General features: G+C 50.6%; 3 protein-coding genes and 1 non-coding gene across 4 annotated transcripts; 2 read left to right on the plus strand and 2 right to left on the minus strand.

The window, feature by feature from the left end:
• Positions 1–9,322: 9,322 nt before the first annotated feature.
• Positions 9,323–62,169, minus strand: Dnaaf5 (dynein axonemal assembly factor 5). The gene is made up of 13 exons (XM_076840189.1): positions 61,580–62,169; positions 60,339–60,523; positions 52,867–52,991; positions 52,305–52,423; positions 38,412–38,644; positions 36,425–36,637; positions 32,392–32,535; positions 30,928–31,096; positions 24,081–24,228; positions 20,418–20,568; positions 19,366–19,522; positions 16,688–16,879; positions 9,323–10,206 (listed from the first exon to the last, which is right to left on the minus strand). Exons 1-13 carry the CDS (start codon positions 62,139–62,141, stop codon positions 10,070–10,072), a joined length of 2,535 nt encoding a protein of 844 aa, XP_076696304.1. The 5' UTR covers positions 62,142–62,169; the 3' UTR covers positions 9,323–10,069.
• Positions 62,144–198,701, plus strand: Prkar1b (protein kinase cAMP-dependent type I regulatory subunit beta). Its single transcript, XM_076840190.1, has 11 exons — positions 62,144–62,527; positions 79,129–79,329; positions 102,346–102,516; positions 105,099–105,190; positions 158,096–158,157; positions 158,939–158,985; positions 168,754–168,912; positions 177,370–177,430; positions 181,557–181,678; positions 196,494–196,575; positions 197,378–198,701. The coding sequence occupies exons 2-11, from the start codon at positions 79,153–79,155 to the stop codon at positions 197,548–197,550; spliced, it is 1,146 nt and encodes a 381-aa protein (XP_076696305.1). The 5' UTR covers positions 62,144–62,527; positions 79,129–79,152; the 3' UTR covers positions 197,551–198,701.
• Positions 108,134–108,206, minus strand: Trnaa-cgc (transfer RNA alanine (anticodon CGC)). The gene has a single exon. It is a non-coding gene; the product is annotated as a tRNA-Ala (tRNA).
• A 14,314-nt stretch (positions 198,702–213,015) lies between the features above and the next one.
• Pdgfa (platelet derived growth factor subunit A) lies at positions 213,016–232,529 on the plus strand. The gene is made up of 7 exons (XM_076839929.1): positions 213,016–213,268; positions 214,182–214,311; positions 215,663–215,759; positions 220,603–220,707; positions 222,501–222,688; positions 230,005–230,131; positions 232,265–232,529. Exons 1-7 carry the CDS (start codon positions 213,171–213,173, stop codon positions 232,273–232,275), a joined length of 756 nt encoding a protein of 251 aa, XP_076696044.1. The 5' UTR covers positions 213,016–213,170; the 3' UTR covers positions 232,276–232,529.
• Positions 232,530–284,886: the final 52,357 nt, after the last annotated feature.

Below are 284,886 nucleotides of genomic sequence, written 5' to 3' on the forward strand. Positions count from 1 at the left end.
CCATTTTACTCCTAGTTGTGTATACAATAAAAGTGAAAGCACCTATCATACAAAAAAATTATACATGGGCTGGGGTTATGGCTCAGTGGTAGAGCGCTCACCTGGCATGTGTGAGGCACTGGGTTTGATCCTCAGCAACACATAAAAATAAATAAATGACAATAAAGCTGTTGTGTCCACCTACAACTAAAAATTATTTTTAAAAATTCATACGAAAGTATTCTATGCATCTTTTTTGCTAAGAACCAAAAGCTAGAAGCAGTTCAAGCCCAAACCCATCAGCAGGTGATGGGCTGTGGTCCAGCCACAGTGACACTACTCAGGAATACAAAGGGATAGAGCGATGATGCATGCCCCAGCATGGGTGAGTCTCAAAATATTTTATTACATTGTTCCCAGTGTTGTGGTGCATGCCTTTTAATTCCAGGAGGCTGAGTCAAGAGGATCACAAGTTCAAAGTCAGCCTCAGCAATTTAGTAAGGCCCTAAGTAATTTGGTGAGATCCTATCTCAAAATAAATACATAAATAAAAAGGGCTAAGGATGTGACCCAGTAATTAAGCATCCCTGGGTTCAATTCCAGGTACAAAAGAAAAAAATAATAATTACATTGTGGGGCTGGGGTTACAGCTCAGCGGTAGAGCACCTGCCTAGCACGTGCGAGGCGCTGGGTTCGATCCTCAGCACCACATAACAATAAATAAAATAAAGGCATTGTGTCCAACTACAACTAAAAAAAAAAAAAAAAAAGTAATAATTACATTGCATGAAATTAGCAGGACAAATAAAACATTTATAAATCCAGTTACACATAACTCTAAAAATGCAAATAAATGACTGTGTAGTGACTAAAAGCAGGTGGCCTCGAGTAGAGGGAGGGTGGGGCTGTAAAGGCCTACTGTCCAGGAAAGGCCCCCTGTGCCAGCCACGGTGGTGATGTCCTGGTGCATACACATGTCTAATTCACCAAATTGCCTGCTTTAAATATGAGCGGTTAATTGCAGATCAATACAGTGGTTAAAAATAGTAATCAATCCACTTGGGGTCCACACTTACCAGATGTGAACTCATGATTCTGTTCCACAGAGACAGACATGAGCTCAGGGCAGTTTCATTCACAAAAGCCACACACACTCAGCCCAAAGTTCATGACAGGAGAATGGTAATGTCACAGGAATATGGGAAACTGAAGCTCTAACCCTTGTTTCTAGTGTTATGATGAAAGAAAATTTAAAGTTAGTCACCCAACGCCCTGCAAAAGAACTCTGTAAGTGAAATCAAAGTAAGGCTCAAGCAGAGAGCATGAGAGAGCGAGAGAGCGAGAGAGAGAGAGAGAGAGAGAGAGAGAGAGAGAGAGAGAAGGTGGAGGGGAGGAAGAGTAGGTTGTCTCTGAGCAGAGAACGGCAAAGGTAATGTGCCTTTCTAAGTTTTATTGCAATTTTATAGTTGCTATGAAAACTGGGGTCCACCTTTTGCACTCTGCCAATCAGGTGTCAAACTCCTCCTTTATGTTGGGGGTGGTGGAATTTTTGACCCTAACTGGTCCTCTTTGGAACAGTCATGGTGGCCACCCTATTCAGGGGGCTTCATCTACAAGTCAACCCTATGTTAACGTGGGTATGGGGATCAGTGGGCAGTCAGAAGTTGCCTTACACAGTGATACAGACCTGTAGTCCCAGCACAGTTAGGAGGCTGAGGCAGGAGGATTGCAAGTTCCAAGCCAGCCTCAGCAGCTTAGTGAGGCCCTAAGCAACTTAGTGAGACCCTGTCTCACAATAAAAAAATAAAAAAGTGATGGAGATGTGGCTCAGTGGTTAAGTGCCCCTGGGCTCAATCCTTGGTGAGAGAGAGAGAGAGAGAGAGAGAGAGAGAGAGAGAGAGAGAGATGCCTTAGTATACCTGGGCTACTAAAGAAACCTCCCTTCCAAGATATACGGAGGTACCGATGGCCCTAACTCTTAGCTTCACACTGACCTCAGTGGACCCTGTCTAGAGTTAGTCCCATTAATCCTTCTTGATGTATTTTTCCAACTAATTCCTTTTGCTTCCATCTGTTCCTTCTTAAGATCTGGTCACTTTTCTACAAGTTTTCTGTTGCCAGTTGTTTTCTCATCTGCCTTGAAAGTGGTTTAAAGAAGACCCTAAAAGTAATTTATAGAATAACTGTAACCTTGCCCTACATTTCACTGCTCATTACTAGCTACACCTAACGTTCCCCCCTGAAGGACTGGAGACCCTAAATCATATAGGGAATAAGGACGATAAAATAAAATCATTGGCTGATGAGGGGCAAGGCCTTTTGGGTAGGTATGCCCAGTCTTTGCAGTCAGTGAAATGTTCTATTACAAGTAAGTTAATCCTGGGACCATGGCAAATCTCTGATTTAGTAGAAACAGATAATAAAGTCATCTGGGAGGCAGATGCCCTATGAGAAAAACAAAAAGACTCACATATGGGAATAAGATGGATATAATAGGTACAGCGACATCGGGATATATCAACGAGCATGATAATGACTACAGACACCAGCAATTTCCTTTATTAGCAAGTGCCGGAAAACTATGAACTAAAAAGTTGTCCCCATGATAAGGCTGGTGAGGGCACAGCATCTATCTGGAAGGGCAAGTCTTTGAGGAATTTAGTCACGTGGTCAGAGTTGTCAAGGATGTATGTAAACACAACATCCAGTCTGAATTTGGTTTTGTAAAACAGCTTTTCTCTGAGTTAAGGAGACAAACACCTCTCTCAGGGTCATGGAGAGTTTCTGGGGTATAATTGGTCCAGAGCTTCCACAGGCCAGATTTTATCCTTTAGAGCAATTTTTGGAATAAACAGGGAAGCTAAATGGTCATACCAATGAAAAGTGGCTTATCCCCATCCATGCTTGACACTGGGGAGGTTTTCAGGTGCCCTGTTTTATGTCCATCTCTCAATAGTAGATCTTCTTATCTAGCCTGGAGACAGCCGGGGCCATAAGTTGTTCCCAGATATCCACTGGGTCCCACTGGGTGCTGCGCACCCAATTCCAGGTCTTGATGAACCAATTAGTCCCAAATCAGTCATCAGTCTATTAAATCAAAATATGTTGATATTGAGATTCTGGGGTCCATTTTAACTCCCGAAGGGAATTAGGCTACCTACCATAAGTGTAATTACATTATTCCCAACAGATTGGGGCCTTCTGATTTAGATGTCCTGTGCTAAGTGTAAGCCACATATATTCATCCCCCCAATTTGTTTTTAAATTGGAATTGAACCCCAGGGGCACTTGATCACTGAGCCACATCCCCAGCTCTTTTTATTTGCTTAGGGCCTCCTGAGTTGCTGAGATTATAGGCATGTGCCACCACGCCTGGCTATATTCATCCCAAATTTGATAGTAACTATCCTTACATATTTGACATTCTGGTATTAATAGCGGAAGATGAGGAGTAGATGGGCTCAAAAGCTGCAAAAGCTTGGAAATTGGCTTGCTCTAAAGTGAAGTTTTTCCCCTATGACCTGGGTGTGACAAAGTCTTTTTTATAGGCCACAATTTAACATCTGCACAAGTAGTAGTTCGTGATGGTACATCTCTTCCTTTTGTTGTAGCATTAGAGATTGTAATTTTATATAGTAGTCCCTTTTTAGGGAGATATCCAACAAGGTAATGTCAATTAATTGTTCTGATTGTTCAACTATTGACAACATTAAAGGAAGGAAGGAAGGAAGAAAGGAAGGAAGGAAGGAAAGAAGGAAGGAAGGAAGGAAGGAAGGAAGGAAGGAAGGAAGGGAGGGAGGGAGGAACTTGCTGGGCACAGTGGCACATGCCTATAATTCCAGACACTTGCCAGGCTAAGGTAGGAGGATCACAAGTTCAAGTCCAGTCTCAGCAACTTAGCAAGACTTTGTCTCAAAATAAAACATAAAAAGGGATGAGAATGGAGTCTGGGGTTGTGGCTCAGTGGTAGAGCGCTTGCTTAGCATGTGTGTGGCACTGGGTTTGATCCCCTTACCACATTAAATTAAAAACAAATAAAATTAAGATATAAAAAAAGGGATGAGAATGTGACTCAATGGTTAATTGTCCCTGGGTTCAATTCCCATACCAAAAACAAACAAAACTAAAAGCCCAAACAAACAAAATACCCCTTGGAGTTCCTTGAATGGAAAACTTGAAACTTAGACAACTTTATTAAGATATCATGACCCAATAACGGAACTGGACATTTAGCCATTATATCTTCCCAACTGCGACACACAGGAGGAGTAAAATGTCTTACCCTGGGTTCTCCATTGGCCTTCACTAACTACTGAGCTGGAATCAGCAGAAAGGTGTCCAGGGAATGAGGTCAAAGCACTCTAGGTGGCGCCAGTATCCAAAAGGAATTGAATGGCCTAGTTCTTACCTCCAGAATTACCCTCGGTGTAGCCCCACTGATGGCGACTGGGCTGCCGACCAGTTCTGAAGGCCTCCTCATTCTTGGGCCATCACTTGGAGAGTGTCTGATCTGAGGCCCCTTCGGCCCTGAGGGCAGTCAGCTTGCCAGCGGCCTCTCCTGCCTCATTGAGGGCAAGGAGTCTTTGGAAGCTTTGCCCTTAATTGGGCAATCTTTCTTCCAGTGTCCTGGTTTTCTGCAATGACGACAGATGTCTTCAGGGCTAGAGGTCCTGTGGAGAAAGGAAGAGGTGGACCCTAAGAGCTGCAGCCTTTCTTTCATCCCTTTTTTCTCTTTTCACCCTTCCCTTAAAGTTTCCTCTCAGTCTCCATTACAAAAGACCTGGGAGGCTACCTGGAGGAGGTCATCAAGGGAAGTCCCAGGACCCGCTGCCATTTTTTGTAATTTCTGTCTAATATCTGGAGTGGACTCAGTGATGAATTTATCTTTTAAAATAAGTTGCCCTTTAAGAGATGTAGGAGGGAAGACTGTATATTTTACTAAAGCTTCCTTCAATCTTTCTAGAAAAGCTGTGAGATTTTTCTCTAACTTCTGATCAATAGTTGCCAATTTCATGTAATTAATAGGTTCTATCCTACTGTTTTAAAGTCCTGCCATGAGACAAGTGATCATGAAATCCCTAAGCCACCTGCCAATTGATTCATCGTAATTCCATTGAGGGTCCTCAGTTGGGACAGCTGAAGGACCCACAGGGTATAAAGTATAGGTAATCATTTCCCAGAGCCCCAGCCACTTCTGTTACCCGATGTCTCTCTGTGTCTGTCAGAGTTTGACTCAAAATTACTGTTTTTGTCTCCCTAGGTTAGATAAAAAGTTTGGGTTAAATGTTGGAATCCCTCTATATATTTATCAGGGTCATTAGAAAACTTCCCCAAATCCTGCTTAATTTGTTTTAGATCTCACATAGAAAAAGGCACCTATATTCTGACTGTCCCAAATTCTCCACTTGTTTCTTATAATGGGCGTCATCTGGTCATGGGCTCAGTAGGGACAGGCTTGCGATGAAACATACAGGAGCAGTAGGTAATGGTGGACAGAGAAGAGTGGGGGAATTAGACTTTGATGGATCTGAGTGTGAAGCACACGGTTGAGAGGGAGGAAGGTGGAGTTTTGGGGGATCCTGTAGGCCAGCAGTGTCATGACTCATCATTGCTACAAGAGCATCATCAAAGAAAGCCTGTATGTAGAGGACTTCTGACCATTTCCCTTCTTTTTTGCAAAAAAGAATCTAATTGGGAAAGAGTATTATAGTTTGGACTCTCATTGATGAGCCATTTCTCTTTATCCCCTAATTCATATTAAGGGCATGCAACATTATAAAAGAAAATTAATTTCTTCTTCTTAAAGGTCTGTGGGTCAAAACTGTCCCAGTTTTTCAGGATACACTACAAGGGGGATGGTAGACGATATTCATGATTGATTTCCATCTGTGAAACAAATAAGGCAGAGTCTGTCATACCCCAGGTGTCCCTCAGCAGTGCTGACATCTGAGAAAGATGACCGTATGAAAGCCTCCCTCCCATATAGTCCACTTTAACCCAGAAACAGGATGCATCCCTGTGTGGTTCCCAAGAGCCTGGTGTAGCATGCCTGTCCAAGCTCCGCAACTTGTGGCTTGTTTGTTGAACCCTCTATCACTCAAGCTTGTAATTTAAGAAACATTTTTAAAAACTTTATGCCAGCCAGTGATATAACTTGGGGACATGACCCTTAATCCTTTTGCATCGAATTTTAAGAGTAGCATAGACCTGGCATTGGAGAGTAGAAGGGAATGGAGTTTTTGTGTCACTGTGTTGGAAACATCGCAAGTCCCAAAACAACAATAACAACAATAAATAAGTGACATAGAAAAGAGCAAGGATCACAGTGTTGTTCCGCTTTCTCTTTGAATATAAATATGAGGGGACATAGTGTCCAGGAAGAGTCACTATACATTCCCACTTCATTATATTTTTTTTTACATAATTTTTTTAATAAAAATTAAATTTTTTTTTTTTTTTTTTTTGTGGAGCTGGGAATTGAACCCAGGGCCTCATGCATGCTAAGCAAATGCTTCATCACTGAGCCATACCCCCAACCCATAGAGTCACTATATGCTAAGGACAAAAACTACCGTTTTGGTAAAGAAAAGAAAACCAGTTGAGAAAAGGTTTAATAGCTGCGAGGTATCTTAAACTAACTAGTACTCAGTGAGTTGATTTGTAAGTAGGTAAAGATGGTGAGTTCATTACCCTCCAAATTCTGGATATGGCCTCTAATAGAAGGTGATGGTGTCCTTCCTGAAGAGAGTCAGGTATATACCATCAGATGACAGACTCAATAGCGGAGGAGTCCCAGAGCTGCCATAGTGGCCCTGCTCAAAAAGCCACAAAAAGCAAGAGAGCGTGCAAGTCTTCATGCCAGCCAGAGAAAACAAAGTGTCACAGAGGTTACTGACTGCAGAAAAGATGAACAAATACAACACGATGATATAAGACAAAGAGCACAGGTGTATCACACGGAAGGGCTTTTGGCAGAAGGAAGTGTATGCGGTGAAGTCCAAGGCAAAAGGCAAGATATCAGAGGCTAGGTTAGATGTCATCTCAACCAAGGCTGGGAGATGAGCAAGGTGAAGTTTAAATACCTGTTCCGTCGATGGCTGTTGATCCAAGTCGAGGCACCAGGTTAGAGGTCACTGGAGAGTGCAAACCTCGGTTCTGGTGTTCCGATGAAAGAAAATTGGAAGTCCGCCACCCAACGTCATGCAAGAGATTATAAGAGAAAGTAAAGTAAAAGCAGAGTAAGGTTCAAGCAGAGAGCACTCTCAAGAGAGTGGGTCATCTCTGAGCAGAGAAAGAGTAACAGCGCCTCCCTAAATTTATTGCTGTTTTATGGCTGCTCTGAGAAGTGGGGTCCACCTTCTTCACTCTGCCAATCAGGTGTAAAAATCCTCCTTCGTGTGGGTCAGAGGAGTTTTTGACCCTAATTGGTCCTCTCTGGAGCTGTCACGGTGGCCACCCTATTCAGGGGGCTTCATCTACAAGTAAATCCTATGTTAATGTGGGTATTGGGGTCAGTGGCCGGTCATAAGTTGTCTTAGTGTGCCTGCGCTACTAAGAAACCTCCCTTCCAAGATATATGGAGACGCTGATGGCCCTAACTCCTGGCTTCACGCTGACCTCAGTGGACCCTGTCAAGAGTTAGTCCCTTTCTTGACGTATTTCCCCAATGAGCTCCATTTCCTTCTGTTTATTCTCAAGGTCTGGGTACTCAGTGTTTTTCTATAGGTTATCCATTACCTGTTGTTTTTTCATCTGCTTTGAAAGTTGTTTAAAGACTCTAAAAGTAACTTAAAGAATACCTGTGACCTCGCTGTGTGTGTCATTACCAGTTACTACCCAAGAGTCCTGGTGGGGCTGAGCATTTGACAGAGACTGTGGAGTCCACAAAACCTTCCCAGAAGGAGCTAGCTGACCCGGGTCTAGTTGAGAATAACCAACCTCAAGTCAACTTTTTTACCATGTCAAGGAAAAAGTCAGATGCAGAAAGCTATACAGTACATGATTCCATTTTTATAGAATACTTAAAAAAAGATACAACTCTGGAGATGGAAAGCAGAGTAGTGGTGCTGGGGCGAGGGGACAGAGGGCGGCAGACTAAAGAGTCACAGCGGGCAGGAGACCTCTGAGGCTAGGCTGTGGTAATGACCGCACAGCTCTGTAAATTAACTAAAACTCACCAAGCAGCACACTTAAAAAGGGCAGACTTTATGATCTGTAAGTGATACCTCAGTAATGCTGTTCCAACTGACTGCGGTGGCTGCACGGCTCGGTCCTTCTTCACCACCTGGTGCCTGGCACAGAGGACTCCATAAACATTTGCTGACTAAATCGAGAAAATTTATGAGAATTTCAAAGAATTAATACTGCTTCCTAGGTGTTCAGACATTGACCCTTTGCAGGGTGACATGGGTCTTTCTCCACACACACCCCTGCTGATGAGGAGCAGGAGCTGTGGATTCCCTTGATGGCCTCCCTCGCAGCACCTCTGTGACCAACAGGCCTGGAAGGCACAGCTGGCTTTGGCTGCTTTCCACCAGGCCACCCTTGCACCTCAGTGTCGCTGTCTTTTCAGTCAAGACCTCTGTTTATTTTTGGATGGAAGCTGATTGCGGGGGTGGGGTGGGGTTGGGGGTTGGGCAGGGCCACCCCAACAGTCTCAGATTTGAACCCCTGGATGTCATCAGGTTGCCTTGGTTATGCCATGGGGGAGGGGCTCAGGGCCTCTTGAAGGAAATGGCAGAAGACCCAGAGAATAAGGGGCTCTTGGGTGCTGGGAAAGGTCCCACCAGAGGACACCCTAGCTCCCTGCTTTATCAGTGACAGGAGCTGGGCTGTTAGGATGCAGACTTGCACAGGGTGAGTGTGGTGTCCACACCCAGAGCAGGGTCCACACACACATCTCCAGGGCTGCAGTAACCTGACTGTGGTGCAGGGAGAGACCCCTTCAAGTGCCCCCTCTCCACTCTCTCCCCAGTCTCTCCAAGGCCATCCCCCTCTCCCGAGCAACCTCCAAGGCCACTTCCTTCCCAGCCTCCTCCAAGGCTCCCCTCCCCCACAGCCCCTCCAAGGCCATCCCTCCCCCCTTTCCCTACCTTCCAAGACTCCTGCCTCCCCTGCCCCCTTCAAGGTCCCCCTCCATCCCTCCTCCAGGGATATGCCTTCTCCAGCCGGAGGTTCCAGCTGCCTGGTACCAGAGGGGTCACCACAGCCTGTGGTGGCCAGCACTCTCAGGAGCCCAGGCTGGATCACCATGAGGCTGGAATTAATGGAACCCAGCTGTCTGCAAAAAATGTCGATTCATTACCCAAATTCATAAAGACAGGCAGACAAAACAACAAACAACTACAATAAATAATTTAATTAAAATTCCAAACACAAAAGCATTAATGTTAATATTTGATTGTTGGAAAATATACACAGCCTTTCCCCATGTTAACATAAACACTGGCTCATGGTAACAACACCCACTGAAACAAAATCATTTAGGCACTTGGGTGTAGAAAGTGCTGAAGAATAAAATACAATCTTTACTGCTGCTCCCCATGAGGTCTGAGGAGCTGTTCTTAACACAGCCAGCGTTACTGATGAAAACCGGTGGCCATGAACTGGCAAGGTCCAGTTCATTTAAAATGGGAAAACTTCCACCGATAACAGATAAAACTTCCAATTCCTTTCAGTCCGAGATAGACCCAAAGAATGATGACATTTCCTTTTAACTACTTTGACTTTTTTTTCTTCATTCTTGAGTAGTTAAGAATGTGACTGGTGGGCACTTAAACAGGACAGGACCCAGGGATGCACGTGAGGTTCAGGAAAGTTAAGTGTCTGACAACTCACTTTCCTGTGAGGTCACTGGCCTTCAATTTTAACCTTAACTCAGATGGGATTTTTGGGGCCTATGAATAAAACGAAAATACAGAACCACCAGCATGTCACTCAGAGTAGGCCCAGAGCACCTTCCTGGAGGATGAACAGCAGGGTTGTCCTGGTGCGCTCTTCTTGCTGTGGTCCTCTTGGGCTGCAGGCAAGGTGTCAAGGCTGTGAATGAGACCGGGGAGGCCGAGCTGGGTGCTGGCCCCGAAGCCGGTGGTCACTGAGCAGTCGCAGCAGCCTGCATGTGCTGTAGGAGCTGCTCACAGTAGGTGGCTGAGCGGTGCTTGTGGATGACGGCCTCGGTCTCCCGTACTAGGAGGTCTGGAAACAGCACGCTGCCCTCTTTGAGGACCTCTGCAAAACAGCAAAACCCCTTGAAGATGCCAGAAGCCAAAGGCAAGCAGCCTTGTGCTCCGTACCCAAGCTCCCAGGTCAGAATGTGTGAGCATTTCGCAGGCTGATGAGGTCACAGTGTGGGCAGAAGGAACTTAAAACAGTCCCCTTGGAGCTGCTGGGGAACACAGAGCGGGCATCGTTTATGTGTCCGCAGGGCCTTGGTAGCATCTGAACCCAGGGGCTTTACCACTGATCTAAACCCCAGCCCTCCTTTTATTATTTGAAAAATAACATTTTTATTTAAGAATCAAAATGTAATTAGTCATTTGTGATATGCTTCTTGCTCAACAGCGGGTCTAATTGGTAGAGGTATTTACAGGGTTGCTAGGATGTGAGGACAGGGAGTAGAAGGTAAAGATATTACAACAATGTTGTTCAACTTTGATGTTTTCTTAAGGCCTTTCCTTACCTTCTGAGTCATGAAATTATTTCACTTAGAAGTCTTTCTTCCATTTACTTCCTACCAAAATTTCTCCTTCTTTTATCTTTTCTAGTTCATATTTTAAAAAAATTTTGTTCTTTTTAGTTATATATGTCAATAAAACGTATTTTGACATATTATACATACATGGAGTATAACTTCCTATTTCTGTGGTTGTACATGATGTGGAGTTACACTGGTCGTGCATTCAGATATGAACATAGGAAAGTGATGTCCGACTCATTCTACTGTCTTTCCTATTTTGATCTCCCTCCCTTCCCTTCATTCCCCTTTGTCTAATCCAGTGAATTTCTATTCTTCCCTCCCTCCCCTTATTGTGTGTTAGCATCTGCATATCAGAGAGAACCTCTGATCCCCAGCTCTTTTTATTTTGAGACAGGGTCAGTAAGTTGGTGAGGTTGGTCTTAAACTCAAACTCCTGGCCTCAGTCTTCCAAGTCACTAGAATTGCTTAACAAATTGTAGGACAATGCCTATGTAAATTTAAATATCACATGAACAATGAATTCTTGCTTTATATAAATATATCCCATTGGCTGCAGTGGCCATGCCTGTAATCCCAATGATTCAGGAGGCTGAGGTAGGAGGATTGTAAGTTGGAGGCCAGCCTCAGCAATTTAGACAGGGCGTAAGCAATTTAGTTAGAACCTATTGCAAAGTAAAAAATTAAAAGAGCTGGGGATGAGCACTCCTAAGTCAATCCCAAGTACCAGTTAACAAACAAAAGCCACATGCTTCCCCAGCAGGTGTTTGAGCCAAAGCAGCAAATGAGGTGATATTTGACAGGTAATTCCTGCTCCTGCCACTCCCATTTACTCCCCGTGGTTCTTTCCCTCTAGTGGAGGCCTCTGGGCATCGCCTCACTCTACAGACCCCCTCCAGATAAGCTGCCCTCGCCACACTGACCCACCTGGAAGGATTCTTAGAAAGGTGAAGCCTTTCCACAGACAAGAGAACACTTTTAAAAATGGGAGTTCATAACCCACTTGAATCTAATGTATGAAATATGATGTCAAGAGCTTTGTAATGTTTTGAACAACCAATTAAAAAAAAAAAGCGGTGTTACTGAAAACATATTTATTTAAATACCATTGGCATTTTCTAAGCCTTGTTCTGTGCTGCAAATGAACTAGCTTGGAAATGGACACTCTCCATAAACTATCACTGGTGCCAACCTTCAACACATTCTTGTTGCAGACCTACTGTGTGCCAGTGCCATGGGCACTGCAGGCAGCTGGAGTCAAGAGGGACGCCGTGGGCACTGGCAGTCGTGTCTTGGAGAGAGGGGGCCTAACTGGGCACGCAGGGCTGTGAGGGTGCGGCAGGGCTGGTGGGCCTGAGTCTGTCTTGACAGGGACAGGAGGATGGGAGCCAGTGAACCCTGCTGAGCCCATGCTGCTGAGGGTGTGAGAGGATCCAAAAGGACCCTTGGGCTCTGCTCCATGGCAGCTGGACACTTACCTGGGTTCAAGAGCAGAGGCCTGCCAGAGATGTGGACCTGGGTGTGCTTGAGGTCAGGAGTGAGATCTCCAAGGGGGGGGTGCTCTTGGGACAGAGATGAGAAAGCCCAACAACAGTGGATGGTGGGTGGACACCAGCTAAGCCTAGTGCTGCCCAAGGTAAGAAAGGTCACAGAGACCACCCCTCTGGGTACCCTGCTGAAAAGGTGGGAAATGGCAGCAGGGGTTCACGGGGAGAGGCAGGCAAAGGGTCTGTGTTTTGTTTTCCTACTGAGGGAGAAGTAATGGAGCATGCAGGGCAGACTTGCTCCAGTGGGCCTGGAGAGGTCAGAGGGCCTGGGGCCGTGGGGGATAGTGGCTGTGAAGAGGGCTGAGCAGGTGGCAGGCAGGGTGGGTATAAGGAGAGCAGCTCGGGCAGCCCTGGGTCACAGGTATCTCCCTGGTCAGCATGCAGCCGACTCAAGGGTGGTGGTGGTGGATGCAGAGGTAGGCAAGCTAGGTGGGACATGGAGAGGCTATGTCAGGATTTAGTGCCTGGGAAGGACACTGTTAAGAAGTAAAAGCCAGAGCTTCTGCCTGGGCATTGGTTACTGCTGTTGGTTAAGCAACTTCCAATCAGCCTCTACTCCCAGCTTCCTTCTGTTATCCAGAGCACTTCCATCCAGTGCCTAGATCTCTTTGGTGCTGGTGTGACCCTTGTTCTTAAGACAACTCGATGCCATGACCCAGCAGCGATTTTTGAAACATGCTCTGAGAGTCCAGGGCCCTTCAGGGATCTGTAAGTCAAAACTACATCCACAACACACTCAGGGCGAGGGGCAGTGGCTGTGCTGAGCTGGGGGGACCTGGCAGCTTCTCCCTGGTTCATTCATTACTTTTGCTAGAAACCACAGTTGATGTTGACAACTAACAAATCTGGGTTCTGTGATGTGGGTATGTGGCAGAAGAGGGATGGAGGGAGTCGACCACTCCAAGGGGAACAACTGGCGGTATTTGTGGCCAAGGATAAAATTCAAGCTTTCAAGCAAGGAAACAGGATTAGAGAAACCCTGCCTTTCCCCCAGGAGCCTGGCCTCTCCTGAGATGGACACTGCTCAGTGAGAAGTGTCCACAGGGGAAGATGTGCGTGGCTGTTGCTGGCATCACAAAAGCAATGTTGCCATCATTAAGTGCAAGATGGACTGATGGGCTGTAATGGAGGGGAGTACGAGGTTCCTGAGGTGTCTTCCATTTGCTGGGTAAGGAATCTCAGGAACCAGTGTCTCTCCGTTGGTACCACTGGTACTATATGGTACCAGAGGGGAGGACCCACAATTATCTGAAAAGGCTTTAAAAATGCCTTTTGAGGGCTGGGGTTGTGGCTCAGTGGTAGAACGCTTGCCTCGCATGAGTGAGGCCCTGGGTTTGATCCTCAGCACCATATACAAATAAATAAATAAAAGAAAAAAAATGCCCTTTGCTACTCCAATTGAATGTGAGGTGGAGGTGGGGACACATCTTTTTCCGGTTTCAACCAAAGAACTACAAGCCCCACAGGATTGGATGCAGCGGCAGATGTGAGAATCTAGTCACCTCTCATCAAGCTGGATGTTAGAGAGAGTTGCAAAATGTAAGAGCTCCGCCACTCTTCTGCTGTTTTGTTTTAGAAAATATGTTTCCCCAAACACAAGTTATTTGTGTTGTTACATAATGGGTTTACTGTTATGTTAGTTTTCATTTTATTTTTTTTTAGTATCAGGGATTGACCCTGGGAGTGTCCTACCAAAGAGCTAATCCCCAACCCTTTTTAAATTTTTTTTTTTTTTTTTTTTTTTAATTTTGAGACAGGGTCTGGCTAAGTTGCCCAGAGGGCCTTGAACTTATGATCCTTCTGCCTTGGCCTTCAGAGTTACTGGGATCATAGGCATGCGCCACCACTCCCAGTTACTGTTATTTTAAATGAATTAACAATTACTAAAAAATTTCTCAACTTTTACTTCCTCATTATTGAAGGCCTTTGATGTAATTCAGTACCCATTCATGATTAAAAAACTGAAGAAACTGAGGTCAGACAGAACCTACCTCAATATCATAAAGCAATCTAGGAAAAACCCAAAGCAAACGTCACAGAAAAATAGGAAGCATTTCTTTAAAAATCTGGTACAAGACAAGAATGTCCACTGTCACCACTCCTGTTTAACACTGTGCCAGAAACTCTAGCCAGAACAATTAGGCAACCGAAGGAAATGAAAGCGATAGGAATAGGAAAGGAAAAAGTCACGTCATCACTGTTTGAAGATGGTCTGATTCTGTACCTAGAAGATCTAAAGAACTTCACCAAAAGACGTTGGAGCTAATAAACAGATTTACAAAGTAACAGGTTACAAAATCAACATACGAAAATCAACTGCTTTCCTGTATACCAACAACAAATCTTCTGAGAAAGAAATCAGGAAAACAATTCCATTCACAATAGCCTCAAAAAAATAAAACACCTAGGAATAAATCTAACCAAGGAGGTGAAAGACTTCTCTATTACTACAGACTTCTCTATAACTGAAAACTAAAGAACACCAAAGAGAGAAATTGAAGAAGACCTCAGAAGATGGAAAGGCCTCTCATGTTCATGGACAGGCAGAATTCATATTATTAAAATGACCATACTACTAAAAGCAATACATAGATTCAATGTAATCCCCATCAAATTATCAATGACATGCTTCACAGAACTAGAAGAAACAGTCCTAAAATTCATTTGGAAGAATAAAACCCAGATAGCCAAAGCAATTAAGCCAAAAAAAGCAGTGCTGGAGGCATCACGATGCCCGACTTCAAGTTACACTGCAGAGTTAGAGTGACAAAAATGGCACTGTACCAACAGAGAAACAGACATGTTCTACCCTGTACAGTGGGACAGAATCCAAGACACAGAGACACACCCACACTTCCACACTCATCCAATCCTTGACAAAGGTGCCCAAAACATACACTGGAGAAAAGACAGCCTTTTAAAAACAAATGGTGCTAGGACAACTGGTTATCCAAATGTAGAAGAAAGAAACTAGACCCTTACCTCTCACTCTGCACAAAAATCAACTCAAAATAAATCAGAGATCTTAGAATTAGATTAAAAATTAGAAGAAAACATAGGGTCGACACTCCAGCATATAGGCACAGGAACGACTTTCTCGATACGACCCACAAAGCTCAGGACATAGTGCCAAGAGTTAATAAATAAATGGGATGACACTGAAGGACAAAGCTTTTGCACAGCAAAGGAAACAATTAGGAATGTAAAAGGAGAACTCACAGAATGGGAGAAAATCTTTGCCAGCTATTCTTCTCACAGAGAATCCTATCTAAAATATATAAAGAACTCCAAAAAACCCCATCCCCCCCAAAAAAAAAACCCTTTACACCAAAAATCAAATGACCAAATTAATAAAATAGGCAAACAAATTAAACAGACACTTTTTAAAAGAAGAAATACAAGGGCCAACAAATATATGAAAAAAAGTTCAACATCATTAGCAATTAGTGAAATGCAAATCTAAACTATGCTGAAATTTCATCTCACACGCCAGAATGGCAGTTATCAAGAATATAAACAATAATAAATGTTGGAAAGAATGTGGAGAAAAAGGAACACTTTTTAAATTTCTCGATTTTTATTTTTTAACTGTAGATGGACACAATACCTTTATTTATTCATTTTTATGTGGTGCTGAGAATTGAACCTAGTGCTTCACATGTGCTAGGCAATTGAGCCACAACCCCAGCCCCAAAGAACACTTTTATATTGCTGGTGGGAGTATAAATTAGTACAACCACTATGGAAATCAGTATGGAGGCTCCTCAAAAGGACAGGTATGGAACCACCATATGACCCAGCTAAACCCATGTCTTGGTATTTATCCTAAAGAATTGAAGATCATCACACTATAGTGATACATGCATACTCATGTTTACAGCAGCAATAATTCATAGTAGCCAAACTAAGGAACCAGCCTAGAAGTCCATCAACAGATGAATGGATGAAGAAAATGTGGTATATATACACAACAGAGTTTTATTCAGGCATAAAGAAAAATGAAATTATATAATTTGCAAGAAAATAGATGTAACTAGAGACCATTATGTTATATGAAGTAAGTCAAACTCAGGTCAAGGGTCATATGTTTTTTCTCATATGTGAAAACTAGACAAGAAAAAAGGAAAGAAAGGTGGGGGTAGAGTTCATGAAAATCAAAGGGAGACCAGCAGAGGAGAGGGACCAAGGGGTAAGAGGTGGGGAGGGCAGAAGGAATGCCGGGGACGATGTTGGCTGGATTACGTGGTCATCTTGTGTACTGTGTGAGTGTACAAATTTGTAACAACAAACCCATCAGTATGCACTATTACAATGCACCAACAAAATAAGTGAGAAACCATTTTCTCAACTTTAATTCCTACGATGGTATCAGCACTAAAATCACAGAGACAAAGCTGGGAGGGACGGCCACAGTCTCCTGAGTGCAGCTCTGCCCCTGGTGTGTGGAGGCACAGGGCCATTAGCTTACCTAAGACTGCATCCTGGATGGTGCGCTCGGGGTCATCCAGGTGCACGAGGAGCTCCCGGTACAGGTACTGAATGCTGCTCTGATAGTAGGCTCTCCCCTCGGAGCTCTGGACGCACTGCAGCCAGGTGAGCAAGGTGGAGGCCGCTGTCAGCCTCACTTCAGTGGACACGTCATCCAGGCGCTTCAAGAGCTCTAAGAGGAGCGGCCCGGACAGGAGTGAGAGGGTGCAGGCCGACACTTTGGGTGTAGAGATCCATTAACAATATTTAACCCACAAACTGGAGGCACTTGCCCTTAGGTCCCACGAACCCATACCTTGAGGGAGACACCAGGCATTCAAGCTCTGAAGCCGAGGCACTCTGTGCTGGCCTGGGCCTAGGTTGTACTGTCTTCTAACACCTGCCTGCAGGCTCGGCAGCTCCACTTTGCCCAGCCGCTGTGCCCAGAGGCTCCAAGATGTCTATCATATACAGGCCTCCCAGGCTGGCTGCCCATCTTTCCCAGCCAGCAGCTGGCAGGGGGTTGGGTTTCTGACTCTTCCTCTCACCACTGTCGCCTCTGGATAGGGTTGAGGCAGTGACAGTGATGGCTCTGAGTTTGTTTCTACTGGCCACTGTAACCAGGCCACTCTGCCCTCCAAAACCGAACATTCTTTCCTGATGGGTGAAACTTTCAAAGTAAGAGAGTAAGATTTTTAACCACATCTATACTTTTCCCCATGATCTTAAGAAAACCTTTGGCATCTGGAGGATTGGTATGGGTAGGAAGAGAAGGTGCTGATGGGAGAGGCACATGGGTTGAATGTGTCCTCTATCCTGCATGGAAGGCATGGAAAATATCCAAAGTTCAGGGTGTCCCACAAAGAGGGGCCTCTGGCTTCCTCATGAGACACCTATGTGCTCCCAAAGGTGGTGGGCATCTGCTGTAAACTGTGCAGAAGACGCACATCTCCACATCTAGGACTAGCACAGGGGAGGAAACTGCCCCAGGCACGTAGCATGATGTCCACACATCCTGCGAGGCAAGCACATCACCCTGGCTTCTCAGGATGAGGAATCAAGTGAGAGTCAGGATGTGTGCATGGCAGCCAGGGCACAGAGTCAAGTGCAAAGGCACACTCCTCCAGGTCTAGGAGCGCCTGGGTCAAGTCCAGATCACATGGGGCTGGTGCTTCCTCATGTAAACTCTGTAACTGCGGAGAGAAGAGGCTGCCTGCAAGTTCACTTCTGTCACAGCTGCAACGTAACTGATGGAATTGATGCCTCCTGTCAGGGCTGGTCCTGCTATTCCCATTCATCACAGTGGGTCAAGGTGTCCCTCCGTCTCTGGGCAAGTAGGCAACAGTTCTTTCAACACATCACCTTAAGAGCACAGAGGGGCACTGAGAGGTACAGGAACCTTCTGAATTCTTTTGTCATGAAAATAACCACACCTCTGCTGTAAACTGCAGGACAAACCCCAACATGTGCAGTCTCCTCCTGGCTTTTCTTTTTAAAAGCAAACAGCAACCAGACTGACCTGGGCAGTCAGCAAGTCACACTGGCCAAGCCTGCCCCAAAATAGAATCCTAAAGACTGTCGGTGGGAACAAAACGTCTGTTTCAACAAAAATAAAACAAAAACTTTAAAAAAGCAAAGCTGAGAGAAGAGATGAGAAGGCTCTGGACTTCAAGTTTCTTCAGGAGGCACAAGTGTCTGTCCTGCAGCGGGACTGAGAGTCTGCAGAGGGCTGCGCACTCCTGTCTCTCCCAGGTACCTCCTAACTCCTCTCAGGCCACACCTCACCTTCTCTTCCACGCCTTCAACACACTGAGCTTTAAATTCCAGGACTTATTTTCATTTACAGAAGTCTTTAAAGATCATCTTTTGGAAATTAAGTGTGTGGGTGCTCCCATTTTAAGAAATAAGCAACAACAGACATGCATTTTTCCAGAGCTTTCTGGGTGTTTTTTTTTTTTTGGTGCTGGGGATGAACTCAGGGCCTTGTGCAGGCTAAACAGGTGCTCTCCCACTGAGCCCCACCCCAGCCCCTACTGGTTCTTTTCACATCACCTGGCTGCTCTTTATTCCTGCCTGCCTTTTGTTTTCTCTGGTGTTTTTAATGTCTTAGCTTCTGATGAGAGAATGTGAGGCAGGCCCATAACCTACCTGCCCATTGCTCTGGGGCTGGCCTTCTCTGTTCTTCTGCCACTGTATTTACAAGCTCCCCCTGAGCCACTGAATTTCCTTCTGAGTTCCTGGTTTGGTTCAGCACATCCTTTTCTTGGTGGCTCCTAACTGACCACCTGGCTCCCACCCCTCCTGCATTCGTCTCAGTCTGGGCTGTCGGTTCTGTCCCTGTCTGCTGCACAGGGGCACGTTCTCCAGTGTATTGTGAAGGAAGCTGTCCTGGATTTTATTTTCACAGTGAGAGCCTGGCCACAGCACCCGCCTGACCAGGGGTCCCTGCTACCCTTATTGTCATGTGCCCTGGATGCTGTGGACATGGAGTTTTGTCCTCCCCCCCTCACTCTGGTCCAGAATGTCCACCTCCCGCCCGCCATGTTATACTCACTGGGTGTTTTATATCTGTCATTGCTGGATCTGACTTGTAGAACCAACTCAGCCAGAAGTCAGAGTGCTTGACAGCATTTTGCCGGCAAATGGGAAAACAATATGCTTTGATGAACAGTGTCCTACCTGGATAAATCTTGATGAGCTTATCTGGATCCATTGTGTCACCAGCTGTCTTTAAAAATGTGTTCAGGACACGGCAGGAAATAAGCCGGGTGGTCTGGGCGTCCTCCTCCAGGGTGGCCAGCACCTGTGGCATCAGCGCTTCCCGCACTTCCTGCATCTGCAACCGGCCGGGGTGTGAGGGGATGCCGGGAAGGTGTCCTGCCCATCAGAACACTACTTGGCACCCCTGCCTGTAGAGCAGTTCCCAAATCACAGACATCGTGCAGTCTGAAGGGCTGTTTTGAAAGTTCTACTTAGAAGTAGATTTATTTTAAAACTTGCACAACTTGAACATTTTTTATTTTTTATTTTATTTTTTTAACTATTTATTTTTTTAGTTTTAGGTGGATGCAATATCTTTATTTTTTTATTTTTATAATTTATGTGGTGCTGAGGATTGAACCCAGTGCCTCATGCATGTTAGGTGAGCACTCTACCACTGAGCCACAACCCCAGGCCAACATTTTTTATTTTAATGTGGTCAGCTGACTCTTAGCAAGGCCCAAATCCTACTACCCAGCGCTGTGCAGGTCCAGCAGCATCTAGAGCATTAGCTTGAGTGACAGTCCTCCCATGTGCCAGGAGGGGGCGCTCACATACTATGGGTGCCCAGCACAAAGGCCTTGAGGAGGATAAGACATTCACAAGGCCTGGCAGGAAGCCATGGTTTTCTAGCTTGCAGATCCCTGCACAAGTTGGACATGCTAACAAGCAGAGCAAAAAGCCTGAGGCCTGTCCCCATTCAGGGACCCTGCTGTTAAATTCTTAGTCTTGTAAAGGATATTCAATAAATAAACCAAGAGGAGGAGACCAAATCCTTGCCAGACCCCCAGGTTACTCGAGGGCACAAAGCCTGTGGCCCCAACCCGCCAGCCCCCAGGTACAGCCCTCTGTGCATTCTCTCACTCCTTGTAAGAAAAGCATTGTGCGGGCCCCATGCATCCCCAAGTGAGGCCCCAGGTTTCCTACTGCAGGTTTCCTTCTCATACCCAGACACGTCAGGCTGTCCCTACCTGTGTGGTTGACAGGATGTCGCTGCTGGTGAGCGCCCACAGACAGGACACGGCAGCTGTGCGAATGGCTGCAGCTGTTCTCCCTGCTCTCCACTGCAGATTGGGAGCCAGGATGTCCTTCAGCACCATCTCCAGGTAGCCGTGGAACTGCCTGGAGCCAAAGCACGAAGGTGGGTGAGGGAGGCAGATGGATCCACGCCAAGGAAAGCACTTTAATTTGGGAAATGCATTGGGCTCAAAGAGCCAAACAGGAAGCACTGGAAGTGACACCCACAGGAGAACTTCCATTCCTGGGGAGGAGGTGGCCGAGGGCTAGGCTGCTTCTCTAGTGGAAGAGGGAGCTGCTGCCCAGCCACCAGGGAGAGTCACAGTGGGCATGGCAGGGCTGCTCTTCCAAGGACTCTGGTGGCCTCTTCTTGGACCAGTGGTAGGTCCTGGTTTTCGGGGGAACTCTACAGTCTGAGGATGTGTTTCAGTCTCTTTAAAACCAGGGGCTGCAGCTCCAGTGGCTTCATGGAAAAGGCCTGAGCTACCTTGAACCCTGCCACAGCAGCTCCCCGGCCCAGCAGACACATCCATCTGTGTTCACTTTTCGGAAACTGGCCAATGGGTTCCTTCGACCACGCAATACTCCACCTCAGCAAGGGCAGCAGCTGTGGGGCCGCCAGGCTTCAGGGAGGGAAGAAGCTCCTGCCAAGAGCCAGGGCGGCTTCATTCTACTAGTGGCCAACTAGCTCCCTGAGCTATCAGGACAAACAATACAGAACCTAGCCCGTGCACTTTCACCTCAGCTCTGTAGCTCTGCATTTGCACGCCTGAGTGCCCTGATAAAATGGCAGAAGCCTCATATATCCTGCTGGTTCCTGCACCTGCAGGCCCTTCCTGACAGGTCCTGTCTCCAGTACCAGCTGTGCCAGTGAGAGACCACCCCACATGCGTGGCCCTCTCTTTTGAAGGCTCCAGGTGCTTGCCCCCAGCAGGGCTTTAGGGCCGGGAGGGAGGTGGACAAGCAAACCTGGAGGGGGATGCAGCTGCATGTCTGCATCGATGTGTTTTAATTTTTAAGCACAGAACTATCATGTCCTGCAGTGATTCACAAGAGAACTTCTTGGAATGACCAAGCGCCCTGCACCTGTTTCTGAGATGGTTCAGGTAAAAGTGCCCTCAAAAAGTTGTGGGCTTGGGGCTGGGGATGTGGCTCAAGCAGTAGCGTGCTCGCCTGGCATGCGTGCGGCCCGGGTTCGATCCTCAGCACCACATACAAACAAAGATGTTGTGTCCGCCGAAAACTAAAAAATAAATATTAAAAAATTCTCTCTCTCTCTCTTTAAAAAAAAAAAAAAAAAAAAAAAAAAAAAAAAAGTTGTGGGCTTAAAGGTGAGAGTGAGTACTGAGTGCTGGCTGGACCCTGGCCCTCAGGATGGCTGTAGTCACATGGTTCCATGAGACCCTGCCACAAGCACCATTAAAACAAGGGGAGTAAGAAAATGACAAATTCCTTTGAAATAGGAATACTGTAAAGATGCACACCAGGCCCTGCTATCATTAAGACACGTCCGAGTGACACATCCAAGAGGTCCCTTCAAAACAGAGGACCCTGCTCTGCCAAGAGGCCTAATGGAATGGGACAAGGCCCAAAAGATCACACACATCACCTTCCCTGGCAGCAATTTTTTTTTTTAACATTTATTTTTTAGTTTTCAGTGGACACAACATCTTCATTTTATTTGTATGTGGTGCTGAGGATCGAACCCAGTGCCCCGCGCATGCCAGGCAAATACACTACTACTTGAGCCACATCCCCCGCCCCCTGGCAGCAATTTTTAAGTAAATATTTTACTCTCAGGTTGGCAAAATGTTCCCAGTTCACAACCAATGGGGACTGGAGTGAATGGTGGCAGCCCGGGATATGTTCCTGCACCAGCTCCTCCCCACATCTCCTCTCAGATGCTCTGGCGAGAGCAGGAGCTGTGAGGAGGAGGCAAACAGGAGTGAAGCATCCCTTGGCAGGTCACTCCACAGGCCACTCTAGGAGGGAAGGCCCTGTCACAACCAGGCCTGCAGGGAGCCTGCCAGCCACAGGAGCCAGGGGCCTGCATAGGACGAGCATGCTGGGCTGGCGGCTGGTATGCATCCTACTCTGGAAAGGGACCTGCTCTCTAGATACACCCAAAAATAGTATACCCGGACACGAGGCAGTCCTGCCCAGATGTCCCTCGCTGTCACTTTGGGGTTTCTGGTAGATATAAGGAGGCCCTGGGAGCCCTTTAATAGTCCATGTGTGTCCTGAACCTGAACCTCCCGGTCACCTTCAGGTGCTGCTATCTGTTCTCTGAGGTGCTTGGCAGTTGCTGACAATGACCCCACTCTGCATGGGCCACAGCCAGCAGTGGCTCCTCCCCACAGTCCAGTCATGTCAACTAGACATGTTCTATCACATTATGATCCCCAGGTAAAAAGCAAACGACATCGTGTTTTAAATCTTTCCTTCACCAGAACAACTGTACTTTGAATAATCTGTTCTCCTGATGCCAATCTCCTTCCATGAGGAGCCCTTAGTACATCTCTGGAATGCTGGGCTCATGGGCTTAGCTGTGCTCATGGAAGAGTGTTTGCTGTTCTTCTAGATAAACGGTGGAGTACGGAGAGGCCATGGCCTGGCCAGTCCTCACGGCTGTGCTGCCTCCCGGTCAACCACGTGTGTGTCTGCCTGCTTGTGGCTGGCTGCCAAGGAGCTCATTAATGCCATTTTATGGACCCTTCTAGCCCTGAGGTTTTTGCAGACAAGCAGGAAACAAAATTTCCTGACGGCTGGCTAGAGGCCCAATAGCAGAGAGGAGATTAGGGTTGCAATCAAAGAGAAGTGTGAATGACTAAATTATTTCCATAGGAAACTTTACAGTTGTGGCTACACTCTGCATAGACTGGCTTGTTCCCTGGCAGCGGAGAAGTCAGGTGTCAACAGCCAAAACACTCAGGTCTCCATCTGTGAGACCCAGGCGTACAGGCCCCACCGCCTCTCCTACCTGCTCCTGGTCAACTGGGGTGGTGCCCAGTGTGACTGTGGACACTCTCTGACTGACAAAGGAGGACAAGCAGCCTGGCAGTGGCTGGCCTCATCCCCAGGTCTCCCCCCTTCAGAGTAACCTTGGGATCTGAAGCTGCTCCTCCTCCAGATACTGGTTCTCCTTCTCCATGGTCTTTGTCTGCCCTTTTCTTACTTCAAAGCCGTAAGAGTGGAGGCCCTTTCTGTTTTAATGCTTACCTAAAAGTTCTTTAGATAACAGGAGACTATGTCTAACTCTAACCATCCACGGTGATTCAATCAGTTCTTTGTTAGGTTTGAAAGGTACCAAAAAGCTTTTAAAATGGAGAACAGCTAATATATAAACCATTAATAGTTAATGTTCCCTAAAACTTTTTCATTCAATGGAATTTTAATGACCACACTAAAACCACTTTGATTTAGTGTCTCAGTGTTTCTCGCTGTGCACTACTGTCCCGATCTTGTTGTTTACCCAGTGAGGAGAAACCCAGGGCCTCAGGTCACCAAGAAGCTCAGGGGTGGCCTCAAGCTCCCACCTTAGACCTCAGGGGGAGCGCTGCCCTGTAGAATGGAGAAGGGCCCTAGCTGGGCTCTGCACCGACTTGGAACCAACCTACCCCTGTGAGTCAATGGTGTCCTTGGGTCTTAGCAGCACTGAGGAGAGGACAGAGAAGAGCTTCAGGCGCATGTGTGGGTCTTTGGCAGGTTGCAGACAGGCCCGCAGGGTGGGGACCACGTGTTGCAGCGCTTCTCCAACAGCAGGGCCTGTAAGACAGACAGACGGGGCTGTGGCAAGCTGTAGTCATCCCGTGGGGGCCTGGCTGAGAAGGAAAGAGACCCAGGAGCACGTGAGCTTGGGAAAGGCCTGCTGTGGCTCACATCACAAGAAAAAGAAAGATAGACCAGAATCATTAAATACATGTACACCCATATATACATTCTTCCCATACCACGAGGAGACTTCACATATAGGTTGGCATTTGATCTGAAAGCTCACTGAATTATGGCCCCAAAGAAACAATCTCTGCTGTCATACTGACTGATGTAAACACGGGCCTCCCAGAAAATTCTTCACTGTCCTGTGCCAACAATCAGGACTTCATAGTTTAGAACGAATACAAGTTTCTCGAGCCTATATTCTCTTCAACAAGTTTTTTGCTAATTCTGTGATAAATTAGAGAACAAGCCAAGTGACTTAAACTTTTGCTCTTTTAAGATTCAGCATCTCAAATCCCAGAGCTGTCTAAGCCTTTGAGATGGAAACAGGGAAGCCAGGTGCTGAGGGTTCATTCATCCCTGGAAGCCATGTACAAATGCTACCAAGATGTTGGAAAAAGGAACTGATGTACTAAGGAGTGGGATCCCCAAAGTATAGGTTTGCTCAGCATAGCATGGGTGAGTGCCAGAGGATTGCTCAGACTCTGTCAACTCTGAACAAGTGACAAATGTATCAAAATGTTCAGATGAGAGAAGGAGAGAGAACATTCAGAGTAAATATCAATCTCCCAAGACCGAAGTTCTATTCACAAAAAGTAGAGGGACAAGACGCACAAAGGAAAGTGTAAGCCTCAATGGATGCCTTTGGCCTCCCTCCTGCAAACAGTTTTAACTTGAGCATTTTACCAGCTATTCTTTACAAATTGAGACCCAACAAATTCTTATTTATATCTAAAGTCTGGGTCAAACACATACTAACAAAAATAAAGAGGGAAAAAAAATCCTAAAAAATGCAGGTATCTATCCTTACTTAGGTATAAAGATGGGTGAATTTAAGCACCCAGTGAAGAGCTCTTGATACTCACACAACACTATGCTAGACTTGACCTTGGGAAGAGAATGTCAACTTTTGCAATGGCAGGTGTGGACCTGCAGAGCCAGCATCCACAGGGGCTGGGCATCCACGTAGCAGTGGAGCTTCTGGGGTGCCACTCCGGAACATGGCTGGCATTGTGTGGATCAGAAAGTGTTTGGATAAAGGGTATTAAACACACAACTTACACAAAAACGCTTTGGTAAGTTAAAAAGTCGCTACATGCAAAACCAGGAGGTAGCACTTTCCTAAGAAGCTTCTGCCATCTGTGGGTCTGCCTTCCGGGTCAGACAGTGTGCAGGGGAGCAGAGGCTAGGCTGTTTCCAGCACAGCCTCACTCTCTCCTTAGGACACAGAAACAGCACGACAGCCATGGATAGACAGTGACTACACCCAGGGAAGCAGCCCTGGCCATGGCCTTTTAAGTCAGGGGAGCCGACACTGCTGTTTGGGAACTGCCTTTTCAAATGGAAGGCCCAGCGACGGGTGTTCAACAGACAGTTAAGTCCAGCATTCTTGTCGACTGAGGTGAGGGGTGTGAAGCTGCAGCCTGACCCTGTACCTCTGGCTGTTGATCCTTGGACACATCCCTGGACTCCTGGGTCTGTTCTGCTCTCTGTGTGATGTATGAAAATGTTTGTGCAGTGCTATCTGATATCATCACAGTCCCTGATGGTGTGACAGAGAGGACAGGGCCTTAGCACGGACCCTAAAAGTCCCCCTTGATCGTTCATGTCTAAGTCTCAAAAAATCACAATGGGACAGATCCCAGTGGCTGCACTGTGTCTCAAGCACACACACCTCTTGCCAGCACAGGGCAGTCCAAAAGCTTGAAGCTCAGCGGGTGGTGGGGGTGTGGCGGGAAGGTTCTGGACCTGAGGCCAGTCTGAAAGAACAGTCCACCCACTGACCCTCTACGTGCGACTAGACCTGGCAGAGCTAGAGGCCACTAGGGGATCATGAAGTTTAGCTGGGTCCTCATCTTCCCACCCTGGGGGGCTGATGCGTTGTTGGGGTAGGTGTCGTCTCCTGTTTGAGCATTTACTCAGGCAGACTCTCTAGGGACCTAGGTGAAGGGCCTTCCTGCCGTAAGATGACACTATTTCTGCCTTTCTGATCTTAACTGGAAACAAGCTACCTTTGCTGGCCTAAATACAAAGTGAGCATAATGTCCCTGGGTCCTGGCATGGTGGCTGGAGTATGGGGAGAAGGGCCACGTGGCCCCCCAGGTTGATACCCCAGGGCTGCGGCTAGGTGGTACTTGTGAGGCAGTTCCTTGGGTATTAAGAATGTTAAAAGGGCCAAAACTCAAAGGCACAAAGGGCCTTAGGACCCTTGCCTTGCTGGTGCTTGCTCCCCTTGCCAGGGGCGCACTGCTGCCCTTGTCCTCCTCTCTCCTCCTGTCACACTGCCCTGCTCCATGGGGCTCTGATGGTGGCCAGGCTCTTCTCCTGGGGGAATGACCTTATCCTTTCAACTTCATGCTAGGTATTTGGATCACTTCCAATTCCTACTAGCACTTCATGCCCTGTTGAATATTTGGGCACAAAGCTCTTTCCACAGTTCAGATCAATTCTCCCAATGTGCCTGCTGAGCCAGCGTGGATACCCTCATTGCCCCAGGTGCCCTTCATAAGCACTGCCTGCTCCACTGCCTGCCACATCCCAGGCACTGAGCTGATGACACGGGGACAGCCTTGTTATTTTTGGTCAAATTCGATAGATGGATTTGCAACTTGTATTTCTTTATTACCAGGAATGCTGACAGCTCTCTGCTCTGGCCACACACCAACGCTCTCCCATGGCTGGAATGTCCTGCCTGCAGCGTGGGTCTGTGCTGTCCTCAGCTCCTGTGAGTCCCACACCACATAGGCCTGATGCTGGAGTTTACTGTGATACCTCCCTTTTTATCTGGCTTCATATAAAGGCACAGTTGTACCTATTTCTTTTCTTTGTAGCCTCACTTTCTGAAAGTTTTAAATGTTTTATAACTAAAAAGCTGTTCTCTCATAGGACTTTTTTTTTTTAAAAAATGATTCTTTTTCTTTAAAAAAAATTGTAGTTGCGGGCTGGGGATGTGGCTCAAGTGGTAACATGCTTGCCTGGCATGTGCGGGGCGCTGGGTTCGATCCTCAGCACCACATTAAAAAAAAAAAAAAAAAAAAAAAAAAGATGTTGTATCCACTGAAAAGTAAAAAATAAATATTAAAAAAAATTCTCTCTCTCTTAAAAAAAAATGTAGTTGTAGATGGACAGCATACCTTTATTTTTATTTATTTTTTTATGCAGTGGTAAGGATCGAAGCCAGTGCCTCACACGTGTTAGGCAAGTGCTCTACCACTGAGCTACAGCCCCAGCCCCAGCCCCTCTCACAGGACTTTTATAACTAAGCAAAAATTTTACATCTCTCTTATTGATTGATTGATAGATAGATACTGGGGATTGAATCTAGTGGTGCTTTACCATTTACCAGCCCCCACTCCCTTTTCTTTTTAGAGAGGGTCTCACTAAGTTGCTTAGGGCTTCTCTAATTTTCTGAGGCTGGCCTTGAACTTGCAATCCTTCTGCCTCAGCCTCCTGAGTAACTGGAATTATAGGCATGTACCACCATACCCAGACTACAAAAATCTCTCATATTTAAAAAACTATTCTAATCCTTTTGCTTTCTCCATTCATTACAGTAGTACATGCTCATCATAGAAAACTTGGAAAAAAACAGAGAAGAATGCAAAAATAATCCATACTGCCTAGATACTGTGTTGGAAATATATTTTGAGATTTCTTTTTGTTCTTTATTTTTAAAAATCAATTAATTTGGGCTGGGGATGTGGCTCGAGTGGTAGCGTGCTTGCCTGGCATGTGTGGGGTGCTAGGTTTGATCCTCAATAGTGTGTCCACCTAAAAAAAAAAACCTAAAAAATAAATACTTAAAAAAAATCAATTAATTTATTTTACAGTAGAATGCATTTTGATATATAGTACACAAATGAAACACATCTTTTCATTCCTCTTGCTGTACATGGTTCAGAATCACTCTACCAATATAATAATATACTGGTATATAATATAATCATATATTATACAAATATAATATAAATATAATAATGTGCTCTACCAGCACATAACTGACAAAGAATAACTCTGGACAAATGCACACACAAATGCACAGCAGAGACTCAGAAAAATACAGCTGGAATCACTGAATCAGTTTCAGTGGTGATTCTGGGGCTTAACATATTGCTAATATCCTGTCTTTTGGTGTTATGATATGAGATGTATGCACAAATTTATTTTGCAAGTTGTCAATCAATTATGCCAGCACCATAAGAAATATTTTAAAGTGGAAATAGAACCAAGGGAAATAGCCTCAGGTCCTGGCTTTCCTGCTAACTGCTGGTAAGGCCTATCTCTGAGGGTGTGCTCACCTAGCATTCCGATCTCTGCATCCTGGAGTAATTTGATATGTGAGATCCTTTTTGGGTGATAGTCAGTAAAAAGTGAAATTACATAGACAAGGCCCCTGGGGTCCCAGCCTGTGGGGAGGGGCTGGATGCTGCCCAGGCTTACACCTCAGTCTGTCGGCTGGGACGCTGGGTCAGTCACCGGAGTTCCCTGTGCCTCTCCAGAGACAAGAACACAAGAGGCTGATGTTTGAAGCAACTGGAGCAGTGTCTGGCATGAGTGTCAATGCTGTCACAACCCTACTCTTTCTACTTTCTTTTCTACTTAGAGATAATTTTGCACATAACTGACAAAGAATAATTCTGGACTTCTTTCTAGGCCTTGGAGCACTGGCCACCAAGACCAACCATGGTGACTGACTGCTATGCTGCACAGAAGTCACAGGCTGACAGAGGCACCCTGGACCCAGGGTGTGATTGCAACATGCACACCTCAAAGTGGCACCACTTGGGGGAGCCACAGGAGTGGCAAGGAAAGGGACAGTGGGGGCCTACAGACCAGAAAAGGCTGACTTGCTGGACAAGTCTGTCCACTTGGGAAATTGCAGGATATATGCAATGAACCACTACAGCTTCTGTTAATGGAGGCCTCATGAACACTCAGAGGTGTGTGTTCCACACTTGTTAGGAAGGGTCAGGCAGCAGTGCTGTTCCTTTCAGAAAAAGCCCACGTTTGGGGGCCCTGGGAAAATAAAGAAAAGCTGAGGCCTCCAAATGCCAAAGCCACTTTACTACATTCTTAGCACAACATGGCTGGAGGTGCTGAGCACCACAAAAAAAACCCCATATGTATCTGAAATATACAGGTTATATAAAAGGCCATCAAATATTCCATTTCCAAAGTATATTATGAAAAATGTGTGCCTGAAAAGAACTAAACAGAAACTTCTCAAAAGAAGAAACAAATGGCCAACAAACATGTGACAAAATGTTCAACATCTCTAACAATCAGGGAAATTCAAATCAAAACTACACGAAGACTTCATCTCACTCCAGGCAGAATGGCAATGATCAAGAATACGAACAACAATAAGTGCTGGTAAGGTGGCTGGGAGAAAGAAACACTTGTACATTGTTGGTGGGACTGCAGATTAGTACAATCACTCTGGAAAGCAGTATGGAGATTCCTCAAAAAACTAGGGATGGAACCACCATATGACGTAGCCATCGCACTCCTTGGTATTTTCCCAAAGATCTAAAATTGGCATACTACGTGATACAGCCGTCTCAGTGTTTATAGCAGCTCAATTCACAAGAGCTAAATTATGGAATCAACCCAGATGTCTGTCAATAGATAAAAGGATTAAGAAACTGTCATGTATATACATAAAATGGAGTTCTACTGAGTCATAAAACAATAACAAAAATATGGCAATTGATGGTAAAAGGATGGAAATGGGGGATAATACCATGCTAAGTGAAATAAGCCAAACTCAGAAACTCAGACATTGATGTTTTCTCTTGTATGTGGAAGCTAGATTAAAATAAAGGAAAGGGGAGCTAAAGATGATATAAAGTACCAATCAAAAAGAGATAATATAAAGTACTGATCAAAAAGACTTGAGATAGGGTCTTTCTAAATTTAGATTTAGGGCCTTGCTAAATTGCTGAGGCTGGCTTTGAAATTGTGATCCTCTGTCTAAGCCTCCTGAGCTGCTGGGATTCCAGGCATGTGCCCCTGTGCTCCACTCTAATATAAATTACTAGATGAGCAAAAGGAAGTCAAGTAGAGGAAGGGAATGGGAGAGGGGAGGGAGGACAGAAGGGAAAAGGGTTGGGGGGACCCTGAACTGAAATCAATTTCCATGCATGTATGAGTTTATCTGGGTGAACCCAACCACTATGCATAACTATAAATAAAGAGAGAAAAAAAGAAAGACCATGTGCTGGGACAGACTCTGAAGAGTTACCACACTTCAAAACAGGCCTTTTGGGTTGGGTCTGGGGCTCAGTGAGAGCATTTGTAGCAAGTACAAGGCCTGAGTTCAACCTCCAGCACCACAAATAAAACCCCAAATAGGTACTTGGCATCTCTGAGAGGTCTTGTCACAAGGCTCCTCTCCACAGGTAAGGTGACTGTTAGTCACTCTGATGCCCCAGTCAAATCAGATCAGTGACCTGCATCCTTGTTTGTGGAGAAGAGAGGTGGCTGTGGACTGAGCTGGGAGTTGGGCCAGCACCATGTGGGGCTCACCTGACTGGGTGACGATCACACTGAACTGCAGCAGCTCTACAGAATGCACCGTCCAGTCGCTGTGCGAAGCAGTCAGCCGCTCCAGGAGGGGGCCCATGTGTTTGCGATAGAGGTCCTGGCTGCTGGGGACATTCTCCACCGAGGCCAATGCATTCATAGTCTCCTGGGCCTAGAAGATACCAGTCACAGGTCGGTACGATTCTCATTTTTAAGACACATGCATTTATGACAGTTCAGTGCCAGTGGCACCCAGGGTTACAGAGCTCCAGGGCACAACTGCTCAAGAACCTTCTGATGTCGGGTGCGAGCAGGGACTGGCCACGCACGGACTGGCTATGCACGGACATGGGGCCAAGTAGTTTTACAGTACTAGGGATTGAACCCAGGGTGCTCCACCACTGAGCTACACTCCCAGTCCATTTCATATTTTTAGTCTGAGACAGGGTCTTGCATGTACCACTATGGCCGGTTCAAGTGGTTTAGAGACTATTTTCACCAAAGACTGTCCTTTCACCCTCCTTCACTTAGCTCTCCCATGCCCTCAGACCTCAAAGCAAAATCAGGTATGAAAATGGGTCTGGAGGGGACAAGGGCAAAGAGTGGTTAAATGTCAGGCTGGCCAGCCACCCATTCATTAACCTGAGCCTTCCTCCCAAGGTTCAAACACATGAGGAAGTCCTCCAGATCTTGGTGGCAGCTGCCCAGCAGCCTCTCCTGCCAGCCCATGGTGCTCAACTTCCTTCCTGTGGCTCCAAGGCACCACCTTGCTAGTGTTTATGGCCTCATTAGTGACAAGCTGACTGCAAAGACACATGCCCTTTGCAAAGGCTATTTTCAAAGGTATAAAAAAAGTTTAAAGAGGTCTCAAGAAAGGAAAAGGAGGTTAGCAATCCCCTTCAATGTGAGGCTCCCTCTGGAAGGAGCCCATAGGCCACCTAAGTCTCCCAGAGAGAACCAGCCCCAGGGTTGCTGAGAAATGGTGCTGGAGAGGAGCCACATTCAACACCAGCCAGGGAGCAACACCTTGGGTCCTAAATGGTCCTTGAGGCCAGGGGCACTGGTGGATGAGAGACTTTTAGTTATAAATACAGTGCCAGTGCGACAGAAATAATCTTGCAGAGTGGAACTGCCATTAGCACTGTGCCGTCGCTCTTCTCTCTAGACTTGCAGCCACACAGGCATGTGTGCACTCCTGAGACCCCACTGATACCTGCAGGTTCCTGAGGTTCCTTCTTTGCCATAGGCTCTGCAATTAACGGTCTTCCCTTCTAGATGCTAAAATACTTCTACAGGTAGAGGGGACAACCCCATGGCAACCTCATGCATGACTCATCCCAACTGTCCCACATTCCTTCATCTTGCTCACAGGACACACCCCAAACCTGACATCCAGATGTAGAGGAGGCCTGGAGAAGATGATCACATTTCCTTTACAGAGTATGGAGGGGTCTCTATCAGTCTCACCTTCTCTCCAAGGCCAGTGGCACCTGAGACAGCTATTATGGTCAGCAGCACCTCCATGAGCTGTAGGCTGGCTGCATTGCAGTCCTCCTGACATGTGGACACCAGGGCCTGCACACACAGCAGCAGGTGCTCCAGGTAGAGGCTCTGGAAGAGACCAGAGGACAGCACTCAGTGCCCCGCGTGTGCCACTCCCAGAGCACACGGCCCATGTGCACAGCAAAACCAGAGGACTCACCTGCCACATCAGTCACCAAAGGGCACAGTTTAGACAGCACAGAGAGAGAACAGAGGCTGAGAGCTAAAGGCTCAGCTCACTCTGTGAAATGCTTAGTGGTATTTTAAGTTACATTTTAGAAGTTCATGAACATCAGTGACGTGTACTCTATGTTTACAAGAGAAATGACGTGTATCTTGCTTTCACTTTAAAATAACTCAGAGCTCTTCCCGCTCTCCACAAGGGCTTTTTTTTTTTTTTTCAAGAGATGTAGAGGGAGGTTAAAGAACACAAGAGCTGCTGACCAAAGTGGGGGGTGGCACACAGAGTGGCATTTCTCTACTTTTCCTGCTTTTGTGCATTTTTGAATATTTCCATAAGGATAGGTTTTAATAAAAACAAAATTCTTATTTCAAAAAGTGCTTCCTGATGCAGAGGGGCACTAAAGCCTGGGTGGGTCGTACCATTTCCTTCTCAGCTTCAGGCACATCCACTACATAGTGTGGGTGGAGCGACAGGAGGGGCTGCAGCATGTGAAGACACCAGGTGCTGCAGAGTCCAAGAATCCTAGGCTTCTGTTCACATGTACTTTCTATGACATCCCTGTAGCATGACTGTCTTATGCATGCTTCACAGAGTATAGAATGAACTGGGTTAGTGCTCACATATGTTAATTTATACATATGCTTTAGAAAAAACTGTACATGTATTTGAGGCAAATGCTTAAATATATATATATATATATATATATATATATATATATATTTTTTTACTAATGGGGCATGAGCTCAAAAAAGTATGAAAATTATTTGGCTAGACAACAGAAGGGGTTCTAAAATTTCTTGACCCACTCACTAGTGCCACAGTGCACGCAGAAATTCCCCTGCATCCAGCTCTGCTCTGACCCACAGACATCCTGATCTGCAGGGCACCTGTCTGCCTACTCCCAAGAGCAGCTGTAGATTTTCGCTTTTATTCCACTCCTGATTTTCCCCATAGCCCTATTTCTTTTGGCCTGGATTTACTGATTGATTTCTAAGACTGCAATGAGATATGGGCCAATGTCTAGGTGACCCGACACATAAATCTAAGGAGCCACCATTTTTCAACTAAATCAAAGGGAATGCACTTTTAAAAGGTGTGCAATCCTCTCAGCTTTGGTGGAGAGGTCTCACCATAAACCCAAATGAGAGGTGGGCAGAGGGTCGCGGGCATCATCTGAGGAAACAGCAAGACCTTAGCATCCCTTGCTTTCCCAACCAATCAAAGGATGTTCCATGTCAGTCACACAGAGGAAAAAAGACACAGCAGGGGACAGTGCTGTCTCTTGCTTCTGGAATGCCATCTGCAAAAAGTAATTCACTAGCTAAAGCACCAGAGGTCTCCCACTGAGGTAAAGGTTATGTCCCTGTTCATTAAAGAGGATGAGTGTGCTGTGCTCACATTACAGCCTCATTTTGGTAACCTGTTGCTGATACATCCCAAGGACAAGAATCCAGTCTCCTTCAGTTGGGCCTAGGTACAGTGTCTGGGCCAGACATCAGAGAAGTACCTCTCACTACAGAGCCAGTCTCCCAGTGACCATGTCCAATTTAACTCACCGTGCACAAAATGGCTGCACAAATTCCCGTTTTAACATGGAATTTAGATAATCTGGTGGTTTTTTGGGGGGAGGGGGGACGAGTAGAGTATACTAGGGATTGAATCCAGGGTGCTTAACCACTGAGCCACATACTCAGCTCTTCTTCTTTTAAAAAATATTTTTAGTTATAGATGAGCAGACATAATACCTTTATTTCATTTATTTATTTTTATGTGGTGCTGAGGATCGAACCCAATGCATCACACATGCTTGGCAAGTGCCACTGAGGCACAACCCTAGCCCTGCTCAGCCCTTATTAGTTTCTTTTTTGAGACAGGGTCTCACTAAGTTGCTGAGGTTGCCTTTGAACTTGTGATCCTCCTGCTCAGCCTCCCAAGTTACTGAGATTACAGGAGTGCACCACTGTGCCCAGCTGTTTGCTCTTGAAAGACATTCTTAACCTGTTCTTATGGTCACTGAATAGTTCCAGGAAACACAAACTACTTCCCAAAGGATAGGACTCAGACACAGTGGGTGAGCTGCCCATGAATAGAAGCTTAGCTGTGTCAATTCAGAAGCAACAATGACCTTTGACCTGGATATTTGTCCTTGCTTGCCAAAAACTTGAATCTGTTGGGAAAGGAGTAAAGTGACCTGAGTTCTTATTATGACAAAGTTTTGGCCCCAGGGTTGGAACACTTGGCCTATGCACTATCAAACTGGGTCAGAAAGGGGCCTCTCTGCATGAAAGGTCATTGAGTAAGTTTGTCCTGGATTGAACCAGAGATGAGGAGCCAAAAATACATCATGGCCCATAAGGTTCAAGTTCTCTGCTACTAGCACTGAGAAATGAAAAGATTATTTTCTTTGCTATTAAGTTTGTACACATTTAAACACATATATACATTTATTTATGCACGTGCGCACACACACACACACACCCCTATATGTATTTTCTTCTAGAAAAAGAATGCTCCTGGCCTATAAATCTATATAAGGAACCAAAATCTTCTCAGAACTACTCAGAAGTAAAACTGCAGAACTTACATAGATTATGTGTTGTGTTAAGAATGGGTTTTGGGGAGAGCTGAAATGCAGCCAAAACCCCACCAATAGCAGCCGGTCCCCATTCCCTCCCGACCTCTGCTCTGCTTTCCTCTCTCGCTCATTTCAGACATGGCTTACAGGTTTCTTAAAGTGGATTATAAAGTGACTTAACTGTATGCCTTTCACTTGAGAACAGAGAAAGGGCCTGGACAGAGGACCAGGGGCTATCTGATCCCAGCCAGTGCTCCCTCTGGCCCAGCTGCTAAAAAACTTCAAGCCAGAGCATATGCTGCCCCTGGGGCATGCCCAGGCCTGTGGAGGACAGTGGGGCCCAGTCTCTTGATAGAAGTGTCTAGGGTGCATGAAGGATGCATGAATGGACAGGGTCAAGTCTAACACATCCAAATAAAGCAGCCATTGTTTTGTTTTCAGCAGAAACAATGACAAATTAATGTAAGTGATTGAGCCAACCCACCTAGTTTGTCTCAGCCTCAGGTGAGAGGCATCACTGCTCAACTTAAGACAAGCTGTCTGCCTGCAAGTCCTTGGCCAGCTACACCAAGGCTTTATCCAAATGCCAAGTGGCATGGGTAAGGAACAAGTGCTTGTCGATCACTAAGGATGCACTGCTGGTTCCAAGTACAATGTGACAGGTGTGACTCCTTCTCTTGGAGGTAGTCCAGGGTTCTCAGAGCTGAGCCACCAACCTTTGACCCTCTTTGGCCTATGACCACCCACAGCAGCATGTTCTGGCAGACTGTCATGTCATGTCAATGGACATGTCTATCCTGTGCTATCCAACAAGGTGGCTACTGGACACATGACACATGGCCAGAGCAACCAAGTTCCTATTCATGGGCAGCTCACCCACTGTGTCTGAGTCCCATCCTTTGGGAAGTAGTTTGTTTCCTGGAACTATTCAGTGACCATAGGAACAGAAAAAGAAATCTTAGTTTAATTTTAACTAATTTAAATGGCTGTCTGTGGACAGAGCAGTGAGGTACTGGGACAGAGCAGTGAGGTCCCTAAACCAGAGGACCCTGGACATCTCTGCCAGGCCTGGTACAGACATGCTGCTGCCTGCTAACAAGCACCATCAGTAGTTATACTGGAACAGCCAGGTGGGACACCTCCCGACCCCCATGCTAGGACGCGCTCTCCTTGCCTGCCCCTCCACTGCACCACCTTACGTTTTCAGATGCCTGGCAAATGTGGGCCTGGGATAGCTCCATGGCGATGACCTTGAGGTGTGGCTGGAGGGCATCCCGTGGGCAGCCTCGAATGACTGAAGCAAGGACCAAAAGGCTAGAGGAAGAGGGTGCCTTCTTCAGCATCGACAGGATCAGCTTCAGAAACACTTCCGGGCTGACAAATGTCCCAATCAGTTCTGCGGACTTCATGCACTGTGTGGGGACATGGAAGACAGTAAGGGGGTTTGGAACACCTGGCCACACGGGGATTTTAAACACTGGGCTACACCTGGAGTTTGCAACACCTGGCCATATCTGGGGTTTGGAACACCTGGCTACACCTAGAGTTTGGAACATGGGGCCTCATCTGGGGGTATGGAACACCTGGCCACACCTGGGGTTTGGAACACTGGGCCAGACTGGGGTATGGAATTCCTGCCTACACCTCAAGCCCCTCATCAGATATTGGTGACCTGAACTTCTTATTGATAATTGGCACAACACACACAGCACCTCCACAGCCCAGATTCTACTTGGTAAGAGAAAGAACAACTGCTGAGATCTGTAGCAACTGGGCTGATCTCAAGGCATTATATGTAAAGAAAGTTAATCCCAAAGGCCACATGCTGATTCCATTCATAAGATATTCCCAGGGTGATATAATACAGAGAGAGGGAGCTGGTGAGGGCTGCCAGGAGGCAGTGGCAGCAGTTGGAGGAGGCCTGTGGTACTGGGTGGCCCTGTACCTGCTCCCATGGTGCTGCCCAGAACCTAAACAGGGATGAAGGGCGTGCAGCACATGTGGTTTAGCGATGCTCAAGAGGTGCCCATCACCCTCACTTCTCATCCATCGTAAGATTAGACAGAGATACAAAATAGTCGTGTTCTTTGTGGGGAAAGTAAAAGCTTACAAGCTGTATAGAGACACAAACTGCATACAGCCTGGCTCTGTGAAGTCACCTTTAAGTGACGCCAAAACACTGAAGCTATTTTTTGTAAAACAATACTAAATACAATTTAAAACTGATGGTAGTTTTAAAAAATTTTTTGCTTATATTCTTTTTTGAATATTTATTTTTTAGTTATAGGTGGACACAATATCTTTATTTTATTTTTATTGGTGCTGAGGATCGAACCCAGTGCCTCACGCATGGTAGGCAAGCACTCTGCCTCTGAGTCAAAACCCCAGCCCCCTGATGGTAGGTTTTGAAAAGTAAAAATACGTGACATGAGCTGGGCACAGTGGCACATACCTGCAATCCCAGTGGCTCAAGGGGCCAAGGCAGGAGGATCACAAGTTCAAGTCAGCCTTAGCAACTTAATGAGGCCTTAAGCAACTTAATTAGACCCTGTCTCAAAATAAAAAAGGGCTAGGGATATGGTTCAGTGACATATACATATATGTGTGTGTGTATAAATATATAGAGAAGGAGAGTGTGTGGAGTGTGTGTGTGTGAGAGAGAGAGGGGAAAAGAGAGACAGACAGACAGACATATGACATGAAAGTAGGCTTTAAATGGCTCATTTTTTTTGGTATTGAGGATTGAACCCAGGGGCACTTAACCACTGAGTCATATCCCTGCTCTTTTATATTTTTTTCTAGTTGTAGATGGACACAATACCTTTATTTTATTTTATTTATTTTTATATGGTTCAGGGGATCAAACCCAGTGCATCATGCATGCCAGGCAAGCACTCTACCACTGAGCCACAACCCCAGCCCTCCCTGCTCTTTTAAAAAAAGAAAAAATTTATTTAGAGATAGGGTCTTGCTAAGTTGCTTAGATGCTCGCTAAGTTGCTGAGGCTGGCTTTGAACTTGTGATCCTCCTGCCTCAGTTTCCACTGGGATTACAGGTGTGTGCCACAATGCCCTGTATCCTAACTGTGCCAGCAACCACACAATTACCTACTTGTAACCCAGCCCTGCACACCCCAACAGGCTGAGACTCACCACCCATACACACACATGGAATCAGGCCACTCACACTGCTGACCACGGCCTTCTCCTCGTCAGCACAGGCCTGCTGCAGGGTTCTGAGGATGATTTCCAAGTGCTGAGTGGTGTGGTCCTCTGCGTGCAGCAGCAGTACTGGCAGGAGCTGTGCAGACTTCACCCTGGTCCCCACTACCCAGTCGGTGATGTCCCGACAGATGGCAGGAAGGACCTTGGAGAGGTTCCTGAAGACCAGCTCTCGACAACCTAGCCCAGGGCGGCTCTCTAGGGATCAAAAAGATGAGACCCATGAGTAGAACCCAGCAACTTGTGTGGAAAGCAACCTATGACACCTTATTCTAGGCACCTGAAGTCCTGAGATTTTAAAAATTCAGAATGCCTCGAGATAGAATGAGGCCAGAGCCAGAATTCATCTTGCAGTATTGTTTATGGCTCTGCTGGAGCATAAGTGGTACGCGACAAGCTTCACAACACACTTAAAGTGTGCGTGTGATGAGCTCAGACACAGGCACATGCCTGCAGAGCCATCACCAACCCCTGGTCTCCAGCGCTGCTCTGCAGTGGCCGACCCTCCCCGAGCAGCACTGACCAGCTCCCCAACACTAAAGACCAGACTTCATTTTCTAACATTTTTATATAACTGGAACTGGACAGTGTATACATTTTTTTGGTCTGGTTTCTTTCACACTGCATAATCATGGGACAGTGTGTCTGTTCCCTTTTACTGCTGAGAAGTACTCATGATTCGGATGTGCCAGTTTATCCACCGGCCATCTGCTCAAGAGCACAGTCGTTTCCGATTTGAATGCTATGAACATGAGTGTGCAGGTCCTCGTATGGACACATGCTGTTACTTTTTTTTTTTTTTAATTATTTTTTAGTTGTAGTTGGACATAATGCCTTTATTTTATTTATTTTTATGTGGTGCTAAGGATTGAACCCAGTGCCTCACACATCCCAGGCAAGCGCTCTGCCACTGAGCCACAACCCCAGCCCACATGCGGTTCCTTTTCCCTGGTAAATATCCAGCTGTAAAATGGCTGGCTCATGTGGCAGGTATGGTCAATGTCTTAAGAAACCACCTGACTGTTCTTTTTTTTTTTTTTTTTTTTTTTTGTGGCACCAGGAATTGAACCCATGGTGCTTAACCACTGAGTCACATCCCCAGCCCTTTTTTATTTAGAATTAGAGTCAGGGTCTTTCTAAATTCCTTAGGCCTTGCTAAGTTGCAGAGGCTGGCTTTGTGATCCTCCTGCTACAGCCTCCCAAGCTGCTGAAATTACAGGCGTGTGCCACTGTGCCTGGTTCCAGCTGTTTTCTAAGGTGGCTGCTCCACTTTACATTCTGTCATCAGTGGGTGAGCGCTCGGCTACTCCCCAGCCTCTGACTTTAGTAAGCTCAGAACGCTGGGTGGTCCTTCCTGCAGTCTGACCTGCAGCTCTCTGATGACAAATAGCTGTGAGCAGCACTTTGCAGTTTGTTTCCTGTTATCTTTCTTGGTGATGCGTCTTTTCAAATCTTTTTGCCCATTTAAACAAGTTAGATCGTTTTCTTTGAGTTTTGAGATTCAAAATTTGGCATACGAGTCCTTATACATATAATTTGCAACAGTTTTTTTGTGGTTGTTTAATATTTTTTAGTTTTAGGAGGACACAATATATTAATTCACATTTATGTGGTGTTGAGGATCAAACCCAGTGCCTCATACATGTGAGGCCAGCACTCTACCACTGAGCCACAATCCCAGACCCTTGCAACAGTTTTCTCAGTCTTTGGCTTGTCTTTTCATTCTCTTAACAAAGTCTTCAAAAAAAGCAAAGGTTTATATTTTGATGAGGTTCAATTTATTACCTATTCTTTTATGGACTGTGCTTTTGATGATGTGTCTAAGAAAGCTTGCCTGACCCAAAGTCACACCAAGGCTTTATCCTAGAAGTTCTTAGGTTTGAGTTTTACATCTAGGCACATAATGTATGTAATGGCCAATCTGAATTGTCAACTTGATTGGATTAAGAGATGCCAATGATTAAGAGGCTTATGGTGTGTCAATGAGGGTGTGTTTGGGAATGATTGGCATGTGGGATAGCCAATTGAAATAGAGACCCTCCCTAAGCGTGGGCAGCACTGTTCAGTAAGATGATGGCTTGGATGGAATAAAAATTGGAAGAACAAGGAAACAGCAGCAGTTGCAAGCTCAATTATTCTTGAACGGGTTCTTGATTGCTACTGCAATCATCTTAGGATATCAGACTTCTGCTTCTTCACTCTTCCAAAGCAGACTCTGTCAGTGATTCTCCAGAAGCTTTCAGTCTTGGACTAGGGTAGCACCATTGATTCCTCTTGTTCTGGGGCTTTGGGCTCTTGGACTGTGCTGATTCTTCCCAGCTGTCCAGCCTGCAGGTAGCCATTATGGACTATCCAGCTTGAGCCAACCTAATAAGTCTCCCTTTTATAATTATACTTCCTGTTGATTTTGTTCCTCTAGAGAACCCTAATGCAATGTATCTTGGATTGCTTATTTATTTACTTATTTAATGCTGGGAATTGAACCCAGGGTTCTTTTCCACTGAGTCACATCCCTCGCCCTTTATTTTGAGATGGGTCTTGCTAAGTTGCTTAGGGCCTAAGTTGCTGAGGCTGGCTTTGAACTTGCAATCCTCCTGCCTCAGCCTCCCGAGCCACTGGGATTACAGGTGAGTGTCACTGCACCTGGCTTGGGTTGCTTTTTGTGTATCACATAATGTGTAGACTCAAGTTTACTCTTTGGTCTGTGGACAATCCAATCACAACAGCATCATTATTGAGAGACCCCCCCCCCCTTTTTTTTTCTCTGCAAAATTGCTTTGACTTTTGTCAAGATCCAGTTGTCTACATGTGTCTGTTTCTGGATGCTCTACTCTGTCCCACTGACCTACCTTTTGCCAAACCACACTGTTTGGTTTTCTGTAGTTTCACAACAAGTCTTAGAGCCAGGTAGTGTTAATCTTCCAGCTTTGTTATTCACTTACAAAGTTTTCCTGGTTTTGGTCCTTTATATCTCCATGTGAATTTTAGAAAAAAAATTGTTGATTTCTACCAAAACAGCCTTTGAGGACTATGATTAACAGACTTTGACCTTAAAAATTCAAAACAAGACTAAAGATAGCAACGAAACCATGACATGTCAGAATTTAAAGTGTATTTAAAAAAAGAATAGCTTGTACTATAAAAACCCACTTTTAACTTTTTTATTCTCATTATTTTTCTATTTTTATACCATATATTAGAGAATTAGTTCCAAATGATTCAAATTCTGTTGGCTATTTAAGTGAGCTTGTCATATATATATTTTTTTAAAACAAAGGGCAAAAGCACAAATAACTATTCTCCTATGACAACGGAGAAGTCTGTGGAAACAAGGGAAATGCCCAACTGGGGCAGTTGGGAAGGGTCTGTTGGCCACTGGAAGTTTGGGCTTGCAGAGTATTTTTACATTGCCGGGCTTGTGCTATATACATGGTTCTGAAGCCTCATTTTCTCTATTTATTACAGCAGACATAATATTCTTTTGGACCAGTGTCAGCAGACTGTAGCTCATGAGCCATACCTGGCTGCTGTCTTTTTTTAAAGTTTTATTGGGACACAGCCTTGTCCTCTCAATCACTACCATCCGAGCTGCTCCGACATCACAATGGTAGCTGCTCCAGGCCTGGGAAACAGTCTGCCTTTCACAGAAAAGGACAGACCACTCACTCTGGTCTCCAGCACAGAGACTTCCAACACAGCAGCTGCTGCCACACGTGGCTGTTCAAACTTCAGCTCATAACATGTATATGCATAAACAACTTTGGTCTTCAGTCACATGTCCCTGTCCCAAGTGCTTGACAGCCATGTGGCCAGTGACTGCTGCATAGGAGAGCACAAAAGCAGACCACTCTGGCGATGCAGAGGGCTCTGCTGGTCAGCACTACTTCAGGTAACGACCGTTTGCAGACTGATTTTAACAGCGACAGAGAGAAGGGTTTTAGGAAAAGGCCCCAGTAGTTCCTTTCTTCTAATTAAGACTATGATGAACATCTGATTGCTATTTATATATTTGATTGCTTAAATTAGATTGCTTTAAATGCTAAAAATGGAACGGTTGGGTCAATGGGGATGTATATTAGGATCCCCAAATAGAGCCTGTACCAATCTATTTTTCCATAAGGAACACCACTCTTTAAAAATGGGACTTTTGGGCTCTGGTTGTGGCTCAGTGGTAGAGCACTTGCTTACGCATGTGTGTGGAACTGGGTTTGATCCTCAGCACCACATAAAATATACATACATATAAAATAAAGTTATTTTAAAAATGGAGGGGGCTTTTGCTTTTCTTTCCTAAAGAAGTAATACAAACCAGATATATTCAAGCAGCTCCAAGATGATGAAGAAGCTATATCTTACCCCTGCCCTGCCCAATTCCTTGTCCCCTCCCTGCAGACTACACCCCACCCCTTCCTGTGCAGCCCTGAGAATGGTCTGAGTGCAGAACCACAAACGAACACTCTGCCCTCCCTACAGAAGTGACAGCACAGGGCTGTTCTCATTACCCAGGGTACTGAAATTTCCCCACCAGCACATGGTATCCGAAGCTCCATCTACCAGCCCGAAAGCCCTGCTACCATAAGCTGTTTGCATACACTTTTGCACATGTGGGTGGGCACAGTTACAGGACTGATTCCTAATCCCAGCAGAACTTCTGGGTCAAGACATATGTGTGTTTTCTTTATTTATCTAGCATGTTCATCTGCTATCTGCCCAACATGTCCAAGACTGTGCTCAGAATCAAAAAGGGGCAGATGACTCTGGGCTAAATTCAACTGCTCATTTGATATGGTGAATTCAAACAACTGGTACCTAAGTTTCCAAAGTAGTAATTTCCAAAATTATCAGGCTGGCAGAATGAAAGCTTCTTTCTCCATATCTCAAAGTGGTTTCCATGGGAATATATAAACAAAATGAACAGGATTTAAGGTATAAACAATCTTAGTTTGTTCTGTGAAATCAGCGAGAATCAAACAATAAAAACAAATGTCAAGTGATCAAGCACAGACACATGCAGAGCTGCAGCTGCGGGAACAGGCAGGCAGAGCCAGGCAGTGGCTGTGGTCTCCCTTCAAGAGCTCCATCATCTCCACACTCCATTCAGATTCCTGTCCTCTGGCACCCTGCTGTCAAGCTGGTCATCCCCCAGGGGTGGCCTCACCTGCACCTCTACCTGCACCCTCAGGCAGCAGTGGCTCCCGTGAGGTTCTGGTGAGCTGGCCACAAGGCCAGCCCCAAGGCTCCATTCACACTGCCCACAGCCCTCACAGCCCACGTGGTGCTGCTCTGGTTCAGGATGCAACTGGGAGTTCAACTCTGCCTCCTGCAGCGTGGTGGACAGATGGGACTCAGCTCCCTCCAGTGGGGGGTCCTCAACAAGAACTTGCTGAATGCATAAGCAGATGGTTAAACTGATGCTTTAGGGGAGCTTCCTAAAGCAGCTTCCCTGGACATAACTTTCATCCTAGAATTCTCCCCTATAGTGTGACGGCTGAGCCGAGGTAAATGTCCACAGCTGTGCAGTCACTACCCCAGTCCTGTTTAGTGCCACCTGCCATCCTAAGAAATCCCATCTTTAGTTAATACCAGTCCCTGTGCCAGCCCTGGGACCAGGGCTCTGCATCCTGTGTCTGTTGGTTTTGTCTTTTCTACGAAATTTTCATAAATGGCTTCTTTCACTTAGCATGATGTGGGGGATTCACCCACGCTGCTGAATGTGTCATGCACCTTTCCTCTGTTTTGCTGACATCCACTGTCTGGACCCAGCTCCTGTTTATCATGTGCTGGCTGGCACATGGGTACTTCCACTTTGTGGGTCTCCTGAGGAATGCTGCATGAACGCTCACCAACAAGGCTCAGAGGGACATAAGTGTTCATTCCTGTTGAGTGTTACCTAGGGTCGAAGGGTGGATTGTGTGTGTGTGTGTGTATGTGTGTGTGTGGGGGGTGTGTATATCTGACAGGCTAAGAAGTGGCAGTTGGGCTCCAAAGTGGCTCCACCCCTTGCCCTCTACTAGTGATGCATGAAGTCTCCAATTTTTCTTTTCTTTTTTTGGGGGGAGGTACCAGGATTGAACTCAGGGACCGTTGACCACTGAGCCGCATCCCCAGCCCTATTTTTTGTAGTTTACTTAGAGAGAGGATCTACATGAGTTGTTTAGCGCCTCGCTTTTTGCTGAGGCTGGCTATAAACTCATGATCCTCCTGTCTCAGCCTCCCAAGCCGCTGAATTACAGGCGTGTGCCATTGCACCACGCAAGGCTCCAATTTTTCTACATCCAAATTCCTTTCCAGATTTGGCTATTTATTTGTTGATTTCTAAAACATAATTTGAGATCAGTTTCTGTCTTTCATGCAGCCCTGGCAGCAAAGACAAACACAGAGAAAGTGCCCTGAGTCTTGAACAATCATTAACTTAAGTACAGAGTCCAGAACTGCCAGGTCAGGTGCCCAGAAAGCTCAGCAATTATTTATTAATCTTTTCTTGAAAACATAATTGCAGCACTTTAGTGAGCAAAAAAGTGTGAAAAGACAATGTAAGTGGACAGCACCTATACCAGAGAAGACAAGCGCCTTGGCTACGCTCTCGCAGAGCACAACTGACAACTCAATTAACAAGCTTATTCAACCTTTAGCAAATCAGACGTGATGCAAATATTTGCAAAGCTGACTCATTTTCATAATTGAAACAATGGGACCTGATGGCAATGGGCAACTGGCAAACTTTGCCAAAATACAGTGGAAAAGGTGAGAAAGTGCCAAGGAGCCCAGAGTTGCGGAGAGAAGGAAATGCCACCTCGGGGAGGGGGCTCAGGACTTGGAAGCCAGAGGTTGGGTCAGAGTTCATAGTTGGGGAAAGGCAGGAGGTGTTGAGGGTCTGGGAATCAGTTCTTCTGCATGGGTATGGGCTGGCAGGACAGTGTGGCAAGACCAGAGCGTACTTAGTGACAGCACAACTTTTGAACATCAGAACCAGCTCCAAATGAGCATTTCTGGCTGGTTCTGGGGCCACGTGGTGCTGCCCGATGCTCTGGATCCGATGACAGCAACCTTTCTTCATCCCTACCACTGCTCCTCTTTCCAAGAAAAAAGGCTAGAATGCTTTCAAAAAAAATAATTAAAAATGGCATGCTAGGCATGTGGTGCACACCTGTAATCCCAGCAGCTTAGGAGGCCAAGGCAGGAGGACTACAAGTTTAAAGTCAGCCTCAGCAACTTAGCAAGACCTTATGCCACTTAGCAAGACCCAGTCTCAAAAGTAAAAAAAATCAAAAAGATGGGATGGAATCAAACTAAAAAGTCTTTTTCTCAGCAAAAGAAACAATCTGTGAGGTGAACAGAGAGCCTACATCCTGGGAGTAAATCTTTAACCCTCACACATCAAATAGAGCACTAATCTCTAGGGTATATAAAGAACTCAAAAAGCTAAGCACCGAAAAAACAAATAACCCAATCAACCAATGAGCCAAGGACCTGAACAGACACTTCTCAGAAGAGGATATATAATCAATCAACAAATATATGAAAAAATGCTCATCATCTCTAGCAATCAGAGAAATGCAAATCAAAACTACTCTAAGATATCATCTCACTCCAGTCAGAATGGCAGCTATTATGAAGACAAACACCAATAAGTGTTGGAGAGGATGTGGGGAAAAAGATACACTCATACATTGCTGATGAGACTGCAAATAGATGCACTCATTATGGAAAGCAGTATGGAGATTTCTTGGAAATCTGGGAATGGAACCACCATTTGACCCAACCCAGCTATCTCTCTCCTCAGTCTATACCCAAAGGATTTAAAAACAGCATACTACAGGGACACAGCCACATCAATGTTTATAGCAGCACAATTCACAGTGGCTAAATCTAGGAGCCAACCTAGATGCCCTTCAATGAATGAATGGGTAAAAAAAAATATGGCATATATACACAATGGAATTTTACTCAGCAATAAAAGAGAATAAAATCATGGCATTTGCAGGTAAATGGATTGTGTTGGGGAAACTAATGCTAATTAGACAATCCCCAAAAAAACAAATGCCGAATGTTTTCTCTGATATAAGGAGGCTGACTCATAGTGGGGTAGGGAGGGTGAACATGGGAGGAATAGATGAACTCTAGATAGGGAAGAGGGGAGGGAGGGGAAGGGAGAAGGCAGGGGATTAGCAAGGATGGTAGAATGTGATGGACATCATTATCCAAAGTACATGTATGAAGACACAAATTGGGTGTCAACCTACTTTATATACAAACAGAGATGAAAAATTTTGGTATATATGTGTAGTAAGAATTGTAATGCAAAAAAATAAAATACAAAGTACATGTATAAAGACATGAATTGGTGTGGACATACTTTATATACAAAGATATGAAAATTATGCTCTATTTGTGTAATAAGGATTGTAATGCATTCCGCTGTCATGTATTTAAAAAAATAAAATCAATAGGGGCTGGGGATGTGGCTCAAGCGGTAGCACGCTCGCCTGGCATGCGTGCGGCCCGGGTTCGATCCTCAGCACCACATACCAATGAAGATGTTGTGTCTGCCGAGAACTAAAAATAAATAAATAAATAAATATTAAAAAAAATAAAATAAAAAAAATAAAATCAATAAAGAAAGATTTAAAAATAAATAAATAAATAAAAGGGATGTTGCTCAGTGGTTAAGCACCCCTGGGTTAAATTCCCGGCACCAACCAACCTACCAAACAAACAAAAACAGCGTTCAGTCACTGAAAAGCAACAGCTGATTCTGATGAATGTTTTTCTGATGTGTTCTACACGGCAATGGTAGAACATGTTACTGAACTATAGAACTGTCCCATGGGTGAAATACTTCACATTTACCACAGAGAGAGCACAATGACCTCAGGGTGACGATAAAGAGGGCTCTGAGGGCAAGGGGTCTTAAGGGTTGTCCAAGGCCTTCTAAGAGCTGGCTTCCTCTGCTGGGGGAGGTGCAGTAACGCACCCTACACCGACCTGTAACTCTTCTCCCTTATGCCACTGACACGGCCACCTGTACTTTCACTGCTACCACTAACTAGGTCATTGTTCTGACAAGCTGGGTTGCAGTTTTGCTATGGAGCTGTGTGGGTGAGCTGGTACAGAGTACCTCAATACCCTTTGCACAGACCCAGCCGTACCCAGGAGTTGGGAACTTGCTTGGAACTACATGGGGCAGGGTAAAGGGAGCCTTGAGAAAACCCTGAGCAAACTTGGTCTTGGGACAAGGCTTAGGCCCTTCCAGCTGCTTGTGTTTTAAATACAACCCTGCCCACCTCTCAAATCAGGGAACGGTTGGTGTAAAGTCCTATTGGAGCTGTGTTGGGAATACTGGAACATCAACTCTTTCAACTTACTTTCTGCACAACTGGATTAAGTGTAATTCAACTGCAGGCAGAAAAACAGTTTACCAATTTTATAACTTCTTTATTCATGTCTGATAGTGGGCCACCCCTCCCCATCATTATATAAAAACTATCACAAACACACAGGAAGTTCATTGGGGCTCTGGGACAAAGTGCTGGATGTTCGTAAAAGCAGAGCTGGGCATAGTCACGCACACCTATAATCCCAGCCGCGTGGAAGGCTGAGGCCCCAACACAAACTAGTCCTCTAGTCTCTCTCCTGTTCTCCACACAGTGTGATGCTTCGGACAACTTCCGTTCAAGTCCCTCATCTTTCCAAACACTCGGATGAAATAAACTTGGAGGCACAGCAGGTTAAGAGCGCACAGGCAGAACACTAGAGCACAGGAGGGCACTGCACAGAGCACTCTGCGTCACCACTGCATTTATTCAAAGACAGCTTCACTTATTTCTAAAACAAGTTAAAAAAAAAGCAACTCCTGGGACTGGGGATGTGGCTCAAGCGGAAGCGCGCTCGCCTGGCATGCGTGCGGCCCGGGTTCGATCCTCAGCACCACGTACAAAGATGTGTCCGCCGAAAACTAAAAAATAAATATTAAAAAAAAAAAAAATCTCTCTCTCTCAAAAAAAAAAAAAGCAACTCCATTCTTCTGTGTTAAAAGGCCTGGCTGCCATCCACCCCTCTGAAGATGCTCCCTTAGCACTCAAGCCTGGGAAGGAAGACAATCCCAATAGGAAGATAATTCCAGAAAACAAAGGCCTCCAGAACCTGCCATCACCACGCCTGCACTGCACGTTGAGTGCGATGGGCAGACAAGTTCAAGCTGGGCTACACTTCTGTGGGATGCTCACTCAGGTGGACAGCAGACCCGAAGACAGGGAAGACGGCCTTCCTGTGCCCAGGTGTTGGGAAAGCTGGCAGCAAACTCTGGTGGAGGCTACGTTTCTTCCTTCTTAGGAAAGGGGGAAGACAAGCTGATCAAACCCTCCAGGTCCCAGGCTCCCTGACCTGGCAGTTATCATATCTTGCAGGAGGAACTCATCCGAGCCACTCTACAAGGCTCACCTATCCCAGGTGCTGGGCTGTAGCAGGGGACAAGAGCGCTGCTCAGGTGGGAGATGATGCAAACACATCAGCTAAGCAGCCATGTGAGGTCAGCTCGAGGTGCAGGGCACAGGGAGGAAGTGAGGCTATGAAGGAGTGGGGCATGGAGCTGAGACAGGGCCCTGGGTCTGGGCGGGGAGTCAAAGGCAGTCTACCCAGAGAAGGCACTGCCACACTCAGACCCAGCAAAGACCCTGTATCCAGAATATAAGAATTCTCAAAGCCCATAGGAAAACAGACCCATTCAAAACCTGAGTAAAAGATCTGAACAAACAACAGAAGACACATTGAGGAGCTTATAAAATAAGCACGGAAAGATCTGACACCACTTGTCAGGGAAAGGTAAGTCACAGCTGCTATGTACCAATAGGCACAGCAATGACAAAACCACCATGCCTCAAGGACACAAAGCACTAGCAGGGGCCAGAGCCACTGAAGATTGTGGAGCTGCTAGGAAGGTAAAACTGGCACAGACGATGTGATAAAGTGGTGTGGCCAGTTTCCTATGCAGTTAAACACAGTTATCAGATGGCCACCAACCCACTCCTCAGTACTTATCCAGGGGGAAGAAAACACCCACATGGAACTCCATTGCAAATGTCTACATCTTTATTTGTAATCATCCAGCACCAGAAATGACTCAAATGTCCCTCAGCTAGCAACACAGTGGCCCACTCATGGACAGAACACTGCTCCCATGGAGAAGCACCCTGTGGAGTGGAGTGGGCTGGCTATGGGCTACAGACTGGCAACTGATTTCATGCCCACACCACTGGGAAACTTCTGGGACAGAGACTGTTGGCTGTTGCCTAGGCACCAGGGACATGTGGATGATGATGTCATCCCCCTTGGTGGCAGACGTAGTGTTTGTCAAAGCTCACAGACCTGCAGTGCTGAAGGGTGTGTTTTAGGGATGCAAACTAAGTTGCAATTGAAAGGCATCTGAACACGGCACCAGGGGAAGGGATGTCACAGAACCTGGAGTGGCAGGTGGTGGGCTGGGCACGGGGTTCTGACGGACAGCAGGGAAGGAGTGTGGGCACAAGACAAAGGCTGGTGTGTGTGTGACAGTTCAAGCGAGAGACTGACATGACCTGACATTTGATATACTAAAAAAAATTCTAAAAAATTATATTTAGAATTCAAATGTATATTCTGAAGAAAAGTAAATGTAGGGGGAAAAAATGCCAAAATCTAATGAAATCTAGTACTTATGTGGAAGTACCAGAAAGCCCCAGGATGCGGCAGGAGAGAGAGACTTCCCCAAGGACTTGCACGCAGGATGCAGCGAGGGCAGAGCCTGTGAGCGCACAGGTACTCGTGTGTGCACACACACCTCTCTGTCTCCTTGTTCATCACATTCCAAGGATGGTATCTTTTAAAAACAGCCGCTGTCTCCTATGCCTTCTTCCCCTCTCTGCAATGTGATCTTTAAGGATGTCCAGATGCCAGCTACACAGACAGAAGCCTCCACATCCCATGAGGCCAGACCCGTGGCCTAACGACACCTGCTGGGCTTTGTGTGCACTGTGTGGGTGGACCCTGGGTGCCAGTAGAGGACGATCTGACACGTCTCAGCCTCTATATGAAATCAATGGGCATGATAAAACCACATCCACAGAGAACCACTGCCCAATCGCTGATCAGAGCTCAGCTGAGATCTGTCCAGAACACCCCGAGGTGTTGGGCTTCCGAGCCCAACAGTGCACAAGAAACAGGTAGCTGAAGGCAAACAGTACCAAAAAAAGAGTGAAACAAACCTTTCAGAATCCTACTGCCACCCTTGTGCAGAGGCTCATTTAAAAGTAAACTCATAAGCATTTTTTTATACTTAGGAATTGAACCCAGGGGTGCTTTACCACAGAGCATATCCCCAGCCCATTTTATTTTTTGAGACAGGGTCTAAGTTGCCTAGGACCTTGCTAAGTTGCTGAGGCTGGCCTTGAACTTGTGATCCTCCTGTCTCAGCCTCCTATGCCGCTGGAATTATAGGTATGCCCCACCTTGCCTGGCTTCAAAAGCAATCCTTACATCAAGGTTTTATATTTTAAGAAAGATGGTCTGTTCTCAAACTGACTTCACTAATCTCAATAAATCCCTGCCAACTAATACTTGTAATTTAGTCCAAAATATGAGTGCCTCCTCTTCACCAGCTTCACAGTATAGGTGAAGTACCAGAGTAGAGAGATGCTCATCAGAGGGAAAAGACGCTGCTGGACTCACAGGCTGGAGGAGAGCAAGACCTCTGTGGTCCCAAACTCAGCAGCACACCCAGCAGGAGTGCACGAAGCTGCCTCACCATTGTGCTCACACCTGCGGTGCTCCTTCTGCACCCTGATCAGGCAAGAGGGTGGCCTGGGAGAGACAGAACCTCTTGCTGAGATCTGCTTAATTTCAGTTGAACTTTTACCTGCAGTTTGTGCTTGTCAGTGTAAATTTTACTCCATTTTAAGACACCCTGCATGACAGTAAAGGGGATACGAAGCAGGAAAAGCCTGAGGTGGACAGGCCAAAAGGCAGGAAGAGCAGTGGAGCCTGATGACAGTAAATAGCACAGGCACCAACATGTGCGCAGGGGAGAGGGGTCATCATGGGACGAGATGGGGAGGCTCCAGTGGAGGTCGGCTCCAGGTGTGGAAGTTGCATGGGAAGATACAGACCTCATCCAAATGTTTCTGTTTTTGCTCTTGTTTTTAATGGTATTGGCGACTGAACCCAGGGGCACTTTACCATTGAGCTACAACCCTAGCCCTTTTAATTTTGAATCAAGGTCTCACCAAGCTGTCTGGGCTGGTGCCCAACTTGTGGTCCTCCTGCTCAAGGTCCTAATCCCTGAGTAGCTAGAATTGTAGGCATGCACCACAGAGATCGGCTCCTCATACTGTCTGTGATTGATGTAGTCAGTACTTTTCTTGGTAAAAGGACAAAGCTCCCCCCATCCTACCTAGTTCCAAAACTTCCTCTGGGACTAGTAGAGCTGTGAGAACCCAGCTTAATGCGATCCTCATGTGCACATCCTCTGGGCTCTGTCTGGCCTGGCCTAAGAGGTGTGAGGTGAATACACTAGTGGCACATCTGGACACTTATGGAAGTTAGGAGCCTCTTTAAAATAAACTGATTCAGAAGAGGGAGAAGCCAACACAGAGGCATGTGAGGGACTGCAAGACACAGAGGCCTGCTCCTGCCCAGGATATGTGAGTGACACTGGCTTACGTTTCAGTGGCAGCTGACGCCCAATAAGAGGAAGCACCCCACCGGAGCCTGGGGTGGGGCACCTGCTGCCTCAGCTGAGCTCCAGGAACTCAGGGCTCCTTCCTCTCGGCTGAAGATTCTCCCACAGCCTTCTCTGCACCCTGCCCATCTCTGTGGCTGTGCTCACCTTGCTGCGGGTAATGGGGTGGGGGGGCCAAGGCGAAGTCTAGCTTGTCCTTCAGATCCGCCTCATTCTCCTCCTGCCACTGCAGACCAATTTTCTCCCAGAGGCTGGCGGCCAACTGCCTGTGGCATGGGAAAAGAGCACGAGTCAGTGTGCGGTCCTGGGGAGTTGCCTGCTGAATGGGTCAGATCAGTGTTCACGAGTGGACAAGAGCAGGAAGGTCCCCCCTCCCCAAGGTCCTGACGGGCTTCTGACTGTGTATTAATGGTACCAAGAGGTGACAGATTTCTATCCATGGCCCAATCAAAACATTAAAAAGATGCAATAATGTCTGTGCAAAAACCACAGAGCCTATCTGTACACCTCAGGAGCTCATGACACCAAACAAAGGGACAGAGCAGGTCTCTAAAAACAGAGGTTTCTGAAGTGAAGAGAAACAGCCATCGCTGTACATGACAATTCTGGAAAAGCAAGTCCTGATGAACCAGAAAGCAAAGGAGACCCCCGCTGCCTCAGGAAGATACACTACCCGAGCGGCAGGTTCGTCTTGAGCACACACACTCACCTGATCTCAGGTATCTCGTCATTGAAGCTACTCAGCAACAAAGGGATGAGCTTGTGGAAAAAGGAGTAGCGATCCCGCAGACTCAGGAGCCAGCCTCCCACCACAGAGGTCACCGCCTGCCGCACCTACAAACAAAGACAAGAGAGGCTTCACTCTGGGTGAAGAAAATGCCCAGAGTGGCTGCTGTGACGGCTGAGTCCTGCCTCCCAGATGTCCCCGCTACCCCCGAAACAAAGGCATGCTCCATGGCTTGGGCTGGGGGCCTCCTCTGGCCGCTCTGAGAGGAGGCGCTGCTGGGCCCTGCTGCCGTGCACACCCTCTGGGCTGTCTGGCCTGGTCCTCAGCAGCACCCTCGCCTCAGCCGTGGCTGCAGAGCTCCTACATGGGGCTCCTGGGGCTGGCTGGGTGCCGTCTTGCCCTGTGAGTTTACACAGGTTGTGGCCAACTATCACACACAGAAACCTCTGGTCCCCAAGTGCTAGGGACTGCTGGGGAAGCCACTAGTGCCCCTCAGTGCTGATGCTGGCTGTCTGAGGTCACATGCAGGCCTCCCCTGATTCACCTGCCACAGAGGAAGAAGACAGGCCACAGTTACCAGATGCCCCAGCCCAGCTCCCTAAGAGCAGACACCAGGACATGGCACCATAATTTACTGGGAGAGGGAAGTAGGCTGAGACTGGGAAGGGCCAGGCACAGAGGTGGCTCATCTCAGGCACCTGGGCAGCTCTGGACCTGGATGGTTTCACAGCCATCCCACCCCAAGCAAGAGGCCAACTGTGGTGTTGGTCAGTCACTGGCTGGGGCTGTGCGGGCAGCAGAAGGGGATGCTCTCCCAGACATTCAGGCTGGTGTGGCTCCACTTGGATATGAGCCGTCAGCAGCGACACTCAGGAGTGCACAGGGAAAGTGGACGTGGGCCTCAACCGTGTCCACTGGATGCTTGTGCATTTGTACTAGGGGTGCTGCTCAGCCCCTGGCTCCAGCAAGGCACACAGATGGGTCATTCCCAGGCCCTGAGGCTGCTACCTGGGACTGGGGCAGTGCCCTAAGCTCTCTGAACCTCATTTTAATCTGGGGAGAAATGAGAAAGAACAAGTTGTCACTTGGTCCCAGCAAGAACTAAACACATTAGGAGAGGAGAGCACCAGGGACAGTGTGTGACACCCAAGAGGGGATTAGCAGTCCTCACTCCCTCTCTCACTGTGAGGCACAGAGTAGGTGGCCAGGTTGGCACAGTCCTGGGAAGTCAGGAAAGGCACAAGTTGTCCAGAGTTCCCGTGGACAACTTCTGCAGCTTTTTGTGAGTCTTAACCATTTAAAAACTAATTTTATTATTAATGTTTTACTGTTAACTAATATGATACCATTATTAACCAAAAACAACACATAAAGACTTGAGAAAAAAATAATCTCCTAACCATGATAGCAACTAGCAAGAAGCAACAGTGCTCTACCATGGAGTCCTCCTCCCTCACCACCTCACACTCCAGGCCAGGTGGGTTGCTGCTGATGAATAAGGTGCCTCGGGGCTTACCAGAGCTGAAAGGCGCTAATTTATGGTCATAGAGATAAGGGACAAAATCAAGGTTCAGCCGATTCCACATGCTGCCAACATGAAACAAAACCTACCAGTCACAGGGTTTTCACTGAGAAACCAAGCTGCAGCCCACCCTGGGCCCACACAAAAGAGCAGGAGGTACTGTAGAGGGAAAGGCGCTCATGCCCTCAGCCGACACACCAGCAGGGTCTGAGCACTCTCAGGAGCCCCGTAACAGTCACCTGCCAGGATGCACAGGCAGCAGTGTGAGCCCGGGGCAGGTGAGCTGCCCCTCTCCTGGCGCTGTGACAGGGTCTGGTGTCTGGGTCACCACAGATTTGGCCTCTTCTGTAGAAATGAGAATTCACACATCATCCCTCATGAACCAGGACTGTGGGAAGAGTGGGATTGGGGCCTCTCTTTCCCATCAGCCTCTAGTTGGCCTAAAAAGTCTACACAGTCCAGCCAGCACAAGACAACGCCACCCTGTCAGTACCCAGCACAGCAGGGAGTTGCCACCCCACTATGCCAATTTTTTTATATAAGCAAAATGAACTATTGAGAGTTACTTGGTCACAGATCAGGTTTGTGGGTCACAGGGTCACTGGGATGGAGAATGTCACACCTGGTACCATCATTATAACCAAATGGGTGCAGAGTATACCCAACCCCCACAGCCTAAGGGCAGGAAGGGCCGGGCAGGGAGGGTGGCCGTCAGTGTGGCTCCCTTGTGGACACTGAACACAGCCGCTACCACCCAACCCTGCTTCTTTCTGCTAACCTGTCATCTGTGCTGCCCCTGCTGGCAGCAGGAGGGACAGACACATGGCCCTGTTAACTGGCTACAACCTCGAGCGCTTTCACAGCCACTTACATAGGAAATACCCGACAAAGGCTACACAAGATAACAACACTCACTGGTCTTCGAAAAGTGACCACAATGCCCCAGCCTGTAACAGTCACAGTTCCCTGAAGTCCATCTTGCCAGCTCAGACACCTGAGGCAGGACAAGAGCAATGCCTGATAACCCTTGGTGACAAAAAGAACCTCCCTACAGGGAACAGCCCCGTCCAGTCACCAGCCCAAGGACAACTCAAAACCACAGGTCCCAGGCACCTCATAGGGTTCAGATGCTACCCAGTGACCAAGAGCTACAGTTACATGAATACCCTATTCTCACTTTTTCACTGTCCTTGGGATCCCCAGGGAACAGAACTCCAGAGCAAAGACTTAGAGACAGACATCCACATTCTGGCCCTCCTCTGCCACTTCACAAGCATGTTACCTGAGCTGCTTCCTCAGGGGTGAGACGGAGACTCTTCACTGAAGCTACAGACTAAAGTGATTTCCAGACCCTCACAATGTGGTCCAGTGACCTCAAGTTCATCAAGCAGGCTGCAGGACAGCAGTTGCTGCAAAGTTTTCTGGAAGGCAGAGGGAGTCAGGACCTTCTGCACAGAGGATGTGGGGTCCCAATGCAGCCCTGGTTGTTGGGGTTTTGAGGAGTCAGCAAGTTGCTCAAAGTGGACTCAAGGACAAGGGCCACAGAGCTGACGGAAGAGTGAGAAGGCAGCACTAGAAAGGACTCCACAGACATCCCCACCAACAATCCACACTGGTGTGCAAGCTGTCAAGTGACCAGAAAACGACATTTCGAATCCCACAGCAACCAGCCTGGACCCCTGTAAGGAGCAAATCAAATCCTACCAAGTCAAATACTACTCCTGGGTATTATGCAGCCCCTGCTTGCCCTCCACTCTGGGCTTCATTCTAGGCTGCCCCCTCCAGATGCTGCATGGCCATCAGTGGGAGTGGTGCTCAGAGACGGACTCCTCCTCCTCCAGGAACCTTAGCCTGTCCCTTTAGTCTAGTTGGACCAGCTGAGGCTGGAGAAATAAGAAAATAAAACAGCCTAATATTGGGGAACACATTTTGGGGGATATTAAATCCAAAAAAAGAATCATGGACTGAAGTTTTGGAAGAGCCCATCACCAAAGAAAACAGAATGCTGCCTTGAAGACCCCAGCAGGACAGCAATCAACTGGTGACATCTTCATTATCTTGCCCAGATGTCACCCAGAAGCCTACAGTTATGCAGGGTGGGCTACATTAACTGTGCCATGCTCTATTCCCACCTGCATTAGAGGCAAGTCCTCCAGGATGCCAAGGTTAGGGGGTGTCTTACACCCATGTCCTAGATGAAAAGACAGTGGTGGCAGCCATTTTAAGGACAGTGTTTACAAAGTAAGTTACATACATAGCTACTGATACGTGGTTACTGATTTGTAGATAGCTCTCAATGGCCTTTCCTATTCATAGAAAGCTAAGGATAAAGTTGTACTATTTACAGAGAGCTCCTGACATATCTAAAATTTGCAGATAGCCATGGATACATAGTAACACTGTTTACAAATAGCTATAGAGGCAGAGTGTTAACAGCTGGCTGTTGACACAGATGTCTTACTTACAGAGAGCTCCCAATACATAATTAGTCCACTATTCTGAGGAATGACTTGGCCTGTGACACACAGAAACCAGATTCCCTGCTGGCCAGGCTCTACTCCAGTCTTCAGGAGGTGAGGGCCCATCCTGTGTGGCCATGCTGTTTTCTCTGGGATTGGTTCTGTCTTCTGCAGCCAGGTCCTGGATTAGTGGTGGTGCTGACCAAGCACCCTACCCTGTCTTCTTCCTCCGAAGACCCCACCCAGTTGGTGTGCACCATTAGATTCAGCCTCAGCTGGCCCAACAAGACTAAAAGGACAGGCTAAGGTCCCGGGAGGAGGAGGAGTCCATCTCTGCACAGCTCCCACTGGTGGCCATGCTACACCTGGAGGGGGCAGCCTAGAATGAAGCCCAGAGTGGAGGCCAAGCAGGTGCTGCATAATACCCAGAGTCTGCCCCACATGCGGACCCCAGTGACACCCTCACCTTGCCACCTCCACGCCATTTCCCTCCAGAAAACCTGCATCCTGCTAAAACTCGCCTTACAGCAGTGGCCCTGAAGTGGAGCCAACACAATCGCTTCCTCTAGTTCTCTTGCTCCTCAAGATGGAAGAGGAAAGGAAATACTTATGCACTACTTATGCACGCAGGTTAACAGAGCAAAAACTGCACCTTAAATCATGCGAGGTGAAGGTTATAATGTGCAAATTCTTAGGAATATTTGGGGGGAAAAGGTGAATTCATATACAGTAAGGAACCCGGAGATAAGCACATGAAAAGATGCTTATGTCACTAATCATTAGGGAAATGTAAACCACAAACCCCCTAGGACGGCAATAATAATAATAAAATGAAAATAAGCATCCGGGAGAATGTTGAGAAACATTGAGGAACACCTGTGCACTGAGGAAATGTACAACAGCACAGCTGCTGTGAGAAACACTTTGGAGAGCCTGAGGAACCTAACCATGGGGTGATCATGTGACCCAACAATTCCATTCCCAGGTATTATCCAAAAGAAGTGAAAACAGGGACTCAAATACTTGTACACATTTCATAGCAGCATTGCTCAAAATAGCCCGAAGGTGGAAACAACCCAATTGTTATTAACAAACAGATAAACACAATGTGGTCCATCCTCACAATGCAATGCCACTCAGCCTTGAAAAAGAATGGAGTCCCAACACACGCTCCAAATATCAAAGGAATGGAGACTTGACCCACTCTACCATGTGGATGAACAGAGCAAACAGGAGACACATGGAAGATCACATATTGTAGGATTCCATTTGTAAAAAAATTCAGATTCATAAAAGTCAGAAAGATTAGATGGTTGGCCAAATTATATTGTTATATTATGTGCATATGTATGGATATGTAATAAATCCCGTCATTAGGTATAATTATAATGCATCGATAAAAAATATGAGGGAAAAAAAAAGAAAGAATAGAGGTTGACATGGTCTCAGTGGAGGTGGGCATGGGGAGTTACTGCTTAGTTGTTAGAGAGTTTCTGTTTGGGAAGATGAAAAACTTGGATGGTGGTGACTGACCCATACATTGTGAATACAATTTAAAGTAACAAACTTACTACTACATGTTTTATAAAATTATAATGTAACATACCAAAATTCACTGACCACTTCAAATAAGTGAATTGTTTGGTATGTGAATTATAACTCAATAAAGCTGTTTAGAAACCAAAACTGGACATGGTGGAACACGCCTGTAATCCCAGTAGTTTGGGAGGCTGAGGCAGGAGGATCACAAGTTCAAGGACAGCTTGGGCAACTTAGCGAGACCCTGTCTCAAAAAATAACAAATAAAATAAACAGAATCACTTGGTGCTATGATGGGGGCAAGATGGCACCTGGGGGGGCCCCCTATTGCATATGACAATATCTGACATGCAGGATTCCTGTGAGGATTAGCTGGGGTGGTGTGTGGACAACACACTGGCAACACTTTTGTCTCTAGAGTAGGGGCTTGCACCTGGATACAGCGTCTCGTGTTGAGTAGCTCAAGGTGACCAATGTGAATGGCCTCAGGTGGCCAAGTTTGTTTTCTAGCTGCTCTGGACAACCATGATTACCGCTCCTTCCATCCCACTGACCTCAGCATGTGCCCCTTTGCCATTTTTTCTTTGTGGGACAGAGACACCTTTAGCCAGCCTTTGCAGCTTGTGAAATTTCCACAAACCACGGTGGCCTCAGGTTAAAGACACTGTGAACTAGATTTGCCTGCAGTAAATCCAGTGCTCTGATCACCACCTATCAGGCTCCTGCCTGCCTGTCTCCAAGTGGGTCCCAATCCCCAATAGCATGAATTGTCCCTACACTTCTGACTATACCCTCTCCTCCCAAAACAGGTCCTCCAACCACAGTGGATTTTCAGTGAAGTTTGCCTCGGTGAACCAGCACATAAAAGATGTTTCTGCTAACTGAGCACACATGGTTTAGATTTTTTTTCAAAGAGACAATAATTTAAAAGAATTCTTTCTCATGTCTTCTAGAATGAAGAATAGCACTAACATGTTAAAACAACTTGGCTCCCTCCAGTTCCTCAGGATATGAAACAGCAGCATCCTATGAACAAATGATGAACATATGAAATCTTAAAATGTAAGAATCAAGTGAGTTAGTCAAAACTAGCAAGTCAGAGCCAGGCACAGTGGCACACACCTGTAATCCCAGCAGCTCAGGAGGTTGAGACAGGAGGATTGAAGCCAGATTTACAGATAGGTAGTTTGTGTAGTTAGGTAAACTGGGTCTAATATAGAATAAGATAAAGAAAATGGAGACCATTATTGAGAATGGAGTCTGGGAAATCAGAGCAGCACTTGGGGAAATTGAAATGTTCATGTCCCCAAGGTCTGGAATGCATCCTAAGGAACTGTTAATGAAACAGCTCCCAGCAAGCAGGGAAGTGTTGATCAAACCACCCCAGGCCCTTCCTGCCCAGATTACTCCTTCAGTCCACCTATCTCCCACCTTTTGGGCCTTCCCACCTGCAGACTATCACTGCAGGATAAAGGGAAACAAAGGACAGGAATGTGGGAAAGCTGAAAGAAGACCTTAGCTATAAAAGAGGGAAGACCTCACCCTTTCGAGTCCCCTTCTTCCTCAGGGGAGAAGCCCTTTCTGCTGTCCTTTAATAAAACCTTCTACTTTCCACTCTACACTTGCCTCAGCATGTGGGGAAGCAAGGACTGGTTACCAGTAAACAGCGGGAACAGGATCATGAGTTCAAAGCCAGCCTTAGCAAAAGTGAGGTGCTAAGCAACTCAGTGAGATCCTGTCTCTAAACAAAATACAAAGTAGGGCTGGGGATATGGCTCAGTGGTTGAGTGCCCCTGAGTTCAATCCCTAGTACCATAAAACAAACAAAAACCCAAACCAAAAACAAACAAACAAACAAACAACAACAAAAAAAAAAACTAGCAGGTAAGCATGCTTCTAGAGGACACAGACTGTCCAGCAGAGAAATCCCTTACCTGAGGGACATCATCAAAGAGCCGCTGAGCAAAGTGGGAAAGCACGTCATCCACAGACTTCCCGTTGCCAAACTGGATCACTGTGCCTGTAGCTTCAATGACAGCCACCCGGACCTTCCAGTGCTGATGGGAGATGGTCTGCATCAGGGGGCCAATCAGAGACTCCGACTGCATGTGAAAGTGTTCTGTAGGGTGGGAGGCATCTGTCACCACAGCTTGCCCAGCATGCCCCACTTAGCCACTGTGGGCCACCAAAATATCAGACACTAAACATCTTCCTCTTTCCACTCCTGGCCTCACCCCTCACTTCCAGTTCCTGGAAGTCTTCTCTGTTTCTTAATCTGGCTGATCCCTCCTGTTCACATATTTCCAGCTTAAAAGGTCTTCTTTCTCTTTCCAAACCCAACCTGCTACAAGGGAATGCCCTGATTTGATCAGAGCTGGCGGAAAAGTGGAGAATGGACTAAAGGTAATCAGGAGAGGAGCAACCACCTACATTCAGGACTGCAGGCCAAACCAGAGACAAGCAGACTGGCAGTAGAGAAACAGGGGCAAAGTGGATGGGCTGAGCAGTGTTTCTCCAGGTATGACTGGTAATCTTTGCTACAAGATAACGTGAGAGAGGCTGCCATCAATACCAACCAACTCAAGCCAGGCTTGGAATATGGGCACCAATGGCAGATGTGGGGGTCTGAGATGAGAACCATGCTATTAGGCCTGGACAGGAGGCCACAAGGAACACATCAGGTGTTGAAGGGCTCACCCAGAAATGAGTATGGGGTTGGTGTGGTGGTGGTGGGGTCACCAGTTCATCTGGCTTGAGTCAGGAGTCTGGGTATAGGGAGGGGGCAGGGATCATGATGGGGGCTCATGTAGTCTGGAGCCAAGAGGGACTGGGGTCACGGCCTGGGTCTGAGTCAAAAGGATTCATCACCCCACGTGGGTCAGTGGGTGTGAGACTTCAGCAGTAAGGGACAGGGCTATGGAGCGCATTGGGAGGAGGCGGGTCTCTGGGATCTTAAGACGCAGGGGATAAGGGTCATAGAGCGTGGGTCTGGGTCAGAGGTCCGAAGGGCAGAGGTTGCGGGCGGGTGGGGGGGCTCATCCGGCATCCGTCCGGGGTCGTGAAGAGGGATCAGGGGTCACGGAAGGTCGCCCAATGGTAAGAGCGTGCGTCTGCAGCGGTAGGGGGAACAAGTCAATGAACGTAGGTCAGAAGGGCTGAGGATGCGGCAACTCACCCGGCGTGGCGCGCGCCAGGGCGGAGGCGCACTCGCAGCTCTCTCGGCGCACCGCGGCGAAAGGGTCAAGCAGTGCGCCCCGCAGCGCGCGCACAGCGTCGTCTAGGTGCGGAGCGAGTGCGGCGCCGCCTAGGCCCACAGCCAAGTTGAGTAGCTGCACAAGCGCCAGGCGCAGTTCCTCGCAGGGCTCTGGCGGTGGCCGCGCGGGCTCGGGCCGGGCCAGTCGCGCGGCCAGCGCAGGCAGCAGGCGCGGCAGGGCGTCGCAGGGCCGCGCGGCGCGGCGCAGGCCCAAGTCCAGCAGGTGCGCGGCCAGCGCGCGGCAGCCCTCGGCGGGGTCGGCCAGGAGGCGCAACAGGCGCGGAAGCAGCAGGCGCGCCCAGGGGCCCTGGAAGGCGGTAGGGTCGGCGCCGGGCGGCACCACCTCCTCCAGAGTGCGCTGCAGGGCTTCCAGCGCACGCCGCCGCCCCATCTTGCTGTCCGCCTCCAGGCCCGGGAGCAGGCGTCCAAACACGCGGCTCAGCTCGGCCGCCTCGGCCGCCTCCATCTCCGCCGGCGCCGCCATCTTCGCGCGTTGCCCGTCACCAAGGGAACCGGCCCTCTTACGACGGTCGCGGTGCGGATTACGGCACGACTTCCGGCCGGCACGGCCTGAGCGGCGGCAGGGGAGGGGCTGGAAGAAAGCTTCGCGGAGGCCGAGTCGCGGGGCGGGGCTGGAGCCGGGTGGCCGGAGTGAGCCGCGCCGGGGCAGGTTCTTCACCGCCTGCGTGGACCGTGGGGGACCCTGCGCTTCACCGGGCACGGTACCGGTCCCTGTTCATGCGATGAGCCGCCGAGGGTCCCCAGGTAGTTGCGTACCGGCAGCCAGGCAGATCCCGAGATGAAAGTGCTCTTAAGGAGGACTGAACTTTGTTTCCACGTTGACTCTCTGGTTGTTGACGGTGTTAACAGGTAGTCCTTGTGTTTTATAAATGTCCCTGGGAAGTCTTCCGAAATCGTCTTTCTTTATTTTGTTTATTTATTTTTATGTGGTGCTGAGGATCGAACCCAGTACCTTACGCGTGCGAGGCAAGCGCTCGCTCTACCGCTGAGCCACAGCCCCGCCCCGAGTCGTCTTTCTTTCCTCCAACTGGCATCTGTTGGCCAGGCACCTTCAGAGCGCCTGTGAACTCTTGACAGTGCTGACATGGAATTCCCGCCGTCCCATTCTAGGGTACCGCAGGAGGAGAGGGACCGAAGTGGAAAAATCCCATGCATAAATGTGACTGTAGAGGTCCTAGGAGACCGAGTCTAAACATGATTGGTCCAGATATGTCAGAATGCCGGAGGAAGTGGTATCAGAAGTGAAGTATGAAGAATAGTATTGGTAACCAGGGGAAATAGACTTGAGGTGACCAAAGAGGGAGGGAATTGCTTGGGCAAAGGCCTTGGGTAGGTGTCATAGACTGCCTGTGTCCCCCAGATTCATATGTCAAAGTCCTCACCCCAGTACCTCAGAACATGATCTTGTTTGGAGACAAGGTCTTGGTAGATGTCATCAAGTTAAGATGAGGTCATTAGAGTGAGCCCTGGACCAGTAAGATTGCTCTCCTCATGAGAAAAGGAAATTGGGGATCAACTAGCACATAAGGAACAGCCTTTTTAACATGTGGACAGTGGCTAACAAGCCAAGGAAAGAGGCCAGGAGGAACCAGCCCTGCTACCACCCTGATCTGGGACTTTAGCCTCCAGAACCGTCAGGTATCAGTTGTGACCTGGGAACTGTGCAAAGGAGACTTGACTCCTCCCAGGAGAGGAAGACAAGCTTCCTGTGGGTAGAAGGGAGGGGATGTCAGCAAGGCCTTGGTCAGGGCTGAAGGAGGGTCCTGGGTAGGGCATTGGGGATCAGTCATTTTAAGAACAACCGTGGCCCTGCCCAGGAACAAGCTGGGACAGGCCAGAGGTTGGCAGTGAGGCCCTTGGAAGGCTGTGGTCAAGGTAAGCAATAAGGAACATCACCTTCTCCTGGCCTCTCATTTGACTACAACTGTGTGCCCTGTTAGTGACTTGATAGCCAGTAAGGGAAGGACTTCAGTATTGGGAATAGGAAGATACACTGTCCAAGGGCCCAGGACTGGAGAGACAATTGCCCCACAGAGCTCTGGGTTTCCTTTTTCTCCTGTATATGTTCCTTCACTGGGTGCCATCCAGAAGGGCTAGTAGCCATAGACAGGAAATCTTCAAGTAAAAGCCCCTGTATCTGGCCAATAGACTGGGGAAAGAGATGCCCAACTGAGACCTAGAGGGGAGCAGCAGACTCACTCTACAATCTGCCCCCAGTACAGTTTCAAAGCCCCTTGTTCACACCAGGGTGCAGACCACACAGACAGCATCCATGAGGCTGAGACCTCCAGACCTTCTTGGCAGCACAAGGAGGCTCACTACAAGCATGTTTTGCCCCTTCCACAGCAGAAGGAGGCTCAGCAACACTGGGAGGCCCGATGAACTGCTCTCTCACCCTGTAGACAGCACCAGCAGGGCCAGAGGATAAACATAACAGGAAATCAATGCAAGAGCTCCTAAGGCACATCTACAGTGGACAACAGGACACAAGCAGGCCTGAACATACATGCTGCACCCAAACTGGCTGCATGTGAAGGTAGAGTATTTTAAATAGAATCAGCAGTCTCCAGCCCTAATGTCTGCCATACATTTGAAAGTCACTTATACCAAGAACCTGCAAAATCAAGGGGAAAACATAGCCAGTGAGAATGCCCAGATGAGTCAGATGTTGCAATTATCTGCCAAGGACCTTAAAGTTGTCATAAAAAGTGCCTTAGCCAGGCACAGTGGTGTACCTGGTACCAAAAAACAAAGAAATAAAAAACAAAAACAAACCATGCCTTAACAAGCAGTTACAGGGCTGGGAGTGTAGCTCAGTGATAGAGTTCTTTTATTTACAAGTCTTTTGATGCAAGTGAAAAAATAGGATATTTCAGCAAAGAAAAGTTATGGAAAGATTCAAATGGAATTTGAATAATATTGTATATCACTGGAAGGATGCAGTGGTAGAGATGATAGAGCAATAGAATTTACTCAATTTGAATGACAGAAAAAAGAGGGAAAAAGTGAGCAGAGTCTTAGGTCTGTAGGACAGTAATTTGTATCACTAGCATTGTGGGATGAGAGAGAGCTCATGACTGAAACTCCCCAAATTTATTGAGATACAAATTCACAGACTCAGAAAGCTGAGTGAGCTTCAGGATAAGCCCTTCAGAAACCCACACTGAGTTTGGCATGGTGGTGCACACCTGTAATCCCATCAGCTTGGGAGGCTGAGGCAGGAAGATCACAAGTTCAAAGCCAGCCTCAGCATCTTAGTGAAACCCTGTCTCAAAAAGGGCTGAGAATGTTGGTCAGTGGTTAAGCACCCTGGGTTTAATCCCTGGTACCAAAAAACAAGACAAAACAAATAAACCCACACTGAGACACATCATGATGAACTTTTGAAAACTAAAGACAAAAAGTAATACCAGCCAGAGGGAGATTATCCATTGCCTGAACAGCAGTTTGATTAACAGCTAGAAGGAAGGGGTATTACGAAAACTGCACTGTGAACTTTATCCAGCAAACATCCTTCAGGAATAAAGATGTTCTTAGAAAAGAGCAAATTAATGGCATGTTGCTAACAGACCTACCTAGGAAATGCCTAAAGGAAGCACCCTAAATAGAAAATTGTACTAAAAGGAGGCTGGGACCTTTAGACTGTCAAGAAGCACAATAGAATGTGTGAAAATAGAAGTCAATGTATTTGATCCTTTGCTGCAATCAGTGATAGGGTTTGAGTGGCCCCAAGCCTTCATGTGTTGAAATTTAAACTCTACCATGTGGTATTAAAAAGGTGGAAATTTGCCAGGTGCAGTGGCCCACACCTGTAACCCAGCTACTCAGGAGGCTGAGGGAGCATCACTGGTTTCAGGCCAGTCTGTATAGCTTAGTGAGACTGTCTCAAAATAAGACGGGTTGGGGATGCAACTCAGTACTTGCCTCACATGTGAGACCCTGGGTTTGATTCCCTGTCTTGGGGAGGGGGGGTGTGGAAACATTCTATGGTGTTTAGTTGGAAATCTTTGGGAGGCGATTAGGGTTAGATAAGGTCATTAGGTAGAGCCCCATGATTGAATTCTGGTGGCTTTATGGGAAGAGGAAGAGGGATTAGAAGATACACACACATGTATGCAAACATTTGTGCCTCCTTTCTCACCATATGTTGCCCTGTATCACCTCAGCACTCTGCCCTCAGAAGGTGGTCACTGAAGGCCGCCCCTCTACCTTAAACCTCCAGAACTGGGACCAAAATAAACCTCTTCTTTATAACTCATTCAGTCTGTGGTGTTGGGCTACTGGAAAGAGAAACAGACTTAACCTCATGATTTTCAATCATATTCTGTAGTTCAAGCAAAATTCACACTGATAGAGTGCTTGGTGTACATGGAGGAAATATTTATGATTGCATTCAAAAGCAAGGAGGGTACAGTAAGTTTTTCACACTGTCCTTGGAGTAGTAAAACACTGGTACGGGTAGACTGATCCATTACTATGTACACATTAATATCAGAACAATACTGAAAACACTGAGCATGGTGATCTACTCAAAATCATCATACAATAGAATTCTGAATATGTTCAAATATTCCACAGTAAAGCATGAGAGAGGGAGCAAACATAAAGAGTAACAAAATGGCAGACCTCAGCCTTCCTATGCTAGTAATTGAAATGTGAATATCCTAAGCACACCAACTGGGAGACTGGCACAGTGGATAAAATCCATGACCAGAATATTTTGTCTACTCTGCTGAAACTCCCTGCAGACATGAAGACATGGTGGATTGAAGGATGGAAAAGTGGCCATGTAAACACTGAAACAGAAGATGCTGGCTATGCTAATACCAACCAGGGTGACTTCAGAGCAAAGGACATTTCTAAGGGAAGAAGGACACTGTCTTGGTGATTAGGTGATTAGGAAGCCACAACTATCCTAAATGTGTGTATCAAACAACAGGTTTTCCAAATAAAGCAGGCGCGGCAAGGCGCACGTGATGACAGGAAAATGAGAGAAATCTGCCGGAATGGTTGAAGACGTAAACTCTCTAGTCTCAGCGATTGCTAGGACTAGTGGACAGACGGCACCAGCAATCGGGGGATCCATTGACCTTGGCAGAGCATTCCCTCCGCTGTGAATTGGATCTGGAGTGTCCCCCAGGGGCCCTGTGTTGGGGCATAGACCCCAAGGTGGCACTGCTGAAGGTGGTAGAGATAAGAGGTAAATACTGCTGGGAGATCTTCCAGTCCTGGGGGCCTGCCCTCCTGAGGGATTGTGGGGCCCAAGTTCCTTCCTCTTTCTCTCTTTTTCACTTCCACATCCTGGACCTCAAAACAAACCTTAGCAAATTTAAAAGAGTTAAGTCATACAGTACATGCTTTCTGACAATAATGGAACCAAGTTGAGATCATTAACGAGATGCCAACCCTGCCCCTTTGCAGGCCTCTGTGAGGGAGAGGAGTCTGTGGGTGGCCTCTAAGGGAGTCCCCAGGTTTATAATTGGAAAAAAAAAACCCAGAAATACAAAAGGAAACCTTCACACTGAGGAAATTAGAGAAGACAGTTCTACTCGTAGATTAAAAAGTGAAGTTGTGAAAATGGAGAAAAATAAATACACAGCAAAGAATAACAAAAATAACAAGAACAATAAAATTAACAAACCTCTGTCCAGATTATCAAGAGAAAAAAAATGAGCACAAATTAAACCTAAGGAGTTTAAAGGGTGGTCACTGTAGCCCCTAAATATTTTTAAAAGATGATAAAAAATAATATAAACCAATCTATGCCCCCAAAAGTATATGAAATAGGGAAATCATAGGAAAACACAATTTACTAAAACACAAAAAGAAATAGAAAATGGAGGTGTTCAGCACTGTTGAAAAGATCAAGTTTATAGTTGAAAACCTTCTCACAGTGAAGGCCACAGGCCTAGATGATTGCTGACAAATCCTTCAAGCATAATTTTAATAAGAAAATAACTCTGATCTTAACATCTTTCCAAAAATAGAAACAAGAATATTTCCCAACTCATTTCATGAGGCCAGTTTCACAACCTTGATCCCAAAGGGTGAGAAGGACATTATATAAAAGGAATATTATAGGGCTGGAGTTGTGGCTCAGTGGCAGAGCATTTGCCTTGCACATGTGAGGCACTGGGTTCAATCCTCAACACCACATAAAAATAAAGATATTGTATAGATAAAAAAAAATTTTCAAAAGATGAAACTTTCTATCTTAAAGGAATACTATATAAGTCAAATTTTATTGAACACAGATGCAAAGATTCTAAACAAGGGGCTGGAGTTGTGGCTCAGTGGTAGAGTGCTTGCCTAGCGTGCATGAGGCACTGGGTTCGATCCCCAGCACCACATAAAAAAATAAATAAGTAAACAAATAAAATAAAGGTATTGTGTCCATCTACAACTAAAAAATATTTAAAAAAAAGATTCTAAACAAAACATTAAATATAGAAAGAATGGATTTTTAAAAGATAATAAAGTCAAATTGAATTTATTCCAGGAATGCAAATTAACTTACCTTAAATTAATGTAATTTACTGCATTTAAAAATGGAAAGAATAGGCCAAGTGAGGCACTGTGGCTGGCACATGCATGTATTTCAAGCTACTGGGGGCTGAGGGTGGAGGACTGCAAGTTTGAGGTCAGCCTCACAGCAACTTAACAAGACTGTATGAAATAAAAAGGACTATGGATGTAGCTCAGTGGTTGAGCACTCCTGATTTCAATCTGGAGTATAAAAAAAAAAAAAAAAGCATTTGGTAAAACGTGACCCTCATTTGATTAAGTAGTTATAGCATTGTAGTTGTACATAGCTGGTTCATTTTGACCTAATCACACATGCATGGAATATAATTTGCTTCACTTTGGTCCCTGGTGCTTTCTCTTTCCCTCTCCTCTTCCTTCCCCCTGCTCCTGCTTCTCTTCCTCTACACTACTGATCTTTCTCCTCTTAATTATTTTATATTTATGTTTTTTTAAATAGCTCTTTATAGAAATAGGTGGAATTCCCTATGCTATAGTCATATATGTACATAGTATAATTTGGTCAAGTTCATTTCACATTTCCTCCCTTTTCCTGTCTCTCCTCCCTCCCTGTCAGTCCCCTTCCTCTACTCCACTGATCCCCCCTCTATTTTCGTGAGATCTACCCTGGATTATTCCTCTTATTTTGCTGTAGCTTCCACAGAGAAGAGAAAACATTTGCTCCTTGACTTTCTGAATCTGTCTTGTTTCACTTAGCAGGGTGTTCTCCACTTTTATCCATTTACTGGCAAATGCCATAATTTCATTCTTCTTTATGGCTGATTATATATTCTCCATTGTGTGTGTATGACGTTTTCTTTATCCATTCTTCAGTTGATGGGCACCTGGTCTGGTTCCATAACTGAGATATTGTGAATTGCATTCTTATAAACATTGATGTGATTGTGGTTGAATCACCATAGCATGCTGATTTTAGGATTTTTTTGAATGAATACCAAGAAATGGGCTAGCTGGGTCACATGTTGATTCCATTCCTAGTCTTGAGGAACCTCTGTATTGCTCTCCAAAGCATTTGTATCCATTGACAACCTATGTGTGTACCTTTTCTCCCACATCCTCACCAGCATTTATTATTGTTTGTATTCTTTTCTAAAATACATTTTTTAGTTGTAGATGGACAAAATACGTTTATTTTTATGTGGTGCTGAGGAGCAAATCCAGTGCCTCACACGTGCAAGTTGTGTGCTCTACCACTGAGCCACAACCCCAGCCCCTTGTTGGTGTTCTTGATAGCTGCCATTGTAACTGGAGTGAGATGAAATCTCAAAGTAGTTCTGATTTGCATTTCCCTGATTGCTAGGGATGTCTAACTTTTTTTTTTCTTGTATTTGTTGACCATTTCTATTTCTTCTTTTGAGAAATGTCTGTTTAATTCTTTTGCTCATTTATTAATTGGGTTACTTGATTGGTTGGTTGTTTTTTTTTTTGTTTGTTTGTTTAGTGTTGTTTTTTTAGTATATTCTGGATATCAATACCCTGTGAGAGAAGTATCTGGCAAAGGTTTTCTCCCATTCCGTAGGCTCTCTCTTCACTCTTTGTTTCCTTTGCTGTGCAGAAAGAAACTTTTTTCTTTAATACTTTTTTTTTCTTTTTTTTTTAGTTGTAGATGGACACAGTGTTTATTTTTATGTGGCACTGAGGATCGAACCCAGTGCCTCACATGTGCAAAGCATGCACTCTACCACTGAGTTATAACCCCAGCCCAGAAAGAAACTTTTTACTATTTGATGCTGTTCCTCTTATTGACTCTTGGTTTTATTTCTTGAGTTTTACGGGTCTTGTTATGGACGTCAGCACCTGCACCAATATGTTGGAGTGTTGACCCTGTTTTCTTCTATCAGTTGAGAAGTTTCTGTTTTAATTCCTAGTTTTTGATCCACTTGGATTGGACTTTTGTGCAGGGTGGAAGATAGGTATCCAGTTTCATTCTTCTACATATAGATATCCAGTTCTGCCTGAACCATTTGTTAAAAAAGCTATCTTTTCTCCAACATCTGTTTTTGGCATCTTTGTTGAGTATCAGATGACTGTATCTGCGTGAGTGTGTCTCTTTGTGACCCTTATTTATATAAAACTCTTAGCATATTAGGAATATAAAGGAACTTTTTAAGTCAATTTTATAAAATCCCACAATAAATATATTAAATCAGAAGATCTTCTTGTCACTGTGTACACCTTCATGGGCTGGGCTGGGCTCATGATGCCCAGCTGCTTCCAGCCCTGTTTTAAGAGAACTGGTATCCATTTCAGACCCATCAGAATGGCTCATACAAAAAAAAACAAGGGCAGCTGGTGCAGTGGTGCATAATACCAGTGACTTGGGAGACTGAGGCATGAGCATCGAAAGTTCAAGACCAGCCTTGGCAACTTAGCGAGGCCCTGTCTCAAAATAAAAAATAAAGAGGGCTGGGAATACAACTCGGAGGTAGACACTGCTGGATGCAATACCCAGTACCAGGAAGGAGAGCACTCATACACAACTAGGGGATAAGGGTGCAGAGAGGTCTCCCATGCTGCTGGTGGGAAGGTTGAATGCTGCAAGCACTGTAGGAGACAGCGTAGTGTGGTGCTCAGATAATGAAACAGAAGACCGGTCACCTCTCACCCAGAACTCCACTTCTGGGACTATGCAACTGGGAGTCAAGCCAAGAGCTGCAGGCCCATGTTCTCCGCAGCATCTTCACAGCAGTTAAGATGAAAATCCCAACATCCATGTGCAGTGAAGGAAATATGGTCAATCCACACAGGGGACATCATGCAATCCTAGTGGGGGGGGGGTGATACAGCCCTAGCAGGAGGATATTCTGATGCAGGCACCTGGCTAACTTTGAGGTCAAGTAAAATAAGCCAGGTGGAGGACCACCTCAGTGCACTCACTTACAACAGGTGGCTGGTGACGATGCAGAGTCCTGGGCTCAGATTTCTCCTGGGAATCCTTGTTGCCAAGTCTGTTCCAGCATGGCAGAAGTCAACCCACCATGGAGGGACATTGAGGGCAAGGAAGGAAAGAAGAAACAGCTTCCTCTCCTTTCCCAGGTGGCTTCTAGCAGTGGCCTTGCTGGAAAAGAGGTAATGTGTTTTAACTCTGAATCAAATTTGGAGTTTTGATTATTTCATGGTAGTGGACACTTAAAGTGGCTGAGTTGACACAGGGTTTATATCTTTTTTTTGGGGGGGTACTGGGGATTGAACTCAGGGCACTTGACCATGTAGCCATATCCCCAGCCCTATTTTATTTAGAGACAGGGTCTCAATGACTTGTTTAGTGCCTCAATTTTGCTGAGGCTGGCTTTGAACTTGCGATCCTCCTGCCTCAGCCTCCTGAGCTGCTGGGATTACAGGCATGTGCTACAGTGCCTGGTTGGATTTATATCTTGACATAACTATGGAATTTTAAATCATCTCCATTTGTACCAAAATGTTTAAATTCATATTTGTCTAACTCCCTTCAGAGAGTATATTCTAAAGAGCCACAAAAGGCAAGAAAAATGGGATTCCTAAGTCTCTTCCAAGAGTTTCATCTGCCCAAAGGTTTGGTTACACGTATTTTACAGTGAGTTACTTAAACCATATAATAAACCAAAGTTAGTAAATAACTCTTGGTTCATTCATTCATTCATTATTTCACTCAACAAATATTTATCTGGCACATGACATCTCCAGGCATTCTGTTAGGCACTGAAGAGAATGATGAGTCAAAGCAGATGTAGTTCCTCATCTTCATGGAGCCAAAGGTCCAGCTGGAAGATGGCCAGTGAGCTGATCAGATGATAACGCTCAGAGATGCAGCGGTCAGCCACCGGGCAAGTGCAGGATGCCCAAGGATGGAGTTCTGAGTGGAAACACTGGAAGTGGTACCTTGGAGTGGTAGGTCCTTAGCCAAGCAAAGAAGGCGAGGCCCCTTGTCCTAATAGAGGCCGTGCCCTGCTGGGGAGCAAAGAAGCCAGCAGGAGGCAGACAAGTCATTTTGAGAAGATTGTGAGGAAAGGCATGAGGAGGCCTAGGACAGAGGAGCAAGGGAGACAAACCCAGAGGCTGGCTCCCCCCAAGGACGGCAGGTGATGCTGGTCCAGACCCCCACATGGTGTGGGAGTTGTGGATGGGTTCAGGAGTTGTTTCATGGATAACACTGGCAGAAGCTGGCTGCAGATTTGGAGTGGAGAGGCAGGGAGAGGTTGAGCAGGGCTCCAGGTTCCTGGCTCGGATTCCTGGGCAGATGGAGGTATCCTCTACAGAGGCAGAGAACACTGGCAGTCAACCAGGTTTGCAGGGGAGAGCACATGTCTGGTTTGGGGCATAATGATCTTGAAATAGGTTCCAGTTACACAACACTACTTAACAAATCACCCCAAAACGATGGGCTTCAAACAGTGACTCCTGTTAGTTTATAGATTCTGTGGATCAGGATGTTGACAGGGTGCAGCAGAGGAAGCTTGTCTTCTCCTCGTGGTGGAGGGGCCAGAGATGCCTGCACAATGCACACTCAGGCAGAGGCTGTGGACTGTCACTGGGAGCCTCAGCCCCTTGACATGTGGCTGCTCTGGGCTTTCTCACAGCATGTGCTGGGTCTAAAGGCAAATGTCCCAAGGGGAGAAAAAAGCTGGCAAAAGCAGGGCCACCCTTTGGCTCCAGTGTCAGAAGGCACGCAGTGTATCCTCACAGCCTATGTGCAGGGGGGTCTCCAGCTGCCTTTTTGCTTTGGGCACATGGAAGACAGTTCCACCCTCAGCTTAGCTGGGGGGGTGGCGATGCAGCTGGGCCATTGTGCAGATGCACCCTTGGGTAGTGTCTGTCACTCCTCTCTCCAGGGGAGTCTGCCTGACTCCTCTCTCCAGGGGAGTCTGCCTGACACGTATAGTTCCTCGCCCCAGAGGCCACCTCTATTATTGATTGCTGCAGTATTTTTCCAGGGATGTTCTACACCTGAATAAACATATACCGATGTGTGATTTCACCTCTGTAATAGTAGCAAAGTGTGCACAGTTTTATGCCATGCTTTATTTTCACTTAAGAATACACCTTGGAGGTTTGGGGTGGTGCCTCAGTGGTAGAGCGCTTGCCTAGCACATGCCAGGCCCTAGGTTCAATCCTTGGCACCACATAAAAATAAATAAATAGAATAACAAAATAATGATATTATGTCCAACTACAACTTAAAAAAAAAAAAAAAAAAGAATACACCTCAGAAGCTGGGTGCTGTGGTTCACTCAATCCAGGCCTATAATCCTGTTGTCTCTGGAGGCTAAGGCAGGAGGATCACAAGTTCATACCCAGCCTCAGCAACTTAGCAAGGTCCTAAGTAACTTAGCAAGTCACTGTCTCAAAATAAAAAAGAACTGGGGAGGGGCTGAGGTTGTAGTTCAGTGGCAGAGCACTTGTCTAGCATGTGTGAGGCACTGGGTTCGATTCTCAGCACCACATTATGTCCACCTAGAACTAAAAAATATTTTAAGGGGCTGGGGATGTGGCTCAAGTGGTAGCGCGCTCACCTGGCATGCATGTGGCCCGGGTTCGATTCTCAGCACCACCTACAAACAAAGATGTTGTGTCCGCCGAAAACTAAAAAATAAATATTAACATTCTCTCTCTCTCTCTCTCTCAAAAAAAAAAAAATTTAAATAAAAATAAAAATGAAACAGAATAAAGGCATGCTGTCCATCTAAAACTACAAAAATAATTAAGAGGAGGAGCCAGGCCTGGTGGCACACGCCTGTAATCCCAGCAACTCAGGAGGTTGAGGTAGGAGGATCTCAAGTTCAAAGCCAGCCTCAGCAACTGAGCAAGGCCTTAAGTAACTCAGTGAGACCCTGTCTCTAAATAAAAATACAACAAAGGGCTGGGGATGAGGCTCAGTGTTCAAGAGCCCCTGGGTTCAATCCCCAGTACCAAAAAAACAAAACAAAACAACAACAACAAAAAACAGCAGGCTGGGGATTTAACTCAGTGTTTAAGCACTCATTGGTTCAACCCCTGATACAAATAATAATAATAATTTATCTTGGAGATGATTTAAAATTAATTGATGCAGGGCTGGGTTTGTGGCTCAGTGGTAAAGTGCTTGCCTAGTATGTGTGAGGCCATCAAATCCAAAGTAAAGTTTCTATTGAATTCATGTTACTTTCATATCATCAAGTTGAAAATTCATTAAATCAAACCATCATGAGTCAGGGTCCAACTGTAATTATCGTCTCTTCACCACTATGAGTTGAGGGGGTCTATGATTGTCTAGTCTCAGCCTCTCCTCCCCTCAGTCCCTCATATTATCTACTTTGATTTGAGCATTCAGTGGCCTCTTCGTAGTAAAATTCTCAGCCCAATAAGTGTCAGCCATTATAGTTTGCAGCATCTCTGTCCTTTTGCTCAGTGAGCTTGCGTGCATTGAGCTCAGGGGTGGAACAGGGATCTGCACCCTGGACATCTGCCTACACAGCCTGTCTCAAAGCACCAACTCTGCAACGTCTCCAGAACCCAAAAGAATCCATTTTCTTTTGCACCCAGGAAAATATTTTTTTCTCCTTACCATGCAGAGTGAATAAAGAATAAGACAAACATCTTCTACATCTACTTTCAGCATAGCGAGGGAGACAGGCATTAGCCCAGCAGCCTTTCATGTAATGTAGTAGCTCCTGTGAGAGAGCTTGGTTGTCCCTTGGGGTTCCCTGCCTCACCTGGTGGTGCCAGGTGCCTTGAGGGAATTTCCTTGCAGAAGGAGCAGCTGAACCTTGGGGAATAAGCAGAGCTGGCACAGGGTTTGGGGATGGTTGTGAAGCCAGATTTACAGATAGGTAGTTAGTGTAGTTAGGTAAATCGGGTCTAATATGGAGTAAGATAAAGAAAATGGAGACCATTATCGAGAATGGAATCCAGGAAACCAGAGCAGCACTTGGGGAAATTGAAATGTTAATGTCCCCAAGGCCCGGAATGCATCCTAAGGAACTGTTAATGAAACAGCTCCCAGCAAGCAGGGAGGTGCTAATCAAACCATTCCAGGCCTTTCCTGCCCAGATTACTCCTCCAGCCCACCTATCTGCCACCTTTTGGCCTTCCCACCCGCATTCTATCACTGAAAGAGGGAAATAAAAGACACGAATGTGGGAAAACTAAAAGAAGACCTTAGCTATAAAAAAGGGAAGATCTCGCCCTTCCACGGATTCTGCCTTTCAGGTCTCCTTCTTCCCGGGAGAAGTCTTTTCTGCTGTCCTTTAATAAAGCCTTCCACTTTCCACTCTACACTTGCCTCCGCTTGAAGGACTCCTCAGCGGTAAACATCAGTAACAGTTGGGCTTTGAGAACGTGGCTTTGAGGTAAGACTTTGCAGGGCTTGGTCACTATGAAGTCATCTCATCACTTGATGAATTCTATAGTCACGTCTAGGATTGAAGTAAGAGCCTACAGAGCTGGGAAATGTGATGATAATACTATGAAGCATATAGTGTAAGTACTCCCCTATGTGTGTGTGTGTGTGGGGGGGACATTCTTGGATAAGCATAATTAAATTACTGGGACTTTTGAAGGGTTATGAAATCACCAGTTGCATGTTTTTAGTAAAAGGATGTAGCTATTTGGAGTCCTTAAAAAAGTCAGAATTTGTCACTGTTCAGCAGGGTAGCAACCTACTGTGAGTGATCCACATGGTTTGATGAGCCATGAAGATGTCCCCTGAGGGACATTCTTATTATCCTCAATTAAAGGCACTGGCCACCAGTCACCCAAGTAGCTCCCCTACTTCATCTGGGCTCATCGAGCCCCCTCCCTTTGTATTGTCATGGGATGTGTATGTGTGTGGATTGTGCACATCCTGTCTGGAGAAAGATCCACTTGGATGTTTTCATTTGCAACCAACAAAGTAAAAAGCCAACCAACTTTAGCAATAAAGGTTATCAATTCACGGGAAGCCCAGAGAAGAGTTTGGGGGATGGTTTTTAGGGTGGTTCTGGTTTGAACTTCTGTCTCTGCTTCTGTGTATTGATTTCCCCTTGGGGATCCACCAGTGAGTGGGACATTTTGAAACCATCTGGCCTTACTTCAGGCACAGCAGAGGGCAGCAAGAGCCTCGGGTTATGGGTTATGGAGAGGTCTGTAGGCTGGGGCACTGCTACAACAGAAGTCTGGCAAGGGAGTCTAGGTAGGGCTTGGAGGGGGGTCATGGCATTGAAATAGGTACTTGAGTTGCCTGGAAATGTCCCAAGTGAGAGACTGGAGGGAGCTGCCCTCATGATGGTATGAGGCGATGGGCTCAGGAGAAGCCACAACCTAATGAGGTCAAGGGGCCAGGTTGTTAAAGGGCCAGGGGCAACATGATCCAAGGGGGCTCTGCTGGGACAAAGCAGCCCTGCAGAACTAAGACTCATGTGAGGGTACCCCAAGATTGGAGGACTGTCCTTTGACGTCAGCCAGAGAGAGTCCTCCACACTCCCCTTCCAGGGAACAAAGCATGAGGAGGTGCCTGTAGGGGGCAGTCCTGTGAGAGAAAAACTAGTCCTAGAGCACCAAAGCCAGAATACCATCATTGCCAGGTGAAACCTACTCTTTCTCATTCTTTTTGCCAGGCTACTCTGGAGGAGCCAGAAGGAACTGGAGCAAGGGGGTGGGGGACTCCACTGCTAGTCCGCAGCAATTCCAAGTCCAGTGAGCTGGACAAGGATTTGAGTTGGTTGTGGGATGCAAGTTTTGATTCAAGTGAGATGGGGACATGAATTCTGAGAAAGACCCATTCTTAACAGCCTTTGTCCATAGCCTGTGATGGTCAGTGTCAGCCTGTGATATGAACAAGGTGTGGGGGACACACTGGAGGGCAAGGGCTGGGGATGTGGAGCTTCCTGTTTGACCCCCTGCCTGTGGCTTGTTCAGTTTAACTTCACACTAGCAGAAAGAGGCTGGGCCAAGGCCAGTCCTGCTGGGGAGTATGAGCAAGGCTGGAGTCTCTGCAGAGGGCCTGTGGCCAGGTGAATGGGGCAACAGGTGATATGAGACAACTCAGAGTTGCCAAGTGAGTGTGGTGGACAGGTGAGTGAAAAACAGATGAGGTGTGTGTGTGTGGGGGGGAGCTGGGGATGTGGCTCAAGAGGTAGCGCGCTAGCCTGGCCAGGTTCCATCCTCAGCACCACAAACAAACAAGATATTGTGTCCGGGCGACCTGAGCGCCACACTCTTCCTCCTGGTGTTTAGACCACTCAGGAAAGACACAAGTTTCTTCCCCAACCTGGCAGATGGGGCAAAACATGATGTTGGGCAATAGAAAATTAAGGTCAATTCTTTTTCTGCTCCCTGGGATTGTGGATTAGGAAGTCGCTGAGGCCGACCCCTCCCCCGCGGGGTGATAGCTGCTCACACAACAGGTGGGGGTGCCCGGGTCATCACCAGGATCCCCTGTGCTGCAGCCAACGGCAGGGTCTGAGTATAGGGGGACAGGGGACGCGGACAGCAGTGGGGGCGGGCTTGGCCGTGCTGCCCGCCGTCCTGTGGGTCTGTGTGTCCAGGCTTGTGGTGCATCCCTTGCCAGCCCCTGGAAGGGGTCCCGGGATAGGGAGGGGGCGGGGCGGGGGAGGGAATGCCCAGCCCGCCAAGGGTAAGGGGGGATCGCGGGTCTGTGGGGAGACACGCACCCGCGATGTGCCAGGGTGCAGCCGGCCGCGCGCGGCGGGGGCGGGCGGAGGGCGGTGCCGCTGCAGTGCGGGGACCCGCTCGCCGCGTCCCCGCGCCCCGCGTCCCCGCGCAGCCGCCTCCAGCCTCAGGCGTCGCGCATCCAGGTACGCAGGCTGGGGTGGGGTCTGCCTCTGGACCTGAACTGTCCCGACCTGGGCCTTCGCCGGGGCTGGGAGGCCCACCGGGAAACGCAGGCATTTGGGGACCCACCGGCCGCGGTGCCCCCGAGGAGTGAGTGAGGCGCCGGAGGTGGAACTAGGCCCGCGCCCCGGCTCCGGCCTGGACGCCACATCACAGTCGGGGGGAGGGGTATCCCTGCTTTTTCCCTCTTTTGGGGTTCAGCGCACCGTATTACGGTCTGGGGATCCCCGCCTTCTCTTGGGCTCTGGGGCGCCCCATCATGGTGTGGGGGTGTCTCTCCTTGCGTCCTCTCTTGGGGCCCGAAGCATCCCATCACGGTCTGAGGGTCCTCCACTGCGTCCTGTCTTGGGGTGTGGGGTGCCCCATCACCGTCCGCGGGGGTGTTGCTGCCAGCGCAGGTGGAATCTGGGGGGGGCCTTCCTGGTGGCTGGAAAACCCTGGGGGTTTGGCTGGTGGCCTCAGTCCGGAGGGTGGTGGGTAGACCTGGCTATTGTGACTTAACCCTGCGCAGGGCGCACACAAGCGGTTCTGGCGCCTTTGGCCAGAGGCTGCTATTGTTCTCTAGTCCCCTCAGCGAGGGGCTTCCGTTGCTTCTTTTCCAGGCTTCCCTACCTTTTGATATCCACTGACTCCCCCTCCCCCACTTCCTTTATCTCTTGGAGGACCCCTCCAACTGGGACCCCATGTGGTGACAACATTTACATTTCACACAGGTGTCCTTACAACGGGAAGGTGAATGAAAGTGAGACCATATTAACCCCGGGGCTTGGACACTGGGAGCACCAGGCACCCCACTTCTCCCACCTCAGATTTCTTAGAGAGGCAAAAGGGGGCTTTGGGTCACCCACAAGTTCTATTTGAATCTTTTCATCCCCACAAAATCTGTTCAGAGGTAAGGTCTTTGTGGCTGTTAATATATTAAACAATTCATCCAATCTCGAAAAATGAAAGATCTTTGACAAATGCAAAATAAATGACATTTTCTGTGTTACACCTTTCATTGGATTTGCCTGCCAACAATAAAATCTTATATACTGTGTGCATGTTTGTGAAGCACAGCAGTGCAGCCCGGGGTCTCCTCCAGCTCCTCTAAGGTTCATGTGGTTTTGTATTTTCCTCAGAGGGAAGAACAAGAAGCTCTGACCATGGCCTCTCCATCCTCTTTCCACTTGGAGGAGGAGGACACTCTGAAGGGGTGTGAGCTGTATGTTCAGAAACACAGCATCCAGCAGGTGCTCAAAGATTGCATTGTGCACCTCTGCATCTCCAAGCCTGACCGCCCCATGAAGTTCCTCCGGGAGCACTTCGAGAAGCTAGAGAAGGTCAGTGACTTCCAACCTGGGGGTGTCCCTTTGCAAGTGTTCTAAGGTGGAGTAGTCATAAGCCTCTCCTTCTTCCTGAGTGCCAGAAGGTTGTCCTGAGGATCTTTCTGTAAGATGGACAGAGAAGCCCATTTGGTCTGACCCTAGCTTGTTTGGTCTCAGGTTCATCCTTGGGCATTGTCTTCCTGGCCACAGAATTCCCCCCTTCTACTTTCAGGGGATTCAGGACTCCCTTGGAAGATGATCCATGTTTTTAGGTAGTTCATGGAGTTCCCTGGCTGTTTTCAGCTTCGGGCGGATGGAGGTTGGGACCAGGTCTAGTTGTAGATGCCACTGGCATTTTGGATAAAAGAAAGTAGCTCCAATTACCCCCATGAAGCGGGTCAATTGGGGTGAGGTTCCACATCAGCCTGTACCACTGAGACTTGACAGTCATGGATAGAAACATACTTCAGACAAAGGCAAAGCACATACCTGCTCAGCTCTTTTTTTTTTTAATTATTATTTTTTGTGCCTTGAGGGAGTGAACTCAGGGCCTCATGCATGTTAGGCAAGTGCTCTACCACTGAGGCACATCCCCATCTTTTTTATTTTAAGATTGGGTCTCTTGCTAAGTTCCCCAGGCTAGCCTTGAACTTGGGGTCCTCCTCCCTCCTCCTTCAAAGTATCTGGGATTACAGATATCTGCTGCCATACCTGGCTTCAGCTCTTTGGAGAGACCCTTATCTTCCATGAATGACACCCCTACCACTTAGTGGCCCGCTTCTGAACTCTTCCTGGGCAGGGGAGATTGGATATGAGACCCTATGGCTTTGTCCTGTGGTTTCTTCTTCCAGTCCTCATCCCCATTTCTTACCCCAGACTGGCTCTAGGTGTCATGTGAGATTTCCTCTCCTTGATATTTGGTTGCAATTTAACTGTCCCTTGTCCCATGGGGATCAAGTGGAAATGTGGGCAGCCCTGTTCATGCAAAGATCTGTTTTTAAACAGCAATGAACTCTCAGGTCCTCATCCATGATGTGATCACATTGCCCTGATTCAAAGGAATGAATTTGTTTATTCCCTTGAAGACAATCCATCCAAAATTTATGTATTTGGTGCTAGGGATCAAACCCAGGGCCTCCTACATGCTAGGCAAGTGCTGTACCACTGAGCTACCCCACCAAAAAATATTTATAAGCAATGCAGCCTATTAAAGAAAATTTGAGAAGTTCAGAAGTAGAAATAAAATCTTCTGCAGTTCCCCCGCTCCTTCCCCCTCAAGTTCTGTGCTTTTTAAAATCACAGTGTTTTCACTCCTGCATAGTCATGTTGCAAATGTGCTTTTATATTTTGCATTTCTCCATTTGTCATCTGCTCTTCACAGACCTCATTTTCAATGTCTGCGTGATGTTCTTTTGAGAGGAGATAAAGGTTTTCGACCTTGCCTTCATGATTGGTAATTGAATTGTTTCCAGTTTTTTTTTTTTTTTTTTTTTAAGTACTAAAAGTTATGCCATATTGACATTTTCACCCATAGATTTTTCCCCCCTGTACATAGTGTTTGTTTAGGATGGCCTTCTAGGACAGGAATTCCTGGGTGAAGACAGTCTTGCTGATTCTGTGAAAAGCTTTCCAATAGGGGCATCAGTTCACATTCCCACCATCAGAATAGGACTGCATTTATCCACACTCACCAATTTTGGCTGTTTTAATTTAAAAAGATATTTCTTGCTTGCTTTCTTGATTTCTTTCTTTTTTGATTTCATTCTTTCTTGTTTTCATTTTTTTTTCTTTCTTCAGTTGATAGGTGAACACAGTCATGTGGCCTTAGCTCATCTTTCTTTGGTTAGTCATGAAGTCATTGTTTTGTTGGGTTCCCAGGTACAAAACCAGAGAACTGGGGAGTGGGGAGGAGGTACTTCCATTTCTTGCACTTTGGAAGAGGGAGAACTGGGCAGGTGGCCCTATTCCTTTCTCATCTCAAACCACACTTTGTCATGCTGGAATCACTTGCTTGGTCTGCTCACACGTGATCCCAAGCCAGGTTGCCAGCCCCACAGGACATTAGTTTGAGGCATGATTGGCTGCAGGAGTCCACCAGGAGACCCAAGGCTGGGGGACTCTGGCCTGCAGACATTTTTGGTTGCTACACTGGGGGTGGGCTCAGCCAGCCAGTTGTTATCCAGTAGGTAGAGGTCAGGAATAGGGGCAAGACAACCCTTATGACAAGGAATTATATGACCCCAAATTCCAGTGATACTGAGATTGAGAAACTCTAGAATCCAGTGGGTGAGGAACTCAAGATCACCAGCATGTAGGGGGGCAGGGCCCAGTGGTGGTAAGATTTGGAAAGTTGAAGGTCAGGGGCGAAGCCAAGTTTCTGGCCTGATAAGGAGGACACAGAAGGGAACTAGGTGAGTATGAGTTTGGAGCTCAGTGGGTCACCTATCAGGGAATACCAAGGGCAGCAGGAGCTCCTAGTGGGAAAGTGTCTGTGACAGAGAGCAGTAGAAGCCAGGAGGGGGCCGCAGTAGGTGTGAGGCTGAGATGATGGGGTCCAGGTAGGATGGAGGTGGGATGTCTGCTGGCAGATTGAACCTGGCAATAAGAAAAGTAGCTTGAAGCTTGAGTCTTGGTTGGGCAGAGCCACTGGGTGGAGGGTACACTGCTGGGTAGGGAAGGTCAAGGCTTCTGTTCTGGATGTGATGTTTGAGCTATTAAGGGGCAGCTGACTGTGAGATGGGCGCTTATGGGCAGGGCTGGGGACAGGGTGGAAGATTAATTGCGACACTTGCCCTGGAGTTCCTGCCTGACAGGTGAGGGCTGAGGTGCGAATGGGGTTAGGTGCCTTTCCAGAGTGAGGTGGCCACGGGACCTTGTTTTGGCCCTGGTTTCATGTTGATGATGGGCCCACCACAAATTGGGTGTACCTTACTGGAAATGCCTGGGGCCAGAAATGTTTTGAGATTTGGGGTGTTTGGACTCAAATTGCTCTTATTTAACAATAAGAGAATTACGTGAGTCCTTTTCTGACCATGGTTGCTGGTGGCTGCTGCAAAGTACAATAGTAACAAAAAATTACATTTGCTAAAATTACCCACACACATACGCATCTGTGCATTTATACTGCAAAGCACAAAAAGGTCCCCAGAGAATTTACATTACTTAGTAATGTAATTTTTTGTAACTATTTAGTTTGCACTGGTTGACTTAGGTTTGACTACAGAGGGGGCAGCTTAAAGAAATTTCCCGTTTCACAGTACAGAAGGGTAGAAGTGTAAGATCAAGAGCAAGGCATTCGCAGAGCTGGCTCCTTCCGGGGGCTGTGCAGAGGTCTCTTCCAGACCTTTCTCCAGCTTTTTTATTTTGTTTTTCGTGGTTGCTGGCAGTCTTTGGTGATCCTTGGATTGAAGAGAATCTTCCGTGCCGCTGACTTTATCTTCACACAGCATTTTCCTGTCTCTGTGTCCAAAGTGTCCCTTTTTATGAGGATACTGGATTAGAGCCATCCTAATGACTCATTTTAACTCAGTGACCTCTGGAATACAGTCTCCAGGGAAGGTCGCATACTAAGGCCTTGGGGTGAGGACTCCGACATGTCTGTTCTGGGGAACACAGTTCACCCGTCATGGCTACCTCTCCAGGCATCTTTCCAGAGCTTACCACCAATTCATTGGAAATATGTTGCAGGTTGTCACCTGTGGTACAATTTCCCTTTTGTCAAAGGTAATGCCAACAATAGCGTATTTATGTGCAAAAGAGAAATCCAAGGGCATACATCCAAACTCCCACAAGGCAGGGCTTATTTTGGCTTTCTTTTTCTGCAACAGCTGGTAAGTTCAGGCTTTTGAGGTGTTTTGTGAATGTCTGAAATCATATGCCCATTTTTGTGTGGGGGTGCATTTTATGTAGGAGAATGTCCTTTTTCTGTCAGATCAAGCGGATCTGAGATGCCAAAGTGAACAGCACCTAAGAGAGCTACGAAATCCCACAGGAATCCCACTTCACAAGAAATGTCTCCAGCCAGTGAGAAGCAGTGGGATAGAACCAGGAAACTCATCTACTCCTGGCTAGGGCTGGCAGCCCCACAGGGACAGTCAACACCTGAGCCACCCACCCCTGCTCTTCCCCTTAAGGTCAACCCGGCAGAGCTGTAGGCAGGAGCAAGAGGGATGGAGGTTTTTCTCAGCTTTTATCACAAGCAAGGTATATATCTATGAGATTGATGAAGCTGCCTCTCATTTTTTATTCAATGGTAAAACACAGCCCTGGAACTTTCCCACCATGACGGGGGCTTTCTGAAGACTGCATAAGATGATAAAGTCATCAATCTTTTTAATATTGAATTTTAGACGCTATAGAAAAAAAGATCCCTCCATAAAAACTCACCTCTTGTACACTGGCCTTAAGTTCTCTGGGGACCTGTTTTTGCTTTGCAGTATAAATGTACAGATGCATATGTCTGTGGGTAATTTTAGCGAATGTAATTTTTTGTTACTATCATTCTTTGCAGTAGTATTTATTTTAGTTGTTGATGGATCTCTATTTTATTTATTTGTATGTGGTGCTAAGAATCGAACCCAGTGCCTCATGTATGCTAGGCAAGTGCACTACCACTGAGCCACAACCCCAGCCCCTGCAGAAGTATATTTTATTGTTGTAAAATATACAGTGCCGTTCGTTGACCATTTTGGCTTCACGGATTGAGTACATTGAGTTACATTCATATCGTTATGCCTCCTTTTTAGTAGCCTGAACCACCATGTCAGATTGCTATGAAATATTCCATGTGGGATGCATCATGATTTTCATCTTCTTTTTGTTGGTGTCTGATTGATGGCTTCCAAAGGAAAGCTTCACCATCATGATAACGAACTGATTTAAAGGAAGCGTGTAGGTGCAGGTGGCTCAAGAACAGGCTCTACAGCAGCGCTCTGCTCCATCCAGCCTGGAGTCCCTGCTTCCCCATGGAACATCTCCCAATGCTGGTTCAGCTGTGACTAAAAGATCTGACCAGAACAATTTTAGGGGAGGAAAAGTTTGAGGGCTAACAATTTCAGAGGTCTCAGTCCTTAGAAGTCCAACACCATTTCTGGGGCTGAACATCTTGGCAGAAGAGTGTGGCAGAGGGAAGCAGCTCATATGGTGATCAGAAAGCAGAGAGAGAGAGAGAGAGAGAGAGAGAGAGAGAGAGAGAGAGAGAGCTCTCCACTTGCTAGATACAAATATATACCCCAAAGCAACACCCCCAATTTCCACCTCCTCCAGCCACATCCTACCACTTTAGTTACCACTCAGTTAATCCCTGTCAGAAGATTGATTCACTGATTGGGTTAAGTCTCTCACAGCCCAATCATTTCTCCTCTGAACCTTCTTGGATTGTCTCACACATGGGCTTTTGGGGGATACTTCACATTCAAACCATAACATGCCTCAGGGATGGGGCTTACCTGGGAAGTCCCCTGAATTTGGAAACCATATGAAGTTCACTGAGATTCCTGGTGACCAGTGCTACAGATGCCATTCTGGTGGCATAAGCTGAATACCTTGGCTTCCTGGATCCCATGGTCTTGGAAGACATACTTGCATGGAATCAAACAGTTGTCCACTAGCACTCAGAAGACCCATACTCTGGGTTCTGAGGAGGCCAGGGGTACGCCAAGATGGGAGAGCTATAGTTCCAGCCTTGAGGGTAGCATTTGATACATGGGCAGATACAGGTGGTTGTCCAGGGGTGGTGAAGATGATCTGGAAGCATGTGTGCCATACATTGAAGCTAGGGGGTTGGCTTTGCCTTGGGGAGGGTGGGCAGAGACACTTCACAGAGGAGAGCTTGAGTGGACACGGTGACTATGTAACATTGGCCAGGAAGGGGTAGAATGGAAGGGCTCTTTGTGCAGCAGAACAGCCTGTGCAGATCCCAGAGCCTGTGGGGTGGGGAGGGGTGAGCCTTTTGGGCAGGGCATGGAAGGCCTAGCCTGTGGGGCAGGGCTCTGTCCTAGTGGTGCTGGAGCCACAGAAGGATTTGACATGACCAGATGTCCTTTCTGCTTCTGTTGACAATAGTATGAATGACATTAGTTGCTTTTTTGTTTTTTAATATGTTGATTAAAAATAAAAATATTAAATAAAGCAAACACAAATTTTTTTTAATATTTATTTATTTATTAGTTTTCGGCGGACACAACATCTTTGTTTGTATGTGGTGCTGAGGATCGAACCCGGGCTGCACGCATGCCAGGCGAGTGCACTACTGCCTGAGCCACATCCCCAGCCCGCAAACACAAAATTTTAGCATTGGGTTTCAAGTTTACATAATCTCTCAGGTCTTTCGTAGACCATAATATGGTCTCAAAGCCTGTAGCTACAATCTCAACATTTTCTCTCATGCCTCAGTTTTACTTTAATTTATATTTTACATAATTATATAACATCTACATAGATGGAAAGGAGTTTGGCATGCATTTCAAGTTTTTCACCCAAAGGAAAGTGCACTCTTAAAAATGAAACTACTGCAAGGGAGTTTCACTTTCTACAAGAATTCTGCCCATTTATTTATTTATTTTGATTTTTTTAATATTTATTTTTTAGTTACAGTTGGACACAATACCTTTATTTTATTTATTTTTATGTGGTGCTAAGGATCGAACCCAGGTCCTTGAATGTGCTAGGCAAGCACTCTACTGCTGAGCCACAACCTCGGCCCCTTATTTTGATTTTTATTAGTTCTTTTTACATGATAGTAAAATTCATTTTGATATATTTATCAAACACAGACTTTATTTTATTCTAATTAGGACCCCAATTTTTCAGATGTGTAAGATGGTGGAATTCACTGTGGTGTACTCATATATGTACATAAGAAAATTATTTTGGATTCTCCACTGTTTTTTCTTTTCCTACCCCCCATCTTCCCTTCATTCCCTTCTCTTCTATATCTCTTCTTCCAACCCCCCACCCCCATTGTGGGTTAGCTTCCACATATCAGTGAAAACATTTGACCTTTGGCTTTTTGGGACGGCTTATTTCACTTAGCGTGATAGTCTCCAGATCCTTCCATTTACTGGCAAGTGTCATAAAGTCATACCTCTTTATGGCTGAGTAATATTTCATTGTATACATACCACATTTTCTTTATTCCTTCATCTGTTGAAGCTCACTTAGGGTGGTTCTATAGCTTAGCTATTGTCAATTGAGTTGCTTATTGATGTACTACAATGCGACACTGTAGTATGCCGATTTTAAATCTTTTGGATAAATATTAAGGAGTTGATAGCTGGATCAACTGGTGATTCCATTCCTAGTTTTTTGAGGAATCTCCATATTGCTTTCCAGAGTGGTTGCACCAATTTTCAGTACCACGAGCAATGTGTAAGTGTACCTTTCCTCCCACATCCTCACCAACATTTACTGTTACTGTAAAAATACAATTATTTGTTGTAAAAATACAATTTTTGATAATTGCCATTCTGATTAGAGTGAGATGAAATCTCAGTGTAGTTTTAATTTGCATTTCTCTAATTGTTAGAGATGTTGAATAGGTTTTCACATATTTGCTATTTGTATTTTTTTCTTCTGAGAAGTGTCTGTTCAGTTCCTTTGCCCATTTATTGATTGGGTTATTATCATTATTTTGATGTTAAGTTTTTAAAGTTCTTTATATATCCTGGAAATTAATGCTCTATCTGAGTTGCAGGTGGCAAAGATTTTCTCCCATTCTATGGGGTCTCTATGTTCTTGGTTTTTTTCTTTGCTGTGAAGAAGCTTTTTAGTTTGATACCATCCCATTTATTGATTATTGATTTTATTTCTTGTGCTTTAGGAGTCTTGTTAAGGAAGTCAGTTCCTGAGCTGATACTTTTTGAATTTTGAGCTAGCTTTGCCTTTCTGGGCCATTAGCTTATGTTAGAAAATCCTCTGTGTTAGATAATATAAGAACATGTACTGGGTTTTAGTTGCTAATGCATTCTTGAGGACTTTTGCATTATGTTCATGGAGGATGTGGTCTGTAGTTTTTTTTTTAATATTTATTTTTTAGTTATATGTGGACATAGTATCTTTATTTTTATGTGGTGCTGAGGATCGAACCCAGTGCCTCACACATGAGCACTTTACCTCTGAGCCAAAATCCCTGCCCGGTCTGTAGTTTTTATTTATTTAATGATTTCATATCACATGGTGTCAGGATAATGCTGGTCTTACAAAGTGAGTTGGGGAGTCTTCTTCTGGCTGGAATAACCAGGAGAACCCTGCGTAGAATGGCATAACCTCTTCTGAGCCCTGAGTTTTCTTTGAAGGTTTTATAAATTCAATTTCTTTAATAGAAGAAAAATAGGATAATAGTATAACCTATTTAGGTTATCCATTTCTTCCTGAGTTTTGGTAGTGTGTGTCTTTCATGGAATTGGTCCAAGTAATTTAAGTTATTAAATTTATGGGGATAGATTTTTTTTGTTAACTTTAATTATCCTTTTAATGCCTATATTTGTATTCTTTCATTCTTGATGTTAGTAATTTGTGTCTTTTCTTGCTGATCAGTCTGGCTAGAAGCTTGTCAACTCTATGAAATTTTCCAAAGAAGTAGATTTTAGTTTTATTTATTTTTTCTCTATTTTTGATCTTATTATTTTTTGTTTTGGGCTAAAGTTTCTTAAGGTGAAAATTTTGATTATTGGTCTAAGACTTTAAAAAATTTTATTAGTTATTGATGGATCTTTATTTATTTGTTTGTTTATATGTGGTGCTAGGAATCGAACCCAATGCCTCACACATGCCAGGCGAGCGCTCCACCACTGAGCCACAATCCCAATCCCAGCCCCTAAGACTTCCCGCCCCCCCCCAGGAATTGAACCCAGTGGCACTTAACCACTGAGCTAAATTCCCATTCCCCATCCCTGTTTATTTTTTTATTTGAAGAAACAGTGTCTTGCTAAGTTGCTTAGGGCTTTCCTAAGTTGTCGAGACTGGCTTTGAACTTGCAATCCTGCCTCTGCCTCCTGAGTCACTGGGATCACAGGTATGTGCAACTGTGCCCGGCTCCTACTGTTCTTTTCTAATGTAATGCTGTAGACACCCCACAGCTGTGGAACATTAGCTGCATCCCACAAATTTTGATATGCTGCATTTTTTTCATTTTTTATGTAGTGCAAACATTTTCCTGTTTCCACCAAGATTTTTGTTTCATTGATTATTTAGAAGATTTTTTGTTTAATTTCCGAAAATGGGAGGGGCTTTTCAGATGCTTTTGTCACCCAGTTCTGGCTCAGTTCCATCCTGGTGAGTTGTGCACTTCTCCCTTCTGAATTTGTTAAGGTGTGTTTAATGCTTATCTTGGCGAGTGCTCCAGGTAATCCTGCTGCAGTTGGGTGGGGCAATGTCAATGTTGATGCTCCAGTGGCAGGCATTTTCTGTCCCTGATGGCTTTCTGTCCCCTTGTTCTGTTATTGCACAGGAGCACTGAGATGAGTTATAATTGTGCACTTCTCTAGTTTAACTCGACCAGCTTTGCTCCATGGATTTTGAAGCTCCGTGATCAATTCCTCTCTGCTGCTGTTAGGTTTCCTTTGTGTACTTTGTCTGACATGAGGACAGCTGCACATGCTTTCTTTTAATTAGGATTTTCATGGCTCATGTTTTCCCATCCTTTTATTGTAGCTTTACCAGTAAAGAGTCTCTTATTGACAGCAAATGGTTGGTTTAAATTTTTTTTTTTTAACCAATGACAATTCCTGTCTTGTAATTGATATGTTTAGACAATTTTTGTTTTTTTAAAAAAGAAATAATATTTCTTACTCTACATACACATACATATACATATATATTACCTCACTTATATGCCATATGTATTTAACCTAATTACTGTTATGGTTGGATTTTTTTAAAAAATGAATTATTTTTCTATTTGTCTTGTGTATTTTTCCCTCTTGTTCCTTTTTTCCCTGCTTTTATTCTTTATTTTTAGTGTTGAATTTTTATTTACTGTCTTTTTAAAGTGATTGCTCTAGAACTTACAATAATTATAAGTAACTCCTTGACTGTTTTAATTATTGTTTTACCATTTCCAGTAAAGCATGCGAGCATTGTACCCTAGAGTCCCACTCTCCTTTATTATAATTGTCCTATATATTACATCTACATACATTGAACCCTCATTATAATTTTTACTTTTAATGCATATTTTAAATCATTTGAGAGGGGAGAACCATCTAGTATATGTGCCCAGGATCTACCATTTCCATCTCTCCTCCTTCATTCCCAAAGTTCCATCTGAACTTGATCATATCTGCAAACCCTGTTTCTAAACAAGGTCCCCTGGAGTTTCCAGATGGACTTGGATTTGGGGGGATTCTGTGTATAGGTCAGCTTACTGTCACTGTGACAAAATACCTGAAACAATTTAAAAGGAGGAAAGGTTTATTTTGGTTGACGGGGGTCAGAGGTTTTACCTATGGTCTCCTGGCTGTGTTGTTTGTAGGCCTGTGGTAGGGGAGCATAGCATATGGTGGAGCTGAGCTGCTCACCTCAAGATGGCTGGGAAGGAGAGAGAGAGAAGGGGCCAGGGAGACAATTCCTCAAGCTAGGCCCCACCTCCTACAGTTTTCGCCACCTTCCTAGCCTGTTAATTTATGAATCCATTGATGGCCTCATGCACTGATGAGGCCATGATCCAGTCACCTCCAGCAGGCCCCACCTCTGAATACTGCAGTCTTGAGGACCAAGCCCTCAGCATATGAACTTCCAGATCCAAACTCCAACACTATTCCAGCCCTGACAGCATCCAACCTGAGAAGTCAGATGTAGAGAAATGGGGAAAGATGAAGGATGAAGAGATAATTTATAAAAATAAAAGCAGAAAAGCTAAGGAATCAAAGAAATAGTGGCAGTGAAATCAAACCCTGACTCCTCAAGGAGATTAATGAAGCAGATAAAGGTCTGATGTGCCTTCCAGGTTAGGGAGAGGCGGCATACAACTTGTCTTGAGCTCATATGAGGAAGGAGCAAGCACATTTCTGAGCAGGGCTGGCAGGGAGCGTCATCTGGGAGATCCTCCCTGCTTCCTCCTTTCCAAGGCTGGTCCAGGGTCCTCTTTTGCCTTTTCCTCTATTCTCTTGTTAGCCTGGTATACATTTGATGTTCAATAAATGACTAGAGACTGTTTTTCTCTTATACATTTACCACTGAATGGCTGAGTACTCCCTAGGCCAGTCCTTTACCCTCTCTGGTCCTCAGTTCCCACTTATTCTGGTTTCTTTAGAGGATGCTACACCCCTGAGCTCAGCTCATAAGTCCTGCCTGGGGCTGGTGACCCTGGGATCCTCTCTTGGAGGCCTAGGTCTTCAGATGCCACAACCACCCTCTTAGGACTTGGGGCTTCAGGGTACAGATGGGCAGTATTGGGATGGTACATAGAGCTTCTCCCTGGAGATGGGCCAGAAATGCTGCTCATGCTTGCCTGGCAGGGGTGGGTGCCTGAGGAAGCCATGCTGCTGAAATCACTTTTCCTCCTCTGGGTGTGGGAGTCCAGTGCTGAGGAGGCGGTTGGCTTGATAAACTGCCTCTTTGAATCCCTATTGGTGGGGGAGGGCAGACTGCAGCCTTAGGGCCAGGGAAGTGGACAGTCAGACAGGACTTTGGAAAGCCACCAGCCCCAGCCATGGGGGCTTCTCATGAGGACAAACTAGGTTCCAGAAAATCTCTGAGATTCTAGTCCCCATCTGAATGGCTTCCTCTCGGCTGAAGTCTGCATTCTGTCCCTTGTGTAGGAAAAATGTTGTCAGAAGAAAAGGAGGGACATCTTTACAGCCCATGACATTGACTGGCCTTAGGGCAGGAAGGGGACAATCCCTGGGCTGTTGTTCCTGATTCAGGGGCAAATTCTGGCCACCGAGCTTTCTGGAAACCCCTCTGGAAACTGGTTCCCACACTTTCAGTATAAAGATTCCTTTGGCTGGAAAAGCCTGTCCTGACCTGATGACCTTGACTGTCCCTCACTCCAGACAATTCATCAGCATGAAAACAGAGACAGGAAAGGGGAATCTGAGGAATGAGAGGTTTTCCTGGAATTCCACGGAGGGAAAGGAAAGGGATACCAGCAGAGATAATGGACAGGCATTTGTGGGAGGCAGAACAGGGAGAGGAGCCCTGTGGTGGCTCCACCCCTGCCCGTTTCTTCCTGTGGCCTCCTGAAGTGGCCTCTGTGTTTCAGACCACCTGTATCCTGCCCAGTTTGACCCTGTGCCTGCTGAAGATGGAAAATCATTTCCATGCCAGGTCAGGCGATGCCCATCCTTCTCAGAAAACAGGCCCTGACGGCTGCTGTCTGGAAGAAAACAGATTTGGTTCCCCCAGGGAGGGACCTGGGATCCCCACCCAATGAAAGAGCATGGGCCACATGCTCCTTTGTGACATGGGCCACTTGGGACACCAACAGCTGGAGCTCTTTTGTGTCCCGTGGGTGTGGGTCTGACAGCCTGGTAGATAATTGTGAGCTCAGACTCAGGTGCCTAATCTAGACTCCAGAAGGAAATTCCTTGAGATCCTGGCCTTCCCACTGGGATCCTTCCTGGCCTTATCACCAAGAAGGTCTTTGTGATTTATAAAGGCCCAATCACCCATGGCTGGCCTTTCAAGGCTTCCTCTGACCTTGGATGTTGTTAGGGGCCATCCTGCTTCCTTTGCTGCCACCTCTGCCCCTGCCCCTTCAATTCTGAGCCCACTCTACCTGCCTATTGCAGAGACACTGGGGGAAACTGAGTGGTACCTTTGGTCATGACACCAGGCTCAAACCCCTGTATTGACCTGTCATTCATTTGTTAATTTTTTTTTTTTTTTTCCAAGTGGTGCCTACAGTAAGTACATCTGGCATCGAGGCTCTGGGATGGAGTTGGGATCACAGTCCAGAGGGTAAAGCACTCAAGCCACAAATCATTTTTGTCTCTGCCCCAGGGCCACAGCTTCAGTTCCCTGTGGGACATTTGTATGTCTGGGCCTCATTGTTACCTTCAAGTCAGTGTGTCCAAAAACCCAACTCATGTTGATCATATTAAAAATAAAAACCAAGCAGAAAATATCCAAACTCCACGGAGTGGAAGACAGGTATTCAAAGCAGGAGGGTCCTCAGCACACAAAGATGGAAACAGCCTAGATGTGCATCAGTGGACAAATGATCCCTCCCAACAATAAGAGCATTATTTGGCCACAAAAGGGAATGAAGCTCTGACACATGCTCTGATGTAGATGGGCCTTTGGAACATGGTGCTGAGTGAAAGAAGCCAGATGGAGGGCTGAGGTTGTGGCTCAGGGGTAGAGCGCTTGCCTAGCATGTGTGAGGCCCTGGGTTTGATTCTCAGCACCACATAGAAATAAAGGTCCATTGACAACTTAAAAAAAAAAAAAGAAAGCCAGATGCAGAGACCACAGGCACCATTCATATGAAATTCCAGAACAAATCCACAGCGACAGGAAGCAGATCAGCAGCTGCTTGGGGCCGGAGGTGGTGGTGGCTGATGGACTTCTTTGAGGGATGAGGGTGTCTTGGAGCTGGATAAAAATGATGGTCACAGTCTTGTGAATGTACTTTTTTTTTTTTTTTTTGGTACCAGGGGTGCTGGACCACATAGCCAGCCCCTTTAATTTTTTTATTTAGACAGAGTCTTGCTTAGTTGCTTAGAGTCTCACCAAATTGCTGAGGCTGGCCTTGAACTTGATCCTCCTGCCTCAGGCTCTTGAGTCTCTGGAATTACAGGTGTGCATCATGATGCCAGGCTTGTGAATGCACCTAATGCCACTATGTTGTATTCTTTAAAATGGTTGTTGATTTTGTATCATGTGAATTTTGCCATAATAATAATAATACTCACTCACCTGCTCAGTGGAGGCATCTGCCAGGCTCCTGTTTCCTCCCCTGGGACATCTGAGCCAAGTGTGAGGCTGCTCTGGCAGATCAAGCTCTTCCCCCTCTGCCCTTGTCCTGGCCATGCCCTTGTCACCTCCTGCATCTGCCTTGGCTGCTGTCCCTTCCAGGATGAGTGTGAGCTGCCTAAAACTACTGTGGACACAGGAGCAGACTTGTCTGTGCATTTTTTCCCCCAGGCACTGCGGAGCCTTGTGAGAATGGAACAGTGTTCTGCATCGGGCCTTTCTCAACTCTCATTGTCCAGCCCAGGTTTCATGCTTCTGTGATGACTATTGCCACCATTAGTGTTGTTGTTTTAAATCACTTCCAAAAGGGAAGGCTCAGTGCCTCTCACTTGCAGTGTAACTCGTGTTTCCAGAGATGCTAACCAGGAATGGAGATGGTGGATGTGAGGGTTTCTGTGAAAGATCGCTAATGAACAAAAGAACACAGACTTGCAATAACCTCTCCTAAGTCGTCATTGACCTCTGCCTCCTGGTGACTGGAAATGGGGAGATCTATGAAAAAGTGATGTATGGTTCAAGGCGGGGCAGTGTTTATGCAAAGCCCAGAGATTATGATGTGGCTGGTTGTCGTGGCAACAGAAGATGTAGTATGTGCTTGACTAGCTCTGGAGCCCTGCCCTCCTGAGGCAAGCTGGAGGTGGCCCCCACATGGCACCCTTGGTGCTCCTCCCCAGGCCGTGTCCATGAGTGCCACCCTGAGAGTGAAGTGCACAGAGACGTCAGGCATGTGGTAGCTCCCAACTGGAAGAACTATGTGCATTTCAGCACATGAGGAAGCTTGAAGCTTCTGTCAGTAAAGATGGTGTAGGTCAAAGGCTTTGTAGAAATGAATCACCTGATAATGCTCAGTGGTCATCTTCATGACTTTCCTGGGCAGGCTGGAGGGTATGATCTGGAAGCCCAGGTGGAATCTTTACCCAAGGGGAAGGAATGTGGATGCTTTTCATCGCAGCCACCATCTTCACCCCATTTTCTTTTTAAAAAAATTTTTAAATTGATTTTTTAAAAAATAGATGACAGCAGAATGCATTATAAATTTTATTATTACACATATACAGCACATTTTTCATATCTCTGGTTGTATATAAAGTATGTTCACACCAATTCATGTCTTCATACACGTACTTTGGATAATGATGCCCATCACATTCCACTCTCATTGCTAATCCCCTGCCCACCTCTCTTCCCCTCCCACCCCTCTGCCCTATCTAGAGTTCGTTTATTCCTTCCATCCTCCCCCTCCCTACCCCACTATGTATGAGTCAGCCTCCTTATATCAGAGAAAACATTTGGCATTTGTTTTTTTGGGATTGGCTAACTTCACTTAGCATTATCTTCTTCAATGCCATCCATTTACCTGCAAATGCCATGATTTTATTCTCTTTTATTGCTGAGTAATATTCCATTGTATATATATGCCAATTTTTTTTTTTATCCATTCATCCGCTGAAGGGCATCTAGGTTGGTTCCACAGTTTAGCTATTGTGAATTGTGCTGCTATAAACATTGATGTGGCTGTGTCCCTGTAGTATGCTGTTTTTAAGTCCTTTGAGTATAGACTGAGGAGAGGGATAGCTGGGTCAAATGGTGTGGAACCCCATTATTTTCTAGAGGAAGATCCGCCGTTGATAGTCTTGGCAGTGCCTGGCTTGGTTTTGCCCTGATTTGCATATCTGTTTCACTGGGTTGAATCCATTGTCATCTTTCATTTTGGGATGGGCACCACGACTACTGGGTTGTATATGTGACGGACATGCAGAGAGGGGGTTGCAATAAAGACAGTTCATCCAAAGTTGTGCTGTCAACATGGCCTGGACATGTGTCTTCTGGACATCCTATAACACTCTTTGCAGAGTTTGATAGATGACAGTCTTGCCCAAGGAGACTGCCTTTCAGGGGTACAGCAAGTGGAGGACGTCATTTCTGGGATTTGTTATTTATTTTGGTGGTTTTAGTGGTATTTATGTCTGCCCAATGGCAAAAAATAATGTTTTATTTTCATTTAGGCATGATTGTTCCTTTCCATTTATTTGTGTTGTATTAGCATTATAACAGCAACGGAGTCGAAGGGTCTTCACAACTTGGCTTTTGGTACTCAGCACTTTGCATTCTTTCATATATACAGGCTCCCTTCTCCCCCTATGTGTGTGTGTGTGTGTGTGTCTGTGTCTGTGTTAAAGTCTAGATATATCAGCTGGGTGCAGTGGTCCATGCCTGTAATCCCAGCAGCTTGGGAGGCTGAGGCAGGATGATCAAGAGTTCAGAGCCAGCCTCAGCAACTTAATGAGGCCCTAAGCAACTCAGTGAGACTCTGTCTTTAAATAAAACACACACACACACACACACACACACACACACACACACACACACAAAACCACCTGGGGATGTGGCTCAGTGGTTAAGCACCCCTGGGTTCAATCCCCCCCCAAAGTCTAAATGTCAGGCAAGAGAAGGAAAGCATTTGCAATTTTCTGGGCTGAGTTATTCTGTGACTTTCAAAATGATACTCTAAAAAATTTTTAAATGCATTCATTCATTTTTTAAAAAAAAATTTAGTTGTAGATGGACACAACATCTTTATTTTATTTATTTATTTTTATATGATGCTGAGGATCAAACCGAGTGCCTTACACATACTAGGTAAGCACTCTACCATTGAGCCACAACCCCAACCCCCATTCATTCATTTTAAAAGCATCTTTCCAATGTAGGCACTGAATTAAGGGCTGGAGATTTTGCAGTGAGTGAAGCTTGTATCTGGGGAGGGAGAGAGTGGTCAAAATATGTTCTGTGGAGCAGGCCACGATTAGCTTGCTGCAGGTTCCATGAGAACAGGAACACAGGAGGTGAGGGGAAGCCATGTGGGGCAGGTGCTCTCCTGCACAAAGAAGGTGACATTTGGATGGAGACAGGAGATGGTGGCACCTGGGAATAGCAATCCTGGCAGGGGGACAGCAAGCACCAGGACAAGTATGGGGCTGTGGTGGGCTTGTCTGTCCATGGGAAACTTTCCATTCTAACTCAGGTTGGAGGCCCTGGGAGGAGTTAGTAGAGGTGAGACAAGATGTGTCGGTGTTGGGGCCCATGTGCATTTAGATCTGGCCGCAGACACACAGGCATTTTACGTGGCTGGAATGTGTTTGGGTTGACCACACACCTGCTCTTCTGTCTGACCTCTCCTTGCATCTCTGGGCTTCCCTGAGGGTTGTTTTTTTTTCCTGCCAACAAATCAGCTCTTAGTGTTTTCTGGAGCATGGGCCTGTCCGTCACGGATTATCTATTTGTCTGAACATGTCCTTCTTTGCTTTCATTTGAAGGCATTTCCCCTGGGTGTGGAATCCCAGGTTGTCCACTATAAGTAACAGCAGCAGCAGCACTTTGTTGAGGTCCCTGTCCTCCCTCATGTCTGTGAGCTGCCCTTGATGGATGCGCGGGACTCTTGAGGGTGTTACTTTAATCTCTGATGCCACTTTACGTTTTTCTCTTTTTGTTCCCTTTAGTTGGCCTGAAGTGTGGGATTTTGTGCATGGGCTTGACCCTGTGGCCCGATGTTTATATGTATGTTTCCAGAAGCACTAAGATGTCTTTGCTTTGTCTACATTTTTTCCCCCTAAAAGTTGAAAAATCAATAATCAGGGATATTGCAAAAATGCCTTTACCACTCTCACAAAAGGCAGGTTTTCTGGGCACAGAAGCCAGGTGGAACTGTGGTCCCTGGGGTACTTACAGCCCTGACCTGTCCCTGGAACATCTGTGGCCTCACTGACATCCCGGTCTGGGCCCCCTGTCAAGCAGTCTGAGCTGATCTGATACTCAGTTCCCAGTAGGCAGCCTGATGCTTCTCCTGGGAGGATTTTTGGAAATTCTTATACCTGGAAATTCTCAGAATAGAATATTATAGAATATCCTTATTGACAGTCTGAACATTCTGTGGTCCTCTCAGCCATGACCCTCAAATTCAGGTCTGAGGATTCTTTCTCATTCAGGATGGAACTTTAAGTGATCAGATGTTGAAACTCTTGGACTGTTTTTGTTAGATATTTTATTTTTTTTTCTTACATGTTTTCTATTTGTCTTTTTGGCTCTTTCCTTGGATAAAATATTCCCTGATTTATTTTCCTACTATTATATATATTTTTAAACATATATTTTATATAAATTATATTAATTAAGAATGTAGATGGGCTGTAGCTCAGTGGCAGAGCACTTGCCTAGCATGTGTGAGGGACTAGGTTTAATCCTTAGCACCACATAAATATAAACAAATAAAGGCATTCTGGCCATCTACAACTACAAAAAATATTTTAAAAGAAAGAATAAATGAGATGTGTATGTGCTTATATTATTTCTTTTTAAAGGAAGTTTCCATTTTTTTAAAAAAGATTTTTTTAGAGAGAGAGAGAGAGAGAGAGAGATTTTTTAATATATATGTACATATATTTTTTTTTTTAGTTTTCGGCGGACACAACATCTTTGTTTATATGTGGTGCTGAGGATCGAACCCCGGGCCGCATGCACGCCAGGTGAGCGCGCTACCGCTTGAGCCACATCCCCAGCCCAAGTTTCCATTTTTGTACTAATCTATTAATATCCAGTGGATAAAGTTATCTCTTCAAATCTCTCTGGGCAGTATATAAACAAGACTTTATTTTTTTTGAAATTGTCTTCTCTGTCCTAAATTTATTTCCTCCCAGGGCCATTTTTTTTTTTCTTTTCATTTATCCTGGTCTTTATTCATATTGAATATTTTCCTCAATGTCAAGAAATCTTTGTTTACATTTAAGAATGAATCAATACTCTTAGATTCTAATTAGATTAAAAACCCAGGGCTGGGGATGTGGCTCAGGCGGTAGCGCGCTCGCCTGGCATGCGTGCGGCCCGGGTTCGATCCTCAGCACCACATACAAACAAAGATGTTGTGTCAGCCGAAAACTAAAAAATAAATATTAAAAACTCTCTCTCTCTCTCTCTCTCTCTCTCTCTAAAAAAAAAAAAAAAACCTTAAAAGTGGAGACAGTTGGGGAAGTTTCAACACTGACTGGGTATTTGATGATGTTAAGGAATAAATATTAAGTTTGGAGGGTGGAAATGGGTATTGTGGTTTTGTGTGTGTGTGTGTGTGTGGTGCTGGGGATTGCACCCAAGTCCTCACATGTGTTAGGCAAGTAATCTCTTGCTGAGCCTCCTTCAGCCCCTGTGGTTAGGTTTTTTTCTCCCACATGTTTTATTGGTCATTATAGTTATACGTAATGGTGGGATTTGTTGTTACATATTTGTGTGTGTGCACAATATAACAATATATTTTGCCTCTATCACCCCTTAGCTTCCCTCCAACCTCCTACCTTTTTGCATCTTTCCTCTACTTATCTCCCTTTGATTTTCATGAGACCATTTCTCTTCCTTTTTCCTCCCTAGCTTCCACATATGCGAGACAACATACAAACCTAGACCTTCTGATTTCGCTTAATATCATGGTCTCTCGTCCCATCCATTTTCCCTGCAAATTATATTATTTCATTTTTCTGTATGGCTCAATAAAACTCCATTGTGTATATAGACCACATGTTCTTTATCCATTCATCTGTTGATGGATAGGCTGGTTCCTTAATTTGGCTCAAATTGTGCTGCTCTATACATGAGTTTGCATGTACCAGTGTGGTAGGACGACTTTAATTCTTTAGGATAAATACTAAGGAGTGGGATAGCTACGTCATGTGGTGGTTCTGTGTCTAGCCTTTTGAGGAACCTCCATGTTGGTTTCCACAGTGGTTTTACTAATTACAATCCCACTAACAGTGTAAAATTGTTTGTGGTTATGGGTTAGTGATACATATTGAAGTATTTAGTGAAATCACATAGTTTGTGAGATTTTCTCCAACAGTGTGAGTGTGAGTGTGTTTGTGTGTGTGTGTGTGTGTGTGAGAGAGAGAGAGAGAGAGAGAGAGGGAGGGTGAGGGGAGGGAGGGAGGATGAGGTGGGAAGAGATGGGCTCCATTTTGATCATCACTGAGATTGGGTGATGAGCACTTGGTGATTCATTGTATTTTTCCCTTCATTTTTACATTTTCTTGAAATTTTCCACAATAAAAGGTAAGAAAGGGAACCGCAGGATGTCATGGGGGCCGGCTGCTGGGCTTGGTGCTTCCGGCTGACCTTCATGGCTTGTGCTCTACTTGTGGGTTTCAAGGGGCAAGTCCTTCCCCTTCCAGAGCCAGGGGACTTTTCATCTGCATGTCACACCCACCCCTGGACCTGCTGGCTGTTTCCAGGAACCCTTTGAAGCCTCTTAACATCTCTCCCATCTTCTTACTTGTGGCAGATTTACGTATGTGCATATTTTAAGGTTACTATCATTCCAGTGAGTGTCTGGAGGAAGAAGACGTGTGTGTCACCCACTTGCCATCTTCTTTTTGAGAGTTCCATAAAATATTTTTAAATGACTGCATTTAAAACTATGCAGGTGGTGGTACCCTTAGGATTTCCTGGTTGGGCATTTGGACCCATAGGTGTATAAGGTGACAGTGAAATTGCTGATGGGGGTGTGTGCTGGCCAAGATCTGTCCCTGTGAGTGGGACAAGCTGTCTTTCCCTCTGCCAAGTTGAGGGGGCTGACATGGATGGGTCCGAGCCTGACATGTGACAGATGAATGAGGAGAGGGACTTGGGAACAATGTTGGTTCAGAGACCACTGATGGCTGCCCCATTTGGTGCTGGCCAGGTTTGCTCTGGCCTATTTGGGAGTCATCATACGTCTCCACCGCCCACAGGTCCGCAGTTGATTGGCATTTAGCAGGATCTCATAACCACATGTCCTCCGTGAGACAGCCATGTTTTTGCCAGGAGGCTCTGGGGGGAACAGCTGTGGCTGCAGAAGGGCTGGGTCCTGCATGAGGTCAGGTGAGCAGGGAGATCTCAGATGCTGGGCAGCTTTCTCTGCTTTGGGTTCTGGTGTGACCTCACCCTCCTGGGTCTTCACCCTGGCTGGGTGATTTGAAGTAGGTTAAATGTTTGGAAAAAATAAATAGTTTGCTCAAAGGGAGGGTGTTTGAAGTCAAGATAGGAGATTACGCACTCACTGGCTGGAGCTTGTCCCTCCCACGAGCCCCAGGATGTCTGGGCTCCTGGCACTGGATACCTCAGCACCTTCAGTCCTTTACTGGCAGGCTCTTGAGCCATCAGAAGGCATTAGGGGGTGGCTGCCAGGTTGACCTTGAGTCCTTCCACCACCTGACCTGTGAGACTGGGTCACCAAGCCCTGTGTCTGGTGCAAGACTTCATTGTGCTCCTAGAATAGCATGCGATTTAAAACTTACAAGTTGCTTATTTCTGGAATTTTCCTTTTAATATTTTCAGAATGCAGTCCACCGAGTGTAACTGTGGGTAAGACGGGTAAGACTGTAGTAGATCTCTTTATGGAGATCTTACCACCACTCCCACCTGGGCAAAGCTCAGGGCAGAGTGGAACATCAGGGCTTGGGGCACAGGAAGGTGCTGCAGCCACCTGGTGCAGGGAGAGCTGAAGCGCAGGGGAGGGTCCTGGAGGTGGTATCTGGAGAACCCAGAGCAACAGTAGGATGTCAGAGAGGGTGAGGAGGGATCTCAGAGTCCACTGGGTGGCTCACAGGCCTGGTGGCTCAGGGCTGTGGGACTCCTGTGGCCTCTCCTGGCCTCCATGTTCATGCATAAGGCTGGGGCGAGTGGCTTCCTCAACTGAAGCCCTTTGTGGAGGTCCAGGGGAGGATGACTTTGCATGACCTTGAGCAGGGCTGGCCTCTGCGGGGTGTAGCCTCCAGCTGTGTTGATCAGTAAGTTTTCCTCTCACCGTCATGGAGGCGTGGAACCTGAGAAGGGGGTGTCAGTAGGGCTGTGCTCCCTCCTGAGGCGCCAGGGGAGGACCTTTTCTTGCTGCTCTCTGACTTCTGGTGGCCCCAGGTGTTCCTTGTCTCAAGAATTGTCACTCTGACCTCTGCCTGTGTGTTCATGTGGCTGCTTTTCTGTGTCCTTTTGACTTATTTCCTGTGTCTTATAAGGACATTACCATTGGATTGAGGGCCCTTTTCAAATTCTGGATGACCTCTTCTCAATTCTTGCCTTAGTCACAGCTACAGAAACCTATTTCCTAATGAGGGCCTGTTCTGAGGTTCTAGGTGAACATGAGCACTCTTTAGGCTGTGATGGTGGGGCACTGCAGTTTTTTATTTTTGGGTGCTGGGGATTGAACCCAAGGGTGCTTTACCATTGTGCCACATCCCCAGCCCTTTTCTTTTTAACAATCTTGCTGAGTTGCTGAGGGCCTTGCTAAGTTGTAGAGGCTGGCCTTGAATTTGCAATCCTCCTACCTCAGCCTCCTGAGCTGCTGGTACTACAGGCATGTGCCATTATACCCATCTGGCCCTGCAGTTTTAAATAAGTAGTAGGAGGCCTCACTGAGCAAGACCTGGAGGTGGTGAGTGGGAGCCATGTGGAGATCTAGAGGAAGGGCATGCCAGCAATCAGGATAGCAGGTACAAAGCCCTGAGATCAGAGGGAGCAGCAGCTGGCTAGTGTGGCTAGAGCAGGGCGAGGCACCCGCAGATACTTCCCAATGTTTATTGTGAGTCAGGTACCAGGGTATGGGATGAGCAGAGCCCCTTGTGGGGTCTCAGACACTGAATTGGTAGCCTCAGACTTGAGAGGTTGCAGGCCAGAGATAAACAGTGCTTACTGTGTGAATGAACAAGAAGTGGCCTGGGGTGAGGGCACTGTGGCTGGCGCAGTCATCCAGCTTGGAACAGGTGGACTTGGAGATGCCCTTGAAGTCCATGCAGGAGCCAGAACCCAGGAACGGGGTGGGGCCGCGTAGGTGTCTGAATTGGTCAGGGGATATATGTGGCCAGTCTGGAGGAGACATTCTTCAAGACTAGGAGTCGTCAGATGGAAGTCATCAAAGGTGCTTGAGGCAGGGGTTTCTGGCAGTGGTGATGGTGACCAGGAGCTTGTGAGATAAATGGTGGGTCCCTGTCCTTGTCCTTGGGACCCCTAGAGACCTTTCCTCCCATGTCAACAAATTCCTAGGGTTTGGCTATGTCCTGACCATGTTCTCACCTCCTTTCCCCATTTCTTCTCCCTGTACAGGAAGAAAACAGGCAGATTCTGGCCCGGCAGAAGTCAAACTCGCAGCCAGAGTCCCACGATGAGGAGGTGTCGCCGACCCCCCCAAACCCCGTGGTGAAGGCCCGCCGCCGGCGAGGGGGTGTGAGTGCCGAGGTCTACACAGAGGAGGATGCAGTGTCCTACGTCAGGAAGGTGAGGGCTCAGCCTGGGGCTCTCACACACCAGATCCCCAGGGAACCCATGGTGCCTGGGGGCCCTGGTTTCCTATCTGATTACAGATGGGAGGGGAGACGTGGTCACCATCAGGACTGGAGTCACATCATCTCTACCAGCATGAACTGAGAGCGTGTTTATGGGTTGAACTTTTTGGGGAAGTGTCTCTGTTTTAGGATTCTGACCGGCTTAGGGAAGGACAAGACTCACCAGGGTGGCTGAAGGGACAGTATGGTTCTGTCCTGCTGCAGGCCTCTGGTGTCTCCTTAGGACACTGATCCCGACATACCCAGGATCATCCTCATGACTTCATCAAAACGTCCCCGTCTCCAGAACCTTGGTGGTTAGGGCTGGAGCACAGGAATCTGGGCCCCAGTTCAGCCTGAGGTGCCCTTCTGAGACAATTCAGGGACACAGAGGGTATAGGCAGCGCCACTACCCACCACCAGCACCTTCTTCATCTTGCAGAATGGAAGCTGTGCTCTCTGTGTGGTCTCCTTCCTAGTGCTTAATTCTTTATGATCAGATCACAAAAACTAGTAAAAGTATGATTTTTAAAATCCATCAGACACCTTCCATCCATGGTCCCCCCTCCAAAAAACAAACAACAAAAAAAACCCAAAAAACAAAAACTCCTCAGATCTGTAATCTAAGCACAAGAAAAAGCACAGACAATCCCAAGGTGGGGATGTGACCTGTATTCATCAAGCAGGGGACTTCTGAGGGATGCCACAGGCAAGAGGGGACGGAGGAGGCAACACCACTGAATGTTGCTGGCCAGGGTCCCAAGGCAGGGGAAGGCCGTCTGAAAACTCAGGAAGTCAGAATCAGGGGTGGAGTTCAGCTACACATTGTGGACCAGGGCTGGTTCCAAAGTTGTGGCGAATGCACCTGGGTGAAGTCAGATGCCGACAGAAGGGGAACCCAGGGGTGGTGTCCAGTGCTGTCCTCACAACTTTTATGTGAGCAGAATCTGTTCCAAAATAAAAAAGATGCTTTTTAACACGTCTGCTAGAACTGTAGGGGCTCACTGTAACCTCGGTCCAGTCTCTCAGAGGCATCTCTCAAAGGGCTACGTGGTGTTGGACATCCTGTGCACCTGTCCCATCCAAGCCTTCCAGGTCTGCACCACAAGCAGAGGGCCTGCGTCGTGGCTCCTCATTGTTGGCGGGAGAGGGGGACGGCAGTGCTTTCCATTCGCTCAGGAACCCCTTGGTCAGCACATGGATCCAGAGCTCCTACAGGTGGCTCTTGAATCCCCATGGGAGCAGAGGCCCAGGGTGCTGCTGATGCCTTCTTGCACTCCTGGCCATGGCAGCCCAGATGTCTGCCCGCCCCATTTATCCCCTCTCTCTTCTCACTGTGTCCTTTCCTCCTCCCTGGGTCAGCATCACAGTGGGTACACTTCCAAGCACGACTGAGTTGTCTATTTAAGAAATATTTTTTGAACCGTGTGCAGTGGCACACGCCTGTAATCCCAGTGGCTTGGGAGGCTGAGGCAGGAGGATTTCGAGTTCAAAGCCAGCCTCAGCAAAAGTGAGGCACTTAGCAACTCAGGGAGACCCTGTCTCTAAATAAAATACAAAATAGGGCTGGGGAGGGGGCTCAGTGTTCGAATGCCCCCGAGTTCAATTCCCTGTCCCTCTCCCAAATTTTTTTTGATACTGGGGATTGAACCAGGGGCACTTTACCACTGAGCTTCATTCCTCAGCTCTTTTTTGAGACAGGGTCTCACTAATTTGCTGAGCCTGGCCTCAAACTTACAATCCTTCTGCCTCAGCTTCCTGAGTTACAGGTGTGTGCCATTGCATCCTGCAAGTTTTCTAATTTTTTTTTTTTTTTTAGCTTTTAAAATTTTAAACAACTATTTATTCTTTCGTTTGTTTGTTTTTGCTACTGGGGATTGAACCCAGGGGTGCTTAACCACTGAGCCACATCCCCAGCCCTTTTTCTATTTTGAGATAGCATCTCATTAAATTACTTAGGGCTGAGGCTGGGGATGTAGCTCAGTTGGTAGATTGCTTGCCTCGCATGCACGAGGCCCTGGGTTCAGTCTTCATCACCACACACAAAAAATAATAAAAATAAAAGTAAATAAATTAATTTAAAAAGTTGCTGAGGCCGGCTTGTCTAACCTCCTGAGCGTCTGGGATTACAGGAGTGTGCCCCTGTGCCAAGCTGTGTTTGTTATCTTTTTAAAAATCCAGTGAGATGAAAAGACGGTAACCTCACAACTGGATGTCATAGCGTCTTCCAGGTGGCTTGAAAGTCCAGCAGAGCCAGTCAGCAATGATCCCACATTCTAGATGGTTCCTGAGCCTCCTCTGGGGCCATTTCAGGTTCTTTGTCTTTTATTTATTTTAAACAATTAAAAAATTGTGACATACTCATCAAGTTACACACTGTGTCTTTTTGGCATCTTCTGAGAGCAGCCCCACATGAGAGGCTGAAGAGTTTGATTTCAAGCCATGTCACAGCCCCAGGGCCAAGCAGGAGTCTGAAGTCAACTCTGGCACCAGACCCTGTGCCCTGGCTTCTTACTCTCCTTGGCTTCCTTGCAGGTCATTCCCAAGGACTACAAGACCATGACTGCACTGGCCAAAGCCATCTCTAAGAACGTGCTCTTTGCTCACCTGGACGACAATGAGAGAAGGTAGGTATGGTGAAGGGCTCGGTTCCTCTCTTCTGCGGCAGCTGCTCTGGTCCCACACCTCACCTCGGGAATCACACCAGTGCCGGAACCATGGGCTCCCAAGGCAGGAATGACTTCTGGAAATACTGTGCTGTGTGCCCCTGGTCCTGCTCAGGAGAGGTGTCTTATCCCTGGCAGCGCCCCACTGACACCCTCAAATCCTAGGCCTGGATGCATGACTCCCACATGGTAAGCCGGTCCTGGAAACATACTATGGTACCTCTTTTTGCCCTCATCATACAGGGCTGGGGCTTTCTGGGAAACTGAGGTGGTGCAAAGACGCCCCCCCCCAAACCCCAATTCTTGCAATTAAGTCAGAAAGACTCCAGACATGTCACTCAGAGCCACAGGCAGGAGTTCATTGAAAGGATAAGAAAAAGAAAAGGAGATACCTCCAAGGAGAGAGAGAAGAAAGGGACAGCATGCCTCTCCTGCCCCCCCCCCCCAGTTTTATTGGAGATCCTGAAGAAGTTTCCAGAGAGTCCTATCCAGGTCCACCTCTTGACATTTATTTGACTTGATAGTAGGATGACATCAGACTTTCAAGTCCCACCGCCATGACAACTCTAGGTCACTTTGGCCCATGCTGACCAGTTTTAATTGGATTCTTAATCACAAATTGTTACAGATTTTATGGCTAGGAGAAATTATCCTTATCTCCCTGAGTTCCGGGATCTGGTTTGTGTAAAGGGTCACAAAAGTGTTCCCCTCCAGGGTAACTTGTGTTCCTCTTATCAACATTATTTTGGGCCTGCATTTCTCTGGCAGATAACAGGTAGTTTGCTGAGGAATGTGACATATCCTGTCTACTTAAGCCAGGCAGGGCTACAGGTAAATTGCTTTTTGGAAAAGAAAGCATGTGGGGGTCAGTCCTGTGGGCCAGGATTATAGAATTATTCCCTTAACCTCGTGTTCCCACCACTCTTACTCACACCTGTTTGTCCCCTGTTAGGCTGACTATTCCAGCACCTTCCATATGCTAGGACCTGCCTGGCCCTTGCAAAGATGGACAAAAATACATACCCCGCTCTTCCATTTGTCCTTGGAGACCCAGTCCGTAGTACTCAGGCCAGGGTGGCTGAGTCTTGGTGAGTAGGCAGGAGGCCAGGATGTTCCAAGAAGAGGAACTTGTGAGCTTGAGGGGTTCAAATGCTGTGGTTGGGAAGTTGATCATAGAAATCCTTGGAAAACCCAGAAATTTTTGATAAAGCAAAAAAGTTAATATGTCCCCTGACTCCAGATAATCCCTGGAGCATTTTGGGACCGTCTTTAGGGTTACTTTCCTGCACACACCCTCTCTCCACGGACCTTCACAGAACAGAATCTCATTCCATACACTGTCATACCTTGGATGTCCTGAATCTCTTTCTCTGTCAATAAAGATATTTTAGTGTTTTTTAAAAAAGTCAATTTCTACAAAATTGCTACACTTTAGCTGCCTTCCTACGATGGCTATTTGCATTTTTAATATTATAAACAACCATTTGATGACTGGGTGGTCATCATTGAGTTCTTGTCCATTTATTTCTTCAAAATAAATTCCTTGACAAAGATCAAAGCGTGAATAATATTTTAAAATTTACTTCTTTTTTAAAAAAATATTTTTGGTAATTCTTCATTAGATCAACTGATCACATTTTATTAAAAGTTCCAGACAAAAATCCAAATAATATACAATATTTAAGAAAAGACTTTTTGTTCTACTCCCCAAGGAACCACTAGTAGTGGGCTGGGATGGTCCTTCTAGACCATTCTCTGAGTTTGCATGCATCTCTCCACCTAAGCTTACATGGGGACCGACGGTATGGTACACACCAGTAATCCCAGCAACTCAGGAGGCTCAGGCAAGAGGCTTACAAATTTGAGGCCAGTCTGGACAACTTAGGGAGGCCCTGTCTCAAAATTTAAAAATGGGGGTGGCTGCGGATGTTGCTCAGTGGTAGAGCATTTATTTATTTAGCATGTGTGATGCTTAGGTTAATTCCCAATACTACAAAACAAAATAAAAAAATGAAGTATGCATGTGGGAATCCTTCACCCAACATCAGGACATGCTCGATGTACCGAGCTTTGAACGCTGTGCTTGGTATACTGATGATGCTCTAGGAGGCCTTCTAAAAGTGTAGATGGATCTCATTGTCTTTTTTAGCATTTGCAGTGTTCCTTTGTGAAACTGAATCAGAGTTTTTTTCACCTCCCCCTTTGCCAAGTTCTCCTAGGTTTCTGATTTCTGATGTTACAGTGTTTCCTTGAAGAGCGAAGCACAGAGTTTTTACACAGCAGACTTTCCCAGAGTGGCTTTGGGTCCAGGAGATTGGACTCTCAAATCCTGGAGGGTTGTGTGCAAAGGCTTTTATAAAGTACATTTTTGCAGTGTTTTCACCCAGAATGGCCAGTGGGCGGCCTGCAGGAGCTCTGTGTAGGGCTGAGATTTCTGACCTCTCACATTGCTGTAGAGAATCCCCCTCTGCCCACTGCTCCTGCCAGCTTGGTCCAGAGTGTCCTCTGACCCCTGAGCTTGAACCCCTAAGCTTGGTCCACAACAGCTGGTGTAATATGGTGCAGGGCTGTGGTTTAACCAGTCTTTGCTGTACCTGTGACTGCCAGGGTCCCAGGAAACATTATAGGGTGGGGACTGTGGCACTGAGGGGCAAGGACAGCATGCAGCCTTGTTCTCTTGTGCTTTTTGTGTGCTAGAAGGGTCCACATGTGGCCAGTACTCATGAGGAGCCCATGATATCCCCACCCTAGAAGTTATTTATGTTCAAGGAAACATGGAGTCATTTTCTCTGATTCCTGGGTTGTGCAGCCTCCTTGGAAGTTTCTGAACAAGGTAGTGTCCTGAGCTATTTTGCTTAGGGAGAAGGGTTTAGGCTCAGAGGTTTTTTTTTTCTTCCCCTTTTTTGATGGTGCTGGGTATTGAACCCAGAGCCTTGTGCATGCGAGGCAAGCACTCTACCAACTGAGCTACATCCTCAGCCCTAGGCTCAGATTTAAAGAAGACTGTTCAGCAAGATTCCCCATCACTGGAGGCCAGGGGTGACCTCCCACCCTGAAGGCCTTTAGGCTTTAGTGAGGGACAGTAAGGAGGTAGTCCCCCCAAATATACTCATGACCCAACTCCCCTGGGCCCTGGGGATGCCTCCTACATAAGCATGAAAGGGTTTTGCAAATGTGACTAAATCGAGGGTCTGGGTGGGAGATGTTCCTGGATTCTTCAGACATATTTTGAAAACTGTCCCATGTGTCCTTGCTGGGGGGGAGATGGGGAGGGGCTGGGCAACACACAGAGGAGGAGGATGTGGGCCCACACAGGCAGGGTGGGGCACTGTGGCCTCGAGTCACAGAGGAGCCACAGGAAACTGGGGGAGGTGGGAGGGTTTCCCCTAGAGCCGCTGGAGAAGCATCGCCCTGCCCACACCTGGGTTCCTACCCACTGATTCTGATTTTGGACATCTGGACAGTTGAGAGGAAAAAATTCGGTTATTTTAAGCCCCAGTTCATAATACTCAGGGCAGCCCTGGTCACCAGGGCTAGGTGACTAAAGTGTTGTATCTATTTTAAGTTGAATTTAAACATCCATTTACAGTGTAAGTTAAGTTTAGATTTTGAATGGGTGATACATTCACCTGGGTAAAATTTCAGTAAGTGTAGAGTGAGAGCTCTCATCTGGAGACTGCCTGAGGACCCTTGCTTGACCCTGCTGGGCCTCCCAGGACCCTCTGTGGCCCCTCTGCACACAGACCCAAGGGCCAGGAATCACCTGTTTCAAAGCTCACTGTGGCACAGACCATTGGTAATGAAACTTCAAGTCCTCAGGGGAGGGGAGCTGAGTGACTGGGCCCAGGGTCTTATTGGCCCTGCTAACTCACTTTTATTTGGGGAGGTAAATGCTGGGGAATCCAAGGGAACTTAACCACTGAGCCACATCCCACACCCTGTTTTTTTATTTTATTTAGAGAAGGGGCAGAATAAAGCAGAATAGAGACAGGGTCTCACTGAGTTGCTTAGTGCCTTGCTTTGGCTAAGGCTGGCTTTAAACTCGTGATCCGCCTGCCTCAGCCTCCCATGCTGCCACCATGCCTGACCTAACTCATTTTTGTGCCAAATGGAAGGAGTCACCTCTGGATGGCCAAAGCATGGTGGGCACTTCAGCTGACTGGGCCACCCCAGTGCCATGCCCTCTCGCATAACCAGGCAGCAAATTCAGCCCAGTCTTGTCCTGGTAGCTGAGAGGTAGGTGGCAATGACACCCTAGAATTGTGGGAGGGGGCTCGCTGGATGCAGAGGAAACAGATGGCTTGATGAGAGACTGTGCTTTCAAGGCTGGCCCTAGGAGGAAGCGCTCTCTCAGGGCGTGTCGTCTGTCTCAGGTCTTCTATTTTGCACTGAGGAAAGCTCACTTTCCATATCGAAATGCTGGGCTCCTTTTTCTGGCGACAGTCTCTAAAGAAGCAGGCGGATGGCTCAGGACCTTTTCCAGAGGGAGTGGTCAGGGAGGCACTGTCTCTTGACCTTTCACATGCTGTCTCCCCGTGCAGCATCCAGAGCCTTTGCTTTTTTTCCAGTATTCTAGAAGCTGGGCTTCATGGCTCTGTCTCGCCTTAGCTGTGGTTTGGCAGGTCCAGCAAAGTTCCTTCCAGGTTTACGGGGTGTCTGGCACGCCCTGATCTCGGGCTGCCTGCGGCTCCTCTGCTTCCCTGCGTGGGCAGAATAAAGAAGAATATTCCTTACAAAGGAATCCTCTTTCGGGCGAGCACACCTTCTTGCCTAACGACTTTGCCCTCCTAATTTAGATTCAAGACAAACCCATTCTCATGGGCTGGGTGATTTTACTCTTGTCAATTTATAACGGTGTCTTTTTACATTGCACCAGAGATACTTAAGCTTGGAAAAGGGTGAAGATTATCTTTAATTAAACCCTCTATTTAAAATAAGATAATGCAGAGTAGTTGTGGGGGGAGGCTGATTCTCCCAAGCTTCCTGCTGTCTCTTGCAGGATGTCAGTATTTCCAGTCTAGCCTTACTGAAGGCTCTCGGCAGCCCTCTGCATGGTGCCCCGAGGAGCATAGGGTGAGCTTTGCAGCCTTTGTACCCTCCTTGCCCTTTCCCAAGGACACATGGTTCACTGGAAGCAGAGCCAGGGTTCCATCCTGTTGTCCAAGAATTATCAGTATGGGGGTCTTCATGTCCCAGGGTGAATGGTAGCTCCAGGGCACGGGGTCTGGACTGGTGGGTGTTGGGGAAGAAAGGGAATCAGGAGAGCCCTGAATACAGAGTATGGGGCTGGAGTGGAGCCCTTACACACACATGCACACACTTACACACATAATTGTGCATGCACACACAATCTCACTCAGACACCACAATTTAAGGTGTGTCAAGACATCTTTTAAAAGGTGAGAGTTTTGAACTGCCGTTTATGAGTTTAACTGTGAAGTCGTTCTTTGTGCCTCAGTTTCCTCAGGTGTCAAATGAGGGTGATAAAACCCTTGAGGGTTGGGGTGAGGATGTAATGCAATAAAGTCCATGTGTGTTATCATCACCATCATAGTCGTTATCATCTTCATCATCATCATCATCATCATCGCTGTCATCCGTCACATCGCCATCACCACCATCTGATCATCACCATCGCCATCACCACCAACTGATCATCACCATCGCCATCACCCTACTCACCACCATTATCATCATCATCGTTGTTGTCATCATCACCATTGTTATCACCACTATCATCTTCATCGTCATTACCTCTACCGCCATCATCATCACCACTGTCACCGTCATCACTATCACCTGCCCTGTTAGGTCCCTGGGAGGTCATCTTATCTCCTATCTCAGTGTAAAGAAGAGAGCTCCAAGGCTCCGTAAGGGGAAGGCCCTTGTCCCTGTGCCAGGCCACATAGCAAGTGTCCAAGCTGGGACTGGAACACAATACCCTGGGCCTGCCCCTTCACAGCCCCTAACAGTCACATGGCTCCTAGGGAGGGCCTGAGGATGGCTGACAGCCTCTCACTGGGTGTTGACTGTTAGCAGCAAGAGTAGATTCTCACCCCTCCCGTAGAGGCCCTGGGCAGTTAGTTCTTGGCTGGGACAGGAGCAGCCCCAGGAGTTGGCCCCTGGGGTGCTTGGGAGTCCTGGGATGTGTCTGAAGCATCTGTTTCTGGCCTGGGAGGTTGTACTTCAGGCCCAGGGGAAGGAGACGGGGGCCCCTGGGCTCCATCCTGGCCCCTTCACAGCTGCCCTGATCGGGGTGTCTCTAGAGGGAACACCATTGAACCCCTGGGAGCCAGGAAGTGTGCTAATTAGGCAGCATTGCCTGGGTTTGCACTGTGCATTGGGCCCTCGGCCGGGACCTCTGTAGGAGCTGCCAGATGGGCAGGCAGGTGAGGGTGTCTCGCTCTGGGGCGGCTTCCCTGGCAGCAGCTCCTGCTCTCTGCTGCTCTAATTAAAACAGACCTCTGGCCTGAGTGCAGCACCACTGGCCACACAGCTGTCTCTCCTGCTATCTGTTGCTGTCTCTCTTCCTCCCACCCGCGTATCTTTGTAGTCTGTTTTTTTCCACAAATTGGCTCCAGGCCTTAGGTGATGGGAAAAACATACTGTCTGCCCAGTCACATGCAGCCTGAAGGAGCTGTCTCTTTGCTGCTCTGAGCCTTTTTGGTCCCTTTTCTCCAGCCTGTCTTGGGCTTTGGGACTTTGTGCTTCCCTTTCAGGCAACATTCAAAAAAACAAAATTTGCATTTTGGAAAACGCAGGGCCTCATCTGAGGAGAAGATTATTGGCTTGAACATGTAAAAGATTTGATTTTCCTCTGGCACAAAGCCAGGCTTGCTGTAGACAGAGGTTAATAAATCTTCAGTTTTAGAGGCCAGAATCCAGTGGGAGGCCAAAATCGGAGCTCTGGAGCTGGCATGGGATGATGGGTCTGTCGCCAGTTCCTGGACCATCTTCCTCACCTGCATCGTCTTGACGGGGTCTCCCCACTGCCCTCTGAGGCTGGCTTTGTGGGACAGATGAGGCACAGAGAGCCTAAGCAAGCAGCCCAGGGCCACAAAGCTGGGAAGAGAGGAGGCTGTGACTTGAGCCCAGACTCTCGGCTGACCTGTCTTCCCCCCATGAGTGTACATAGCTCATTTCCCTCCCAGAGGATAGCAACAACCTTTTGAAGAGAACAAGAATTTTCTAAGTGCTCAGAATTTTCCAGGTGATGGAGCTGTCGTGTGGATTGGGAATTGTGGCACATGTTCAATCTCTGTGAGATTCTCCGTTTGAAAGGGCTGCCAGGGTGCCTTATATTGAAGTGCAGGAGACGGTAACAGTGTAGTCTTGTGCTGCATTCAGTTCCTGGGTTTGGGGTGAGAGGAGCCATGGAGTACCCTCATCCTGAGGACCACCTGGCCTTGGCTGTGAGTCTTACCCATGGCCTTGCTTCTTTGATACTTAAGGTTTTAAAACTTCCAGAATTAAATGGTGTGTACGTCTCCAGCATGCCAGAGACCCCTTTCCCAGCCATTCACCTTTTTAGGTCACATGGGTTGGATGACAGAGGCCCCCACTCCCACCATATGGACCTCTGAGTCTAGAGAAGGTGTGGGTGATCGACGCCTGTTGCTGAGAAAAGACCTCTCCAAGTCCATCCAGGCCTCAGGCTGCAGGGCCTGGACCCAAGGCCAGGCAGACCCTCTGCAGGGTGCCCCCTGGTGGTGGCTGGGCCACTGCGCTTTTCTGGGGCAGGGGGTGATTGGCTTTCAGACTCTGGATCCTTGAGTCTCAGTACCTAGAAATAGCCTAGTTGCTACCAGTAGGGTGAAGAATTCACCAACTGGATGGGTGTGAGCTGGCTGTAAGGAGAGGTCTGGAGAGAAGGTGGCAGCATGGGGAGATAGGACACGTCACTTGTCCACTGGGCTGTGTGCTAAAGACAGCACCTCCTCAGTTATGTGGACCTTCCTGTTCCCATGTGTCAGGCTCAGTGAAAGCCTGTCCAAGGTCACACAATTTCCTTGGTGCCTAGATCAAGCCTCCTGATGAGTATGTACGCCCTCCTCCCGGCTCCCTGCAGAATTCGAAAAACACTTGAATTTGTAACTCAGTCTTGGATGGTGCTTCCCAAGACCCATGCAGGGACCATGAACCTGGCTGAGAGCTGTAGGGACACAGCCCCATGTGCCTCATGGTGACCTTGGGGGATGTGTCATGAGAATGTCATCCCCACTCCAGGTGGGGAGTCTGACTCCCAGAAAGCTAGAGGGGGCCCCCCCAGCTTTGTGGCCAGCCAGAGTGTGAACCTGGCTTGATGGCTATTGTGCTCCTCTACATGTCCCCACCTGGGATGTGGCCATCTCTCCTGACAGGGAGGCCCCTCAAGTAGGGACCAGTATTTAAAAAGTGAATTGTTCCCCTGTACTGGGGGTGGTCACATGGGACATGTCCATTGGGTGCTACAGGACCACCGAGGGAGAAGTGACTGATTCTCCCCTGGGAGAGGGAGCTTTCCGCTGTACCTTCAAGGATGGGTGGTTTTCCAGGCAGAGCAGGGAGACGTTCCAAGGGAGAATGCTCATGCTAAGGTTAGAGGTTCTGGACAGGTGCCAGGTGAGCTGGGAGTTGCGTCGGTCACCCAAGGAGTGGAGCTGAATGACAGGGGTGCAGCCTGTGGCCAGGGCTGCTCAGCAGGAAGCTGCTGTTTCTGGAAACAGAGATGCAAGGGGCAGACCAGAGCGGTGTGATATGTCTGCCAGTCAGAAATTTCTGGTGCGTTCCTCTTGGATATCGTCTCGTGTCAGCCCACATCCTCCCCTTATTCCTTTTGCAGACATCTGTGCGCTGGGCTCACTGGGTCCAAGGGACGGTTTCACTTCTGAAGGATGTGTCTGGAAAGCTTGCCCTGACTCCTTCTGACCCAGCTGCGTGTTAGGAGTCTGTTGGATCAGCCTCGTGGCTCTTGGGCCTGTCTATTAGGGAAATCACATCTCACCATCAGGCCGGTTTCTGGGCTGTGCCCTGCTCAGGAGCCCTTTTTAGAAGGACCCCGTGCTGAGACCCGGGCTCTATCATTGCAAATTTCTCATCTTTGAAGAGGGGGCTGCACTGTTGACTGCACCAAGCCCTAAAATGGGAGCTATCCTGATGGCTGAGTTATTTCTTTTCTTTTCTCTGTCCTCCTCCTCCTCCTCCTCCTCCTCCTCCTCCTCCTCCTCCTCCTCCTCCTCCTCCTCCCCCCCTCCTCCTCTTTTTTGATACTAGGGATTAACCCTGAAGTGTTTTACCATTGTCCCACACCCCCAGCCCTTTTTAGTTTGAGACAGGCTCACACTAAGTTGCTTAGGGCCTTGCTAAGTTCCTGAGGCTGGCCTTGAATTTGCAATCCTCCTGCCTCAGCCTCCTGAGCTGCTGGGATTACAGGCATGCGCCACCGCACCTGGCTTGCCTGGGTTATTTCTAAACTAACAAATTCAGGCTGTGATTAAACACATTGCACTTATTTTCCCAAGTAGCTGCTGGTCTTCTGACCTGGTCTATGACACTTTTACTCATGCAGAAGTTTTAAATTTGTTCTGTGTCTTTTCCCTAATTTTTTAAAATGTGGTTAAATGTGTATGTCATAAAAAAATCCATCACTTTAACCACTCCTAAGTGGAGAGTACAGCAGCATCTCCACTGTCTACCCCCAGTCCTTCTCATCTTCCTCAGTGGAGACAGCATCCCTTAGACGTTCATTCTCCAGATCCTCCGCAGCCCTCGGCTCCCACCATCCAACTCTGTACCCATAGAGCCAACTGCTCTAGGGACCTCTTTGAGCAGAATCAGACAGTACTTATCCTTCACTGGGTGTCGCCCTCTCTAGGTACATCCATCTCTAGTCTGTGTCAGAACCTCACTCCTTGTTATGCTGAGGATACTCCTGAAGCCTCGCTTAGATTTTCATCCTGGGGTCTGGTGGCAGTGGAGGGGTTGGGGTTCAGGTTTGGTCCTGTGGAGCTGAGGGGCCTGTAGCACCTGGGGTGGAGGCCCAGTAAGCTGTGAAGAGTCGCCAACCAGGAATCCCTGGCCTCATATATCCCAGCTTAGCTCTTTCAGTCAATGGTGTCTTGAGTTTCTAGACTTTTGAATTCTGTAGCCTCTTGTTTTAAAATCTGGGGAACTAACATAGCATAGCTAACTCTGTGTCTGGGCAAGTAAGCGCTGCCCTCTGCATTCACATCATTTCCTCAGAGTGGGTGAAGAAACACCAAGGAGGCATTGAGGACAGAGCCTGCGACGTGTGCACCTGGCTTTCTCACACTCGCCCCCTGCCCTCTCTTTCCCACTTGGCCTTACCTGTGACAGCAGCTCTGGGCAGGAGCCATGCATGTGTCCTGGTTCGAGCTGTGCTGCAGGTGAGGAATGTGGCTGTGTCCAGCCTGGAGGAGGCCCAGATCCACCTCACAGGACTGCCTGGAGCTGCCTTCCCTGCAGCGGGCAGCCTCAGTCCCCAGCACACTGTGCAGGAGGTCAGGAGCTTGGCCAGAGAGGAGAGGCCTCCAGGCAGCCCAGGAAGGGCAGGGTGGCCCTGGGGCCAGGAATCAGGGTCTGAGGAACCAAAAACCCGGCATCTTCCTTGAGCTTCCACTGTGAGCAGCCCTCCCCATCCCTGCTCACCAGCACCTTTAGCTGGCAGGTTAGGGAAGGTGGTTAGGGAAGAGACGCAGGCTCCCACCCCGGGGCCAGCACTTACACCCAGTTCTCCTAGCCAGATTTTCCCAAGGGGTTTAGCCTGGGGCTGTACTGGGTAGAAGGGCAAGGCCTTGTGTCTCCAGGTGGGGGTGACACATTCCATCTGCTTACAGGTTTTTGAGGCTTGGATTTTCTGACCAGAGCTGATATCTCCTATCCTTCCCCTGTCTGAGTGTCCCAGGGGGGACAGTAGGGCACAGACCAGGGAAGCCAAATATCCCTGTAGGCCTAGGCCTCGGCTGACCCTCAGCAAGGAGTGGGGAGGGTGGTGCCCAGGCTTAGCAGACAAAAGCCAACCTGAGCAAGACCCAATTTTACATCAGTCTTACTTCACGGGTCTGACCACCTGGTCATGGGTAGCCACACCCAGCCGAGGCTCTGGAAGGTCTTCTGTCAACCTCGTAGGGGCCTGTGGTACAGAGGGCTTGGGATGGCAGTGGAATATTATTGGATACCCTGATGTCCCTCCACTGCACCATTGACAGCCTTACCACTGGAGCCCAGGAAGGGTGAGCCTTCCTTTCTTGTCACCAAGGGGGAAGCAGTTTGCTCAGGCCCCTCTTGGTCTCAAGGGGGCAGAAATACCTCCAAGTGCCTCCTCAGGAAGATCACAGGGCAGCTCCTCCTTTTCCTCCTGAACGTTGCATTTTTCATTCTAATAAAAATTCATAATCTGGAAATGGAGAAATAGAGAGGAAAACAGACCACCCAAAGTGTCCCTTGTCAGCATCTCAGCATTTCCTCTACAGCTTTTTTTACTTGTGTTAAGTTTTTTTGGAGGGGGCAAAGGGGGGGGCTACCAAGTATTGAACTCAAGGGCACTCGACCACTGAGCCATGTCCCCCGCCCTATTTTTTTTTTAATATTTATTTTTTAGTTGTAGGTGGACACAATACCTTTATTTTATTATTAGGTGGTGCTGATCATGGAACCCAGTGCCTCATGCATGCTAGCACGGAGCCACAACCCCAGTGCCCCCCAGCCCTATTTTGTATTTTATTTAGAAAGAGGGTCTTGCTGAGTTGCTTATTAGCACCTTGCCATTGCTGAGGCTGGCTTTGCACTCATGATCCTCCTGCCTCAGCCTCCTGAGCTGCTGGGATTATAGGCATGCGCCACCGCACCTGGCCTGGGTTAACTTTTGAAGCTCAACTGCACCGATATCCTCGGTTCCCTCCCATCCATGTCAGGCCATGGCTCGCCCATGGTGCCTGCCTGCGTTCCCATGGCAATGTGTGCAGCTGCCACTGATGTGCCTTCCTGTTCCTCCCTGGCGATTGTCACGGAGAGTCTAGCCTTCCCCATGGGGACCAGAGTCTTTGGATTGTATCGGTCTAATGAGTTTTCAGTTAATCCTGCATAGATGCCCGGGAGTCATTGTGAGGAAGGGGTGTCATTCTTTATTAGGTTAAAAGGCCTCCAAGATACTGTTTTTTAAAAACGTTTATCATGGAAAATTTCACAAGTATTCAAATGAAGAGAAACTGGGGCACACACCATGTGGTCCCCACAGGCGGTTCCCAGTCGGTCTGTTGATTTTGTCTTCTTCCCACCCACCGACCCTAGAAGCCACCCTCAGCTATCAGACAGTGTTGTCTGTGAATATTTCAGTCCAAGTCTGCTAAATTTCAATCTGGCTTCTTGTCCTTGTGGCCTCCCCACATTCGATACACATGGCGAGGTAGCATGGCTGTTCCTTGTAGGGGCGCAGAGCTGCTGCCCAGGGTGCTGTCCGTGGAGTGGGCTGCCTGAGGGATTCACTTCCCCTTCAGGGGCTCAGCTGGCGCTGTCGAGGCGTGTCCCTGTGCAGTCCTCTGGGCTCTCTCTGCTGCTCTGGGGATTACAGGAAGGTGGCTTTTGGAGCAGGTAGCACTGTCAGAAAAGAGGCAGGACCTCCGGACAAGACACTGATTTTCATGTTTGACAAGCTGCTCACTGAAGATCTGACCCTCCCTGCTTCTCATCTTGTGGGGTGACAGCTGGCTCATGCTTGTCCTTCAGAAAAAGCAACAGTTGCTAAGAGTCGGGCAAACAAAGATGTGCTTTGACTCCCAGGAACAGCTGCAGGAGGGGGACAGCCGTGTCCTGTCAGCTGCTGAATCAGAATATTCAGGCTGCCTGAAATGGAGCTCTTTAACCCTTTGGCGCCACTGAGAACTTCCTCTCCTCCCTGTCCCCCAAGAAACGTCTTATTTTCTAAAGGGCAAGCTTTCTTGCTTCTCAACGCTAGACATTAAAGTTCTCGGACTGAATTGAGGCTAATCTGAGTTATTGATGAAGAGGAGGTCAGTATGATTCAGTCCTTTGTCCATCCATCCAACCTCCCACCATCCATCCATCCATCCATCCAATGATTTATGCACACATGCGTTCATTCATTTATAGATCCATCCATTCATCCACCCAGCTAACTTAGGCCTGTTACCCACCTACCATTCATCCGTCCCTCCATCCATCCATCATCTACCCATCCATTCAACTATTCATTTATACATAATTCATTTACACATCCTTCTATTTATTTGTCCACTCATCACCATCCATCCACATATGCATTCATTCATTCATCCACCCATCAGTTCATTCATTTATACATCTCTTTATTCATCCATCCATCCACCCATCTACTTACCATCCATTCACCCATTTATTCATTCACCTATCCAATAAATACTGATTGTGAGTCTTCTATGTGCCAGGTACAGGCAAATAAGGCCCATAAATGTGACAGGATTGAGAGGGGAACATGCAGATTGTTGCTCTTTCTTCCAAGAAGAAATTGCCTCTTGGTTCCTACCCTCAAGATGGGGGAGGGGAAAGTGGGTCCAGAAAGCATTGTGACCCCATAATTGAATCCTTGTCTTCCAAGACTCATATGCTGATTTTCAAATAGTGAGAAACTTGATTCCTCACACTCGTAGGGCTGTATCCCCACAAACAACCTTTTTTCCTCTCTTGTATGACTCCCAAATGCACCTACAAGGTAAGGCTGTGATTACCTTCATACACAGAGGAAGGAAACTGAGGTGAGGGAGACTCCCCTGAAACATGCTCTCATCCACCAGAGATCTGTGTCTTGATTGTGAATCGTGCGTGTCCAATTGGAAAAGCGCCACAGTAATGGGAGCTACCTTCACTCCTTCATTCAGCAAGTGTTTATTGAGCATCTGCTTTAATCCAGACCTGCTCTAGGGGATGGAGATACACAGACAACTCAGATGAAAACCCTTGGCTTTATGGAGCTTTGTTCTAATAGAAGAGACAAAGAGTGTACAAGATACATTGCTGATGTATAGGAAAGGTAGCAGAATACAACAGTTACTAATAGGGCATTATGTAAAAATGTGGATGTGTAACCGATGTGATTCTGCAATCTGTATTTGGGGTAAAAATGGGAGTCCATAATCCACTTGAATCAAATGTATGAAATATGATATGTCAAGAGCTTTGTAATATTTTGAACAACCAATAAAAAAAATGAAAAAAAAAATGGAGTGCTAGAGAGAAACCTGAGTCCATGGGGGCTGAGACTGTAGTGTTGGAGGCCTGGGAAGGCCTTGCTGAGAAGGGAGGTTTGAAGAAAAGCCCAGGGACAGTGGAAGTGAACCAGGAAGGTGTCAGGGTTCACAGCAACAGGAGTGCAGGTGTAAAGCCACTGAGGTCAGGGACATACCTGGAATCATTAAAAATCCCCAAGGAGGCCAGTGAGGCTGAAATAGAGCCAGGGAAGAGGCCAGTGATAGACAATGAGGATAGAGGAATGGGGGCCACATCATGTAGGGTCTTCAGACACTCAGGATCTGGGAAAGCTATAGGCAGAGGACTTGCATGTCAGGACTGGCACGTTCTAGCAGGGCCAGTCTGCTCTCTATTAAGATCAATATGGAGTAGGGGGTAAAAGCAGAAGTAGAAAACCTGCTTAAGCTGTTTTGCTAACCCAGGTGGAGATGATGATATCTTGGACCAGGGCCACAGCTTTGGAGGTGATATGTGGTTGGTTGGTTTTCCATTATCAAGGAAGAGGCTATGTTTAGCCTGAGATGGTTCAGCTGTGAGATTTGTTTCCAGTGCTGGGTTCCTCTCTTGGTTGTGGGATTCCTTGGAGGCAAAGGAAACAAACATCAATGATGGCGTTGATGGCGATGATGATGGAGATAGTGATGATGGTGATGGCGATGATCATGGCGATGGTGGTAGTAGTGATGATATTAATGGTAGTGGCAGTGATTATGGTGATGACAAAGGTGTGATGATAAAGAAGGTGATGATGGTGATGTTGATGATGGTGGTGGTGATGGTGATGGTAATGAAAAGGTTCACACAAAGATGGTGATGATGGTGGTGATGGAGGTGGTGATGATTGTGACTGTGGCATGACAGTTATAATGATATTCATGGTGATGGTGATGATGCTGTTGGTGATGACGGAAGTGACAGTGAACATGATGGTGATGGTGGTAGAGTTAGTGAAGATGGTGATGATGGTGACAGTGATGTGATAGTTATATTGATGGCAGTCATGATGGTGATGGTGGTGGTGATGGTGATATTGGTGATGCTGATGAATTTGGTGATGGTGTCATTATCAGTGACATGATAATGGTGATCTTGATGGTGGTGATGACGGTGATGTTGGTGAGCTGATGGAGATGATTATGGAGATGGTGACAGTGATATGGTTGGTGATGCTGATGGTGAAGGTGATGATGTTGAGCACTAATTACCACATCACACCAGGTTTCAGGTAGCCCATATAATCTTTCCACACCGGGCTTTTCTCAAAGTCACTGAGATGAATGTTGGCTTGACACCTCACTTCTTCTCCCCTCTCCTGCTGTGTAACTCCATGGGGTTTGGAATGGGGTTGATCCACTGAGCTTTAGGAGTGGAACTTGTTTTAAGTCAGTCCAGATGAGCTCATTCATCAATCACTGCCTGGATCAGGTAACCCAAATCCAAGCAAGGGAAATTCCTGAGTCCTGGTTAACAATACTTCCAGGAGAACCAGGGAAGCTTACTGAAGGCTTTGGGGGAAAGGGTCCTGTTCTGAGGAGAAATATACTACTGGAAGCCAGCCCTTGTTCTCCTTCTGGAGAGTGGGGTGGGTGGATAAGCTGATGCTGCTGAGGACAGAAATGGATAAGAATTAGACTTCTGAGTTAAACCTACCCTGAAGTCCCTGTGGTGACCCACAAAGAGCTAGACATCCTGTGTGGCTCCTTCCATGTGGTCCCCTGCAAGGGACTCTGAGCTTGGCCATTGGTATGTTAGGAAGTGAGAGGCTTGGCCACTGAGATGCAAGCAGGGCCTCCTTCCTTCTTAGGCCCAGCCGCCACACTGTGAGGAAGCCAGAGCAATCTCGCCATGATATCACGTTCAGCAGGGCAGAGGCTCCTGGACAGGCCCCTGAGCTCCAGGCTGATGGACACCACCAAATGCCAGGCGTGCAAATGAGCCATCAGCCACCAACTGATCCCATGGGAGGGAGGAGGCTGCCCATTCAGCCCACAGAACACACGGAAGAATGAATGGTTTGGGGGTGGTTTGTTAAATAACAAGAGGTGACCAGGACACCCCTGTAGCACTTGGAGTCAAGAAATCCTTGTAAAATGGAGTTTCCTCTGGCTCATAGCTTTCTAATGATCTGGGGAAGCAAACTGGGTCAAAAGATCTCCCTACTTCAGAGGAGGTGGGGGGGGCGCTGCTCACCCCCAGGGCAGAACCTCCCATTTGTATAGCTTTCTTCAATTCAACTTGGGTGTGAACATCTACCAGGGAGTTTCCTCTTCTCCTAACACATCAGCGTTTTGTTAGATACATGAAGTTGTGAGATCCACCATGCAGGCTTGGGAACCATCATCAGAGTTTCTAAATACTCCATCAAGGGCTCCTGAAAAGGCATCATGTGTCTCAAGGTCTTTTCTTTGGAAGACACAGCTTGGAGGATTTTGGGCTAGCTCCTCTGAGTCTGTGTGGACCAGGGCTTCCCCCTCACGCAACCCCCGTAAGCACACGACTTGAATAGTCTGATTCATCTCTTGCAAGAAAGAACCTCCTATGGTGAGTCCTTCTGTGACCTTTTAACAGGTGATACAGCGGAGATTCAGGAGTAAAGTCACTTGCCCGCTGTGGTCACAGCTAGGCCAGGCCAAGCCAAGGTTCAGCTTGGCTTGTGGTTCTTCCCCACTTTGGGGGGGGGGGACTCCCTCTGTGAACCTGGGGGGCCACAAGCCCCTTTATATTGGCTGCCTGCTTGGTTCTGGGGAGATGATTGGGACAGAGGAGATTTGGGTCCTGTCCTTGAGCAGTCCCTAGATTCCCAACTCAGGAGCGTTTCAGTGCCACACAGGAGGAGCCCAAGGAAGCTTTCAGAAGGCAACAGTTTAGGTCCTATGCCTCTGAGGCTCCTTATCCAGTCTGACAGTGCCAGAGATCATGTTGTGAGAAAGAAGAGGCTGAATAGGGCCCCATAGGGCTGGGAGCAGGGCTGCTGTGGGGTGAACCTCAGGGATCTGCCAACACGTGGGCTGGGCCAGCAGCTTCTGTGTCAGACGACCTTGGATTTGGCTCTGGCCTGCTGCTTGCTTACTGTGTGACCTTGGTGGATGACGCAATGTCTCTGAGCTTCAGGCAGATTCCCTCTGTCCTTAGAGTCAGGGAGGTCAGAGGCAGGCAGGTGGCCAGTCTCAGGCTGGTGCTCCTGCCACTGCTCCTGCATTACCAGGTGTTCCCACCGCATGATCAGCACTGTGCAGGGTGGGAGTTTGTGCAGGAGATACACCAGGTACAGCATGGCAGGTGAGGCTCTGCTAGTCAGAGCCAGAGCCACAGAGACAGCCTCCCCTGGAGGAGGGGATGGTCAACCCAGAGCTGGAGAGTCTGAGCAGTTAGGTGGCACATCTGGGTAGAGACTGGCACGTGCAAAGGTCCAAGGACTATAAAGAGCCTGGTGTGTTTGCAACTGACCGGGCAGGTGGGTAGGAAGCAAGGGACAAGGCCACCTTGGGGGCAGCAGTGACTCTTGAGTGCTGTGGTCCTCTGGCCGGGCCATGGACTTCATACACACCCTCTCCAAGGGCCACTCAACCAAGGGTCAGGGCCCCCACTGGTGTTGCAGGCGAGCCAATCTGGCCCCTCCTCAGAGGGGAAGGAGGCACCTTCTCACTCCAACTCTCACACCATGGGTGGTACCCCAGAGAGAAGCCTCCAGGACACTAGGCAGTGGGACAGCCACACCCTTCTTTTAAATAAGGCACTAGAATCAATATACACACTAAACTTGCTGTGTGATATATTTCCAAAGTTAACATTAACCCTTTTTAAATTTAATAATTATTTATCAAAAAAATGTGAATGTGTTTACATTTAGTCAACCCTGTGCTAATCTAAAAACCATATTGAAAAAAAATTGAACTCTTATTAGAGTCATGTTCTCAGGGAAAAAAATTCCAACTATCTTTTACAGAGACACATGGTAGGATGATCAATAAAAAACTTTAAAGTGTGTTTTTGTATCAGGATAAAACAAATTCTGTGGGAGGATGGGATAGAAATGTCTATTTGATAAAAAAAAAAAAATAAAACGGAATGATGTGCAAATTCCAACTCTTAAGAGGTTTTTCCTCCATGGTGTCTTGATTTGAGTGGCTACTGAGGGCCCAGTCTGTGGGATTTATATCTCATTGGCTGTATTTAAATGACACAGCAGTTAAAATGTCAACTTTTGTAACAGACCAGCCATGACTCCCTTTTACAACTATGTAACCTTGTAATAGAACATTCTGGATGTGAAAGGATATATAGTTTAATTCTGCTGGTGCTCACCTGTATTCTCAGCAACTCCAGAGGCTGAGGCAGGAGGACCCCAAGTTCGAGGCCAGCTTCAGCAAATTAGTGAGACCCTATCCAAAGTAAAATAAAAAGGGCAGGGGATGTAGCTTGGTAGTAGTAGAGGACCCCTTGATTCAGTTGTCAGTACCACAAAAAATGAATAAAAAAGAAAGAAAAATTTTTAGGTAGCACATGGGCAACATCCAAAGGCAGGGATTAAGGAATAACACAGTGGGTACTGTCTGGGGTCTTGAATCATGAAGGATGTGGGAGAAGGAGGATGGGAGAAGGAAGGAGCAGCCATAGACCTGGAAGAGGCCAGGCCAGTCTTACTGGCCAAAGGTGAGGAATTGGGTGGGCTGGAAATGGATAGTATGTAGACTGGGTGACAGGCCCAGACTTGGAAAATGGATTTTGCTGGAAGACTGGCATTGGAGATGAAGGAAGAGAGTGACAAGCTGGTCACCTCCAGGCTTGGGGTCTGCGGTGCCCTCCAGCATGGAGGTGGTGGGTACACACAAGTCTGAGTGGCTGCTGGATGAGAAAGAGAGGCATCAGGTGGCCAGGTGTGTGGTCCTCATGGACTGCTTAACCTCCAACTCTGATTTCTTCCCTGTGTCCTGGCTGCCCCTTGGCTCTATACCTCTGGTCTCTCTGCATCAGGTACTGGGCAGAGGGGCCTCTGCTAGCCCCCCACCCCCACCCCTGCCCACGTGCTCCTGCTACTTCCTTCCCTTGCTTGGCCCTGCAGACACTACCTCTCCACTCCTGTGTGAGGTGAGCTAGGCTAATGGACTTTTTGGAGTTGGACCCTCTTCCTGCTGTGATTGGGCTGATGGCCAATGGAAGCATTTAAATCTGGGTTTTTAATTTAGTTTGTTTAACATGGCTTACTCTTAATTACCAGGGCTATAATGACCCTATAGTATAAAGTTAAGCGTCTCTCTGAGCAATTTCCTCGCAATGCAATTTTATATGGCCCATTGTGAGTTCAGAGGGTTTGGTTGGAAAGATGGAAGACTTTTCCAAACGATGCTTTCATGGAAAACAAGGTTTAATTGTTTGGAAATAATAATGATTCGGCAAGCCATTCTATCAGGAAATGTGGTTTTGCTTCTCGTCTCAGTAATTTTATAGCTGTCATTAGCCAGAGCTCAAGGAGGAAGACAGAATTTCTTGTGTCTTGTGCCCCAACATGGATTCACTTGGTGCTTGGGATTGCAGGACAGAAAACGTTCATGCATTTGGGTTTCCCTGGTTTGGGAATTTACGCACCATCTGTCAAGAGGCACTGTAATCGTTCTCTTCAGGTTGGGGTTGCCAGGTCAGAGGACGTTGAGCACTTGGGAGACAGGTTCTTGGGCTTCTCTGTCTTGCTGAGTCAGGTGTGGGCCTGGGTTTTGCCAATGACTTTGCCTTCCCCAGGTCCTAGGTTGTGAGCTGATGACTTATCAGAGTCTCAGTTTCCTCATCTGTCACATGGGGACTACAATGGCACCACCGCTGGGTTCTGTCGCAGGGTATGTATGAGATGACAGATGTGGAAGTTCATGGATTGCTTGTCGTTGGCCTGTAGAAGCTATGAAGGTCCATTTCAGCCTTTTGTCCATTGAAGTGGTTTCTGTCCTGCTTCCCAATAGGCATGTGTTTAGTTTGCACCATGTCACTCTGTGCAGGTGGCCTGGATACCACTGGGAAGGCAACATGTCTCCTCCCCTTTTCCTTCAGTTGAATGGAAGTCGTAGTTTTGCATTTATTAAGTAATTAGAGAATTATCAGAGTAGGGTAGGTTGTGTTGATCTTTCTTCCAAGAAATCTGCATGAATGAGATCTTCATATATATATATATAAATTTTTATTTATTATTTTTAGTTATACATGACAGTAGAGTGTATTACATCTACATGGAGTACACCTTATTCTAATTAGGATCCCATCCTTGTGGGTGTACGTGATGTGGAGTTTCACTGGTTTGTATTCATATATGAACATAGGAAAGTTACGTCCCATTCATTCTACTGTCTTCCCCATAAGAATGAGATCTTAAAAGCATCCATGGAGTTTGGCTGGCTTAAAGACACCTGGAGCTCATCTTTGCCTTTCTGCCTATTACTCTTGTGCCTGAGATTCTGCTAACAGGCAGGAAGAGCCTGGGTTGGGGGCTGCAGGACTGACTTCTCCCAGTGACCTTGGGCAGCACTGCCTTCTCTGTCCTCTGAGGGGTATGGGAGAGGATGTGGGTGGAGGAGGAGCTGCCTGATTGAGGTCTCTGCCAGATTTCTCATTTGCATTTCCAAATTTGGGATCTGCAATGAATCTCAGGGCCTTTAGCCCACCCCTTGTCCATATTGCTCCTTATTTAGAGGCTAAAAGGAAGGCTTGTTGCAGACAAGAGGCCTGTCCTCTGTCACCTCCATGGGATCACATCTCTTCCACGTTGCCCAGGTCCTTCTGAGCAGGCTGGGAGCTCACCTCTACAGTGTATTGGTGCCCTTTGGTCAAGGGCGTCTGTCCATTCTGGCCTCCTTGGAGTTGGCTTCCCTGGAGAGCTGTGGAAACATTTGGGAGAGAGGCCTGGCCCTGAGGGAGCCCTGGAGTGGCGCCTTTGGCTGGGCTCCAGAGGCACTTAGGCTCTGCCAGGTTGAAAAGTCTCTCCATCAGAGGGTCTGGGAGCAGACCCTCTCCTCTGAGGGTGAAAACAAGCTTTGCATTCTCCTTCCCAGGTGAGCACACTGATGACTGCCTGGGGTGGGGAGACCACCTGGCAGCAGGTTGGTGGGGGCCCTGGAGGAGGGATGCTGGACCCCAGAGGTCTCTTCTAGTTGGAGCCTCCCTGAAGAGTGGGGCAGCCGACAGAGCTTCCCAAAGACACCCTCTTGCTTGAGGGAGGGGAGGTCTGGGTGTTGGAGAACATGTACCCCTCAATTCTCATATACCAGTGTCCAAATACACCCCACAGTGCCAGGCAGGGTAGGGGGCAGGAGCCAGAAAACAGCCACTGTCAGAATAAGAGCATAATTGGCATCTTTTTTAAAAAAGATATATTTTTAGTTGTAATTGAACACAATGTCTTTATTTTGTTTATTTTTATGTGGTGCTGAGGACCGAACCCAGGACCTCGCATGTGCTAGACTAGCACTCTACTGCTGAGCCACAACCCCAGCCCCCATAATTGGCATCTTAAGGATGCTTTAGATGTGGGGGGTGGTGGTGATGGAGGGGCTGGCTTGTTGCCTGAGGGTTCACTCAATTCAGGACAGAAACTGTGTATTGGTCTTTTGTCCTGCCTGGAGAGCACAGCTCTTAGGAGTGTTGGCATCTCTGCAAGATGAGGCCAGGGCCATCTTGTGGCTCAGCAGGCTGTGGATGACCTCTCCTCTCTAGTGTCTGCAGAAGCAATTGCTTCTCATGCTTTGGGTCTCTGGGAGGGGATGCTGGAGAGCTGGGGAGGATGGCCTATCTCTGTTCCACTATCTGGGACCTCAGCTGAAAACCATGTGTGACTTGGAGCAATGGAGTGGCTGCGGTTGGGTGACCTGGGAGTGTCTGGATCCTGGCTGGACTTACATCCTGGGCTCAGCTGGATTCTGAGAATGGACAGGCCCCAGTCCTCCCTAATGCTTGGACTTCCTCACAGCATGGCGGCCGTGGCATAGTCAAATGTCCTGTGCGGCAGCCCTGGGCCATCAAAGGTCAGAGTCCCAGCAAAATGTGGAAGGGGAAACTGTGAGAGATTCCACATGACCAAGCTCCAGAAATCCAGAGCATCATTTCCAACTTCCTCTCTGAGGGAGGCAGGGACCAGGCCTGTTTCTTTCAGGAACCCATGGCCCAGCACTGCATTGGCATGCAGTAGGCTTGACCTGGGAGAGGGAGATGTGAATAAACCCGGCCATGTTTTGGGTACAAAGTTATCAGTATAAATAAGCAATTTGAGGGTGACATAAAACAGTGACTGAATATAGTAACAGGAAGTTTAAAATAAGGCTTCTGTTCTTTCTCCTTTATAACAGGGTTGTTCAGCTATTTTCAATCTAATTGTTGTGGCATTCACACTAATAGCCCAAGGACTTTACTGAGGACAAGCTGCATACTGGGTACCATGTTTCACGTGCACTCTCTCAAGTCACCCGCTCAACAGAGGGGATACTGAGGCTTATCGTGGCCCAGTGACCATTTAAGACAGGATTGGTGCGTTGTGACTTTTGAGGCAAAACCCTTGCTGTCCATTCTGCTGGTGCTATTGTGGTTGACAAGTCTTTGCTGCCTAACCAAGCAGCTATTGCTCAGCAGGAGTGGATGGCCAAAATCTGCCTCCTAAACAATTTTATTGAAGCATAATTCATTTCTCATAAAATGTACCCACATGAGTATCCATGCCATAGTTTTTAGTGAAGTCACAGAATTAAGATCCAATCTTTGGGCCCATCTATCTCCCTAAAAGCTTTTCCCTCCTCCGTGCCTGCGTGCACTGTCCCTCACTTCCACCCCAGTCTGCTGCTCATCTGCTCATCTTTTCTGGACATTTCAAGTAAGTGGAAATGTACTCTGTGGTCTTTGGTGTCCAACTTCCTTTACGGGGCATGATAGTTTTGAAGGTCATTGTACTTACCACAGTGTCTGCACTTTATCTTCCTTTTATTGGCAAATAATGTTCCATCATGTGGATCTACCATATTTTATCTACTTACCCTCTCACTTTGAACATTTGGTTGTTTTCAGTTTGGGGCTGTTATAAATAATATTGCTGCCTGGTGCTATGGGGCACACCTGTAATCCCAGTGGCTTGGGAGGCTGAGCCAGGAGGCTCATGAGTTCAAAGCTCAGCAACTTAGGGAGGCACTAAGCCACTCAGTGAGACCCTGTCTCTAAATAAAATATGAAATAGGGCTGGGGATATGGTTCAGTGGTTGTGTGCCCCTGAGTTCAAACTCTGGTACCAAAAAGTAAAAATAAAAATAAAATAATAATGTTGCTGTGAACTTGTGTGTGTGTGTGTTTGGGTGAACATAGGTTGGGTAGATCCCTGGGGGGTGAAACTGCTGGGTCATGTGCCAACTCTATTTTTAACTTTTTAAGAAACTGCCTATTTTCCACAGCTTTATATTCCCACCTGCAGCATTTGAGGGCTGTCAGCTTTGTGTCCTTACTGACATTTGGTATAGTCTGTCTTTTGATTATAGTCATTCTGGTGGGTGTGAGGTGGCATCTCATTGCGGTTTTGATTTGCATTTCCCAAATGACTAATGACGTTGAGCGTCTTTCCATATGTTTCTTCACCATTTGTATCACTCTTTGATAAAAATGTCTATTCAAATCTGCCCATTTTAAAATTGGGTTCTTGTTCCTATTGAGTTGTAAGGGTTCTTTACCTATTCTGTGTGGACACAGACACAGAATAGGTAATTTCTTTTTTTCTCGCTTTATCAGATACACAAAGTTGCCCATATTTTCTCCCAAACTATGATTGGCTCTTTTTCATTTTCTTATAGAGTCTTTTGAAATGCAAATGTTTTTAATGTTGATGAAATACACTTGGTTATTCCTTTTTTGAGTCACTTTGAGCCTACAGTGTGAAGGGTCCAAATTCATTTCTCATGTGGAGAACCAGCTGCCCCTGCACCAATTCTTAAAAAAGACACCGTTCTTTCCCCATAAACCTGTCTTGGTACTCTTGCCCACAATCAATGGACCATGATGCAAGGGTTTCCATTTTTATTCTTTATAGCCTCTCAGTGCAGCAGTACCATCTCTGTGGCTTTCATAATCAGTTTCCAAACCGGGTGGAGAAAGTCCTCCTGCTTTGTTCTTTGGCAAAACCATCTTGGCTACTTCCAGTTGCCTTTCCCTCTCTTGTAGGATCCACAACACACGTCAATTTCTATTTAGAGGCTGTATTGGATTTATAGGTGTGTCAATTTCTCTCCGAGTCGAGCTCTCTGGCTTCCCTCAGCAGAAGACTTGCGCTTCTGCTAAGCACGTCCCCTGTGTTTCGTCCTTTCGATGCTCTCGTGAGAAGACATGTTCTCGTGGGTGGGCTGGCTTTGGTCTTCAGTGGGCTGCGGCCTCTCACTGGAGGGAGCTGTGTCATGTCCAAGAGACCCTCCTGGTGAGCCAGACAGCTGTGTGTGGAAGATTGGCCATTTGCTGTGTTTCTCCGGTCAGAGGCCCTCCAGGGGAGGACCTGTCAGACACAGCGGAGCATATCCTCTCCAAACAGGGAGCTCAGAGGTCTCCAAAGTGGATTTTAATTGTGTGAGGTGTGTTCACGACTTGGCAGGTGCCTCTGGGACCTGTTTGGAGAGAAGTGATTCTACAGTAAACATGAGCCACACTGTTTTTCTGGGCATGGGGCTGGAATTTAAATTAAGATGTGCCAAGCTGAGGAACTGCAGGGGTTTCTGAGGATATTTTAGGCTCTCTTTCACAGGTTCATGCCGAGGCATTTATCCAGGGCCTGCGGGTGTTTGCTGCACATGCTGCCAGAGTCGTCCAGTATGTGGGCACGGAGTCCCTACCCTGGGCCTTCTCCAGGGGTCAGTAAGAGATATGGAACAGGGGAGCCCGGTAGGAACAAGACTCAGGAGTCCTGCAGAAAGTGGACCTTGGGTATCCACCTGAACTCCCCTGTTGGGTTTATACCATTGAGCATGGGGTATATTAATTAATTGGATATAATAACCTTCTTTACCTGAATTTATTTCTACATTTAAAGGTGCATAGAACACTTACAAACAGCGGGAAGAATGAACATTTTCCCATTTCTTTGGAGTTGTGCTAAGTTGGGATTGTTTTCTGCCCTAGTCTGTGACCCGGCTCATGTGTGTCTTTGAGCACCATGTCAGAGTGACCTATGTGGTGCTATGAGACACTGTTTTTCCTGACTCACCAAGAGGTCTAAGGAGTAGCAGGAAAGGCAGTGAACATTGTGGAAGTGAAATCCTAGTTTCTGTGACCCACCGGGGGTAGGAGTTCTGAGCTAGGGCCTGGGGCAAAAACCAAGATATATATCAAAAAGGTGCTTTTTTGGGGGGGTAATGAGGATTGAACCCAGGGATGCTTAACAACTGAGCCACATCCTCAGCCCTTTTTAATATTTTATTTAGAGACAGAGTCTCATTGAGTTGCTGAGTGCCTCGCTAAGTTGTTGAGGCTGGCTTTGAACTCGCCATTCTCCTGTCTTAGCTTCCTGAACCGTTGGGATTACAGGCATGCGCCACTGTGCCCAACTCAGAAAGGCACATTTTGATTTCTTTTTTCTTGCTTTATTACTCTGGCTAGCTCTCTAGTAAAACATTGAAAACTAGTGGTGATGGGAGGTTTTCTTGCCTTGTGCCAGTTTCAGAGAATACATCCAGGTTTTCACCAGGAAGTGTGTTTTGGTAAGTTTTTGATGGCTCTTGTTCATAGTGTTTCCTATCAAGTTATGGAGTCCCTTCTAGCTTATTGCTGCTGGACTTCAGTTGAGAATGGATGTTGGATTTTCATTGGTGCATTTTCTGCCTCAATGATTTTCTCTTTGCTCTGTTAGTGTGAGGGGTTCCATTCCTCAGTTTCCCAGTGTAAAATCAATGACGGGGCAGACATTGATGGTATTGTCTTATATTTTACTTCTAGTGCAGCTTCCTCTTCCTGCTGTGTGATGCACACTCCTGATGTCGCTAGAGCTCACAATTGGTATTTCTGGTGCTGTGTGGCCTGTGTGAGGCCCAAGCTCTGGCTCTAGCAGCTGAGCTTCTCATCTCAAAAGGGGGTGGGTGGCCCAGGCAGTCTGTCGGGGCCACACCACCCTCAAGTTCTGTGATCCTGGTGTCCTTGAATTAGCTTCGACAGAAAGGCACTGGGGCTAGAAGATGGAGAATCCATGTCCTCATTTGATGGGACTTTTGCATATTTGCACATTTGTCCCACATGGAATAATCCTTGCCTCTGTTCTAGATTTGACTTTATGTGCCAACGAGGAGGGTTGGATTTGTGTGTACGTTGGGTACCAACATTTACAAACATGCCTCCAACAGGACCTTTGAGGGTTGACCTTTTAATTTTCCAACAACCACAGAAGGCCTTTATTAGTTATCCCATATTGCAGATGAGGAAACTGAGACCAGAGCTGGGGGTGGCTCACCCAGATGCATGACTGTGAAGAGGCAGAGCTGAGACATCCCGTCACTCTGAGGAGGACCTGACACGTTGCTGGTGACATGGAGACCTACGGCTCTCGGCCTATTGCACTGTGTCCTGGAGGCTGTGTTGGGTGCAGAGTCGCCTTCACTGCCCACCAAGGTCCAACTCTGGCTGAAGCTTGTTTTGAGGGTGGCTTTTGCTTGCCTGCAGGGTCTGGGGGGATGGGGGAGGAGCTGGCCAGGAAGCTGGAGGCTTCCAGCTGGGTGAGAACGGAAGACAGTGTGGGTGTCAAGGTGCAGGCCTGACCAGGTGGCCGGGCTTTGGGTAGCAGGTGTCCCTTCTGACTGGCAGGGAGTGGGGGCCCTGGGGAATTGGGGGGTGTGCAGAAGTACAGGGCAAGAGTCTGACCAGGCTGCACCCTGCAATCACAGACTTGCTGGGTGGTGGGGCACCCTTGCTTCTCAGGCCCTGAACTAGAAGGCTGTGCTCATGGGTCCTTCAGAGCCTTGCTCTCCTGTAGCTGTGTGCCCTTGGGTGCTAAGTCTCCTCTGCATTGATGGCCTGCTGACCTGACTGGAAGATGGGAGGTTTGTGGAGAAACTTGAGCCTGGTGGATTCAGATATGCTTTTTTTTTTTTTTTTTTGACAGAGGAGGGTGTGTTTACCAAGTTCTCAGAGGGCCAGAGTCCCTGTGTATAAAGACACCCAGGAAAATGGCCTGCCTATTAGTCACCAGCATAGAGATGCAGGGATACTTACCAGCCTCCACAAAAAAGACCGGATTCCCTCCCACAGGAAGGTAGATGAGATACACCATCCAGGGCCAGCTGCGGTGAGAAATCCAGATTATAATACAGATCCATGTGGCTGGAGCTGAAGCAGAGGGCCAGTGAGGGTTGGCCAGAGGGTGACCCTGGTCTCTGCAGAGGTGACTGGGTAGGTCTCAGCGTGCCCAAGGCTGCACAGCTCATGAGGGGCAATGCTGGGTTTGGTCCACACACTTTGCCCCTGGACCTGATCCGCTCTGGCCTCCTGCCACCTCCAGCAGCTGGGGACCTTGATTCCCCAGCACCCCTTTACTTTCCATGCCCACTTGTTCTTGGGTCACAGCTAGGGGTACAGACACTGGGGAGCTGCTCTGTATCGAGCAGTGTGGCCCAGTGACAGCACCTACCCCAATACAGAGGGAGAGAGACAAATGTTAAGGTCTCCCTGCCTCTCTGCCCCCCAGTAGCCATCTGTTGTCCTTACCGGCTGCCAGCTGGGGAGAGGTGCTGGCCACCTGGGGTCACTATGCTCCAGCTGTTGAGCAAAGAGGGAGTGGATGGGTAAGGAACCATGCTGGGTGGGCAGGAGGTCCCCCAGGTTGGCCCTCTCCTGCCAGAGCTGGCAATGCTGAGAGTGATATCTGTGTTACGGTAGCTGGGGCCATGGCTGATGGGGGACGCTGGGCTGTACCTGAGGCTTCTCTACAACACCTGTCAACTTGCTGTCAGAGGCTCCATTTCACAGATGAGAAAACCGAAGCTCAGTGACTGAGTGACTTGCTGGTCACTCAGCTAGTAAGTGCCACCACTGTGATTTGGATTTAGCTTCCTGGTTCCAGAAGCCATTAGGGCTCCTTGCCCCTTCACACTGAGTCCAGAAAACCCAAGAATCCCATGTGTCCCCTACCTCTTCTCTCTACCTGCTGAGGACGGGTCCTGCTACCTGACCTGGGGGCAGGCTGCTCCCTTGAAGCTGTGCAGGGGGTGCAATCTGAGGGAGTGGGAGGCAGTGGACATCCCGAGCCTTTTCATCTAGGCCCACGTTCCACACCCTGGGGAGAGGCCTGGAGCTCTGCCTTGTCTGCTGGGGCAGGCCAGACAATGGCCTGGGGACCATCCCTGAGCTCCACACAGGCCAGGCACCTGTCCAATCCTGAGCCCTGCTGTCTGGGCATAAATATAACGTCTGGTCTGGAATCCAGAGCTCTGCAGGGACCAGCAGGGCTGGTTTTGGAGGAAGCACTGGCCAGGTGAAGGGACCAGATCAGTGACCCTTAGCCCAGGGAATTGGCCCAGATGGCCAATCTCTAGATTTTTCCAGATAAGCTGGACATGCGGATTTTCTGTGGAACTCTCTTGTTTTTCTTTTGTCTTTATTTTCTAACCTTTTTAAAAATTATTTTGTAGTGCTGGGGATTAAACCCAGGGCCTTGTACGTGCAAGGCAAGCACTCTACCAACTGAGCTATATCCCCAGACCCTAACTTTTATTTATTTATTTATTTTTAATATTTAAAACAGAAAAGTTTCAAGCAGAAAATCAAAGGAAGACCTGTAAACCCTTCACCTGGTTGCCTGCTGGCATTTGGTGGTATGCGTTTGCCACATAGGCTCCATTGCTGTCTTCTGTATCCTCTTGTTATTATGCATTGTTTTTTGGTGCAGAGGGTACTGGAGATTGAACTCAGGGGCACTCGAACACTGAACCACATCCCCATCCCTATTGTGTACTTCATTTAGAGACAGGGTCTCACTGAATTTCTTAGCACCTTGCTTTGGCTGAGGCTGGCTTTGAACTCCTGCCTCAGCCTCCTGAGCCACTGGGATTATAAGTGTGCACCACTACACCTGGCTATTATTCCTTATTGTTGAGACCACTTGAGAGTTAGTTGCAGGCAGCAGGTACACACTCCTGGAATATTTCAGTGGGTGTTTCCCAAGCCCAGGTTTGTTTAGAGGAAACTTGTCACACACAGGGCTTGAACCTGGACACAGCACTCTGGGCTGTTCTGCCTGTTGCCCAGGCTCAAGGTCCACCCTGTTCCTTGTAGGGTACAGAACAATAGTTTGGTCATCCAGAGCTGTCATTACTGCTCTCAGGAGGGTGGGGGCAACGGATGGCACAGGCTTTGTGGCATCTCAGCCTGGCACTGGGAGGTCAGCACCTGCAGAGAGGGCCATCCATGCTGCTGACTGAGAGGTCCTGGGGGCTCATCCTGCATCAGGAGGGGCCAGTGCTTTGTACCTGCCAGAACAGGCATTTAGAGAACTTGGGAGGCCCAGAAGTGCCTGAGCATACTATCCTGGCCAGAAGATGCCTCCTATGGCTCCCGTCACCCGACTACCATTGGAGGGCCACAGCCAACCTCTGGACAGGACCCAGAGGGTAGCTTGGCCCACCGTATAGGCACTGGTCACTTGGGAAATGTGGCTCACACCTGATTTCAGTGCATTTTAGGAAGTGCTGTCCAGATGCTACAGATAATAGGAGCTATGACAGAAAGGACAGAAGGTACTAGAAGGCAGGAGAGGAGAGGACAGGTGGCCCCTGAGTGGCTGCTGAGGTTCATGTCTGGAGGGTGGGTGGCGTGTGCCAGGCCAGGCCGAGGTGAGTGTCAAGATGCTCAGCCACTCTTGGGAGCAGACTTTCTCTAGCTGTAGTCTGTCTTTCCTGAGTTCATTCTCTGCTGCTGATCCTTCCTTCCCCAGCACTCCTCCTTCAACACACACACACACACACACACACACACACACACACCCCTCTATCTCTGTTTCTCCCTGCTCAGACCCTGGTAGAAACAGGTCCTGCTTCAGAGTGCAGCAACCCCATCATCCCAACCTGCTGCTTCTGGGCTGCATGGGACTAAAAGTGTGCTTGGGTGGACCAGAGAGTTAGGAAAGGAATGGGGGCACCGCCCCTGACTCTTAGGACTCAGAGCCCCATGTAAGCTTGGGCAGAAAGGGAAGGAGAAAGGAGGACAAATGTCAAGAGGGTTCTTAAAGACAGAAAACAGATGGACATGTGGTGGGGAGGCCTGAGATTATCTCGCCGTGTGGCTTAGAAAAAAACCTTCTAAGTGGTGTTGGGAAAACTGGGTGTCCACAGAGAGAAGAGTGAAATCAGACCCTTGTCTTACACCACACACAACAATTACCTCAAATGCACTAAAGACCCAGTAAGGGCTGAGACTGGAGCTCCTGGAAGAAAGCCTGGTGGATACTTCTGGGCACTGGTCCTGGCCCCAGCCTTGGCCGTGACCCCAAAGCAGAGGCTGGGAGCAGCTGTTAACCAGTCAGTGCTCAGATGGATGCCCACAGTGCCACCTCCCACAGTAGATTTTCTGCCCAGATTTGGAATCAGTTTTCCTGCGAGAGTTCTGCATCCTTTTAGTGGGAGATTGGTCAGGGACCCTTGTCGGGGCTGGAGGTGACTGTTGGTCTCAGATTTACCACTGTTGCTGGGTATTTTCTATAGGCAGAACTGGATTTCTCTTTTAAAGGTCAATATGTTATGAATCCACATTGGTACTTCCAGTTCAAATTCAGGGCTGCAGGTTTCTTATCTTGTGTTAACAAAATCTGGTTAATTTTCTGTCTTTGTCTTTTCTCCTGGGCTCAGTAATACCCATCAAAGAATCCGTCACTTTATTCCACAACATATATCCCTTATCTTAGAGGAACAATGGCAGATCACCACCTTCCACCAAATGGTTACTGAGGATGTGCACGATTTTTTTTTTTTTTTGGCCACTCTGTCCTTGGGCCTCACTGTGTTTCCAAGCCACTTGGCCTAGCTCCTGTCTGTGCTTATGCTGCCAGTTGGAGACACTTTCAAATTCATTTTCTACTTTAAACCTTTGATTTGGAATTATTGTGTGTATACGTGTGTGTGTGTGTGTGTGTGTGTGTGTGTACTGGGAATTGAACTCATGGATACCCAACCACTGAGCCACACCTCCAGCCCTATTTTATATATATATATATATATATATATATATATATATATATATATATATATATATTATTTATTTAGAGTCAGGGTTTCACTGAGTTGCTTAGCACCTTCTTCTGCTGAGGCTGGCTTTGAACTCAGGATCCTTCTGCCTTAGCCTCTCGAACCGCTGGGATTACAGGTGTGTGCCACTGTGCCCGACCCTAAGTATTGCTTTTTAAGTCTAACTGTTGTTTTTTTAAATAATTGCTTAACTACTAGCCTGATTCCAAAGCCGTTCCACAAGCCAGGTACATTCAAAGAGGCTTGTGTGCCAGGATCCTGGTCTCCCATGCACACAGCTCCCCACCGTCCTCCTCAGGTTTGAATAAGGAAATGTGCAAGTGGGTTTGTATCCTCTCCCACCTTTCTCAGCCCCCACATGCAGTACTTTCCTCCACCTCCCCTTTTCCTTAACAGTGTCCTGGAGATCACGCGTTAGCAGTTTCAGAGCTGTCTGGAGGACACTCCTGCTGCTACACCGTGACACGTGAAGCAGGATTTCCTCTATTTCTTAGAGGAAGAACCTGAGCCTTGCCAGGGTGGGCAGCAGAGCAGGCCTGGAACAGGGTCTCTCCTTCCAAGTTGGCAGATGCTGTGTTTCTGAGACATAGGTGGCTGAACGTGCCAGCTGTCAGAGGATCTTCTTCTTGATCCACCTGTGGCAGAGTCCTGCCAAGTCCCAGAGGTTGCAGGTGTGGCTCACAGAACTCCTAGCTTGTGTTGAGGTGGGGTTGGCTGTGCCAGGGTCCCAGGAGAGTCAGGCAAAGGACACATCTCCATGGTTCTGTGCGCAAAGGAACTGGTGTGAATTTAGCCATGGCATTGCCTGAGGGGGCAGTGGGGGCTTGGCATGAAATGACAGAGAGAAAGCTCTGTCAGGTGCCTTTCTCCAGTGTGCTCTGTAAACTCTGATGAGTCACTCCTCAGAGTCAGGGTTATGGGCTTTGCTGGCCAGGGTGGTCGCTGTGGACCCGAACCGTGGGCTCTGCAGGGTAGGGCTGGTGGTCAGGGGAGCTGGGGTTGGGGCAGCTGCTGGGCAGATGGCAGTGGAATCTTGTCTTGAAGCTGGCCTCTGGGATCTGATACTCACTGTGGTCGAGTGGGTGGTCCCCAAGCAGACCCCTGTGGTAAGAAGAGAGGTGTCTTTCTACAAAAAAGTGCTACGTGGTGTCTGCCAAGATGTGAGGTTATTTAAAGTAATGATTTTTATGTACGACGTGATAGGGAAAGATAAACAGAACCCAGCTGGCCCCTGCTCCCTCCTGGGGCTCTGTCGCCATGCATGTGCAGGGTCATTCCGAGATGCTGTCTTCGTGTACAGGCTCGGGGAGTCCTGGGAACGGGCTGCCCACTGGTTGTTTTTTTATTTTATATCTTTCTTGGAGGTTGCTCCACATCAGGACGTAAGGACTCCCCCACCCCCGGCCTCTCCTTGGCTGTGTGGGGTTCCTGATGTCCTCAGAGGCTGTGAGCTTGGGTGGTCCCTGTGTGGGTCTGCAGGTGGTGGAGTGGCTTCTGCACTGCTGTGACCGGCGTTCCTCAGGGCTCATGTGCAGGGCCAGGAGGCACACCAACTGCAATGTGTTGGCTTCCCTCCAAGTGCCTTCTAGTCCTGGCGCTGCCTGGCCAGGGGGCTTTGGGCCAGTGGCCAGCTAGAGTGGGTCTCAGGCTCCATACTTGTGTGGTGAGCCATATGGTGAGAGGTGGGCTGTTGTCATCTCTGGCCACAATCATATTCTGTCCTGTTGGATCAGCAAGTGCTCCTAAAACTCAATTAAAATCAGCTGTCACACTGTGAAGTTAGGAGAGGTCGGGAGACTCCAGATTCCTGTCTCTTTAGATCCGAATGTTCAGGTGCCCTGCCGTCATTCCCCAGTTCAGAACAGTACTCCCCAAAGTCATGGCTGTCCCCTGACTGGGTCTGCAGGCATGAACTTGGCGATTTCTCTACCCCTGTCTATCTCCCTGGGCCTCAGGACACCTCTAGCCCTAGAGCCTGGGGCCTTCTGTGGTCATGTCAGTGGCTTGAACATGGTCCCCAGACCCTTTAACACAAAGTTTTCTTATATTTTAATACTTATTTTTTAGGTGGACACAATAACATCTTTATTTTATTTTTATGTGGTGCTGAGAATCGAACCCAGCGCCTCATGCATGCTAGGCGAGCGTTCTACCACTTGAGCCACATCCCCAGCCCCTAACACACAAAGCTTTGTTATCAAGACTAGGGCAGGACATCTGGTCCCCTGGGGAGAACCAGCCTTCATGTATCCAGTTGTGAGATTTCAGGAAAAAGGAAAAAGGTACGGCCCAAATTAAAGTCACAGAATCAAATGGACCCAAGTTTGTGATGTTTTCCCCATTCAGGGAGCCATGGAACCCCACTGCAATAGGCTAGGTCCTTTGATTGACAGGAACTGGGCCTTCTCTACCAGGACCTGGGCAGGTCACAAAGCCCTGCTGCCTCCCACCAGGATCCTTGGTGGCCCTGTTCTCCAGCCCCAAGCTGGAGCACTTTCTGTGGGAGGACCATGGGACTGGGTCTCCCCTACAGATGGGTTGCCAGCCCACCCACCTTCTTAGCTGCTCTCCTGTTGGGAGCCATGGTTACCCTCACCTGGCCTGGCTGGTCCCCTTTGTCCCCCTTGGCACCTCTGAAGTGACCTGGTGGTAGGTGCATCTGGCTCCTGCTCTTGTCCAAGATTGGGGCTGCACTTTGAAGCAGTGCTGGGAGCCAGTGATTGGTTTTGCGACTGTGGAAAGAAAGCATACCCCTCCTGGCCCACAGAGCCAGGCCGGCTATTCCCAGGGCTGCTGCTGCAGCTCTCAGCCCACACGCTTGGAGCCAGGTCTGATGACTGCGGCAGTGCTGGCTGCTGGAATCTTGTGACGGCTGTGGGCTTGAAGTCTGCAGGGCACCTTTACCCCAGAGAACATCCCCGGCCTTGGGGGTGGTGGTGGTGACAGGGGAGGAAGGTGGCGGGTAGGTGGGGGACTGTGAACATCTCGGGATCTCTGACTTCCACCCATGCTGGATGTGGCCTGTGTAATGGGAGTTCTGGGGAGGGGACTTCTCTTGCCAGCTCTGACTCCTGGGGCCACACCTGAGTTGCTGTGATAGATCCTGCAGTGACTGTGGCTTCCGAGACATTGCATCCTCTTGGGTTGGCAACATGGACACCTGTCCTGGGCTGCAGAGAGAAGCAAGTCTCCACCCCGGAAGGAGGGGCTCAGAACCAGGTCCCCGGTGTGTTGCATGATGGAGTCCATTGTATAACTACTCTGAGGACCAGGCGGCAGGGGCAGGTTGTGAGGAGGCCTGGTGGGCTGAGATGGGTAAGGATCTCGAGCACTGCAAACCTCTGCCCAGTCTGCTAGGACAGAGGAACCCAAACTCACTCTCTGGTGGGCACTTTGCCCTGAATTGCCAGCCAGCCTGCCCACAGAGAAGCTGCACAGGCCCAGGCCTGGCTTAGATGGAGGTGCAGTGGAGTCTGTTTCTGGCGGCAGCATCCCGCACCTGTCTTTGTTCTTCCTTTAGTTGGAAAGGCCCCAGGCAACTGTCTGCAGAACAGCTGGCCTATTTCCTCTTCCAGGAATGACATTCTGGAGGAAAATACCGGGAGGCAACCCTGCCTGACCTCTGCTGAACCCTGGGGCCTGGCAATCATGGCCTCCCACCCTGCCGGCCACGTGGGGACCTGTTCCCGTGGCTCCAAGCCCCATTTGTCAGTCCCTCAGTGAGAGGAGATGATGTTTCCAGCCCCATGCTCGGCTCCATGTGGGATGCACCTTGGAGGCCATCGCTGTCTCTGGTCGACCATGTGCTAGAACCAGATGCTGCTTCTCCTGCCTGCCTTGCCCAGTGCCAAGGAAGCCGCGTCATGCCGACTGATGTAGGTCTCTTTGCTAGTCCTTGTTGGGAGGTGAAGTTGGCAGATGGTTTCTACTCTTCCCTCCAGCCACAGCTGTCACCCTGGGATGAGGCCCCGTCATATTTGTTGAATGAATGAATGACAGAAACCATCCTCTTTGGCAGCCACTCCCATTTTGCAGGTGGGGACTGCGTCATCCCCAGGGCTCAGCACAGTGACAGGCCTATGGTAGGCTCTCTGAAAACACTGTGAGGGCTACGTCAGAGGGGAGCACAGTGGGTGGCTCTTGAATCCCCTCGTGGCTGCTACAACAGCACCGTGTGGCTCACCCAGGGGTAGGCACTGGTGCCCCCAGGATGGAGTGATTGGAAATGTCTGTCCTCTGCTGCAGAGCCAGGTTTGGTCCTGGGGGCTCCCGCGGGCAGTATTGGTCCTTGTCCCTCCATGGAGGGTGGAGCAGTCATGGGCAAGTAGGGTGGCATGGATCTTTGCAGCTCTCTACTTACTACATGCCACTGAGCTGAGGCAGCCACGACCATCCTTTCTCATCCCACTCCAGTCAATCACACCAGAAAGACGTCAGACATGTAGCTCAGAGTCGTAGGCATGAGATGATGGAAAGGACAGGAGAAGGGAAAAGGGGACACTCTCAGGGGGGAAAGTGGGTCCTCTCAGAGTCCTCTGTAGGGCTATCCTGCCTTCCACTTTTGTTGTGGGATCCCAGGGAAGTTTCCAGAGTCCCACCCAAGTTTACATCCTCACTTTGGACAAACAGCAGGGTGAGATCAGACTTTCCAGTCCCCTCCGCCATGACACCTCTAGCCCATGCTTCATTTCTAATTTCTAAACCTGTTCTTACAGATTTTATGGTTCGAGGGAATTATCCTTATCTCCCTGAGCTCTGGGATCTGTCTGTGTAAGGGTCACAAAGGCCACCCTCCTCCTGTCCCGCTTCAGGGTAACTTGTGTTCTTTTTATCAGCATTTCGGGTCCATATTTCTCCTGCAGATAACAGGTTGTTTGCTGAGGAATGTAACGTATCCGGTTGACTTAAGCCAGGCAGGGCTGCAGGTAAATTGCTTTTTTATTAAAAAAAAAAAAGAGTATGTGGGGTAGCCCAGTGGGCCTAGTTTATAGAATTATTCCCTTATCCTCATATTTCCACTGCTCAGATCCATTTCCTACCAAACTGGGTCTAAGCCTGTTTTTGACACACTGTGTGGTCCTGGGGGAGTCAACACCTGTCTCAGCCTCAGTTTCCTTACTTACCAATTTCGAGGTAGAAGGAGAGCCCCTGGAAGCCCCTGTGAGTGCTCAGCAAACACCAGCTCCCTGTGGATCCACCACTCCACTCTGCCAGTGTCCATTAAAAAAATCCATTTTTTTTTAAGATCGGATTTTTTTAGATTACTCAAACAGTGTACAAGAAAAACCAAGGAATACATTGTTCATCTACCCCATGATCAAGAAAAAACTATAAAACATGCCCATGATTCTCTGCTGCCCAGACCTGCTGCCTGCAGTTCCTGTGGACCATGCTGTACATTTAGAAAGATCTGATCATACCACACATGCTGTTTGAACCCACTTTTTTTTTTTTTTTTAACTAATACACTTTATTTTCTCCAGCAGTTTTAGGTTTCCAGAAAAATTGTGCAGAAAGCAAAGCTGCCATGTTATCCCTCTGCCCATCATTTCCTCCATTATCTTCATCCTGCGTTTGCATGCTCCATTACAATCCATGAGGCAGCATCTATTCATTGTCCATCTTTGGGGGGGTAAGGGGCTGGGGTTGTGGCTCAGTGGTAGAGTGCTCGGCTAGCATGTGTGAGACACTCTCAGCACCACATAAAAAAAATTAAATAAACAAAATAAAGACATTGTGTCCATCTACAACTAAAAATTAAAAAAAAAAAAAAGTCTGTCTTTTACATTGGGGTCCATTACTGGTGTGGTGCATTGTATGAGTTTCACCAAACATCTGATTACAGTGTCACAGGAAATGTTGGCTGAAGTCCTCTGTGCTCCACCTTCATCCCTTCTCCCTCAGCCCCTGGCAACCTCTGATGTCATGATGGTATCTTTTCTAGAATGTGCTAGGGTTGGAACCCTGCAGGAAGTAGCCTTTTTAAACTTGGTTTCTGTAAGATTCCTCTGTATCTTTTGTGACTTGACAGCTCACTTCTTTTTGCATCATGAAATCGCTCCTTGTATGGATATATCACAGTTCACCTAACGATGGACGTGTTGGCTGCTTCTCATTTGTGGCAGTTATGAACAGGCTAGGAACACTCGCGTACACAGGTTTTTGCTTGCCCGTGAGTTTCCAACTCATTTGGGTAAATGCCGAGGGGCACCATTGCTGGATGACACAGTAGGCATGTGCTTAGTTCTGTAAGAAACTACCAAACCATCTTCCAGAGTGGCTGCACATTCTGCACCTCCCCCAGCAGTGGGTGAGGGTCCCTGTGTGCTGAACCTGGCCCTTCTGACTAACGCGCAGTGGCATCTCATTGCTGTTTTAGTTTGTAATTCCCTGATGGCAGATGGTATTGAGCATCTTCTCAAATGCTTACTTGCCCCCTGGAAATCTTTGGTGAGGTATCTCTTCAGCTATTTTGCCCGTTTTTAAGTTGGGTTGTTTTCTTATTGCTGAGCGTTAAGAGTTCTTTAGATATTTTGGATCCATACTCTTTATTATCTATGTGTATTGAAAATATTGATTCCTGTTCTGGGGCTTATCTTCTCAGTCTCTTAACAGTGTGTTTTGTGAAGCCCAAGTTTTTAATTTTAAGGCAGTCTCACTTACCTTTTTTCTTTTTCTTTCATGGAACTGGTGTTTGGTGTTGTATCTAAAACATCATTGCCAAGCTCAAGGTCACCTGGATCATCTTCTCTGTTATCTGCTAGGAGTCTTGTTGTGTTTTAGTTAGGCCTGGGGTCCACTTTGAATGAAGTTTTGTGAAAGATGTAAGGTCTGGGTCTAGATCTCCCCCATGGACGTCAAGTTGTTTCAGCACCATTTGTTGGAGAGATCTTCTCTCCCTGGGACTCCATTCGTGTGGATGCACTTCTGGATTTCTCTTCTGTCCTGTTGATCTGTCTGCTCTCACTATTTCCATGCTATTTTGATGGCTGTAGCTCTGTTCTGTCTTGGGGGGGGGGGTTGTCTCGTTTTTCCAACTGTTCTTTTGCCTCTGTATTATATTGGTCATTCTGGGTCTTTTGCATTTCCATCTGAACACCAGAACTCACTTATTGGTAGCTACAACAAAATAACTTTCTGAGATTTTGGTGGGAATTGCATTGATCAAGTTGGGATGAACTGACATCTTGACCTTATTGAGTTTTTCTATCTCTTCCTCTGTTTAGATTTTTGGTTCCTCTCATCAGAATTTTATAGTTTTGGCATATCAATCAGGTACACATTTATTAGATTTACAACTAAACATTGCTCTTTTCTGGTGCAAATATAAGTGGGGTTGTGTTTTTAAGTTTCAATTGCTCATTGCTGGCGTGTGGGAAAGCATTAATTCTTGTATATTAACCTTGTATCCTGCAACCTTGCTGTTGGGGTCGCTTTTTAGTTCCAGAGTTCATTGTTCTCATCATGGTTGATTTTTGGGGAATTTCTACATAAACACTCATATCATCTGAGCAGAAAGACAGTTTTATTTCTTCCTTTCCAATCTGCATATAATTTTCACTTCCTTTCTTGTCTTATCACACTAGCTAGATCTTCCAGCACAATATTGGAAAGCAGTGGTAAGAGGAACGTGCTGGCCTTGTTCCTGATCCTAGCAGGAACGCTCTGAGTTTTTTCATCATTGAGCACAGAGTCCCCTATGATTCTAATTTACTGAGAGGGTTTTTTTTTTTTGTTGTTGTTGTTTTTCCTGTAAGTAGGTGCTAGGTTTTGTCAAATGCTTTTTCTGCATCTACTGATATGATCATGCAATTTTTCTTCTTAAGCCTGTTGATGTGATTGATTATTTTACTTGATCTATGTGCTTGGAATAAATCCCACTTATCCATGTTGTATTATTATTTTTTATACATTGTAAGATTCAATTTACCAATATTTTGTTGAGAACTTACATCTATATTAATGAGCGGTATTGGGTTGTAATTTTCCTTTCCTGTAGTGTCTTTGTCTGGTTTTCACGTTAATTCTGTTCTCATAGAATGAGGTAGAAAGTTTCCTCTGCTTCTATCTGATGGGAGACATTGTGGAGAATTGGTATTATTTCTTCCTCAATGTCTGGTAGCATCTACCAGTGAACCTGTCTGGGCATGACACTTTCTGTTTTAGAAGGTTAATAATTATTGATTCAATTATTTACAACAAAGATACAGGCCTATTTGGATTGTCAATCTCATCTTGTGTGAATTTTGATCCATTTTGTCTCACTTTTCAATGTGTATGGACATAGAGTTGTTCCTAAAATTGCTGTACCATCCTTTTAATGCTCTCAGATATGTAGTAATGTCCCCCCTATTATTTCTGATGTTAGAAATTTGTCTTTCTCTCCTTTTCCCCTCCTTGGTTAGTCTGTCTAGGAGCTTATAGATTTTTAGTGATTTTTTTTCAAAGAACCAACTTTGTTTTCATTGACTTTATTACTTTCCTGCTTCAATTCCACTGATTTCTGTTCTTTTCTTATTTCTTCTCTTTGATTTGCTTTGGATTTGATTGATTCTTTATTTGGTAGCTACCCAAGGTGAAGAGTGTACATTTTAGATCTTTTTTCCAAATGCACACTACAGATTTTCCTCTTAGCATTGCTTTTACTGTAATCCCACAGATTTGGATGTTATATTTTCATTTTGTTCCATTTATTTTTCAATTTTTCTGGAACCTTCTTTTTTGGTCCATGTGTTATTTAGAATTGTGCTGTTTAATCACCACACACTTTGAGATTTCGCCAGTTATCTTTCTGCTCTTGGTATTAGCTTTGTTCCGTTGTGATCTGGCAGCACACGATGTATGATTTGTATCTTTTATATTTGCTCAGGTGTGTTTTATGACCCAGGATGTGGTCTGTCTTATGGACTGTTTCATGTGAGCTTGAGAAGAATGAGTGTTGTGCTGTTGTTTGGTGAAGTGTTCTATAAATATCAGCTAAATCCAGTTAATCGATGGTACTGCTCAGCTCACCTGTGTCTACTGACTCTGCCAGCTCAATCTGTCAGTGACTGGTAGAGGGGTGTTGAAGTCTTCAACTATAAAAAAGTGTATTTGTTCAGGGCTTGGTGACACACGTCTGTAATCCCAGAGACTCCGGAGGCCAAGGCAGGAGGATCTCAAGTTCAAGGCCAGCCTCAGCAACTTAGTGAGGCCCTAAAAAACTTAGTGAGATCCTGTCTCAAAATAAAAAATAAAATAGGCTGGGGATGTGGCTCAGTGGTAAAGCACTACTGGGTTCAACCCCCAGTACCACTCATCCCCCTGTCCCCAATATGTATTTTTCTGTTTTTTATTGTGGCTCCATTAGATTTTATCTTATAGCACTTTTTATAATTCAGTAGACCTGTAAAGAACATCATCAGCTTCCTTAAATGTTTCTCTGCAGACTCTTTTATTCCATCTTTAATTAACCAATCCCCAGCTATTGGGTGTTTCTGGTTTCCATGATGATAAACAGCCTGTGGCTCCTTTCCTCAGTGGAGGAGGTGCTACAGAGACACCCAGCTGACCCAATGGGCAGGCACGTTTTCAGAGAAAAGTTCATGTTCTTCAAACTCAACCTGCATGTTCTGCTTCAAAAGGCCAGGTGGACCTGGGCATCTATGGCTGCTGTGAACGTCCAGGGCTGGACACCATGGCCAGAGCTGTGGATGGCTGATACTGTTTGAAAGTTTGAGAGTGAATGGGAGATATTTCAAATCCTCTACTGTGTTCCCTAGGTCGACAGGATAGAGTGGACATGTGACTTGTACCTGCGTTCTGGGACTCCATGGATATATCCCCACCCTGCATTCTGGGCATCTTGTGCTTCTTTCTCCAGTGCCAGATATTTGCAGTCAAGGACTCCAATTTGGCAAGATGGCCCCAGGCCCTGTGTGCAGAGGGATTCGTAAACACTGCTCTGAGCTGATGGCTCTGCTTCCTACAGCAGCCCAGGCTGGGACTGAGTTATTGCTGTTTAGAGAGGATTATTTGGAAACTTGCAGTCAACAGAGAAACAGAGTGAGCTTCACCCAAACAGTTGAAGAGACCAAATGCAAACTGGGGACACTGTGTCTGGGGCCTAGTGGCCCTCACTCAGGCGGGGACAGCCAGCAGGGGACAGCCAGAAGGAAACAGGCGACACCGTGGTGCCAGAGCTCCAGGGCTTGCCCAGGGCCTAGGGGCTTCCTTTCTCTAAATAACATTGACCAAAAGTCCAAACCAGCACTGATGGGAGATTCTTCCCAGGTGAGGGCGGCACAGAATCATAGCCGAGGAGAAGGGTGGATGTTAGCTGTAGTGGCTTCCATTTGTCTTCTTTGCAGTGTCATTTCCAAGTCAGAAAACACATCATTCTGCACAGTGGACAGGTCTTCTGCGCTCAGTGGAGCCCTTTTTAAAAAAAAAAAAAAAAATGTTCCCATCACTCACAATTTCCTTCTATTTCTTGTCAATTTTTTGCACCTTTTTTTGCTGTGTGTGTTTATGTTCTCTTTCTAAGTTAGCCAGGGTGTAAACACTTTCCTGGCTCTGACTTGCCTCCCCACCCCTAGAAAGATTTCGAAATTTTCAAAATAAAAAGCTTTTTTAAAAATAAAAACTCAGAGCCTGATATGGTGGTGCACACCTGTAATCCCAGTGGCTTAGGGGGCTGAGGCAGGAGGATCACGAGTTCAAAGCCAGCCTCAGCAACTTAGGGAGGCACTAAGCAACTCAGGGAGACCCTGTCTCTAAATAAAATACAAAATAGGGCTGGGAATGTAGCTCATTGGTCAAGTGCCCCTAATCCTCAGTGCCCCCACCCTGAATTAGTGAGGTCCCAAGCAACTTAGTGAGACCCTGACTCAGAATAATTTTTTTTTAAAGGGCTGTGGATGTAGCTCAGTAGTAAAGTGCCCTGGGTTCAATCCCAAATCCAAAAAAAAAAAAAAAATATGTATATATATATGCTCAGAAATGGAGATGCTGGGTTTATTTATTTATTAATTATTAACCAATCAATCAATTAATTTATTATAAAGCAATTCAGTTTGCTTTATTACTGGAGATGGTCCTGGCACATTCACTTTTTCTGCATTCAATGTCATGATGCTTTGATTTAAAAGTTTCATAAATTTGTATTATTATTATATTATTGTTATTATTTTTTAACTTCTAGGGGGCATTTCTAAAATGCAGAAATGTGGATTGTTGTAGACTGTGCAGTGGCCATCTCCCGATTCCATCTCTGTCCAGTGCTTTTCCCACTGTGCCCCAGCCCTGTTGAGGTCAGGTGCTCAAGTCCAGATGTTGCTTGGATTGGCTGCCAGGTCCCCCTCCTCCGTCTCTTTGGGGCACCCAGCTCTCAGAACTGGCCAAACCTGTTTGCTTGAGCAGGCTTATTTGCAGGGTGGTGGTGTTTTCCTGTCAGCCTCCACCAGCTGCAGTTCCTGATGTATTAAGAATACAAACTGATAAAAGAATAAAGGAGCTGTACCTGTGTGGGATTCTTGCCCTGGTGGCCACAGGGCATGCCTTTTGGAGTTGGAAGGGGTGGTCCTGAGACACATCTGGACATGGGAGGAGGGCTCAGTCCCTGAGGGTGGTTTGCAAAGTGCTTCCCAAGCACTGTTGGTCTTCTGGATGGGCCAGGGGAGGCCTGTAACCAGCTGCCTTGCAGCAGGAGGCTCCTTAGGCAGCTCCCTGGGTCCCTCCAGGCAGGTTCAGGAGTTGCACCAGATACGAGGGGGATGCCAAAAGGGAGCAGTGCCACAGAGGTGACTCCTGCTCCTTGACATGATGCCACAAGCCACCCAGAGTGGAGGCTCGCAGGCAAGCCCCAGAGAGAACCTGGGAGGAGGGATCAGGAGCAGAGCGGGTGTCAGGGCCTGGGAGGGGCCTAAGTTCTTGCTTGGTGAGACCCTATTTTGTCAGACCTTCTATTTGGTTTAAATTTAAAAAGAAATTATACAAAACCCTCCATTTTTAAATGCTGGGAGGTAACTTTGAAAGTAGCACTAATGTTGGCTTGTTAAAAAAAAACACCAGCAAACCTGGAGAGGTACTAAGAACCTCATGTGATCACAGGCCTGAACCCCCTCCTCAGGAAGCCTGGATCCCCCTCCCCAGGAGGCTCAATCCTGAGGACTTCAACAAATGGTCTAATCTTGCTTCTGCAAGTTGTTGTAGAAAATAGAAAAGGAGAGAAAGTTGCCATCTCAGTGTCCCAGGCTAGTGTGATCTTGACCTCAGAGCTCCATAAAGATACAGAAGCAAAGAAAACCACAGGCCCATTTCACAATGAATATAGGTGGAAAAAAAATTCCTAAAGAGCCAAGCAAATGCAACAGTGTGTTTAAAAGAAAACCACACTATGATTAGGTAGGTTTATCCAGAACTTAGGGTGGTGGGACTTCAGATCGCTCCATCCCGTAGAGCACCTTATGGGGCTGGAAGATACCATACGGTGTGCTGTGGGGTGGAGGAGAATCCCCCAAAGCTCAGCAAGTGTTTATCATAGAGATTCTTAGCAACTGAGTATGGAGGGAGCTCTCCTTTAGTGCAGGTCTCACACACAAGTCAGCAAACATCCCAGCAGAGGAGCTCTGCTCCAGGCCCTTTAGAAGGCCGACTGCGGTTGCTCCCAGGAGGAAAAAAAAAAAAGGAATAAGAATTGGAAGAAAATAGAGAAGACAAATAACGTCATCTCTGTGTAAGTCCACATGAAATGACAGAAGAACTCTCAAGTTTATTATGAGTGTTGAGCAGGATTCGTGCAATCCCAATTTATAGAAATCAGGATTAGGAAGCTCAAGCGATCCATGGCTACAGGCAGTTTTTAATCTGTCAATAAGAAAATCAGTTGCTCCTCCCCATCAGACCCCTGTTAGAACAGCAGCATGGCAGCCCGGGGTCTAGGAGAGTGAGGCGAGGTAGAGGCAGGAGTGGGGAGCACTCAGGGGGCACCTAGCTGCGATCACTGGAAGTAGGTTTGTTTAGGAAAGGTTATGGGGTGGGGAGCTGAGGAGACAGTTTCAGACCTGCCTGGAGGACATGAGATACCTGAATGAAAGGAGGTCTTGCTGGAGTGAGACCATGCCACTGTATTGTTTTTCCCCAAATTAATTTGTAGGTTCAGAGCAGTCCTGGTTGGAATGGCAGCTGGATCATGGGAGGCAGTAAACACAATCTAGAATATAAAGGAGAAGAACACACTCCGCAGGTAGCTTAGTCATCTTTGAAACGGAGGAGGACTCATTCTACCAGAAAGCACACGAGGAGGCCGTGTCCTCCATGGAGCAGGGGGTGGGTGCAGAAAGAGACAGTGGGACCATGGCATGGGACCCGGTTTTAGTTTCTTTTGCTGCTATGACTAAAAGGATCCAACCAGAACAACTGTAGGGGAGGAAAAGTTTATTTAAGGGCTCATGGTTTCAGAGGTCTCAACCCATAGCCACAGAATCCATTCCTCAGGGCTCAAGGTGAGGCTGAACATCACGGCGGAAGAATGTGGCAGAGGGAAGCAGCTCATATGGTGATCAGAAAGCAGATTCCACTTGCCAGATACAAAATATATATCCCATAGCGACGCCCCCAATGAACCACCTCCTCCAGCCACACCCTACCCCCTTCCATTCATCATTCAGTTAATCCAATCAGGGATTATTTCACTGATTAGGTTAAGCTTCTAATGCAATCTCCTCCAAACCTTCTTGCATTTTCTCATATGTGAGCTTCTGGGAGACAACACATCTAAACCATAACAGAGACCTGAAAGAACACGTGGTAGCTTAATGCTTTACAAATGTGAGAAGCCATTCAAGGCAGTAGCTGGAGCAAGGACTTTGGAGCCAGATTGCTTGGTTTTGAATCCACCTCCTACCACTTAATAGCTGTGGACTCTCACACAAGTTCCTTAGCCTCTCTGTGCCTTAGTTGGCTTCTTACCCACAAAAGAGGAAAATGGGAGCAATGATAATAAATGTTACAGGTTGTTGTGAGAATTAAATGAGCAACTATACAGGAAACCATGTATCAGTTTTCTAGTGCTGCTGTAACAAAATACCACAAACTTGGTGGTATAGTTCTGGAGGCTGGAAGTCCAAGATCAAGGTATGGCTGGATTGACCCTCCTGAGGGTTATAAGGGAGGCTTTGTTCTTGGCCTCTGCCCTCAACTCAGTGATGGCCATCTTCTCCTGTGTTTATTCACAGGACGGTCTCCCTATGTGTGTATCCCCCATTGTAACAACATGGGACATATTGAATTAGGTGCCCCCTCCTCCAGTATGACCTTGTTTAATTAATGACACCTGTAGGGATGTGTTTCTAAGTTAGGTCCCATTCTGAAGTCCTGGGGGGTTAGAACTCCAATATGTGTGCTTCCATGGGCCAAGTAGCCCCTGGATACTGTGTTGTGTGTGCAGTAGTGATGGATTGATGAGTAACCTGCCAGGGAAATTGACTGTCTAGGAACAGACAGGATTGGACTCCTATGGGATTGACTAAAGAGCAAAAATGGATGTGGAAATGATGTATTTAGCAGAAGGTAATTGCTATGGGCTGAATTGTTCCTCTCCCCCAATTCCATATGTTGAAGCCCTGACCCCCAATGTGACATTTGGAGATGAAACCTTTGGGAGGTCATGAGGATGGGGCCCTATGACAGGGTTAGTGGCCATATAAGGGGATATAGGGACCAGAGCTGCTTCTGCCATGGGAAGACACAGTGACAAGGTGGCCATTGCAGGTCCTCATGGAATGAACCTGCTGGCCCTTCTACTTCCTTCTGGCTCCCAGGATGGTGAGAAACAAATGTCCTGTTTAAGCTGCCTGATCCGTGGTGCTTTGTCATAGCGGCCCAAGCTGAATAACACAGAAATAAAGGCTTGTATTTGGTGACGTGGTTGTTGGGAGCAGTTTCTTAAGCCTACAGTGGACAAATGGATGAAAGAAATCTGCTTGACCAAGGGCACATGCAAACATTGACAGGAAGCTAATTGCAAAAAAAAAAAAAAAAATTGCAAAATCTAAAATGGACAAGTATTCCTATAAATTGTCAGGAAAAAAAAGACACCAACCTGCTGTCAAGATGGGCAGACAGTGAGAACAGGAGAGGAAGCTTGCCAAAGAAACAGACCCTCAGAGAGAAGCCCAGACGTAGAGCTAAGAAGCACACAGTAAATGGAACTCACATTGCAGCCCATGTGTGTTGCCTTGACCCAGGCAGACCCAAGATGCATCGTGCTTCCTGAGGCCTGCAGCACAAAACTCTTTATGGGATCAAGATCTGTCTTAGGAGAAAACAAACAGACAAAAGGAGGTACCACAAACGTCTTAGCTCAGGTGGACTGGGAGTGGAGGGGAATAACTATATAAATAAAACAAGAACAGTCAGTGAGCACTGGGAGCGGAGGGCTATGTGTTTGCACCCAAGGTTTAAGAAAGGATGCTGGAGGTGGGGTGTGGTCAGATGGACAGTCTGTGCTGTTGGAATAGTGGAGACCTACCCCTAGGGCTCCACTGTGTGCTGAACAAATGGGTATGTATGCAGGCGGATGGGTCTGTGGATATGGTTCCTGCCTTCTGCCTCTCTTGCTCTTGTGTACCTTTGCTCCCATCTACAGAGACCTGTGGTCAATGGAGTGTTCTGTCCAGGCAGCCTCTGACCTTTGGGGGGCCCTCAGAACATCTCTGGAGAGGCCTCATTTTGCTATGAGAGTGGGGGGCTGTTTCCAGTGCAGGGGGGCAGGGAGGCAGGATCCTCATGGTGGACCCACTGCACCATAGGGCCTAGAGTCCTACCCGGCATGGTCCCTGGTACATTCTGGGGCCCTCAATGATGGCCGTAGCATAGGTTTCAGAGCCTGCTACCCTGGCCCAGGCTTGCTGCACCTTCACTGCCTTCTGAGCCTCCATCTCCCCATCTGTAGGGTGGGAAAAATAAGGGGCCCTAGTTGTGAAGGTGAGTGCAGGAATGTTGATGAGGTTTGCTCCTGGGTGGAGGGTGCTGGGTACAGCCCAGGACTGAGGTCAGTTGCTGGTGCTTTAATACAGAGTTGCTTCAGGAAGTAGGGGCTTTTGTCCAAAGCCAGGAGTCCTAGCTTGTGTCAACCCATCCTGGAGTTTTCCAGGGAGGCAGATCAGTTCTGTTTTGGATATACTGTTGTGTGTTTGATGCATGGAAAGTGACAACTAAAGGTTGACAGCATTTAGCATGACAGTGGCCTAGGACTTGCTTTCTGTGGATCCCTGGAGGTACTGAACCTATGTCTGTCTGTCCTGGCTGGGTGTGGAGGGCATGGTTGGCAGGAATGGCTTTCTCCCTGTGTGCTCAGGACCCTCTGTCCTGCCCCAATGACAGGAGGATCACAGTCACGTTACCTGGGCCATTGGTCACTACCTCATACTATACCACTGCCATACCTGCCCAAGGGTTTGGGGAGGATTGTTGAGAGGGGGTTTCTGGAAACACATCCTTAGCTGAGGATTCCTGTGTGAGTACTTGCTGAGACCCAGGATCCCTTTCTGTTCAGGAAGAAGTATGTGACCATTGCTGAGAGAAGTGGACTTGGTTGCCACATCTTAGCATGTGATCCTCCTGCAGGGCCCTTGCTGGGGAACCCCAAGCCTCCTTGGCATGTATTGGAAGCATGTTAAGCTTTTAAAGGTCAAAAAGCTTTGCCAAATTGCTCACTTGCAGCAACTTAGAGGAGAGACCGTGAAGTTTAGCATATGTAGTTTCTAGAGGTGTGTTTGGCACATTGAACAGTTTGAAAGTATGTCTGGCTGTGAATAAGCTGCTGGTTTCTATCCCATATGCATCCAAGTGCATTATGGGGTTGGAGTCTGCACCACACTCCGATAAGCATGTTTTAACATTTTAAAGTCTGGATTTTGCCTTTTCTGGATGCTTTCAAAATGTTAAGGGCCCCCAAGTCTACCCTCAGTAGTAGTTGTGGAATTTCCTAATGAGGAGTTGCATCATTTAAAAAACATAGATACATAAATTAACTACAGATCATAGAAAATACACATGAAGTACACACAATCAAAAAAGGAGAAAGAAAGGACACATTAGGATAACAGCTCCATCCCGCCCCCCCCCCCGCCCCCGCACCTGAAAATTGCTGTCACTGAGACTGTACCAAATTTGGGTTTTTTTTTTTTTCAAATTGCACTGATTTTCTAACCATCCCCCCCCACACACACACACACAGTATCTTTTCTCCGGTAAACATCTTTCTTCTTTATCATGTGTATCCATATCCCTATTTTTAATGACCACACAGTATCATATTATTTAGAAGTACTATGATTCATTTGACAAATCCTTAATTATACATTTTTGGGGGGTTTTGTTTAATGTAAGCAGTGCTTTGGTGAATATCATTGTACCTTTGTCTTTTCATATTTCTTCAATTATTTTTTAAAAATAAGTTTCTGCTGGTCATGGTGGTGCATGCCTGTAATCCCAGTGGCTCGGGAGGCTGGGGTTGGAGGAACCCAAGTTCAAAGCCAGCCTCAGGTATTTAACTCGGCCCTAAGCAACGTAGGCCCTGTCTCAAAAATAGAAAGGGTTGGGATGTGGCTCAAGGGTTAAACACCCTGGGTTCAATCCTCAGTACCCAAAACAAACAAATAAATAAACCAAAATGAGTTCCTAAATGTGGAGCTGATAATTAAAAGGTCGGTAGCAGGGAAACCTTTGTTATTTGCTACAAAAATATTCATAGAAATGATATTTGTAGCCATTTAGCCTTCAATTAATTTCCCATTCCTCACTCTTCCCTTCCCACCCACTCACCCAACCACTCACCCACTCATTTATCTACCCATCCACCTACCTACCCATCCATCCATCCTCCCACTCATCCATTTACTCACCCATCTGTCCAATCATCCATTCATCTATCCATGCATCCACACTTCCTCTCCCTCCCTCCCTCCCTCCCTCCCTTCCTTCCTTCCTTCCATCATACTGCACTGCATACCTGCTGTGAGTTGGTCCTAGGGCTGAAGATGGCGGACTGCAGTGACATGTGGTCTTCATTCTGCAAACTCAGAATTAGGAGGCAGAAGCCAGGAAACCACCCCTGAGGGTGGGAAGCACCAGAACTGAGGTGCTACAGGCAGGGAGGCTCAGATGGAGAGTGGCTTGGGCGAAGACTTCCAGTGGTCTCTGGGCTGTGGGTCAGGTGAGAGTTGGGATCTGGTCACAGTGGATTCATTTGTATCCAGGCCAGGGTATGGACGGGACCCAAGATAGTCAGATCTCTGGACAACATCCTGATCCAGCACCAGGGGCCAGCCCTGGCCTTGCTAGCTTGGGCTCCTTTCTGGTCTCTTGCCTGAAAAGAACTGGGGTGTCCACCCAAACACTCATGGCCTCAGCCTCCCAGCTCCCAGAAACCAGTCCAGGGTACTGAGGGAGAGTGTGAGAGAAAATTGGAGAGAGACAGAGAAATGGAAGAAGAAGGAAGAGGAGCCTGCTCTGTTTGCAGAACATGCAGAACACTACACCCAGGTATTCTGTGGTTTTAAAGAAACGCAGCTTAAAATACCCAGGGGAGCCAGGCATTAGGGAGGGTGGCAGAGTAGGAACACAGGCTTAATGCTGACGGGAGGGTGGAAGCCAGCCTTACCTCTTTCCAGATGCTCAACTTGAACAAAGTGTCCCCTTTCCTTGTCTGAAGGACAGAGCTTACTGTACTTCTGACCTGTGGAGATGGGTAGAGAGAATAAGGGGTGAATGAAGGGTTCTTGGGACAGTGCCCAGCCTGACCCTAGGTGCCCACTAGAGGTGATAGCTGCTGTTTTTCTCTCCCATGGAGCCTGGGCACAGGGCTTTCTGCACCCCCGGAACCCAGCATACCTCTAAGGCTTAAGTGAGAATCCAGTTCCTCTTGGCAGGGGTGAGGGCCCAAATGTGAGGGGGTTTAAAATCTGTGCCAGCGGCTTTGGTAAGACCTTCCAGAGGTATCTTCTGGATCAGGATAGAAAATTGTTTTTCTTTTTATGGACAGAGGAGTCCAATGCCTTTTAATGCCATTAGCGCTGAGAGAGGGGAAGGGATTGGGTTTTGTCTGAAAGGATACAGACACTGGAAAAGGAGGCCCAGCCTTTGGGTGGAGAGAGTGGGCAGAGTTGACCTGAGCTCAAGTCCACAGCCTCAGGCCTTCATCCATTGCGAGCCAGAGGACAACGAAGTCTCTTCTGAAGGGAAACCAGGCTCCCAGGGCCGGGCTCTCCCTGTCTCCCTGTTCAAAGTCAAAATTCGTGGCTTCTTCATCTACCCAGGATGCAGTTCAGGGGCACCTGTGTCGTCATTCAGAGGTGACTGAATGCTACCTGTCAGACCCACCTGGGTGTGCAGAAAAGTCTGCTGGGATTGATACCAAGGACCAAGCCTCCCAGTCTGGAGATCTAAATCCCCCAGAAAAAGATTTTAGCCCACACCAGCCTTGGCCCAGGCCCAGATGGCGGCACAGCAGAGTACAAGCCCTGTATCCTGGGGGATGCAGTTGGACATTTTTGGTACCCCCACCCCCAATCCTGGGGAGCTCTGGGATATGTACTGTGGCCCAGTTTGTGACTGCAGACATGTGGATGTGGGCAGGGATGGATGCACAGGCAATACTGGGTGGTTCAAGGAGAGTGCCAGAATTGTACGTTTTCACCTGGATGACCTTCAGAAAACCGGTCAAGAGGGAGAACAAAATTGCCAAAGTTACTTTGATAAAGATCAAATAATAATGGCCTTTTTCATGGATGCACATGTGTGATGTGACAATTCAGAGCAGGCTTGGGGTGGCAGCAACTCCCACCATGCCCTGGGGCCTTTGAGGCCTGATAGCTTTGCAGAGGAGAGAGGTCTACAGGAGGTGTGGGACAACGAGGACACTGGCCCAAGCCAGTTGGAGGGTATGCAGTGTCGGTTTGATTATTTATGGCATTTAAAACATATTTTACCACTGTGAGTTGAGATTTTTTGTTTTAAATGAGGGAGGAATTGGAAAATCATTTCTCAAAAGATCTGTTCCTTCCGAGAGTCCTTATTCTGTGGTTTTAAAGAAATGCAGCTTAAAAAAAACAGGGCTGAGATGACTGCTGCAGATGCACCAGGGATGCAGTGGCCAGGATTCACCCGCCAGGGAACGGATGCCTGGGGCAGCTGTGACCTCCCTACAGCCCCTGTGGGGCGCTGCCCTGCTTCTCCCAGAGAAGGCAGGAAACAAAACTGGGTTGTTACCCGAGTTAGGAACAAAAACTCAAAAGAAGCATTTCTTAAATAGACAGAAAACAGCCACTATTTTAAGAATTACTTATTTATATTCTCTGGACCCTGGAAACGGGAGGCTACAGTACTGTTTGGGTCTTTAATTTTGCATTTGCTTCCCGGGCAGCTCTGTACATTCTGGAGCCAGAGAGCACCCAGGTTCTCTGCCACTTACCAGTCCTGCAGAGGCCTCCAAGAATCTCCTTTAAGAACAGTCAAGGAAGCCACTCTTGAAGTTTCAGAGTGATGTGCGTCTTTCCTGGGGTCTCTGACACACTGTCCCTTGCCGTGCTGGTTTCATAGATTCTATTTTGGGGAGCCAAGCATTCCAGGGGTGGTTATTGCATTTCAAGGGAGCAGTGTTGATGTCTCTGACCATGTTCTGGTGACAGTCCTGGTTAGATGGAGGGGCCAGGAACAGGTACAGCTCTCTGTCCCAGCCAACCACTTCTTCCCCACTTCCCCAGCACCTCTGCCAGCTCGGGGATGTGCCAGCTCCTCTGCACTTCCCTTGGCATCCTGCTCAAATGGCCCATGTCACCTCTAAATTTAGAATTAGATGGCCAGGCTGCCGGGTTGGCAGAGCCCATGCCCTAGCGCCACTGGCTCGTGGGGTCAGTGTGTGGAAGATGATCTGTGTTCCCAGCACAGAGGCACTGAACTCACGTCTCATTTCCATATTCAGAGTCCAGAATTCCTCTTGGATTAGAAGTGTCTTCCCAGAAAGAAAGGAAAAAAAAAAAAAAAAAAAAAAAGGAGATTGATGGCTGTGTTCCAGTGGAATTATGTTCACAATCTATAGTGACTTTTGTTCTTTAAGCAGATCCAAAGCACAGGGTATTACGAAATCCCATTTTTGTAAGAAGCCAGAGAGTGAGCTGCATCTGTGCTGAATGGACCCGGAGGGTGGGATACCGGGGCCCATGGCGGGGATCTCTGGACCATGGAACTGTGGTGGGCGTTAAGCCTTGCTCCTCTACTTATGTGGATTTTCTCATTCTCCCTGATGACTTTGATTTCAAGAAGGCTGTGAGCTGGCAAGCGAACAGCAGGAGTTTATGCATCAAGAGAGGCAGGTATAACTTACGGTGCCACCTGCAGCCCCCAATCAGTGTGCTTTGTTTTTCAGTGACATCTTTGATGCCATGTTCCCTGTCACTCACATCGCCGGGGAGACAGTCATACAGCAAGGTATGTTCTGCCACCTTAGAGCCATGGCCTCCAGGAGATGTGAACTTGAAACGTATTAGCATGAACCATTCATTGTTTGTCTTTGAGAAAATTCACTGGTGAAACCTGAGAAACTAGCAAAACTCTAGTTGACCTGAAATATTTCCATAATCTACTTGTCATTAAATACATTGGATGAGGCTGGGTGTGGTGGCACATACCTGTAGTCCCAGCAGCTCAGGAGGCTGAGGCAGGAGGATTGCAAGTCTAAAGTCAGCCTCAGAAGCTTAGTGAAGCCCTAAGCAACTTAGCAAGACCCTGTCTCAAAATAAAAAATAAAAAGTTTGGGGATGCAATTCAGTGGTAAAACACCCCTGGGTTCAATCCCCAGTGTATACCCCCCCACACACACACGTGTATATATATCAGAGAACTTCAGATGTTTCCATATGTAATATATAGGGTCATTAAACATATATTTTGTCTTGTATGAATCTTTTAGAGAGCCCACACATTCCAATAACTGAATGTACATATATATATATATATATATATATAGAAAGAGAGAGAGAGAGAGAGAGAGGGAGAGAGAATGTGTGTATGTGTGTGGGTGGGTGGGCTGTGACTCACTGGCAGAGGGTTTACCTAGAATGTAAGAGGCCCTGGTTTCATCTGACCCGGATGAGACTCAGGATATTGCTGGCCCCTGCGAACAATGTAGGCACAGTTTCAAGAGAAACAGAAACACTGTAACTCATGTGTCCCAACTTGGCCTCACGCACCTCTTCTCTCTTTGTTGCAGGGAATGAAGGAGATAATTTCTACGTAATTGACCAAGGGGAAGTAGATGTGAGTATTGATTACTATTTTTGGAAAACAGGCTTCTTCCCATGTCTGGTTTGAAGACTTCACATTGTTCATCATTGGGTTGCAAGCATAGGTCTGAAGCATTTCTCTAAGTGATGTCATCCTAATGTTTTGTTTATTTATTTGTTCCTAGTGCTAGGAATCAAACCAGGCCCTGCAAATGTGAGGCAAGTGCTCTACCACTGAGCTGTGCACCAGCTCTGTTTCTAATGTTTTAATCAATAAAAACAACACATTTCATTTAAAAGGTAATGTAGGAATACCCCATCGCAGCACAGTGGACGATGGAGCTGTGGGCAATACCAGTGGCAGCCATGGCCCTGGGCTGTCCACTTGGCAGAGGGCCAGAGCATGGAGGGCAGGTGCATGCTGTTCTGCTTGACTTAGAGCTACCTCTAAATCAGTAGCTTGTTAACAGGCCAGTCTTACATCCACTGTCATTTGCCACAGTGGGTGGGGAGTCACAGGCTCGCAGTACCAACCCCCATGGGGTGACAGTGCCTTCGTGACAGCGTATCGCTATTCAGAAGCTGCACCGTGCTCATGGAGAGTTTTCCCCACCTTCAATGTTCCAAGAACCAAGAGCCACACTTAAGTGGAGCGGCCATCACTGCTATGCAAGAAGTGTCCCCTGCTCTGGAGATCCCACCTTGGCCCTTGGTCCAGCCTCCCCCACCTTCCTGCCTCCTTCCTCCTTGGCCACCCATCTGAGCCCAGGGGCCCCTGGCTTGGAAGACCGTGGAGTCCCTTTGCTGGGCTCCCTGCTCTGCAGGCTGCTCTGCCCTCCTCTGAGCTGAAGGCCTGTCTTTTCCCAAACCCGCCAGGAGTCTGTTTCTCTTTGGATCAGGCTGGGGCCCTGATGCGATTCACAGGGTGGGGCCCAGTGAGTCCCCCTGGAGCCCCCCTGGCACTCTGCTGTCCCTCTGCCGGGACCTCTGACTCCCCTAGGCAGGGTCACTGTGAGTGCCCACTTCTCCTTTTGGTGTCCTTTTACTTCCTCAGCTTGGGCGTCAGCAGACGCATCCAATTTCTCACCCTGTAGGCGCCCTTCCTTCATAATTCAGTTTGTAGTTTGTAGTTTTTTTAAAAAGTAGGTTTTTTTTTAAAGAAAAAAGTAGTTTCCACTACAGCCAGGAAGCAGTCCGAAGGCAGAGACTGAGTCTGTCCCACATTTTGGAGATCCTGAGGCCCTAGATATCTCTGCTTCCCAGGCCAGCTACCAAGTCCCCTCTGGACTGGGGTGCAGCTCAGCTGTGCCTGCCCCAACCAGATTGTGCCACCATCCACAAAGGACCCACCTGACCCCTAGGTAGCCCCTGTGGCTGTGCAGTCATGCCACGCCCCACTGCCCCAGGCAGGGTAAGCTATTTCAGGGCCTGGCCCCTGGCCCCCCAGCCTCTGTCCAGTCTAGGCTATTTTGGGGAAGGGCACTTAGTCACTTATTTCCCCAGCGCCCATCTGTGTCCACTCGCTGCCGTGTTTCTGGGAACCAAGCGGGCGTACCCGCTTCCGGAGTTGGCAGCACAGGAAGTGACTCACCTCCAAAGCCCTGCCGGGGGCTCAGGCTGAGTCCCCTCGAAGATTTCTTTGTCATGAGCCCTGAAGCTTTGTCTTGAGCTGAGTCTGGCAGCTCTGTCCTAACCAGGTCTCTGTGGGAGACTTTGTGTCTTGGGGATCCTATCTCCCCCAGAGCAGGAAACTGAGGCAGGAGTTAAAGGTCTCTGGTTGCTAAGCTGTAGAGGATGTGCAGGGAGGAGGAGGAGGAGAAGGTGACCGACCTGTGGCCACAGGCACCTCCTGCTGCCTCCTTCAGGGTTAGCAGAGGAGATGGGAGCATGGGGCTGCTCTGCCCACCTCACCTTGCCTCGGCCTGTCCCACGGGTGGCGTGTGTTCCTGGCATGGGGTATGGGTCCTGTCCAAACCCAGGCCTTGTGGTGGGGTGGCACAGGCCAGGAGTGAGCTCAGACTCCAGTGCTGGGTGGGGCAGGTCCAAAGGTGCCTGTGGCTCTGCTGCCTGGTCCGTGATGCTGAGGAGCAGAGGGCAGAGTATGTGTGTGTGTGTGGGGGGGGCTTGCTCCTAGTTTCTCCTAGCTGCCCTCCCAGTTCCTAATCTCACACTGTTCTCATCTCCTGGCCCCCGAAACATCCCCACTCTTCCCCTCCATTCTGCCTAAATGTGTGCTGGCACTGGCCTGTGAATGTTCCTGGGGAGGGAGGACAGCCCTGCCCAAGGGGTGGGGGTGGTTGACAACCAATAGGAAGTTAGTAAACCGTGTCTCGCCTCAGGACCGCGGTCTGCTGGTGCCCTCTTCTTCTTCCTATGTGTCTTCCACACTCCTGTGTCTCCCCCAAGACCCCCCCAGGCCTGCTCCTCTGCCTGCTATGGGGGTAGATGCCACCCTGGGCAGGTGACCGAGGACAGATCCTCCTTGCCTCCAGGAGCCCCTCAGGAGTCCCAGCCTCGACTCGTAGTCTTCTTCCCTCCCGTGGAATGCCTTCCCTGTCCGTATTCCCTGAGGTCCTGTGAATCTCCCGGCTCCACCCAAGAACCCTTGGAGGGATTGAGACGACCCCAGGGAATCCTGAACTGTGTATTTTTGTTTCTCCTAAGGGAGTGGGTGTGGGAGACACAGATGCTGCCCCCAGAGTTCCTTCATGGAGCCCGAAGGGCCTCACTGGGGAGTCCCAGGAGCTGCTTCTTCCAACAGGCATCTAAAGGAAGTTGGTGGGCGGGTCCGAGCAGTGAGTGGGTTTTGCAGGAGGGTTTGGGCTCCGTCCTTCCCTGTTCAGGCTGCCTCATCTCTGTACTGCTCACAGGGACATTAACAGAGACCAAAGTCCCTGCTAGAGCCCGCCGTCCCCTCCATTCCGTCACCTCCCACCCTTCTGGGCGGCCCCACTCACACCTGCCTCCCACACCTGTGGTGGCCCACGCTTGTCCTGGTCCTGAATGCAGTGATCACCCTCCTTCCACATGTCAGGCCTGTTGAAGGTGCCCAGGGAGGCCGGAGGGGGGAGGATGCTAGCCTCTCTTGTCACCTGTGACCCACAGGCTGTGACTGCCCATGAGCAACTGCCGGCGCGCAGTTTCCCAGTCGGCTCAGCTGGTTGGCTATGGGAGCGCACCCAGGAGGCTCAGGGTTCCCCATGTGCTTAGCCCCAGCCACACGGCCATGTGCAGAAACCCTTATCTGCCCCACATCCGTTGGACTCACACTCCTTCCTCTTCTAATTGCAAACTATGATGTGCTATGCCATCGACCAGACCTGACCCTCTGCCCTGATTCCCTTGAGCATCAAGTGTGGGGTGGCAGGGGACTGACGTGGCCCCACCTTTGTCTGAGCCCTCCCTTTGAAGCAGAGTCTGAGTCTTCTTGAACCCGAGGCTCATCCCAGCAGGACCTCTCCCAACCACAGAGGGGCTGCCTCAGGGTCCAGGCCCCTGGGCATCATGCCATGGGGTTGGGAGATTTCCACCCTTTCAGCCAGGTCTCAGCCCTGCTGCCCTGTGATCATGGTGGGCACTGCTGCACCTGGCTCCCCACCAGCCCAGGACATGTGGAAACAATTTGGTGAAGGAAGAGGTGAGGTCATTCCATAAAGCTGGAATTCCCCAAGTACAATATCTGGCAGATCCAGGCTCTCTGTCCCCCATCTACACCCGCTCCCTGCTCCAGGCTCAGGTACAAAGGTAGCAAGCACTAAGGCCCTTGCTGGACCCCTGCTCACCAGGGCCAGATGTCTGGGTGCCCCTGGTGGTTGTCTGGTTCTTGGGGCAGCCTCAAATTTGGGACATCCAGGGTGCTGATAGCTCAAGGCTGTGACCTGGTGGCTGTAGTGGAAGGGAGCACCAGCCTTCCTGCCCCACCAGGGCTGTATGTGAGTGCCCGGCACCTTCATCAACCTTAGAGTTTCCATCCACGATAGGGTGGGTGGCAGGGATTGCCCTGCGGGACCAGGGCAGAACTGCATGGAGGGAGCTGTTTGGTAGGGAGCACTGGCACTCTGAGAAACACCAAGGGCACGGGCAAAAGCCACATTTAAAGGAATCAAAAGATGCTCAGTAAAGCATCTGGAATGAATGGATGGTGTGTGGGGCAGCCGGGCTGAGTTATGGAGCGTATGTTATGATGATTACTGTTATTACCACACTGAAGGAGCCCAACCTGGTCACCAGCCCACTTCTGAGACCTGTGCTGTCTTCTGTTTGCTAGTTTCTGTAAACTGCCTCCAGGGCACTGGAACTGACCTCTGCAGGGCACAGCCTGCAGGTTCAGGGTGCCCAAGGGTTGTGTATGCCTCTAACATCCTAAAGGATGGATATTGGAACACTGCAGGTGTCCTGACACTGACACTGGTCTTATAGGGATGGGGACATCACCAGCATCAATCCCCAGGCTGGAAGCAGCCTCCCCTAGGACTCCAAAGAGGCTGGGCAGGGGGTCCTGGGCACCCCCACATAGTGGATGCTTCCCTCTGACCAGTGGAACTCCAGGGTGACCAGGAAACTGAATGTAAGAGGCACGAGCTTTAAATGATGGTTTTCCAGAGACTCTGAGAAAGTCTGCCACGGTGGGTGCGTTGCCAAGAGCCTGTAATCCATTTCTCTAAGTATAAAAATATCTTCCAATTTATTTTATTCATGGAACATAGCATTTCTACTTAAAAGGACGCTCAGCTGCCGGTTGTACGGGCTCAGGAGTGTGATTCCATTTCCAGCCCTGTGAGACGGGGTTTCCATCCGCATTGTTTGGGGACTCCCTGCTCTGCACACCCATCCAGGTGCACCTTGGACCTGCTGGCTGCGGGGTCCCGGAGAAGAGCCGTTTCCAGATTGGAGGCAGGACTGAGCGCTCCCTGGCAGCCCAGCATCCCCCCTACGGCTTGCTCCATCTGGCCCCACGACTGGGGCGGGTTATTATCCAGTGTTTGCCCTTGTGGTTACATTGGTAAAATATACTCAACCTTCACCGCTGGAATCACGAAGTGAACTATGTAGCCATCTCCATCCTGGTCTGCAGAGTTTCCCTCCTCCCACGGTGGAGCTCTGTCCCCATTGTGCATCGACGCCCCTCCCCTCCAGGCCCACGGCACCCACATTCTGCTTTCTATCTCTGGGAATCCGATTCCTCTTGGGTCTCAAACAAATGGAATCCCACAGTGTTGGTGTGTCCTGTTTATTTCACTGAGCATCACGTGTTCATGTTGTAGCATGAGTCTGAGTGTCCTTCCCACTCAAGGCAGAGTCGCATCCATTGTATGCACACACCTGTCACCATGGAGAGCACTGGGCAGCTTCCATCTTTGGCCACTTTGGACCTGGATGTGCAGACGTCTCAGGGACACCCTGGTTTCAGCACATTCTGTTTTGATTAGTGATTTATCAAGGGCTACACAGCCCATCACCCAAAGTTGTGGAGATTTCTTGTGGAGTTTGGAGCTTTCCAAGTGTATGTCACCCATGAAGCATATCCAGGGATCCAGAATTTCTTTTGGGTGTCCTTTTGGCCCTGCCTGAAGTCACAGGCTGTTGGATACAGCCTGGCAATGACTGTGCCTGGAGTTGGGGGTGATACCCTGAGATTCCCCAAGTGCAGCAGTGTTCTCATGGGAACAGGTGACTTGGGCATGCTGGGCTCTGGCAGACCTTACACACAGCTCTGTTCCAAGGAGCAACAGCATGAATTGGGGCTCAAGGTTGGCCAGGGAGTCAGTGGAAAACTCTAGATTCAGGGTCTTGACAAAATCCTGCCTTCTGGGGCCCTTAGTCTGTGTGTGGTCACAGGGGAGGGGAGGTGGGGGCCATGGCTTGGATTTGGGATTTGGGATCCATGGGGGATCCTCGCCAGCTGTCCGGCCACCCAGAGGAGTAAAAACAACCCGTGAGGTTGTCCTACATGGTCCAGCTGTGCAGACAGAAACCCTAGGATGGATGAGCCCCCAGTGAAGGCCAATCAAGTTCAGCACCTGGCATCTTGGACTGAAGAGGATCAAGGTGGTGGGCCAGGCTTGCTGTGGTGAGAAACGTGGCTGAGGAAGCAGGAGGGCAGTGGGCTGTGTGGGCCCTAGGGTGGGGAGGGAGCCGGCTCACCTGGACACAGGTGCCCTGTCCCTACTCTCTGTGGGCCTGAGGGAGGTCAGGAACAGAGTTTTGTCCTCACCACTCCATGAAGCAGAACAGTAGCTTGACAGCACCCTTAAGTCTTGTTGCAAGGCCAGGAGACCTGAGGCCACAGGTTGCCTTTGCCTTTTAGGTGACAGCTCAGGCCAGTGTTCTGGCCTCTGTTCTCTCTCAGTGCTTCTCTGTGGAGTGCTTTTCTGTGACGTCAAGTCTGACCTAAAATACCTGGGGAGCCCGAGCAGCCCCTACCGTGGGCCGGGCACCTAGAGCTCCTACAGCCCAGTGTGCCTGGGGATGGGGAGGTGCGCCCCGCCAGGCAGGCCACACTTGCTCCATCTGGACTAGGCTTAGAGTTGGAAATGGACAGAAATCCAGGGCTGCCTCATGACCCTGATGCTCGGGCACCGCGGCTGGTCAGCTGATGGATGTCCTCTCTCTACTTCTGGCCCTGCTACAGTCTGAACAGGCTGTGTGTGGGGTTCTCCCTGTCTGCAGGCAAGTTGCTGGCCCACTAGGGCCTCACTCAGGGATCCAGTAGGGATCATGGCTCTGTATTCTGACTGTCCACGGATGTAGATGCTGCTGGCCCACAGGCTGCAGGCTGTGTAGCCTTCTGGTCTTCTTGGTGCCTTCTGGATGCCCCTGGCCACTCTCTGCTTGGCTCCCGGGGAGCTCTGTGGACAGGATAGTGTCTCCTGGGGGAGCTCATAGTCTCTGTTGTTTCCTGTTAGGATTCACACCCAAGCCCTTCCTTTTTCTGGTGCTCAGGGGTGGCTACCCACATGCCCTGCCCATCGACATCTCCCCCTGTGTTGCTGCATCTAGGGTCTTTCATGTCCAGTCCTGCCTCTGGGCCTTGGCACACCTGTCCCTCTGCTTTGAATTCTCTGTACAAATCTTTGCAGGTCTGAGCCCTTGCTATTCAGAACTCGGCTCAAATCTGCCTCCGTGGGGACTGTCAACACAGTCCCCGGCACAGCCCCTTCTCCAAGACATTGTTTCCCAGTTTCTTTGTGGCTCTTCCATGTTTTACAATGAATACGTGTTTGTATGGTGATTTGCCTGTGTCCTGTGTCCCCTTGGGCTGGAAAGTCCTCCGTGGACAAGAACCTGTCATCTACCGAGGGGTCCCCAGTGATGAAATCAACTTGGGGATGGAGGGACGCTTTATGGACTGAGGGGAGGGAGGGAGGGAGGGAGGGAAGGAAGGAGGAGAGAGGGGCCGGGGGAGCGCCGTGCTCAGCAGAGAAGCCACAGTCACTGTGGAGCATAAATGCAGCCCAGTGGGGCCTCCCACCATTTTTCTTTTAAAAGAAGAAAAAACAAAAACAAAAAAAATGAAACAAAACAAGAGTAGCCCCTTTGCGTACCAGCTGGGTGGGGCTCGCGCTGCTCCGGGAGCCGTGACAGAGGCCAGTGTCCCGAGAAGGATGGCCCCTTTGTCCTCTGGGGGGTGGCCCTGGGCCCATCCACAGGATCTGCACAATGGTTTTCTCTGATGCCGAGGATGGAGCTCTGGGAGGCTTGGGCTCCTTAGTGAGGAAGGGTCTTCGTGGGTAGAGGGTCCTGGCTCCCTGGGCATGCTCTGGGGCAGCTGCCACTCCATCCCTCTTCATGTATAGGCCCCAGGAAAGTTGAGGGTACACCTGGGCCAGGACATGGCAGCCCTGTGCTCTGTGGCAGGTGGTCGGGTGTCTTACCATTTGAGGGGCTCCTTTTTTCTCATGGTTTTAGGAGGGAGACTTGCCCACCTCCTCGGCTGCAGATGTTGCCTGCCTGCTTGGACTCCTGTGTTGAGCAAACCTCTGAAAGCCTCAGATTCATGTCCCCAGCCCACATTGCATTCACATGTCAGCCAGAGGCCACACATGGGAGCATCAGTGGGGAATGCTGAAGGGAGGGCTGGTTGGTGCAAGTGCTGGAAATCGAGGTTAAGCAACACCAGCTAAAACTGAAGCAGGAGGTACACTCTTGATGCAGAGGAGACCCCAGGCTCACTGCCCAGGGAAATGAGGCATCTCCGGCAGGTTCAAGAGTGTCCCTGAGAGATTGATGTATGGCAGCCCAAGCTCTAGCTCCTAGATGGATACGAACTGTGCAGCACAGAGGATGAGCCAGTGGCCAGATTGGCACTGGGGAGTGTCCTTACAGGGTGGTGTCATCGAGCTGCACACTTATGCTAATTTCCAAGTTGTACCCCCATAAACAGGTTCTTACAGGAACAGAAGCAGAGCAGGAGTGGCAACTTCAGCGGGCGGCCAGCTGTGCCCATGACATCTCTGCCAACCTCTCCGGGCTTGGGTTCCCTTTGTGAAAACCAGAATCTGATACTCTGGGAAGTGTTCTCTGAGGTCCTCTAGGTTCACCCCTAAAGTCCTGGGATTCCCAACCTATGACCCTCCTGTCCAGCATGGTGTGCCGGGGGGTTGATTGTCTTTTGATTCCTTTTTGGATTCCCCCAGGGCTTGTGGAGGGGAAGCCAGGCTCTCCTGCCACTGTGACTGGCCGGGCAGGAGGAGCATACGCCGCCAGGTGGAGTCTCTTCCTCGCACAGCCATAGCAGACTGCTCCCTCAAGACTTGGTGGTGGACCAGTTCTCCCGCCTTGGGCGCACTTGAATGTGCACTTATCCATCACCTGTGTGGCGTCTTCCTTGAGATAGAAAGTTCTGTGCAGGGTTTATGATTGGATAATGAGTCATTGATTTCATAAGAATCGCCTCCATGATTCATCATAATCCATTCTTTCCCCACACGCACCCATTTTGCCAATGGGAACTATTCTGTAAGCTCATTGACACGCTGCGGGAATAAAGAGTGCATTGTGTCAATTTATAGTAACCGAATCTGCATAATCGCTGCATAATGAACAATCTGCACCATTCTAGCATGGGTGTGGGCTGCGTGCGCACGGTCAATGCATAGTAGGCACGCTGTGCAGGGCGCGACAGCCGCGCAGGCTGAAAGGGAATCTTGTCTGGGTCCCTTCTCAGCACGGTTCAGCCGCGGCGTCCAGCCAATGGGCTCCTGTTCAGGCTCCAGGCCAAGGGTCTTGGGTGCTGCCCTGAGAGAGGAAAGGCCCCGGGAGGAAAAAGCTTTGCAACCAAAGACAGTTGACATGGCTCTTTGGGGGGCCAGGGCAGTATGTGCTGATGGAAGTGGAGGCCAAGGGGGCAGTGACCCTTGGGGCGTTTCTGAGTGGCGGGAGGCAAGGGGCAGTTTATGAATGGGAAAGGCAAGAGGTTGGGTGTCCACGTGGAATCTCAGCACATGCGTGGTGAGGCCCAGCTCATTGGTGTGCAGTGGGGGAAACTGATAGCCAGAGAGGCTGAGGGTTGATAGTAGGCAGCTGAACTGCAGACGGGCCTGGGAGAGGGCTTGGGTGTGCTCCATGACTTGGTGCTGACCCATCCTTTGGGGCTAGGTGCTGTCTGGCTATTCCTCCGTGCTGGTACGAGTGGGTGGCTGGCCCACAAGCCATGACAGCCTGAGGCCACCTGCTGGGAGGGGGATGTGGGGCTCCACTGCAAGCAAGAGATCCCCGGGAGAGCTTGGAGGCCTCTGTGGGAAGCAGCCAATGTGGTCCCCGTGTGTCCCCCATGATGTCACTCTTCTCATGTTCCCTGCAGGTGTATGTGAATGGAGAGTGGGTGACCAACATCAGCGAGGGGGGCAGCTTTGGGGAGCTGGCTCTCATCTACGGCACCCCCAGGGCTGCCACAGTGAAGGCCAAGACAGACCTCAAGCTCTGGGGCATCGACCGCGACAGCTACCGGCGCATCCTCATGGTGAGTGAAGGCGGCTCCCAGGGCAGAGGGCAGAGGCTGAGTCTGACCCCAAGCTGTGGCCCAACACCCTACAGAGGCTCTGGCTTTACTCACGGAGGATGTGTGCCTGCAAGACACTTCCCAGCCTCCCCGACAGATAACAGCCTGCGGCGAGGCGAGTATGAGGTCTTGGGTAGGATTCTGGAAAGCCTCTCAGAAGACAGGCTGACAGCTAGGGAAGTCCCTTTTTCTTTCTCCTCTTTCTCCTTCCAACTGTCTGGGACATGGTTGTGATGGCTGGACCTCCAGCTGCCATGTTGGACCACGGACTATAGAATGAAACCTATTCACCATGGGAATAGAGCAAAGAGGCATGAGGAAGGGCTTCCTGCCAACTTGGTGGGACCACCATACCAGGGCTGGACCACTCACTCCCATACTTCTTTCTTGTGGGGATTGACCCTTGGGTTTTAAGCCACTGTCGTTTTAGGTTTGTTCTTACTTGCCGCCATGTCTGTGCTTTGTGGGTGCACTATGAGGGTATGTGTGTACAGCCCCCTAGGGGGAAGTTGGAACTTCAGGCTGATGCTGTCACCTGGGCAGCTTCTGGACTGAAAAGACCCTTGGCAGTGGGAGGGGGCTGCTCTGTGCTCACGTACACACTACCTGCCAAGCTCCATTCATTCTCTAGCAGGGGACATCAGAAGCAGCAGGCATGAGCCGGCCTGTGGCGGAGACAGACTGTGACCTCGCACATACCTGTGTACGGATGTTCCTGAGGGGAAATCATGGAGAAGAGGGTGGAGGTGCCCAGGAGCAGGGGACGGTTGCTCTCTTATAGAAAGGCCTCAGAAATCTGCCCTCGGGTAACACTAGAGCAGAGGCCTCAGGCAGGAATGAGGGAGGCCGAGGCTCAGGCTGTGTGGTAGAGCGCTGGGGCCATGAGAGCAGTGAGGACAAACCCCGAACGGTGTTGTGTGGAGGGCTGTGGCCAGCGAGGACACTGTCCTGGATAAGAACAAGGGCTCTGTCCAGAGTGGTGGCATGCTCCCGGGTGAGGGAGGCCCCACGGCCTCCACTGGGCCCATCAGCTGGACTCTGACCTGGATCACCCAGAACCATGGCCGCAGTTTGAGCCAGCTCGGACCCAGCTATCTCTGGGCCAGCTTCACCATCCTGGTGAGGGCAGAGTGGCCCGTGGTGAGAAGCATCCTGAGAGTCTGAGGCTGGCTGCTGGGGTCTGGGGGTCTGCGTGTGGCCAGCTCTTCATCTACAGCCCCTTCTTTTCTGTTGTTGGGCAGAGGCCACTGGAAGTGGGTGCCTCTTCTGGGGCAGCCACACCTTTTGACTCTCCGTGCTTACCCAGTGGTGGCCAGTGCTGGGCTAGGAGCTTTTCCTGTCTTATTAGAGGTCAGGGGAACCATGGTGGGCTTGCTGTGAGGGCCATTCTTGAGACAGCTTTTGCTCAGGGGCCTCTCCAGCAAGCCTGGAGTTTGAAGAAGGAGGTGGCCATGATAATCACTTAGTAGGAAGAACTGAACCTTACTCAGCTCACCCCTGCCAGGGCGACTCATGCCATGGGATGGCCTCTACTCCGTGCCTGAAACCAATACCGTGTCTGAGACACAGCTTCCTCGGGGTCTTGGCTGTCCTCCCAAAGGCCAGCCTGGACGGAGCAGGGAGGATACCATTTCTAAGGGGAGCTGTGGCTGAGACACGTGAGAGGAAGCTGGGATCCCCATAGTATGGCTCAGGACAGGGCCCCCCAGTCTTAGTCACGGAGGCTTAGAGTCCTGCCCCAATGCCCTCTCCTGGTCCCATTTTGGAGACCGGCTTTCCTTCTGCATGTAGAGGTCAGCAGTCCTAGGGGCGACCATTTCATCAGGCATCATGCTCCATGAGCTCCTTACCCACATACTGACTGGGCACTGGTTGAGTGCCCAGCATGCACCAGGGCTGTGGCACTGATGTGGATACTCGAGCGCAGAGTAGATGAACGTGGGACCCCAGGAAGGACTTCCGCAGATCCTCCCTTCTCCTGTCTTAATGTGCATGCTCCTGTCTGCCAAGACCTCTGTGTGGGAGGGGTGCTCTGGGGCCCCCTCCCTCTGAGGGCCACACAGTTCCTGTCCCTTCTGGGTGCACCTGGCTGGCTGGGTGTTGCATGAGCCATCGCTTCTCCGCCGCTGTCTACCCTGTGTCGTTCCTGACTGGGATTTTTGCGGCTAGAACCTTATATTCAGGGAAACTCTCAAACCACCAAGGGAGCTGGCACTTTCTCTGTTTTAATTTTGGATCCTTGTGTGCTAAGGATAGCCGCCGTGGGGCTTGGAAGTCGCAGAGCTCATGTATCGGGAAAGAAAATGACAGTGCTGGGCAAGTTCGGGCAGGAGTGCCCGGCAGGACGGTGTTCTCATTCGTCCTCCGGCTGAGCAGATTTGGATGTGTCTGTCAGGCAGTGTCCTCACCCTGTGCCCATTTAGAGCTAAGCTGGGATGTGCTGAGGAGGATGCAGGAAATGGAGGACACTGGTGTCTCCACGGAGTGGACCACTTCCCCAAACATCAAGTTGGATGCCACATTCAGGCAGCTGGAATCCCAGAATGTCTGATCTGAAGGTTCCCAATGTCCATGTCTTTCCTCCGAGGTTCCGTGTTATCGAGGGAAGAATGGAGCCCATATTGGCAGAGATTGATCACTATCCCCAGGCTTCCAGACAGGGGCCCAAGGAGGGCTCAGGGCTCTCCTAGCTCTTTTTTTTTTTTCTTTAAACTTTGGGTCCTCTGTGCACCCAAACAGTACCTAGGGCCTGGTGTTGAGAGCTAGTGAAGTGGAATTCTGTGATAGAGGCTGTGCTAGGGTCTCCAGAGCCCCCTGCCTAGGGTGGCCTGAGACCTTGGGAACCTGGGACCTGAACAGAGAGGGCCCTCCCTGCCTCAGCACTCCTGACCAGGAAGCCTCCGTGGGACCCAGCACTGAGGGATGGCAGCCTTTGGGGTGTGGGTCCTCCTTAGCACAGACAGTTGGACATTTGCAACCTTGAGGCCACCAGGGTTATGGAGGGTCCCTAGAGACTAAGGCTGGGCTTAGTATCTCCCAGTGTCTCCTGGGGGATCACACAACCTTGGAGGTGGACCGTGTATATCGGTGGTGGAGAAGTCTCTGCAGGTTGAGTAGTGGGGGGCCTTGGGTGATGGGAAGCTGACACCTTGGACAGACTCCTTTGCAGCCACCTTGGTGCCTCACAGTTCCAGGCTGGGGTGGGCTTTGTGGGGTGTTGGACCTCAGACACCCCAGGCGGTAGCCTCAGTACAAATGTTCTCCTGAGCTGGCAGGGCAAAGTGGAAAGTGCCCAAGCACCGGGTTCTGGTCCTTGTCCATAGGCCACATGCCATCAGGTTAGGGCTGGGCCTGGGCCTTTGGGCCACTCTAGCAAGGGCCCCAGTCTGCTGGCAGCTTAGGAATGGGTGGTTCCTTTCCCTCTCCCTGCCTACGGTGGTATCCTCTGACCTAGTATCACACCCGTGCCTCCCTGTACTCCCCAAGGTCTGAGACCCCTAACGGGCACTGTCTACCCCTGCTGCCACCTCAGGCCATGGGTCGGCTGTCCCAGGCTTACACAGCGGGGATGAGACCCCTGGGGGTGTGGGAAGTCTGGACCTTTCTGTCTGATCTCTGCTTCTCGAGGTTGGCCTGTTACAGAGATCTGAGAATGAAGGCCCATGGCCCGTGGCAGGTGCCAGTGAGACGGAGCAGGGCTGGTCAGGACCCAGCTCCTCAGGGAGTGGGCTGGGTCAGCACCAGGATGCCAGTTCCCGCCACACAAGGCCTAATTGGGATGTTGGCTAACATGCTTCAGGTCCCCAGGTCACGGAGGTGGTCTCCCGGATGCCTAGAGTAGAAACAAATGGCCAGGCCTCCAGCCTGTCCATCTACCAACTGTCCATCTCAGAAGGAAGCAATGGAGGCCGTCCCTTCCCCAGGACCCGGGCAGCCACCTCTGGTTGTCCTGTAGAGGGAGATGGACAGCCCATGGCGCTGACTTTCATGTCAGATTCGTGGGACAAAACATTTGCATGGGCGTAATTGCTGGGTGGTCAGTGAGGATTTTGAATTATTGATCAAAAGAAATGGCTTTTGGGGGTCCAGCAGGGATCTAGAATGGCTTGGACTGGGTCGCTGAGCAAGCCACTACCATTTTGAAGCTGTCCTGACCTGCTCTGATGGGTTGACGTGCCACGTTCTGCTGCCTGTGCCTGTCCTGGCTTCCAGTAGTGCCCTTCTTGTCACTGTGGAGACGTGTTCAGGCTGCCTGCAGGGCTCAGAGCCACTTTCTACGCTGCCTGGGTCCAGATGGTCTTGGGTAACTTAATGAGGTTTTCTTGGTCCTATGGCTGTGAGCCCCCAACCCTGTTAGGACTTGTGCTGGAAAGAGGGGAGATTGGGGAGGGGACTCTGGGCTCCTAAGACTGAGACCTGTAGCTATTTCAGCACTGCCTGGCTCGGAGCTGATGGAGAGGCTGAGGCCTACCTGGGTGGGGAACCGGGGTCCTTTCATGGTGTCCCATGTAATCTTCATGGGGATCCTTTGGGGGAAGGCATTAAGATATTCCTGCCGGGTGCGGTGGCACATTCCTGTAATCCCAGCAGCTTGGGAGGCTGAGGCAGGAGGATCACGAGTTCAAAGCCAGCCTCACCAACAGCGAGGCACTAGGCAACTCAGTGAGACCCTGTCTCTAAATAAAATACAAAATAGGGCTGGGGATGTGGCTCAGTGGTCGAGTGCCCCTGAGTTCAATCCTTGGTACAAAAAAAAAAAAAAAAAGATTTCTATTGCCCAGGTAGAGGCAGGCAGGCACTGGAGGAGTAGAGGTGTGAGCTCATGCTGCCTGACAGCTGGCTTGTGCTCCAAATCACCTCAGCCTCTCCTGGATGGTCACTGGTGGAGGGACAATGGACAAGCTACATGCCACCCATGCCTTAAGGGCATCCTCACATCAACAGGTAGTTGTTGCCTCTCCTGGTGGGCACTGAGCCTTGGGGACAGCACCTGCTGTATTGCTCTGCTCCTCGGTGTCTCTCCACCCTGTCCTTGCTCCATCCCACTTCTGTCCAGCCTCTCCCCAACCTGTTCTCCATGGTCCTCCCCTTTCTCCTCCCGCACCTCTGGTGCCTGCTCTGACTTTTAGACAAGACCGTTTCCCCTCTGGAAACCTGGGTTTCAAGCACTGGCCTTTGGGGACACCCCAGCCTTACCCTCCTGGTCTCTGATCTCCTGGACTAGACACCAGGTCCTCACGTCAGAGCAGCAAGGTTGGCCCACTTGCCTAGATTCCATGTAGCCTCTTTTAATCCTGCTTCCAATGATATTCCCCAGTGATGATGATGATGGTGATGATGGTGAAGGTGATGATGGTGAAGGTGATGGTGGTGATAATGGTGGTGGTGGTGATGGTGCTGAGGATGGTGGTTGTGTCCTAACTTAGTGCAATGAAGGAGAACCCGTGGGGGAGGGTCAGCACCCTCTATTTGTAACCCGATCCTGCTCATAACTCCCCATGTTCATAAACCAGTCTTGTCCTCCCTGGGCCTCAGATTCTCCGTCAGAGTAGTGATCAGCCTGGCACCTTGATCTCTGTGTCTCTGACCTGGGCTCCTCTCCCTTCCCTGAGCTGTCTCACCACTGCCACCACCGTGCTATCTCTACCTCAGTCCAGACGGTTCCTTGCCTGCTTCCCATGGAGACGTAGTGAGACACCAGCCTCAGATGACTTCCCCCTCATCAGCATGGGATGAGGGGCCTCCTTCACTGATCCTAAGAGCCCCGCGTCTTCCCAGAACATGATGAGAAGCAGCACAGGGAACCTTGACTCCTATGGTTACAGCCTTGCATCTGACCCACAAGTGGCACTGTTACATCTCCACTCCGTGAGAATGGGGCTCAGGGAAGTGTCATGGCCTTCTCTTGCCCATTGGGCTACCAAAGGGTCCCCATAGGCTCCAGGCCATCCTGAGGCCATTGAGTAGCTTCACTCCCACACTCAGTGTCTTACCCCTCTGGGGGGCAGAGACAGTATCTGTCACATGCCTGCCATGTGTTGTTGTCATCTATCCTGACGTCACAGGAGGGGGGAGAGTGGCTTGCAGAGCCACCAATGTGCTCAGGCTGCCATCATTGTCACCATCACCACTACCTTGATTTTTATCATCATTCTGACTGTCAGCGTTATCACCGCCATCTTCATCATCACCACCACAGCCGCTCTTATCACCGTCACTATCACCACCAACATCACCACCGTCATCATCAACAACATCATCACTATCATCACCCGCATCACTGTGACTGTCAGCATTATCACCACCATCAATGTGGTCACCACTGTCACCATCACCACCACTATCACCATCAGCAGGAATTGAGGGAACATGGCTGGGGACTTAGTCCTTACAGCTACCCAGGGAGGCAGGAGTATTATTATCCCCTTTCACCAAGACTTAATGGCTTGGTGGCACATCCAAATCTGTCTTTGACCCACTCAAATGTAGTGTACTTTGCTGGCTCTCAGGGACTTGGCCTGGATGTCCTCTAAGCAGAGGCCCTGGGAGGCACAGGAGGCAGGGTGGCTTAGGCCCTAGTCCCTCTCATGGGCGAGGGCTTAGGTGGCCACTGTGAGAGGGGGACTGGCTCTGCTCCACAGGTCCATGTTTCTGGGTGTCGAAGGGGACACAGCGGGCCAGCAGGGAGTGCCTGAGCAGCTCGGGCTGGGTGGGAAAGGTCGGCTCACAGAAACGGTGGAAAAACCCTTGGTCTGGCCCCTCATCCCATGCTGTGCCCTGGGGACTCGAGAGCCATTCCTTCCCCACTTCACTGCTGCTTGCATTTTTGTCATAGCTTTCTGGGGACAGGCCTTCAGTGCCGTTTCTCCAGCCCTTCCCCTGAGAGCCCTTTTCCCTGCTGGGGCAGATCCCGCTCCCTTCCCTGACCTTCTCCCACGCCTGACGCCAGGTCTGACCCAGCAAGGAGGGTGTGGGCGGAAGTCTGCGGGACGCCTCCCCACTGCCCCACTGGGGAGGGGGCTCCCGTGGCAGCCCCTCATTTTCCCATACGACAAAGTCACCTCGGGTCCCTTGGAGGAGGCAGGAGCCTTCAGCTGAAACTGCTCTCAGTTCTGAACCATAAAGCCAAGCTGCATCTTTTGCAGGTGGCCTGAAGAGATGGGAGAGGGCCTGGAGCAGGGGGACCCTGTCCCACACTCAGTGGGGTGGCTGTGGGCCTGTGCTTCAAGTGTGCTCCCCTCTCCCCTTTCTCCTGCTCCTTGGGGCCACTGTGAGTTGTGACAAGGTGCACAGAGCCGAGCACCTGCCTTGCACAGCGCACTTGTAAATGCCGCCCAACGTGACTGTGTTTCCACTCTCCCTGGAGAGGCTGTTGACTAGATGGGACAGATGCTCTGAACAGACCTCTCCAGAGACAAGAGGTTCTGACAGATCCACAGGCACTTGGGGGCCCTCTGTGTGTCGGGGTCCCGCCTCTCGTGTCTGGTCCACCTCCCCTTGCCCGACATCTTCCAACACAGATTCTTCTTTAGAAAGCTGATGGTGGGTGTGCTTCAGTGTCCGAAGCTGCCTGTGGCTTCAGGGACCAGGAGGATCTGGCTACTGCAAGTAGGTATGGGGAGGAGCCCATGGGGATATCAATACGATCTCACCGATGGCCAAGCAGGATGACTGAGCCTCCTTGGCCATTGTTGGATGTCTGAGGCAGCTGGGAGGGCTACCCGCCAACTGCCCGCAGGCCTTAGAAGCACTTGTCCCACCTCTGTTAGGATCCGGGTTAGCTGGACACCCTAGTTAGCTGTTGCTGAGTAACAAACTTCCCCTGAACTTAGCGGCCTCTGACAGAAGCGTAGCATTTGGCACAGTTCCTGTGGGTCCTGAGGAAACAGCTTAGCTGGGCGGCTCTGGCCTGGAACTCTCTAGGGTTGCAGTCACTGGAAGGTATGAAGGATGAAGGATTATTTCTGGGATGTCTTGTTCCCATGGTGCTGGTGGCTGACAAGAGGCAGTGTCCCTCCTTTGAATCATGGGGGCAGTATGGCTGGTGCCACAGTGTCTTCCACAACTCAGCTTGGGAAATCTCCTTAGCATCTTCTTGGTTACCTAGGTCAGCCCTGTTTGGTAGGGGACAATGCATATATAGGTTGTGGACCCTGGGGGTGTACTGTCAGATCCCCATTAAGGCTGGCACACCTTGGGCCATGGAAGCCCCTTCAGAAGACCCCAGGGATTTGAGGGCTGGGTACAAGAAATCATCTGGCTGGCACAGATTCATGGCCATCTGCAACTTTCAGGATTTGGGATGCTTTAAAAGGCCTACTTTGAAGGGTTCGGAGTTAATAGTCCTCTGGGAAAGTCTGGAATTGTTTAAATGATTCAGGTCTGAAGACCCACATTCTCCCTTTTTCTTCCAAACAGGGCAGCACGCTGAGAAAACGCAAGATGTATGAAGAGTTCCTCAGCAAGGTCTCCATCCTAGGTCAGTGCCTCTGCCTGTCCCCAGGTGACCTCTGTGGGCTCCTGTGAGCACCTGCCCTCCAGTCCCACATACCTTCCCTTCCTTGCATGGCTGGCAAGCTACACACTCTTGGTATTAAGCAGGTTAGGGACATGTACACACACACTTTCACATATGTACACAAGCACACACATCCATCGGTGGTGTGCACACACTGTAGTCTGGGGCATGACAGTTCTTAAATCAGGGTTGTGCTGGCTCAGCTCTCCCACTGTCTTTGATGCCGTCCCCCTAGGTCCCTCATTTGTTTATTTGTTTGTTTCAGCTGTGGATTGGACCCTTGGCACTCAATCACTGAGCCCTTTTTATTATTTTTATTTTTTATTTTGAGAAAGGGCCTTGCTAAGTTGATTAGGGCCTCAGCCTCCCGAGTCGCTGGGGTGACAGGCGTGCACCACCGTGCCCCGTGGTCAGTTACTTTGAACTGGAGGCCAGTTCTGCTTCCTAGTAGCTGGGTGTTTGGCCTTCTTCCCCTGCCAGGTTGCTTTACTCTAAGCATGGCTGTCCCGGGGACATCCCTGTGCTTTTGATGCACTTAGTGCTCTGTCCCTGGGGGATACGGATGGGGCTGCAAGTGCACCCCAGGCTGGCACACTCAGATGAGCACCCTCAGCCATCGTGTGGGGAGGACACTGCCAAATCTATTTTGTACATGGTGAAGCTACTAGGGAGGCAAAGACCTGGGCCCGACCTGCCCCTCCTTGCATCTCCCACCTGTAGTGACCCACCCAGCCCCAGAGCAGCCAAAGATCCCTGTGCGTGTATATATGTAGGTGTGTGTGTGTGTGTGTGTGTGTGTGTGTGTCTATGTGCGTGAATACACACTTTGCCCTGAACCACATCCTATCTGATTTCTTTCATGAACTCTTGAGATACTCATAACATAGAAGGGACCAACATGACCATTTTAAGAAGTGTGGTTCAGGGGAAAGAAACACACGCACGGTGTGGGGCTACGTCAGCTCTGTGGTTTCGCCACTGAGTCATCACGCTGAGCAGAAATCTGTCCCCCTTAGTGCCCTCTCTGGCCCCTCCTGCCCTTGCTACATGGGTCCCCTGCCTGTCTCTGTGGACTTTCCTATTTTGACCTTTCATTTGAGTGGGATCTCCCATGTGGCCTTCCTCGCCTGGCTTCTTTCCTGTGGCTTTTTAAACATGTCATACCTGGAAAAAGAAAAAGCACTCTCCTGAGTTGACCCCTAAGATTTTTTTCAGGGGCCGAGAAAGGGACTTTTTATTCCCACACAAAAGAGAAACCAGGGACTTTCTTGTCCTTTGCCTTTGGGTTTCCTTGCCTTTGAACAGAAGGTAGCGTGGCCACCTGGATCATTGTCACTTATCAATTCACTCATTTACTGATAATCATTCAAGCCCATGGCTGCAGGGTGGCATCCAGCCAAACACAGGCCCCTTTCTGCCCTCCTGGAGACTCTGCTGACCACCCCAGGACTTCAGCCTAGTATAGGCATCCCGACTGGAGCTGATTTCTTCCCTTGAATGTCTTGGGCATTTAGATGCCTGTGGATTCTGGGCACCTGTCTGGCCGTGCCCGCTCATCCTGTTTCCTTTAATGAATGCAAAGCATACAAAGTGTGACTGGCTCCTCCAGGGCCCTGGGTGAACAACTACAAGACTCTGGTCCCCTCTTCTGCTTGGTCACCACAAGCCACACATGGCCTCCAAACGTGGCCTGTGGACATTGTGTGGCGACTGGCTTTAGAAGGCAGCTGGCGTTGCAGCCCGCAATGGATGGTGCTGTTTTGACCACACTGAATTATTCTCAGCTGCTTAGTAGCTGCAGGGTTCAGCCGTGACTCCATTGTTTGCAAAAAATATAGGCAGCCTTGATCTTTGGGAGAAAAGTAAAAGCATTTTCATACTTAAGTGAACTTAGGCTCAGTTTGCTCTGCATGTTACTTACAAGATGTGCCCGTCTGCGCTCAGCTTGGGTGGAGACTGTTGCTATGGACAGGGCAGCCCCTACCCCACCACTGAGATATGCAGGAAAGGTAAGTACACCGGGGGCCTCCATTTCCAGCCTCTCCTCATGAAAACATGAGGCCGACCCAGTGTGGGAGACTTTCCAGCCCTGCCCAGCTGGCAGGGGGGTGAAGGCCACTGAGTTGCTTTTGGGGAATTCTGTGCTGCAGGCCCCTTTAGGTGGGGCCTGAGCACCCACCTCATACGTGCAGCTGGGCGGCAGGCAGGCTGACTTGGCTGGAGCACCTCCTCGGACACTCGCTTGCATTTTTCTGCGCACATGATCAGAAGGGACCATCAAATGTGGACTGGGGTTGAGGCTCAGTGGTAGAGCACTTGCCTAGCATGTGCAAGGCACTGGGTTCGATTCTCAGAACCGCATATAAATAAATGAATAAAATAAAGGTCCATCAACATCTAAAAAAAAAAAAAAAAAAAGGGACCATCAGACTCTTGTAGCCCGAGCATCGTGTTTTCCTATGCAGAGTTGACTATTAGCACCCTGTGTCTCAAGGGACAAGGATCCGGGGGTGGGGATGTGGCTCAAGCAGTAGCGCGCTCGCCTGGCATGCGTGCGGCCCGGGTTCAATCCTCAGCACCACATACCAACAAAGATGTTGTGTCCGCTGAAAACTAAAAAATAAATAAATATTAAAATTAAAAAAAAAAAAAGGGACAAGGATCCTAAATTGTAGTTTAAAACAGCAACGACAACGAACAAATGTCTTGTGTTTCATGAATCGCCTCAGAGCTTTAAGACATTAAAACAGACAAACAAAAAACAAAAAGAAAAAAACCTTGGGGCCAAGAAATTGCCATGTCGCTTACAGTTTCCTCTGACAGTTTTTAACCAAGATTTAAATTGTTGGGAGACAGAGCTTGCTCCAGATCGCAATTCCCAGATCTCAGATTATTGTAGGTTTCAAATGTCACAGGAAAAAAAAAAATCTGCTAATCAAACAGGTGGAGGTGAACTCTCAAGCAACTGATTTCAGAACTGAAAGTGACTTATCACGGCCTTCGTGAGGACACCAGTAAACCAAACCTGCCGTGGTCCTACACAGTCCCTTTCTGCATCCGCTTCCTCCTGAACACAAGCTATAATCTCATTCCAAAGTCTGTAGTCACAGGCATGTGGTGTGTGGCCTGTAGGGCACACCCCTGTCCCAACAGCTTCTGGTCTCACCAACTTAGGGCTACACGCCCTGGCTGGAGCACTTTTGGCAGCCTGAGCCCCGCATGGCTTCCTGTGGTCTTGGGGTTAGTGGACAGCCATAAGCTTTGCAATGTGTGGCACGGGCAGATCCTAGAGAGAGAAACCCCCGGCCAACCTAGATCTAAAATAAATGCTTTTATTTTTCATTTTTAGCAGCTGACCTACATAGATAGCATCTAAGTATAGGCCAATTTCTTTCGCCAAAAAAGAAATAGTTAATCAGGCGATCATGATTTTCTTATAAAAGTTTCACATTATTATTCTTTTCTTCCTCCTGAGTGTTAGGGATGGATAATGTCAGGAAGGGATGGTGTGAGAAGGGTGGAAAGCGCTGTTGAGTTTGCAAATGTTTAAAGATAAACTTGGCATTGGAGTTAGGAGTTTTGGCCTAAAATAGTGGAAAGGGCTGCTCTTCTTGGACGTTGTAGCATTTGTGCCAGGGTCTTTGATCAGCCCGCAATGGATGGTGCTGTTTTGACCACTCTGAATTATTCTCAGCTGCTTAGTAGCTGTAGGGTTCAGCCGTGACATCATTGTTTGCAAAAATATAGGGAGCCTTGATCTTTGAGCGAAAAGTAAAAGCATTTTCATACTAAGTTAACTTAGGCTCAGTTTGCCCTGCATGTTATTTACAAGATGTGGTTGGCTGTGAGTATTTTCAAATTGCATCTCCTGGCCGAAGGTGGGGTGTGAGCTGTGTGCACATGAATCCCCCGTAATAGCAAGATGTCCAGGTCCCACATGCAGAAGCACCTTGGAGCTGGCTTTCTGCTCTCCCCTTCGCCTGTGACTCAGCTCACTAACTAGACCAGGGGAGTTTCCTGAGCCACATCCTGAGGAGAGCAGCTGCTGTGGCAAGGGGCAGCCTTGACACCTTATTGTCCTCTACAGAGTCCCTGGAGAAGTGGGAGCGCCTGACTGTGGCCGATGCTTTGGAGCCTGTGCAGTTTGAAGATGGAGAGAAAATCGTGGTCCAAGGGGAACCTGGGGACGGCTTCTACATCATCACGGAGGTGAGTCCTGCTTGGTACCTCAAGGGCACTGTGTCAGTCACAGAGCTGCCTGAGTGCCCTGGAATTCATCCTGCTCTGACCCCCAAGTCCTCCCCACACCAAAGTCTACTTGGAGCTGGTGGGATGATGGCCTCGTGTGCCTGCCACAGACATAGGTGTGTCTCTCAAGAATGGTGGTGGAGACCAAGACCCACACGTGTGATCACACTGCACGAAGCATGCACACAGGGCAGGTTGAGTTGGGGAGCCAGAGCGAGATGGGTGGAGCATGTCCCTGTCAAGCCCTGGTGTGGCCTGTGGTCTACATACAGCTTCACAGAACATTACTGCTGGGGGACCTGTGTATGTTTGGGGTGCACCAGATCTCTGAATAGTTTCTCACAATTGCACATGAATCTACAATGATCCCCAGACTTAAAGTTTAGTTTAAGAAGGAGATGGGGAGTTTCTCTGCCTGAAGTGTACGAGACACTTTGACCGGGGCCAGCACAATACCCTCAGGGGGACAAGCAGCCTTCTGGTTCCTCTGAGCCCCTGGGACATATGGGGGCTGGAATCTGTGGCCACCATCTTGGAAGCTGCCTGGGATTGGGTGTACCACTGTTATGAGGAGTGGATCTGTGAGATGAGCGGCTTATACGTGAACGTCTGCTGGGGGATGACCCCGGGAGTTCTAGCTCCTGATCTGGGGTGCCTGTCCCCACAGGGGGACGTCCTAATGTGGGTGCACTAATGTGGGTGAGCTGTCCAGAGCTGGCCAGTGCATTGACCCTGGGGCTGCAGTCTACCCTGGAGGAAGCCCCACCCCTAGTAGGGGTGAATGCACCTTCTCACCCATGAAGAACTTTCCCGACTGTGCAGAGCCTGGTACTGGTGTCTTGATTCCTACTTCCTGGCCTGGTCCCCGAGGCGAGAGGAAGTCCCTGCTCACATTCTCTCTTGCCCATTCTCCAGCCCTCCAGAGACGAGCAGGACTCACACATGACGGAGTTTGCATGGCCAGTATTGTTAGTGTGGGACTGTTGAGAGGAAATGGATGTGAGCAGAGAGCTCAACCCCCTGGATATTCCACAAATATGACCAAACTGAGGAGTCAGGTTCTTGGTTTGAAATAAGCAGAAGCAAAATTCATTTGCAGTGTTAAAGATGTGGGACCCTGTGTGGGGACACTCACTTGCTCTGTGGAACAGGCCATGAGGCAGAGACCTGGAAGCTTTTTCTCTTTTGGAGTGAGGCCCCTGGATGGGTCTAACAGGGCTAGTGACCCCTGCAGAACTCAGTGGTATGGACGTGGGCCAGGGTGCTGGCGGAACACGAGCGAATGAGGCTGGCCTTCATCTCATGCCCTAGAGAGCTGCAGAAGGGCTCCTGGAGGGTTCCCAGGGGACAGTCCTCAGGAGGTCCTCAGTCCTTAGGGTAGGGGACTCATTTGACAACAAAGTTTCTTTAAAAAGAAAAGAGGAGGAAAGAATAAAACCACAGGCAGAGCAAATTATGGCTCTGGTCGGCGTGGAGGGCAGCCTCCGGTCAACAGTCCGGAGAGGGAAGTGGGCCCTATTCTCACTCCAGCACCCACGGGATCCTACAGGCTCACACCCGCCTTCCCTAAGTGTGTCCCTGCCCTGCGTAGGCAGAGGCCGGCGCTTTGTCACCTCTACCCGGGGGAGTGGCCGTTCCATGCGGGACTTCTCTGAGGCCACTGTTTCACTGTGGCAGGGACCTGGGGCAAGCATAGCCATTTCAAAAACAGTCCAGCAGAAAATCACTTGCATCCCTCAGTCATTGAGTAACACGGAGGACAATGAGTGGCGTCCTCACTGAGGGCTTGCAGAGGCTCTACCTATCACCTGCATGAGTTGTCCAGTGACCCTCTGCCACCAGACGCTCATTTCTTTTCCCACTGGCCAACTGCCTGAAGTCATGTCCTGCCCCCCCATGGTGTTCCATGAGTGCTCTGTCTCTGCATTTGTGGCCATGATGTGACCTTATTCAGGGTGTCCTTAGAGACCCAACCTCTTCCAGTTAATAAATGAAGATTTGTGCTTAGCCATTAGCTTTCCACCCTCACCCCCAAAATTTTGAAATATTAAAGATGGCTTCTGTTCTTGGCTGTTATTTCCCATAGAAAAGTGCACTTGGTTCCCTGTCTGTGTATCTGGAATTGTCCCATGGGATGTGACAGGCATGGCCTGGGCAAGGCATTTAGGCTGGAGCACAAGAAGCTTGCCCATCCACAGCCTCTCAGGCTGGTTCTTGGGACCCTCTTCTTGGGGTCCAGCAGCCATGCTCTGAGGTCTTCCATAACAGGACTCTGCCCACAGTGCCCAGTGCCAACAGCCACAAGGCATGCTCTATGGTGGTCACCCAGCCTGGCTACTGCCTGGTTCAGCCTCCTGAGAGAGAGCCGCTCAGCCCAGCTCCAGGGTGGTGAGACAGAACAGCTCTCTGGGGTCACACTGTCCTTGCCTAGGCACTAGGATGCTCTGCTGGCCCCTCTGCCATGGGAAGAGGACAGTGTGAGGGAAGCCACAAATGTCTCTATTTGCATCCTCTGATAAGAAACTGGTGTTTATAGGCTGAACCTGGCCCAGGGGCAGATTTGCACTTGACCAGCGTGATGCTTGGTTAGACATTTGAATTTGTTGTTGATATCTCAAAATCAAATTTCTTATAAAAGTCTAGGTCTTTCATCTCTTTAGAAGTCTGTATCTGGCCATGCTGGACTCATCCTTGTCTGAGAGACAGACACCCCTTAGAAAGGGCTTCCCAACCCATCTCCATCCCCTTGGGCCCTCTCTTCTGGTCAGTGGTCTCCACAGTACCTGGGTCTTCAGAGTTTGCAGCCTCAGTTTGAATGGCCTTGAGACAGGGAGCAAATGACTCTGACTACGGCAGACAATCATCCTTTATACCCTGTGGCTGAAGACTCTCCAGCTGAGCCCAAGACCCCATGCAGAAAAATCATACGAGTGTGTGTCACAGGTTGGGGTCACCGAGTGCATGAGTGCGTCTTCACAGGACACAAAGGAAATCGGCTCTGGAAACAAGAAGAGGCCATCACTGAAACTATATGTCCTTAATCATGGTGCGGGGAGGTTTAGGCTGTGCCAGGGTTTGGGCAGGGTCCTTGTATAATCAACTATGTCTTTCCAGAGGCCCCTCCGAGTCTCCTCTGAGAGAGGGAGCAGGGGGGTTCCCCATCTGCCCAGCACACAGGGTGGACTTGAGCTGGCACATGGACACCTGGTACCTCGGACTCCACATCCCAGAGCAGCAGCATCTCACAAGCACAGCCCCCTACGTTTCCTGCCCACTGCCCTCTCCCTCTGCCTTGGGTTGACCTGTGAGATTCTGCCCGTGGTGTTCTGCAATGCTCTGGCAGCCTCTGAGGGACCTACAAAGAGGTCTCCAAGAAGGCAGCTAAGTAGTGGGGGCCATCGCTGCTTCTGGGAGTGACTTCTGGGTTGTCAAGAATGCCCTACGGACTGGGCTTCTTCACCGCAACAAAATTGTGGCCTTTGGAGTGAAACCAAGGCCACTTCCTGCAACCCTGCAAGAGTACCTGAAGTGGTTGCCTTGGCAACAAGGATATTTGGGGGGGGGGTTCCGCCTCCCTGTCTTCCTGGAGCAGCAGCCTCCTCGTCTCCTCCCTCCACTGGGTGGGGTGTCCCTGTCTGGCAGCCGCTCCTCACCTTGCTTAGTTGTCACATTTCTGCGGGTATGCACTTCCAAGTGGAGTTCTTCGGTAAACCTGCCCTTGGCGGGTCACAGGTACCTTCTGGTGAGGCCTCATCCTGCGGAGCTGGAATGTGGAGCCTCTCACCCATCTTTCCCCCTGCCAGGCTTGCTCTGCACCCCTGGGCTTCCTAATGGGTGGACCTTAGAGGCCCTCACTACAGTGACTGCCTGTGCGTGCCTCGATCTGCTCTGCTAGAAGATGTGGTTGTTTGGGGGGCTGATTTCCACCAAGTGTGGGTAAATCTACAGGAAACTGGCCCCTGGGAACGAAGCTTTGCCACAGTGCCAGTTTTTTGGAGGTGATTGGAAAGGGGAGCAGGAAGACAGGATTCCTAGCCTACATGATCCCGAGGGTCTCTGTAGGGGTGCTTCCCACCAGACAGAGGCATCGCTCTTGTCTTCCAGCTCTGCGCACACACATGGGCTGTCTGAGCAAATGGATCTGCCAACCCCTCAGACAACTGACCCCGGTACTCTTGGAGAACATGCTCAACAGATAGTGGCAGAACTGACCCTCTTCGAGTTTGCCTGTGTGAACCTGGAGGTGCAGACTCAAAGACACAGCACCAGTGGATAGGGCCAGCTCTGCGGCTCCCAGGCCATGCTTCTCTCTGCATACTGAAGCTGGGGCCACCCTGGGCCAGGGAGCCTCAAGGTGGGACACAGTACTGGAGGGATAGCATTGGAACTGCAGGAACTGTCCCTGATTGTCTGCCAAGATGCATGCTCAACTTGCCTCCCCAGGAGAGGTGCATGGGGGCCTGGCAAGGAGGGCAGTATAGGTCCAGGACATGCCAGGTAGGGGGAGGCTGAGGCTGTCCCGCTGCTCCGTGACTTCATCAGAATTCGCATCTCCAACTGTGCTCTCCAGGAGGATTTGGGAAGGGGCTCACGTTCCCGCTGTGCATTCCTCAATTTGGGCCCGAGACCTTGGAGCGCCTGGAGGCAGCTGGGCCCAGAGCTGGTTCCCCATAAAATCCTGAGGCTGAAATTCCCCAGCTCACTCCCAGCCAGAGGCCTGGGAGGCGTTGCCATAGAAACACTAGATTGGATTTATCTCCTCACTTAGCAAATTAATTTTATGAATGTCCACAATGTTGAAGCAACTGCAAAACAACACATTTCACAGCCGCCCTCAGGCCTGGGAACGCTCCACTCCCCAGAGCCCAGCCCCCTCCATGCTCCCCGAAAGGCAGATTGTTCAAAATCCAGAGGTCACTCTGCAAACTTAGAAGGAGGCTCCTACGGGTGGGAGCATCCAGGAGCCCCAGGCACATGTCCAGCTCTGCCCCGGGCCATTGTGCCATGGCCTGTGCCTGCTGGCTATACTCCAGACACTGTGGCACTCACTGTAGCTTCAGGAACATGTTTATGCCTGGAGCATCTTGTCACCCACTGTTCCTGTGTCATTTTCCCCTGCTCCTTTTATGGTTATTAGTGCCATTCTTTTGGTTCCTATGTGTCCCTCTGGGGGCTACTGCCTGGAGTAGGGATTGAGGCCTCTGGGAGCTATGTGGGTCCATGCCACACACATGGTCCTGGAGAGATGTGAGCCCCAGACAGAAGACAAACCGCACCGGGTCTCTGTTCTAGAGGAAGTGAGGTGGCATGGGAGGACACGAGGGCTTGACGGGAAGTGAGACAGGGCCTGGGACAGTATGAACTTGATGGGTATCCGGGGGCTCAGGCCCTTGGGCAGGGATTGGGAGGGGGCCATGGAATTGCATCTGAGGTGGGAGCCATCAGGGTGTGTGGCTGCAGGGTGAGTCCGGAGCTTGGTGGTGTAAAGGAGGACCCTCTGGCCAGAGATAGGATGTCCTGTCTTACTCTGGGTGTGATGCGGCCATGTAGGGGGTTGAAATCTTACTTGCTGAGGAATCATGCTGGGTCTTGCATGGAGAGTAAACTGTAGAAGGGCTCAGGGAAGAAGTGGATCAGAGGTGAGCAGTCACACCGAGGTGATGTGGGGGCTCAGGAAGCAGCAGGGCTCAGGGTCTGCAGATGAACCAGCACAGAGTTGAGAGGAGGTGATCAACAGATGGAAGGACACAGGGGCAGGGAGACTGTGGTCCTGAAGTGCAAGTAGAAGTTTTGCAGGTGGAGGCTGGAAGGGATCATGCACGCGGTAGCACATGCAGAAACGCAAGGCACCAGGTGTGGTGGAGGAAAGGGGCCGCAGTGATGCAGATGCTGATGTTGGATGTGTGCCAACAGATAGATGCCCTCTGCAGAACAGTCACATCTTGTCCTGAGGCCACAATCTACTGGTGGTGGGGGAGCGGAAGGAAGGCTTCCAGGTCTGCAGTATCCTCGCTGCCCTTGGCCTCTGGCTCCCCAGGGAGCCTCCCTGTTTGCCCTCCTGAGCTCCATATTTGCTCCTGTGCTGGGATGAGCTCTGTGTGAGGCCATCTGAGCAGCTTGCTGTGGCCTCCCAGGACCCACTGGAAGAACCTTGTACCCTAGCAGGGCTCTCAGCATGTGGCGGGAGCACCCCCCAAGGGTTGTGAACATGGGCAGTGCCTGCTCCTCTTGATCCGCTGAGGGGGATCCCAGCATCTTCCAGAAGTGGCAGAGCCTGGCTGCTGCCCCGAGACCAGCCATCTCCAGCAGCGAAGCTACAGCTTCCTCTGGGCTGGCCGAGGAGCTTTCCCATGCCTGGCTCCGGGTCCTGTGTCTGGTGCTGGGGACTGTCATAAGTGTTTGCTGGCAGATGGGTGTGGGTAGCTGTGAGAGTATCAGGATTCTTGGGAGTTTCGGGCTCACCACATCAGGTGTCTGTCTGGTGCCTCAGACTCACTGGGGGGCCCTGAGCAGCTCAGAGGGACATAGTCACCAAGAGGATCCACGGGCCTACCCTATTTCCCTTCCCATTGCAGGACAATTTCATCACACAGAGGCTGGAAGGGCTGCATGTCCCAAATCCCAGTGTGAGCAACCCCCCCCTGGCCTGTGTGCCTGGATTGTCCTGAGTACAATCCCAACTTCCCCTTCCCAGTGGGCTGGATGTTATTCCTGCAGCCCATGGGGAGCTGGGAGAACCTCTAGCCGCAGTGAGCTTGGCGCCCCAGGCTGAGATGACCACGCCACACTGCTTTGGAGTGACAGGCTGGTTTCCCAAATGTGCACTGTATCTTCTCTGGGCTGGAGACTCAGTTAGTTTTTGTGTGAATCGAGGCACCTGTGGCCGGCTGGAGGAGCTGGCGAGAAGCTGCAGAAGGTGGCCAGCCTTGAGCTCAGGGCTCTGCATCCAGAGATGAGAACCTTAAAAAAATCTACGGGAGGAAAATATACCATGGATAAAGATAGTGACAGAGTGCTGCTCAGAGAAGGGAGATGCCCCCTGCCCCACTTGGCAGCTCACTTGACAAAGCCTTCCCTGTGTCGTCTTTCTGATGTTGTTAATGTGAGAAGCACTACAGAAAGTGTATCCCCCCAAACAAGCACAGAGCGTGGTTTTCCTCATCCCTGGCTCTGAGACACCAGGCAGACCCCCTCGCGCTCAGGCTTCCCATTTCAGACATTTGGGATCCTGATTCCCACCCGTCCTCCCACCGACACGCAGGCGTCCAGACTAGACAGATGTGGAATGTGTGTGCTGGATTCCAAGGTCCTGGATTACCTCGGACGCGGCTCCTGGCACCGCAGTGAGGGGGGGTGACGTACCCGCAGACCGTTGCCATGGCAATGGATGTTTTGGCTGGGAAAATCCTAACAGATGCGGAGTTCTGGACAAGTCCAGCTGTGGGGCCTCCATCCATTGCAGCCAGCCGCAGCGTCTAACCCAGAGCAGGGCTGCTGAGGTAGCTGTGGCCACTGGTGGCAGGTTGTGGGTTCCATGCCTTGGGTGCAGGTCCTCTGCTCCCTTCCTTACAGTTCTAGGGATTCTGTGAGCAGGCCCCTGAGCTCCTTGCCCTGGGAAGTCACCCACCAGAGCCAACAATGACTCTGTAGAGGACGTCCTGGTATATTCTGAACTTGGCCTTCTGAGTGTCCACTTGGATTTACGGGGTCGTGCTGGTGCACCCTACTGCCCTTCCCTGCAGTTGGACACAATGAAACACTCCTAATGAGGAGTGTGAATTCTTCCCACCTCATACACACACTGACACACACACACACCATGTGCTCACTGACATGCACACACGCACATACCAGCATGCCAGGGCCACAGGCTGCAGTGTCTGGCAGAACCCTGGTGCTGTGGTGATGTGGTGTTCAGACACCACACCCGGCTGCTGGAACCCTGTGTGAACCGCCATGCCGGGGCTCTCCTCCGGGGTGCAATGCTTGCTTTTCTCTTCCGTCTTGTGGGAGGCCCAGCAACTGCAGAGGCAGCCTGTGGAGGACTTTCAGGCCCATTCAGCCCTAGAAAAAGGAAATTGGCAGAGGCAGGGAGCAAGGCTCCTGTACCCTGACCTTGAGGTCCAGGAGTGGACCAGGACTCAGGGGTCAGCCCCAGGTGGGTTGTGGGCCTGGCCACCCACACCTGCCCTGGGCTAGCTACCCTGGGGAGGGAAAGGGTGTGTCCCTCAAATCCAGGTTCTGGGGGGCTGACAGCAGGGGTGTGGCAGGCTGTATTAAGCCAGGTGGAAGGCACTGCCCCTCCTAGTGAGATCTTCCGTCAACCTGTGGAAGGAGTCTGCATCCACTGTTCAGTGATGGGGCAGGGGCACCCTGGCCATGTGGGGAGATGCCCAGGCCTCACAAAGCAAGGTTGAATACAGCCAGGCCATGGCTGGGGAGAGCTGAGGTCAAGATGGTGTCATTTGGGAGGAGCCTTGAGTCTCCTCCTGGTAAAAGAGATCAGGTGTTGTTCTTGGACGACAAAGACCCAGAGCTCTTTCTGGAACCTCTGTGACCATCCAGACGGTGAGGCAGAGATGAGGCCTGGCTCACAGATGGCAGTTGTGGTCTGTGATGGTGGAAGGGTGGCTTGGGGGCAGGTTCCAGGCTCCTGGGAGGCCGAATGGGCAGTTCTCAGCAGCCACTGACTGGCACGTGCTTCAGCGAGGGCAGAGGACACCGAGAGGAAGCAGGTATGGACTTGGAGCCACAGGGACCCCAGGTGGGTGAGGGCAGCCAGCTACCTCCCTGCCCTAGGGCTGGTCCAGGTTGCTCTCCCTGGCCCCACCTTGGTGCCCAGCAGGACTGTTCATGGCCCCATCCACCTGGGGCCTGTGCGTGGCCTGGCTCCTGAGCAGATGGCAGGGGAGGAACTGGGCCACAGAAGGGCATTGGGAACAGGGCCTAACACGGTCAGCAGTGACCACAGCCCCTTTGACTCTGCTGTCCAATTCACCAAACATCTCCGGGATGCCTGAGCACTGTGCCTGGCCTGAGAGAGCACCAAGCAAACATTTCTGCAGAAATAAGGGCCTTCCCATGTGGGGTTTTCATTGTCTTGCATGCTGGTCCCCAGGCAGGGGGCTGACAGTGCGGAGTTGGCGAGTTGGCACCTGTTCCCTTCCTCAGAGTCCTGGCGCCAGAATCTATGTTAATGTCCTGTTTTCCCACAGAAGCTGCTGGGCCGTGCCTTTGCCAGGGCCCCAGACCTCACGGAGGACACATTAAATGTTGGCACAAAAACTGACCTCGGCTGCTTACCAGCCAGGTGTGTTTTCTCAGTCATTCCCAGGACATGCACACAATCCTGTCTCAGGCGGCTGAGCCTAGGGTCCTTTGCAGGCATGAGGCTCAGCTTCTTAAGCCAACCACCAGGAAACTGCTCTGCTAGCCCCAAGACAATCGCAATGTGCTTTTTGGGGCCCCCACCTTAGAGAGCAGAAAATGGATCTGTTTGCAAGGGAGCTGCAGTTGAGCATGGCAAGTCGTAGTTGCGACGATTGCTTCTCCACAGACATCAGAAGGTGTGTGCTTGGGCTCATTACTCAGGAAATCACAGAGCATCTAGGAAGGGTTTCGTAGTTGTGGCCAATTTAGTGTTCCATGCGTGCACACGGGTGTGTGTGTGTGTGTGTTCACATGTAGGATTCTGCTTGGGCTTAAATACAGAGACACACAGGCAAATGAAAGGTGTATGCGAACATTGCAGGCTTCACTTAAGTCTGAATTTCCCAGGTCTTGGGGGATTTCTGTTAGAGGTGGAAATTTGTCACCAGTGTGGTGACTCAGAGAACCAGCATTTGGTGTCCACCCACCTTCCCTGTTACTCTTGAGTTTGCACCATGGTTATGATCATCCTGTTTGACACGTGTGGGTTGTTCTGTGTCTGGCAGGTCAGCTGCGCAGCCTGAGGCCCAGTTGGGGACTGCTCAAGTTGAGGAGCCCTGGGTGTGTGTGCATGGGTTCTGCGGGTGCCAGAAGTAAGCCTCTGGGAGCCCCAGTCCCCTGGTGCCTCTATGCGGCACCATGCTGTGTCCACTGCTGTTCTTTTCACTTTTCATTTACAAAGGAGTGAGGCCCAAGTCTATGTATGGTATTGACACTGAGTTTCTTTTAAAATATATTTCTTTAGTGCTGGGGTTGTGGCTCAGGGGTAGAGCGCTTGCCTGGCATATATGAGGCCCTGGGTTCAATTCTCAGCACCACATGAAAATAAATAAATAAAATAAAAGTACTGTGTTCAACTACAACTAAAAAATAAATATTATATATATATTTTTTTTCTTTTTTTTTTTTCTTTAAATAAAGCCAATAGTTGTGGTGGCTCATGTTGTAATCCCAGAGACTCAAGAAGCTGAGGCAGAAGGATTGCAAGTTCGAGGCCAGTCTCAGCAACTTAGCAAGTCCCTAAGCCACTAAGTAAGACCCTGTCTAAAAAAAAAAAAATAAAGAGGGCTGGGGATGTGGCTCAGTGGATAAGCACCCTGGTTCAATCCACAGTGTAAATAAAACAAAACAACAACAACAAAAGAACAACCATAAAGCAAATAGTTTGCTTCTTCTGTAACATCACATTGGAGGACTGGGCCAGTGTGGTCTGGGCTGCCTTGGTGGACCTGTGAGACTCAGCTGTTTTTCATGTGTGTGAGTCCCCCTTGTAGGAATATCGCCACAGTTGCACATTTTCTCTGACTGGTGTTGGCTGTTTCCGGGCTGCGATGGACTTGGGCTCTTGTTCCTAGCCTGGCGTGAGTCCAGGTCACCCCCCACAGTAGCGAGCAGACACCACCACCGTTCCTCCTCAGCATCCTTACCATCCCCTTCTCCCCTGCCCGCCCCCATGGTGCCTCCTTACTGCAGGGAAGCCCCCAGCTCCTCTGCCGGGCTCCTGTTCTCCAGATCTCAGCTGCATGATTGCTGGTGATGAGACCTTGCCATTGTCCCCCACACTGACTCCCCCTGCCCTCTCAGCATCTGAGCCCATGATGACTGTCCTCCCCAGGGAGGCTGACCCCAAGGGGGTAGGGACGTATCTACCATGTTCCCCGTTGTGCTCCCACCCCCAGGACAGTGCTCAGCAGAGAGTCGTTGTTCAACAGACACTCAGCTGACCAGTGAGGCAGGCCGAGAAGAGCACACCAAAGGGCTCTGGTGCATAATTGGCCAAAGTCCATCCATGCACTGAGGGGGTCGGTCCATGCTCACAGCGGGTGTCCTCCTGGACTCCCTACTACCCTGGCTCACAGATCTGAGCAGCTATCTTGGGCCTCAGAGCCTGAGCATTTGGGGCTCATGGCCAGGCCAGTGGTGAGATGGAAATGGAAAGCAGGAGTCTGTCCTTCCACTGTATATCCCACCAAAACCTTGCTGCTTCTTTCTTATGGTTTTTAATTTTGTAGATTTTTTTTTTTTTTGTACTGGGGATTGAACCCCGGGGTGCTTAATCACTGAGCCACATTCCCAGGCCTCTTATTTTTTTTCTTTTGAGACAAAGTCTCACTGAGTTGCTGAACCTGGCTTTGAACTCGCAATCCTCCTGCCTCAGCCTCCCAAGCTGCTGGAATTACAGGCATGTGCCACTGCACCTGGAAAATTTTGTAGAAAATTTTAAAAGTCAAAATAGTTGAAGGGAAATTGAGGATCAGTAATCCACACCTCACATTTGAATGGGAGTGACAACTTGCTGGGTGTTCGGGTTAGGTGGCCTTCTATGGGTTTGTGACCTGGTTTCCTAGTGAGAGATTTGGAGAAATGTGACCCAGAGTTTTGGCAAATGTGCTTTCCAGACGCAAACTCCATGTCCATGTCCTCCAACGTGTCTACCTGCTTCCACGGCAGCTGGGGATGCAGAACTTGGATGGGAGGAAACACTTCTTCCAGAATCTTTCCATGGTGGGAGATGCTGGCCTGTCCTTAGCTAAAGCAGCCTGAAGAGATGGGAGTAGGTGGCAAATTTCCTGCCCTGGGAGGGCCTGGCTCCCCCAGCTTTGTGACAGGTGGTCCCAGGACAGGGACTATTACCGCCTGCTATTGTGGTCCATGCTCAGGATGCTGGATCAGTTAGGGCAAGAGATTCAGCCACTGTAATGGGCCCTGCAGCAATTGGCTGGAAGCCCAAGGAGTGACTCTCTTCCTACAGTGTCTGGGTCGGTGGGGGGGTGGGGGGGGAAGTGGGGGGAAGGGTGCCAGGAACACCTGCTCCTCTTCATGAGGCCCCTCAGGCCACGCCACCCATGATACCACCTGGGAGGATGGGACAGAGTTAGGCAGCCAGCCAGCCCTGCTCCTTATTCTGGTCATTGCATCCTGACCTCATGAAGGCTTTATGTGGACATCTTGTTCAGGAGGTTCTGTGACCATCCTAGGCTCACAGGAGGAAACTGAGGCTGCAGAGGTAAGAGGGATCACCAATGTGTGTGGCAGAGTCCCGGGACTCAAGCACAGGTCTTCTGGTTCCAAGGTCCCACTCAGCTCGCTCCTGGGACTTCGAGCCCTGGTGGAGACAGACAGGTAGCCCAGGGTGGGGATCCCCAGGCCCACGGACACCCTCCCATTCCTTGCCCACTCTAGCAGGACACACAGGGCTGCTCAGTCACAGGGCTGAGAGTGGGCCGAGGCTGGGGAGCTGTCTGCTGCTGGGATGTGTGGAGGGCGTGGGTGGGCAGGGGGTCACTGCAGGGAGATGAGGGGCCAGCAGAGTAGTGACTTGTAACTCTCTTTAAACCTGTGGTTTTGCGTGGAGAGACCCTTCAGTGTCCTGGGAATTGGGGGCAACTCAGAGTCTGCAATGACCTGGACTTTCACTGCCCCAGGACCCACACAGTGTCCCCCGCTAGGCCCTACCTGGGCAGCCAAGCTCAAGCCACAGCCATATTTGGGTGAACTTGGCTGCAAAGGTGAGTGTGTGTGGGGGGGGGGGGTTGTGGTTTGGACTCCCCTGCAGCCTCACGTCCTCTGTGCAGCAGGAGGGAACCAAGCCCTGAGGCAAGTCCTTTTACCTCCTCTCATGGCTGATACAGAGCATTTTGACAAGGACTCGCCAAGATACAAATTCAAAAATGAATGACCACTGGATACAGTGCTACATCCCTGTAATCCCAGTGGCTCAGGAGGCTCAGACAGGAGGATGGCAAGTTCAAAGCCGGCCTCAGCAAGTGAGTGAGGCCCTAAGCAACTTAGTAAGACCCTGTCTCAAAACAAAGAGCTCGGGGGGTGGGGTGGGGTGGGAATGCTCAGTGGTTAAGCACCCCTGGGTTCAATCCCTGTAACAAAACTAAAACAAACAAACAACAACAACAAAAAAAAAACCACATGGTTGGGCCAGTGCCAGCACCCAGGTGAGGAGGGCAAGAGCCATCCTAGAGTGTGGGGCTGGCCCTCTCCCTGCCCGCCGGAGGGCACCGGGTCTGATGTTTACCCGTCCCTCTGTGAACACCGTCAGCTGGATTCATAAACAGGCAGATCTCAGGACTGAGTGGCCGGTGCCTGGAGGGAACTGGGTGGTGGATCCGGCTCACAGGGTCGACTGATGGGTGTCTGGGGATTCTGGGCATGGCGGGCACTGGCAGGGCCCTGACCCATTTCACCCAGACTGTGGAGAGGTCGGAGTTACTCATTAAGCCAGGCATGGAGAAGCTGGGTCAGGTGAGCCAGGGTGAACTGAGCTATCCTGAAATCAAGTGAGGTGCCCGTGAAGGGCCCCCAGCCGTTGGACACCAGGGGCTGTGGATGGGTGGACCTGGGGACCTGGGGACCTGGGTGACATCAACCCCAGGTCCTAAGGGCCAGGCAGCAGGAGCCTCAGTCTCCCTGGCTGTAAAATGGAATTTGTAGCCTCTTGCAGGTGTAGCTCTGTGGGTGGCGAAGGGGCTGGAGCTGGTCAGAGTGAAACTCAGGGAGCCCCCGAGGCTGACCGCACACACTGCCCTGGTTAGTGTTGCCTCTGTTGACCCTCCCTAGAGCCCTGAAGGCTACAGGAGAGGAAACCGTCTCCAACAAGAAGGACTTGCCCAAAGTCCAGGGTCAGAGCCCACACTTTGGTTCAAACAGGACTGGATGTCAGCTCTGAGGGATGCATGGAGTCCAGTGTGTGGCCTCCCGGACGCCCTGGATGCCCTCTCTGCATCTCTAATGTGCCCTGCATTCCGCGGCGCCCAGTGATATTCGGCCCACAGCCTCGGCGTTAATCATTGAGCGGGCAATGTCTGCAGACCCCGCTCCCCTGTCGAGGGTCAGGAGGGGACCACACTGCTTGGCAGGTGTGTGACCCTGAGACCATGCTGCCCCAGGAACCCCAGCACGGATGGACGGCTCCCCGTCCTTGAGTCTGAATCCAAGGTCAACTTCAAGCGCTGGTGCCTGTGACAAAGTACTGACCCCTCGGGAACATCCCCAGAATCCCTGCCTGCCACCTTGGCAGATGTAGTGCTGGGTCTTGGTGAGTCCGGGTGAAAACAGGGACTTGGCCAGGACAGGAAGGGACCTTTGGGCAGGCCCATCACCTGGTCCTGAGGCGCTAGGTGTCCAGGGAGAAGAGGGGAAGAAGAGAGTCTGATGACCAGTGGCTGGGGCCACACAGGGAAGGGAAGACCAGGCAGGAGACAGGAACTGGGGCAGCAACCCCCACTGCATGACCTGAGGTATGACCCTAGCAAGCGATCCCCACCATGTGATCCCCAATTGGGTGACACCCCTGCCACCTGCCTGATGATTCTTACATGCCCCCTTCTTGCAGGGCACAGCCTCTGTCCTTCAGCGCCGGTCCCCCAGTGAGGAGTACGTGGAGGTGGGGCGCCTTGGGCCCTCTGACTACTTCGGTGAGTTGGAGTCCCTCCCTCATAGGCCACCACACCTCATCAGGGGTCCTGGGTTGGGAACTGCATGGGCACAGGCAAATCAGGCTGAGCCTCCGTGCTACTGTGACAGGCCTCAGACTGAGGTCCCTGGCCATGATTAACCATTCTGGGTAAGGGCTGCCCCAGAGAGCCATGACCTTGTCAAGGGCAGGGCGTGGGTAAGAGCTGCAGGGAACACTAGCTTCCAGCTTTCTGCAGCTCTGTGTTGGAGAGGTCCCAAGGGAGGCCCTACCTCTCCTGGGCACTCCTCAGTTGGGGGCTGGATCATGGGTGAGACCTGGGACATATACCACAGTGCCTGCTGCATGTGGCATTGCTCAACAAATTGCAGGACAATGCCTAGCTAAATTTGGATTTCAGATGAACAATGAATATTTTGATAGTTTATATAAATATATCCCACTGGGTGCAGTGGCCACACCTGTAATCCCAGAAACTAGGGAGGCTGAAATAGGAGGATCACAAGTTTGAGGCCAGCCTTAGCCACTTGGCAAGACCCTGTCTCAAAATAAAAAGTAAAAAGTGCTGGGGATGTGGCTTAGTGATAGAGCACTCTATCCTCATCAGCAAGAGAAACAAACAAAACAAAAGCCCCCCAAATATTTCATGAGGCATATTAATACTCACAAATTTTTTTGTACATATTGGAAATTCAAATCCCATGGCACCTGGCAGTGGCGCTTCTCTGGCTCTGGTCCTGAAGGAGAGGGTGTCGAGGCCCTGGCGTGGGGCCCTCAGCCTGACCACTCTCTCCTTCCTCTAGGGGAGATCGCGCTGCTGCTGAACCGGCCTCGGGCGGCCACCGTGGTGGCCCGGGGGCCCCTCAAGTGTGTCAAGCTGGACCGGCCCCGCTTTGAGCGCGTGCTGGGCCCTTGCTCCGAGATTCTCAAGAGAAACATCCAGCGTTACAACAGCTTCATCTCCCTCACCGTCTGAGCCGTGCCAGGCCGCAGCGCTCCCCGTGTGCCTGCAATCCCTGCTCCCTGTGTCTGGGGCCTGGGAGTCATGGGGAGGTAGCAGGGTGAGGCTGGCATCCCTGCAGGGGACCTCCCCTTCCTCTGGACTCGTTTTTTTTGGAATAAATGACCACCTTGTGCATATCAGAAACAAAGGGCAAGCAAACATCCCAAGACCCAGGAGTGACAGGCCGGCTTCCCTCCCCCACACTTCCTCCTGTCCACCCCTTGTCTTAGGGGACCCACCTGACCCTCTTCACATCATCTGGGCTGTGCTTGTCCCATCCCCAGACCCAGGGGCAGACAGGCTGTGGAGACCAAGTCAGCCCTGAGTCCTGCCCCCGGAACCACAGGGTGCCACCCTGGGGCCCTGCAGACCCTGTGAGGCCAGGCTTGTCAGGCCTAGGCCCAAGTGTGGGACAGATCGTGTAGATGGGGTGTTCCCTGAGGACGCTTATGATGGGGCAGAAGTTGAGGCCCATTCCACAGGGGCCCAGAGGAAGCCAGGGACCCCTTCTCCTATCTTGGGGGCCAGTCCACGGGCCTCAGACAGATCCGTAGGTCACTCTGGGCTGAGAGCATTGGGAGGAGCCAGCTTGAGACTGGTGGCTTGTCCTCTCACTAGCTGGTGCCCAGAATGGGCAGACTGCACAGCTGAGTTTGGGAATGTCCGAGATCTGGTGAGCACTGTGCAGGGTCCTTTGCTCTTTGGAGTTAGGGGAGCCAAACAATGTGGGGCCACCTCTCTGCCAAGGGGCCTCTGGGAGGTGTGGAGGGAGGGTGAGCTTGCTTTCAGAGACATCTGGGTAGAGTTGGAGGAATCAGAGGCCCTCTGAGCTATTCCCCACAGATCTGCCTGATTCCAGCCGGAGTCCCAGCCCCGTGTCCCCCTGTCCATTCCCCTGATGAGAGGGAATGTGTTCAGTCAACCCAGCGCGGGTCCCACACCCTTAAACCATCCACCAGCTTGTCTCTTAAACGTATCCCTGGTGCCGTGATGATACGGAGCTGAGGGAGCGCTCAGTCCGTTGAAATGATGTGACCCACTCGATGTTGCCCTGCAGTGTCCTGGGGAGGTGCCCTCCCCGCCGGCCACCAGCGCCCCCTGCGCCCTGGCCATGCCCGTCCTGCCTGTGCTGTGGGCTCTGTGGACTTGTGTGCCCTCCTGCTCACCTTGCTGAGTGCTGCATGAACTATTAAACGTGCAATGAGGTACCTCTTCCTGACTCCGGGGGTCTCCGTCTGGACTCTTTTGTAGACAAGGGTCTTTTTCTTTCTTTCTTTTATTGTGGTAATATATACATGACCCAATGTATTTGCCAAACCACAGCCCGGTGGCGTTGATTCCATTCACAGTGTTGGGCAGCCTCATCCTCGTGGCTGCCCAGAGGACCAGGTACAGATTTGTGAGTCACAAATTCCTTGGTTCTGGCTGGGCGCGGTGGCGCACGCCTATAATCCCAGAGGCTCGGGAGGCTGAGGCAGGAGGATCGCGGGTTCAAAGCCAGCCTCAACAATGGTGAGGTGCTAAGCAACTCGGTGAGACCCTGTCTCTAAATAAAATACAGAATAGCTCTGGGGAGGTGGCTCAGTGGTCGAGTGCCCCTGAGTGCAATCCCTTGTACCTGCCCCGGAAAAACCCCCCAAAACACAAATTCCTTGGTTCCCGTCCTCCTTGACCCTTTTCTCAGGTCTGAGCCCCTCACACGCTGCCAAAAGTTGGGAGGTGGCCCAGCTCCCCAGAAAGCAGGGACTCAGTGCTGTACTCTGAGGGTTCAGACACGCTTACTGCTGGCCACTTGAAGCTCAGTACCTTGTCAAGGTCGTCCAGCCTGTGTTGGCTTTGCCCTCTGTGGGTCTTTCACATGGTGCTCTGTAGCCTCACATTTCCCATCTGTAAATGGGTATAAGGCTCCATCAAAGCCCTGTGGTGAAATGCGCTCATTTCTGGCAAGAAGAGGCTGGGTAGGACCCCACCTGCCTGTCTTGTGGGGACAATGACCTGGAAGGGGGCCCCTCCCCAGACTGTGGAGAGCCCCAGCCTCACCTTCCCCAGCTCAGGGGAACCCAATGGAGCCTGGTGACTCACTCTGACGTCAGGCCCGGGTGGCCACACTGGGGAGACAGGCAGCACCCCCGGGTGGGGCCTGGGGTGGGGAGTGAGTTTGTGTCTGGGGACCTGGGTCCTGCCTTCCCACGGCCACGGCCTCCGGCCTCCAGGGCCCTGCTCTCTGATCCAGACAGGGTCTCTAGGGCCTGCTCTCTCCCAGTGCTGCCAGGAAGCCTGGGCTGACGCCCCTGGCTGTGCTGACCTCTCTCATCCCCCTCTTGCCTCCTGGGATATGGCCAAATCAGGAAGCTGCCCAGCCCCACCTCCAATTCACCAAAGGATTTCCCCTCCTTCCAGATTAGTCTGGTTCTAACTTGCATCCCAAGGGCAGGGATACTTAGACTCTCCATCTGGGCCCTGAGACCTGAGGCCCGTGGCATTCTTTGGGGCCACCAAAGTCCTCAGAAACTTCCCTTAACAAAGTCAGATCTTGCATATAGAGTGGGTTTCCAAATCCACATTGAAGACTTTTATTTGGTCGGGCAGAAGTTCGCTGGATTGGTCTCCTCCTAGGACCCCCCCAACATTGGCCACAGTAGGGGGTCTGCTCTAGGGCAGGCCTCTGAGTGTCAGACTTCCCTCCAGGACAGAGCCCAGCAGCAGCCCACTAGAGACTTCCCTGTGGTTTGGACAATCAGTCCCCTCACCAACCTCCTTGGCCAAACATTTGTTGGAGAAATGAGGCTGGGGTATTTCAGGAACATGCTTGGCCAGGAGCCTAGTGATTGCTGACCTCCCTGCAGCTGACGTGTGATGTGAGGGCTGGAGGGCAGTTGTGCCTCAAACTCTGATCAAGTTCTGATTAGTTGTGTGGCATCAGACAGTATCCTTAACTTTTCTGAGCTTCAACTGTCTCATCTCTGAAGTGGGAATATTTGCCTCCTGGGTTAGACTTTAGCTTGAAATGAGACGGCACAGGAAGTTGCAGATGAACCCCAAAGGCTCAGAACTGTTGCTACCTGCAATATCCAACTATATCACACAGAAGGACAACAGCCATGTCCTGGTGTCACCTGGACAGGTAAGCTATGGAGCTCGTGCATCCTGGTGCTGCGGCTCCAAGAGCGCCACCCTCACCTGCCTGTCACTGCCATGGCACAGGCCTGGCTGCTGCCCTCTGGCTCCACCCCCAAGCCGGCTGTTGCCCTATTATCCACGGCCAGCCTCCTCCTCTGCATTCAGCCACAGGTGCCCCCATTCTGGTCCCAGTGAGGGACTCCTGTTGCTACTCAGGGACCTGTTTGCAGAGGTGGTAATCTCCCAGCAGGAGCCACCTGTCCTCAGTGCGGCTGCAGTCGCCAAGTGTGTCACCTGGTGACCTCATGATCTTAAAAACACCACTGAATTATTTAATGGATTCTGTAGCTTCAAGACAGGGCGTGTCTGTTCCACAAAGCCGGGGGACACCTGGAGTTGGGGTGCTAAGTTTCCCGGGAGAGGTTGGTCCCAGCCAAGGAGGGAGGCTGGGAGCCCTCTCAGCCCAGTCTCAGTTGCGCAATGTGGACGGGGCAGCCTCCCAGACGGCAGATATCTTTATAGCGAGTGGGGCATGGGGGGCGGAATACTGGGGTCCTGGGACTGAGGCCTCCCTCCCCTTGCACAGGGGAGCACCAGGAAAGGGCTTCCCAGTTCCTGCCGCTTCCCCCAGCAGGAGCCATGAGGCCCTTCAAGAGATCTCAGAAGTCTGTGTCTGTGTCCCAGCAATGATGTCACCGGAGCCCATGTGATGCCAGTGTCAGCCAGGCGTTGAGTGTCCTAGGAAGGTACCCTGATATCACCCAGGAAGTGAGACTGCCACTGACTGCCCAGTCCACTCACCCACTCATTCACTCAATCACCCAGCCCAGGGGGAGGGGTTCCAGGGTGGGCCACTGTCCTTTCCCCACATCTTCTCCAGATCAGCAGTGGCTTCACCTGCAGAATCCATGCCGGCTTGTGTCAAGGCCCTGTGGCACCAAATCCTCCCAGCAGCCCTGTGGGGACCAATTACAAATAAGAATGCTGAGGTCCGAGCAGGGAAGTTACCTGCCAGGCCACCCAGCAGAGAAGCCTCGGGAAGTCGGGCCTGGGCCTTCCCCGCCGGCCTGGGCCTGCCCTCGCCAGCTCTGCCAGTCCTCGTGCTGTAAATTCTGTTTATGGTCCTGGTCACCACCCCACTGAACTGGCCAGGTTCCTCCTCAGAGGGAAGCCACGCCTCTCTGGGAGTCCCCTGGGAATACCCAAGGGAGGAGGAAACCCTGTGTGGGAGGCACTGCCATGGGACTGTGCCACCTCCTGGCTGTGTGGGCTGGGCAGGGGCTCGGCTTCCCTCCACCCTGCCTGTCCACCCTGCAGTGGAGTCCTGTCCTCTTGGCCTCTGGCTGCGCCTCTTCCTCTGGGTTGTGGGGAGTATTAGAAATGCACAAGGGACTTCCTTGGGGCACCTCCGTGGAGAGCTGGTGCAGTCCCCGGAGCTCACCAGGCCCTTCCTTGTGGGGAGGGGCGCGCAGGTCTGAAAAGCAGATGGGCAACAGCCTCTGCCCGTTATGGAGGGCAGCAAGATCATAGTGCTGATGTGCCTGGGGCTGGGGAAGCCTGACCAGGGCTGTCCAGGGGGTAAAAAGGAGGCCAAGATTGTGCTTGAGGGTCCCAAGGTCAGGTGTGTGGGGGTCCTCTCCACTCCAGCTGGGAGCTCTTCCACCTGCGGAGGCCTCTGCCCTGAGCCAGGTGGTGGTGAGCAGGGGCTGACCTCACCTGAAATCCTGGGACCTCTCCTGAGACTGGGAAGGGCCGGCTGCAGAGGGAGGGGGCGGTCCTCGCTCGGACTCTGGCCTGCTGAGCTGCCAAGGGCCACTCCCAGCCGTCCAACTCTCAGAGGAGGCCACAGCCAAGGAAAGAGAGACTTGGGTGCCTGGCCCAGCCAGAGGGGCTGGGGAGCCTCGGACTCACCTGTGAAGGAGCCCACCCAGAGGCAGGGATAGCAGTGTGTGTGTGTGTGTGTGTGCGCGCGCGCGCGGGGGGGCTTCCAGTGCCAGAGATGGAGCAGCAGTGCAAGCTGCCCCCTCCTCCAGGGAGGTCACCAGAAAGCAGGAGGCTGTCAACAAGAGAGTCCTGGATGGTGTTGGTGCTCGCCTATAACCCCAACTACTCGGGAAGCTGAGGCAGGAGGATTGCAAGCTCAAGGCCAGCTTAGACAACTTAGTGAGACCCTGTTCCAATAGAACAAGGGCTGGAGGGGCAGCTCAGTGGTAGAGAGCTTTCCTCGCCTGCACAAGGCCCTGGGTTCTAGCCCCAGCACTGGGGGCCGGGGCTGGGGAGAGAACTTGAAGCTAGAGTGGGTCTTGGTCAGCCACTGATGGCCTTCAGACCCTGCCCCTGAGCCAGCCGGGCCTCTCCCCGGGTGTCTGCTGCAGTGGCTGCCTTCCCTGGACCCGGTGGTGGTGAGAGGGAATCTGAGGGTTTGAGGGTGAGTTTCCAGGAAACCCTCCTCCCCGCCCCCCACCCCGTCCGCAAAGCCCTCCTCCTCCTCCCCGTGGGATGACAGGAGGTCCCAGGGCTCAGATTCTTGGGTCTGGCCAGGCTGGGTCAGGAAATGATGGGCATGGGGGGGGGGGGGAGGAGGGGGAGGGCCGAGGAATTGAAAGTGCATTCCAGACTGGTGACGTGTGCCCCGTGGCCTGCAGGGCAGGGGAGGGGACAAAGCTGAGCTGCCCTGTCGGGAAGGTCCCTGGGATGAGGTGGGTGGGGCTGCATCCGAAGGGAAGAAAAGATCCTTGCCCTGGGGACGTCCCTGCCACGGGCTGATGTCCTTCAGGGCTGAGTGCTGCCTCCCCCTGGACGCCTTCTCAGGTTTCTTGGCCCTGGGTCCAAGGGCTTCCTGCAGGCCACCTGGTGTAGGCCTGGGACAGGCCCTCTCTGGAAGACTCATCCTGCTCAGCGCCCACTTGCTGTGTCCCCAGTGCCCACGGCTGGCCTGGCTGGGTCCCACACTGGTGGCCTGGTCTGGAGGCTCCCGGGTGCATGGTGGGTTTCAGGGCTTCCTCTGGCCGGGGTAGGAGCCCCGAGAGGGGAGGGAGGGCTGGGGTCTGCTGTGTTCAACTCCACAAGCTGGTTGGGGCCAACCCCTGCTAGGCACTGTTCGCAGTGATCTCTGCCAATCGATCAATGGCTCACTCCTGGGCCCTGAGGCCCAGGGGTGCCCTTGGACCAGGCTCTTAGAGGCAAGGGCTTTGCTGAAGGCCACGAGACTGGTCAAGGAGACTGGCACTCTGGCCCTGCAGGTGGACACGGCTGGAGGCATGGAGCTGTGCTTCCTTTTCAGACCTGAGGTTATGGCAAGGCTGGGGCGGGGGGTCCCCAGGAGCTGTGTAGGTGACCTTGAGGGGAAAAGTGGCCAGCAAGGATTACCCTCCTGGGGCTTCATCACCCACAGGGGTTGTCTTCTCTGCCTCTTGATTCCCCTGCTTCGGGTAGGCACAGTGGGGCCCTTCCTGGAGGCCCTGATGTTCTATAGGAGAGATGAGGTGCCCAGCGGCCGGCCCTGGGCAGGCAGAAGCTCCCAGGCCCCAGGGCCACCCAAAGTCAGCATGAGCCTTCGATGCTCCTTCCAGGTTTTTGGGACCTGGTGTGGCCACAGCAGGGCTGGCCCCAGTGACTGTGGGCCGGGTGAGTGCAGAGGAAGGTTCTGGCTCCTGGGTCTTGTTCTCCGGAGCCAGCGCAGGTAGCCAGAGCACAGGCCTCCTGTCCACCGTCCCTAAGTGCTGTTCTGGAAGCTGCTACTCTGGCTCCAGGCAAGTACAGCCTCTGGGTCAGCTAAGGCCCTCCAAATCCCCAGCTCAGGAACTGTGAGCGAAGATGCTTTCCCTGTTGCTCGGAGGCTCCACATCTTGGGGTAATCTGTTACGCGGCACAGCGGCCTCCAAAAGCAAGTGTCATCGTTTCTGAGCAACTGAGGGTTGGCGAGGTCCTGTGACAAACCCAAGACCCAGCCTAGAAAGGGACAGCCTGGGTGGGTGAAGGCCAGGCTGCCCTGCTGTGGCACTGCCCTTGTCCATGGGATCCTGGGGTCTTGGCCGGATGCCCGAGGTTCTCAGCTGGCCTGGTTTCATGGAGGCCTTGGTGCCTAGGGTAGTCCACGCAGTCAGACGACTATATATGACATTAAAAGTGGCAGGTGGGTGGCAGGCCTGACTCCAGGGTTTCTCAGAGGCAGAGCAGGTGCTTGTAGGCCAGGCCAGACTTACCTGAGGCTCGCTAAGGGGACACTTCTTTCCTGCGCTGTCTTGACCACATCAACCTGGCCAGGCAGAGCCCCGATGGGGAGGGCAGAATGACCAGTGGCCTGTACCTGCCAGGAAGGGGCTGAAGTAGGGCAGGGCCCTGGACTTGGCAGGGAGGGCACCCTCAGGTGGGGAAATGGACAGTCCAGCAGGCAGATCCACCCAGTCTTGGCCAAGCTCCCGGTAGCTCCTGCTGGGGATGGCTGGGCCGGAGATGTGACCTGGTAGAGTCACAACTCAAAATCGAGGCTCACTCTACGACCATGGGACGGACATCCATCACCTTGAGCAAGGGTGGCGATGCCAGGGTGCTGGGGTGCCATCTCACCAGGGGGGCATCTCCAAGGTTGGGTCGGCAAGTCTCCCCGAGCTTGATGACGTGGGAGAGGGACATGCCTGGTGGTGGCACTGCCGTCTCCAGTCTGAGCAGCTGGGAATGATGGTGTCCCTCTCACCTGAGAGAGAGGACTGTGGAGCAGGAGGGGCCCAGCTGGGCCCTGTCCAGGCCAACATGTCTGTTGGACACCTGGAGGAGGTGTTGGGACATGGACTGGGGATGAGGATCAGAATTCCTGGGCTGTAGGTGGCTCAGCCCAGGAGTCCAGGGAGCAACCAGAGGGACTCAGGAAAGAGGGAAGGGGGGACATGGGATGCTGAGAGCATGTCGGGGGTGGTCTGATGCTACTGCAGGACGGGATGGAGGGGCCCGAGAGCTGGGGTAGGTTGGCTGGTCAGCAAGCCTGAGGACCTGTCACAATGGCAGGATGGTGGATGGCATGGAGCTTCAGGAGTGGCACCCAGGCTTCCCAGGGAAGGGGAGTGTTCTGAGAAAGAGCTACTTCCGCCCCACAAGGAGGCAGACGCAGGACCTTTTGGCTCATCCTTTCAGGCTCCTGATGGCAGCCATTTTGTCACCACGAGGAAATCAGAAGAACTCGGAGAAAGAGAAGCGCCCTCCTGAAGCGGGTCTCTGATCTCCCAGGGATGGACCTTTGTAGTTTGAGTGTTTTCTCTTCCCTGAAGCTGATGGCATCCTGTTGAGACAGGTGGACTATTAAATGTGGATAAGGCCTGGGGATAGAGCTCAGTGGGCAGGGTGCTTGCCTCACACGCACAAGGCCCTGGGTTCAATCCCCAGCACGAAAAAATAAATAAAAAATAAACAAACAAGGATAAGCCTCTGGTCCTGTTTTTGACCTCCACCCACCTGCACTGCCCGGGGCAACTGTAGGGGGCAGGGACTGTGCTGTTCACTGCTCTGTCCCTGAGACCAAGGTGGCCCACACGTAGGACACTAGAGGTGCAAATAAACCCTCCGTGAGTGGATGCATCTCAGGTCATTGTAAAGGCTGGGATGTAGAGAGAGGAGGTGCAGGTTTGTGCACCTCCAATCACAGGCAGCCCTCTCTGCACACCGGGCCACACGCCAGGCTTAGCTGTGAGCACTGATCGGCATCACCTCAAGCAACACTAATTAGCAGCTTCTTCTGCTTTCTCATCCCCTTATCAGCTCCGAGGCCATGGAGGCTCAGAGAGGGAAACAACTGGTAGAAGATGCACAGCCTGTGAACTTCCCACCTCCCCTTATCCGAGCCCATCCTTGCCCACAAGGCCAATGCCCTGTGGTACTTGCAGACAGCATGTAGTAGGTGCTCAGGGAAGCCTGCTGCTGGTGTTTCCACACCGGAGGCTCTGCATGGCTCTGCGGCACTGCCCCGTCAGACAGAGGCAGCCTCTGCAGGGAGGCTATGCAGGGAGGCTGAGGTGACCTGAAGGACTGTGCCTCTGCCCTCAGGGACTACGTGTAGGTAAAGTGGCTTCCTGCACTGGGACCGGGCAGGATGCAGAGCCCCTGTTCACAGGGCAGGGGACAAGTCTCCAAGAAGGAAGGACCTCCCAGGGTCACGTGGAGCAGAGGTCTGAGCTCCCCATCCCCCAGCCTCACAGAGGGCTCCCCTGGTAGAACAGAAAGGACCGGACGGGGCAAAGAAACCCCTCAGCAGGAATGAAGCCCGGAAGGGACACGGTGCTCTGTCTACCTGGAGGGTTTTGTTTTTCCTGGGCATTGGGTCCAGGTCTGGCCAAGGGAGTGTGTGACTCCCTTCCCAGACATAGTGGGGGCTCAGGGTGTCACGTGCCTAGAGAGGTGTGTGCTGCCCTAAGCTTGGCCACTTTGAAGAAGGAGGCAGAGGAGGCAGGAGACTGGTTCTACGGCCATGGGCTGAGCACCCTGATCCATCCATACCTGATACTGCCGCTCCTGAGCCCGACGTTACCCAAACCACTATACTCTCCTGCTCGCTTGGTCCAGGCCTAGTCAAGTTCTAGAGTCCTGAGGTCTAAAGTGTACACCAAGTGGGCTGGGCTGGCCTGTGGCCTTCTCTCTTCCTGTCATAGTGGTGAAAGGACAGACAGGGAGCAGGTCTCTCTGTTCTCCTCTCTTGTTCATTATCTCCCCTCCCCATTTCTTTGATGGAAATGAGGCTTGGATGGAAAGACTCTGTCAGGCTTCCCCTGCAGCTGCATGGCTTCACGGCTGTCCCTCAGCCCCAGCCTCTCCAGGGCACTCCTGGTTACTCTGCCCACCGTGGGCAGAGACTCCATCCAATTTGTGCTTCTGCTGAAATGAGCTGTTGGGCTCCAGACTCCTCCGGAAACCTTCCAGTTGCTGGGGCTGTGTCTCTGGAGGTTGGATGGAGCCTGGCTTCTCTGCCGGGGCTGTGGTGGCCCTCCCGGAAATGCCCCAGCCGGCCTTCAAGCTCAGGCCTAGCTTGACTCCCTCACCCTTCCTGGGCACCTGTGTCTTTTGCCTGTGGACAAATCCCATCCAAACCTAATGGAATCCAGTGGTGGTGCACACCTGCAATCCCAGTGACTCTGGAGACTGAGGCAGGAGGATTGCAAGTTGAAGGCCAGCCTCAGCAACCTAATGAGACCCTGTCTCAAAATACAAGTTTAAACAGGCTGGGAATGTGGCTTGGTGGCAGAACATCCCTGGCTTCAGATCCTCGTACAAAAAAGAAACTAAACTAACCCCCCGCCCCAAACCTGAAGGTAGAGGGTGACCACAAGCTCCTCCCACCATGTCCATGGTCAAGGACAGAGGCCCAAGGGAAGGAGGCCCTGAGTTGGTTGGCTCTGGATTCAAACCAAGTGACTCACTGCCAACTGGATGGTGGAGGATCATACCTCCCACATTCCTGGACTCATCCCAATGGCTCTGTCCTCTCTAGAATAAAATCCAAACTCCTGATTCTGGTCTCTAACCCCTGCCTACCTTCCTCAGCCTCACTCTGCCTATATACCTATCTTATCCTTGCTAGTTCTGGAACATGCCAAAGAGGTCCCTGCCCCAGGACCTTTGCACTTACTGTGATTGGTGTCTGCCTAGAATGCCTGGCTTAGATCTTCTTAGCTCTTTTCATGACTGGCTCCATCTCACATGGTCCTTTGCTGGCTACCTGAAGTAGCATGCACCTACTTGTGTGCGTATTCCTTTGGAGAGAATGAGCTCTGGGAAGGCCCTGTAGTTTTGGTTTTCCACCTCCCACCCAACCCAGTACCATCATCACCTGTTAAGAGAGCAGGTGAATATTTCCCAAAGCAAATTTCTGAGCTGGCTGTTACCCAGAGGAAGCTGAGCCTCTGAGAGGCTAAACCACTTGCTCAGGGTCACATAGTAGTGAGTTTGGGGAGGGGTGGCTCTGGGGAGAGTTGACTGGATGCTGGTCCCTACACCTGAGGTTTGGGGCATTCTGTATCTCCCCCTCCCCGCCCCCTGCTCCACCATGAAGCTATGAATTCTGGGTGTTATTTTAAAGGTGTTAGTGGCCGCATTAAAGTGAAAGCAAACAGGCAAAATGAACTGGAATCATGTTGTTTATTTCACTTCGTATATCCAAAATATTATTTTCAAACTGTAATTAAAATAAAATTTTACATTGCGACCTTCCCTCTAAGTCTCCTAAAGCCGGTGTGTGTTTTGCACTTTCAAAAGAATTCTGGCCAGCTGCATTTAAATGCTCTGGGGCCACACCTGGCGGATGCTCAGTCCTGGATGTGACCTAGACTCTGGACTGCCCCCCTCCCAACCTACCAAATGTCTCCTAATAGAGATCTTCATTCCCAAAATGATTGTGTGCTACAGTAAATTTCATTTCTGTTGGTGTATTTAAAAGAGAAAATAAAAATACTTACTAGGGAGTTAAGAAGGGCTGGGAGACACTGAGGTGCCTTCCCACTCTGGAGAAGCTTATCTCTGTCTCTCTGGGGAGCCTGAACTGGAAAGGCCTGATCCTTAGCCTCAGGGCTTAAGGTAATGACTTAATTAGCGCCTGCACCCGGCATGTTTGATCTTCAAGGAGCGAGCCCACGTGGTTGAAGCTGCTTCTGGCTTAATTGCCAGAACCGAGAAACTTTGCCCAGAGATAAATGGGGACTTGGTGTCACACCACTGCCAGTTTTTCTGAGACCTTTGCTGACACAGGAGCATAGGCCTGGATTCTGCACTCCAATCCCCCCCCCCCCGCCCCCACAGTCAGGGACCTGTGGCTCCTAGGTATGTGCTGGGGCCTCTATGGGACTGCAGGGAGCTGACCTACTGGGGACATCATGGTGTAGGGGGACAACTGTCCACCTCCCTTTTTTCCAGATGAGGAACCGAGCTGAGGACAGGCTAGGGACAATTCACAGGGAGGCAAGGTCAAGGGCAGAGCAGGATCTTGCCCCTTGGGACCGGGGCCCTAGTAGGTGTGAACTCCAGTCCCAGGGTCACCTGCATGGCTGGCTGGCCACATCAACCTTCACATTCCTGCCTGTGAACCCTAAGTGATACCAGGGAATTCAGACTGTGTCTTTATGGAGGAGCCTAGGGACCCGGAGCCTCACTGCTTGCAAATGCCTCACTTTCTCACCTGCAAAATGGGAAGGGATTAAAGCCTTGGGGTTGCCACTTGGGTGTGCAATGAAATTATATAGCGAAAGGGCTTGGCACCAGCCTGGCACAGTCCAAGCCCTCAGTAATGGTTAGTCATCACTACTAATAAATGACAATAATGACGGCAATAATTGAATGTCTATTGGTGCCAAGCCTGGAAGTCAGTGGCCAAGCAGGGAGGATGGTGTGAGGCGGGCTTTAAGGTAAAATGAGACTACACCTGCACAAAGCCTGGCCTCTGCCTGTTTCTTAATAAAGGTTGGTTTTTGTGTCCCCCCCCCAGCCCCCCGCCCCCCGCCCCCCGCCCCCGTCAGGGAGCACAGGGAAGAGCCCGTCCAAGAACCATTCCTACCGGAGGAATGGCCAAGGCTCGGCCAGCCCTTCCTTGAGTGCCTTTGGTCTTGGGGTCTTGGGAGGGAACACAGCAAGGGGCAGACGCCGGCCAGTCACCCTGGTTGCGCCCCCACTCGGCCTACTTGGAGCATCTGACACCTTAATTATGGGCCCACGGGCACCAGGGCGCGCCAGGGACGCCCCAGATAGGCCGGAAGCACCAACTCGGGGGCGACCGGACATCCCGGGCCACCAGGTGCACCTTCTCTTCTCACTCACACCTCCTCCCCGCCCTCCGGAGCTCCCCGCTGCGTCCGCTTCTCCTTCTGCCCTAGACAGTAGTGCCCAGAGAGCCTCCTGCAAGCGTGCCTGCAGCCGGGGTCAAGTTGTCTCGGGGGCGGTGTGGGGACGCGCCTTGCTCAGGAGTCCCGCACTGCACCTCGGTTCGGCGCCGGTGTCTCCCGAGCCTGGGCGGGGATGCCCCGCAGAGCCTGCAGCGCCGCACCCACGCGCTTGGGCAGCGGCCGCCCACGCCTCCTCCAACTCTAAAGTATATTTAGCCTCATTATCAAATGTTTGCAGTGAACCGTGTGAACCGCCTAATAGCGGCTGGAAGTGAAACTCGATTCCCAGCCAGGAGAAAGCATGTGACCACTCCCACCGACAGTGCTGGCGGGACAGGTGCTGCGGCCCCCGCGCGCAAAACCCCGCCGGCCTGGCTCCGGTTGCACCGTCTCCTCCGGCGGCGGAGATCCGGAACCCACCTACTCACTCAGCTCCCTTCTCCGGGGCCTGAAAAGGGCACATTGGAGTTCCAATGAGCGGGAGTCAGGGGAGGAAGACTGGGGGGGGGGGGCCCACCCCGGGCCTGGTTCACGCCCAAGGCCACCATCTCTCGGTTACGTCCTGCGGTGCCTTCATCTCCAGGTTTCAGAAATCTGGGCGTTAGGGTTCGGCTTTTTCCTATCTTCCGAGGATCTGGAGGAGGGGAATGGGATGGGGAAGGGGGTCCTAGTCTCGCACCACGGTACCTTGGGAGTTCAGGGCGCTGTGCCTGCGTCCCCCGGGCGGCTGTAGCCCGGCCACACGAGTTCTAGCCACCGCGCGGCGGCCACTGTTGTTGTGGTCGCTATGACGACAGGTCGCAGTTTTATTTTTAATAGCGGCCAGCGATTAGAGAGATGCCTGCGCCATGCGCCCCGCAGCTCCTGCGTCGGAGTGGAGCACCCTGGCCCCTATACACTCAGACTGCCGCCCAGGGCGCCCCCTTCCGCGTCCCCAGATAGCCCCCTGCTCCGCCCTTGTCTCCAGCTGGGTGTCCGTGAAGCGCAGGGCGGATAAGGGAGCACAGGGAAGCCCCCGTCCAAGAACGATTCCTGGGAACCAGCGGCCTCCGTGAGGGGGTTGGGGTCCGGAAGGTGCGGCACCCCATCCGAAATGCAACGCGACCTTCCTCCTGGATTCCCACACCCACTGTCACACCGGGTCCTCGAACCCCCACGAGGTGCCCTGGGGTCCCCTCTGCTCTCGAGGAGCCCGGGGCTCAGCGGGACATGATGAGCACAGCTCTCAGGATAAGAAGGTGAGGGCTCGACTTGGGTCCAGCCTGGGTCCTGGCAGTGCGCTTTCGGTCGCCTTCCAGAAACCATCCAGTGGGTTGCCTCTCCAAAGTCGCAGAAGGTTCCATCTGGATGGATCAGGCCTGGTTTTCAGGTGCTTCTCAACGTGTCCAAGTTTTCTCTTGTTCTGCCTTTCTGACCACCCGGCGGGGTCGCGGCGAGGGTGGAGGGCTGCGGGATGGTGGAGACCGGAGAGAGCGCTATTTAGACGCCGCAGAAGTGCCGGGAGAGCCCCCGCCCTTCAGGTATTTGGGGGAAAGCGAGCGTCACCAAAGCCCCTCTCGACTCAGACTCCGAAATGCGGGAGCCGCACGCGGGAGGGTGGGTCCAGAGGGAGGACTACGCGCGGGAGGCACGGTTCATCTACAGGAAGGGGGTGATGGCTGGGGCCGGCAGAATTCTCCTCGGCTGCCCCTCACCCACCGGGCGTCTCTTACTCTCCAGCTTAAGTCGTCTACTTCTGGGGTCCCCAAGAGTAGCCACCCCCAAACCCGGTACCTGGGAAGTACGCCCCCTCGAGGGAGGGACACTGGCAGGCATCTGGTGCTACCGTTCGGGTCCAACCCCTAGACTGGCGATATCCACCGCGCCTGGGCACACCCGCTTTTTGGCCGCGGGGGAGCGGCTCAGCCCTGCTCAGACCTAGTCTGCGCGCGTCGCTCCCCCGCGTCGCGCCCTGTGCTGAGCCGTGGCCGGAGGTGGCGCTCTGTGAGCCCCGCGGCTCCCGACGCAGAACCCAGGAGCTCCTCAGGAGCGTCTCCTTTCTCTTCTTTCCACCTCTCCGTTCCCAGCTCAGGGTGCAGCCCAGCCTTCCGCGAGGGAGTGGGGACTCGGGGGGTGCGGGGTTCACAAGAGAGAGATGAGGCAGGCTGCAGTCCCCTCCCTGACCAGGGTTCGTTCCCACCTCGAAATGTGGGTGGAGGTTCCTTTTTCAGGTGCCCAGGCTTCGGATCCTGGGCGGGGGCGCGTGGCAGCCGCCAGGTGAGTGCCCCAGACGCGCCCTTAAGCCAGCCCCACCTCTCCCTAGAGACTCACTCCCCCTCCTTTTATGGAAAGGGGGAAGGCAGGGGCCCTGGATCCAGACGGTGGAAAGCGGCCGAGCGCCGGGGCGGGGGCCGGGCCGGCTCTCGTGCCCTTTTTGGCGCAGCAGCTCTGGGCGCTGCCCTCTGCTGCTGCTGGGGCCCGGGAGAGGCGAGCCGGCGGCGGCAGCGCTTCTGCGGAGGCCTCCTCCCCTCCCCGCCCGGTGCCGCAGGATTGCAGCTGGCACTGGAGGGTGGGCAAGCTCGAGGGAGGGGCGCGCGGGGAACCCTGCCGCCTGTGCTCGGAGCCGGGCGCCGGGCTTTGATGGATTTGGCTGCCTGCGTGAACGCGAGTGTGCTCACTGCAGTGGCGGTGGTGGCCTGGCCCTGCCGGGCCCGCAAGACCCCCCGCACGCTTCCGAGGTGCGGGTCCGGGGCCCGGAATCCGCGGGAGGCGGGGGGCGGGGGCGGGGGAGGGGCGCGGCGGCGGCGCTATAACCCCCTCCCAGCCGGCGGCCGGCTCCACACGCGCGCCCTGCAGAGCCCGCAGAACTCCGGCGAGCCGGACCTGCCTGCGCCGCCCTCCTCCTCCTCCTCCTCTCCCCGCGGCTGCTGCTGCGGCGGCGGCGGCGCCGGCTCGGCCCTGCGCCCGCCCTCAGGCCCGCGCGGGCGGCTCAGCGAGGCCCCGGGCGGTCGGCGGCTGCCAGGCGGCGCGGCCGCGGGCGCTGCCCGTTCTCGGCCGGCGGAGGGCGGAGCGCAGCGCCGTAGCCGAGGGCGCGCCGCGGCAGGGCGCACGCAGGCCTCCGGGCCGCGCCGTGCTGGGCCGCGCTGTGCCCGGCCAGGCGGCGGCGGCAAGAGGAGGCCAGAGGCGAGCGCGGGCCGGCGGTAGGCACGCAGAGCTTCCTGCAGCCCGCAGGGAGAGCGCGAGCCGGCAGCTGGGGCCCGGCCGGGCGTCCAGACAGGTGATCGGTGGTGCGGCAGCGGCCCCAGCCTCGCTCCGGGGTCCCTCTCGGGGCCGATGCCCGCAAATATGCGGAATTACCGGCCGGGTCGCTCCTAAAGCCAGCGCCGGGGAGCGAGCGCGGCGGCGGCCAGCACCGGGAACGCACCAAGGAAGAAGCCCAGCCCCCGCCCTCCGCCCCTTCCGTCCCCACCCCCTACTCGGCGGCCCAGGAGGTTCCCGGCGCAGCAAGCGCGCTCTCCCTGTTCCTCCTCCTCCTCGCTGGCGCCGCACTCACTGCTCGCGCCGAGCGCGCTCCGCCTGCTCCTTGCTCTCCGCGCCACCCTCCTCCGGGCCGCGTTCCCTGAGGGATGGTACTGAATTTCGCCGCCACAGGAGCCCGGCTGGAGCGCCCGCCCTGCGGCCTCGCCTCCCCGCCGAGCCGCCAGCGCCTCGGGACGCGATGAGGACCTGGGCTTGCCTGCTGCTCCTCGGCTGCGGATACCTCGCCCATGCCCTGGCCGAGGTGGGTGCCACCCCCGCGCGCTGTCCCCTCTTTCGTTCCCCCGGCGCACGCCCCCCGCGGGCCCGGGCGCCCCAGACTCTGCAGAAAGCATTTTGATTTCTACTAGACTGGTCAATTTTAAAATTTCCTCAACTGGGTTCTATTTTCTGCCATGCCCAAGTGTGTCTACTGAGTCTACAGCGTGTTGCGACGCTCTGCCTCGAAGGGACGGCGGAGCTACGAGGTGCAGAGTGGGGAGAAAGTTCGGGGGGCGCGGGCGCATCTTCAGGGAGGGGTAGCCGGGTCGTGGCGGGCAATGCAATAACGGGGTGCGGGCAGCAAAGAAGGGGGTGTGTGTGAGCTGGTGGAGCCCAGGGAGAGAAGCTGGGCGGCTAGTAAACAGGTAGAGGCAGCTGCGGCGGAAGCCCCAGGCTGGGCAGGGTGGGCATCGCCGAGTCGCAGCCCCGGGTTCGTGATTCCCAAGCCCGGCAGGGCGCAGGGCCCGTGCAGTCCGGCCCGCCTGGGGCCCTGCTTACAGGTGGCTGAGCGAGGCAGCTGGGGCTGGGCTAGGCGCCCGCGCCCTCCCACCGCTGGCGTCCCCCCACCCCCCGCCCCTGAGTCCCCAGGAGCTTTGCCGTGATGAATGACTTTCCACAGCCTCTGTCGTGGGAACTTAGTGCTTGAGCCCCCCAGCGACCCCCGACTCCCTTTAAACACCCGGAGGGAGAGTGGGGGAGGCTAAGTGGTGGGGGTGGGCTGAGAAGGGACCCGAGAGCCAGAGGTGGATATTTAACCCTCGCTTTCCCTGCAGCCTCTCCCGCCGCCGCTGGATTTGGGCGTCCTAGTCGGCGCTAGGGCCGCGGCTGGGCCGGAGTCGGGTGGGGCGAGCGCGCGCGCGCGTGCATGTGTGGTGAGGGGAGACCCTCTTCTCCAAGAGCTCGGCCCGGGATTCCAGGGCGTGAAATTTAAGCCCCTGGCTAGATTAAAGTGTTAGAGCTGCCGCGACTTTCGTCGTCGATCCGTGACGCATTTCGACTCGCTTTATCTAGATGTGGATTTCACTATTAAACCAGAAACTCCGCGGCCCCCTCACCTCCCCCAGACCTGTAACTGACACCCCAGGCGAGGGCTGGAGTGTGGGGGCTTTTGTTCCAGCAGTAAAGGCGGTAGTGGGGTCTCTTTTTGCAAAGGGCAGACAGGGATGGGGGCGGAGAACTTGGGGACTCAGCCACTCCACCCTCGTCTCGGACTCCACTCCACCGCCCGGGCGGGGTCCGTGTGGGCTGCGGTGGTGCAGCCCCCTCGGGCCTGGCAGGAGGCCCTGGGCTGCTGGACGCGCGCCGCAGGCGCTGACCGTGTGGTCTGCTTGCAGGAAGCTGAGATCCCCCGCGAGCTGATCGAGCGGCTGGCCCGTAGTGAGATCCACAGCATCCGCGACCTCCAGCGACTCCTGGAGATAGACTCCGTAGGTAAATCGCGCCCCTGCCCTTGGCGCGGGGAGGGCGCGGGTGGCGGGCGGGGAGTCTGCGCGGAGCCGCCCCCCGCGCGGCCCGGCCGGGCGCAGCCCAGGAGCGCACCGAAAGGTCAGAATCCATTCCCCGGCCATAAACGCCCAGGCGCATGAGTCAGGCGTTTCTCCTCCAGTCGCCACTTTCTCTCCCAGCGGCGGCCGAGGGCTGCTTGCTCACGGGGGGGATTGTTTTCGCAGTTAAGGAAAACGCCGCGTGTCATGAGAAGTTCAGCCGCAGCAGCGCAGAGGGCGCCCGGCTCGGCCGCCAGGTGTGCGGGCTGCGGAGCGCGGGATTATTCGGGGTGGGCAAAGCCCTGGTCCGTGCGTCTGGCCCGCCGCCCATCTGGCTAAACCCTGAGGGGCGCGCAGCCGGTGGGGCCAGGGCCCTTTAGTAAGCACTGCGTGCGGGTGCTGCGCTTACTGCGGGGCTGGGCCTCTGTGTGGCTGCCGGAGGCCCGTGTCTTTCTTTTTTCACGACCCAATAAAAAGGCACGCCTAGGACACATGTGCTTGGGGCTATTTTGGGGATTCACTCTAGGAGTCTGGAGCTCAGCCACTTCAGAAAACAGTTTACTTGTAGAGTTTTGAAGCTCTGGTTGCGCTGTGGGCTAGATCCAAGGTTGCAAGAGTTAAAGGGGTCTTTGCAGTGGGGTCAGTGGTGGTGCTGGGGGCTGTGCTCCCCGAGAACTAGAGAGTCGGTGCTGGAGGACCAGGTTTCCTCTAGGTCGTTTATGGCGCCATTTTCAAAATTAACACTTTGGAACTTCATCCTGAGTTAACTAGGGAGGTACTCAAGCGGGAAAATGTACTGACTGGCTTTTTAAAAAGGCCTGAGATGAACTTGTCAAGAAGAGGAATGAAAGGCAGCCAAAGTGAAGAATTTTAAGTGAAATGAAGATTTTTTTCTCTCACTGCAACTACTCTGGAAAGGGGGGTGGTGGGGGAATTAAGTAGAATCACATGGTCTAGTCATTTGGAAATTTGTACCTAATTATGATGGTGGAGAGGCCCAAACTGTTTTCATTCCATGCCAAAACCATTTTCTAACAAGGCGGCTGGTTTCTGTAGTTTCTTGACCCAGGAAATCCTTCTCCTGATCCTTATCAGGAGTGGGGTAGGATTTCACTTGGAGATCAGAGTTGGGCCAGGGGATTTTGACCCAGTCCCTTGATGTGCAAGCCTGGGGGCGAAGGGTTTGGTTTGGGAAACTGGGGAAACACTCGCTTGGCATTTCACTGGACCCTGGTGGATTTGGAGACATGGAGACTGCCTTTCTTTGAGGGTTCCAGGGCTTTGCTTTCCTTTTGCTTTGTGGGGGTGAGACCTTGTTGGGCTGGACCTCCTGTAGGTTAGTCTTTTTGGATGCCGCATGGAAATGGGCCATTCACTTTCTGCTGGGACCATTCTTATTCTGGTCTCTGGAGCCCCGCCTTCCCCACCCCACCCCCACCCATTTAGCATTGCAGCTCTGTGGGGTTTGCCCATGGAATTCCTGACTTGGGGGCTTCTGGGCTGGAGCTTTTTTTGGAGAATCTAAAGGGAAAAGCCAGGGTGCACTGATAGTTCTCAGGCTGTTTTCAAATTGCCCCTATAAAAATGTCCTGTGAGGGGAACTGCCTGTCCCTTCTGCCCTGGGGAGTGCAGGGATGGGTCCTAGTGCTCCCATCCACCTGTCAGACATTTGGGTCTGAACAGGATTCTCTGAGGGCCTCTGGAGCCCATCTTGCTCCTTAGTCTTGGCCTGGGGTGAGGACCCATTGTGACGGAAACCCCAAAGTATCTCTCTCCTCTCCCTGGTTCACCTCCCCTCCCCGAGGTGCGGAAGCAGAAGAGTCCCTGAGCAGAGGACAGGAATGGCCTGTTGGCTTTTGAACTTGTGTTGGGTTCTCCCTGCCCCCACCCCTCCACCTTCCTGACTGAGGGGATTTTTAGACCTACCGCCCGGGTGGCCAGGTTTCTGGGCCCTGGCCTCTCCCTTAAGTCTACTCAGAGGTACATCTGGCCTGTTGGGGGGTACCCTGGTCTGGCAAGAGCCATTTAGAAGGCTGGGGTGGATGAGGAGAGGTTCAGGGCTGGGAGAAGCTCAGTTTGACTAACCCACTGTGGGGCTCCCCGGAGGGTAGTCCCTAGGAGGACTCTTGCTGATAGGTTTCTCCAGGGCAAGTCTATAGTATAGGGAGAGGGTAAGAGGCTTTGGGTGTCCCGGGTCCCACCTTGAGTGGGTTGGAGCTTTGTGATAGACAGTCCTTTTTGTATTCTCCAAAAGAGGCTCCAGCCCAGAAGCCCCCAGATCAGGAATTCTAAGGGCAAACCCCACAGAGCTGCAGTGCTAATCACATATCCAGTAAGCCAGCTGCTCCCCCATTTTACAGGTGAGACAACTGCGTTCAACCTGATAGCTCCTTCCTGGTGTGTCCAGACCTCCAGAGGCTGTGGGGTTCCTGGCCCAGAATGTCACTGAGCTGGGAGTGTTCCATAGTGTATGGGATGGGGGGGATTTGCATAGTGTACAGTATGGGGGGATTTGCTTGTGTCTTTCAGTGACCAGCATTCATGGAGTTTGGGGACTGTGTGGCTAGATGGATGTTCTCCAGAGTGGTCTAACTGGATGTCCAGTGGGTCATTGAGTAACTGATACACAGATATCCCTGTTCTGGCCATTAAGACCTGACTGGGGCAGAGCATGAGGAGTCTTCTCTCTTGTGAATTGCCATGTGTCATCTTGTGGGCACTTGCATCCAAGACCAAAGGGAAACTGCTTGGTGAACTGTCCTGAGAGTGGCTTCAGGGGATGGTTCACGCAGGGCTATCAGGGGTCTCATTTAAATTACTGCCAGAGCATAAATCAGCCATCATAAATCAGACTGGCTGTGTCCCCCAGAGCAAGGGTCTACTTTTGGCTTGTGACCACCCATCTTGATCCGGGAACAGAGGGCAGGCTTGTCTGCTCACACTGTCTTGTCTCTAAGGAGATAAAGTGTCAGCGTTGCTGAGCTTTGAGGACCAAAATTCTCTCAGTGCATTAAAATTGGGCCAAGGGGCCTGGGGTGGGAGTCCGAACCACTGGACACTGGTCCTGAGGGTCCTTTCATGAGCCATCTGTCCTTGTCTTGTTCCATTTCTTTGGGCCTAGGTTTCCTTGGGCGTGAAAGGCTGATGGAGCCTTTACTTCATATCTGTAAAGGTTAAGTCTCAGGGAAGCAATTGAGCCAGCCTGATGGTAGAAGGAGTCAGAAGGTGCCCTTGCTGAGTCTCCAGAAGCTGAGAGTGGACCTTGTTGGTTTGGCCATGGCAAGATGGGTACCACCAGGACATGACTCACAATGTCACTTTTCCATGAAAAAATGCTCCTTGTGACAATTGGTTGATGGGAAATTCTTATTGCATGAGTAGTTGTGTTCTGATCTTATTTTGGGTCTCCAAAAAAAAAAAAAAAAATCAGTGACATTGGAACATTGAGTCATTTTTGAAGTCAAAAGTTGGGCTCGGCCCGGCTTTCATCTTGGATTTTCATACCTTATGCAAGGCTTTTAGTTCTCATTTTAGTTGTGCAGGTTCTGTACATCTCAGGGAAGTGGAGGAGGCCAGGGTTTCTGCAGATGGCTGTGGATGCTTGGGTGGGTTGGCCAGAGCAACCTTGGGCTGTACATCCGACACTGGGGTGGGCTCCTACCTGGGCTAGGAGATGGGAGGTCCTTTGAGCTGGAGAGGAGAGGAGGCTGCAGGATAGGATCCAGCAAATCTTGGAGAGTCCTGGCTATTGGGCACATGTCCTGGGACTTCCTGCTACATCTGGAGGGCCCAGACTGGGGGGCCAGGTAGGACCAACGATAGCTAGGTATGGGTGGTGTTGGACTCGTCCGTCCATATAACAGGTAGTAGGGCTGTGTCCTTCTTCAGTCCCAGAAATCGGAGAGCCTGAGACTCAGGGCTATAATCTCTGTGGCCCTCCTCCCTCTCCACTGTGTGGGGCTGGGGTTCTTGGTGTGGTCTTAGTGCTGGGCTGTTGCTCTGTGGCTGGAGCCATCTGGGTCCCCACTGCCTAGACATGGCTGCAGGCATGTGGGTGAGATCTACTTCCCTTTCTGCAGACCACCTCCCTTCTCTGCCTGGCACCGTGACTCCTGCCTCAGGCCTTCGGCCACTCCTTAGTTACACTCCACGAGCCTACGTGCTGCCCTCCTGCCGTTTTCTCATGGCCTCTGGCCCTCAGCGCAGACTTATTTCAGGAACAAGTAGGGGCTGGCTCACAGCCCAGTCTGGCCTTGCTTCTGATGCCCCTCCAAGGTTAGGACACTTCATCCAGCAGGAGCCTCAGTAGCCCCGTCTTCCAGTGCATTACTATGGCTATGGTAGAGCCCAGGAGATGGACCCCGCTGGGTGGTACAGCCTCTTGGCTCTGGGATAGATGGCCTCAGGGACTTTCTGACCTGGTTGAACCCTCAGCTTGGCTTCATTGGAGAAGGTGCCATAGAGGAGACCCCCTGGAACCCCTTCCTGAAAGGGTCTCAGCTTTGCCACGGGCCTAGCAGGGACCCTTGTGTTTCGGGGACCTCGGTGTTGATGGGACACTGTTGGTCTGGTTGTGTTTCATTCACTGCCCATCTGGAAAGCCCCGAGTGGAGGTAGAGGGCTCAGGGGACTCGACCTGTCTTGCTAGAAGAGGGTTGGGCTGAGCTTTCTGGCCCTTTGTCCCCAGGAGGCTCTGAGAGCTGACTGGGGATCCTGTATTTCAGGCCCCCCAGGCAGACAGACCACACAGGCGTGGACAGTTGGTCTCCATGTTCTCTTTCTACCCGTAGGAGCCGAGGATGCCTTGGGAACCAGCCTGAGAGCCCACCGGACCCACGCCACCAAGCATGCGCCCGAGAAGCGGCCTGTGCCCATTCGGAGGAAAAGGAGCATCGGTGGGTTCAGGAGCTGCGCTGGTGGGAGGAGCTGGCCATGAGACAAAGGCTGGGCTTGCTCCTCCAGCTCTGGCCTCCTGCCCTCTTGGAGGCCGCCCTCCTCCACCTCCATGCCGTGTCTCCTGCCTGCCTTGTGCTGCAGTCATAGTCCCGGCCAAGAGTTTCCAGGAGAGGAGAGCCATCATAAATTCTTTAAGTGCCCCGTCTTGTTGGGGCCTGCCTGCGTGGAGGCCTTGCTGGAAAACGTGGCTGAGCTTAATTTCCAGTTCCTAATGTGAAGCACCAGGGCCCTGGGCCTCTAGCCACAAGACGGGTGCAGCCGGGTATGCCAGGCCTGGGGCCTCTGGAGACACCTTCCCTAGGGCCCTGCCCTACTCATCTTTGTCTCTGGGGCTCCAGGCAGGCCTCCTTTGGGGGACAATGTTCTGAATAGTTGGCCTGTGCTCTCAGGATTGGGGGTGACCCACTCAATCCCATTCTATCTGAGGGTGCCGCCGCTTATTGTAGGGCTGCTCATTGCTGTGTGACTCTGGGGCAAGTGGATCCCCTCTGTTTTTCACCTTTGGGTGTGTTATGTAGGTGATTTCTATGTACACTGAGCAGGGGACATTGCTGGTGCCAGCATGCATTTTATACCCTTCAGATCAGACTCTAGCCAGGTCCTTCCATCCAGTGCTCAGGATTCCTAGACCAGGTTGGGGGTGGGTGGAAGGCCTCCCTGGAGGGTCCTGGGCTGGAGGGCTTAGTGTGGGCAGTGTGGGGTGACTCCTCCTAAATGCCCAGATCAGCATGTGCAGCCCAGGGCCTGGGGGCTTCTCTGGAGGACTCTCATGCCTACGCCTCCTGCTTGCTGTGTCAGGAGGCCCTCAGGGTCTCCTCCCCTTTGGACAGGAAGCAGGTGGAGGAACTGACCGCCTCCCCTGGCCCTGTGTTAGAGCCTTCAGTTCAGTTCAGTTCAGGCATATCTGTTTCCTGAGGGAGCCTGCAGAAGATGGGGCTGCTTGCCCTGGAGTGTGGGGGCTGTAGGGTGTACACACAAGTCACCCACCCTACGTAGGAGTGCCAGCCTCCCCCTGGCTGGCTTGCTGGGCTGGGCCTCTTGCCCCTAGCTGCTCCCAGCTTCCTCAACTTTTAACCTGGGGTTCAGATGGGCCCGTCATGTTGCTGGGGGCAGAGGGAGCAGGCTATGGGTGGCCCCAGAGCCTGTCCAGGCCCCTTGGCTCCTGGCTGGGTTCCTTAGGCATGTTGAGGGGACAGAGCCTCCCACTGGCAGACCTGGGGCTGGCTCATGACCCAGTGACTGGGCCTGGTGGCTGATGTGACCTAGTAAGGGTTATCTGGGGAGGAAGATGTGTACCCCAGAGTCCTGTGAGGAACTCATGCCTGGGAGACAGATGAGGTCCTTAGGGGTGTGGTGGCTCTACTGAGGATAGCAGGGCAAGAAGTGGCTACAGCCTTCTCCTTGGGGGCCATCGGGGTGGCCTCTTGGTGACCTTTGTGAGTTAGGTCCTAGGTGGTGTGGGGCTTGCTGCTGGGCCTGATCCCCTGCCGTCCTCCTCCTTGACTGCTGTGTGTGAGGTAGGCCCAGTGTGGCCAGGGGCTGCCCAGGGCTTCCTTTGGGGGTCTTTGCTCCCCTGAGAGGCATCAGGGATGTGGGGTCAGCTCCTTCCTAGGCTGGGCCCGGTCAGGCTGGATGGCATTAGGTGGGGTCAGGAAGGGCATGCACACTTCGCTGTGCTGTGCTGACAGAAATGGAAGCGACCCCTGTGTCACCACGCGTTTTGCCTCTGCAGAGGAAGCCATTCCTGCAGTCTGTAAGACCAGGACGGTCATTTACGAGATACCTCGGAGCCAGGTGGACCCCACGTCTGCCAACTTCCTGATCTGGCCGCCGTGCGTAGAGGTGAAGCGCTGCACCGGCTGCTGCAACACGAGCAGTGTCAAGTGCCAGCCCTCGCGGGTCCACCACCGGAGCGTCAAGGTGAGCCACCGCAGCAGTGCGGCGCAGGGTCTGCTGGGTGCTCTTTTTCCTTTACCGGGGATTGTTGAACCCAGAGGGGCTTTACCTCTGACCCACATCCCTGGCCCTTTTTATTTCTGAGACAGGGGTCTCACTAAGTTGCTTAGGGCCTTGCTGAGTTGCTGAGGCTGGATTTGAACTTGTGATCCTCCTGCCTCAGCCTCCCCAGCCTCTGGGATTACAGGTGTGCACCAACATCCTTGGCTGCTAGGTGCTCTTATGTGGTGGAGGATAAGGAGCAGCATAGGTAAGGCCAGGTGGAAGGAGATTAGGGCCTAGTGACCTGGTTGGCGTTGTTGCCACCAGACTGTGATCACTAAGGACCAGCACACAGCTGGCTACAAAGCTGTCTCCTAGGCAGGGGCCAAGATGTGGTGGCCCCTGAGTCAGCCCTGGGGAAATCGGCATGATCATGGTTTCTCTTTCACCCTCGCAGTCCTGGGGAAGATTCTGCTGCTTTAGGTCCCTCTGGGCAGCTGGATTGGCACTGGTAGCTTTCAGCCTGATTTATGGAGGGTGGGCGCTGGGTCTGGTCGCACATGTCCCTCTGAATGGCTCTGGCACGTGAGAGGCTGGCCTCCCTGTTGAGTGTAGATTTCCTGTGCCATGGTCTGGGCATGGCCTTCAGAAGGACTTTGGAAAGCAGGTGTTTTGGGTGTCTCTGGGCTCCTAGGAGGCTGGCTGAGGCTGGAGTCCTTGGGACTCCCATCCAGGGGCTGGATACTCCTAGGGCTCTGCCACCTGGAGATCGACTCCAGTTGGTTGAGATACCGTTATGTCCTGTATGACTCTCAGGACAAGCAAATCCAAGCCGGGGGAGTGGCAGGCCAGCCAGCAGAGCAGGCCACTTTGGCTTAGCCAGGCTTTTAAGGCAGGGCCCACTTTTCCTGGATAAAGGGATTCCTGGAAGTATGGTTGAAGTTTCATTTCTGGGGCAAGGTTGGAATCCACTCCTGACTCTAGGAAAAAACCATTTCAGATTCCACCATGTGCATGTCCCTGGAGGGAATGCTGGGAAATGGTTAATGGTTTGCTTAAAGGACCCCTTGCCAGGCCTTAGACGCAGGGTGGGATACCTTAGACTTATGGCTGAGACTTGACTTTTTTTTTTTTTTTTGTTACTAGAGATTAAACCCAGGGATGCTTAAATACTGAGGTACATTCCCAGTCCTTTTTAATATTTTATTTAGAGACAGGTTTTTTTTGTTTTTTTTTTAGTATTTATTTATTTTTTTTTTAGTTTTCAGCAGACACAACATCTTTGTTTGTGTGTGGTGCTGAGGATCGAACCTGGGCCGCATGCATGCCAGGCGAGCGCGCTACCGCTTGAGCCACATCCCTAGCCCTAGAGACAGGGTTTTGCTGAGTTGCTTAGGGCCTTGTTAAAGTTGCTGAGGCTGGCTTTGAACTCGCAATCCTCCTGCCTCAGCCTCCCGAGCTGCTGGGATTCCAGGTGTGCTAGCTAAGACTTATCTTGATCTCCAGGACTTGGTCCTCACAGAGCCCTGGAAGTTGAGTGAGCAAATTCCACATCTTACTGCAGGATCTCCCAGACTGGCACTCCCCTTCAAGGGCCCAAGGGTTTCCCTGGGCTCAGGGCTTGTCTGGGGAACTCTCCTGTCTGTAGGGCAGACACTGGAGGCTGACTCACTTCTCCAGGCTTCAGTGGCCAGGGATCTCTCCCTTAGCGTGAGCCCAGGCCATCTCTCCCCAAGCCACCAGCCCCTTTCCTTGGGCCTCAGGGTTCTTATCAGTGGTATGTTGGCGGTGGCAGGGTGGCAGCGGGGTCACATAGTGCTGAGAGGCTGAGATACCTGTTGTTTCCTGGGCACAGGCATAGGTGAGATCCAGGTGAGATGTCTTATGTGGGCACTGAGGGGCTGGGCTATTCCTATGGCCTCCAGCTTCTGGGACTTCCCACATTCCCACCTTTGTTTCTTTGGGGGTGAGGACAAAGAGTGTCCATTCCCAGCACTGTAGTGGTGCCTCCCTCCCTGGTCCCTAGTGAGCCAGGTAGGTTCAAGGTCTTTTGGCCTGGCGCCCTCAGAGATGCCCTCCCTGGGAAAGGCCCCATCTGTGCACTATGCAGGGGTCATGCTTTTCGGCCCTGTGGGTCTTGTCTGCTCAGTAAGGTTGTGGCCAGCCTGAGGAGATAGAGTCTTGCCTCCGGAGCCTGGCCCTCCCTCCTGGGAAAGTTCTCCCCTTGCTCACCCATAAGTCTTCAGGGGAACATCTGGCCCCGGACACTGGGGGCTGTTGTAGAGGCAGGGAGGTCAGCAGGAACTGGAGGCCCATTGTGGAAGCTAAGCAGGAGGCCTGTCCTGACCTGGACACATAGGCCTGGAACATGGACTTATTTGGAGCCAAGCACTTGTGTATGTGGCCAAGGGGCCAGCTGGGTTCAGGGGGAGCTGGGGAGGCCTATGGCAACCCTGTCCCCCTGGAACTCCCGTCTTTATGGTCTTTGGAAGAACATTTTCAAGTCCCTTGTCATGTAGATGGCAGAAAGGCTGGGAATGGCAGCCCGGGCTGGTGAATCAGGCTCTGGGAGTCTGGTGGTGTGGCTGGGGTGGATGGCCAGTCTCCTGTGACTTCTAGGAGGAAGCTCAAGGACCCAGGTGTGTTGGCCACTGCCCCAGTTCAGCGTGGCACCTGGGCTGGAATTTCCTATCTCTTATGGGGACATGTAGAGAGGAGGCCTCTCTGTGGGCCTAGCACCTGCAAGGATTGCTAGGCCATCATTGGCCATCAGCTCTGGGGAGAGGCCACCAGGGGTCCTAGCCATGCTTCTCTGACCTGCTTCACATTGTCAGCATCTCCTCCAGACCCCTATCACAGGGTTTGGGCGAAGGGAGCAGAAGTGGGTGTCGGTGCTACTGGACAAGCCTGGCCTAAGAGCTGTCCTAGTGGTTTGGCTTGGACAGAGCTGAGGCCCAAAGTCCCGATCCAGAGTGAGTAGCTTGTGATGGTTTTCACCTGGCAGTGCCACCCCTGGCCTGCACTGGTTGGGGGCCACTCTGAGGTTAGGGGTGGGGACCAGCTCTGAGCTGCCATCTGCTCTGGCCCTGCCAGAAATGGAGGCTGCTCTTGCTGCCCGGGAAAGCTTTGGGTTGGTGCCTTTTAAGGCAGCCTCAAGAGCAGGGGCCGGTGCATCGGTGCATCGATTCCGTCGGCTCATCTCCACAGCAGCACCCGGCTCTGGCTGGGCTGCGGCTCTGCTGGGCAGGACCTCAGGCTTCTGGAAGAGTCTTCTCACCAGGCACCAGGATGGGCCTCCCTCCCTGGTGGAGGCCAGAATGGTGTTCCGGGGGCGTTCCCAGTGGGTCCCTCAGTCATTGTTGGGGTCCTCTGCAGGGTCTGGGGGAGGGGGGGTGGTAGTAGTAGCCTTGGTCTCTGGTGAAGGGGTCTCAGCATCCTTCCCTGTGTGTGGGAGACAGGGGCACTAGGAGGCTGAGTGTCAGCGTGGTGGATAGTGGTGCCTGTCAGGCTGTGAGCCCCAGAGTCTGGAGTCACTGAATTTGAGATGCTGGGTTGGGCCCTAGGAGCAGGCCCAGCAGGGCTCCTGTTCATACTGGTTTGAAGTCTGGTGTTGGCCTCCCTCCTGGGTTGGGGGAGGACACATGCGGGTCCTGTAGACCCATGGCTCTCTCCTGCAGGGCTTCAGTGGGGGTTTGGCTAAGCAGGGGTCTCCTGGATTCGAAGAGATCTCCATCTTTAGAAAACAGAAGGGCTTGGGATTTGAAGCCTGGGGAACCTGAGCGGGGCTGCCTGCTTGTTTCTACCATTTCCTCCTATAAAATGGGCCACATGGTGCGCATGCCTGCTGTAAGGGTCACACTGCTGGGCTCAGTAAATGGGAGTTTGTATCTGCTCTGTCCCGAAGCTCTAGAATGGTCAGGACCATCCCTCAGGGGAGGTCTCTGAAGGGTGACAGTGACCGGAGGATTTTGGTGGCTTTACTAGGGTGGATATAAGTGGATGTCTTTGAAAGAATGGGAATTAGGATGTTGGGTGTGAGAAAGTGCAGCCCATTTGTCCCAGAAAGAGGAGGAAGGGAGGGAGGGACCGAGTGCTGAGGGCACAATGACCCAAACTGGGAACTGGGTGAGGCCTTGGAGCCTGAATAGGGATCCCTAGAACGTTGTAGTCTCTATTTTCAGAATTGGCTTTCGTGAAGAAGGCTTTTGAGAATTTAATATTCGTAACGTGTTCTTGGGAGAAAAATGTAGCCATTTCCTGGCCAGACAGAGGTGGTGGAGCAGCCAGAACTCTCGCAGACCCAGGAGCAGGTGCAATCATAAATCGCTGTCTGTTTTTCTCTGATAAACATGGGGCTGTCTGGAGAGAAAGCGTACCCCCAGACTGGAGCGGCCCCATCTGTGTCCCTCTGGGACCACAAGGGTGGCATTGCTGAGACCCCACCCTGCTCACGGCACCCACCTGTCTCTGGAGAAGAGCAAGCCTACTACCAGCTTGGGGGTGGGGGGTTGGCCTGGTGGGTGGTCTTGGCCTAGCCCAGGCCCTAGTGTCTGCCCTGCTGGGGCATCTACTGTTTTTTTTTTTTTTTATTAAAATATATTTTATTTTTTAGTTCTCGGCGAACACAACATCTTTGTTTGTATGTGGTGCTGAGATGGAACCCGGGCCGCACGCACACCAGGCGTGCGTGCTACCACTTGAGCCACATCCCCAGCCCGGGCATCTACTGTTGATCAAAAAGGCTGTGCCACCCGAGGGCTGAGGCCAAGAGCAAGACAAGTCCTTGCCTGAGCCTGACCCCAGGCTCTAATAGCCCTGCCCTGTTCCCCTCGTCCACCGCAGAGGCCAGGGGTATCTGGGAGCAGAGAGCATCCACCCAGACAGAGCCCCCTGGGAGGGTGAAGACTACTGGGCTCAGTTTTGTGCATATATTATGCAAAAGCCAATTCACGAAAGCCGATTGTGAAAATAGAGACTACGACATTTTGGGGATCCCCACTCAGGCCCTGAGCCCCACCCAGTCCCCAGGCAGTTAGCATGGAGACAGACTTGGAATCTGATTCCTGGACAGTGGGGGTATGGCTGGGTGCAGGTGAATGAACCTCTGCGGTTCTAGAGTCTTGCTGAGGAGGCCGACTGTCCCATCCTCAAAGGGAAGGTCTCTGAGACTCTGCACTGCTGGCCGGGGGCCACAGCTGCTGTGTGGAGCTTGAGGGCTGGAGGAGGGGGCCTTGCTGGAGCCCCTGGGGGTCTCCAGGCCTGGCCTCTCTGAGCAGAGCCTGGGCTGGTTGGGGTGGGGGGTTGGGCCTCATGTTGAGACATTGTACGTGTGGTACTGGCTCTGTCCCAGTTCTGGGCACCTTATCCCTCCCCAGCTCCCTGGGTGGGTGTGCTTGACGTCCCCATTTCATAGGAGAGGCCAACGTGTCTGAAGGCACAGCACAGCCCATAGGCTCCTCCTCCTGGGCCATGAACCTGGGGAAAGAGGGCAGGAGTAGGTTGGCCGAGGCTGCTGCACGCAGGTACCTGGTGGAACACCCTGGCAGGGAAGCCCAGGCACGGCCTACGCAGCACCTTCCTCCCGGCCAGCATCTCTCCCACCTCCTGACGTAGCGAAACCTTCAGGGCTGACCCCTGGCCCCCAGCCACGCCCTGCAGTCTGAGCTCATACCTGGCAGCCTGGGTTCACACCTGAGAGCCCACGCCAGTCCATACGCCCGCCAGGCACCCCGCACCCTTTGCACTCCAGGTTAATCATTAGCTCAGCCGAGGTGGCAGCCACGGCAGGGTTCAGCAGAGCCTGGTCCCCAGCACCTCGGGGTTGGCTTACCTGCCTGTACTCCAAAGTGGCAGGCAGGACAGCCCAGTGGTTAGGGTCAGACTGCCACTCTTGCTTTTAGGACCATCTTGGCTTCCCCAAACCTCAATTTCCTTTTTTTTTTTTATTATTATTATTTATTTATTTTTTTTAGTTTTTGGCGGACACAACATCTTTGTATGTGGTGCTGAGGATCGAACCTGGGCTGCACGCATGCCAGGCCAGTGCGCTACCGCATGAGCCACATCCCAGCCCCCTCAATTTCCTTTTCTGGCCATGGAGATGATACTCCTGTCTCCTTGCAGGGTCTGAGGGCTAAATGAGTGTTGGTCTTTGCACTTGACCAAGGAGAGATCGGTTTCTCTGGGCAGACAGCTCCTCATCTGTGCTGGGGTGAAAGGAGCTGCTGGGGGGATCCTGCATGGGTGGACTTGCTTCCCATAATGGGGGTGTGCATTATGGACGTGTGTGCATGGCCGTGAACTTGCTTCTCATGGTGGGCACGTGTGTGTGTTATACAGGTGCACATGGAAGTAGAGCTGTATTCCTGTGAGCCGGTGTGTGTGCTCCAGGGTGCAGCGCCTGTCCCGAAGGGCTAGGGATTGGCTTCTGGTTCCCTATTTTTGAAAACTCAGAGGTTGGGCCTGGGGCCCTCTGCTTTTTCCTGCAGCTACTCGGGGGGTGGGTGGTGGTGGTGGAGTGGGCTGTGGGGCAGGTCTACCTTCTTGTTCTGTACCCAGGGAGCTGGGGGCGGGATGTGGAGGTGCTCCTGCTGAGGTCAGAGTGGCCTCTAAGCAATCTGCACTTGAAATCGTGGCCTTGGACCCACTCCTCCTGGATCCACCTCGAGTGGCACTGTGGCAGCCCGGGGTCTCTGCCCCATGTTTTTGAGAAGGGCAGGGCAGGCCTTTTCTGAGCCCAAGGAGAGCTTCAGGCCTGGTATGGAGTTGGTCAGTGGCTATGGGTCTCCATAGTGGCCGGGACCATGTAGGGTCATCTTCTGGCCCCTGGAGTCTAGTCAAAACTTCTTAGAGGGCTGTAGGCAGGTGGGGCCAGAGACTCCCCTACAGCAGGTCCAGCACCAGTCCAGCTCAGTGGCAGGGCTCTGTCTCCAGCCAGGGCTTCTTTCTCCTCGCTAGACATAAAACACACATTTGGAAACATTCCTGGGGCAGGTAAACATGGAAGCAGATGCCTTCCCTGCCCACCTGAGCCATGTGCAGCCCTCAGACCTCCCAGGCATACGTGAACCTTTGGGTTAATTCACACAAATGGGACCAAGTTTGTTTGCACCTGGCACCCCTGCCTTCCCCACTCAAGGGAGGGTCCCCGGGAGGGGAGGGGAGGTATCCCCGGGGTTGGAGGTTGGAGGTCAAGTTCGGGCCCTTCCCTGTCTTCAGCCTGGGGAGGGCCAAGCCATCAGGCTCCACCTCGTGGTGTTCCAAGCCCCCAGGTGTCAGTGGCTCTGCTGTCTTGGCAGGTGGCCAAGGTGGAATACGTCAGGAAGAAGCCGAGGTTGAAAGAGGTCCAGGTGAGGCTGGAGGAGCACTTGGAGTGTGCGTGCGCACCCTCCAGCCTGAGTCCAGACCACCGGGAAGAGGAGACCGGTAAGTGGCGGCTGCTCCCTGGGGAGCACAGGATGAGCCCCAGGGCTAGCTGGAGAGGAGGGTTCAGCCCGAGTGAGGCTGGTGGGGTCTTTCCCTGGGTTCTCGGGGCGCTGGGCATGGGCAGGTGAGGCATGGCTGCCAAGCCCCTGTTTGGGTGGGCAGGAGGAACTGATGGGAAGAGGGGGCACTGGATATGGTGGTGGCCTTGTGATGGGGTCCTGGCCTCCACCCTGCAGGGCAGTGTGCCCAGTAGCATTGAGGTGCTGTGACCTGCTCTTGGGCCAGCCCCGGGCACAAAGGAGGGGACACGGAAGTGTCTCTATGCCAGGGCGGATGGAGCTTCTTTCAGAAAGATAAACAAACACCTCAAGTATTTATTGCTGCAGCTTTGCTGGACAGCCTCCTGAGGCCGCTCACGGTCCCTGCCCTTTCATTAACAGGAAGGCGTAGGGAGTCAGGTAAAAAACGGAAAAGAAAAAGGTTAAAACCCACCTAGAGCGCCAGCCAGGTAGGCCCCGCCAGCGGGTGCTGGGATGCTGCAGGGATGGGAGGCCAATCCACAGATCACTGCAGCGAATCAGCTTCCCTGGGACGGGCGCCTTGGGCTGCGTGCTTGGGTGTCTGCTGGGTGCGGGCTCCGGGCTCCTCGCAGCTCTCCCCCTCTGGCTTTGCTCTGCTCTTCCTGATTGGGCTGCAGAGCATCACACACGAGTGGAAAGGTTTGGGGTGCTGGTGGGACCACCTCCTGCCCCCTCCATTGGCAGCTGGGGAAACTGAGGCCTAACTGGTTCCAGCTTTGAGTTGTCGAAGGCTCAGTGGGTCTGGAAGTGCTTTATAAATGTACAGGGATGTTGGCTCTTGGGCATCAGCAACATCAGAGATGGAGCGAGGGCAGAAGTTTCTGATGCTCGGGTAGAGATGGGAAGAGCCGGGCGGGTGTGGCTGTCCCGGGTGTCAGAGCTTTCTCATGGGCCAAAGTGACTGCTCAAGCTCCAAAAGTCATACTAATACTCTAGGCTGGGAGAGAAAAGGAAGGTGGGGGAGAGAAAGAAGGGCCAAGGTAGCAGCCCCTCTGAACAGTCTCCCAGAAACCCCACCCGCGGCTGTCCTGGGAGACGCCGGAGGAGGCGTGTTGCCTCCCAGAGGAAGAGGGCAGCTCTGGGCCCTCCCAACCTTGGTTGGCCTGTCTGGCTCAGGAGCCTGGAGCCCGTCTGGCTTGGCCCTTCCTCCTGGCACGTGGGCCTCTGTGGCATCCAAGACAAATAGTTGTTGTAGACGAGAGGAGATTCCTCAGAGATAGTGTGTCTGAGAGCCCTGGCTCCTGTTGGGCCATGTGGCTGGGGAAGTCGGCCAGTCCAAGGGGCTTTGGAGGCCTGTGGGTTGGGCCATTTGTGAGGACCCTGTGGGAGGAAAGCACCCACTTGGCATCCCTGAAGCAGCCCAGCAATGCTCAGCCAGGGCCTCCACAGCCCAGGGTGTGGCGAAGGGGTGGTTCCCTGCCTGCCCCGGGGTCTATTCCCCTTCAGTGAGAGGGAGCACTCAGGCCCCAGCCACAGGGGGACCACAGGCTGGAATGTAGGATGCAGAAGCGAGGTTGGCTGGGGCTTGGGGTGTGGCTCAGAGATAGAGCGCCTGCTTAGCATACATAAGGCCCTGGTTCCATTGCCAGCATTGGAAGTAATAACAACAACAACAAAAGAGCCCAATGTAGATCAGTCTGGCTCAAGGGATCTCTCTGTCTGGGGCTGGTGACATCCACCCTCAGCTAGTTGCATGGCCCCAAATCGCTGCCAGAGCTCCAGAAGTCATATCCAGGACCTATGCTGGAAAGAAAGGAAGGCAGGGAGAAGGGCCAAAGAACCCTCCCGGGCCTCAGTTTCCCTGTCTGTACAATGGGAGCGTGGAGTTTGCTCTCAAAAACACGTTCTTCTGTGAGATGCTGTGAGCCAAGTCCCAATTCTTTCAGGATATGGCCACAATGGTTAAAATGGCCAACTCGATTCTTCAAATTTCACTGGCAAGTTTAAATCCTCAGACTTAACACCGTGGGTGCCCTTGATTGGGTTCAACTGCTTCAGTGATATGTGCCTGGTGGCCCAACCTCTGAGCCTCTGTCTCCCCTCTTCCTTGCAGATGTGAGGTGAGGATCAGCAGCAGCCCTCTCCTGGGACACGGATGTACATGGCGTGTTACATTCCTGAACCTACTATGTACGGTGCTTTATTGCCGGCGTGCGGTCTTTGTTCTCCTCCGTGAAAAACTGTGTCCAAGAGCACTCTGGAGAACAAAGAGACAGTGTACATTTGTTCAGTGTGACAGCAAAGCAAGTATTGTAGCACTCGGAGAAACTGTAAGCTTCCTTGTCAGAGAGAGAGAGAGAGAGAGAGAGACAGAGAGAGAGAGAAAACAAACCACAAAACACGACAAAAAACAAAACAAAACAAAAAAAAAAAACGGACTCCAAAACATCTAAGCCTTCGGTGGAAGGGCCGCCCCATGCGGGGTGAAGTGCAGTGGGCTCGCGGTGAAGCGCAGTGGGCTCGCGGGTGGATCTGTGTGGGCCGCGGTGCTTTTGCTGAGTCGGAGCCTGGCGTGGAGAAGCCAGGCTTGGATCACCACGTGGACACCTCCTCGCTGCAGCACTCCAGTCTGTGGGACCCTCCTGGGAGCCTTAATGGGTTTTTTTTTTACACCGTAAAGTTACGGAGCTTTCCTTTTTACTCTTTGCCTAGCTTTCCCACCCCTCCCCCCCAACCTTTTTTTAATTATCTCTTGGATGACATTTACGCCGATAACACACGAGGCTGCTGTAACTGTCAGGACAGAGCGACGGTATTTTTCCTAGCAAGATGCAAACTAATGAGATGTATTAAAATAAACGCGGTATACCCACCTATGCATCATTCATTCCTACCTGCTTCTGACTTTCCTGTGTCCACCCCCCACCTGGCCCCATGTACTCCCTTTTTTTTTTTTTTTTTTTTTTTTTTCGATTTAAGCCTTTCGAGAGGATCCACGCAAGCCATCGAGCCATCATCTCGGTGCCTGTGGCAGAGTGGCTTCCAGATGATGCGGGCTCCCCACTTGCAGGGGCGTCGGGGCAGAACCTAGATTCTTTATTTTTGGTAAAATGTTGTGCTTTGCTTGTATTAACAGAAATGTGTGTGTGTGTGTGGTTTCTTTGTCCTTTTCATTTTGATTTGTAAAGGTGAAGTTTGTATTTTTAATATTATCGGTTTTATCTACCTGAAAACCTGCTGTTCTTTTTTTTTTTTTTTTTTTGAACCAAAAGAAAAAAAAATCAAGACGGATGCCTGTGGGGGAAGCATTTTTGTGGTCATGTTTCTGATGTCTTCTGGAGTCTTGTTCCTGTGACCTGTTGCTTGGGCAGTTGTTGGGTGAAAATGGGGACTGGAACCATCTGGCTGGTGTCCCGGGACCTGGCTGTACATGGGCTGCTAGAAGGCTGTTGCCCTTGAACTCCAGAGTGGACAAGGATGGACCAGAGATTGCTGTCCTGCTGTGGGGACGAGTGTCAGACAGCGAGCCCTGCTATCTGTGACCGCCTGCCTTGATGCAGTCTGCCTGAAACCTGGACGGCCACTTCCTTCCCAGTGCCTCTGGCTCTCAGCCCCTGTTGCCTGTGGGATTGTCTCTAGGATGGAGGCCTGTGCCCGTCTCCACAGTGCTAGGGCTTATTAAGTGTCTCCTTAAAGTTAACAAAGCAAGGCTGGAGGCCAGGCCAGGAGTGTCCCCGCTTCCTCTCTCTGGATGGACAGATGCTGTGCCAGGGGCTAAGGTCCTGCCCCGCCCCCTCTGCCATCTCAACGCTGTACCTGAAGTGTACCTCTGACGCATCTGATGTGCAAGCCTGTCATTTGTGTTTTTGTGAGATGCTGATGTGCTGCTTAGTGTGTGCAAGGCCATCTGGTGAGATACCATGTCCATTAAAACTAGAGCAGAGAAACTTGGAGATGTGAGGGGAATCCCACAGAAAGAGGCCGGGAGTCCTGGGCCACTGCAGAGGAGTGGCACTTGTGGGAGCTGGCCTGTGGGCTTCTTTACTGCTCCCCAGGTGGAGGGTCCTGGTGGAGCCCAGCTGGCCCCTCCTGGTCTGCTGGGGAGTGTTGGCCTGGCAGGCGGGGTGGAGGTGGGGCTCTAGGCCAGGGAGGCTGTGGTCTGTGGCTGGATTGTTCCGAGCCTCCGCCCTCACCTGCAGCCCTTGTTGCGGGTCTGTCCTGAATTCCTGGCATTTCTCCTCCTGCCTGCACCCCCTCTGGCCTGGCCTCGGGCTGCACCTGGGTGTGAGCCCCAGAAGACAGCTTCTGCTCAGGGCCCTCTTCTATATTGGGAGCTGTAACCTTGAGCCAGGGCCTCCACCTGCACCTCTGCTCAGCATAGTAAGGACACTGCCTGTCATGTGCCTGGGACTTCCTGGGGTAGGGTGAATGTGTGAGGGGGTGGACTTTGGCATCTCCCACCACCTGGTGCTGTGACCTTGGGAGAGGCCGCACCAACCCCTGGTGTTTCTGGGCCTGAGGTTGCCGAGGCCAAGCAGTGGTTGGAAACAGGTCCCTGTTCTGGCCTGCAGTCCGGAGCTCCTTGCTCACAGCTTGTTCTTGCCAAGGGCTGCCAATCTTGCAGCCTTTGCTGGGCTCCTTCTCTCGGACTAGGTGCCCCTTTCATCCAGGCATTCTGGTCTGTGAGCTGGTTGGACAAGGCTGGCTCCAACCAGCCACCCCACTATCCCAGCTGTGGCCAGGCTCCAGAGTCAGGAGCAGCTGGACTTCTGCCTGAGTCTGCAGAGAAGTGCCCTTGGCATGGACACTGCAGGTGACCTGTGACCCCTCTGTACTCAGCTTTGGTTTTTTCCAGAGAGTCTAGGGATGGGAACTTGAGCCTACTAGAAGGTTACTCCTTTTCAAGATGGAGCTGTGCCCTTGAGATGCTGTGATTTCCTTGGAGGGACCCTGAATGGACAGTCCCAGGGATATGGTTGGGGGGTGGGGGGTGGGCAGGCAGTGGAGGAATGCTGTGGAGGCCAGGTGTGTTCAGGAACCTGGCTCTCTCTGGGCCTCCGACTCCCTGCTGCTGTGGGTGCGGGCCTTGTTGGGCCGCCCCCGCTCCCGCCCCTGGCTGACTGTCCTGTCTGCGTCCTGGACAGCCAATGGCAGCCGAGCCCAGGAACAAGTGCTCTTTGCTTTTCACTTACAACCACCTGCTCCAGTTTCAAAGAAAGAGTGTCTGGATCCTCCCATGAGATTGCTGCAGCAGGAACATCCCCCACCCCCACCCAGAGCATACTACTAAGGTCACAGGGAGAAGCTGGATTTGAGCTCAAGCCTCAGTCACTGCTCACCTGTTCCCCTGATGGGGCGTCCTGGACTGCTGCTAGCACCCTGTGTCACAGCTGAGAAACTGAGGCACACAGAGGCTTTGAGACTGTCCCAATCTCTAACCTAGGAACCCTGATGTCCGATGCCTCTAGCCTGGACTGGTGGCCCCTCCTGCACCTCCCTGACCTGCTGGAAATTGGCTGAGGCCAGGGGTGCAGTCCGAGAGCGGAGGGCCTTCAGCATTCTCCCCAGTAAGGTAAGGTGAGGGGACGGAGAGGCTCAGGGCTCAGGCAGCCTCCCAAGAATGCTCAGTGGGGATTTGAACCCGGCCCAGCGGCTGTCACCTCAGGGCACTATGCCACCTTAAGGCCTGTTCTGCTTCAAGCAGGGTGCAGTGGGTGTTGGGGTGTGGGGCATGGCCTCAGTCCTGGGAATGATGACAAAATAATAGGTCCCAGTTCCCAGGCTGAGCCCTGAGAGCTGGGTGCTCCACTGCAGTCGTGTGGCCTGGCCTGTGTTCCAGACGGCTGTGACAGACGGGTCGGCGTTAAGCTGTGCTTTGGATTAAAAGTACTTTAGTGACAATGCTTGATATTTCATTTTTGGCTCTGATAGAAAGTTTAAAATAGTTTGATTTAATTTTTTTTAAAAAAAGAATGTTGGTTTAAATTAAAAATTCACTTGCGCAGGGTGGAGGCAGCTTGCACGTTGTGAGTTTGACATGTGGCTTCCTGTGACTGAGGACCTGTTTTAAGGGGGGGGGGTGTGGCTGCTGCGGGGGCGGGGGCTCTTACCTGGGGAAGGCTCCTTCCACGCTGTCCAGCACTGAGGGCACCGCACGGCCTTCCCTGTACTGACTGCTGTGTGGGTGGGTGGTAGGCCTCTGCGTGGTGCCCAGGTGCGTATGCAGCCGGGTGCCTATCCACCTGCCTTGACTGCTCAAGCCTTAGTTTCCTCGTCTGTAAACCAGAATGATGGTGACTGGGGCGGGGTTGATGAGCCTGTGGGAAGCTCCCAAGAGGCACCCCAGGGAAAGGTGTAGATGTACCCCATCAGACCCTCAGTCCACCTGGCAGCTCTGACCCCTGCTGCCCCTGTGCCTGGTTCCTGGCCCAACCACTCAAGGCTCAGGTCCCCATAGGAAGGAGGCCATGAGAAGGGCCCTGTGGGATATCGGGGCCTCTGTGCAGGATTCTGTTCTGGGGCAGGTGGACCTTCACTGGCCCCAACCTTTGACTTTATCCCCTCTGGTGCTCCACGGTCCTATGATTCTCACCAAAGATAACCCCAGGCTGCGGTCTCCATCTGTGTGCTCACGGTGCTAGCCTTTGGGTCCAGCCTGAGGACAATGAAGCTCCCCGCTGGCTACCCCACCTCAGGGACTGGCTCAACACCTTCCATGTGCATATATCTGGGGACCAGCCCACCCTACCCTGCCTGCCCCGCCTTCCTCGTTCTCCAGTTGACAGTGGCAGTGAATGGCAAGCTAGTCAGACTGGCAGAAGCAGAAGGGAGGGTCGGGCAGGTCTTCCTCAGGCCCCCAGCTTCTTGCCACACCTCACAGGCCAGGCTTACTGTCCTCTGTCTCCAGAGGCAGCTGGACACGTGGCCCTGGAGCCCTGGCATTTGTTCCACCCACATGAGTCCCTGGTTCTTACGGAGCAGGTGGGCTCTCCTGCTGGCTCAGGTGGACCCTGAGTGGAGTCCTGTGTCCATTCTGCTGCAGGGTGGGGTTGTACTGGGAGCTGTAGACAGGAGGTGCCCTGTTCAAAGATGGGGCTGCAAAGTGGGCATCTGGGGTGCTTTGGCCCCCAGACCCCAAAATGGTGCCTGAAAGACTGGCAGAGCTCCTGGGAGAGAGGTCCCAGGAACAGGGAGAATGAGTCAGGCTCCTGGCTCCTCCCTGCGGGGTCCCTGAGGACCTTGGGAAATACCTCAGAACTGTCAGCTCGGTGGCAGAAAGATGCATTTCTATAGGGCCTGTTTGCACAGGCCAGGGGCCAGCAGCTAGACCCAGCTGTGTGTGTGCACACCCAGAGACTGCCTGGGTCCTGGGGAAGCAGAGATAGACAGCCATCGGGGACCCTGCAGGGCACCCCTGACCTCATGGGTACTGGGAAGGTGCAGTGGAGCCCAGAGCTATGTGGAGGGTGGCTAGTGTGCCACCTGGATGTCTGTGCCCACTGGCTGGCCAGGCCTTCCGTGAGCTCCACATCCCATCCCACAGGCAGAACCCTCCTGCACTCCTACCCTCTCAGAACCTCTTACAATGAAGCTGAGCATGTAGCTGAGTTGCCCTGGCTTCCCTGCTGGCTCCTGCCTGCTTAGGCCCTAGCCATATGGGCTGTCCGCAGTGGGATGGGGATGGGTCTGAGGGAGCCCACAGCAGGCCCTGGTGGAAGGAGCAGGGCTCAGGGGCAGGCACACCACCATCCAGGCCCTTTGGACCAGTCTGCAGCCACAAAATGACAATTCTTTGGGAGCTGTCCCCAGTCCCTGTGTTCCCTGTGACATTGCTATGGAGTGAGCTGGACTTTCAGGGTCTCTAGTGGGCCTGGCCAGGAGTGCAGACCAGCAGTGCCCTCCGCAGAGGTCTGAGTTTGGGTCAGGGAGGCAGAGTGCCTGGGGAACATGGGTGACTTCTGAGAGTGAGCATGAGAACACTGCACTGTGGGCTCTGCCCACAGTGTGACCTTGGACTCCCCCACCATGGCCTTGGGTGAACTTACTGTGGTCTTGATTGAGCCTCTCACTGTGACCTTGGTGAGCCTATATGACCTTGGTGACCTCCTCATGACCTTGGGTGACCCCACTATGACCTTGTACTGGATGCTGTCCTGGTCAGCTCTCATGAACAAAAGGGACTTGGCCCCATGTCTGGGGAAGGCCTGGGATCCCTGAGCGTGAGGGAGGAGCAGGGAGGGCTGGTCCAGGTCCAGCCACAGGGCCCCCTTCTGTGCACCCTGCACTTCCTGTGAGAAGAGCGCTCGGTCCCCTTCCTGGAGCACAGAGCTGTGCACTGAGATGCAGGCAGGGTTGGCCCATCAGCTTCTAGATGGGAAGTTCCAGAAGACTTCCTGCCACTTACCCCCAGGCAGAGCCTCGCCCTGGACATCTTGAGCTTCTGTCTGTGACCTCACCAGTCTCATGGCCTCAGACTCTCAGGGCTGGAGTCTGAGTCTTTTCTGTGTCCACCAGAGTCACAGGAAGAGCTCCTGGCCCAAGTGGGCTCTGAGGGGGCAGGTGCCGAGGGGCAGCAGGCCGATTGCTTGACCCGAGACCTTTTTTCCTGGGGTTCCAGGGCCTGGCTCTCAGCATTCACCCCTGGGTGGGAGCCAGGGCCAGCCTGGCCTTGGAGATGACCGCAGCGTGCAGGAGGGGGCTGCCCCCAGCATATCCCCACCTCTGGAGTCCACCCCCTCCCTGCGGGCACTCAGATGAAAAGCGTGTGGTTTTTGCAAAATGAAACAGCGACTGTTTCCAACCATGCCTTTGAGCCGCCAAAAAATGTGGAGTATTCATTATCTGGCCCCCAGCCTGCCGATTAGTGGGCAGCGTTCCTTGGAGGGCTGACCCGAGGGCTGCCCTGCCACGCACTGGGCATCCGTCCCCAGAGTGCCCGCAGCTCCAGGTCCGTGCCCCTGCGGGGGTAGCGGAAGCAACCCTCCTGCCCCTTTGTGGCCCTGGACACGGGGCTCCACTGCCCAGAAAGCCCTTTATTATCCAGAAAGACACACAGACCCTTCCACTGCTGCCCAAGCAGTCCTGGACAGGGCAGGGAACCCATCCTGTGCTCCAGCTTCAAGCTGGGGAGCTCAGTGGTGACCCCCTCATCTTGCCGGAGGGACTCTGTGTCCTAAGGACCTTCCTGGGCATCTGGGCTTCAGACCCTGGAGACAAAGGTAGAGTGCACAGCTAGTAGGCCCAGGCTTGCCTCCTGGGGAGAGGTCTGCGTGCCTGTGGGGAGAATGCTGGGAATGCTGTTCCAGCTTTTCTGAGGTGCGTGGGTGATTCACAGTTTCGGGGGGTCTGGATGGTTGTCCTGTGGCAGTGAGGGGGATGCACGGAAGAAGGGGCAAGGCTGGGCCGGGAGGCTACACTTTCTTGTGCTTTGAGGGGTGGGGACTAGCAAGGCTTGTCTGGGAACAGGCACTGAGACCCCTGTTCCCCTGCCTCCATCTCTGAGGCTTCTTTGTCCTGGCGCAGCCCTACAGGTTTCCAGAGGCTGTGGCATCTGAAGAGCAGGGGCGAGAATCTCTACATGCGGAGCTCCCAGCATCCCCGAGAGGTTCCCAGGTCTTGCTGGATCCCCAGGAGCTGGGCCTTCCCCTACAGTGCATTTCTGAAGAGAAAGCGGCAGCGGCCGACTTGCCAGGACTTGATCCTGCAGAGACACAGCCACCTGGAAAGGAGGCTCCAGTATCTGTCAAGTTGGAGGCTCTTAACTAAGCCCCACAGGCACCAGTGAACCTTACGTGACCCCGTAACCATTTCCCCTGTCCTTTGCTGGGCCAGGTCCTTTGCCCTGTCCTCCAGCTCCCTTGAGCCCCAGTAGCCAGGAGCCAGGACTCACCCTTAGAGCCACATTCACCCAAGACTTCCAGGACTAACAAATAGAAAAGCCAAACCTATATTCCCAACAGGACAGACCTGTTTCTTGTGACCAATGGATCTCAAGAAATTTATTCACCCACTATCTATCCAACCACCCCCTATCCACCATCTACCATCCACCATCCACCATCTACCATCTCTTCATCCATCCACCATCCACCTTCCATCCTTGGCTGAACAGAGAATGCACACCAAGATGGTCATTGAGTCAGCCTGGTGTAGAAGAAGTACCCTGAAAGTCAGCTCTGTTCCTGATGGGTCAGTGATCTTGCACAGGGACTTACCTCTTTTGGCCTTCATTTGTTCAGTTAGATCAGATTGCCCCAAATTTTGTACAAATGCATTGATGAAGTTTTATGCCATGTTTTCTTCTATTTTTTTCCTCTGACCATGTTTTTGTCTAAAAGTTTTTATAGTTTTAGTTCTTATATTTAGGTCTTTGATCCATTTTTAGTTAATTTTTGTGTATGGTGTGAGGTAGGGGTTCAAATTTATTCTTTTACACGTTGAAATCCATTTGTCCGAGCATCCTTTGTTGAAAAGACTATTCTCCATAAAAATCAACTGATCGTAAATGTGTGGATTTGTTTATGGCCTCTCAATTTTATTCTGTTAATATGTATTTATCTTTTATGCCAATTCCACACTCATCAAAGTTGAAATTTGCAGTAAATTTGAAACCAGAAAGCATTAGTCTTCAAGCTTAGTTCTTTTTTATTTTGATGGGGGTTGGGGAGGTACCAGGGATTGATCTCAGGGGCACTCAACCACTGAGCCACATCCCCAGCCCTATTTTATATTTTATTTAGAGACAGGATCTCACTGAGTTGCTTAGTGCTCGCAGTTGCTGAGGCTAGCTTTGAACTCACGATTCTCCCGTCTCAGCCTCCTGAGCTGCTGGGATTATAGGAGTGCACCGCCACAACCGGCTCAATTTAGTTCCTTATTGAGCTTATTTTGACCTTTTTGCATCTCTTTGGATTTTAGGGTCCGCTTGTCAATTTCCACAACAAAGGTGCTGGTATTTTGATAGAGATTGTTGATTAGTTTGTAGGTTTTGCCATCTTTTTTTAAAAAAAAAAATTTTTTTTGAGTTCTAGATGGACACAATACCTTTATTTTATTACATTTGTTTATTTATTTATTTATTTTTATGTGGTGCTGAGGATCGAACCCAGTGCCTCACACATACCAGGTGAGCGTACTACCACTGAGCTCCACCCCAGCCCGAGGTTTTACCAACTTGAAATTACATTTTCCAGCCCATTAACAGTATATTCCCTGCAGTGACATTTTGTTTTCAGGGTACAAGTCTTGTACTAATTCTGTTGAGTTTATTCCGAAGTATTTTGTTCATTTAGATTCTATTGTAATTGGAATTGTTTTCTTAATTCTGTTTTGGGGTTGTTCATTGCTAGTCTATGTTGATTGATTTTTATATATTGATCTTGTATTCTACAACCTTGTTGAAATTCTTTAATAGTTCAAGTGTGTGTGTGTGTGTGTGTGTGTGTGTGTGTGTATTCTTTAGGATTTTCTGAATATAAGATTATGCACCTATGGTTAGTAGTGGTTTTCTTTCTTTCTTTTCAATGTACATGCTTTTTGTATCTTTTTCTGTTTCTTTGCACTGGCTACAATCTCCACCAGAACACTGAGCAGAGGTGGTAAGAACTGACATCCTTGTCCTGCCTCTCATCTCAGGCAGAGTTCTAAGTCCTTCACCATTAAGTGTGATACTATAGGTATTAAGTAGACGCCCTTTATCGAGTTGAGGAGGTTTTCTTCTATTTTTTCTCCTGTGATGACAGGGTACTAGAGTTTTATCAAATGCCTTTTCTACATTGAAATGACCATGTGGTTTTTTCCCCTTTATTCTATTACTATCATGTATTACATTGATTATTTTGTATGTTGAACAAAATTTACATCCTTGGGACAAATGCTACCTGATCACGGGGTACAGCTATTATTTTTATGTGTTGTTGGATTTGGTTTACTAATATTTTATTCAAAAATATTTACATTGCATGAGGGTGATGGTTTAGTGGTTTTCTTATGATGTATTTATCTGGTTTTGTTGTCAGGGTGTCCCTCTGCTTCTGTTTTTTTGGAAGAGTTGTGAAGCATTGGTAACTCTTTTTTAAATGTTTGGTAGAATTCACCAGTGAAGCTATCTGGCCCTGTTTTTTTTTTTTGGTACCAGGGATTTAACCCAAGGGTGCTTAACCACTGAGCCACATCCCCTGCCCTTTTTATTTTTATTTCAAGACAGGCTCTCACTAGGTTGCTTACAGTCTCACTAAGTTTCTGAGGCTGGCCTCAAACTTGTAAACCTCCTAACTTAGCCTCCCAAGTTGCTGGGATTATAGGCATGTGCTACCATGCCCAGCAGGAATTTGTTGATTATGAATTCAATCTATTTTACTTATTAGCAGTTTTTGTTTTCTTGGAGCTATTTATTCTTGAGTTAGCTTCTGTGTTTTTGCCCCAAATTTGTTCATGGTATTCTCTTATAATTACTTTTATTTCTGTGAGGTTTTGTAATAAAGTCCGCTGCTTTCAAACCTGATTTTAGTAATTTTTTCTTTTTTAAAATATTTATTTATTTATTTATTTTTAGTTTTCGGCGGACACAACATCTTTGTTTGTATGGGTGCTGCGGGTCGAACCCAGGCCTCACGTATGCCAGGCAAGTGCGCTACCGCTTGAGCCACATCCCCAGCCCCTGATTTTAGTAATTTGATTGTACTTTTTCCTTGGTCAATGTAGCTATAAGGCTTTTCAATTTTGTTGAATCAACCAAGTTGAACTGACTTTTGGTTTTGTTAATATTTTCTACAGTTTTTCTATTTTTTTATTTATTTTACTTACTTCCCCTCAATCTTTATTCTTTTATTCCTCTGCTTATTTTGGGATTTTTTTTAAAAATATTTTTCTGTTGTAGTTGGGCACATACTTTTATTTATTTATTTTTATGTGATGCTGAGGATCGAACCCAGGGCCTCGAATGTGCTAGGCGAGCGCTCTACCGCTGAGCCACAACCCCAGCCCTATTTTGGGATTTTTTTGCTCTTCTTTTTCCAGTGTCTTAAGGTGGAAGATTAAGTTGGTGATTTGATATCTTTCTTTAATTCTTCTTTTTAAATGGAGGACATTATGGCTATGAATTTTCCTATTAAGTATTGCTTTAGCTGCATCCCTTAAGTTTTGGTATGGCAGTATGCATATTTTCCCTTACCTAAAAGTATTTTCTAGCTTTGCTGCGTTTCTTCTTTGGCTCATTGATTATTTAGAAATATGTTGTTTAACTTCCACATTTGCGGTTTTCCTAAATTTTCATCTATTAGTGATTTCTAATGCCATCTGTTACAGCTGGAGAACACATTTTGTATAATTTCAATTCTTTTAAATTTATCAAGACTTGCTTTATGGCTTAACATATAGTCTATGTGCTCCTGAGAAGAATGGAGAGTTCTGTTAGGTCAAGGTGGTATATGATATTATTCAAGACTTCTATTTCCTTGTTACTCTTCTGTCAGGTTGTTCTACTTCAGTTCATTTGTATATATTTTTCTTGTATCCTGCAACCTTGCAACATTCTCTTGTTAGTTCTAGTTTAACTTTTTTTTGGTAGAATTCTTCAAGTTTTCTATATGCATCATCATGTTACCTGGAAATAAGAACAATTTAATTTCTTTCTCTCCATTCTGCATGCCTTTTAATTCTTGCCTATTGTACTGGCTAGGGTCTGCAGAACAGATTGAAGTGATCATAGAATAAAGAGCTTTTTTTTTTTTTTTCTTTTTCCACTCTTGGGGATTGAACCCAGAGTCTTGTACATGCTAAGCACATAAGCTGTACCACTGAGCAACAACCCTGGTCCCAACAATCTTTCTTTATTCTTTTTTTTTTTTTTTTTAAAGAGAGAGTGAGAGAGGAGAGAGGAGAGAGAGAGAGAGAGAGAGAGAGAGAGAGAGAGAGAGAGAGAGAATTTTTTTAATATTTATTTTTTAGTTCTCAGCGGACACAACATCTTTGTTTGTACGTGGTGCTGAGAATCGAACCCGGGCCGCACGCATGCCAGGCGAGCGTGATACCACTTGAGTCACATCCCCAGCCCCCTTTCTTTATTCTTAACAGTGAGTTCAAAGCCAGCCTCAGCAATGGCGAGGTGCTAAGCAACTCAGTGAGACCCAGTTTCTAAATAAAATACAGAATAGCCCTGGGAGGTGGCTCAGTGGTTGAGTGCCCCTGAGTTCAATCCCCAATACTCCCCCCTCCAAAAATCTTTCTTTAGTCTTGTTCTTAGGTGGAAGTATTAAGCATTTAAACAGTAAGTATGATGTTAAGTTTTTTTTTGTAGATGTCTTTAATCAAATTGAGGAACTACACTGCTGCTATTAGTTTGTTGAATTTTTAAAAATCATGAATATTGAATTTTATCAAATATGTTTTCTGTGTCTATTGAATTTCATTGTAGTTTTCTGTATCTATTGAAATTACCACCTGATTTTTTTCCTGCAATGTTAATTTCTAGTAATATTATGATTGGGTTTTAAAATGTTAAATTAGCTTTGCATTCCTGATATAACTCCATTATGTGTTATTCTCTCTCTCTCTCTCTCTCTCTCTCTCTCTCTCTCTATATATATATATATATATATATATATATATATATATATATATTATTGGTTCTGTCAATTGTTTGTTAAGGATTTTTGTATCTATGCTCAAGAGAAATATTAGTCTGTACTTCTTTCTTGTGGTGTCTTTGATTTGGGGTCAGAGTAATATTCAGACAGACACCCAGCCACAGCTACACAAAATGATGGACACCTGCAAGAATCACATGCAGACAAACACAAGAAGTGGCTTTAGTCAGACACCAGATCCAGAATCTCAAACCCACCCAAGGAAACCCATTAGCATATTTCATCAATGGATGACCCTGGATATGTCTGTTTCCTTTGCAGTTTATGAAATATTCTCCAAAGTCAGGGTTTCTGCTGGCATCCAGGATGCCATTAGGCTGGGGGATGCTGGCACAGTACTGTGTCCTTGTCTTGTCTTGCCCCAGCCCCTTATGAAGTGACCTTCTGACTAGGGAGACCAGGGGAGCTCTAAGAAGGAGCTGGCCACCTCCTGGCTGTGTCCTGGGGCAGGGGCCTTGGCCCAGAGTGAGGGGAATGACGGTGGGGCCTGGTGCAGTCTCTCAGGAGGGGCTCACGCAGTGCCTCCTGCACCCCACATCCGCAAGGCCTGCGCACATGGTTTTCCTATTATGAAGTGACCTTCTGACTAGGGAAGGTGGTGCCAGGCCAGGGAAAGTGGGGATGCACAAAGACTCCATTTTGGGTCCAAATTCCAAAGAGGTTCCCACCTTCCTCCCCACCTCTGCACCCCCATTCTTGGGTTTGGAGTGATAGGTTTCTGGAGCTGGTCTGGGGACATGGGGGTAGTGAAGACTAGGGATAGGGGACCCTGTTCTAGGGTTAGAGTGGGTCCTGGGCAGTGCTCAGGGTGGGCCCCACCCACATGGGCAGAAGGCGCTGTTTACTCAGTGTGGTGCTGGTGTGGTGGACGTTGGCAAAGAGCCCTGGGTGGCTGACCTGTGCTGTGGGCTTAGGGTGACATACAGGACCCCTAGACCTGTGTAAGTCTCCCTGGCCCCCACCCTCCAGGGCTCTGCCTCTGCCCTTCCTACACCCTGACTTGTAGTGACCTGGAACAAAAGGGAATTTCTAGTGCTGACTCCCATATGGGCTATGGGAAGGAGCCTCTGGGAGGGGCCAGGGCCTGGGACGTGCCTGTCATGTGACTGACGGGTCCTTTCCCAACTCCAAGTTCAGGGGAAGACACCTGAGTACTGCTGGCCTGGACACGTGCCTAAGCAATATGTGGAGAACCCCTGAGTGAGGAGGGCCTGTTCCTGGGCAGTGTCCAGGGCCAGAGATGGAAGAGATTTGCCTGAGGACACACAGCAACTCCACAGGCCCTTCTGGTAGCCAGTGGACTCATCTCAGGTCCCCGAGACTTCAACCCGCAATGCAACTTGGATCTCAAATACCAGACTGTGGCTGTCCGCAGCAAGAGGGGAAGGAGGCCACTCTGGAGGGGGCTGGGCTCCCGCGCCAGATCCACAGCAGCCTGAAAGCTCCCTCCGGGGAAAGTGCACATAGCATCCTCTCACGTGTCTTAGAATCCTGGCATTCCCCCTCAAAATCTGTCCTAGTTATGCTGGAGATCTCCTGACCCCGAACACTTTCATCTATGACAGAAATTTCATCTCCATGGCAACACCTTGGGAAGCTGCAGCCTGGGAGCAGAACTTTCGGAGCAGTGAAGACGATCCGTGGGTTTCCATAAAACAGCCGAGAGCAAGTCCTGTCTCCCATCTGGGCGGGAACCAGTGTGTGGGGTGTGGGGACATAGGGAGGGGTGTGGGGACAAGGGAGGAGGGCTTGCACCAACCTCAGTTCTGACCCAGCATGCCACAGCTGCACAGGGGCTCTGAGAAGCACCAGTTGGGCAGGACACCATACCCACACGACTGACCCCCAGCCCCTTCCTGAGCACACTTCTGTGCCTGAGCAATGGGTGCAGGGATGGGGGTGGGTGGGCATAGAGGAGGTCTGCTTTCCCCAGGGAACTGCAGCACCCTCTCACTGTAGCCCTTGGGAATGAAGGCTGGAGACACCTCCACACAGAACCGCGGGCAGCCCCCCAGGCTCAGCCCAAATTCCACAGTGAGGGAGCAAGCCCTGGTCCATCCAGCCACAGGTACGTGAGAGAGAGGCTTGTCTTGGGGACAGCTAGCACGTGCCATTTTGGAGGACCTGTCTGGGTTCCTGTGTAAATTGTTCCCCTTCCCTGGGCTGCTTCTTGGACCCAGGAGAGAGGACAGTGCCTTGCTTGGGAAATGGACATTCTTCTCAGGGTCTTGGAAATGCTGTCTGGCTGGCTGCCCCCTTCTGCAGTTGTGACCTGGGGTCCTCCTTAGGCCCGGGGGCCTTGTCTGACTGTTTTTCCTGCTGAAGACAGTGAACTGGGGTGGGGACATCTGGTACCTCTTTTGCTGTGTCTGGACCCCAGACCTGTCTGAGAGCAGCCTCTCTGCTGTAAACAGACCCCTACAGTCCCCTTCACCAGAGCAGCGGAGAATGTTCCTCAGCAGCGAGTGAAGGTGGGGGTGGGTGTCCTCAGTGAACCTCCAGTGGGACCAACAGGCATCCTGGACTGAGCCCCACATGGAGTCCTGGCTCCCCTACTTCAAGTCTGCCCTAAGAAGGGGAGGTGGCTTCCAGAAAGGCAGGTCCAGGGGCCGTCCCTGCCTGTGGCTGGCCATGCCATGCTTCCCAGTGTTTGTCCCAGTCTCCAAAGAAGCTGTCCCTTGCTGCCGGTGTGCTGGGCCCAATCTGAGCACCCTTACGAGACCTGCCACACAGCCATCTGAGAGACAAATGAACAATGCTGAGCACGATTCATTCATCTTTTCCTTCCTCCTTCCCTCCCTACCCCTCCCCTTCCTTCCTTGTGAATTCCCGTGGGTGACCCTGATCCTTCTCACAACCCTGCCAGGAATGTCCCAAAGTGGAAGCCCCAATGTGATTGAGAAGGGTGGGGTCCTGGCCTTGAGTGACATTTCTGCTCTCCAGGTCCCCAAGTTTCCTGGACATGAGGAAGACGGCGGGGACATTCTGATTTAGAGCCACAGACTTGACCCTGAGCCCTCAGGAGCCTGTCAGTGGTGGATCAGGGACTCATCTTACAGGAGAGACAGCAGGGTGACGCCTTGCTGGGCCCCTGCCCCGGCCTCACTCCCCCGCTGTGCGGAGCCCACTTGCCCCGGGGCTGCTCTCTCCCCTAGAGAGGAGAACGGGCCTCATTTCCTGTGTCCCTCCGCCTCCCCTGTGTTGGGGCGCCAGAGGAGCCCGTGGTGTCTGCACGGCACCCCTCAGGTGAAACAGCCCTGTTTTAGAAGGAAAACCCAATTTATTTTTGCACATGTTGGGATAATGGATTCCAATGATATGAATAATTCATCTCTCCACTTACTCTCCTCCTCAGACAGTTTGGGGTCAGAAGAAATGGCTGAATTAATTTTGTGTTTCAATGTGACAAAAACAAGAGCGACTCGGGGGTCCTTGAGCCCCCGTCCAGGTCCTGTGGAATGCCTGCTGGCAGATGTGGAGGGATCTCCCGCAGCCGCCCCTCGCCCTGCCCCCACCCATCTGTAGCAGGACTCCCCAGGGGAGGCAGGTGGTGGGAACCCAGGTCTCCCCCAGGCCCACTGCTCCAGTGGCCCCAACTCCACAGAAGTAGCCCTCTGTTTCCCTGTGCTCCTGCAAACCCACAGTGGCTCCTGTTCTCCTGGGAGACCTGTGGAGGTGTTTCCGCCCCTTGAGGATGTCTGCAGTCTGAGCACCAGGACTCTGGAACGCTCGAGTTTCACAGCATTAGGGTTCCCATGGATGAGCTCTGCACACAAGGAGCAGGTCACCAGGGCCTAAGAGGGATGCCCAGGCCTCTGTAGGAAGGTTGAGGGCTGCAGGGCTGGGAGGATAGAGAAGGGGACAGGCATCCTGGACTGAGCCCCACATGGAGTCCTGTTTCAAGGTGCTGTTTCAAGGCACCCTGGGCCAGACAACTTAAACCACAGAACCTTCTCCGACATCCTAGAACCAAAGTCCGAGATGGTGCGTGGGTAGGGCTGCTTCCTGCCATCTTTTCCTGCCTTGTTTCTCCCTACTCCTGTGGTTCACATCTGTCTGTGTCTACATTTCCCTCCTAAGGAGGCCACCATCTATGACCCTTGTCTTACTTTGTTTGCTTCTTTTTTTTTTTTTGGATTGCTTCTTTAAAGACCCTGTCTCCAAATAAGGTCACATTTTGAGATACTGGAGGTTAGGATTTTGACATGATTCTGGGAGGGAGGACATGATTCAGCCCTTAGCAAATGGGAAGTGGGGGGAGCAGAGTCAAATCCTTGAGAACATTCCAGAATTGCCCAGTCTCTCTTGCCACCTCCACCTTATGAGGGCCACCAGTAGAATGGTTTGAGGAGCAGACTGCTTTGGGTCTAGGACCCAGAAGGACCCAGGGGTGAGGTCCAGCAGGAAGTGGAGGAGCAGAGACTTGCTGTCTGGGCCCACACCAGCCTCCAAATACCAATATGGGGGCTCCTCCTCTGTGCTCTACTAATGAGAGGATTTCTTCTGTTTTGAACCCAGGGGTGCTTAACCACTGAGCTACATCCCCAACCCTTTTTATATTTTTATTTAGAGATAGGGTCTTGCTCAATTGCTTAGGGCCTCATTAAGTTGCTAAGGCTGGCTTTGAACTTGTGATCCTCCTGCCTTAACCTCCCAAGCTGCTAGAATTACAGGCGTGACCTACCACACCCATCCCCTAAGGAGAGAATTTCTTTAGAAAAAATTATTATTATTTTTGGTCCTGGAGACTGAACTCAGGGACCAGAGAGGACCAGAGAGCCTGAAACCTGTTCCTGTGCCTGAAGCCTGTACTACTAAGCTACATGCCCAGCCCTTTTATATTTTGCGACAGGGTCTCTCTAAGTTGCCAAGGCTGACCTTACACTTGCCGTCCTCCTGCCTCAACCTCCTGAGTTGCTGGGATTACAGGCTTGTGCCACCATGCCTGAATTAATATTTTTTCTTAATACAAAAGGAATACATATTCACCTTAGACTAAGTAGCGTGAAGACAAACAAACTTCCTATAGTCCTTCCAACCAGAAGTTGCTGGTTTGGGGTTTCCCCTCCGATCTGTTTTCTGTATCTCTGTGTCAGTCTTTGCTGGCTGCCCCCAGGTTTGACACCCTCCTCTGTGCTGGCAGTCAGACAGACTCCAGGACCAGAGAGAAGACTGCTGAAGACTTTAGAAACACCAGCCCTTCAAAAGGAGCACAAGGCCTCTTAGATACTGGTGGATGATAATGTGATACCTGGAGCTGTGGCCATCATTTTGCAACCACAAGGGGACAATTCTGAGATCTGAGGCCCAGTGGGGATGGCAGGGCAGACAGGAGAGGATCCTGAGTCCTGGAATGTCACCTGACTGCTGAGTGCATCCGGCTGGGTTTCTTGTGACATGACATAGCGTACTGCCTTGGTTTACAGTCACTGGGAGTTGGTGTTTCTGTACTGAAAGCCCAGAATGACCTAGGTTTGTCTCTGTATGTGCACGAGCACATACATGTGCACAGAAATTTCCCTTCTTAACATCATGATGGAGCCAGAGGTTTCCCCTGCGCAGATGGGAGGCTCAGGAAGGCAGTTTAGAGAGGAGATTTCGGAATGAGGGTCCAGAGAGCCTGCGACCTGTTCCTGCGCTTGAAGCCTGCCCAGCTCTCTGGTGCAGATGCCATGATGGGAGCCTTTGGGAGAGGTCCCCTGTTGTCACCTCGAGGCTGTCCAGGGTGTGCCTCGTGGCTGCTCCCAGCCTCAGGTCACTGCCACGCAGAATCCCTTCTCACTTCCTCCTGAGCTGTGGCCTGAGTTGGCACAGGCTGTGGGGCCAGGGCTCCGGCGGATGGCGCTTTCCCACAGAGTGGAAAGGGACTGAGTCAGCAGGGCTATTCCTGGCGTTCCAGTTACTGGATGCACCGTCTGAATTTGTAAGGCAGTTTACGCTCCTTAGAAACCCAACCTGCCCTGGAGCCCCAGGGCGCTGCCAGGACTGATTTTGCTGCCAGCTCTCTGGCCTTCCCTTCTCTTGTGGGGAGGAATACGGGGTCTGGCCTGGACGGGCTGTGTGAGCAAGTTCCAGATCTTATTCCAGGGTGACTCCCTTCCGGAAGCTTCCTGGGTGTGATGGTTTGGATGTGAAGTGTCCCCCCAAATCTCATGTGCGAAACAATGCGAGAAGGTTTAGGGGTGAAATAATTCAGTCATGAGAGCCTTAACCCAATCAGTACATTAATCATGTTGGGGATTAGCTGAGTGGTAACTGAAGGCGGGTAAGGGTGTGGCTGGAGGAGGTGGGCACTGGGTATCTGGCAAGTGGAGTCTCTCTCTGCTTCTTGATTATAATGTGAGCTGTTTCCCTCTACCACACTCTTCTGCCTTGATGTTCTGCTTCACCTTGAGCCGTATGGATGTGAGACCTCTGAAACCGTGAGCCCCTAAATAAACTTTTCCTCCTCTAAAATTGTTCTGGTCAGTCTTTGAGTCACAGCAGAAAAAATAAAATAAAAACTGACTAAAACACTGGGCACTGACTAAACCAGTGTCTATTGAGGGAATCACTTGGGGCTCCAAATTTGGCTTGGACAAGGATAGTATCAGAGATGGGCAGGCAGGAGCTCTGGGCCTGTCTTTGCCCACCAGCCCGTGTGTCAGGGCTAAGCTCGTGTGGCGTGGTGGTGAGGCGTTCTGGAGACCCTCATTGCAGGATTTGTCCAACATGGTGGCTAGGCAAGCTCAGAGTTGGGTTCTGGGAATTGTGCCCTCCTGCCTGCTACCCTATCTTGGTTCTGGGAACCAGGGTGCTTCATACATAGTCATGGAATTAGCATGAAATGAACACCTTGGGTTCATTAGGAGAAGGGAGGAGGTTGCCGATCCATGTGGCACATACAGAGATCTGAAAACAGGATTTAGGAATGAACTTCAGTTGGGCTTCCAGTGGCCAGCACAGGAGATAAGGCCTTCCTTCCACACAGGCCCTTCTCACGGGTCTTCCCGGGACCAGGAGGGCTGCGGGACCAGGCAGGTGGAGTCCAGAGAGCTGGCTGTGGTTCCAGGTCTGCCACTCGCCGGGGCTGGACGACTTGCCACACCTGATTAAAGGAAATGGGATCAAGGATTTGATGATGGTGATGGGACAGTGAATGTGTGACAGTGACACAGAGGACAGACAGTGTTGTCAGAGGTCATGGTGATGAGGAGGTGGTGGTAGGTGAGGGTGATGAGAAGATGATGATGGAGATGACGGTAATGAAGAGAAGGTGGGGCGAGGTGCTGGCCAAGAGGAGGTAAAGGGGACGAGATGAGGAGGTGACGATGGTGAGGAGCAGTGATGGTAGTGAAGAGCAGGTCGCGGTGAGCGTGATTGTGGTGGTGAGGATGTGGTGCTTACAAGGGTGTGGTATTTTCAGCAGGTGATGATGGCAGTGGTCATGAGGACATGGTGACAACGAGGAGGTGACAGTGGCATGGAGGGATCTGGTGTTTGTGAGGATGAAGACAATGGTCCCTTGCATGCAGTAGGTGCTCAGTGGTGGTCCGCTGGACTGACTTGTGACTTGTGTGTGTACGTGTGTGACAACGTGGGGTGCTCCAAGTCTCCCCAGCTCTCTTCTCTACGGTCCAGAGCATTCTTCTGTCAGAAAATGGCCAAGAATCCAGAATTCCGCAGGAACTGGAGCGGGCGAGCTGAGCGATGGGCGTAGAAACCCGTGTTCGCAGCCAGCAGTGCACAGCTGTTTCCTCTTGTGGCTTCCACAGCTTCAGATGATTTGTGTTATTAGAGGAGATCGTGTTTGCTACCGACCGACAGCCCTGGCGGCCCTGGGGAGGCAGACGCCCAGTAGACACACGAACACTGGGCCAGTTCATCCCTTCTACGTGTAGGGAAGGCTGGGGTGTTGGCTGCTGGGGCAATGTGGATGGCTCCCAGCTCAGGCGGACCCCCCACCGTCCCCCAGAAAGGGCTGACTCTCGGGTCTTGTCTCCTGGGAGCACATAGGAGCCCTTGCTGGCTGCAGCAGATCGGGCTGGCTCCTGCCATCTCTTCTGTGCCCCTGGCTGCAGGGCGGTCTGTGGGGATCGGCCCCTCCCGGCTCTGAGTCAGCCAGCAGTGAAGTGCATCTGAGGATGCCCAGAAGCCCGTCCCCATTCCCTGGTTGTGGACCTCACAAAACTGTCACTCCACAGCGATACACGGAGCTCCTTGTCATAGGAAAGGGTCCCTGCTGCCTCGTGGTGGGGGAAGTCTCACCACCCATGTGAATGGAAGCCTGCCACCTGTAGGTGTTCAGTGGTTAACCAACTATAGTCACAGCAGGTCAGGGGAAGTCCCCAAGATGGCACTCTACCTGCAGGGGCCTGAGTGGTCAAGCAGGGGATGAGCCCCTCTTGGAGGGCCAAGCAGATCTGCAAACAGATGTATTGTTCTTTTTTTTTTTTTTTTGGTACTGGGGATTGAACCCAGGAGTGCTTAACCACAGAACCACATCCACTGCCCTTTTTTGTATTGTATTAGAGACAAGATCTCACTGAGTTGCTAAGTGCCTTGCTAAGTTGCTGAGACTGGCTTTGAACTCACGATCCTCCTGCCTCAGCCTCCAGAGCCACTGAGATTACAGGCGTGCACTATAGTGCCCGGCCGATGTATTACTCTTGAAGAGATAACCCTGTGCTTCCCAACACCCTTGGCCTCTCCAGCCAAGTACCAATGGCCTCTTGATCTATTTTCTAGAGCAGATTGGGGTCATATGGGTGTCCATGGGGGAAGAAATTAGCATGGTTTGCTTTGACCTTGGAAATGAAATTTGGTCCAAATCTCATTTGAATAATTAATTCATAAGTGGGTTTTAAAGTTTTACTAAGGACCCACTGTTGGGCTAATGTGGCTGCTGCTCATCTGGCTGGGTCCTGACAGTCTCCAGTTTGGATTTGATACCAGGCCAGGGCGGTCGACGCCCCTCCCCAGTGCTGGGGCAAGCAGGCTCCAGGGAACCTGAGACCCCAGCCCGAGCAGCAGCGGCCACCTGTCTGCCCAGCGCAGCCTCCATTTCACGCTCCCCGTGGCTGAGGACGCAGCAGAGGACGTTGTGAGGAGCCGCTCCCGCCATGCCTGCCACAGCTGCCCTGCACCTGGTTCTGTGGGAAATGGTGAAATGAGATTTTCTCAGGATTCTCCTTTTGGGGGTTGGGATGGGGTGGGGTTGGGAGAACCCTCCTGTAACATACTGAACCCCTCCATGGGAGGATTTATGGCATAAGTATCACACGAATGTTCTGGCCGTTAAATCGTGAAGGGAGAAGTGTTTGGGGACGCTGTCCTCGTCTCTCCGGGCCAAGCTGTGAGCCTCACTGACTTCTTATTAAGGAGCTGCACGGTTGGGGTTGCTGAGCTGCAGAGTGGAAAACCTTCCGCTCGCTGACCGTCTGGGTTCACAGCTTCTGCTGGAGGGCACCCAGCTCGGCGCGGCCGCGATGAACACATCCTTTCTGTGTGCTGGGCCTCACATTGGCCTTCTGTGTTCTCCTGGCTGCCCTGCAGGGATGATTGGGGGGACATTCTCTACTCTTCCTGGAGCCCCCACACTGCGGGTGGGAAATGCACAGGCCGGGCACAGTGCCTGGTGGGGCAGGAAGATGGGGTGCTGGGTGCATCTCTGGTGTGGCTTGAGCCTCCTGTCCCTTTCCAGCGTCAGCATGGTCCGGCATCTTCCCTGTACCTCAGCAAGTCTTCTTTAGGTTAGAAGAATCTTGATGACCCTGGGTTGGGACAAGATCACAGACAAGGCTGTTGGTTGGTGGTTAGGGGTTCGAACCTCACGGACCCTGTGCGGTTGGCAGTAGCGATGATCCTCTTTCAAGGATGGGTCTTGTCTCCTGGATCCTCTGGGCTCTCTGTGTGAACCCCACACAAGGCCGACCAAGCAGACCCTTTCCCCAGGAGCAGCTAGGATACTTGTGTCAGGTGACACACCCAAGCAGGAGACACTCTCTGGAAGGCTCCTGGGACTCCGTCCGGGAAACATGCCTGCTACTTACTGGGAAAGGGGACTTCCAGCTCAGGTCTGGGGGACTGAGGAACCCTTTGGGGTTTTCCCTGGGCCCGTGTCCTCCTTGAAGTCCTCCAGGCCCTCCTGTGCTCCTGGTGTCTGGGAGGCATGTGTCTCCTACCCTGTTTCCCGGGAGGCTCAGCTGGGATCCTGATCGTCACATTCAGATATCACAGAAGGTCTTTCCTGGCCTCTGCAGGTCACCGGGCACTGGGCCTGCAGAACTGAGCAAGGGGCAATCCAGGCCTGGTGGGACCATGTGCACCTGCTGCCATCCACTGAGAGGCTGCTACTGCCACAGGACTACAGGCCTGGTCCCCGAGGAGACTGGCTTCCTCCTGAGCATCAGCCTAGAATCTCAGCTGGGAGCAGCAGCTCCTACATAAGCACTGTGGCTGTACGGCACACAGTAGGTGTCACATGTGTGCCCACAGGAGTTAGGTGCAAGGGGGTAAGCTGGGAGGCTGGACCCTGACTCTTCCCACACTGTGGCTCCACACCCCTCCCCAGCATCCTGGGTCTCTCAGCAGGATGTTCAGCTGAGGGAAGGGCTGGTTCCAAACTTGGAACTGGCGGGGACAAGACCAGCCTCTGTCCCCCTAGGGTCAGCGCAGGGCCAGGCAGTGGGCAGAGGCCGGAGGTGGCCCGAGAAGGAAATGGTTGAAATTTGCAGCCAGGGCAGGAAATGGACAGAGTGTCGAGGAGGAGTTGGAATGCCAGCTGGAATGCCCGCCCCCCCAGACCCGAGCCAAGTCAGGAAGTGCCTGGTGTCTTGGCCGGAGGAGCTCTTGCCCCACTGGGTGGGTGCCTGCCTAGCGCTACCTCCGGTTCCCAGCTAGTGGCTTTAAGGGGGGAAGTTCAGAAATAGAAGGGGCTGCAGACCAGGGGGTCCTGCCTCTGGTGTATCTACCTGGAGCTTCCTCTCAGCTTCCTGCTAGGTGCACAAGGTCCCTGAGAAACTGCTCCGCCCTCAATGCACTTGGGATTCGGTATGCTCTTTCTGATGCCACACCGCACACAATCTTCTCCACTTGATTTTTCTCCCAGTGGAAAACTATTCAGTCTCTGCGACCCTGAAGATCCTGGATCAAACTGTCCCTGAAGCACTCTACCCACAGTTGGTGTGTCCCTTTTCTTCTCCAGTTTCACAGCCCAGATTTGCTGCCTCGGGGCCACCTTCCCACTCCTTTTTCTCCCCCACCAGCCTGTGGGGTACCTGATAACAAGGTACCTGATAACTCTGTGCCCAGTACTCCAGCACCCAGGGTTTGCTGAGCTTAGAAATGTGAGCTCTTGTTGTTTCAGTGAATTGTCCTCAACTAATGAGAGGTGCTGAGGATGAGGGCATGCTCGGACCTTCGTGGCACCTGTGTAGTAGTCCTTAACCAACTCTGCTGCTGCTTCCGACTCCAGTGCCCTCTGCTCTGCAAGACTGCTCAGCCTTGTGTCAGGAGGGTGTCAGGCCCAGCTCTACAGCCCATGAGTTCTACCTTTCAGACCTTTGGTTTCCTTCTCTGAAACAGGCAGGATGCTGCCCTCCTGGTGGCACAAGGAGACTGGCGCTTGGTGGAGACTTGGAGCTGAGTGCTCGGCGGAGAAGAGCCCAGAGGATTGCTTGAGTGCAGGTTTCTAGGCCCCCAAAGCCCCCGTGGGATTCCTTTGTGGGCTGATTAGCATTCCAGCCCCTCAGAGTCATCTGAATAAAAAGATGCCCAGGGCTGACCTGAGCTCTGACTGACCCGCCTGGCCTTGCCCACAGCTACAGCTTTCCTCTGTGAAGACAGCCCATCTGGGCGCTGCAGCTTCTGAGAGCAGCCTGGAGCAGGGCCAGCCAGGGGGGTTTGGGGGGAGACTTATTCTCCCTTAGCTTCCAGAATCTTGTGAACCATGACTTGTGGATTCCAGTTTCGCCTGGTCAGCATCCATTGGGTCCCCCTCAGAAACTAAGGCTGTGTGTCTAGCTCCTGTCACACTGTTGTCGTGAGGTCCCCAGAGCAGTCTGCAGGGTGGTACAGTGGGTAGGACTCCCATTTGAAGGAAGAGGAGGCCGAGGTATCAAGCTAGGCGCGGGTTAGCATTGGGCTGTGGCCAGCGATGAGTGAGCCAGGAGCTGGTCACATGCCGAGAACCTCTCTAGGTGCCTTCCCAGGGGGTCCAGGGGAGCCACAGCCAGGCCCTGATCCTGCCAGACCCTCAGGCTGCCTGGCCAGGTGAGAAACCGAGGCATGGAAACCTCACGGGTAGCTGAAGAGACAGGGTGGGGCTGGGTGGCCTCTGCTGTGTGGCTGTTCCTGTCTGCCGTCTGGGGACAACTCAGGCCGGCTCCTCCCTGAGTGCCAGCAGGACGGGCCGGCCCTGGTGTCTGGACTTGGGCACACCGGCTCCCGATTCCCCAAATTCCCTGCCAACCATCGGATGCGAGTTAAGGAAACATTTATTTTAAATGTAAACGGATCTCAGAGTTCCTTAGGGCCTCTGTGGAGGCAGCCCCTGGACGGTGAGGCCGGATGATATAAATAGGGTGCAGTTGTTGCTGCCTGTAATGGGAGGGCCGGAGGGAGGCACGGGGTGAGCCCCTCTTCTCAGTCTCACCCTCTCCCAGCTGGGAGTCAGCGGGAGGACAAGGCCACCCACCTTCATTTCAGCAGGGAGAGGAAGCCTCCTGCTGGTCCTTTCAGCAGCTGTGGCCAGCCGGCTGGAGGCCCGTGGACACCCCTTCTGGTTCCATTTCCCTGCCCCCACTGGACTCCTGAAGGCTGGTGCTGAGCCCATCCCGCCTAGAGCACTGGGTGCGCCTGGCCCCTTGCCTCCTGGGTGGGAAGCCCGATCCTCAACTACACACCACCGGCCTCCTGGTGCCGGGGTGGGAGGCCTAGGCTCCTACCATTGCAGTGGGGATTCCAAGCAACTCTGTGAGCTCCCTCCGGGCTCTGGACTCTCCCTTCCCAGAGGACCCCGCGTCATCGGAAACAAAAGCCAAGAATGCTGAGGGGCCCCTGGGGCGTGTGACAGCGTCTGGCTGGGCTCCAGGAATCACCCACAGGCATGTCGGGGAGCTGGCGGGCGGCCAGGACGTGTCCCTGCGGCTGCCCGTGGGTGTGCAGGCGGGCGGGGGGCCCATGGAGCAGACTCCTTCCTGAGAGCACAGGGGGAGTTTCAGTCTCTGGCCATGAGAAAGGTTGACACTTTGCCCAGTTCCATTCCTGCACCAGAAAGCCATTTGGGCCACACAGGCCTGGGGACCAGGGCAGGGCTGGAAAAGTCACAGGCATTGGGGGAAACGGAGGCTCAGCTGGGGGAGTAATGATGCCTCTGGTATTTGTAGTAGTTCATGTGCTCCCTGGGGACAGCGCCATCTGTATCTGTTCCCGTGTCCCCAGAAACCAGCCTAGGCCTGGCACCTTGGCAAAGGGATTTGCCCAAGCTCATGCTTAAAAGTTTCTGGTAAAACTTTGCACCAACGGACCTTGGAGTTAACAGCCATTTGCCCGTATTTTATGGATGTGGAAACTGACAACAGGTTGATCCTAGGAAGTGTGACTCAGGGCTTGGACCCTCTGCTCCTGCTGCCCTGGGCAGGATCTAGAGAGGGACTGTGAGGGCAGAGCTAGGTCTGCCCAGGGCTCCTGGTTGCCCCAGGGTCCCGGCTGTCACATGTGGGAACAGGATGGAGACTAGTTTGGTGTTGGAGGTCTCTTGCCAGTCTGGAGCTAAGAGGAAAGGCCCTACGGAGATGTCTGTCTCTACTGGACATCTGCAGGCCAATGGGGTGTTAGGGGGATGCTGTCCCTGTGGACATTGATTGAGCTCCAGCAAAGGGGCCTTGACCTCAGGGTCAGAGGGAGAGATAGATGGGCAACTTGCAGATCCAAACCTCATGGAGGGTCAGGACATGTGGAGATATGATGTGCAGTTCATCCACTAGGAAAGGTCTCCTCTGTCTGGCCATCTCTGTCTGTGGCAAGGTTCTGCAGATGCCCAAGTGCTGTGTTTTGCAGGGCACGTGAGTGGGGATGGGTTTGGCATTGGAAGGACAGTCAGAGCTCATCTGGCCTCCCTCTCCCCTTTGCTTCTACAGGTGGAGAAACCAAGGCCTGCCTGCACCTATGATGAGAAGGCTCTGGAAGGGCCTTTCATGAAATTTCCTTGGTGGAAGGGAGCATGTCCAAAAGCTAGGCACAGGCCTGCCCAACCTGTTGGCCTTTCAGGGCATGACCCTGGGAAGGCACATTTCTGCATACCCATTATCGAGGACTCAAAGCTGAGTCTGTCCAAGTTTCATTTCCCTGTGACCAACAGAGCCTCCGAGTCTCCCTCTCCCTCGGGCCCCAGCTGGCATGAATGTCAGGCCCTCTGAGGCCATGAGTCTCCCTTCTGACATGGCTTCAAGAGTGGAAGTCCAGGGCCTGGAAGCTGGAGGGAGAGACAGGCAATGATTCTCAGCAATCAGATGTGGCTAGAGTCCAGGAATTCTTTGTGACTGAGTGGCCAAGTGGTTAGAGCTCAGACTTGGGGTCTGCTGGACGTAAAATCCAGCCTTTGTTCTGCTTTGGCACACCTTGACCTTCCTGGCCCGTGCACCCCAGTTGGTGGCAGGGCACAGATGGGTATGCAAACTCTGTCCCAGGAGCTCAGGAAAGTCAGCCGTGAGGGGGTTGCGGGTGGCTCCTAAGCCGGGTGGGGCAGGCAGAGGCAGCTGTCCCTGTCTTTTTTCCTCGCCAGAGCCTGAGCAAGCAGCCACTTCACTCCAAAGACAGCAGCACCTCTCAGGAATGCCATCTGTGGGAAGATGCCAGGGACTCCACGTGGTTCTGCGGCCTCCAGAGGAAATCTGCATGTGGCCCTCCCACCCCAGGCTCTCACCTCCCGTACCTAGCTCAAAACGAGGGCAAACTAAAGCATTAAATACAGACGGGCAACTTCAACGACTAGGGATCCTGACATGTGGTCAGATGCTGGCCTCTCCTTACCACCACCTGCTCTTGGAACAGGGCCCACGTTGTTGTGTGCCTTGGTTTCCTCATCTTTGAACTGGGGTCATAGAGCATCTCTCTCGAGGGTCTAATGTCAGCATTAGTTAGTGGATAAAAGCCCTTGGACCATGTCTGGCATTGCAGTGCGGGCCCAATGAATAGGCATTATGAGCTTTGAACTTGACAACAGCCTACAAGCTTGTTGTAATTAAAGTTAATTCACAATAAGGGGGTGGGGCTAAGGAGAGAATAGAGTTACTTTGGATTAAGCAGAGGGGCGTGAAGGCAGGGGAGGGGACATGGGGGTAGGAGTGATAGTAGAATGAATTGGACATTATTACCCTTTGTGCATATATGACTACACGACCCGTGTAACCCTCTCCATCATAGTACAACCAGAAGAATGAGAAGTTATACTCCTTTTATGTATGATGAGTGTCTTGTATAGCTAATGAGAACAAAAAAGTCTAGATTTCTTCGGGGTTTGGGAGGTTGGTGGATGTGTGTGTCCATGTACATGAGTGCTTTGTGTCCACTGACTGTGTGGCTAGCTCAGCCTCCTCTGTGGCTTCTCCCAGGGCTCTGGTCCAGCTGGACAGATGGACATGGCACCTGGGCAAAGGGTGCTGCTGGGCCTCCCACCCAGTGGCACCTACTGGGGCTGTGAGAGAGCCCTGGTGCTGGGCAGTGCCTGCCTTAATGGACATAGTGGGCAGGTGTCCTTCTCGCATAGCTGGGGCCATTCCAGGGGCAGGGCCACATCCCAGTCCTGAAGCACATCCAGGAGAGGCATCAGGTGTCTTGTGGGAGGCTGTGTGATGTCCTTAGAGGTGGCTCTGTTCTCCTGAGACCCCCTGCTTTCGTGAGCAGGACTGTGAAAGGACATGGAAGGGCCAGCCTATCTCATGGATGCTTCCCCATGGGACAGGGCTCTGGGTCCCCAGCACCACCAGACTGTCCTCAAATATTCCCAGCCACAGCAGTAGGCCACCAGAGAAGGGAATGACCAGGCCTCAAGAAAGGGATGGGTGCTGATGGATGGCCAGTCCTTGCCCTGATGGCCATGCTGAAGCTTCTGAGCCTTGAAGGGCTTGGAGGGGGTCCCTGCTGAGTGTCTGAGCCCTGGCGATAATAGTGGTCTTCATCTGAGCTTTGTGCAGCTCCCTGCCCCGGGCATGCACACGGTGGGTCCTTCCCTGGCTAATTTTACTCATTCTTTGTACAGTTTGAGAGGAGGACCAGCCCGTCTCACAGATGCAAAACCTGAGGTACAAAGACGAGGAGCCCCTTGATCAAGACCCCTCATTGAGATCCTCTGATCCTGTCTGCTGCTAATTGATCTCGGACAGGTCCCGAGGTCCTGCACCCTGAAATGGTGGGGGCAAGAGTCCTTCCCTTTGCTGATGGTGAAGGCCGGGGAGCCAGGCCTTGCCCACCCATTGCAAGTGCTCCTCACGGGGACCCTGTGAGCTCCCCACCACTGTTGAAAGAAGGATCCCAAGGTCCTCTCACACTGGAGCTTGGAAGTTGGCATCACAGTGCCACAGGACTGTGTGCCCTCTGTGGCTCCGGGGGAGGGTCTGCTTCTGGCTTATGCGTTTATCCATTTGCTCATTCATTCATCCCATAAGCAGAACTTTCTCACCAGGCTCCTGTCGGTCAGGCCACAGAGGAGTCCTGACCTCACCGCTTTTCTGGAAGTTTCTTCAAATCTCTTGTGAACCTCAAAGGCCTTGGAGCTTGGTGACCTCTGTCCTCTGTGGTGTGGCTTCCGGGCATTCCTGGGGTGGCCGCAGCTCTTGAGGTTATTCTTGGATAACCACAAGTCACCCTCCTGTGAACAGAGACTTTTCATCAGACACTGATGGAAGTAATGTCATTCCTAAATTACTGGGGCTCTGCGGGTGGGGCTGGTGTGACCCATGTGCCCTGAGGGGTCCCAGCTCTACCACTTTCTGCCAAGACCCCTGGACCATCGCTTCCTGCTGCCCTCTGGGTTAGGAGCTCCCTGCACCGGTGGGGCCATGGTTCCCATCTGGAAAAATCAGAAGCTCTGGGCAAAAGGTGTTTGTTTCTTTAGGATGAAGAGGGTGGATGTGGCTCTGAGTGCAGGGAAATGACCAGATCAGCATGTCCGTCCCAGGGAGACACCAACAGCCAGCCATGTTGGAAAGAGGGAGGAGGCAGGAGCAGGTGCAGTCCCTCATACCAGCTTGGGGACCCCAGCTCTTGCTTAACCTGGCACAGCATGGAGGAGGCTCTGATACCCACTGAGAGAGCTGGGAAGGGTGCCTGGGAAGGGCCCCAGCTGGAGTACAAACATGAGGTTTATTCCCAAGCCAAGGTGAGAGGAGGGAGAGAGAGAGACAGACAAGAGGCAGAGACAGAGAGAGATGGAGGGAGACCGAGGCAGAGGCAGGCAGAGGAGGCACAGAGGTGCAGGCAGAGCTCCTCTCTCAGAGGGCCTTCAGGACCCTCCTGAAACACAGGGGTAGGATGTAGTAAGGCCCTCCAGAAAGAAAAGCGGATGACCGCCAGGAGGTACTAGGTGCTCACTCAGGCTGCGCTCGTTCATTCACTCAACAAACATTCCCTGGGTGGCCATCTGGGCCTGGTACTGGTCACAGCCACCAGCCCTTTCCCCAGTGGCTTTGGATGCCTGTTGCATCCATGTGGGACGCAGACACGGAAAACTCCTGTCCCTGTGCAGCTCACCCAGCCCAGTAAGCGACTAGCAGTGGCACTAGGGAGAGAATCCTGACGGCAGAGCTGGCAACATCTGGGCTTCAGTTCCCTGTGGGTCCAGCAGAATGACCGGGTGACCTTTGGTGGCTAGCACAGGTAGAGTGGATGCTTCCTGCCAGGCTCAATATCCCCAGGCTGTAGAGGCTGCTGATCCAGCTCGGTGGGGGAGGGAGGACAGAGGTGACCCGGCCACTCTGGGGCACTGGGGGCTTCAGCCGACTCCTTCGTTCCAAGACGAGTTGCTGACCCCACCCTCTTGGGGCCCCAGGTTTCTCACATTCTAGAAAAGCTCAGTATGTCTAGTAGAAAAAAATGTGGGCCACGTAAATGATTTAAATTGTCTTGCAGTCACATTAAAAAGATAAAAAGAAGCAGGTGAAGTTAATCTTAGCAACATTTATTTAACCCAATGTATCATTTCAACGTGTAATCCATGAAAAAGTATTAATGAGATATTAGAATTCTTTTTCATCCAAAGTCTTTGAAATCCGGTGTGCGATGTTCCCGTTTAGCACATATCAATTTGGGAGATACTTCATGTGTTCGTAGATTTCATAAAATTCACAGTTGAAAAGCAGACCACTTACCCGACGGCCTGAACCCACCTAAAGGTTTTTCTCACTGAATCGAATACTGCAAAATGCCTTTTAATCAATATTCACATTCCCTGGACAACACTGCTTCAGTTTTGTTTTTCCACTGGCTATTTTTTGAGCATATTTTCATATGATAAGGACATTGGCATTTCCCTTTTCTGTTATTTATTCGTTTCTTGGGCCCATTTTTTCCTATAATCTTTTTATTTGTAAAAGCTATTTATATGTCAGGGCTCTTAACCCTTTGCCTAGGATATAATTTGAAAATGTTTTCCCATTGTATCATTTCTCTATTTAATTTCTTACTTAAACAGATTTTTTTTTAAAGAGAGAGAGACGAGAGAGGGAGAGAGAGAGAATTTTTTAATATTTATTTTTTAGTTTTCAGCGGACACAACATCTTTGTTTGTATGTGGTGCTGAGGATCGAAACCCGGGCCCCTCGCATGCCAGGTGAGCGCGCTACCGCTTGAGCCACATCCCCGGCCCTAAATTTTTTTTAAATGTAAAAATTATGGAAAAAAAAAAAAAAAAAAACCATCAGTGTTTTCTAGGCCTTGATGGTTTGTGTGTTTGCTTAAAATTCATTTTATCTTGAAACAGTGGTAAGTTCCAGGACATTTCACACTGCGCTGGAGTCCCTTGTGTAGTTTTAAACCTGGAGGTTGTCCTGGCTGCATGGTAGTTCTAGGCCATTGATCCCTGAGCAGAGCAGGGCAGACCCCTGGGTATCTGGCTCAGCATGAGCTCCTCCCGCCTAGGGTTGGACTTAAATGGACATCTCTGATCCATTTGCCCCTTGTTGTTGTGTAGAGTGGGATGAGTGATCTTATCTCTTCTAGCCATCCTCTCTTTCCAGGATCATACATCTTTCTTCTATTTTTAAATACTTATTTTTATTTATTTCTTATTGGTGCATTAGAATCATATGTATCAGTGGGATTTATTATTCTATATTTGTACGTGCATACTTTGACCAATTGCATGCCCCAGTTACCTTCCCTTTCCCTCCCCTAATAATTATCGACAATTAACAATTATTATTAATAATAAACTCCCCTAATTATTACTGATAATTAACGATTTGTCAATTATTAGTAGGTAGTATTTTAATTAGTACATGATTATTATATATACAAGTGAGATTCACTGTGGTATAATAGTACCTGGACACAGCATCATTTGGTAGATTTCATTCCCTAGCAGTTCCCTAGGCTCCCCCTTCCTCTACTCTGTTCATTTCCCTTCTATTTTGTGAGATCCCCTTGCCCTTTTGAACACTTTCCCCCACCCCAGGTTTCACATATGAGAGAAAACATTTGATTCTTGATATTCTGAGACTGGCTTATTTCACTTAGCATGATGTTCTCCAATTCTGTCCATCTACCAGCAAGTGCTATAATTTTATTCTTTTTGGCTGAGTAAAACTCCCCTGTGTATATATCTATATACCACATTTTCTTTCTTCTTTTAAGACAGCTTAATTGAGATGAAATTGATGTATAAGAGTCTGCACATATTTCAAGTAAGTAGTTTGATAAGTTTCAACTTAAGCCTACACCTTGAAACCACCACTAAAGTCAAGACCCCAAGCATGCCACGTGCAGATGTCCTTCCTGGGCTGTGGATTCCTGTCCCCTCTGCTGGTCCACTCTGCCTCACTGTATGGTGGTGTTTTCTCTGCAGATGAAGTTGTGTTTTTATCTGATTTCTTGCACTCAGCATTCCGGGAGGTTTGACCTTTTTGTGGCTGAGTAATATTCTCTGTTAATGTACCATGACTTGCTGATTTGTCTACCTGCTGGTGGGCATTTGGATTGGCCCTGGCTCATGGCCACTGCACATATAGCTTCAAGGAACATCTGTATACAGGTCTTTGTCCACACAAAGATTTGTTCATCCACAGCATTTAACTTTTAGGTTTACATTTAGTTTAATTGAAATTAACTAAAATAAAGAATGCAGGTCTTTGGGGCTCAACTGTACTACGTCCAGCCCCAGGTGGGTGCTGGTTGCCACCAAGAGATGGGCAGCTGCTCTGTCTGATAGGCCCTCTTTGTCTTTCACCAGCACATAGTAGGTGCTCACTGCTGTCCTGCTCTATCCTGCAGAGTGGCTGGGCAGGAGGAAAATAAATGTCATGCTGCTCTGTGACACCTGCCCTGGCTCCAGCTTCCTTAGTTCCTGGGGTTCCAGTACAGCTGGATGGGGAGGCCACTCCATTCTCCTTTGACCCCAAGATGTTCCCCAACAAGTGGTTGCTGCCCAGGAGGCAGGTGGAGCCTCAATTTCCTGTTTGAAGTCTGTGGGGGAAGGGGTCATCAGTACCCTGAGCACCCCAGGCAGGGCATCTTGAATTCCAGGGTGCCTCCGGAAGTGACAGTGCGATGCATCTCATTTCTGGGGGTCAAAACAAACAGGCTAAGCTTGCTGGGGAAAAGTGCCCTATGATACAGAAAAGTATGTTTGACTAGGAAGCCAGTGGGTGGTATTTTGAAAGAAAAAAATGGTGGTGGGGGTCTGGGAAGCCCTAGTGACCTCTCCAATGTGGTGTGTTTCCTGGAAGCTGGCAGGGAGCTGAAGACACCTTCCACTGGGGCTTAGGCTGCTGTGCCACGGCCTTGCATAACTGGGGTGTAGAGGTGTGAATGGGGGGGCCTCCTGGGTCCGGAAGTCTTGTTGGCTCTGGTATTGACTAAGACCCCTGCCTGGGCTTGGACCTTGGACCCCTGCATCAGGGTTGGGCACTGGGACCTGGTAGAGGTTGGAGACAAGGGTCCATGGCCAGCAACTCAGGCCTCATGGGATTCTCTGTCCCTGTGTATGTGTCTCTTTCCAAAAGGAAACACTGAATGTCCCCATGATGTCACAAGGCTCTGGCAGGTACAGCCTCTGTGGGTGGGGAAGGTGGGTAGTGGGAGGTGGACCATGTTTCTTGGAGCCTAACAGTGGGGCTGGGCACCCTGTTTCAAAGTTGAGGATACCCAGGGCTTCATCTTGGTCACCTGATCCCCTAGCCCAGTGTCCAAAGGAGGTAGGTGGTAGCTGTGGGAGTGAACTCAGCCTCCACCCCAAAAATGCAGTAAGTATGGGGCGGGGAGTTGCCTCCTGCACCTGAGGGGAGGTGCAGCTGCTATGGGAAAGAGAGGTGGGGAATCCTGATCATCTGGGCCTTTCCTAAAGAGAAATCAGCCCAATTTATATCATTGGGGGAGGGGGAGGAAGGCCTTGGAGAATTGATTTTCATGACTTCAAAGAGGGCTTCTGACTCAACAGACTCCTCCTCCAGCTATTCAGGTGAGAGGCTACCCACCTGAGTGCCAAGAGCTCAGCCCATTCACACCATCCATCCATCATCTACCTATTCATCCACCTACCCACCCACCATCCATCCATCCACCACCTACCAACTCACCCAGCTATCATTCAATCACCATCCACTCATCATCCATTCATCTACCCATCTATTCACCATTCACCCACCCATCCATCCACTCACCAGCATCCATTCAACATTAATCAATCATCCACCCATCTACCACCGTTATCCAAGCACTCACACATCTATCTGTGCATCATCCATTCTTCTATCAGTCTACCTGTTCATACACCTGTTCACCATCCATCCATCCATCCATCCATCCACCTACCCATCCATCTATCTGCCATCCATCCACCCATTGCTATCATCTATCCACCCATGCATGTAACCAACTATCCACAAAATTATTCCATCCAACCATCCAACAAATAGTTACCTTCTCTGTGTCTAGGAGAGGAAATTTGGCAGTGACAAGATACAGCTCTGCCTTATGAAACTTGACAGTGCTTTAAGGATCAAGGAAAATAAGGTACAAGAATTCAGGGGCTTTGCAAAATCTTTTGTCCTTCGGTGTCCCCTCTGGGGCATGGCTGAAGGGGTTGCCATAGAATGAAACCCCCAGGGAGTTTGGGGATCAATTAATGATCCTCCTTTGGTTTCATGTTTAACTAAGAGTTTCTGGGAAAGTAAAGGGCTCAGCTGTGGGTCTCTATTTAGTTGAGGGCGCTGACTGGGGTGGGTCCTCTAGGCAGGCTTTTTTTTTTTTTTTCCCCCAGTGTGGAGGATGGAACCAGGGCTCAGGCATGTTAGGCAAATACTTTACCACTGAGCAATGGTTCCAAGTGCCATGCAGGTTTTAAAGGCTCTGACAGCAGAAATTTCTAAGCACCACGCATTATTCCCCAGAGCGCCCAAGCCCCGAGCCTTTGGTAAGCACTGGGCTGGAAGCCACATTTGCTGAGCACCTGCTGCCTTTAAGTACCTCTGGCCTCCTTACTCAGTGATGAACTCATCCAAACCCTGTTAGAAGATCCCATTTTGCAGACAGGACAAGGGCCTGAGGGGAGAGAAATTGCACAGCTGAACCCAGGTGGTCTGAGTTCTTTTCAATGAGGGTATGCTCTGAGGCGTGGGTGGTGGCTGAGTGCCGGACTTGGACACCTGAGAGTCTCTGAGTCTTGATTTCATTCAGAAGCTGGCTTGGGACAATGGGAGGCCTGGCAGGCACTCTTAGTATGACCTTTTATCCCCATGGCCCTCCTGGCCAGGCTGGAGGTGGGTTTCAGTTTCTTTTTGGCCTCCACCAGGATTACTTAATGGCTTAAAAATAACTAAGTAAGTCTAGGGATCAAGTATCAGCCACAGGAAAACTGAAGGTGGGGGCCAAGGGCCTCTCACTGGCCAGCCACTCTGGGAAGAGCTTGGTTCTCCTCTTGGCAGCAGGGGTGGGGTTTGTAAAGGGGGGTAGGAGTATAAAGAACTCTGCACCTGGTGTCAGGAAGCACCAGGTGCAGATCAGACCACCTGAGCAAGTCAGTGCGACTTGGGGGAAACCAATGGCTCTTTTGTTAAAAATGAGCCTGTGAGGTTTCACCATGGATCGTTGTCACCCAAATGGGAGAAGAGGCCTTGGAACACTGGTGAGCTTACTTTTTATGACTACTTCCACCCTCGGAAGTTCACAGGCATAAACTTCTTCTCCTCTGATATGATGGTACCTGTTCCCTTCTGGTTATAAGCACGCATGTCCCAGGTCAGGTTCTAGGCTCTCAGACCAGGCCAGCCAGATGTCTTGCTCACCCATCATCCATCAATCTGTCTCCATCCATCCATCCACCATCCACCTACCATCTGTCCATGCATCATTTATCCATCTATTCACCCATCCACTATCTATCTATCTATCCATCCCTCGTACATACATACATACATTAACACCCATTAACCAACTCACACTTCTTTTATTTTTGTGCTGCAGGATGGATGGCTGCAGCTCCAGGTCGGAATTTGACAGACCCAGTTTTTCATACTAAACTCCGACAATATGCTTTTGACTCCAAGCAAGCAACCTTGCAAAGAACAACTAGCTTACCTGCCATCTTCTAATTTGATTCTGCCCTGACACTATGGAACTGGAGGGGGTGTCAGATCCCACAGGTTGAGGGATTGATCCTCAAGACGGCCTGCCTTCTACATGCCAGTTGCAAGCCCCAGGCTGTCTCGCCTGAGCTTCTGACTCACTGGTTACAAAGAGTTTCCCACCATCTCCTTGAGTTCAATTAATCCCTAGAGTGGCTCACAGAACTCGGGAACATGCTGATAGATTACAATGGATTCAGATGAAGAGATGTATGGGGTAGATGTGGGGGAAGGGACTCAGAGATTGCACACTGTTTTAATCAGCTTTTTTTTTTTTTTTTTGCTGCTGTGACTAAAGGACCTGACCAGAACAACTGTAAAGAAAAAAAGTTTATTTGAAGGCTCACGGTTTCAGAGGTCTTAGACCATAGAAGGCCGGCTCTGTTCCTCGGGGCTCCAGGTGAGGCTGAACACCATGGTGGGAGAGTGTGGGGAAGAAGCTCACGTTGAAAGCAGAGAGAAAGATTCATCTCTCCAGATACAGATAAATACCCAAAGCCACGCCCTGGTTCCTACCTCTCCAGCCACACCCCACCACTTCAGTGAATCCCATTAGAAGGTTTTAAACTCACAGATAGGCTAAGGTCATAACCCAATCATTTCTCCTCTGGAACTTTCTTGCATTGTCTCACATGTGAGCTTTCAGGGGACACCTCACATCCAAACCGTAACATTTCACCTCTGGCCCCCCAAAAGCTCACACTCCTCTGACAATGCAAAATATATTTAGCCCATCCCAAGAGTCCCCATAGTCTCTATAGTTCTGAGATAGCACAAGTAAAATTAAAAGCAATTTACAAGTATTTAATATAAAAGTGGTACAGAGTAAACATTTCCATTCACAAAAGTAGGGACATAGGAAGAAGGGATAAGACCCAAGCAACCCCGAAATCCAGCTGAGAAAACAAGTCTTGGAGCTCTAGATCCGGGATCTGGGGGCACATGGCATCATGATGTTGTCTTCAAGGGCTTGTGTAGCTCTGCCCCTGTGGCCTTTCTGTTGACTGGTCTCTGCGTTCCTAGGATAATGACCCACATTACTGGTATTTCTTAATTTGGGGGGTCTCCACTGCAGCTTTGGCTTCAAGTCTCCACACCTGGCCTTCTCAGGGAGTGCCCACAGGAACTCTGACCTTGCACTTTGCCTGGCTTCCAAGGTCTTCCTTTGAAATCTTGGTGGAAGCCTCCAGGACCCTCGGACTCCAGTGTCCTGCATTCCTGTACCACCAGCACCACGTGGTTGACGCCAAGATCTGCTGCTATCTTGAGCAATAGCCCAGGCTCCAGGGACCCTGGCCGCAGCGGGCTCTGTGTGTCTGGGTGGCTGAGCACTTTGAAAAAACTTCCTCGGCCCCTTTTTGCAAGAAGGGTGCCCCAAGGGTCTCTTCCCCAGAGAATTTTTGCTTTTACTTCCAGGAGCCTGAGATGGGTGTGGTCTTGCCAGCTTCTGAGCTGCCCTTAGGCCATCTTTCTTATTGTCTCTAGGCAAAGTCTTTAGTATTTTTTTAGTAGCAGTAATGTCTTTAACAACTGCAAGTCCCTTAGTCCCAGTTTTGCTCCCATCTTTCAAGTCCAAATTTTTCATATCTTTCTGCTCTGCTTTCTGCTCCTGAATATTGCAATAAACTTGGCTAAAAGCCGCCAGCAACATCCATGCCACCACCTGAATGCTATGCTGCTTAGACATTTCCTCCGCCAGTTTAAGAAGTCCATCACTTTTAAAATCAGCTTCATATAAAGTCTCAGGACATGGGCAAAATGCAGACAACTTCTCGGCCAGAACATAACATGGATGGCCTCTACTCCAAATTCCAATAGAGTCCTCCTTTTCTGAACCCTCTTGAGCCTTGTCTCCACTGCCTGCGGTCCTTTTGGCTGTCTGGTCTTTTGACCTCCCACCAGAATCAGCCATGAAACTCCGTCTACAACAATCCAAAGCATTTCCAGCTTGCACTGCTACACATCTCAAAATTCCTCCCACCAATTCCAAGAAACTCCAAAAGCTTCTGAACCACATGGTCAGGTCTTGTCGCAGCAATGACTCTCCTTCTTGGTACCAATTTCGGTTTTAGTCAGTTTTTTGGCTGCTGTGTTACTCACTGTAAGGAGAAAAAGTTTATTTGAGGGCTCACGGTTTCAGAGGTCTTAGTCCATGGAAGGCCAGCTGCATTCCTTGGGGCTCCAGGTGAGGCTGAACACCTTGGTGGAGGAGGGTGAAAGAGGGAAGAAACTCATATCAGATTCACCTCTCCCGATGCAGATAAAAAAGCCACACCCCAATTCCCACTCCTTCCAGCCACACCCTACCACTTCAGTTAATCCCACCAGGGATTAACTCTCTGGTTAAACCGAGGCTATAATCTAATCATTTCTCCAAACTTTTTTGCATTTTTTCACATGTGAGCTATGGGGGAACACCCTCACATCCAAACCATAACACGTGCCCTCCCAAATGCTACCCTCTGGGGCACCTCCACATGTTCAGCTATCAGGAAGCTCTCTGAACCCTATCTTTTGGGGATTTCATTTTATTTATTTATTTATTTGGTACTTGGGATTGAACCCAGGGGCACTCAACCACTGAGCCACATCCCCAGCGCCTATCCCCAGCCTTTTTTATTTTGTATTTTGAGATAGGGCCTCACTAAGTTGCTGAGCCTGGCTTTGAACATGCAATCCTCCTGCCTTCAACCTCCTGAGCGGCTGTGAATGTCTGCACCACTGTGCCTGGCTCCTTTTGGGATTTTATGAAAGCTTCATTGAATAGGCAAAATTGATTATGCCATTGGCATTGATAATCAACTCAGCCTTTAGCTCCTGTTATACTTCTGGATTCCAACCCTCTGTTCCCACCTTGATTCTGATTATTAGCCTCATTCTGAAGCCACCTTGAGTCTCTAAGAAACCAGTAGATTCATTGGCATAAAAAAGCCACTTTGGATTGCTAGTCTTAGGGTTTTAGGAATTGTATGCCAGGAAATGAGGTGAAGACAAAATATATGGTGGTGATGTTGGCTTTTCCCAGAATTGCCTCTCAAATAAACCAGTTGCTCAGGCTCTATTTCTGGGGGACCCTAAGCGAAGACAAAACAAAGGAGAGAAGAGTTGTAGAAGGAGGAAATAAGAATAAGCCCCTTGGTAGGGACCAGCCCAACGTGAGGCAATGACCTCCCCCCCCCACTCCCCGCCCCGCCTTGAAGTCCTTTGTGGATGAGTGAGATGACATAGGAGTCTTCTACCAGGTGGGACATCCACAGCCAGGCCCTTGGAGGAGGATTTCCTCCATAACTAGAGATCAGACAGACTCAAATCGATGAACAAATAAACATGACCCCAGAGGAAGACAGGAGAGGCCTGGACTTGCCCTGACCATCTACTGTGTGCTAGGTCCCCTGAGGGTCACTTGCAGAGAAGTGGGGTCTGGGAGGGACATGCACATGGAGCTGGAAGGGACACAGAGCTCTTGAGTTCCAGAGCGAGATGGAGATAGTGAGGCACCCAAGTGGGGTGGCAGGACCTGAGTGGTCAGCCCAAGGCACCTACTCCCACCTGTGGGCACAAGCACCTACCACCCAGGTACCTTCTGAACTTGACCTCCCCAAGGACTCCCTCATTCACTAGCGGAGCCAGTTGAATACAGAGAGCTCTGTATCCTCATTGGCAAATAAGGAAGTTGTTCCAGGGCATAGCTGCCCACCAGCCAGTGCAGGTGAGCAAGTATATGATTTTACCTGCTGTGTCTACATTAGGTGTAGAAAGAAACAGGTAAAGTTTAATTCTGACTGTATTTAATCCAGTAAATCAAATACTGTAACTTCAACCTGCAATTGTTTAAAAAAAAAAAAACCAAAAAACTGTTAGGGCAACCCTCCACGGTGTTGGCCTTTGTGTGTTTTGTGTGTGTGACTCATCTCGACTGGGACTGGCCACTCCAGGCAGACAGCGCTCAGGCAGGGCTGGGCTGTTATTCTGGACAGCAGGGCTCTTCACCACCAGTTCAGGTGGACTGGGTCTCTGAGATGGAGCATGAGGGAGCAGAGCCCCAGGCTGGAGCTGGACTTGGGAGGGGGACCTGCATGGGGCAGGGCGGGGCGTGGGGGCTTTCCTGGAATGCACATGCTGGTGCTCCCCCACAGGGTGAATCTAGCCTTATCTTCCTGTGTCTACTGGGTCACATGGTCTGGGCAAGCCAGTGCCCCCACAGCTCATGGGATAGCTCACTTGTCCACCCTCAGGCTTGATTCAGTTGGAGTAGGCCACAGGCGGTACCCAGGAATGTCTGTGCCCTCAAATACAGAGAGGCCCCTGTGAGCAGCTCCCCACTGACGATGAGAATGCTGACCTTGGGAGGTGGCCTCCTGGCCCAAATACAGGAGGCTCAGTGGTGGGGGAGGGGCAAGCCCAGCTCACCATCTGTCCTATTGCCCTCCAGCCCACCTGTGGCCTCAGCCCTCCAGAGGCTGTGCTGGGGCTTTGCCCTGGGCCCACATTCTGGGGGTGTGGGCATGACAATCCCCTCTAATGAGCAGGCCCCCCTCCTGGAGCCCTTTCATCTGATTTGAAAAGCATTTTACAAACACTGACTCATTAACCTCCCACGGGCGGGCAGGAGGTGGCTCCGTCCATTTTGTAGGAGGGAAACTGAGCCACCTCATCTTCCAGGTTTACTGCAGGCCACCCAGCAAGCCACCCTGAGATCCCAGATGCAGGAATGCAGCAAGACAGAGGCCCCTCCTTGGGGGGGAGGGGCTGGTCCAGGGCTGGGTCTGGGGAGTGTGGGCCTCTGGCTACTGGTGAGAGGCACAGTGTTCCACACAGGGCTGTCTGTGCCGGACACCTGCTCACATCTCCCCTCTGTCACGTGCCACCAAATTCTCTCATTGAACTTACACAAATCTGGCATGTAGTTTCAATTCTTCCCCCTTTCGTAGGCAAGGACACAGCCTCAGAGGAATTGGCCTTTCTGAGAGGCAGCACAGACCTGTCCTGCCCCCCCAAGACAAGCTTTCCATCTGCACATCTGTCATCAGGAAGGGACATCTTGTTCAGGGATCACCAGGCTTGGGGTGAGGGTGTGTCATCGGGATCCGAGGCAAAAAAGAAAAAAAAAAAAAAAAAGCCGAGGATTGAAATAACAATGGCACAAAGAGGAAGGAGATTCTAATTGCCGAATATCACAGTCCCTTCCTCTTGTCTTCTATCTCAACTAAACTGTAATCAAACTTTGGTTGGCATTTAGAACCTGTTTAGAGAGAAATGTACTGGGCCCGTGATGACTGTGCCTGCTAATCCATGCCTGGGACCCCTGAGAGACGGGTTGGGGAGACGCCCGAACCTGGGAACATGCCCGTTCCCGCCTGCCCACCTGGTCTGCTTTGATAACCCGGACATTATCCGGGCGCCCATTGTGCACACGTCAGTCAGGGCCCCTCTGCGGATTACTTTCATTTAGGAGCCTCCTGCTATTTCGGTTGCTCATCGGCTCCAACTTAAGGTGAAAACTTGTCCTCTGGTTGACAGGGAGGGAGGTGAAAATTACTATGTGAGCAGAAAACTGCAGGTTACACAAATAACATGTCACCGGAGATCAGGGCCCAGCTTTAAATCAATCCATTAGGGCTGCGAGGGCCTTTGTGAGGAGGTGGCCCCGTCGCCTCCCGGGGCGCGTTGCAAAATCCCTTCTCCCCTGCCCTGCGCTGGAGGCCAGGGGGATTTCTGTCTGAACCGTGTTGACTTACTGCTCAGTCCACATTCGCCCCCCTCCCTTGTTTCAGCGCATCCTTGCCCCAGGCTTTCTTCCGGAAGGTGGAGGCCCCCCTGGCCCAGCTCTCTCAGAGCTGGGAGAAGGCCACAACCTTCAAGTTATTATCACAGAGGTATCTCCCCTGCTTTGGGACTGTGGTCCCCAGCTAGGATGGGGGGGCTGGAAGGGGGGCCCCAAGCCCAGAGAAGGTGGCAGCTTGAGGAGCTAACTATGCTAAACCATCAAGAACAAGAAGGACAATAACAGGTGACAATAACAGTGAGGTTCCCTGGGCTAAGTGTTTCACCAGACTCACAGCTTCAGTTCTGACTGTCCCAAGCAGACTCCACTGTCCCCAAAGAGATCTGGTGCTGGAAGCTGTGCCTCTGGCCAGAGGTGGAGGGAAGATCTGAGAGGGGTATCTTAACCCCCAAAGCCCGGCCCCTTAACCTGTTTCCCCAGGTGCCTCCCAGCTAAGCCCACATCAGTCTCCGTTCAGAAAATTATCCACTTCTCCTGGGAATAAAGGAGTTTCTTTGTTTGGGGAGCAGGTGGGCTGCCAGCAGAGGCTTGCAAACTATGATGACCAGATGAGGGGTGGGGGGTAGAATGTTGGTAGTTGGACCCTCCGAGTGCTTCTGAGTCATGGTACCTGCTCTGGGGGGGTCTCTGAGTGGACGACTGGTATTGGAGAAGATGGAGTTGTTCATCCACACTCTCCCGTGATGCCCCCAGTGAGTGGGCCACCTAACCCTTAAAGCAGAATTTCCGGATGTCCATGTGCTGGAGTGTGGGGGAGCTGCTTCCGTGCCCCCTTCTCTCCAGCGAACAGCCACAGGGGCTCTCTGCAGGCTCAGGTTCCCTGTGCAGTGGGGAGAGGGTTTGCTGCCGAGTAGCAGCCACGTGCCAGGCCCGGCTGTGGGCGTCCACAGGGCGCGTGCCGAATGGGCCTCGCCCGGCCCTGCAGGTTGGTTCTGTGATCCCGTTTTACAGGTAACACAGAGAGCTACTTGTGTCTTTCCTGCTGCACACCACAGAGCACTGGTGGTGTGGGGTGGGGGTGCTCCAGGAAGACTGACCCAATCCACTGGGACACCTGGGCACGCTCCGTCCCTTGCTACTGGGCTGCCGGGGCCAGGCTGAGTGGGTAGGTTGGGCGGTCTTGAGGCATCCGGGGGCCTCCCAGCCCCACATGGAGCCTGGCTGCCCCTACCTGTGCTGGCCTGTGCCAGCAGCAGTTGTCATTTGGAAAGTATGTGACCCAGCAACCTGAGCCTCCGCTCCAGCTGGAGCGCCGCCTGCCCTACTTTCCCGGGGGCATTCGTCCGGCCAGATCAGACCCCTAGAAATGGGGGCCCATGACCCCTTGCCTTTGTGAAGGACTGGGCCACCTCTGGTGGTTCCGCCACACAAGGCCTGACCTGCCCCTGGCCGTCTGCAGTCCTGTGCATGAGGCTGATCTATCACCTGCAGGTGTCAGTCAGCCAAATCCCTGGGGAGCCAGGTGCAGCAGCCGCAGGAAAGGCTCTGGCCCTCAGCCAGTGCCTGGGCAGACTGTTGTGTGCCCAGGGTCTCATGATGGCGGCTCTAGCCCCATCCTTCACAATAGAGGTGGGGCCTCCAATTATGCTGACCTGCCCAGGACCACCAAGGCCTACTAAGTTTTGGGGTTTTGTGCTAGATGTGCCCTTGGCTTCCATAGAGGACCCAGTCCCTGCCCTGGCTCCTGCTGGGCCCCAAGGATGCCGAGGTCTGTGGCCTGCCCAAATGGCACCAAACCTACCATCCCTGCAGATTTGCTGCCTGCTGACCTGTGGCTGACCCGGGCAGAGGAGTGGGCAGGGCCCATCTATTACCTTTGTGGATGATTTATGCTCCAGGGCCTGGGAAACCCAGGGGAGGAAGAAGCACCTTGTATTTCACTTCAAGGGACAGCCATGTTCCTCCCAGGTGCCCACATTTGCTGTCCCTGACCTGGGCTAGGATGGCCCGTCCCTTCCTCCCTTCCTCTTGGGTTGGATGAGCAGCATCACAAGAGCTATTCAGCAGTGGAGCAGGGGAATCCTGCATGGCTTTCCTTAGAGGGTTTTCTGGAGTCAGAGGATGGAGCTCTGAGGTGTGTGTCCCCATGACCCAAGAACACCAGGCTCAACCAAGGTCAGAGCCCAGCCCAGGCCCTGGATCCACCCTGTTCAGCTCCTCTGTTTGACTCGTCTGTACCAGCTTGTTCTCCAGGCTTTCCTGTGCTTCCTCACAACCCTAGTAGGTGGGTGCCATTGAACCTATTTTCAACTCATGAGGCTCAGAGAGGTTAGGCAATTTGTCTGAGGGCAGACAGCCAGAAACTATGGTGGATTTGACTGTGATTCTCTCTCTCTCTGTAACCTTCCTCCTCTGCCTTGGCCAGACAGGGAAGAGGGGAGGGGAACGATACCATCGGGCATGGTATCGTGGGCTCAGTCCTCAGAGATCCCTTCTTGTAGGCGAATTGTGTGTCCTCTTGGGTTGATTTCCACAGTAACTATGGGGGCATGCTGCAGCCTTGGGAGGGGCTGCCAGAGGGTGGGAAGAGAGGCAGGAGGCACATGCCCAGGTGGAGTGAGACGCAGAATTGAGAGCCAACTCTGTGTGCCCCCCGGGGGGGAGAGGGTGGCAACCAAGGCTACACAGGGGCAGGGCAGGACCCGAGACAGAGGGCCTTAGCCAGGATCCACAGGTCCAGGAGAGAGAATTTTCACTCACATTGGGTCAACAGGAACATTTATGTCTCATACCAAAAACCAAGGGTTGCCTTCAGGCATGGTTGCTTCCAGCTCCCACATGCCCTTGGGCCTGGCCTCCTGGCTGTTCTGTCCCTGTGTTGAGTCTCTACTCAGGTTGTTCCCTTCCCACATGGTGATCTGGTTCCCTCCCAGCAGCTGGCCAAGGTCAGTCATGGAAAGCCTGTTTCTGAGTGGTTAGGCCTGGGTCTCCTGCCCCTTCAAGACTCTCCCTGGGATCCGGGGGGGCCCCCTGGGTCCTGGGCCTCCTGAGCGCCAAAGTGTGGCGCCCCCAGGTGATGACACTGAGTGTTGTCAGAGGGAGTTGGCTGAAGGAGGGTGTGGAGGTTGGTCACAAATGCCACCAGAGTTCAGCAGCCTCTTTGCTCAGCTCCCAAGAGCCGGTCCATCACCTCTGTGGAAGTCTGGTTTGTTGTGGGCAGTCTCCTTCCCTGACAGGTGCTCTATTTCAAGGACAGGGACACTATATGGCCACTGGGATCAAACACCAGCTTTGTGTGAAGGGTGTGGAAACCCTGAGCCCGGATGCCTGCTGCTGATGGCCTAAGGGTCGCTAATACTTTAGTCCTCTGCAAACCAGCGCTCTGCCAGCTGCCCATTCAAGGGCTTCCATGCCACTCGTCCTGGAGGAAATTTAGGCGTCTAGCCTGGCTCCTCTGGCAGAGGACCTCCAGTGACTGAGGTAGAAGACTTGTGCTTCGGGCCTGGCTGGGAGACCTCAGCTCCTCTGGAAGTCATCTGGGTACCTGGACCATGCAGGGCCCAGCCTGGGGGGCGTGTAGGGCCCAGTGGCCCCAGCTGATGGCGTTTTGTACCCTCAGCCTGCATACACCTGCCTGAGAGAGGCCAGCTAGCCGGCTTCCTGGACCGGGCCCTGGCCACCATCCCTCCGTCCTTGGACTCCTGCCCTAGCCTCTTGTGTTCTCTCCTGGGCACCCTGCTTGCCAGCCCCCAGGATGGCCAGCCCTTGGCTCTTGTGCTGTTGCTGACCCCACTGTCCAACTTCCCTCTCCAGCTCCCCAGCCCTCCCCCATGCCCCAGCCCTCCAGCTCCGGCTATGGGCCTGAGCTATCTGTCCCTGACTGCTGGCCCTGAGCTCCCCGGCCTCCCCCCTCTACCCCCAGCTGCTCCTGAGTTGACGCCTCTTTTCAGTTCTGTGGCTCTCTGGGTCCCGGGCCTGAGCCTTTCTTTCCTGTGGACCACGGGACCAGGCGAGGCTGCCCAGTCCGAGAGAGTGGGCGCCGGCCTCCCTTGAAGGCTGCACAGAACTCAAATGTAGGCCAGAGATGTGTCTGAAGGCCCCCGGGGAGGGGGCCAAGGTTGCCCGGCCAGCTGCCGCTTTGTTCGGGCCTCCTCCCGACGCCCCCGCCTGTGTGGCTGGTCTTCCTGGCAAAACTTTTGGAGCAGCTTGAGCTGAAGGGGAACATCCATTGTGGCCGCAGGCCTCTCCTGGCCAGCCTTGACCCCTTCTCTGGCTGGGCATTTGCTGGCCACGGCCTCTCTGCAGAAGGTCACAGGGAGCAGAGTGTGGAGAGGGGTGACTTGGAGCCCCAGGCCACCGGAACACTCTGAGGCCATACCGGGCTCCCGAGCTCCTCCGGGAGAGGCCATCCTGCTGAAGGAGCTGTACTTGCTGCCCCGTCGCTGGGCAGGGCTCCCGTTCCCGGGAAGCTTTTCAGTGAGGTTCCGCTTTAGTCACTGTGAATGGAAAGGCAGCCTGGGAGGTGACGGTGCTGGAGCCTCGCAGCAGAGCGTGCTGGGAACGCTTGGAAGGCTGGCTTGGGGAGGAACAGCCCCAGTAGGTGGTGATGGGCAATTTCCCACTGTGCTGACATGGCACCGCCCAAGGGACTCCCGCATGCAGAGCTGGGAAGACGCGCTGCAGCACCCAGTGTACCGCGAGCCTCAGATGGAGAAGACTCACGCAGAGGCGGTAGGACCCAGAGAAACAATTGGAAATGATGCTGGTGGAATATTTACTACTGTGCTTTAAATGTCTTATTCATCTGCCATTTCATATAATTTAATTTTTGATAATGGTGGTGTTTCACGGTCGGCTTTCTCAAGGCCAGGATGCTTAACATTCAGAGCTGGACAACTGTCCATCAGATGACCATGAGCCCTGGGCTACATGTGGAGACAGGTGAGGGTGGCCCACCCTTGCACCCAACAGGAGGGACCCTTGCTCAGGGTTCCACTTTCTCCTTCCTGGGCCCATGGACTAGGGGGATATGCCCCCAAAGTCCACACTGTTCTTCAGACCCTTGGACGAGGGCCCTGGGATTCCAGCCCAGATGGCTCCCTGATGACCTATGCTTTCTTCTCACCTGCCCCTCTCCTGCGGTGGGCTGTGTGTGGGTCAGGGTGGCCACGGGTGACTATTTGTGCAGGGTGTGGACCCAGGTTGGTCATTTGGAATGTGGCAGCCGGTATCAGCAGATTATGTCCACCCATGACCAGCCAGGCCGAGGCCGGGAAGAAAAGCATGCGGCTGATTTTGTCAGGGAGTTCCCAAGGAGGCTGAGAATTCTAACTTTGAATCTGGATGTCCAGGTCAGTGGGAGCTTTATTGAAATGGAGGGCAGAACACCTGGATGCATTTAACAGTGTGTCTGATGACCAGCTTTTAAGCATATCCACCTAGTACGTGGACCCACCCATGCTTTGCTCTGGGCCTGCCAGCATCATGGGCCAGAGTAGGGGTGCTTCAAAGGAGTCACACAGGGTTCAGGCTAGAGGAGAGAAAAGGGTCACTGCCCAGGGTGCACTAGGTGTCCAGGCTGAAGGTAGGTGATGGGGTCCCCATTCAGCAGATCTGAATGGCGCAGTATTTGGTGGTTTTGTCTAAGAAATTTGGGCTGTATCCTTGAGGGTGGTGGCAGTCAGCAGGCAGGACTATCTCTTCCCTGTGGTCAGGGGTGGACACTGGTGCTCAGAGAAGTCAGGCAAGTTGGTTGGGGTCACACAGCACATGCAAAGGACTGCAGAGCAGGGAGGGGAGTGCAGAACAGGAGCTGGCTTCCTCTTGCTTCCCAGCAGCAGCTTCCTCTTGGCATGAGAGCTGTTCTCCAGTGCTGCCTTGTAACAGTTAACGGCCTCATTCAGTCTAAGCCCTATGATTTATTAATACCAGGTGGAAATACTTCGAAGGTCCCATAGCTGCTGTATTAGGATTGGGCATCAGTCGAATGCTCACAGAACCATTTGCCTCACATGAAAAATACATAATGGTGCTGAGAGCTTTGCATGATGCCCAGGGGCATGTCTCCCGCTGTGGGGAGCCCACGATGCCTGCGGCTGAGCAGTTCCGTGCCTGCGAGTGCAGCCTTGGGATGATCCTGGCAAGAGGAAACTGGGACCCTGTCCACTCTAGGAGTACCGGCTCCCTTCACTCCACCTTCAGCTGCAGTGGTGGGACATGTGCTTGGGGAACTCCACTGAGCAAGTCTTGGGGAAAACCAGAATAAACCTGTTTTAGGTTCCAACTGAAGGAACTTCTGGGCAGCATTGTCCAGGGGGGAGTCTGTCTGTGTGATCCTTTGGGTGTGGCCAACATGGCCAGCATGACTGAGCAATGGACCTTCCAGCCCTGCCTGTTTTGGACTGACTTGGTGCCACATTGGTCCAGGCTGGTGACAGTACCCTCTGCTAGGGCCTGTGGTTATATAGATACATGGCCTTTGGCAAAACTTGTCTCCTCTGAGATTCGAGGCTTAGACAGGAAATTTTGCCTGCAGCAGGACAACTGTAGATGGGTCTTGAGCTCCACTGAACAGTGCTCTGGGAATTTGGATTGAAGCACAAGATGACCACAAGTTCCTATAAAGTGCATCCAACAAACTAAGCTGGGTTGATGGACAGATGGACAGATTAGTGGTGAAAGACCTATAGCCATTGTTAACTGTCGAATCCTGGGAGTGGGCAAATTATTATTATTATTTATAAAAAAGTGCTGGAAAAAAATCCACACGTGTTCAGACACAGTGTTCTCTCACCTCCCCTGGGGATGAGCCTCCCAGTTAGGAGCTGGGAGAGGAGCTGGGGTGTGTGGAGTTGGCTGCTGCTCCAGGTCCATCTGCCTGTGTCACTGGCCTGTGAGATTTTATACCTGGGAACTGACTCCTACAGACCAGGGCTGGCAGGCAGCAGGGAAGCCCCAGCTTCATGTCCCCAGGGTCTGGGTACAGTTGGTGGTCACAGTTGGCCTCAACTCCTACCCTTCTCTCCCTGCCCTCTCTGCAAGAAAACTGCATCTGAACCCAGGCCTGGTGTGATGCTCTGGGCCCAAAGCCCACGGCTTGGGGACAGTTGCACAAGGGATAGTCTTTCCACACTGGCACAGGTAGTGATGGCTGTTGGCAGGTTGGTCACTGCCCGGCCCCTCCCCGCCAGGTTTGACACTTCTTTGGCTATCAGAGTGTGGAGGTAGGCCCTGTTGGAGGTCTGTGCCTCCTGGCCTGAGGGTTCAGTGCTCTCCACCTGAGCAGCAGCAGAATGATGCCTCTCTCCAGGGCTGTCCTCAGGCCAGCACACCCCGCCCCACCCGAGCATTCAGGGCAAGTCCTGAAGATAAACACGTGTCCCAGGGCTGCAGTGCCTGGAGTCGGTCTTGGAGGGGAGTATCCACTTCCTTCCTGCTTCCTGGAGATGCACTTTGCCCCCCACTACCCTCCATGCATCAGAGGCTGCATGTAAGTTGGACCCGTGGTGCCACCTTGTGATCCATGTGTGGCCTCAAGCCCCTCCTCATCCTGCCATGCTTTGTTGGGTGTGGTGGGAACAAAGGGACCTGGATAGGGTTCAGAGCATATGCTGAGTCTCAGAGCCTTGAGCCCCCAGCAATCTGGCTCTGCCCCCACCAAAACAGCGTTCACCATTTGCACACAGCGGGACCGAAGCGTTTTGATGGAACTGCATGTGCGGAGCAGTCAGCAGCGGGGTCCTCCCACTGGCTCGCTTACCTGGATGCTCCTCTTTATCTTGGGGAGAAGAAAGCTGGGCTTGGGTATGGCTGAAGGAGGGCAGAGAGCAGCCAGCTTGTCCAGTGTACCCTCTGCTCTCTCTCTCTTTCTTTTTAGTTGAAGATGGACACAGTACCTTTATTTCATTTATTTTTAGGTGGTGCTGAGGATGGGACCCAGTGCCTCACATGTGCTAGGCAAGCGCTCTACCACTGAGCTACAGCCCCAGCCCCACTCTGATCTTTTTTGTGGATGGTTTCAGGTGAGGTCTAATCTTTCTTCTCACCTGACCCCTGAAGAAACCAGATGCGGCAGCCCCCCCACCACCCCCCGCCGTTGGTGTGAGGGCCATGGGGACCTGGGTGTCCTGACCCTGCCTTCAAGCATCCCAAATAGTACTGGAGGGGTTCCTGTGTTTTGTTCTGGGTTTTGAATGGGCCATCCTAGATTAGGAGCAAGGTCCCTGTTGCCATGAGGCATGGCCAGTCTGTCTTCTTTTCTGGGAATTGCCTATTCTGTCCCTTTGAGGGAAACATGACTTACACTTTTAGAAAACGCTCTGCCCTGCCCCTCTCTTCAGGGCCGGCCACAGCTATGCTGAATGAGCCCTTGTTGGCCAAGGGCAAGACTCACTTTGAAAGGAGCTGTGTGCAGAGCCAGGGCCCAGAACAGCAGGCAGCCGCCTCCCCGGGAGAGAACTTGGAGGGTCTGAGCCAGGACGCTGAGTCATGGACAGGGGAGGGGCCAAGAGGCCTCTGTCCCAGCCCCGTGGGGCGGTAGCCACCTTGCTGGACCTCAGTTTCCCCATCTTCTGGGTTTGCAAGCCACGTGTGCCGGCTGCAGGTTCCCCCTGGGTCTGTGCCCCAGGTTTCTGTCTCCCAGAGTCATCCACCATGGGGGCATTGTCCTGCTCCCACTGGAGCCTGCGGGGCCAGGTGGGGGTACCGGCTGTGTGTGGGGGTGCCACCCTGCCCAGTGGTCCCATACCTGGACTGCTCTCCATGCTGGGCAGGAAGACTGTGTGTCCCCGCAGCTTCCTGGAGGGTCAGGGCCAGTGTTAGATGCGCAGTGTTTGGGTGAGTGTGGATGGCTCTGCCTGCCGCTGTCCAGTGCTCAGAGCAAACTGCCATCTGTTGACAATGTGCTGACAGGTGCTCAGGTCTCTGACAGCATCCGTCAGGCGCTATGTGCAGGGGCGGCTCTGGCATGGACAGTCCTCGTTTCCTGGCCCTCGCCACCTCTGTTGGAGCGGAGGCCAACCCCACTGGGTGAGGGGGGCAGCGGGCCCATCTGAGGCGCCCCTGGATCTGCTCCCGGTGTTGGCAGGGCTGATGATTTCATCAGGTTGATGGGCAGTAGGCGTTTTACTCAGGAATAAGAGAAAGTGGTCATCTCTTCCTATCCCCAAATATCTCAGTTCCTCACAGACCTCAAATCCAAGCCTGAAGCCTTAGGGGTGTCCCCCGCCACTGTGTATCACCCCTTGCCGTGGATTTCCCAGAGGCTCACCTGGCAGGGTGGCCTGGGTCCTCGGGGCAGATGAGTGGGGTCTGTGGTAGTCTCAGTAAATGCCAGTGCTCCCATTATTCACAGGGATGGGGACTTCTGCTCGTCGAGACAGTGGGAAACAGGGTAGAGCAATGGGCAGAAGAGAGACCCCAGAGCCAAGTATCTGGGCTCCATCCCACCCTGACCCAGGGAGTGATGGGACTTCGGACTCCAGGAGGCTCTGCAGCCTCTATACTTCTGCCTGGGACCTGCAGAGTGTATACAGCCCTCAGTCACAGGGTTGTGTCAGAACCTTGGATAAACTCGGTTTTGTGGAGTTTTTTGGTACCAGGGATTGAACTCAGGAGTTCATTGCCAATTCCCTGCCCTTTTGAAAATTTTGATTTTTAGGCAGGGTCTTGGTGAGTTGTCTAGAGCCTCATTAAGTTGTTGAGGCTGTCCTTGAACTTGTGATCCTCTAGCCTCAGCCTCCTAAATCACTGGGATTACAGGCCTGTGCCATGGCCTCTGGTGATAAGCTCGTGTTTTTATTTTTATTTTTTCTGCAGGGGAGTACCAGGGATTGAACTCAGGGGCACTCGATCACTGAGCCACATCCCCAGCCCTATTTTGTATTTTATTTAGAGACAGGCTGTCACTGAGTTGTTTAGTGCCTCGCTTTTGCTGAGACTGGCTTTGAACTCGTGATCCTCCTGCCTCAGCCTCCTGAGCTGCTGGGATGACAGGCGTGTGCCATTGTACCTGGCTGAGCTTGTGTTTTAAGGGCTGCAAGAGTCTTGGGCACCTTCTAATGGCCCATTAGGTATCTAACTTTTACTGACATCTATACTGGGCTTGGCCTCTCTTGGGCAACAGGGATGGCTGGCAGAGGCCCCAGGCAGGTGTTGAAGAGATGCCCTGGTTCTTGGGCAACCCACTCATCCACGGAAATTTCTGAGCTAATCTGGGCTCTCCTCTTCCTCTCCCACACCTGTGCTGAAAGCCAAGGGCTAGTATCTTCCCCTGGCCTGGCCAAGCTGGTCGAGAGCACAGAACTGGCTCCTGTGGTGTGGTTCCATCTCCTGGACACTGTCCTGACCCAGCTCACCTCCTTGGGGATTCGTATCCTCCTCTAGTGTCCTGCTTGGTGAGGGCATGGCCGAAGCCCCTGCTGTCCCTTCACAGCTGGGCTTGGGTAGATGTCCCGGAGGAGGGTCCTGGGCTGAGGAGACCTTTGTGCAGCCCCCCTTGGCCATGGTGGAATCCTGGGCTCCCAAGGGTCCTTCCAGGGGGAGACGTTCA

Source organism: Callospermophilus lateralis, chromosome 19 (assembly GCF_048772815.1).
Source record: "Callospermophilus lateralis isolate mCalLat2 chromosome 19, mCalLat2.hap1, whole genome shotgun sequence".
Lineage (NCBI taxonomy): Eukaryota > Metazoa > Chordata > Mammalia > Rodentia > Sciuridae > Callospermophilus > Callospermophilus lateralis.

Coding starts and splice junctions, on each gene's coding strand:
- Prkar1b (XM_076840190.1), top strand. CDS start 79,153: ATGGCCTCTCCATCCTCTTTCCACTTGGAGGAGGAGGACACTCTGAAG. Junction 181,679..196,493: donor GCTTCTACATCATCACGGAG/GTGAGTCCTGCT, acceptor CCCTTCTTGCAG/GGCACAGCCTCTGTCCTTCA. Junction 196,576..197,377: donor TGGGCCCTCTGACTACTTCG/GTGAGTTGGAGT, acceptor TCCTTCCTCTAG/GGGAGATCGCGCTGCTGCTG.
- Pdgfa (XM_076839929.1), top strand. CDS start 213,171: ATGGATTTGGCTGCCTGCGTGAACGCGAGTGTGCTCACTGCAGTGGCG. Junction 215,760..220,602: donor CCTGGAGATAGACTCCGTAG/GTAAATCGCGCC, acceptor TTCTACCCGTAG/GAGCCGAGGATGCCTTGGGA. Junction 220,708..222,500: donor TCGGAGGAAAAGGAGCATCG/GTGGGTTCAGGA, acceptor TTGCCTCTGCAG/AGGAAGCCATTCCTGCAGTC.
- Dnaaf5 (XM_076840189.1), bottom strand. CDS start 62,141: ATGGCGGCGCCGGCGGAGATGGAGGCGGCCGAGGCGGCCGAGCTGAGC. Junction 31,097..32,391: donor CCACTGGCCTTGGAGAGAAG/GTGAGACTGATA, acceptor GGTATCTTCTAG/GCCCAGGAGACTATGAATGC. Junction 24,229..30,927: donor TGTGATCGTCACCCAGTCAG/GTGAGCCCCACA, acceptor TCTGTCTTACAG/GCCCTGCTGTTGGAGAAGCG.